Source organism: Pinus tabuliformis, chromosome 2_1 (assembly GCF_031772625.1).
Source record: "Pinus tabuliformis cultivar Carrire ecotype Pingquan chromosome 2_1, CPIR1, whole genome shotgun sequence".
Taxonomy (NCBI): domain Eukaryota; kingdom Viridiplantae; phylum Streptophyta; class Pinopsida; order Pinales; family Pinaceae; genus Pinus; species Pinus tabuliformis.
Genome location: NC_142299.1, coordinates 359,539,160 through 359,827,517, shown reverse-complemented (window position 1 = coordinate 359,827,517; position 288,358 = coordinate 359,539,160). Strand labels below are relative to the sequence as shown.

At 40.1% G+C, this 288,358-nt stretch overlaps 1 protein-coding gene across 2 annotated transcripts; it reads right to left on the bottom strand.

Moving 5' to 3' along the window:
• Positions 1 to 69,896: 69,896 nt before the first annotated feature.
• COS1 (6,7-dimethyl-8-ribityllumazine synthase / DMRL synthase / lumazine synthase / riboflavin synthase) lies at positions 69,897 to 266,736 on the bottom strand. Of its 2 annotated transcripts, none has more exons than XM_089399562.1 (10): positions 266,472 to 266,736; positions 171,604 to 171,790; positions 171,347 to 171,480; positions 171,113 to 171,208; positions 170,602 to 170,697; positions 155,647 to 155,725; positions 128,044 to 128,090; positions 127,618 to 127,677; positions 70,240 to 70,296; positions 69,897 to 70,066 (listed from the first exon to the last, which is right to left on the bottom strand). In XM_089399562.1, the coding sequence occupies exons 2-9, from the start codon at positions 171,740 to 171,742 to the stop codon at positions 70,255 to 70,257; spliced, it is 693 nt and encodes a 230-aa protein (XP_089255688.1). In that variant the 5' UTR covers positions 171,743 to 171,790; positions 266,472 to 266,736; the 3' UTR covers positions 69,897 to 70,066; positions 70,240 to 70,254. The 2 variants fall into 2 exon arrangements, with proteins under 2 accessions (XP_089255688.1, XP_089255686.1); XM_089399560.1 differs by having other exon boundaries at positions 171,604 to 171,779; positions 266,472 to 266,734.
• Positions 266,737 to 288,358: the final 21,622 nt, after the last annotated feature.

Here is a 288,358-nt window from a genome sequence, read left to right as displayed (position 1 = left end):
CATCAAGCCTAGAAGTCTCAATCACGTCAAGGTAAATAACGGTCTACAATCCATCATTCAACAAGGAAGTCTACAAACCTAGAAGAAGAACCTTACATAAAGGCACCTACAAAGATAAGAATATTGGAGAAAGCTACAAGTCATCAAGCGAATCTCATAATCAAGCAAGAAGGCAACTTGAAGAGCATCAATATCCAGGGAAGACAAGCCACCAAGCCTTCAAGGAGGAAGCAATTCCATTACATCTCAAAATCTATCAAGTAAGTACATGTCCCATTCTGAATATACATCAATTTCTTTTTGCAAGGAAAATAATAAATTGGTAGGGACCAATAACTTTCTTGCATGGAAGAAGAGCACTGATCTACTACTCAAGGAGAATGAACTTGTAGAGCATGTCATAGGAAATATCACTATCCCTGCTAGGGAACAAAATCAAACCTTAGCCAAGTACAATAAGGATGAGACAAGAGCTCAAAGGATTATGATAGAATCAATCAAAGACTCTCTCATTCCTTACGTCTCAAGTTTGAGACATCAAAAGAAATTTATGATAAACTAGTAGAGATATTCTCGGTATCCATAACCAGAGCAGTAATATATATGAGGAATGAATTATACAAGATGAAGATAACAAAGGAAGGAATAACTCCCTACTTCATGAAAATATTTGAAATGAGAGATCAACTTCAATAGCTTGGGAAGTCATGTCTGACAGAGAAATGACAACTGTTGTACTCAATGCTCTACCTGAGGAGTGGGGAAACTTCACATCAAGCATATATGCCAAGAAGGAAGCAACCACTCTCAGTGAAATTTGGTCTCTATGCAGAACAAAGGAAACCATACTTAAGGAAAAGGAAGATGTGGGATCAAAGGAGCAAGCATTTGCTACCATGGCCAAAAGAAAGTGTAAAATTGGCAAGTTTGGTCCATGAAGAACAAATAACAAAGACATTTCCAAGATCCAATGTTTTGGATGCCAAGAATATGGACACTACAAAAGGAATTGTCCTAAGCTTAAGAAGGACAAAAATAATAAAAGGAAGAGGGAAGAAGGTCACATAACTCAAGAAATGAAATCATAGAAAATTTTAGGGGCGAATGTTTGCCCTTTGGCGAAATTAAAGGGTTTTAAATTTTTAGTGGGAGAATATTTTGTATCATAGTACATTTTTACAAATCACCTCAAATAGCCCACCTTATTTTAAGGAAGAGGGTAAAAAACGTAAATTTAGCCCTTGAAATTAGGAGTTACAACCTTCCATTCGCCCATTTTCAAGAATAGATTTTATTTAAGTGAACCCATTCGCCCATTTTCAAGAATAGGTTTTATTTAAGTGAATCCTATGGGCCAAATACCATATTTATAAAAGAGGTATGGTAAATTAATAAAAATATAAATAAATGAGAGGTATGGTAAATAAATAAAACATTTTTTATATTTACTCCATAAGTCACCTTATATACATGCAAGGGTATAAACAAATAAAAATATAAGTAGAGTGGAGGTATGGTAAATAAATAAAACGTCCTTTTATACTTACTCAAAAGGTATGGTAAATAAATAAAAATATAAATAAACTAGATGTATGGTAAATAAATAAAACCTCTTTTTATGTTTAGTCCATAACCCTCATTCTATTTATGAAGGCTCAAGGTTTTATTTAAGTGAATCCTATGGGCCAAATACCGTATTTGTAAAAGAGGTATGGTAAATTAATAAAAATATAAATAAACGAGAGGTATGGTAAACAAATAAAACATTTTTTTATATTTACTCCATAAGTCACCTTATATTTAGGAACACTAAAAAAATGCGTTATATTTAGGTGAAACCTATGGGAAAAATGCTATGGGACAAATACCATGCAAAAAAACATTATTAACCCTTAGTATTAATAAAAGTAAAAATGGCACATGGTATTGACCCATGGTATTCACCAAAATGGCACATGGTATTCACCCATGGTATTCACCTGGAATGTAGCCTATTTAAATGGGGGAATTAAACCAGCAGATATCCATCTTTACTCTGGATCTACTAACCAAGGATAATTTTAGGGGTGAATGTTTGCCCTTTGGCTAAATTAAGGGGTTTTAAATTTTTAGTGGGCGAATATTTTGTATCATAGTACATTTTTACAAATCACCTCAAATAGCCCACCTTATTTTAAGGGAGAGGGTAAAAAAGGTAAATTTAGCCCTTGAAATTAGGACTTACAACCTTCCATTCGCCTATTTTCAAGAATAGGTTTTATTTAAGTGAATCCTATGGGCAAATACCATATTTATAAAAGAGGTATGGTAAATTAATAAAAATATAAATAAATGAGAGGTATGGTGAATAAATAAAACATTTTTTATATTTACTCCATAAGTCACCTTATATACATGTAAGGGTGTAAACAAATAAAAATATAAGTAAAGTGGAGGTATGGTAAATAAATAAAACATATTTTTATACTTACTCAAAAGGTATGGTAAATAAATAAAAATATAAATAAACTAGACGTATCGTAAATAAATAAAACCTCTTTTTATATTTAGTCCATAACCCTTGTTCTATTTATGAAGGCTCAAGAAAGAGGTTTTATTTAAGTGAATCCTATGGGCCAAATACCATATTTGTAAAAGAGGTATGGTAAATTAATAAAAATATAAATAAACGAGAGGTATGGTAAACAAATAAAACATTTTTTTACATTTACTCCATAAGTCACCTTATATTTACGAACACTCAAAAAATGGGTTATATTTAGGTGAAACCAATGGCCAAAATACTATGGGACAAATACCATGGACTAGATTGTTATTAATACCATGCAAAAAACCATTATTAACCCTAATATTAGAATTAATAAAAATAAAAATGGCACATGGTATTGACCCATGGTATTGACCCATGGTATTCACCTCGAATGTAGCCTATTTAAATGGGGGAATTAAACCAACATGTAGCCTATGCTAAGATTCACTAGGACTTTACAAAGTTTTATTATTTAGTGAAAGACTCGCCAAGATCTTACAAGATTTTATAATTGAGTAAAATATTCGCCATGCCTGGTGAGAGATTCGCCAAAAAATTATATATACATATTATATTATTGATAAAATCGCCTTCCATTTTTCCTATATACCATGGAGATTCGCCCATTTATGATATTTATAAATTCAGGGGGGGTTCTTAAAATTTTCCCTGCCTCGAGAGGTATCAAATATCGTGATATGCAAACTAGCATATAGTGAAAAATGTTAAACATTTTAGCTTGGTTAAAATAAAAAATAAAATAAAAATCAACTATTAATTTTATTAATTTTTATAAATTACTAATAGTATTTTTTAAGCTCCAGGTTTATGATAACCCATGGTATTGACCCATGGTAATACCAAGATCTTACAAGATTTTATAATTGAGTAAAATATTCGTCATGCCTGGTGAGAGATTCGCCAAAAAATTATATATACATATTATATTATTGATAAAATCACCTTCCATTTTTCCTATATACCATGGAGATTCGCCCATTTATTATACATATAAATTTAGGGGGGGTTCTTAAAATTTTCCATGAATGAAAGAAAAAGGAAAGAAGCAAAAGAAGGAAGATCCTATGGATCTCTACCATGACTAGGTCAAAATATTTTCTTCTAGACTTGTTTCAAATTTTTTAGTAGAATAGAAGCATATAGGAATAAATTAAATTGCATGGCTAGAATCACCCTCTAGAATCTAACATCATGATGTACATAGCATTCTATACACTCATGTAGATGTAGCATTTATGATAAGAACAAAAATGCATAAGTAGAAATATCTTCTAAAATATAGGAGCATGGGAAATTAAGCTCAAGATATTCATGTAGAAGTAGCATACCTAGTATAGTACCTCATACATGATGAAAGAAAACTTGATCATAATAAGAATCTTAGAAGACCTAAATCATCAAAGGGAGGAAACATTTGCAAGGCAAGGATCTTTAATATCCTATGATGGAAAATTCAAATGAAGGTTCGTGAACCAAGGCAGATGTCTCATTGGGAATACCATTCATGGGATTCAAGAAAAAGGATGAGATGCAAGCATGATAAGATGAAGAAAGAAGGGCCACACCAAAGGATGATCAAAGGAGAATCAAGATGAGGTATGTATGCATCAAAGTTTAAGTCATGTTATCATTTGTATATTATTTAGTCATGGGTATAGTTCTATAAAATGATCAACCATGAAAGAATCTCTTTCACCAAGAACATGCTCAAAGGCATGTACCACAATGCGATGAAGGTCAACAAAATAATATGCTCACATAAGGAGAAAAATATTGTTGACTAAGAAACAAGAAGAAATACTGACAAGTCCAAAAAGCAAGAAATGAAGGAATGTTCTCACAAGAAGCATTATATGGTTGACCTATCTATCTAAGGAGAAGCAAATGAAGAAAGAGATCAAGCATGTGAAGAACACCATGATCACTAAGGATCACTATCTAACAAAATGCCTTGATAAGACATCTCTCGAAAGAAGGCAAGACAACTATGATAAAAGAAGAAAGGACCCTTGACACCTTTGAAGGCCTTGGAGATACAAAAAGTGTAGATAAATGATTCTACTTTATAGAGATGTCATGATGAAGAAGCCATCCAACAAAATAAAAATCAATGTTGAAGCAATATCAGAATGAAGTCATAATGGGCTACTAGGTCAAAGCATGTAACCTAGCAAGTACTATGAAGCATTGATCCAGGTCCAGGTGTAACAAAGGACCCTTCCAAGACCTTTTACTTTCTTGATGTGTTAAATTTCATTTTTAAAATATCATTAATGAATACATCTGCATGCTATAAAGAAGAGGAACATGTAAATCATCAGCAACATAAAAACAAAAGATGTTGATAACGGAGTTCGTCCAGGAGGGACTACGTCTCTGGGCCCTAGTGTCAAGATGGTGTAGGCCTCTGCATTAAGTGCTGTCAATAGTTGTGATGTACACAAGAGATGATATCGCGATCATACGAGGAAAAATTCCCTCACATAGGGGTGGCTCTAAGAGATGTTCTACTATAGGAACTCTCAATCAAAAGACTCCTATCAGTATGACACAAAACTCATGCATGATGAGCATCCCGCCAACATGGCATAAAAGGGATCTCAATGCAAAAACATGCATGACGACAACAAGAGTATCCCAGCAACATACAACAAATGGATATCAAAACATAACATGACGAATTATGATAGCAAGTACATCACACAGATGATTCTGCATCACATCAAGCAAGGAATCATGAAAACATGTAAGAAACAAGATCCTGCATCAACATCAATCAAGGATCTGTGTAGCATAATGCATAAAGGAGAAGTACATGAACACAACATATACCTCACAACTAGGGGCCATCTGAAGAATTGGATGTCAAACTACTGAAGCTGTTCAGACCATCGATCTCACAGCATCAATCATATGACTGCTTGCACATGGATGTTGACATCTGCATTCCACGTAGAAAAGTGGCTGGAAAATGAAATGAGAGAATGACAAATTTGAATGCACCATCAGATTTGTGGTGTTGAATAGTGCAAAATCGACTATCCAAAATCTGAATTCTGAGAAGTTGAGAATCTGGGGCTCAAGGAATCTTTTAGATTCCCCCTAGATTCCTCAAAGATTTTGCTCCATGGGTGGACTGAAAATTTGTAACTCAAATGGTGAATCTGACCTCACCCTTGCGATCCTTGTGGAAAACCATGAAAAACAAGTATAAACTTGACTATATTCCAACATGGAGAAAAATTACCTCCTCGGGAAAATTGCAATGCTCATGGTTCTGCTCCCTGTTTTTGCAGCAATCATGGTTCCACCTTCATCCTGAAAATGGCCGAAAAATGCAGAACTCTGATGGAGAAACAAACAGTGCCATTGTGTTCGTGGTGACGAGAAGTGTTGAAACCATATAAAATTTGTCAAAATCTGACAACATGAAATTTCACCCGTCCTGCATAATGTTGCCTTGAACTGCGTGCATAGCCTCCTCCTATCTCGAAATATGTGCCTACTCCTGGTTCCTCCATCTCCTTGAAATTTGTGCAAATGAGGGTTAAATAAATTTTACTGGGAAGATTAATCAAGGAAAAACATTGGGTGCAATGGTAAATTAAGGCATTGGTTGAGGAGGGGTCGGGTGGTCAAACCCCGCCCCTCCTATTTTTCCACATTATGGTTTTTTAAAACCCAAAAAGTATATGAATGGGGGGTCGGGTCTGTATTGGGTGGCCCACCCCCATAATCCCGTGATATATGTTGTATTGTGGCCATTAAACCTTCGGTGGTTATGGGAGTGTTTAGTTTTTGTATTAATGTTTTTGGGGCCGCTCGTTTGGGGGTCGGCCACGTGGGCCAAGTGGGTTCGACCCCCGCTGGTCTCATATTCCATGTGCTAGCATTGTTTAATGGTTTCAGGGTGTGGGTTGGGTCCACCGAAGGTGGCCTGTGCCCACCCCATTAATGTAATGTTGTTAACATTTATGCGGATATGAGGGCTCGGCGGGGTGATGGTCGCCGAGCCAAAAATTAAAATGCTTTTATTTGGGTAAGGTTGCAGGAGGGTTGATGGGGTGATGGCCTGTTGGCCAAAATTTTTTGACTTTGTTATGATATATATTCGAGGGTGGTGGGGGTGATGGCTCACCACCATATAGATAATTTTTCTTTATTTTTTAATTTTTATAAAGAGGGGATCAATTTTAAATTTTTAGAAAATAAGGGTCATTGGATGAATTAACGAGGCCGCAATTTTGACCGATTCTGGCAGCTAGGTTTATGCCTCAGGGTTGGTCAAATTCTAGGAAACTTAAACCTGGCCCACATCCTAACTTTGACCAAAACCTTGATTGAACCGTTCTCCCTCATACGCGCTTGTGTTGATGAACCATTTGCACCTTCACGATCAGGACGACAAGATCCACGCTCTGGTTCTAGGTCAAATTCATTCTGAGCATTTTGATTTTTGAGTGTTCATAAGCCCTCTTTGTCCTGTGTGTCTCTCTGGAGTCACCTGAATCAATCCTCCCCACTGAGGAGCTTTTGGTTCTCCAAAAGTATGAACAATAACCTGCAACTTCTTTGTACCTTGTCTGCGTCACAAGCATCTTGAAAAGGTCTCGCTTCCATCTCCTTCACCTTTGTTCTTCGGACCCTTAAGCGATGAGCTGACACTTGCTACCTTTGCAACTTGTAGTACATTGTTGCAAATTACATGCTTGACTGACATGACCAACTAATAACCCAAATGTCCCACACTTGCTAGGAGTTTATAACACATACTCGGTGGTCAAGTTTACATCAAGATGGACGCAATATTCCAGCTATGACAACAAGGCCAACCTATCATGGTTGCTTCAACAAGTGATGGAAAACACATCACCACTGCAACACATGATTTACATACATAAGGTGAAACACTATTGTTTTGACAAGTGATGGAAACATAACATCACTTTTAGAGTGTAAAATGCTACCTCAAAATATGACCAGACGTCATTGTTGCTAAACAAGTGATGGAAAACACATCATCACTTTTACATTTTAAAATGCAACAAATGATTTACAAAAGAACGACCATGAAACGACAACATGTATAGAAACCATTTTTCACTTATCAATGTGAATGGGTCACTTCCTTGAGGTGGTTTTTCTTGTCGAACAACTACTTCACTTGGTTCACGCACCGATGCTTTGTCTTTAAGGCGCTGCTCTGGATGGAGCCTCCAACAAGTGGCCCTTTGATGGCCACTTCTATTGCAATGACTGCAGTAGGTTTTCTTCCTCCATATCTACTTAACATGTTTCTTTTCATGCTGTTGAGAGGGTTTTTCATGCCTCATCCTTTTGTGTGCTGCCATTCTTTTCCAACACTTAGAAAATGTATGGTTATTTAATCCACAAAAGGTACATGTTTTTCAATGCCATGTTTTACGTTCATTATTAACAAAATGATCATAATCGAAATGAACATTCAAATATCGAAAGTGGTTATACCTTCCCTTGTTGTCTTTGATGTCAGTATGGCAATGAGAGCTTGCCTCAGCTCCCTCCCTGCAATGGGCACTGTCGTGGGATGATGGGGATGTGTTCCCATCATTCTCTTTCCTTGACGATTTCAACGATATCTCGGACGAATCTGACACCTTCGAGCACTCTCCTTTAGTGTATCTTGAGCCTGTAAATCGATGTTCATGCACAGCCTCCAAAGGTTGAGTTATGCCTTGGTTATTAACACCAAGTTTTTCCTCCTCCTCATGCCTCATCCTTGTAAGGAGCCTCATGTTTGTCCCTGTAATTTGGATCTCCAAATCTCCAACAGAACTCATGCTATGTGATGACGAAACCAAAAATAAATCAACATCTTTTACCTCCTCTTTTTATTTGGAAAGAACTGATGAGGGTTTCTCATCATCCATTGTGGGTGGTTCACTAATTGCCGTGGCGCATTCCCCAACTTCCTTTCTAACATACCCAAGTCCTGTTTGACACGATAATTCTTCTACTTTGATGGGGTTGACGATGCCTTGGCCATTAACGTCCAAGCCTTTTCCTTCATACCCCATTCTCTTCAACAGTTTGGAGCCAATTCCTGTGGTATGATTTTCAAAAATAGCGAAATCATCATCAGGACACATACATGAATTTGGAGAACTACTTTTTACCTCACATGGGTAACACTGCAACTTTTCTAAGACCTCGTCCTTTGCTTGCAGATGTCATAGCAAACTCTATTTTTCCTCTTTCTCTTCATGTATATGCATCCTCAATTCAACATTCTTTGTTTAAAGATTATGTTTGTTTTGCTTCAGTTCTTACAGGGCCTCTTATGTGGCTTGCAATTGAAGCTGCAATCACTCCTTTTCCTCTGTCTCTTTCTGTAGAGTTTCATACATTATCTCTACCCTCTTTGAAATGTTGAGCATGGTCTCATACATTGCTTTCTCATCCTCTGTCATTACATGTTCCATTTTTCACACTGCAGTTCACATCAATGCAAAGACCGCTCTGATACCACTTGATCCAGGTCTGGGTGTAACGAAGGACCCTTCCAAGACCTTTTACTTTCGTGATGTGTTAAATTGCATTTTTAAAATAACATTAATGAATACATCTGCATGTTGTAAAGAAGAGGAACATGTAAATCATCAACAACATAAAAACAAAAGACGTTGATAACGTAGTTCGTCTAGGAGGGACTACGTCTCTGGGCCCCAGTGTCAAGATGGTGTAGGCCACTGCATTAAGTGTTGTCAATAGTGATGATGTACACAAGAGATGATGTCGCGATCATACAAGGAAAAATGCCCTCACGCAGGAGTGGCTCTAAGAGATGTTCCGCTATAGGAACTCTCAATCAAAAGACTCCTATCAGTATGACACAAAACTCATGCATGATGAGCATCCCGCCAACATGGCATAAAATGGATCTCAATGCAAAAACATGCATGACGACAACAAGAGTATCCCAGCAACATACAACAAAGGGATCTCAAAACATAACATGACGAATCATGATAGCAAGTACATCACATAGATGATTCTGCATCACATCAAGCAAGGAATCATGAAAACATGTAAGAAACAAGATCCTACATCAACATCAATCAAGGATCTGTGCAGCATAATGCAAAAAGGAGAAGTACGTGAACACAATATATACCTCACAACTAGGGGCCATCTGAAGAAGCGGATGTCAAAATGTTGAAGCTGTTCAGACCATCGATCTCACGACATCAATCATATGACTGCTTGCACATGGATGTTGACATCTACATTCCACTTATAAAAGTGGCTAGAAAATGAAATGAGAGAATGAAAAATATGAATGCACCATCAGATTTGTGGCATCAAATAGTGCAAAATCGACTATCCAAAATCTGAGTTTTGAGAAGTTGAGAATCTGGGGCTCAAGGAATCTTTTAGATTCCCCTAGATTCCTCAAGATTCTTCTCCATGGGTGGACTGGAAATCTGCAACTCAAATGGCGAACCTGACCTCACCATTGCGATCCCTATGGAAAATCATGAAAAACAAGTATGAACTTGACTATATTCCGACATGGAGAAAAATTACCTCCTTGAGAAAATTTCAAGGCTCATGATTTTGCTCCCTGTTTTTGCAGCAATCATGGTTCCACCATCATCTTGAAAATGGCCAAAAAGTGCATAACTCTGATGGAGAAACGAACAACACCATTGCGTTCATGGCGACGAGAAGTGTTGAAACCATATAAAATTTGTCAAAATATGACAACATGAAATTTCACCCCTCCTACATAATGTTGGCTTGAACTGCGTGCACAACCTCCTCTTGTCTCGAAATCCATGCCCACTTTTGGTTCCTCCATCTCCTCGAAATCCATGCAAATGAGGGTTGAATAAATTTTACTGGGCATATAAATCAAGGAAAAACGTTGGGTGCAATGGTAAATTAAGGTGTTGGTTGAGGAGGGGTCAGGTGGTCAAACCCCGCCCCTCCTATTTTTCGAGATTATGGTTTTTTAAAACCCAAAAAGTATATGAATGGGGGGTCAGGTCCGCATTGGGTGGCCCGCCCCCATAATCACGTGACATATGTTGTATTATGGCCATTAAACCTCCGGTGGTTATGGGAGTGTTTAGTTTTGTATTAATGTTTTTGGGGCCGCCTGCTTGGGGGCTAGCCACATGGGCCGGGCGGGTTCAACCCCTGCCGGTCCTGTATTCCATGTGCTAGCATCGTTTAATGGTTTCAGGGTGTGGGTCGGTTCCACCGAAGGTGGCCCGTGCCCACCCCATTAATGTAATGTTTTTAACAGGTATGAGGGCTCAGTGGGGTGATGGTCGCCGAGCCAAAAATTAAAATGTTTTTATTTGGGTAAGGTTGCGGGAGGGCCAGTGGGGGTGATGCGTCGACCCAAATTTTTTTACTTTGTTATGATATATATTCGGGGGTGGCAGGGGTGATGGCCTGCCACCATATTAATAAAAAAATATATTTTTATAAAGAGGGGGTCAATTTTAAATTTTTAGAAAATAAGGGTCATTGGGCGAATTAACAAGGCCACAATTTCAACCGATTCTGGGAGCTAGGTTTATGCCTCGGGGTCGGTCAAATTTTAGGATACTTAAACCTGGCCAACAGCCCAACTTTGACAAAAACTTTGACTCGACTATTCTCCCTCATACAAGCTCAGGTTGATGAACAGTTTTCACCTCTGCGATCAGGACGACAAGATCTACGCTTTGGTTCTGGGTCAAAGTCATTCTGAGCATTTTGAATTTCGAGTGTTCATAAGCCCTCTTTGTCCTATGTGTCTCTCTGGAGCCACCTGGATCAAGCATCCATGAGGAGAGTATTCCGAAGCATGGACAAGATGACAAAGGAGTAGCCAAGATGATAGGAAGAACCTGATAGTCACTTTCCATGAAACAATGACATAACAAACCAAGAAGGAAAGTGATCCCTGGATGGTGCCCTACCAAGAAGAAGTTCGATTTAAGACTTCATGACATCAAGAAAGGAAGAAGATCAAATAGCTGAAGGACCCATGAAGAAGAAGCTATTGATGAAGGAAAGATTCCCCAATTAAGAGGGAGCTATAACAGGTCCCTGATCAAGAGGGAGTTTTTGGATCACCCCTGACTACACCAGAGTGACAATTGTGTTTTCCATTTCATGGGTCATGCACTAGGCCAGGACTAACAACTGTAAGTCTAGATGAATGCCATGAATGGAAACATAGACACAAGATAGACACAACATTATTGTCTTCACTTGGGAAGAAATAATGGGAGGATTAGGTAATCATCTGGAATCCGATACTCTTTGAGGATGCATAGGGCATCCTAGACAATAGTAGGCAAGATGACCAATATTATTTGAGGGTTGGGAACCCAAGATAAGAATAGTCCTAGAAGGTCATACTCGGAGAACACTTGGGTTGATATGTACCTTGAGAGACAATTATGAATGTGTCTATAAATCATTGTTATTACTAGCATTGTAGCTCATGGTCTCGTAAAGAGATGGAGTTGTTAGTGAAGGCCTTGCACTATGACAATGCCGATGAATATGATGCTATAACAGATGGATTGAAAATCCGGTTTCTCCTATGTGAATTCTTCAAGATTTAAAATTACCAAACACCTTGTAATATTGTATGAACACCTCCCTAGTTAATAGGGAGCATTCAAGGAAATGTAACTAGGCTAGGCTCATAAATGTAATTTTGATATTTGTACTTATTCAAGAAAAGAGAAATTATTTTTGTATTATTTGTCAATGAGTTTCTTGCTCATTGGAAATAGGTCAAGCACATTTTGAAGTGCTTCTAGAGAGTCAAAATCAAAATGTAATTATGATAAGACCCTTTGAGGGCTTGTTACATCATGTATGACATCATACAAGGTCAAGGGAACACCTCTAAGCATGGTCAAATCCTCTCCTAGCACCAACGTAGTCTACAAGCAACAAAACGATGGGTAAAAATTAAATTATAATGCAAATTGTAAGTCGGCCTAAAAGCAGCCAATCATGTCGGCTTAGTTGGAGGAACAAACCTCTATTTATAGAGGTTGTCCACTCCAAAAGATGACACACAACTTCACTTTGAAATCTGCATACAAGAGGAGGGCTAAAAAGACGAAGACAAGGGCAGAAAAATGGTAACGAAGACAACAAGTTAAGGAAATAGTAAAACGAAGGTAAGGAGAACATTTCTGAAGCAACTACAACCACATGTGTGGAGGAATATAGCACAGATTGTGTCTAGGTCAGCAGGAAAGTTGCAGTGACATATTATTTATGGTTTGGGCTAGTAACTAGGCCTACAAAGGCCTCCTACTTGAGCGTTGAAGGTAACCTCACAAACGAAGGAAGGAGAAACACAACTGAGGAAGAATATGATTGTTTCTAGGGCTAGAAATAGTCACACATGTGAGGTACAGTAAGGGAATGACAACGGCTAATAGTCTTTTGTTTGGGTAAGAGATTAAGCCTCTAAGAACTCATAAGGGCCCATCTCTCTAAGGTGAAAAAGGACTCTAATTGGAAGATGAAGTGCTGGAATACTAAGTGCCCGAAGAAGTGCCGGAAGATGTGCCGAAAGTAACAATGCAGAAAGAGGAAGGATTTGACTTATGCTTGGAGGATATCCTAGTCAAGGGTCTAGGGTTTGGCAGTTGTTCAAATAAGAAGCTTCAATAAGATAAATCGTACAAAGGGTTTTCCTATCAAGAGTGGAGAGGGTTTGTCCCTGGAAGAGATCCAAATTCTGTGTTCTTGTTATTTTGTTTTGATAACAGTTTGATGAAGCACACACATAAGCACTAATAAGAAGAAGAAGAAGAAGAATTGCTAGAAAAGTAAAAAGACTTCACAAATTGTTATCACGTCTCGGAGAATCATCACAACACTAATTTTCTCTAGATTCTCTAACACCCCAAATATATCTCCCCAGGAGTTTGCCATACTTCTAGACCTACGTAATACTGCATCAATCCTAGATCCTTCATCTCAAATTTGGATTCCAACATCTTCTTACATTCTTGTATTCTTCAATCAACACCTGTAATGAATAGATCATCCACATACAATAGAATAATGAATAGCTCATTATCCACAATCTTGATGTAGAGATTTAGATTAGCAGAACTCTTCACGAACCAAATTCTTAGAAGGTATGCATCCAATCTTGCATACCATGCCCTAAGAACTTGATTCAAACCATATAGGGACTTCTTGAGTTTATAGACATGAGTATCTTTTCTATTTACTTCAAATCCTTTGGGTTGCTCGATGTATACTTCCTCATCAATAATGCCATTCAAAAAAAAAATCTTCACATCCATTTGATGGATATTCCATACCATTGTAGCAGCCAATGAAACCAAAGATCTAATGGTCATATAACTTGTAGTGGGTGCAAAGGTTTCTTCATATTCTATGCCTTCCTTTTGAGAGAAACCCCTTGCAACAAATTTGGTTTTGTATTTGTCTTTACTTCCATCAACAATGTGTTTAATATTGTAGATCCATTTTGAGGTGATAATTGATTTGTCACTAGGTATAGGAATGATTTCCCAAGCCCTATTCTTCATGATGGATTGATTATTTGGTACGAAACCTAATTATGTTATTTATTCAAAGGTTTCGCCACATTGGACCCCAGTTCGTTAATCTGGGTCGTTCATTAGGCGGAAATATGACGGTAGAAGTTATGTTTAATTTAGGGTTTTTTTGCCCTAGAAATCAACCCCTCACTATATATGAGGGAATTGTATTGCGACTATGTAGATGTGTATTCTGAGTGAAAAAAACATAGAAGATCGTGTGAGAGAAAAGATGGAATTACAAAGGATACATTGTAGGTTGTATCTTTTCATTTTTCTAGATAATATAAAAGGAAGGATGGGTTGTTTCTTCGTGGACATAGCTCAAATTGGGTGAACCACGTATATCTGTGTCTCTCTTGTTTTATGCGTTTTCTGTGTTTATATTTCTGTAATATTTTATGTGTTCCATTGCTCTGTAATATATAATTTTCTAACATTGATATTATTCTTGCATATATTTCTTCCATACTTCTTGATGAACAACTTCTTTAAATGTAGATGGTTCATATTCAATTAGTCTTGTCATATATGCAACATATCTAGAATATCTTTTTAGCGTTTGTCTTTCTCTAAAGGTTCCTTTTGCAACTCCATGTCCTTCAACATCTTCAAGAGTATCTTTTAACCAATTTTTCATCTTCCTTGTGTTTGGTATGAACATAGGTTGAATAGGCTCACTTGACCCTTCTTCTTTTTCTTGAATTGTAGATGGATTGTCGGGTTGTACTTCTTTCTTCTTCAAATATAGTTAGATCTTTATCATGGGAATCAATAGGAATGTCTTTGGATATTTTGTAGGCATGATTTTCATCAAATATAACGTCCCTTCTTACTTCAATGTTTTTCCCTTCCTTGATGTCGATTCTATATGCCTTTGAGGAGAGACTATAGCCAAGGAAGATCCCTTTGATGCTTGTAGAATCTAACTTCTTTCATTTGTCCTTTGAAATTTGGATATAGGTAGGAATCCAAAAGATTCAGAGATGGTCCAAACTTGGCTTCTTCATTTGTGAATGCTTCCTCAAGTGTCATCTATTCAAGAATTATATGGGGACTTCTATTTTGAATATATATTGTTGTCATTGTTGCTTCTCCCCATAGAAATTTTGGTAAGTCTTGATCAAGGAGAATTGTTCATATAGCTTCTTCAATTGTCCTCTTCTTTCTTTCATCCACTCCATTTTGTTCTGGATAGTAGGGAGCAATAAGCTCCATCTTAATTCCTGTCTCCTTATAATATGAAATTAACGCTTTAGAAGTGTATTCCACACCATTGTCAAATCTCAAATTCTTTATTTTTCTTTCGATTAGGGTTTCCGCTTCACATCTAAACTCCTTGAATTTCTCAAATACTTCATGATTTTTCTTGAGAAGGTAGAGCCATGTATTTCTAGAGTGATCATCAATGAATTTCACATAATAAAGACAACCTCCAAGTGATTTGTCATACATAGGCCCACACACATCAGAATATATGAGGTCTAATATTTCTTTAGACGTTATTTCACTATTTGAAAATGGTTTTTTGTATGTTTTCCCAAAGAGAATCCCTTGCAAACTCCTTCACGATCTTCTTTGATATCGGGGATGCCATGAACTAGTTGTTTAAGAGCGGGAATGACCTTATAGTGAAGATGACCATATCTTCTATCCATAGCTCAATGGGATTGATTTCCATATGAACTAGGGCTTGAGGAGGTGGTTTAATTACTCTATATAAGCTTCCTTCATGAACTCCAATGACCCTATCTTTATCAGTACTTGAATATTTTCCCTAAACCAATACCTTTCCATCAAAAAAAGAAACTCTATCCCCTTTATCTTCTAAGCAAGAAATTTAAAGAAAATTATTTTTCAAACCTGGAACATATAGTATGTTGTTGGGATGAAGTTTTTCTCCATTCTCTAGCTTCAAATATGTTGATCCCAGGCCTCTAACGACATATATTTTGTTGTCTCCCAATTGCGCTGCATGAGAAGATGGTTCCTTTGATAGAATTTGAAGTTGTTTACTTTCCCCTTTCATATGCCTTGAAGCTCCATTGTCATTGATTCATGCATTATCATCACTAAGTGATATTGTAGTGAAGCTAAGAACTCTTGACTTTTGACCTTGTTGAATAAGTGGTAGAAATTTTCTTGATCCATCTTCCTGTAGTATTGAATCCCATTCTTATCATTGAGGGAGTAATCATTTCCTTCAAGCCAACGAAGTGATCTTCAATCTTCTTTGACCTTAGCTCTGATACCATGTTGGGAAATCAATGCTAGTATAATTAGGGCTAGATTTCTCTTTCTTAATAATTACTTGTGAATTATGTTGGATTATTTTACTTATTTGTTATATTATCTTTCATCAAGAAATTACCAAATTATCTGTGCATGAAGATCACAAAAACCCAAGACACAAGATGTAGGCACCCTGCCAAGGAAAAACCTCCTCCACACCAATTCATCCTTTACTTATTCAATCCAACCTTTGACCTAGAAACAACAACTCTTCGACCCCAGCAACTTCGAATTGGCAACAATAAGCAATGATTGGTAGCAATAATAGCTTCAAATTTTACAAAGAGACTTCGATATTCTAAAGTATCCCACACGAGAGAGAGAGAGACATCCCAGAACTTTTATTTTGTCCTTCCCTTCCTTCTTGACCAACTTCGCACTCATTTTAGCCTCCTCCTTCAACTTTGCACTTTTCCCAGCTCTTTCTTGGATGTCAAACTTGTGAGAGATAGTGTGTCCAAATGAATTCAATCTTCTCCAATATATAGGCTTTTGGTGAGGTCGAATTTCCCAGTTGAGGCCGACTTGATCTCCTTGAGGCTGACTTGGTGTGGAGGTTACATAATTCATCTTTCACTCAAAAAAAATTATTTTTACATCGTTCAAAGCCCAAGAATGGTCTCATAAAATATACAATGACTCTAACAACTCAATATTTAATCCTAGGAGTCCACAATGGGTACTTTGACTAATAAAATGATGACCCAAGCATGAAACTTGTGCTTTAATAAGTCATTGTAATAATAATAAATAAAAAAAATCATTCTTTTGATAAATACATTTATGAAGACCAAACCTAGTTATATTTTTCAATAGAATCGACATAAAAAAAAAGAGGGAATCTAATGAACTTTCCATCACTAGTATAGTGTGCACTCACTAATAATGAGAGGCACCTAACCGCCTCTGCACCAAAATAAGTGATTCGTAGTTTTCCACTAAACACCTGAAAATATATTGCACGCATTACATGTTCCTCAACATATCTCTAAGAGTATACAAGCCGACTCTCTGCTACAACACCATGGGGGACATTATGGAATTGGGGAAAATCCTCCCCTCCCATATAGGCTAGTGATAAAATTTATGTCTTCCTCAGTGGGCCCATACCACTTAGTAGAAATGACAAAGAAAGCTTGTTGGTGGACATCCCACTGGCAGATTAGTTGTGCCAACAATCCAGAATGCCCCTCCAAGGATGTAGCCTCCTAATGATACTTAAGAAGGCCTACATTTCTCAAGAGGACTTGGGTCGTTGCAGTAATAGGTTGAGGGTATAAATCTCTCTCCCTCTCTTGTGCCTCCCACGATCGAACCACATTGTATTGTTCTTCCATTTTCTCCTCCTACTATTACTCCTCCCTATGTTGATGTCTATGTTGCATGATTGACATATAAATACATCAACCTCGTACGTAAAACATAATTTTTTTTATTAAATGAAAAATGTGTTCATAAATATGGAAATATAACTTTCAATTAAAAAAAAAACAACCTCAGTGTGCCAAAAAATAGTAATGCACCAGACATGGTGTACCACAAAACAAGAAAGCATCGATAATGGTGCGTACAACTACTTAACACACTTCTTACACATTTTTTATTTTTATTTATCGATGTGGCGTGTTGAAATAACATTATGAATAACCTTTTCACACCAAAACGGAACGTTCAGGTTAAAAAATGCACTGAGCTATTTTTTTAATATTTATGCATGCAGTGCGTTTGGTAAAAACAAACACAAAGGGAAGAAACTTTTACTAGACACATCACGGTAAAAAATATAAATTTCCTAGTGTGTATAAATTTATCAAATTGCTGATGGTGCTGGAAATTCGTCAACCAAGGGGGTCAAGTCCCAATTAGACCTCACACCATTTGGAGTAGGAGCCCCATCCAAAAAACAAACCGACTACCACTTTCTTAAAGATATGCCTTGGCTTTAGCTATTAGCATGAGAGAGAAGTGCACATGTGCTTTTGAATGAGCCAATGAGTGTGCCTTGTGAATGTTCGATTACAAATGTATTAAGGTTCTTTTACCACAAGGGGGAGAAATAAATTGAGCCTCCAAGAGAGAATAAACAGTACTACCATAATGGAGAATCATATAGATGAGAAAGAATCATTTGACATCAAGCCAAATAGTTCACATATATGTGATTATCGTTACAACCATTACAGCGAATTTTCAATAAGTTAAGCATCAAATTCACTGAAATAGTTCAATTAATTCAATACATGTGAAAGTGAATATGAATCATAAACATTCAAAGAATAGTCTTAGAAACATCCACAATCCACGTGTGAAAATGGGCTAGACAAAAAAGATTCTTCTATAAAACAAAAGTGCCAAGATACATAAATACAATGAACACCACTAGCTCCAATAGTGGAGCGTTAAAGCCACTACTTGCTCCCTAAAAGTACTAACTTTGTCTCTCTAATGCCTTGTGGGAGAGATCAAGGTTACAAGTCATTTATATGAGAAATGAGGATCTATTTATAACTTGAGGAATGATCTTTCACATCCTCGTGACTCTTGATTTTCCAACTTCTAGTGAATTTTGGACTTCTACAACCTTTGGAATTCCAATTGACTTTTGGAATTACGTATGAATTTTGATATTACATGTCTTTTGAACTTTCATGACTCTTTAGTTCATACATGTCTCTCGGAATTCCACTTATTTGTCTTTACAATTATTACAACAATACATCATGACTTCCACATCATCATGTGATGAGACTTGACATGTCACTATCTTTGATGAATAGGACTAGTGACTGATGAACTTTCTCCAGTGGTGACATGGCTACCACTTGTATCTTTATTCTTTAAACAGCTTCGATCGTGGATGTATCTACCTTCCAAAGGGTCTTTGATCGAATGGAGTCTTAAGGTGCTTTAATAATCTATATTTAAGTGTGTTCTTCATTCTTTCCATGCTCACTTTGTTTATTCTCTTTGCCTGATCTTCCTCATGTGTGCTTGTCACAATGTTTCTGAAATACCTATATCTACAATCACTCATGAAAAACAACCATTAACTTGAAAAATCTCCTATTCTACCATGTTTTATGCATATTTTTTGTTTATGCCTTTTCAATGCACTTAAAAGAGGTAAAAGGAGCTTTAGGGTGAATGGGAACACTTTGAAAGGCTGAAGGGCCGAAGAGGGGATGCTTTGGGGCTTCGAAATTCACTCATGTGCTCAAGTGAGGGAGGCAATCAAGGTAGGGCACATGGCAAAAGTCCGAAGGACACAGGGGAAGGCTTCAAGATTCCCAAGGGTGTTGTGCCCTCAAGGGAGAGATGGAGGGTGCATGGCACACTCTTGAAGGTTGAAGGATGAGGCTTTATGCTTTTAGAGTGCAATCATGCACTCAAGAAACCAAAGGGGGCACATGGTGCACTCCCAAAGGCTGAAGGGTGAGGCTTCGTGCCTTCTGAGTGCACTCATGCACTCAAGAGGTCAAGGAGGGCGCATGGTGCAAGTCTAAAGGTTGAATGAGGAAGCTTCATGCCTTCAAAGTGCGCTCATGCGCTTAAGGAGGGTGAATTCCTTTGGGTCGAAGGAGTGTTCTCAAGGAGGGAATATTCCTTCAAGTCGAAGGAGTGCGCTCAAGAAGGGTGCATTCCTTCGGGTCAAAGGAGTGCAGGAGCATTCCTTTAGGTTGAAGGAATGCAGGCACATTCCTTCGTGTCAAAGGAGTGATCTCAAGGAGGGCACATTCCTTTAGGTCATAGGAGTTCTATCAAGGAGGGCACATTCCTTTGGGTTGAAGGAGTGCTCTCAAAGGAAGGCTTGGTTTTTGAAGGGCACAGTTCGAAACAAGGAAGGGGAAAGATGGATTAAGGAGTACACTTTGTGCTCTTGGAGCGTGCATGGTTCACTTATAACAATGAAGGATCCCTGATCAAGGCTTCATAGTGCACTCATGTGCTCTCAGCCTCAATGGGTTTTCTTTGATACCAAAGGTTTTTCTAATTCTGGGATATAGGAAAATGGGCAAACATGATAAGTTTTAGACAAACAACCATGCGCGACACATACCAAATCATCAAGAAAAAATAGGTAAGCTTGAAAAATGATAATTATACATCAAAATTCCACTTTGAATGCATTCCCAAAGTACAATGAGTGAAGTTTGTGCGACTGAAACCCAAAAGTGTCATTTTACGACAACAAAGATGTTACGACCCTGAAATGCACCTAAAGATGATATAATAAATGTGAAGAAACTTGAGACCAATCAAGAACACTTGAAACACATATAATAGCATTAGACAACATTTTATGATCAACGTGACAAATTAGATAGAAAAATGATAGTAGGCTCCAAAATTCGAATATAGTGAAATTTTTGGAGGGTGTTGTAGCAGTGACAACACTTGGTGACACACTGGAAAAATTTCAGCTTCTCTGATTGGGAATATATTTTGGCTAAAGGTCAGACCTTTAGGTATTGATTTCCTCAATTTCCCCAACCTAGTTTTATACATAACATCTCACTTTCCTCTACTTGGTTGAACACACACAAGAAGACACACCATATCACAATTGTTTCAATCCAGGAAAGGGTAATGTGCATGATGATTTTATGATATTCAGAGTATGAGTTTTCATCTATGGCATTGCTCCACTTCCTACATGCCTGGAAAATACCCCAACGAAGTCACTTTAGGAGCACAAACATTGCTTGGTTTCCAGTAAGCCTGGTTAGTACCCCGACGAAGTCACTTGCTCCACCTCCCTGTGCAGGAAGCCTTTCTCTTCTTTCACCCTTTATTTATCTATTTAATAGAAATTTGCATCGACACTTATTATTTTCAATGGGTGGAAGATGGATCCTATATTATTGAGACAATAGGAGGTTTCCCCTTCAGAGAAGTATTTTAAGACCTTTGATATTGGTTTGCTCACTTTATATTTTCCCCTTATCCCATCTCTACTATATTGGAAAAGTGTTAACACACAGGTAGATTTATACCAAGTTGAGTAGCTTAGATACTAGCATAGGAATGGATTTAATAGGTTCCCTCAAGGTTCTCCTATTGGACGAATCATATTTTCCATCTAGACTTAGCTCAACCTATGAAATTTTCCCAAAAAAAGAAGGAGAACAATAGAAAGCCAAGTGTTGTGGTTGTCACACTTATCTTTTATTACACCAAAAAGTCTTTTGGATGATGCACTCTTTCACACAAGGTATTATTAAGCAAACAAGCAAGAAAAGACATACAAAACCAAAAGTAGAAACAAGAGACAAAGCAAATGGAGATTGAAGCCAAAAACATCATACAAAAACAAAACATATGCAGAGACTAGATGGAGAGTAGGAAAGAATGTGGATGCAATGCAAGAGGAACTAAATGCAACTAAGCCTACTCCTAACCTAACCAGCTAAAAGGTTAGGGATAGTTTTAATGATATTCACAGTGAAGCTAGTGTAATTTCTCTTGACCTGCAATCACAAAGATACGAGCAATGAAAACCGACGTAATACAATGTGAAACAGAAAAGATAAGAAATTTAATATCTTGCAAAAATGATAAAATGTCTTTGCTAGATGTAGAGAGATGTGTCATGTCACCTACCTTTACCCAACCTTCCACCTTACCTTTTCGATGAAAAACATAAGCAAACAAACCTTGATGGCTCCTTGTGAATGTACCTGCACTTGTATTGTCTTCCTTAGCAAACATAAAGAGAGATCAGAACTTGCTTTTAGAAAATGGGCTTGCTAAGTAAGATGCTTCCATTTGATGATATATTTAATCATGAGATTCAAAACATTCCTTTTGATGATCATGATATTTTTGTAAAGGTAAATTTGCAACTGATGTCATAGAGTCAAGATGGGAGTGTTGTAAGGGAAAATGAATCTGACTAGGTTCAGAATCTTGTCAAGATAGTGAGGGTTGGACATAACCATTAGTGGAGGTTGAAGTTCCTCAACTTCTTGAAAATTATTTGAAAATTTAGAAGATAGACCATAAGGATCACTCGATATAAAACAACTATCATGAAATATATTGTTGGGAAAATGATCAATTGGATGATAATTGTTAGAACAAGAACCATGATCAAATGGACTAATTAAAACAAAAGAATCTTGATCAATAAACAATAAGGATAAATCAATTTGAATAGCTTGGGAAATGCTTCAAACAAAATAATAATCTTCCTCATATGTTGAATGTGGAAAATTGTTTTCTTCTAACTGGTGACACAGTAGACTTGCATCATAATCATTGGAAGAATCAAGAAGGAATACTAGTATGGAAAACACCTAAATCTAGTCAAGATGCAATGGGTGAAAAAGAGAAAATTGATTCAACAAATAACATAATCATTCACTAACATTCAAGAGGATATTCGGTAGCATTATAAAATTAACAAGGACTAGGAGGTGATTATTTTCAAAAGTATCTAATAGGTATGGATCTTTCGGTCGATGATAATACTTAAAATGTTCCGCTTCATGGCTATGTATATTCATGGAAGCTATACACTCCAAACTCAAGTTAGATTCAAGAGATTTGCATGAAGATAAGTTGACTAAAACAAAATTTTCAATCTGATCAGAAACTAAATCTTGAAAGTCATAAGAGTTATGTCCAAAATACCATAATTCTTTCAAGAAGGAATTTACATCCAATGAAACCATGCAAAGGAAAGAATTTTGTGAGGATATCCAAATATGATTTAGTTTGAGGACCTTACCAGAGTCATGATAGCCTGACATAACCACCAAGTGAAGTTGAAGTGCCTCAACTCCCTGATGAGTCCCAAAACTTTCAAGAATTGTAGAATTATGTTTTAAATATTGAGTCAAATCATGCATGTTATGTGGACAACTACCATCAATAATTGCAACAAGATCGCTAGTATCAAGTTGGCAGTCATATACATTACTAATTTGATCACAATTTGCATATTTAATAAACAAATTACCCACGTTATAAATTTCTTCTAATTCCACCTATGAGGATGAATAGATTGAATGAATTTCATGAGTAACCTGTACTAAGGAATTCTCCCCATGTAAGACTGGAAATGATAAGGAATGACATGAATACTTGATGATTTCAATACCTTCCTCTTCATCATGAATAATCTCACCATTGTGTGTCAATTCAAAATCTAACACATTAGATGAAGTATCCCCATCACAAGTTAATGCCTTACAAAAGGCAGAACACAAGGGATAGTGAGGTGAAGAGACAATTTCAATAAAAACATATTCATTAACTGAATTAGATTCAAGATATAAATCTTTTGAAACAAATTTTTATTGAGAAAATGAAAGATCAGTAGGTGAAATTGGACAACCATCATTACATACAATAATGAAGTCAAAATCAATAGAATGAAGGTTGTCCAAGACTTCATACTGATTAAGAAAATTAGCTTTATTTAATCGATCACCCAGATTCTTAGATTCACAATCAACCAAGGACGGGAGAACATTATCTTGACATGGAGGATTTTGAAAAAGAAAATAAATGTTAAGAGAATCCTCACCTTCTTGCTCCAAAAAATATGAAGAATGAATACCTTGCACCTAATCATGGTTTAGATTTGGAAGATATTGATTAAGTGGATCAAGGGGCAAGGGATCATGAGAAATAGGTGATAGAGGATGATAAGAATCAAAACCAGATTCAAGACTAGAATTATGAGTGTTAATACCATCTGGTGGAATGCAGGGATTAATCTTCACCGTAGGTTTCATGAACCATTCCAAATTATCCTCGGTCAGATTAAGATCATGGGAAATGGATGATGGTTGAGAAGATGGATTAGGAGTTTGATTTTCATATTTCCCATCTTCAACATTATCACAAGGGGGGCCCCAAATCGGTACTGGAAAAGGGGGAGGAAAGGGAACAAAAGGAAGAATAGGCTCCTCTTCTGAGAATGGCGGTGTCTCATAATTTCCAAAAGTTGGGTGAACAAGAACATCTGGAGGTTTATATTCAAACTGATTCAAAGAAGTCTGAACTAAATGTTCAAACTTTTGCTTAAAGAAATCTCAATCCATATCTTCTTCAAGAAACTCATAACATAGGTGAAGGAATATGTTAGCAAAATCCTCAATTGATTCATCAGGATCCATTCTAAGTTGATTGATTCTTTTATAAACATCTTGGTAATCATATCAATCAAACGCTTGATGAAGCTCCTTAAGAAATTGACAAAAAGAATGAATGGAAATGGATGGTAAGGTATGACACCATTGATTAACATGACCTTCAAGAGTGAGGGTGAAAAGAATAAACATAGCATATTCATCATTGACATCAAGAGATTTAAAAACCCCAAGAAAATCATTTATGTGCTTGGAAATAAATGCACCACCCTCACCATCAAACGTGAATTGAGAGAAGGAATGAACGAGTTCCACGAAGACTAAAATTTTACCAAGAGGTAGGTTACAAAAACACACTGGGATTATGGTTTGCGAAAGATCCATTTAATATAAGATATTCAAATAGACTCAACGAGCACAACTTGTCATCTGGCCCTCTTTCTAGCACCAACTGTTGACGGCGTTGGAAATATGTCAATCAAAAGGGTCTCCCCGATGTTGTTAAGTTATTGTATGTTCTATGCTTATAATAGTTTACTTCTTTTTCTTATTATATTCCACTGATTAGCAATCACATGTACATAAAGTAAAGTGCAGATAGAACATTAAACGATCGACAGAAAACAAGCCAAGACAAGAGACACAAGATGTGGCGGCTAGCCAGGGACAAACCCCACAATGTGTGGGGAAACCCTTTGATCAAATCTTCTTTTATCTTCAATAATTCAGCAGAGAGAAATAGTGCAATAAATCTGATTCATATCAGCAGTAGCAAACCCTAGATCAGTAGCATCAGCATTAGCGGCTTCATTATCAAACTAGGGCAGACCATATCTCACAAACCAATAGTCGGATTGACTTCATTCCACCACCAAAAGTTTCGGCTTCCAGAGGAGGTTCAGATGAACCTACAGTGCAGTTCAGATGAGGAGATCTTCTAGGCCACGCAAGTCAATCTTTACTTCTGCAGTTGTAGCTTCAGTTTCCGGCTTCAAACTAGGGCAGTCGATATCTTGCAAACCGTTCGTCGGATTGACTTCATTCCACCACCAAAAGTTGTGTCTTTCAAAGGAGGTTCAGATGAACCTACAGCGCAGTTCCAAAGACGAGATCTTCTAGGCCACGCAAGTCAATCTTTACTTCTGTAGTTGCAGCTTCAGTTTCAGCAGTTTCCGGCTTCAAACTAGGGCAGTTGATATCTTGCAAACCGTTTGTCGGATTGACTTCATTCCACCACCAAAAGTTTCAGCTTCCAAAGGAGGTTCAGATGAACCTACAGCGCAGTTCCAAAGAGGAGATCTTCTAGGCCACGCAAGTCAATCTTTACTTCTGCAGTTGCAGCTTCAGTTTCAACAGTTTCCGACTTCAAACTAGGGCAGTCGAAATCTTGCAAACCGTTCGTCGGATTGACTTCATTCCACCACCAAAAGTTTCAGCTTCCAAAGGAGGTTCAGATGAACCTACAGCGTAGTTCCAAAGAGGAGATCTTCTAGGCCACGCAAGTCAATCTTTACTTCTGCAGTTGCAGCTTCAAATTCAACAGCTTCCGGCTTCACATGTGTGAGAGAGAGAGACCCATTTCAGCGCAGTAGAGAAGAGACTCATATCTGCGCAGTAGAGAGAGAGAGATGTGATGAGATGAGTGAGTCCAAATGAGGAAAAGTCCTCTTATATTTATACACAACGTTGGTGGGTGAATAGATGCGACTGTTGGGCTTCTGAGCCTACATGAGTTGTAGGTCGGCTTGATAATAATTCCATAATCAAAATAGATTCATATCTCCATGAATACTTTTCGGAATTGGATGATCTTTATATCAATCCTACACCTCTCGACGAGAGGAATCTAATAAAATTATTATTAGCCATGAATAAGATGACCCACATGAAGTTTTGCCCTGGTTGCCAATTTTAACACTCCCTCTCAACCATGGAGAACTTCATCTGCAATTTGTCTATCGATCGTTACTATTCATCCATCAAATGCACTGCCTTGTACAGCCTGACCCTAGCCCTGCTCTGCTCTATTTTTCCTGTTCTGCTTTGTCTTGTTCTGCCCTGCACTGATCTGTACTGATTTGTTATGTTCTGCTCTGCTCTTGCATTGTTTTGTTCTACTCTGCTTTTGTCTGAATTATGAAGAAGAAGAAATGATCGAGGATGTATCATACTGACTCAAAGTCAGTCTCAGAGTATGTACCACTGGTCCCAGACCAGTCTCAACCAACCCAAATTCAGCGTCATAGTGAGTACAACTCCAATGGTCCCAGACCAATATCATCCTCCACTGACTCAAAGTCAGTCTCAGAGTATGTACCATTGATCCCAGACCAGTCTCAACCGACCCGAAGTCAGCGTCATAGTATGGTACAACTCCTACCACTGGTCCCAGACCAGTATCATTGATCCCAGATCAATGGAGGTCATCCTAGCGTAGGGAGTACGGTAGTTACAACGATGTGTCCATCAGTACTACTATGGTCCCTAACTTCATTTCCCTGCTCATTGATCAAATGAGAGGTACTTCCCATGAGTCCTAGACTGCATGGGTAGGATGCCTCGACCGGAGAACTAATCAATCCTGTCCTCACAGGAGAACACATCAATCCTGCTACAATTGCCATGGAGAACACATCAATCCAGGCCTCACAGGAGAACACATCAATCCTGCTACAATTGCCATGGAGAACACATCAATCCAGGCCTCACAGGAGAACTAATCATCCTACTACACAGGAGATCAAATCATCCTGTTCCACAAGAGAGCGAATCATCTTGTCCCACAAGAGAGCGAATCATATTGTTCCAGTGTGCACCACCAGGGGAGGGTGAGTCACCCTGTGGTCATATGTTGCTCCAGTAGGAACCGCACACCCTCAGAGCTCCCAGAGCTCAATGTATGCAACATGCAGGACCCTTGTACAAGGGTTTCTTGCCGACTCCAAGTCGTTTGGGGAAATCACAGATTAGATCTTTCCTCGGGGCTTTGACAAGGTGTATCAACCTGTACATCATCTTAATGTGATGGAGCTTCCTTTCTCATTGACTTACCATATCCTAGATGATGTCTATCTGTTGGAGCAATTGACGAATACGAGATTCCTCAATAATCGAATCCCACCTCTGGTTGTTACAGAGAATCACAGTGGTATCCAATGTAAATCCAAACAACTCACTGAAGAGCTTTCGCAACCATACTACCTCACACGAGGTTATGCTAGCAACAATATATCCTGCTTCGGCGGTGCTCAAAGCCACCGACTTCTGCTTCCTACTCATCCAGGATATCGAAGCAGGTCCCAAGGTGAAACAGTACCCGGAAGTGTTCTTACGATCCACCACACTGCCTGCCCAATCAACATCAGTATATCCAAGTAGTCTCACATCTCCGATAGTGTATCTTAATCCATGAGAGATTGTGTCCTGAAGACATCTTAGAAGATTCCTGGCATCAATCCAGTGAATCTCAACCAAATATGAGCTCACAATGCTAACTGCAAAACATATGTTCGGACGGAGGTTCACCAAGAACATCAATGCGAATGAGTTTTTGAAACTCAGAGGAATTTCCCAAGTCTGGTCCGACATCACTACCATATAACTTCTAAAAGTTAAGATCCTCGAGGTAGTCACAGGCTTGCAGTCCATCATACCGAATCTTTCCAATATATTTACCACATATTTTCCTTGATATAGGAAAATTTCCCTTGGCTTCTGCCACACTTCAAGTCATTGGTCCTTCATTTCAAATTCAGAAGCCATCTCCCTCTTACATTTGTGAATGAGAGGGTTTGCACCTGTTAGAAAGAGGTCATCCACGTACAACACCAGTATGAGAGGCTTGTCATCTTCAACCTTAAAGTAAAGGTTAGGATCAACTTCACTCCTAGTGAATCCCAGCTTCATCAAGTAGCTATCGATCCTCTCATACCATGCTCGGGGTGCTTGCTTCAGCCCATAGAGAGCTTTCTTCAACCTACATACATGAGATTTTCGATCATAAACCTCAAATCCTTCGGGTTGCTCCACGTAGACCTCTTCTTTGATCGAGTCATGCAAGAACGCAGTCTTGACATCCATCTGATGTAGGTTCCATCCTTGTGAAGCGGCAAGGGCTATGATCGAGCGGATGGTTGTATATCTGGCAACAGGTGCAAATATCTCATCATAGTCTATACCTTCCTTTTGGGAGAAACCTCGAGCAATAAAACGAGCCTTATACTTTTCCGTGCTTCCATCTGCTGCATGCTTTATCTTGTAAATCCATTTGGAAGTAACAACAGTCTTGTCATGGGGTCTGGGAACTACTTCCCAAACATCATTCTTTATGATAGACTCATATTCTTCGGTCATAGCATCCTTCCATACTTGATGCTTGACGGCATCTGAGAATGACGAAGGCTCATTTTGTATGATCGTGCTCATGATGGTCAGGTATCCTTGATACATATTAGGTTTCTTACTTTCACGAAAGGTTCCTCGGGGTGCAGCATGTCCTTCAGCATCATCAAGTAACCCCTTAAGCCATGAAGGCCTCTTCCTAGAAGAGGAAGGCTCATATGGAGGAGGATAAATCAGATCCATGGGTTCTTCTACATCAGGCATTGATTCATCATCCGTTTCTTTCGGTTCCCTGGTGTCGGATTTTTGAGAGCTACGGAAGATTGATCACCTTGCTGAGAGCCATATCTTCGTCAAAGGTGACATCCTGACTAATTATGACTTCCCTTTGACCGGCTACATAGATTCTATAGCCTTTAGCATTTTCATCATAGCCCACGAAAATTCCCTTCTTTCCAGATGTTCCCAATTTATTTCTTTTCTCTTTCAGCACATGAAAGTATACAGGGCTTCCAAAAATTTTAAAATGAGAAACATCAGGTTTCTTACCGGTGAATTTTTCTTCAGGAGTCTTGGAACCCAATGCTTGATGAGGGCATCGATTTTGTACATATACGGCAGTGATTGTAGTTTCAGCCCATAGAAACTTTGGAAGTCTTTGATCATGTAGCATGGCCCGGACAGCTTCCATCATCGTGTGGTTCTTCCTTCCCACCACACCATTCTGCTCATGAGTATGTGGTGTAGTAGTCTCCCTCTTAATGCCAACCTCAGGTATGCCTGAGTAAACCAATTGTAATATATCGGAGGTCTTGCTTTTGCCTGAGGGGAATGGTCCCCTTTTGAGCTTTCCTTTGGCACATCCCGGACATACACATTCTTTCTCTACTTGGAATTCGGGCATCCATGTTACCATCTGTCTTACATCGGGTAGAGCTTTGTAATGAAGGTGGGAAAACCTCTGATGCCAAAGTTCGGACTTAAGAGTTGTGTCACAAGACATGACACCTAGCGGACTTCCATCGACCTGATATAATGAATCAACACTAAACCCAAGAGTAAAGGAATCTTTAACATTATTTTTCCATATACATACCTTGCCATTGCTGAAGGTTACCTTGTAGCCTCTGTCTTCCATTGCCAAGATGGACACTAGGTTCCTTTTGAGGTCAGGTGCATTTAATACATCCTCGACTTTCTAGCCTTCTTGAATGGTTGTCCTCTTCCTCGATCTTCAGCTCTCCTCTTACCTTTGCTGTTGAATTTGTCATTCCTTTGATTTTCCATCAGAGGGATTTTGATCATTGTCCTGGTGTGAGTCCTTTCTTCTCTTTGCATGAGAAGAAAAGGCAGCAGGAGGACCTTTAGGCATGGGCATTTCTTGCACTTCTTCCCTTGTTTCCTCTTGAATGCATCTAGCCATTAATTCCTCAAAACCAGGAATTACATTATAGTTCAGAAGAGTAGTCTTGAACACGTACCATTCGGATGGTAATCCTCCAAGAGTTTTGAGTGCCATTTCTCTGTCAGTAATAGTTTCCCCAATAGATAGGAGATCGTTCTTGATCTCGGTGATTCTTAAGAAGTATGCTTGCATACTTTCATCCTTACTCTTCTTGATTTACCTCAGCTTATTTCTAAGAAACAAAACTTGATTTGCATCATTAACTTTAAATAAACTCACCAGTCTATTGTAGATTTCCTTGGACGTGTCCAGTTCAGAGATGTAGGCCACCAAGTGCTTGTTGATAGAGTCCCGGATGATCTTCTATTGTTTTGACTTCTCCATTTTTCCATTTGCTCCAGGCAGCAGCAGATGCATTTGATTAAGGCTCAACAATATTGCCTCTTACATGGTCCAGCACTCCTTGATCTTCAAGGGTTAGATCGATAGACATCTTCCATCCGTGATAGTCAGCTTTCTCACGGAGCTTGTCTTCGGCAGGAAAGAGTGTTGAGGACCCCATAGTTCTTTTAGGATAGCCTTGCCAATCTTCTCTTCAATGATTGCTCTTGCTCTTGCTCGGGCTGTCTTCACCTCAGCTCTGATACCATGTTAAGCTATGGTATGTTCTATTCTTATAACAGTTTACTTATTTTTCTTATTATATTCCACCGATTAGCAATCACATGTACATAAAGTAAAGTGCAGATAGAACATTAAACGATCGACAAAAAACAAGCCAAGACAAGAGACACAAGATGTGGCGGCTAGCCAGGGAAAAACCCCACAATGTGTGGGGAAACCCTTTGATCAAATCTTCTTTTATCTTCAATAATTCAGCAAAGAGAAATAGTACAATAAATCTGATTCATATCAGCAGTAGCAAACCCTAGATCAGTAGCATCAGCATTAGCGGCTTCATTATCAAACTAGGGCAGACCGTATCTCACAAACCGACAGTCGGATTGACTTCATTCCACCACCAAAAGCTTCGGCTTCCAGAGGAGGCTCAAATGAACCTACAGCGCAGTTCAGATGAGGAGATCTTCTAGGCCACGCAAGTCAATCTTTACTTCTGCAGTTGCAGCTTCAGTTTCAGCAGTTTCTGGCTTCAAACTAGGGTAGTCGATATCTTGCAAACCGTTTGTCGGATTGACTTCATTCCACCACCAAAAGTTGCGGCTTTCAAAGAAGGTTCAGGTGAAACTACAACACAGTTCCAAAGAGGAGATCTTCTAGGCCACGCAAGTCAATCTTTACTTCTGCAGTTGCAGCTTCAATTTCAGCACTTTCCGGCTTCAAACTAGGGTAGTCAATATCTTGCAAACCATTCGTCGGATTGACTTCATTCCACCACCAAAAGTTTCGGCTTCCAAAGGAGGTTCAGATGAACCTACAGCGTAGTTCCAAAGAGGAGATCTTCTAGGCCACGCAAGTCAATCTTTACTTCTGCAGTTGCAGCTTCAGTTTCAGCAGTTTCCGGCTTCAAACTAGGGCAGTCGATATCTTGCAAATCGTTCGTCGGATTGACTTCATTCCACCACAAAAAGTTTCGGCTTCCAAAGGAGGTTCATATGAACCTGCAGCGCAGTTCCAAAGAGGAGATCTTCTAGGCCACGCAAGTCAATCTTTACTTCTACAGTTGCAGCTTCAAATTCAACAGCTTCCGGCTTCACATGTGTGAGAGAGAGAGAGAGACCCATTTCAGCGCAGTAGAGAAGAGACTCATATCTGCGTAGTAGAGAGAGATATGTGATGAGATGAGTGAGTCCAAATGAGGAAAATTCCTCTTATATTTATACACAACGTTGGTGGGTGAATAGATGCGACTGTTGGGCTTCTGAGCCTACATGAGTTGTAGGTCGCATTGATAATAATTCCATAATCAAAATAAATTCATATCTCCATGAATACTTATCGGAATTGGATGATCTTTATATCAATCCTACACATCTCGACGAGAGGAATCTAATAAAATTATTATTAGCCATGAATAAGATGACCCACATGAAGTTTTTCCCTGGTTGCCAATTTTAACAGATGTGAAGTCCCAATTAGACCTTACATTGTTTGGAGTAGGAGCCCCATCCAAAATACGGCCTGGATACTGCTTTTTTGGATATATGCCTTGGCTTTAGCTGTTAGCATGAGAGAGAAGCGCACATGTTCTTTTGAATTACACAATGAGAGTACCTTGTGAATGTCTGATTATAGATGTATTAAGGTTATTTTACCAAAAGGGGGGAAATAAAGTGAGCCTCTAATAGAGAAGTAATAGTACTACCCTAATGGAGACCTATAGAGATGAGAAAGACTTTTCTAATATCAAGTGAAATAATTCACATAGGTGCAGTGATTTTTACAACCATTTCAACACATTTCCAATAATTAAGCATCAAAGTCATCAAAATAGTTCAATTACTTCAATACATGTGAAAGCGAACATGAAACATAAACATTCAAAGAATAGTTTTAGAAACATCCACAATCCATATGTGAAAATGTGTTGGCCAAAAAGGCTCCAAGTATTAAGAAAATGTCTCAAGATATATAAATAGAATGAACACCACTAGCTCCAATAGTGGAGCGTTATAGCCATTACTTGCTCCCCAAAAGTACTAACTATGTCTCTCTAATGACTTGTAGGAGAGGCCAAGGTTAAAGTCCTTTACATGAGAAATGACGATCTATTTATAACTTGAGGAATGACCTTTCACATCCTCAAGACTCTTGACTTTCCAACTTCTAGTGACTTTTGGACTTCTACAACCTTTAGAATTACATGTGACTTTTGATATTACATGTCTTTTGGACTTCCATGACTCTTTATTTCATACACGACTCTTGGACTTCCACTTATTTCTCATTACAATGATTACAACAATACATCATGATTGGGACTAATAGTGACTGATGACATGGGATTTCTCCAATGGTGACATGGCTGCCGCTTATATCTTCATTCTTTATGTAGCTTTGATCGTGCATGTATCTACCCTCTAAAGGGTCTCTGATCGAATGGATTCTCCGGGTGATTTTATCATCAATATTTAAGTGTGTTCTTTATTCTTTCCATGCTTCCTTTGTTCATTCTCTTTGTCTGATCCTCCTCATATGTGCTCAATGTCACGATGTTTCTGGAATACATGTATCTGCAATCACTCATGACAAGCAATCATTAGCTTGAAAATCTCTTATTCTACCATGTTTTATGCATATTTTTTGTTCGTGCCTTTTCAATGCACTTAAAAGAGGTAAAAGGAGCTTCACATCGCATCGGCACACTTTGAAAGGCTGAAGAGATAAAGAGGGGAGGCTTTGGGGCTTTGGCATGTGCTCATGCAGTCAAGGGAGGGATGAAATCAAGGTAGGGCACATGGCGCAAGTCCAAAGGATGAAGGGGAAGGCTTTGGTCTTCCCAAGTGGGTTGTGCACTCAAGGGAGAGATGGAGGGTGCACGGTGCACTCATGAAGGCTGAAGGATGAGTCTTTGTGCCTTTAGAGTGCATTCATGCACTCAAGAAACCAAGGGGGGTGCATGGCGCACTCTTGAAAGGTGAGGTTTCATGCCTTTGAAGTGAGCTCATGTTCTCAAGAGGCCAAGGAGGGTGAATGGTGCAAGTCCAAAGGTTGAAGGAGGAAGCTCCGTGTTTAGAGTGCGCTCATGTGCTCAAGGAGGGTGAATTCCTTCAAGCCGAAGGAGTGCTCTCAAGAAGGGCGGATTCCTTCAAGCCTGCTTTAGGTCGAAGGAGTGTGCTCAAGGAGGGTGCATTCCTTTAGGTCGAAGGAGTGCTCTCAAGAAGGTGCATTCCTTCAAGTTGAAGGAGTTCTCCGAAAGGAAGGCTTGGTTTTTGAAGGGTGCAGTTCAGAACAAGGAAGGGGAAGGATGGATTAAGGAGTGCACTTTGTGTTCTTGGAGGGTGCATGGCGCACTTCTGAACAATGAAGGATCCCCAATCAAGGCTTCAGAGTGTGCTCATGCACTCTTGACTTCAATGGGTTTTCTTTGAAACCAAATATTTGTCTAAGTATTGGATATAGGAAAAGGGGCGAAAATGATGAGTTTTAGACATACAACCATGTGCGACACATACCAACTCATCGATAGAACTTAGACAAGCTTGAACAATGATAATTATACATCAAAACACCACTTTTCATGCATTCCCCTAGTATAACAAGTGAAGTGTGTGCGATTACGACCCAAAAGTATCGTTTTAAAACAACAAAGATGTTACGACCACGAAATGCACCTAAATATATTATAATCAATGTGACGACACTTGAGGCCGCTCAAGAACACTTGAAACACATAGAATAGCATGTGATGACATTTGATTATCAAGGTGACACATTAGATACAACGGTGATAGTAGGCTCCAAAATTTGAATGTAGTGAAATTTTTGGAGGGTGTTGTAGCAACGACAACACCAACACATCAAAAAACAACAATTCATAAATTCACAAGGTGCACTACCATGGGTGTGATCCAAATAAGTTGAACGCACCTCACAGGAAAATAATATTTAAACAAAATGGATATTTTTACCTAATTTTCAATTCTAATATGCTAAAAAGTTAAATTAGAGAGAAATATAGACATTACCTAGACATTTCCTCGTCGGGGAGGCATGGTTACCACGTAAATAAAAAAACCAAATTTGAGCACTATTTGAGAAAATTTGAAAGCAACACACTAAGTAATGGACGAAAGGATGGTAAGCAAGGGAAGCACCAATGATAGGGCGCTTAACAAAGGCAAGAGTAGCACCATTGCTTGAGATCTCTATAGCACTGCAAATGGTAAAAATGAATTTTGTTGTCAGTAGTTTTTTTTATTTAACCTTGTTTCGGTGCATTAGAGTAACAACACCATGCGTGCACTTTCCTAAGCGCACTGCTATTTTTTAAATTAAAAACCTACTGTGGTGCACCTTGTTATTTATGCATTGGTACATTTCAATACATGAATAACACTGGTGCATCCTTTAAATATAGCATTAAAATAACGAATGAATTTTATGACTGACATTTTTTAAATTTAATCTTTGTCTAGTTTTTTCGAGTAGTATATGAACCGGTGCGCCTTATATAGGTAGCACATTGTTATTTTTATTTGTATAAAAAATAACCCTACAACGATTCACCACTTTCTATTAAGTAACTGGTCGTTCAACTCAATTAACGACATCAGTGCATATAATATAATCAACGCACCACTATATTTAAGTTAAAAACCCCACAATGGTGTGCTATATTGGTTGCGCACTGGGGTGCTCATGTACTTGTTTAATACTAGGGCATCATGAGAGTATAGCATCGGAATGGGAAAAATGAATTTTACAATCGATTTTTTTTTTTTAAATTCAACGCTTTCTAGTTTTATTGAGTACTATACGCACCGGTGCACATTATGTACTTAGCTCATCGTTAAGTTTTTATTTTTATAAAAAAATAACTATGTCATGGTGCACCATATTCTATTAAGAACCAATGTGTATAATTATATAACGCAATTGTGCGTTTGGGTATATAGACGCACTGTTAAAAAACATTTTCTAAAACATCTACCGCCCATCTCTGCTAGTGACCTCGCTACAAACAAATTTTGGGCTCTTTTTATAGGGGCTTACACAAAAACCTCTGCTAGAGGGTCTTTTCCTTGTAGTGTACATTCATATTCCAAAGAACAAGAGAAAGAATTTGGGACCTGCAGGCATGAAAGGAATCTTTGTTGGCTACAAAAAAACATCTAAAGCATGCAAAATCTACATCAAAGAACAACGTCGTATTGAAGTAAGAAGAGATGTCACATTTAATGAAAGCATTGCATACAAGAAGTCCGAAGATATTTCCATTGACTCTAATGAAGAAGAAGGACTTGTATTTCCTAATGAAGATATTCCAAGAAAAATCAATTGTCCATAACCCTCAGATGATCATCATGAAGAACCAAAAGGACCCAATGAACCTATAGAACTTTGTTGAGTATGTTTTCATTAATGTCAAAGCAGGAGTAGGTGCAGGAACATGATGTCAAAGCAAGTGCAGGATGTCATCATTGATGTCCTCATTATGTTGGTTATCGTAGATGAGATGATGTAGTGATGAAACCCTAACTCTATTGTTTGGATTCCTTGGACAATGGACAGACCCCGTAGTTGTTAGAGTTTTTCAAGCAACGGATCAGTGAATTTTCCTTGGAGGCCCTTTCCATTGGATTATCCTCGTCATGTCGGTTTTGTGGATGTTTGGAGATCTTCGTGGGTCCTCATGGTTTATGAGATATGCCCAATGAAATTTGATGACCCCATTTTGTGATCAAAATCCCCAAGGGATGTTGATGATGTGCCATTGTATTATTGGTTGATAATGTGGCAAAGAAGGATCACCATTTAAAAGTTTAATTTAAATAATGTTTGAAAGGGCTACAAATTTTATTATGATCAAAAAGAGAACCCAAAAGAAAATTCAAATGGGCCAAAATTTGGTGGGAATTCTTTTGGACCAAAATTTTAACTTTAAAAAGTCCCCCCCCCCAAACTACTAAGTCGGCTTACTCTAAAGAGGTCTACATAAAACTATATAAACCAAGGCTTATGATTCTTAGGGTGTATTGAATGAATGGTGTCTTCACCCATAAAACAAATTCACTCTATTAGCTCTGTGATCAAAATCTAAAGTTGCAAGAGGGTTTCTAGGCCATTTTTATTGGGGATTCACTTGGCTTGGCTTCTGTGGGTTTCGCTGGTTTTTCCTTGCAGGTGGTGTTCATTAATTTGTATGCTCTGCGGTGAGGAAGTTTTAAAATGGACTTTGGAATTGTAATGTTTGATGGGTTTCATTGTTTGCTCAAGAATCTTTTTTGCAATTGTACCTAACGCAAATCATGATATCTAATTGTTTGTGGCCACAAGAGTTCTAAAGGTGGTCTCTTTCCACCATCCTCAACGGCCAAATTAACTCATTTTTTGCGGACTAGTTAACTCATTCCATGCAAAAGGATATAGTGTGTTAATCTTCAGTTGAAAGGACCATGGATTGGTACTATGATGTGTGAAAATATGTCTCTCTATGGCCATAAGATTTTATGAGGAAATAATAGTATTGTGTGCACATGTATGAGACTGATCATAATTGTTGGTGTGTGAAATTTAGATGTGTTTATTCTCTATAGTTCTGAGGTGAGCAAAGGATTTCTTATTTTGGAAGCAAGAGTGCAAACTCTCTGAGAAAATTCCTATGAGATTATTTAATGAAGGTCTTGATCCATCTTTGCAGATTATGAAACCCTCTAGTAAATTTCTAAACTGTGCAGCACTTTCACCTTGGTTTCCTTGCGCATTGGTTTCGAGTCTTGCATCCTAGGATCGATTGGTTTTTAAATATGTGATGGACTAAGGACAATTGATGTAACAGACCTTTGTAGTGTTATGACATTTTTTACAACAAATTCTCTATATTGCATCACTAAATTTGTGTTGGAGTGGAGTTCTGTGACCTTGTGGACTTGAGAACAAATTTGAGGAATTTCTTGAAGAGGTGGGAGTCTGGCCTAGGGGAGTTTATTGTATATTCAATCCTCTTGTCTTCATTAAAGAAGCATATTGTTGAATACTATGAAGATACAACGTTCAATTATCTTGAAATAATATAGCTACATCCAAGCCCTTAACTCTCAACCTAATTCCTTCACTGGATTTGTCATCATCTCTAGCATTGTTTGGCTCTCTTACTGGGTAGACATGTTTACATAATTGAGCACTGGATCTACATGTGTAATCCTATGGCTAAGAATCTTTTGAAGATTACTTGAAATCTTGAATAAGTGTTTTGAAACTTGTGCACATGTATGAAGTTATGGCAAGAATCTTTCAAAAACTCATATTGAATGATGCCATGTCATAATCATTCCTTAATTGTTGAGCTACAAGTTTAATTCTAGAAGTTAGAAATTTTTTTAGTGAGGGTACTATTATAGAGGGTATTTTCTTAATTATCAAATCAAATATGTTACTCTCAAACCATATCTATAACAATCCTAAAGCATACCTTTTGTCTTGAAGTGTTGTTACATGGCTCCAATAATAACTAAGGCATCTTTGAGACGTGGAAGAGCACGTTAAAAACCATTGAACCTTCACCATGTTTATAATAAATTGTTGGTCAGTGCAAGAACTAATCCAACGTTTAAGAATGTTTGAAACCTACATATGTAAATGCAAAGATTGTTGTGTTCTAAATGATTGTATATAGATGAGCAATCTATGTGATGCGGTGATAGCTCCCGAGTAAAATAAGAAGTGTTGCAAAGTGTCATATGAAGGTTGATGGTCTCCTTGATACAATGAATGTAATGTGGTTTTGTTGACAGCTCATTGAACTTGATGAAGTTGATTGTTAGGGTTTTGTTACAGTTGCAAAGATCATTTTATAGTTATGCTTGAGATTTTATGACATCTAGGGCTTGGACAAAGTAGGAATGATTATTGACTTGTTATATACATGGGGACGTGTTATGCCAAAAAGATATAGAACTGAGCAAGGTTTTCCAACAACTCAGTAAAGTGGTCAGTTCAAGTATGTTCTTAAGGTTTGACAACATTACATTATTGATGTGTGGCATCATCAAGGCTTATGTCACTAGTCGTTCGATGATATTACTGCATTTTGAGTATTCAGCAGACCTAATTGATTGATGGTGAAAATGTTGAGTTTGTGGAGCTAGTGTTTTAGTAGGTGAGGCAATATATGTTGTTGTAAAGTGTAGCTGTGAGGCAATGGTGAAAGTACAGAGGCAGGACAACAATTTTTTTTTTGGTATAGTTGCATCAATGAAGTGATGAATAGAAACAAAGGTGGTGAAGTTGAAAGAGGAAACTAAGAAGTGAAAAAGCAAAGATATTGAGTATGAGCAGTGGTGGAAGTAGATAGTTATGAAAATGGGGAGGTTTGGAGTAGCAAAAAATGTTATAGTGGCAGCGATGGTAGCAATAGGCAACAGTGGTAGCAGTGGATAATAATGGCGATAGTGGTTGCAGTGGACAAGTTACAATAGCGGCAATGGTAGTGGACAATATGAGTAGCAACACTGATAATAGGTGTAGCAGCAGTGGCAGCAGATGTAACAGCAACGACAATCGACAAGAATGGATAGTGTGGACAATAGTGACAGATTTTTTTACAGCTAGTTCATTGTCCCTGGTACGAGAGCCCAGGTTTAGTTATTATTGTGGGGTAGAATGGTTGAATTGAAGTACTTGGGGGACTAAGACTCCTTCATATTAAGTCTGCAAATATCTTCAAGACTTCAAGACTTAGGGACCATTTTCTTCCTTCCAACTTACTGGTAAAACCCTTAGGGAGTCTTGTACTTCCTTCCATATTTATCTGGTAAAGTTGTATCTACCAGAAAGAGACCTACTTTGCTTAAAACAACTTTGCAAGAAGGTGAAGGAAATGCAGTTCTAAGAGGAACATTTAGAGAAAGAAAGAGACCTGAAAGGTACTCTATTTATGCAACATTTATGACCAAACTCATTGAATCAGAACCTTCTACTTACGAAAATATTGTTGAACAACAAGTATGGAAGAATGCAATGATGAAAGAATATCAGTCAATATTTATGTTTGGGAAATCGTTCCTAGACCAAAGGGAAAATCTATTGACTTCCTAGTAGGTTATTAATATTAAGCAGGCAATTACTTTTTGGCGATACAGAGCAAATGGGTCTGACTAGGGTTTGAAGGAGAACTGTTCAAACTGCAACCTAAGTACAAACTCTGGAGGAGGACAGAGCCAGAGCTACAGAGCTTCGCAGAAGAGGGCAGATTCTAACCCTACAGATGGAAAAAGCGGGGTCCCTTGGGACCCCATCATATAAATAGGTAATAATGCACAAGGAGAAAACTGCACTGAACGGAGTAAAAATATTAGGTTCTAAGAAGTCAGGCAAGGAAGATGTGACCAACAAAGGAAAGCGTAACAATGAGAGGAAAAATACTAAGAAACAGAAAGAAATCATTGGAAGCAATAGTACAGCGAACAAAGACAGTACAAACCCTTTCCCAGCATAGGTTACACAAGGAAACGAGCTAGAGGAGGAATAATCAAAAGAAAACGAGGATCTAAGCCAAGCCAAGGAAGGACAGGAAGCAACAACATCGGCAGCCAAGAAGAACGAAACCCAGGGACTGTGCAAGCCCAAAGCCACTGATACCTTACAGGTAATAATTTCTGATTCGGAACTTCAGGTGTACCATGACCACATGGTAGAACATGTAGTGATCTGCAGGTTCATGGGCTTCTGGCCAACAGAACGAGCACTGTGCATGTGGATAAAGCAACAATGGAAACCCAAAGGAGATGTAAGACTACACTTAGGGGCCAAAGGATTCTTTACAGTGGTTTTTTCCAATTTGGAAGACAAGGATCGAATATTTGATGGAGGACCGTTTTTCTTTGCCTCAGCAGGTCTCTACATGCGACCATGGAAACCCAACTTTGCGCCAGAACAGGAAACCTTTAAATAGGTACTGGTCTGGATTCGCTTATTCTCCCTACCGATTGACTATTGGGGACATGCAGCACTGGAACAGATCGGCAACAAGTTAGGCACCTTCATCAAAGCCTCAGAAGCGACATTACAGAAAAGATATACCTCCTGCGCTAGAATCTGTGTAGAAATGGATGTTTCGGGAGCACTTCATGAGGGCCTATGGTTGGAATACAGAGATGAAGTGTATTTTCAAGCTATAGACTATGAGCAGATCCCATTCTGCTGTAGGAAATGTCATGAGCATGGACATTTGATCAGAGAATGCCAAATGAACAAAAAGGTGGAGAAAACAAAGGAGAACAAAGGAGATAAGAATAAGGAAGCCTTTGTTTGACCAAATGCAAGACAAAGAGCAAACAAAAAATGACAAAACAAAGCAAGCACTTCCCACAGAAACACAAGCAACGCCTTTGAGGTGTTAGAATCAGACACAGAGTCAGAGGAAAACAATCCAGAGAGTGAGTCATTGAAAGAAGGCCAACCCACAGCCCCACCAGGAACGAAAGAACCTATTTCTAAGCCAACGAGCAACATCCCACAAACTCAGGGACCAACAGAAGGGTTAGAAGAAGATTCAGAGATGATAACCAGCGAAATACGGCTCGAGGATATGGAACTAAGTGACATGCTTGAACAAGAAGGTATGGATCTACCAAACATGGTAGAATACTGGAAAAAGAAAGGAATGGAACACATATCAGGAGAGGAGGTAAACATAATAAACAACTTATTCATAGCCAGACAACAAGCAAAGCTGGAGTTGTAGAGAAAGAGCTTGGGAACAGAAAAAGAGCTAGGGGTAAGAGTGTAAGGACTGCATCAAACCTCCACCAACTCAAAGCACCATAAAAAAAGAGGAAGAAGGACTAACAATGAGGAATTACAAGAACTGGGACAAATGCTCCTAAATTCAGGTAAGATGAAAGCCCTAGAGGCATTCACACTAACCTCCTAAATTGTGTCCATTTTGAAAGTACTTTCATGGAATGCTAGAGGGATAAATAGCCTAAAAAAACGGTATTTATTAAAGAAGAAAGTCCAAAAGGAACAAACAGACATAGTGTTTCTGCAAGAAACTAAATGTTCCAGCAAAACAATGGCCAACATTAGCAAAAAATTGGGTAAACGAATGGACTACCTAGAAACAAAAAGTAGTGGATGGGAAGAGGGCATGGCCGTTCTTTGGAATCCACAGGTTATACAGCTCATTTCCTCTTAAGCGGCCAGATCTCATATTTCAATAGAAGTCCAAATAGTAGGGAATCCAAAAACATATCTATGCACAAATTTCTATGGCTTAGCACTTTATCCAATTTACAGCTAAGATATCCTCAAGCAAAATCTATCTTCGGAGGGGATTTTAATATGATCACTTCGCTCACGGAAAATAAAGGAGGTATAAGAATGCTCAACATGGATACTGAAGCTTTCAAAGACTTCATTAAATCAGCCAAGCTAGTAGACGTCTTCCCCAAGAGTGGAGCTTTCACTTGGAACAACAAAAGAGGGGGTGATAGGCAAATCGCCTCTCGACTGGACAAATTCTTAGTGACAGAAACCATTCTCTTGGAAGGGATCACTGTGGAGTCGGACATACTGCCGAGTGGAGGTTCGGACCACTGGCCCATAATAATGAATGCGGCTATCCAAGGCACACCTAGGAATAAGCCATTCAGATTTGAAAAGTTTTGGCTCAGTCATCCGGAGTTCATTCCGAAAATTGAACAATGGTGGAATGAACCGTTAGGCATAAGAGGAACTAAAATGTTCATTCTACAAGCTAAACTTAAACACATCAAAGCTAAACTAAAATCATGGAATCAGGAAGTCTTTGGTAACATATTTAAAGAAAAAAAGAAACTGGAGGAGCAAATGGAACAAATTCACAAGGAATGGATCCAAGGAAATATTAACCAAGATACTATGAATGTAGAACAAAAACTCATGCAGGACTAGCAGACCAAATGCCAACAGGAGGAAGTGCTATGGAAGAAAAAATCCAGAATACAATGTCTTAAGGAAGGTGAAGAGAACACTAAATTTTTCCATAGATCTGCCATTGATCACAGAGGTGCTAATAGAATATTAAGCATTAGAGATGATCAGGGAACCTCGGTTCAATCTCATCAGGAGATCTCGAGCCTTCTCATAAATCACTTCAGCCAGATTTCTAGGGAACCTGATATTGACAGAGAGGTAGCTATTAAAGAACTTTTAACTTCTATTCCCAAGCTCATCACTGAGGATCAAAACAAGGCTTTAAATCGTGAAATCACCTTGGAAGAAGTAGAAGAGGCTGTGAAAGATATGCCAAATGGTAAGGCACCTGGGCCAGATGGCTTCACCATCAACTTCTATAAAGCGTGTTGGGAAATCATCAAGACAGAGGTATGGGAAGTGGTAGAGGATTCCCAGCGTTCCTCTTCCATCCTCAAATCCCTCAATTCTACGTTCCTTACCCTTATTCCAAAGGAGGAGGAAGCTAATACTCCGTCGAAGTTTCGGCCAATTGCACTGTGCAATGTTTTGTACAAGATTATTTCTAAAGTCATAGCCAACAGACTAAAACCAATTCTTCCAGGAATCATTTCAGAAGAACAATCAGGCTATGTAGAAGGGAGACAGATTATGGACAACATCTTGCTAGCTCAAGAGATGATTCACACTCTCCGAACTCAGAAAAAAGCAGGCATGCTAATGCAGTTGGACCTATCAAAGGCTTATGATAAAGTAAACTGGAACTATCTGGAGGCTATTTTAGAAGCCTTCGGCTTTGGGAAACAATGGGTAATATGGATCTTAGCCCTGGTTAAATCTACCAAATTTTCAATCATGGTTAATGGAGCTCCCACAACCCAGTTTTTACTCTCCCGAGGTTTACGACAAGGGGATCCCCTATCTCCCTTTTTGTTTGTTATTCTAATGGAAGGGCTAATTAGTAGAGAAAAAGAGGAAGGAATCATTCAGGGACTCCAACCCTTGCCCTCAAGCCCTGCAACTGCTCATTAGCAGTTTGTTGATGACACAATGCTGCATGGTACACCCTCTGTCAAAGAAACTCTTGGCTTCAAAAATATTCTCAATCGCTTCAGCATGGCCTCGAGTATGGAGCTTAATCTAGCCAAATCTTCTATTTTCTTTTTCAATACGCACCTTGCTATCCAGAAGAATCTTTCTAACATCCTAGGTTTCAAAACATGCAACCTCCCTTCAAGATACCTCGACATCCCGCTGACTAATAGACCCTGGCAAAAATTGCATTGGGAAAGAATTATTGCCAACCTCGAGAAAATATGTCATCATTGGACGCACAGATCCCTTAACTTTGCAGGCTGCCTAGTCCTCACCAAAATCGTCCTCCAGGCTATTCCGCATTACATGCTCTCCATTCTCCCGGCACCTAAAGGTGTTCTTCAGAAAATCCGATTCATCCAAAGAGAGTTTCTTTGGTCGGGAAATTTAGGGAAGCAGAAGTGGTCTCTAATGGCATGGGATAAGATCTACAAACCCAAACACCTGGGTGGGTTAAATCTGCAGGACCCCTTCACAGTCAACCGGGCATGTGGAGCCAAGTTATGGTGGAGGTGGCTAAAGGAACCCAATTTACCCTGGGCCAAACATTGGAAAGCAAAATATGCTAATAACTACAGCCTGCAAAATTTGATCAGGATGCAAGAAACCCCTGATGGATCTCCAATTTGGAACCTCGCTAGAACTAATCGACACATAATTCAGGAACAGAGCTTTTGGGAAGTCCGAGATGGAAAGAATGCCCTATTTTGGGAAGATGCTTGGCAACAATTACCTAAGCTCGAAAGCCCTAAATTCATAAAAATTCAAAGAAGAAGCTAGGAACTAGGGAGGACAACAGTAAACCATTACTGGAGACCTAATGAGAATGACCAAGCATGGAGAATGTGGTTATTCAGTGATACAGAACCGTCGGAAGGGGAAAATAACAGTATAAGAGCATTGAACACAGAGCTGGACAAAAGAAAGATAAGGAATGCACGGGATGCTGATCAACTACATTGGGGCAAGCTCGAGGGGGCAACTTCTCACTCAAAGAAGCAAGAGTCTATATAGAAGGAAATGAACATAAGGAAACAACCAAGTGGCACAGTAAAGTCTGGGATGCACAACTTTGGCCGAAGATTAAAACTTTCCTCTAGCTCTTGATGCACTGAAGAACGCTTACCTGGGAGAACCTTAGGAAAAAAGGGTTCATAGGCCCCTCACGTTGCCCCCTATGTGGAATTGAGGAGGAAACCATGAATCACCTCCTCAATACTTGTGAATGGACAGATAGCCTCTGGAATTGGATGGAAACCATATTTAAGAGGATGGACAGGGTAAGAAACTCAATTCAGGAGAGTATAGAGAATTGGAGAGGCAATTTCTCCAAAACCCAAATGGTTAATACAATTTGGAAACTTATCCCAGGGTTTATAGTGTGGACAGCATGGAAAGAAAGAAACAGAAGAGTGTTCCAAAATGAAACCAAAAACATAGAACTTATTAAAGGCACAATTCTGCAAAACATAAGAGAAACAGTTCTCACCAGAGGGAAAGCTGAACAGAACAAGGATTTCTCAGTCTGTGACTTGCAAATTCTGAAGGCATTTGGCATTGAGATAGGAACCATCAATGTTTCTTCAAATCAGCTACAACAATAAGGCACCTCCATGAATGCCTGGATTCCTCCACCGACAGGATTTCATAAACTCAACTTTGACGGGGCTTCTCGGGGGAATCTGGGACCTGCAGGTATAGGAGGTGTTCTGCGAGATCACAAAGGGGAAATACAACATATTTTCAGCCAATCGTTGGGTGAAGGAACTAATAATGAAATGGAATTTGCAGCTTTAGAGCAAGGATTAAGAATTCTCAGGCGCCTGAAAACAGGAGCCACCGTGGTGGAAGGGGATTCTCAATTGGCTATCACTGTAGCAAGGAGAATGCAGGCGGGGGCGAAACTGAGCAAGGTCACAAAGCATTGGAGGTTGGCCAAGGTCACAGAGCTCATAGCAGAGCACCTCTCGTGCCTTGACGGAATCATACTACAAGCAGTGAGAAGAAAGGCAAACGCAGTGGCTAATCATCTGGCCAACTACGGGATCGATAACCACTTCACCTACCTGGACACATGTTGGCATGAGGTCACATGCACCGAACTTCGGAGTAAGTGTACACTTCTCTCGAGACAAGACATAAGTTAACAGAAGAAGTGGTGCAGGGGTACAAAGGATTTCACCTTAATTGCAAATGAAGATAACCAATCGAAGGAATATCAGGTGACAGACCCATGAAAGACATGAGGAGGAGTGGGAAATCATCCACAAGGACATAGTGCATCAAACGAGGCGGACAACCAACAAAAATTATGAGCAGCACCATCAGCAAATCACTGGGCAGGACACATGGCATTCAACAAATAGGCTCAAGCGTGGCAGAGTTAAGACTAAGGATACTCATGATGAACAGAAATTGGAAATTCGTAACAACAGTTATTATGGTAGGATCAACGCCTATCTGACGGTGAAGTGGGAGACCTTGGGCCAGACCTGGCCACCATCTACTATATCAAAATCCTTCCACCAGAAGATCGACACACAGTTCTCTCGCAACTTGCAACATAGCAATCTCTGTGCTACCAGAAGTTTAAGTGTTTCCGCGTTCTTCAATAGCAGTATGGTGCGTGAAGGTAGTCGAAATATTTCGGCTAACCGGGACCTGCAAAAGGCCCGGGAGACCTATGAAACTTAGACTACCCAAAAATAAAATCGAAGAGATAGAAGCGGCGGTAACAGAAGAGGAAGAACACTTGGAAGAGCAAGATCTGGAGAAGGAAATAGAATGGCTTCATGATTCGGGCACTGCAACCACTAGAGCAACTCAATTTGTTTGAACACAGGCTGAATTGTGGAGGATGAAAACCATGCTAGCCAAGGCGCTTAGCACGCAGGGCGAAGACATCAAAAAATTTCATCAGGCAACCTCTCTCGTTTTGACAGAGCACATGGCTAGACTGGAGGCCATGGAATTCAATCTTAGTGCTCTGACTTAGGAATTCGGAGTACTCTCGAAGAAAATGAGTGTCCTCATCAGTCTCCTCAGGCAATCCATACATCAAGGATCGTCAGCTGCGATGGAGGTCATGACGGAAGCAACCGATACCAGTCAAGGGAAGCAGACCACTCCTTAGTGGAATCCTCAACCTGAGAAAATGACTGCAATGGTCGGCCCGAGTGCTCCTAGTAAAGATTATGTTATCTTAAAGCTGTAATGGCTTCACTGTCTCAGATCTCTCTTCTTGTTTTGGCATGTTTGGTTCCTGGTTTCTAGAATATTGGTTTCTTGTTACTGATGAGGTCCTCTTGGTCCTCCTCCTTTCCTTTTGTACCATTGTCCAGTCACCCAGGGTGATGAACTATTTTGCTGTCTTCAAGCCCCTCTTTAGGAAATCCTGCGTGGTTAGCCTCGGGGCCAGGAAATCATGTTTTTGCGGCTTATAGACATTTCGAGCAGGCAAGGAAGTTTTAGTTATGCCTGTGCATGCAGACCATTTTGTATATTATGTATTTTATGAATTAATATAAAACTGCTGATTTACAAAAAAAAAATATATATATATATATTAAGCATGCAGTTGATGGGAGCATTAACAAATGTAAGGCAAGATTTGTGGCTAGAGGATTCTCTCAACAAGAGGGAGTTGAATATGATGAAACTTTTTCTCCTATAGCCAGATACACAACAATTAGAACTCTTATATCTATTGCAACTTCTATAGGATGTAATATACATCAAATAGACGTGAAGACCACTTTTATCATTGGCACGATCGATAAATTTTATATTGAACAATCTCGAGGATTTGAAGTCCATGGGAAGGAATCCCATGTCTCCAAATTAAAGAAAACTCTATATGGCTTAAAACAAGCTCCTAGAGCATGGTATGCTTGTATATGGATGCTTATTTAATAAGGCTTGGTTTTGTTAAAAGTATTGCAGATCTGAATCTCCACATCAAGGTAGTAAATAATGAACCAGTAATCATATTACTATATATAGATGACTTATTAATAATAGGCATGGAGCATATTATTCGTTAATACGATAAGGAAATAGCAGTTGAATTCGACATGAAGGATCTTAGATTAATGCACTATTATTTGGGACTTGGAAGTTTGGTAAAAACTTGGTGAAACATTTCTTAGTTAAGGAAAATATGTGATCAAGGTTCTACAGAAATTTGGGATGATGGATTGTAAACCAATGGCAACACTAATGATCACTAATTTGAATAATTTGATTTTTTGATATTCAAATCTTGTTGATCCATCATCATAGTGATAGTTGATTGGTTCTCTGATTTACTTAGTGAACACCGAACCAAATATATGCTTTGTTGTAAATATTATAAGCCAGTTTCAAATGGAGGCCAGACATGATCATTGGATAGCAACAAAACACATCTTGAGATGTCTTTCTGGAACCATACATCATTGTTTGAGATATGTTGCAGGAAATGAGATTTGATTACTAGGTTGATGATGGGAAAAGTATTGTTGGTGGTTGTTTTTTTTTGGGGTCCGTTATGGTTTCTTGGATGAGAAGAAAACAAGAATATGTTGCACTAAGTACTATTGAAGTTGAATATACGGCAGCTAGTGAAGTTAATTATCATAAGCAATTTAGATCCACAAATTGCTTGCTGATTTTTTTGGAGTTTTGGATTCGACCATAATACGTTGTGATAATCAAGGTTGTATAAAGTTTTTAGAGAACCTGGTATTTCATGCAAGGTCAAAGAACATTATAATTACGTACCACTACATTCGAAGCATTGTGCAGGATGGAGTTGTGAAGCTGTAATGTATCTCCACTAAAAAATATGTAGCTGATGTATTTACGAAGTCCCTTCCTAAGGGAAAGCATGAGAATTTTCGAGACATGCTTGGGCTTGCGGATATCTCCTCCAAGATTGAGAGGGAATGAGGATGGAAACCTAGTTCTCCACGAGTCATGCATTGTGGCCAGGACTAATAGTCGTAAGTCAAGTACATGAACACAGATAGGGAGAATGGTAGATTAGATAAGCATCATGGACAAATATCCTTGAGTCGTGTACTGTGACTAGGACTAGCAGTCATAAGTCAAGTACATTGACATTATATAAGAATGGTCCAAAGGACAGACATTCCTTGTGTCAAGTAGTGTGACAATGAATTAGGAAATGATCTTGTGGATGACATTCTTTGGTGAACCTAGGTGGAGTATGTGCCTCAAAGAGACGGTTGTGTGGTGTCTTATTGAACGCCTCCCAGCATTGTGCTCCGATCTATTGGAGAGATAGAGCTTACTTGTCAAGGCCTTGGTAATTTGACAATGATGGTCATGATGATGTTTATAACATTGCTTATCAATCCAGATCCTTTCTTATATGAATATTTCAACTGGAGATTTTCCCTATGAGCCATTATGAATAACTCCTTAGTTAAGAGAGAGTGTTGAAGTTGTAACTAAGTTCGTTCTTCATAATGTAAATTTATCATTGATTTATTTATTATATTTATATTTTTGTCAAAGCATGTTCTTCATGATTAGAGTTAAAAGAATCAAAATAAATTATTTTGAGTCAAAAGAAAATTTTATTTGAGTCATGTCCCATTTGGACATTTTTAAGAAAAAGAATTTGAATTTTATTTTTGAATTATAAGCCCACAAAATGACCAAGTTGACCCTCCTTGGATAAGTCAACCTAGCCATCCAAGTGGCACCTATTTGACCTTCCTGGATAGCTATATAGAAGAGACAATTCAACCTCTTGGAGAGCTCATTTATTCAACACATCACATAGTATCTTATGCACCTAATGAAGAAGAATAAGGTCGAAGTCAAAGGAGAGAGAAGGAAGTCAAAACATAATAAGAATACCAAAATTTTTACCCTATTACAGCTCGCACATGTGGATGAAATTTCTCTGGAAAAGGCCGAATTTTTGGAGGTAATTGCAGGCCAAAATTTAGCGTCTACTATAGGACTGAAATTCTAGGTTTGGCTATATTTGAAGGAGTTTGACCAACGTTGACCTTAACTTTGGAGGAGAATTGGAGGAGGGCTTGACTTGGTATCTTGGTGGCAATTTGGTCTTGGTATTGGTCTTGGTCTTAGATATCTTTTATTTTGATATGATTATATAAGAGAAGGATTGTTGGGTTTTCCCATTGTGTGTTTTGCCTTGGCCTCTGGCCTAATTTTTGGTGTCTCTTGTCTCATTGTGATCTTTATGTTTTGAACAATTGTATAATTTCTTGACGAAGAAGACATAAGAAGTAAAAAGAAAACATCTAATATTCACAAGTAATTATCAAGAAGAGGGGTTAAGTGTTAAACTACATTGCACTTGGTTAAGTGTTAAACAAAGGGGAAGAAGAATGTAGTTGTTGATGCACTTTCCAAGATGCCTCACATATGTTTGTTACTAGAGATTTATGTTGATATGAGAGAGTTAAATGCAGTATAGTATGCCAAATATTCATGGGAAACAAGAGTTGTGGAAGGCACAATTCATGATGGTAGATATACAATGGTAAATGAGTTGATCATGTATAAAGGAAACATCTATTTGGTGCCTTCTTCATAGCTTAAGGTAAATATATTTAGGACATTTCATGATGCACCTATCGCTGGTCATATAGGTTTATTTAATGCACCTATCGCTAGTCATCTAGGTTTATTTAAAACCCAAAACAGACCAAGGAGAGATTCACATGGAAAGGGTTTAAGAATGAAGTTCTTAAGTATGTTAGAGAGTGTCCTACTTGCCAAGAAAACAAGAATAAGCATACTTATCTAGTTAGTCTGCTTCAACCCCTACCCATTCCTAATAAAAAATGGGAATCTCTCTCTATGAATTTCATCACAGGGCTACCTAAGGTACTAGATAAAGGTTGCATCTATGTGGTGATTGATAGGTTGACTATGTTTTCACAATTATTTTCCATTTTAGCAACTTATACAATAGTGTAGGTAGTTGATTTGTTTTTCGAAGAAATTTCCAAGTTGAACGGGATGCCCAAGAATATTGTTAGTGATGGGGACAATAAGTACTTGAGTATGTTTTGGCAGGAGCTCTTCAAATTGAGTGGGATTGAACTCATTCCAAGCACTAGCTACCACCCACAAACAAATGGTTAAAAGAAGATAGTGAACAAATGGTTGGAGGAGTATCTCAAGAACTATGTTTATGAATAGCAGATAGCTAGGATCAAATGGCTACACATTGGTGAGTATTTCTATAATACTATTTATCACATGTTGATTAGGATGTCACCATTCATAAATTTATATGGTTATGAGGCTCCCAACGTCATGGATCTATCTTTAGGGATAAGTAGAGATGCTAGGGCAGAGGACTTACTGCAAGAGAGTTAGGACATCATGAAGACATTGAAAGAAAGTTTATAACAGACACAGAATCAACATAAGTTGTATGTTGATCGACATTAAATCGAGTGTAGTTTTGAGGTTGAGGACATGGTTTATTTGAGATTGCAACCATGTAGAGTCTAGTCTCAAGATGAGTGGAGCAAAAAAAAACTCAAGCACATGTTTTACGAACCATTTAGAGTACCTCAAAGGGTTGGAGAGGTTTCCTAGGAACTTCAACTATCGACTAACATTAGGGTTCATAATGAATCTCATGTATCCAGGATCAAGAAGGCACATGGTCAAAACGTGGTTCCCTCATCTGAGTTGCCACCATTGGATCAAGAGGGAAAGTTGATATTGATTCTAGAGGCTATCATTGACACTAGAGAGCGGACTCTTCGTAAAAGGCTCGTTAAGGAGTTTCTATTAAATAAAATAACTTGTCAATAAAGAATTCCACATGGGAAAATGAACATATATTGCAGTGCCTGAGTTGATATTGCTTGAGGAAAAGCAATTTTGGGAAGGGAAAACAATAATTTCCCCTTCCTGACCATTAGAGTAGGCGGACTTCTAGCCTATCAGTTGTTTCCTGTAGACTATTGGGTTAGGGTTATGGAACCTTGAAGGCAATTAATCCAACAATTTGGCAATGTTTTTTTGCCGATTGGGATCTCATCGAGATTATGAGTAGGATGCCTTTTCCTGGAATAATTTCGAGATAGTTTTCCTATACTTACTATTTTAAGTAACCCAATTTCGTGCACTGGTTAGGTCAACTAGCGTCATTACCATTTTTAGTATTATTGGTGGATTCAATTTTGATGCCCATCTCAAAATTTTATATAGTCCCATGGTTTTAAATAAAATAAAGATAAGTTATTAAAGTTTAATCAAAGATTTAACTTTATCATTATTTTAATATTTTTAATGAAGGGACTATAAGGGCCAATTATAAAGTGAAAGATTTTTATTTATAAGAAATTACAAAAAACAGAATGATGTCCTTAATTGAGAGACTAGAAGTTATTTTATTTAGTCTCACAAGGCTTGATGAAGAATGTCGAACTTCTTGGGAGAGTTATAAAGGAAAATTTGTGGAGTTCATTTCATAGGCTAGTTTTGATCTTTGATATTTCACTTTTCTGGAGGAATTAGTTCTTATTGGTTTCTGAGGTTGAAACCCCTTACAGGTGACATTCTCCACATTATTGAGAGATATAATGTGGATACTATCTTAGCGATTTCACACATAGATCACATCTAGGTTTCATTGTTGGTATGATATCTATAGTCTAGAGCATATTTGAGAATATTTGTGGAAGAAAAAGGATTTGAGAGCCCGCTACAGTACCACTGCTACAATAACATTGCTACAGTGACTTTGTTGATTTCTTTTTTGTTGGACACCTAATTTGGTAAGGGTTTTGGGTGTGGAACGTGAACAGTCAATAAAGTCCAATAGACCACTTGGTATATGAAAACCAAGAGTGATAAGATGTATAAATGTATATCATTGTGAATAAATGAAATACATACTTATCATTCATATCTTTTTTATCATTCTCATGTGTCTTTTACATGCCAGCAAATTCTAACCCTGCTCCAATTTGAACCACTAGTTTTATGACCTCTTTCTTTGCATGTCAATTCTACCTTCCTACTTATCAGCATTACCATTATTGTGTGCATGCCTATTTCTTACTGTGCGCTGTTCCACTAACCTCTTAACAAGATTTCCTTGCCCAGTGATTTCTCTGCGCTATTGTATCCTAACTACTGCATTCATACTTGCGTTGAATGGTGTGTTCATCTTTATAGTTGATTGAAGTTTGTGTGTTGGCTCTTTGCTACCCTGCATTAGTTCCTATTATATGCGGTTTTTTATTCTTAATGTTAGATGGTGGTTAAAACGAAGGAAACGAAGTGTCAATATCTTCCTATCATTACACATATATGAATAGTTGGTATTTTCAAACCTTTTCAAACAAAATGGAGGCAAAATGCAGGTATGTAGTCGCTTGTACGAGGTGAGAGAACGTCAGCAAAGATTGTAAGGATTGCTTGCTCTTACGAGTGCCGAAAAGGAATTGGGGTGTGAGAAGCCTATGAAATCAGTACAAAAGATTTCTTTACCATTCCATAACTACGAAGTGCTTCCTTATCTTTTGTTTGTTCGACCGAGACAAAGGAATTATAAAAGAATGCCACGCACTCCATGTAGTGACCTATATGGTTGCATTGCATTGACACTCCTGGTATGTGTGTTAGGTTATTTTATGTGTTAAATGACTGTCAGATGCGTTGAGCCAATCATATGTGCATTGGTATGTCATATGCATTGAGATTATATATGCGTTGGTCGTTCCTTTTATTAAGAACCAGTCATTGTTGCTCGTGCTTGGTGTGTACACTGGATCCAACTCATCTTTGAGTTCATTTCAGTTCGTCCCTAAATCTTGTCTCCAAACACCTCGTTACGATTCCACCGAGTTGTGTTGTCTGTTCTTCACCGTGGTGCATTGAATCAATTATATCGTGGATTGTGTATGGTGCGTTGATTTGAATCTTCCCTACTCATATGTTGTGCGTTGGGGCCATGGTATATATTATATGATGGTTGTTTCTCTTGATATGTTGCATATGCAATCTTGATATACTGCAACATATCCCACAATGCATAATGCGATATGAATTACTCAAGATTGTTTCGACCATGTCCCTTCTTCTGCGTTGATTAAAGCAGCCAGCTGGTGTTAGTTGCGTATGGTTGGTGCCTCACTTGTTAGTGCTACTTGATTCTCTAGGTTGACTTGGTATATGCACTCCATTCAAGCATTCAAAAATTTGCTATGCGTTCAAGTAGAATGTTATGTGTTCGTCATTTTAATATAATGGTAGGTATATATTGTGTTGGCTGATTACGTTGGTCAAGGCCTATGGTTGAGTTGGTTCTTATTATATGTTGGTATATATGCACTCCATTCAAGCATTCAAAAATTTGCTGCGTTCAAGTAGAATGTTATGTGTTGGTCATTTTAATATAATGGTACGTATATATTGTGTTGGTTGATTACGTTGGTGAAGGCCTATGGTTGAGTTGGTTCTTATTATATGTTTGGTATGGCATATGAGTGTGTGCTAATTATACATACAACGATGAATTGAATTAAAGATTTATATGTGTGCTATATTAATTTGGTCTCTTTGTATCTCCATTCTACTGTGTGAGATTGCATTGTATGATAATTTGCTAGACAATTGATATTTTTTATGTTTGGAATCTTTAATAAGTTGGGATTTGTTTAGTTTTGTTACACTGTTGAGTCTTTATTTTTTTTCTCAAAAAATGGTCAAACTATGATGTATTAGAGTTGTTGAATGCTCTAAAAAATCCACTATAGATGAGATAGTAAACATCAACAAAGACACCATTTCTGACATTATAATTTGTATGCAAAATGCACATGACAGGATTGATTTTTTACAATTAGAATCCCAATTCCAACAAGATGAGCTTTAGCAAAAGAGTTGTCATTTTGAATTGAAATTTGTTCAAAACAATCCTCTCTTTGAGATTGAGACAGATTCCCATCGATTACCAGAAACTAATCAAATTAGTGAAGTTAAGGTTGAGTCAGTGCCTAGTGTGAGAGCATATTTGTATGTAGATGCAGAAATTTAGCCTACACTTGCCAAGCCTATCATCAAAGCTTGGAAAGAGCTTGTCAATAACAATCACATAATCGGTCTTGGATATGACAAGAAGGTGTCCTTTCACATTCCAAATTACTCAAAGCCCATCAAATTTCAAAGTTTTATATTTCTTCAAGACAACTCAATTTCACCTGCTCCTCTTTCACATTCACAATAGTTTGTCAAATTCCAACACTGTAATCGAGTTGGCCATGTGAAAGATCATTGTTTTGATCTTCACCCTTACGAATCATCATTCAAATAAATGCTTCAAAAATAAGTCTCATGTGAGAAGGAAGATTCACCTTAGATGGATTGATTTTTGGCAATGGGCTTCAACGACCAAGAAGATATTTTTCTCATACCACAAGATTTGTTCTCGAGTATTGAAAAGTCTTATTGTTGAGATCTCTTCATCTTCTCACCTTATATATGACAAGGGAGGGAATTTGTCGTCATCTACAAGCTTCAAAGATAAATCAAGTGAGTCTGAGCCACAACATGAACATGTTGCCTAAGCTTAGATCTAGAGTCAGCCATACCGAGATTCAGAGTTGCAACTAGAGACGGAGAAGCCCATGGGCATACCTTTAGTTGGCAGCCCTCCTTAAACCACCACAGGATGATACCTCAATGGTATCCCTTTTTAGAACACTTCCTTTAGTAAAATACTTCAACTTTTTGCCAAATTTGGAAGAGTTCCAGGTTGAGACCTCAATGGTCTCCATTTTTTTAGAACATTCCTCTCGCAGAAGACTTCAACTTATAGCTTGATTGGAATTTTTCAAGGAACTACAACAAGTGTTCCATGTTGAGACCCTAGAGGCCTCCCTTTTCGCAACATTAGGGAGCACTTCCTCTAACAAAAGACTTCAACTTCTAGCTAGATTTGGAATTTTCCAAGAATTGCACTAAGCATTCCAGTGTTGGTGGTCATCCTTAAACCACCACTGGTTGAGACCTCGAGTTCTCCCACCTTATACCATAATCTCAGAGAGCACGTTTAGCCTATTTTTTTTATGCATTGCTGTATTTTTGTATTATAGCTCTCTTCTTGGACTCGTATATACCCCTTCGGGTTAAGGGGGGAAATGTTGGACACCTAATACGCTAAGGGTCTTGGGTGTGGAATGTAAACAATCAATGGAGTCCAAGAGACCACTTGGTATATGAAAACAAAGTCATAAGATATTGTATAAATGTATATCATTGTGAATAAATAAAATACGCACTTATCTTTCATATATTGTCTATTATTTTCGTGTGTGTTTATCACGATTCAAAATCATATTTATGCATTTCCAAATTTAATGGGTATGTTTGAATAGTGTTTTTAAATCATTTTGGTTATCTAGGTATTATTTATTTTGATCAGATATTGTGATCCCATCACTATAAATCAATCTAAGTTATATCAGTTTGTGGGTTTTCCTAAATATGTTATTTTCTAAGCTATTTCATTGCTACTAATAGAAGAAAAAGTGTATGTTACAAAGATCTTGTGGTTGATTTTGTGACTACAATAGGTAGAAATTCACATATGGCAAGTCTAGGTGAGTTGTAGAGGGAGCATACCAGTGTTGGTCAAAACACTTTCCTCATAAATGGGGCTTTCAAGGTTACTCTAAAAGTGTTGACACCATGCGCGAGGATGCCTCATGTGATGGGGAGTGCAAGGTGTATGGATGATCCCTTGGTTTTTCTATGATAGACATGTTGGTTCTTATACCATGTATATATGCTTATCTCGCTTTCTTCTTGGAGCATTGGATACCTTCAGACAACTTGGTGATTTCTTCATGATGACCACATGGAGGTTGAGTTTCTTGCATGGAGGATCCACTTAACATTATGAAGGTGTTGAGCCCTAGAAGGCATGGGCATAGTTGAATTGCTTACATGGTGTGTATTTGACTTATGTTAGCTTAGGTGAGGAAGTGGTCATGTAGGTGTGGTGTGTTGAAGAATCAAGGGCAATTAGGTGTAGTGTGATTTTTTTTGAATTGATAACAATTTGTGGAGTTTTTTTACTTTTCTTGTTAGTTTAATCTTTTTCTTCTTATTAATGCATGTGTGTGTACTTCATCAAACTTTTACCAAAACCATAAGAACAAGAACACGAGATGTTCGCTCTCTGCCAGGGCCAAAACCTCTCTTCTCTTGAGAGGAAAACCCTTTAGTAAGTTTCTCTTATTGAAGCTTATTATTAATCAATGCCAAACCCTAGACCCTTGACTAGAATGTTCTCCAAGCACAAGCCAAGTCCTTCCTCCTTTCTACACTTCCTTCTTCCGACACTTCGTTTCCCGGCACTTCATCCTCCTTCCAACTGTTGTTAGATCTTGTTGCACTTGCTCTAGAAGAGATACCTTAATGAGATCCTTTCCTTATGATGATCCCTTCCTTCTCTTCACTAACCAATGAACTTGTATGACTGTAATGGGAGGGTTGTTATGACAGCAGAGACAACCTCCTTACCTTCGCACGTGTGACTATTTTCCTTGTGATGTTGATCTCTTCCTTCTTCACTTGAGTGAGGGGCCTTATAGGCCTACTTAAATCGCCCAACCAACGAATTTATGTGATTGTGATCTTACTACTAATATGACCATAGAATGTCCTTCATATTCTTTCACATGTGATTGTATTTACCCTAGAAAACAACCTCCAACCTTCACTTATACTTTCCCTTACTTCACTGCACTAGAGGCTTCTCTTCTTCGCTTTTTCTTCACCTTAGATTCATCTTCCTTGCTCACTGGTTTTCAGGGGAACAAGTGTGTTCTATTTAGAGGAGTGGATAGCCTCTATATATAGAGGATTGTCCCTCCTTTAGGTTGACTTGAGGCTGACTATAGGACTGTAGACCAACTTGACATATATATAGCTCGGATTGCTTCTTTGATTGTGTCACATGCTTGGAGGAGACTTGACTTTGCTTGGAGGTGACTTCTTGTTGAAAATATCACATAGCCATATTAAACACACACAGCAAATTAAAACACAATAATCAAACCAGCAACAAACAAAAGACAAACTAGCGAAAAAGGCAGAGAGCCATCATGTGGTCTCTCATGCTCACGTAATTCCCTCTCTTTTTTTCAAATAATTTAATAATACATTTAAGTACATGAGAAAGTGGCCTTAAGATAGTGCGTCTATCTTAGACTCACTTGGTTGAGACAATTTCTCAACTTACACACTAATTTAGGAGAGATAATTGGAGATAATCTCTCATCCAAAACTAGACTCCTTAGTTTAAGGAATTCTCATGATTTTATTTATTTAATTCAATAATTGGATTTATTATTGAATTTAAGAGAGTGAGGCTAACATTCCCCCCCTCAATGATAAATCCAAAGCGAACAAGGAACCATCTTCCAAGTTCTCAAGTTGATCCTCAAAAAAACATTTGCCTGAAAAAAATGCCAAACCTGGATGCTGGAAAAACTCAAATCTGAAGAGAACATGAATCAGCTGCATGTCTGATTCATCTCTGAATGTCGCTTGAAAACTCCATCACGTGCCAAGCTGCAAAAGGATCCAACTGTCCTTTCCTTGAAAATAACATCCAGTGTCCACTGACATAATTTGATGAACGCCCACTGGCGTATTTGCTGATGAGGATCGCCCACTAGCTGATGAAGATGCCCACTGGCTACTTCGCTGATGTTGTCGAGACTTTCAGTCTGACAACCACTTGTCAATTTCATTGACATTTCCCCCCCTTTGTCAGCTAAAAGGAGAGGCAATCTTCTCCAAAATATATCTGAACTTCCCCCCTGTAGGTGTAGGAGTATTTCACTGGTGTACTCCCTCGTTCAACTACACGAGAGTACCATCTTCATTTGACTGTTGGCTGCAATATGTGTGAGTGAATCCGATTGTAAAACTTGTACAATCTTCTGGTTGTGGATGACCATTCCCATGGATCAATCCATGAATAATCGATCTTTAATCTGGCAGGTTGGTCTTGTTTGCAACATTTCTCTGATGAATGATTCTGCTTGCCACAATGGTGACAAGGATGGAGATCAAAACACTGATCTTCCAGATGACCGGTTCTTTGACAATGAGAACATGTTGGTTTGTCTGCAACTTGAGTTTGTGTGCATTTCTGTTTGTCTGCAACTTCAGTTTGTGTGCATTAATGTCTGTCTGCAACTTGCGGAGAACTTGCTGAGGTGATATGTTCAAGTAATCCGACATTGACGAACTGAATGGGCTTTGAATAATCAAGGATATGTAAGTTGTCGTCATCTTCGACATATCCTAAGCCGCGTCGATTTCGATTACTTTGAATTTTTTCCCATGGCTTGATGATGGTTTTGGAAGAAAATTGCATTGGAACAACTTCAACACTTGAAGTTGGTTGGATGAATGAGTTCGAATGAACAGTTGTATCTGGATTGGTTAAAGACTTAGAAGCAACATGCTTCTCTTGCAACTTTGTTCTCTACAGTTGTGACTCGAGTTGAAGGAACTCAGTCATTTCATGTGCATGTTGAATATGCATGTGAATGTCAGCAAGAGCGGTTTCGCTGATCTGCACCATGTCACTGGCGGATGATAACATTAAATTGTTAATAATTTGGGACAACTGAATGTGTGTCGCCATGTTGTCTTACTTGGAAGTCAGGCTCGCTTGGTGTAGAAGTCGGGCTTGAAAAAATTGCTCACTTGAGTTGATCACTGAAATGACAGGCTCGCTTGTACTATGGCTGATACTTTTAAACACTTGCATGAATTGTTGATTGTATGCTCACTTGATGATGATTGATTGTTGCATGCTCACTTGCTTTCACACTTGCTTGCTTTGATTGTTTGAATGATGATTGCTTAAAACACTGGCTTGATTTGATGCTCACTTGAACATGATTAATTGATTACTGACACTTGTGATTTATTGAATGTACTCACTGAATGTGATGATTTGTAAAAAAGGGAAACGGTGTCGAACACTGTCGAAAATGCACCCAAGAGACAAATGACAAGTTAAATCTTGATGACTCAGTTGAAGACTTACTTGACTTAATGTATTCACCTTAACAATTCAAATTAGGGTGTTGGTTACAACTGAGAATGCACCCATACAATTCAGTTAAAAAATGTTTATCTGCAAGTGATACAAAAAGTGTTGATAATGTTGATGTCGTCTTGGCTTGAAATGCTTGATTTTGTAGCATCCTTAACTTGATTTCTTTGATTACATAATGTGAAATGTGCTTGCTTGGAAGATCATCTTATCAAGTTGATGATGTGGCGTTTTGTGCTTCTGTACTTAAGCTTGATTATAAGAGCTTGATTAAGCATTATTATACTTAAGTTTGCTTATGTGCATGTAATTGTTTAAGCATAGCACAAAGAGATAATTTGAACACAAGTTATGCACATGCATACATTACACACGGTGTACCTAAGATCCCCTTATTCAATTTCGGGCGGATCTAGGACACAAACACCACACAAAAAAATATGTCTTATTAAATCATCAACCTTCACCTTCACAACATCATGAATGAAATTTCTCCAACAATGAGAATGCTAAGCTCACACATGCTTGAAGCAACTTGTCTTCAAAAAATAAAAGGAAGTTTTCAAACCGCAAGTTACAGTGTTAGAAGCTCCATTGGCAAGAATGACAATCGGTGTTCTGCGGAAAATCCTCATGCTTGTAGCGGTGGCAAGCTTCTTTTCAGCCTCATGCAACTCTTCTATGAATGAAAGTGATATCCTTCTTGCTTTCAAGAAAGGCTTAACAGCTCCTGACTGTGAAAACCAGTTTGGTTCTAATTGTATATTTGATTCTTGGGTACCTGTGAATGTTGGATGCTGAATTGTCCACCACTATGGCTAGAGTGGACATGATCAAATCGTGTCTCAAAGCCCTTCCCCAGATATCTGACAATGCATGATCCAACAATCTCAAATGACCTACGATTATTATGGCTTACACATTACAACTCTGGAAATGATGACGCTCTCCAACAATATGTTTTCTACCAAATTCAACATGCAATAGCAACCAATCTTAGAGTTCTGCACATCTAATTATATTCTCTAGAAAATTTCACCATTTACATTTTAAATGTCCTCACACAACGATCTCGACTCCTCAACCAATGATCTGCAATACAAGTAGACTGCACTAAAAATCGTTATGCAGATGTCAATGATATCTTCCTCCTGCTAACAGAGGCGAATCTCCCCAGCAATTAAGATACGCTGAAGCGCATTATCTTCTGGTAGTGGTCTCTTCATGCCTTCATTTTGCAATGATTTACAATTTCTCCATTGTATTTATCCCTTTAAACAAAATAAAAATTCATTTTTCATTCTTCTGATAGAATTTCTTCAACACGAGCACAAGTTCCTTCAGGATCTGATACCTAAATGATGCAGAGTCCAGAGAAACAAATTAATTAACAAAAAAAAACATAACATTTATTAAATCAATTTCTCTAGGCTCTCCCAGAGGGAGTCAAGCCCATACTGGCTCTACGCAGGTCCAATTTCACACTTTAAAGTTCTGGCGGCTACTCTTCAACGATCCAATGTTGGTCACACCTCTACGTTCCAGCTCTTGCTCCATGCACAGGATTCAACCAACAAACATTTTTGTTTAAATAATATGAATGGCTCGACTTATCTGAAAAACAGGCATTCAGATGCCAAACATCAAATTCAAAACATGTCTTATATCCACAGGAGTTAACTAGAGCGCAGTATTGCCAGACATCAAATTGTCATAGCAAATACACAAACTGTAGATAATTTCCTGGTCAGAAGTATCTACTAGTACGAAATTGGCAAACACAAACAGAACTTAAGACTGTAGACTCAAGCATCCCTAACATGGATTTTATTCGATTTCGTTGACTTTCTCTTCTTTTTTTTCAAGCATCCACATTGTTGGCGATGACCCCACCTTGCAAATCTACAAAATCAATAATCTTTTCGAGTCCTGGAGTTGCAGGGGAACTCCATCGCAAACATCTTCTGTTTCATCAATAGTAGAACTGCTGAGTGACTCAATAAATTCTGTTGCACTTGCAAAAAGACTTATTAACACAGTGGCTGGACTCTTCGAAGCAACTCAATTGATCATTGCTCTCTCGCTCCCAAAGAGCAAACCATTAGCTCTGAAAATTCATGAATGGCGCATTGTGACAGGTTGTGATCCTAAAAATACAAGATGGAGCTACCACAATGGTGGCTCTTGGCCAGTTTTGCTATGGTTATTGACAACAACATGCATAAAGTGAGGACGACCACAGATCGCTCGTAAGGAAATTGACCTTGTAGAACAACAACTGGCTAAAGATGGTTGGCTAGAATATTATGATGGCAAGACTGGTGCATATATAGGAAACAAGCTCAAAAACACCAAACCTGGTCTATTGTTAGGTATCTTGTCTCCAAAATGATGATAGAGGACCCTTCTCATATGGGAATGATCTCTCTGGAAGAAGATAAAAAGATTTTGAAACCACATCTCACAAGATCTGTTTCTTGGTCCAATCAGTTGATAGCTTTTCTTCGTATGCAAGCATTTTGCCCTTGTCCGCAACAAGGAATTCTAGGTCTCCAGCTTGTGCTTATACTCGATAGATACTGAAAATAAGTCCCTCAAATAACTCACTCCCTGCGTCGAGATTTCTTCTCGATAGTCATCCCACGACTCATTCAAGCCAATATATAGCCCGATTCATTCCTCTGGCTCCTCAACGGTTTTGGCCTTTTTGTTACAGGTTCACGCTCACGCTACAACAACCGCCTTACAAATAACTTGCAGGCTCATGGCTTTGAATGCAGCCTCCTCCCTAGCAATAGCTCTCACACAGTTCTCACGCCAATACAAGTACGCAGCTTCATGTGGCGCTCAGACAGTCAATATAGGTATGCAGCCTCACACAGGTCTCACGTAGCTCTGATACCACATGTTGAAAATATCACACAGCCATATTAAACACACACAACAAATTAACACACAATGATCAAACCAACAACACACAAAAGACAAACTAGTGGAAAAGGCAGAGAACCATCGTGTGGTCTCTCATGCTCATGTAATTCCCTCTCTTTTTTTCAAATAATTTAATAATACATTTAAATACATGAGCAAGTGGTCTTAAGATAGTGCGTCTATCTTAGACTCACTTGGTTGAAACAATTTCTCAGCTTACACACTAATTTAGGAGAGCTAGTTGGAGAGAATATCTCATCCAAAACTAGACTCCTTAGTTTGAGAAATTCTCATGATTTTATTTATTTAATTTAATAATTGGATTTATTATTGATTTTTAAGAGAGTGAGGCTAACACTTCTTTGACTATAATACATAAGTATACCTATAGTAACATGCCCTTAAGGTCTTCAACATTTTCTTTTGACTATTTGACTCACCTATAGCACTTTAATATGTGATATACCTATTTCAATGAGCAAGAAACTCATTGACATATATTATAAAAATAATATTTATTTTCTTGAATAAATACAAATATCAAAAGTGCATTTATGAAGACCGAACCTAGTTACATTTCCTTCAACACTCCCTCTTAACTAGGGAGGTATTCATACAACATTACAAGGTGTTTGGCTATGTTTCAATCTTGAAGAATTCACATAAGAGAAACCAGATTTGCAATCCATTGTTATAGCATCATAATAACCAACATTATTTTCACAACAAGGCCTTGACTGACAGCTCTATCTCTCATTATATCATAGCACAATGTTGGCGAGACCAATGACTTATAGACACCTTAGTCATTGTCTCTCAAGGTAAATACCCACCCGAGTGTTCACTGAGTATGACCTAGGACTATTCTTATCTTGGGTTCCGAGCCCTCAAAGAATATCGATCCTCTTGCCTACTCTTGTCTTGGATGCCCTACACATCCTCAAAGAGTATCGGATGCTAGATGATTACCCAATTCTCTGATTCTTTCTTCCCAAGTGAAGACAAGAATTTTGTGTCTATCACTTCCTCTTAATTGAGGAAGACATGCCCAAGTATCCTCTGACAAGGTACTTGTCCAAGTTCCTTTGTAATTGGGAACTTGTTCTAACTCCCTCTTAGTTTGGGACTTGTCCATTCATCAAAAACTTCTTTTTCATGGGTTCTCTAGCTGCTTGATCTCCTTCCTTCCTTTGATGACATGAAGCATTTGTTCAAACTTCTTCTTGGTAGGGCACCATCCATCGATCACTTTCCTTCCTTGTTACATATCATGTTCTCTTGTCATCCAATTACTCCTTGTCATCTTGTTTATGCTCTGAACTACTCTTCACATGGATGCTTCTTTGTACTTTCTTGTTCCCATGCTTTTATCTAGTAGCCCTTCATGACTTCATCCTGATATTCCTTCAACATTAATTGGTGCTTTTGTTGGATGGCTTCTTCGTCGTGACACATCTTCGTAGAGTAGAATTAGTTATCTGCACCTTTTATATCCCCAAGGCCTTCACAGGTGTCAAGGGTCCTTTGATCTTTTTCTTCCTTTGTCAGAGTTGTCATGCCTTCTTTCGGGAGATGTCTTCAAAGTATATTAGCAGATAGTGATTCTTGGTGATCATGGTCTTCTTCACATGCTTGATCTCTTTCTTCACTTGCTTCTTCTTAGATAGATTGGTCAACCCCCTTATGCTCCTTGTGGGAGAACTTCTTCATTTCTTACTTCTAGGACTAGTCAGCATTCCTTCACTTGCTTCTTAGTCAGCAATCTTATACTCCTTATGTGAGTATTTCCTTTTGTTGACCTTCATTGCATTCTAGTACATGCCTTCAAGCATGTCATTGGTGAAAGAGATTTTTTCCTACTTGATCATGTTATAGAACTATTCCCATGACTCAATAATATGCATATGATAACATGACTAAACTTGATGCATACATACCTCATCTCGATTCTCCTTTGATCATCTTAGCTTCATTTGGTTGTCCTTGGTGTGGCCCTTCTTGCTTCATCTTAGCTTGCCTACATATCATCCTTTTCTTGAATCCCATGAATGGGATTCCCAATGAGACATCTGCTTATGAATCTTCTTTTGAAGATTCCATCATAGGATCTTGAAGACCCTTACCTTGCAAATGTTTCTTTCATTTCGATGATGGAGGTCTTATAAGATCCTTAATCATGATCAATTTTCTTTAATTGTGGATGAGGTCCTATTCTAGGTATGCTCCTCCTACATGAATATCTTGAGCTATATCTACCATGTTGCTATATTCTAGAAGATATTTCTAACCATGCATTTTTTTCTATTTACAAATGCTCCTTCTACATGAGTATTTTGAACTATATGTACATCATGCTTCTAGATTCTAGAAGATGTTTCTAGCCATGCAATTTTATTTTATTCCTACATGCTTCTATCCTACTCAAAACCTTGAAAGAAGACCTTAAGTAAAGAAGTAGACTTAGTCATAGTAGAGATTCAGAGGATCTTCCTTTTTTTGCTTCCTGTCTTCTTTCATTTCTTGAGTCACATGAGCTTCTTCCCTTTTTCTTTTGTTGTTGTTGTCCTTCTTTAGTTTAGGACAATTCCTCTTGTAGTGTCCATATTCTTGGCATCCATAACATTGGATTTTGGACATATCTTTGTTATTTGTTCTTCGTGGACCAAATTTGCCAAATTTTCCTTTTCTCGTGGCCATGGTATCAAATGCTTGCTCCTTTGATCCACATATTCCTCTGCTTTAAGTCTTGTTTCATCTATCTTGCATAGAGACCACATTTCACTTAGTGGGGTGGCTTCCTTCTTGGCATATATGCTTGATTTGAAGTTGCCCCAATCCTTAGGTAGAACATTGATACTACAATTGTCATTTCTCTATCAGACATGACTTCCCCTAGCCCTTGAAGTTGATCCCTCATCTCAAAGATCTTCATGAAGTAGGGAGTTATTCCTTCCTTTGATATCTTCATCTTGTACAATTCATTTTGTAGAGATATCACTTCTCCAACTGTGCCTACCGAGAATAGCTCTACTAGTTTATCATAGAATTCTTTTGATGTTTCAAGTTTGGAGACATAAAAAATGAGAGAGTCTTTGACGGATTCTATTAGAATCCTTTGAGCTCTTGTCTCATCCTTTTTCTACTTGGCTAAGGCTTGAGTTTGTTACTTAGCAGGAATAGTGACATTCCCTTTGATGTGTTATGGGAGTTCATTCTCCTTGAGAAGTAAATCAATCATCTTCTTCCATGTAAGAAAGTTATTGGTTCCTACCAATTTGTTGCTTTCCTTGCAAAAAGACATTGATGTATATTTAGAAGGGGACATATACTTACTTGATAGATTTTGAGATGTAGTAGACTTGCTTTCTCCTTGAATACTTGATGGCTTACCTTCCTTATATCTTGATGTTCTTCGTGTTGCTTTCTCCAAGTGGACTTGCTTGATGACTTGTAGCTTGATGTAGATCCTTCTTTGATCTACTCTTCTTGTAGGTGCCTTTTCGTAAGGCTCTTCTTCTTGCTTTGTAGTCTTTCTTGATGAAAGATAGATGGTAAACCTTCTTGTCCTTTGATGTGATTGAGACTTCTTGGCTAGATGCTTCAACTTTGTAGATGTTCTTACTTGATGAGTGTTCTTGAGATGCCCTTTCCTTGATGTGTCACCTCAGCTTTGATCCCATGTTGAAGAATCAAGGGCAATTAGGTGTAGTGTGATTCTTCTTGACTTGATAACAATTTGTGGAGTCTTTTTACTTTTTTTTGTTAGTTTAATCTTCTTCTTTTTATTATTAATGTATTTATGTGTACTTCATCAAACTGCTACCAAAAACATAAAAAAAAAAAAAAAAAAAAAAAAAAAAAAACACAAGATGTTGGCTCTCTGCCAGGGCCAAAACCTCTCTTCTCTTGAGAGGAAAACCCTTTAGTAAGTTTCTCTTATTGAAGCTTCTTATTGATCAATGCCAAACCCTAGACCCTTGACTAGAATGTCCTCCAAGCACAATTCAAGTCCTTCCTTTTTGCACTTTGTTCCCCAACACTTTGTTTCCCAACACTTCATCCTCCTTCCAACTGTTGTTAGATCTTGTTGCACTTGCTCTAGAAGAGATACCTTGATGAGACCCTTTCCTTATGATGATCCCTTCCTTCTCTTCACCAACCAATGAACTTGTATGACTGTAATGGGAGGGTTGTTATGACAGCAGAGACAACCTCCTTACCTTCGCACGTGTGACTATTTTCCTTGTGATGTTGACCTCTTCCTTCTTCGCTTGAGTGAGGGGCCTTATAGGCCTACTTAGATTGCCCAACCAACGAAGTTATGTGACTGTGATATTACTGCTGATATGACCGCAGAATGTCCTTCATCTTCTCGCACGTGTGACTGTATTTACCCTAGAAAACAACCTCCAACCTTCGCTTATACTTTCCCTTACTTCGCTGCACTAGAGGCTTCTCTTCTTCACTTTTTCTTCACCTTAGATTCATCTTCCTTGCTCGTTGATTTTAGAGGAATGAGTGTGTTCTATTTAGAGGAGTGGACAACCTCTATATATAGAGGATTGTCCCTCCTTTAGGCTGACTTGAGGCCGACTATAGGACTGCAGGCCGACTTGACATATATATAGCTTAGATTGCTTCTTTGATGGTGTCACATGCTTGGAGGAGACTTGACTTTGCTTGGAGGTGACTTCTTTGACTATAATACATAAGTATACCTATAGTAACATGCCCTTAAGGTCTTCAACATTTTCTTTTGACTATTTGACTCACCTATAGCACTTTAATATGTGCTAGACCTATTTCAATGAGCAAGAAACTCATTGACATATATTATAAAAATAATATTCATTTTCTTGAATAAATACAAATATCAAATGTACATTTATGAAGACCAAACGTAGTTACATTTCCTTCAACATGGTGGATCCCAATGAGCACATTTCTTTGGAGGAACATTACCACCTTTGAAGGAGGAATGTTGGACCTTACCTAAGAATAGTTCATGCCATGAAGCCTTACTTGTTAATAACATCACCTTGAAGCTTGACATATGTGCTCTTAGGTTCAAGTGTTTCACATGTGTGGACCTACTTGCCATAGATAAGTTTGCTTGTAAGGGTTTAGGCCAACTTTATATTGTTGGCCTCCCTTCCTCTCATATAAATAGAAAAATGAGAGACATTTTACATCAAAATAATCGTCATTATAATATATCCTTTATGTTGTCTTGTAGTGAGAAAGACGTTAAGGTCCATGAGGAAACCTTAAAGAGGTTGATGAGGAAACCCTAAGAAAGGATATGAAGAAAGAGATACGTTGAAAAAAATAACTATTCATTCATTATGTTTGTTGGAACATTGGGAGTAGCACACAGTCTCTCTCATGTAGTCATCATTGTATCATCGCTCTTCTCTTAGGCACTAGGGTTCTTAAAAAAGTCCAAGCTTGTTCTAAATTATGGGTTTCACCCTAAGGTAAAGAAGCTAGAGTTTACCTTGTAGAAGATTGATTAAGGAGAGAGAAACATCATAAGCACTTGTGGGAATCAAGTGTTGAAACCAAAGAGAAGTACCTTCTGTTTATGTTTATTTGTAAGAGATCTTTGGTGGAGACTAGGGTTTTCATTGCTTTTATTAGCCATCATTATGAGAGCTAGAAATTGTACCTAGTTTATGATAAAGTTGTGGTCTCTCTCTATATATATGGGTGTGCGTGTGTGCGCGCGCGTGTGTGTGTATGTGTGTGTGTGTGTGTGTGTGTGTGTGTGTGCGTGTGCGTGCGTGTGAAGTTTTTTATCTCTCCAATACTTTTGTAATTGCATATTTGAATTTCAATTTGCATTATCTTCGCAATTTAATAATTCCAACAATTATTATTCATGGACATTTGACATAATTAAGGGTTGAAAGTGTTAAGTTATTTAACATAATTGAAAGATAAGATATTAGATTTTCTGTTGTAATTTTCAGATCTGGATTATGCTTAAAAAGTGTGCCGTAAGGGCTAAAAATTGTTTGCATACGTTTGATATATTTTCTTTTAGGCTTTGTAATGTGTTGAGATGAAATATTGACCATTGTTTTTTGTTGCAAATTAACATTTCAGATCAACTCCAAGACTGGAGTTCACAAGAACTATATCGATGAAACCTCCTTTTGTGGTGAAATTTGTAAGTTTTACATTAAAAGTCAAAGAATACAAAACTTTCTAAAGATAATTGAACTTGTGTTCATTTTTGTAACTATTCATCTTCATACACAATAGGAAATATTTAATGGAATTCACAAAAGATGTTTTGGAAAAGAAGATAAAATATCATAAAGTTCAAGCTTCTAGTTTTATTTCTACAAATATTTTACATTATATGATTTAGTTTTACTTTTAAATCAACAAACCTACATGAAATATACAAATTAAATTATCAATTAAATTCTACTACACCATCACTTAAAAGAATTTTATTTCAACCTTAACCTCAATTTAGTTTAAATCCAAATAACATATAGTTTTTAAATATTTAACTCTCATTATCGTTTTTTCATTTAACTTGTATTCACTTAAAATTATAATGATTAGCTATGATTTTGGCATATTATTATAATTAATTTAAAATATTCTCATAAAAATTGAATCCAAACTACGAGTAACCATTACATTTCAATAAATGTCATTATTTTATTATCTATATAAAACACTTTAAATGCACTTTAAGCTATAACATTATTAGATAACTATATCATTTATCCACACCTCATAAACTCACCATTGTTTATTAACCTTTATCATCTCTACGAAGCTCCACTAATGCAAATTTAATGCACATTTGCTTTCTTATTACATAATTATACCCTTTCACACCACCCTCATAAATTTTTTAGAAATTTTTCATGCACCAAAAAAATACAAAGTAAAAAAATAAAAATTAATTAAAATGTTATTTTCTATTATCCAATATCCATGAATGTGCTCTCTTACATGTTTATTTAATAAAAAAACAAAGCACTGTTCATATCTCAGCAACAACCAATTTATACCATTTCCTTTCCAATTTTCACGTTTGATGTGATCTTGAAATAGTGAAGTCATCTCAATCTGCAAACAAAAATAAGTGAATAACACCAAAAACGTGCAAAATTATAAAAAATAATTAGAATGTTATTTCCGAACATTCCCTATCTATGAAATTGCTCTATTATATGTTTATTTAGTGTGAAACAAAGCAACAAGCAAAGATTGATTACATCTTAAGAACAACCAAATTATACCATTGTTTTTCCCAACTAAAATTTGAGGTGATGTTGAAATAGTGAAGCCATCTCAATCTGAAAAAAAATAGTCAATAATATTAAAGACTGTTTGATATTAGAAAAACACAAAAATACTAAATTTGAAGTGATGTTGAAATAGTGAAGCCATCTCAATCTGCAAAAAAATAGTGAATAATATTGAAGACTGTTTGATAATAGAAAAACACAAAAAAAACCCTTTTGGATAATTTTGTAACCATTATTGAATGCATTTTATCATATTCATATTAGATATTACTCATCATTTATCTCTATAAAGTCAACTACACTCTAGAGCCTATGAAAAGCCATGAAGGCTAATAACACAGACAACCCAATGAGAAATGTGAAAAGCCATCTTTTGAATAAGTTTATAACAATTTTTTAATGCATTTTATCACATATTCATATTAGATATCATTCATAATTTATTTTCATAAAATAAATCAACTGCAACCTATGAAAAGCTATGAAGGCTCGTGATAAAGAAAACACAATTGGAAATGTGAAAAGGCCATAAAATGGTGACATGATTGATTGATTATATATATATATATATATATATATATATATATATATATATATATCAGAGGAGCAATATGTTTTAAATGTAACAAATAGCTATATATGTATTAGATTTTGAGTTACTTTCAAAGTGTTTACACCATGATTGGAGTTGCTTCATGTGATCTCTAGTATATATTTTGATGCTTACCCTTGATTGTATCTTAGTGAACATACACAATGGAGATAGTTTCCTCATGGATTGTCCTAGCTTGAATTGATGGCTTATGTGGTGCACTTAATTAATAGGACCTATGTGCCATGGTGACATTCTTCATGTGGCACATGTGAAGGGCTTGGTTGCTTTTTTTGGGAGGGAGGACATACTTGGAGAAACATTCAGTGTTTAGGAGGATGGTGTCAAGCCCTAAATAGCATGAGAACACTTGGTTATTCACTTGGAGGCCTATGCTTGACTTCAAGGGCACTTGATTTGAGGAGTGTTTAAGGAGGTATGTTGAACATGGATGAGTACATATCTTAGGAGGTAGTATTGGACCATTAAAGGCCCTTGGAGGAGTGTTGGACCTTTCTTATGGAATGCTCAACTTGAGACCTTTACTTGTTGGATGATACTTATCTTGGAGTTTGACATGTGCCATCTTGGAGTTGGAGCACTTCACATGTGGGCCTGTCTAATAATTAGTTAGGTTGCTTGTTTTTGGACCTTTTCCACTTTACTATTGTTGCCTTCCTCACCTATCATATATACAAAGGGAGTAGAGAGATTTTCATTCATCACATTGATCTTATATTTTGTATTAGAAATGTAAGAGCTAAGGAAAACTTGTCTCATTCATTTGTACATTTCCTTCGTTGTACTTCGCACTCTTGGCTATTGTCCTAGGGTTCTTGGGTTGATGCAAGAAAGGTGTTAATGTTAGTGTTTGCACTGAGACAAGGGAAGCCAATGTTTAGGAGAAACTTTAGAGGAGGAAAGGGGGCACTTGTTCTTATCGTTCTTGTGAGAGAAGAAGATTATGGATTTGTGGCAATGGAAACCCTATTATTACTTGGAGTGCCTGATGTGAAAAAAATAGTGGAAGACTATTTTATTTTCTCTTGTACACTTGTGTGATGCAAGTGCATATGTCCAAGAGGACTTGTAAGTGTGTATGCTAGCTCATTATGGATCTTTAGTGGAGTGACTAGCTTTGCTTGGAAATGACTCCTGGCAAGGCAGAGTTGGTGGCTAGAGTTTGATTGTTGGCGTGATGTTAGCTTGTTGAGGTTGCCTTAGCCGGGGTTTGGAGAGCATTGGAGATGTCCTAACTTGTTTGGAGGACTTACTTGTACCAACATTGGATAAACTCTTGCTATGTACTTCTAATTTCATTTTTATGTATGTATGAAGTATGTTTTATTGTCCAAACTTTGTATACTTGCATATCTAATTTTCAACTTATATTCTCATTGTGAGTTAGTTTTTGGGACTACTTGGTATGTAGATTTATCATGATCAATGCAAAAAAAAAAAAAAAATGATTTGACAAACCTATAGAATCTAAATGAATAGATTTACGATTGTAATAAATCTATTGTGATAAAGTAGTTGTCAAATCTATTATATTTTGGGAATTGCGCCCTAAGTTCTAGAAAAATATCTCTTGAAAAAATAAGAAAACTACACATATAGTTAAAACATTGAGACAAATGAAAATCCTATTAGTACATGGACACATATATTTATCCATAGAAAAAACTAAAAAAGCCTTATAAAAGGCTCTCAATGGTCGACACCACAAGGCAAAATACAACTATAGAATCAATTTTTAAAGTTGGAAATCAACATAGTAGGAAGTGTCCCTATTGGAGACATTGGAATATCCTCTTATGCTTGTTTTTTTTAATTCTCCTTTTTGCCCATTTGATATGCTATATTGGGAGAATTTTTCACATCTTATAAGGGGAATGCTTCAAAGGTGAATTTTCTTTGTTGGGGGGAGGAGGAGCGATCATGGCATCATCATGTAATATTGAGGGTGATACTTTTCTCATGATCATGGCATCATAATATATTTTTGGGGCATTACAGTGTATTAGTCCAATTATTGCTTGGTGACTAAGTGAAAATAACTTCTAGAGTGGTTTTTCTTATTTTTATGTGAGATCAAGCCATTTTGTTTTAGAAAAATAGCCAAATAAGTACGAAATTTGCTTAAATAAAGTGAAAGAGGGAAGGAATAAAAATGTTATTTCAAAGGGGAAACCCCCTCTAAATCTTATGTTTATAAGTAACTCTTGATGATCTCTAAAATTATATCTCCTTGGTATATACAGGAATCAAATAGTACAATTACAAATAATAAACCAACCAACATGTTAGCTTTTCGATTTATTCCAAAGGCATTTTCACCTTGGTAGGAGAGTGCTAGGTCTCCTATTCCCCTGGTGATACTTCATGGACATATGGATGGTTTAGTTTGGGTGGATGCTTAACCTTAGAGTGCTAGTGTAGTGCCTTTACCTAGGAGGTTGTTACCTTGATTGGTCGTTAAAACATAATAATAATAATAAATAATGATATAATTAAATTTAATGAAAGGTCAAAGGGTACGTAACCCCTCACCTTGTGATGGTCTACTTATAAACATTAATTGGTCACAAGGTGAAGGGTTATGTTCCCTTTGAACATTCATTAAATTTAATTATATTATTATTATTATTATTATTACATTAGCATGATAATTAACCTATTGGGTGTCCAAAATGGGGTAATCGGTTGCTCAATTAAGGGAGGTACCCACTTAGAAGGAAGAGCATTAGACACTTGGAGGAGGGAACTTAACGCTCAGAATTTAGAACCATGCAATATACACCTTGAAGGTTGGAGACCTGACTTGAGGATGCTTGCAAGGGAGAGCATACTTCATAGAGGTTGGTTTCGGACCCATAAACATATCTTGAGGAGGAGCATTGGGTCTTAGTGACCACCTTCTACTTCTCCAAGTAAATCGTTTTGCGTTGTGATGCATATCGTATTGGTTTGCCATGAGTTCTCTAATATCTTCGCATGGATGTATGACGATAAAAAAGTATATGATGAACAAGTGATCGAGCATACGATGCAAGATGTGAGGCCCTTCTGGCAGAAGCAACAGTTAACCCCAAAGATTAACAAACATGAGAGTAGCATTGGGTGTAAGAGAGGACATGTCACACATAATTAGAAGAGGAGCACCTGCATGAAGACACCTGGATGTTGGACCACTATGGAAGAGGGATACTTGGACTAATAGCTTGCTAGAGAGCACACCATCTTAAAGGAGGGGCTTTGAGCCCAAGGAGGATCATGCTTGGAGAACAATTTACCTTGGTGGTTGAATAAACCCTAGTTTGACACATCTACATCCTTGTATTGTAAAGCACTCCATGTGGGGTTGCCTTTTTGGTTGCCTGCATGTACTTAAGTTATTGTTTTATGTTAGCCTTCCTCATCTATTGTATATATAAATGGAAAAGAAATTTCTCATAATCATTATTATCATTGTATTATATTCGATCTTTGTATTGGTTTGAAGAATTCTTATAAGGAGCAAGAAGCTAGGCTTCATGAAAAACCCTAAGAGAAGACAAGAAAATAGAGAGAAAAATCGGTTGTTCTTGGAGAGATTGCTCTTCTGCGATGTTAAGGTTTGCTCTTGTGAGACATTAGGGCTTATGTTATGCTTGTAAATCCTAGAGACGAACATGATGTTGGAGGTGATGATTGACTATCCTGTAGCCAAAGTGGAAAATTTTGATTTCGGGAATAAATTGGCAAGGATTCGTAAATTTAAAAAGTCGTTGAAGTTGGGAAGTTTTTGAAAATTTGGCAAACTTGGCAATTTTTAAAAAGTACAAAAAATTCATTTAAAAAAAAATAACATCTAAAGTATGCACAACATCAAATAAGCGGATTGCCACATAAATATGAAAAGAAAGCTAATATATAATATATATAAGAAGTCTAGTGCTACATCACATATCAATAGTGAATCAAGTCTTGAATCCTAAGTCCTGACTTAATCTCAAGAGTCAAAATATCAACAAAAAATTAATAAATGTATATCATGATTCATCATCATAAGTCATCTACATGTCATAAACTAATCAGTCACTCAGTTCCTCTACCCCTTTTATGGGAATAGGGAATGGCTTTTCCTTTTCCTCTAAGGAAGAAGGCCCTGCCCCTGGGGCTACAAATGGACTTTGTCGTCCTAGATGGTGTCACCTCCTCCTCCTTCTGTTTTGACTCTTGTTCCTGCTCCTCCTCCTCTTCCCCCTCCTCCTCCTCCTGTTTTGCCTCTTGATCATGCTCCTCCTCCTCCTCCTCCTCCTCCTCCTCCTCAACCTGTTTTGCCTCTTGATCCTGCTCCTCCTCCTCCTTCTTCTCCTGTACCTCTCCCTCCCATGCAGCTGCTACTGCCTCCGACTCTAGTGCCTCTAGATCCACCTCTACCAATCAGGGACCAAGTCCATGATAGGCCTCTTAGTCTCAAGCCTTCGTGCAATAGTGGTGTCAGTATGGTCCGATGAGATGGATTCCACATTAGGGGTTTTCTGAAGTTGTCTCACCCACAATCGAGTAAATCTCCTCCTCTTAGGAAGTGTTAAACACCTCCTCTCTCCAAAAGCACGAATTGCAAAGGTTAGAGTGCAAAATGAGTGGAAAAATTAGCCTTTTCCTAGCATATACGTTGTCCAACACCTCACTCATGAGTTTTTGGATAAACTATCAATTTTATCCTAAGTTTTACAGTTAAATCACAAATTTTTCAAAAATGGAAAATTTGTGAAAAACTCTACCGATAAAATTGACGTGTTGAAAAAATCATGAGTTCTCGATGTTATCGCAATTTTATCAGGACTTTTTCCACAAAGCTTGTAGCTCTTATCATACCACTAGGGTTTCTACCCTAGTAAAAGACATGGAGAGTGGCGCTAACACCTTGCAATATTTTGGAGCCTTGTTCTTGTGGGATGCATGGAGGCTAGGGAAAAATCATGGAGAGCCTAAATTAATGAGGCTTGAGCCTAATGTGATGCCTTGCCTGGAACAAGACTTAATTATTGTATTCTTGGTGTTCCATGAATGTCTTGGTGCTTGTCTTGATGCAAGAATTGAAGACCTATGGTTTGAGGATGCAAACCCTAGGATGGACATGTAGACTTGAAGGCTAGTTTTAGAATTGTCTTGCAATGTACCTGTGTGATGCAACATGGCTAGGGTTTGTAAACTCTAAGGAAGACAAAAGCACTAGTGTAGAGTGCTTGTGTAATACAAACTCGATGTATGTGCAAAGGATGACTTTTTTATTTTGATGTGAGGAGAGATTCCTAGCCAGGATGAGTTTGTGGCTATGTATTTTATATGGTTTGCATGGCTAGGGTTTGAAGAGATTGACTTGTACTAGCATTGTGATAAATTTGTGGTATGTGTTTGTAATTCATCTAATATATATATATATATATATATGAAGCCTCCAACCATCCAAATATTGTGTACTTGCAAATTTGATCTTCAACATATGCAATCTTCATCATTGAGTACATTTGAGCTCTTGTTGTTCATGTTGATTTAAAATAACATATTTTTGAATTGGTAAAGTGATTTAACACATCCAAAATATAAAGAAGAATTTTTTTTGTTATTATAATTTGTTGTGATAAGACATCTCAGATATGTTATATGCCATGAAAAGTGTGTCCTAATAGTTGTAACATTGTGGCATTGAATTACACTCATGCTATTTATTCTCTTGCATTGTTGAGTGAAATTGGGTTGACAGGAAGTGAAATATTATTGCTATAATTTAATATATCGAATCAACACTTAAGTTGAATGTTCATAGGGATTAGGTCATCAAAACCTCAAGTAAATGAGCTGAAATGTCTAAACTACATTAATTGTTGGATTCTTCAAATTTCTGCATGGCATTAGAGCTAATTTGACTGAGATTTCCTTTTTGCTAATTTAAGGTTGGATATTTTAGTTGTAGTTTGGAGTGGTTGTTGGGTGGTGAAACGTTAGTGTGCTTCATATGAGCACCTGCAACCATGAAGGATTATGATGGATTGAAACCTTAGTTTCTCTTGTGATGAGGGTTTACTTTGACTTGTGATAGGTTGTAGATCTACTTGGTTGTTGCCTACTATGGATTTATTTTCAAGGAGTGTGATGCCCAAAAGAACCTATGATAGGTGGTTGATTTGTTCCATAAGGTGCTATTGTGGTTTTACTTGTGATAGGTGGTAGATCTACTTCATTGATGGTTGGACTCGATTTATTTTCAACAGGTGTGATGGATAGAAGACCCGCAATAGGTGGTTGCTTTTTCTAGTGGACGTCAATGTGCTCTCACTTGTGTTCACAGGTAGTTTTAATTCATTGATGGCTTGTATGGATTTACTTTTAGCAAGTGAGATACCCAAGAGGACCTTCGATTGGTGTTTCATTTGTTCCAGAGGATACCATTATGTTATAACACATTTACAGATGGAATGAATTTATTTTCAATACATATGATGCCTAGGAGGACTAATGATAGGTGGTTGATTTGTTCCTATAAATGTCAATGTGTTTTCATCTATGACAAAAGGAGGATCTACTTCAATGATGGCTAGTATGTGATCTATATTTCAATGGGTGTGATGCCCAAGATGACTTGTGATGGGTTGTTGATTTTTTACAAGGGATGGAAGTGTTTGGAGTGGATTGATGCTCGTGATAAGCATGCTTGACCAATTCATTGTCCATTGATTGTAAGACTCTGGCATGGGCCAATACATTAGATTATAGATTGGTGATTATTGGTTGATTTGTTTTGGTTGAGTTATGACTCAAGGATTTATGGGAATGGCGATTTTGCTAATTTTAATTATTGTTACAAATGGAGTAAGCTTCTAGCATTGTCCTTCAGGGATAGTATTGATTATACATATTATGAATTTGAGGAGAGATTGGTCATGGATGTGATATTATGTGTGATACTAAGCTATGGTTGATCTTGTGCTTTTGTAGTTTGTACTTGATTTCATATAGTGGATCTTTCATGTTGTAATGTCCCCTATGGATTGATTGCTCAAGGGAGGGAAAAATAACTTATCCAACCCCATAGGTTATAGTCATTGATAAAGGAGGAAACCCATTATCCAATGTTTTGGGGCAACAATGGGTAAAGTTGTGGGTAGCTGGGGTAAAAAGCCCATATTGGGGGCTTCACTTCTAACCTATCTCATTCATTTAAGGATAAGAACCCCCCACAAGGAAATGTATAAATAAAGGAGAGTTGGAATCATTTTTTCATCATCGAATTGGATTGAGTTATCTTTTTTTTCTTGAGCTCAGGCTCTAAGGGTTTTAAGACCCCTTCTTCTTGATCAATTTCAGTGGAGGTTATCCCACCCTAGCTAGTCACTTCTTTTCTTTGTTCTGGCACAACATATTCTCTTAAAACCACACAGATTTGTCTAAATAGCAATATTGAAGTTTTAAGTGGGTATTCTATAAGTCAACCAGTTTTGTTTAAGGCCAGCTGAAGTTTATTCCTAAGGAAGCCCTCCCGATCTATTCCCAGAAGTTGATTATATTTGAAGCAAACCAATATGGGCAATTAAAGAAAGTAAGTCCCATATGTGGCCAACTCTCTATCCTAAGGTTGATTCCAGGTTTGCGACCTAGCAATTGGGTATTTCTTGTGGTCAACTTACCCTTCCAAGATTATTTGAAAATAAAATAGTCTACTGAATCTTCATGAGGCTATTCCAAACAACAACATGTTTACATGAGGACTTTGTTACAGCCAGAAGGGTCAATTGAAGGGAAACCAAACCTAATTGGAACATTGTTCAAGACTGTAAGGACCCAATCTCAGACAGCGAAGTTGATCAGAAGGAAATTGAATCTATTCAGTACAATGAGGTCCCCATAGGGCATTGTTCCATTGAGAGAGGGTTGTTAAAAGTATTTGGTAATCACAGATATTGAAGGAAACATGTTTAGTATTTGGGATGCAGAAAAGGACTTGAGGCTACACAGTGTGGGCCAGGGCAGCAACGGGTCTCAAGTGCCAACATGAGGAGCGAAGAGGTCACAGTGGAAGACCATATTAGTTTAGCCATCTCAATGAAGTATAGAGTCTGATTTATTTATGAAACAATTGTAAGTGGATAAAAGAGATAGTGGTAATAAAAAGGCCTAATTATGGGTACAACTACGTCAATAGTGTCTAAATTGAAGGAACGGTTACTGCCAGGGTGTAACAACCCTTGTAAATGATTGTTAGGTTGGAACAAGCATAAGCTACCGAAGTCTTTATAAAGTTGGTTGACAACCAAAGTATTTTGGTTGATGTTACTTATCTGTTGCCTATTGTAATTCCATTACTATATTAGTTTACATGGTTGTTGAACATATTTTATACCATTAAGTATATCTTCTATGATGGATGAATGCGCATTATTGATCTGTTAAACCCTAGATGAAAATAGAACCCTAAGGGGAAAATAATACCTTGGGATACTACACTTGATATTCACATTTGTACTCTCATTTTAGAGAATTTGGCATTTAAAAAGGGTGTGAAAGACCTCACTTGGATATGGGTTCAAAACCTATAGTGATGGAATCGATGATTGATTCCAAGCTTGTCATTGATGGCAATAGTGATGAGTACCAATGATAGGGTTATTGGATTCTCTTAAGAAGAGAGAATTGACCATGAGGTTATTCTTGCTTCAAGATTCTCTTAGCAAAAGAAGGTGACCCAATTAATGTAGCTACTTTAGTTGATGGAGAATTTAAGGCACATGAGAGGGATTCTCATGCTCATACTTTGATGGTGACCATTGTTGTTGCTCTTACCACAAGCTTGGTATTTCAGGATCAATAAGTTGAGATGTCTGTGGATTTTATTTTGTGTTCTTGTTAGATATGATCCACCTGTCCTGGCCATGTTGTAGATGTGATTACTTTTGCATGATATTCTAAACAACACTCAATGTGGCGAGAAGAGATGTTGGCCTATGATGATGACTTTAGCAGCACTAAAGTTTTAAAAACATATTGTTGCTGAAAATGGTTGTTATTGATTTCAAAGGCTATCGAAATGAAAGACAAAGTTACATAGTTAAATAGCATATTTCGAGCCTCTTAGAAATATTGTTTTTGGATTTTTATGCCCCACTCGGATACCTTATCTTTGAATGCATTTTTACTCCAATTACTTAGCTCAAATGAGAGCATAATATATATGGTTTGAAAAAGAATCTGAGACCTTTCCAGCGGTATATGGCACTAGCTCTAACTCCTCACAGTTGAGGAGAAATGATTTTTTTAATATTCATTATGCATTCTGCCAGTTGTTCAAGTCAGGCAAGCCAGTGGACATGTCAGCCCAATTTAGACCTTGGATGCACTATAAATAGGTGTAAGAAGGATAATTTCTAGTCACTCGCTCAAGCAACTCGGATATATCTAAGCAAGCAAATAGAAGGAGTTTTGAGGTTCATACCTCATGAACCAAAAGTGAAGAGAAGTCGAATTGGAGAGACTTCTATGGAAGGGTGTTGGCACATCTTTTGAAGGGTTTTTGGCATTGTTCTTAGGAAGGGTTCTGGTTTGTTTGAGGGCTGGTTTAAGGGAAAAATATTGGATCTCTGACGATTGATTTCATACCAATTCTAGGCCAAGTTCTGGACCTGTCTTAAAGGTTGAGTTCTAGTACAGAAGGAAGCTGAAATTTGTCATTGTAAAGGTTGAAGTTTGAGGGCCGAGATATGTTGTTTTGCAAGGCCAAGTTTTGTTGTTTGAAGATCTAGTTAACGCCGGGTTTGAAGGCCAATTTTTGGTGTCTTCAAGGTCGAGCTCAATGTAATGACAAAAATCCTATGTAAAGGAGACGGGCAGTTATTAGGAAGACATACTTTCTTTGACTAAGAATTGATTCTTGAACAAGTAAACAAGTTGGAAGTTGGAGCTCACTAAGGATTGGTCTCCTCATCTCCTTGATAGGTTGGAGCCTGTTATATTTGTAAGTTGGTGCTTACAAGAGGATTGGTGTCCTCATCTCCTTGAAAATTCGGAGCCTGCTATATTTGTAAGTTGGTGCTTACAAGAGGATTGGTGTCCTCGTCTCCTTGACAGGTTGAAGCCTGCTAAATTTGTAAGTTGGTGCTTACAAAGGATTGGTGTCCTCAAAAATGATTGTAATAAATTGAAGATTGTTTTCAAGTGTTTTGTTTTCAAGTTTTGACGTGCACTTTGATTTATGTGTTCATACATTGTGGATGATTGATTATGTGATGTGGAGTTTTTGAACCTGAAACATGAAACTGACACCCAAGGTTTAAAAAGAGTGAAAGATTTTTGGGATAACACCCACAACAATGAAAAGTGGAGGAAATGGAAGAATATAGAGTGCAGGAATGATGAAATGCTGACAACAAAGGCAGAGGCTCTTGGGAAAAAGTTGGATCAAAGGATGATCTTAGTTTCTGTTGGGTAGGACCAACTCAGATGGGGAAACAACAGTGAAGGCATCTTCAATATCAAGGAAGCAAAAAATATTCTCCTAGAGCTAGTTTCCTAGGCTCCAAACCGAACCTGGCTGCACCTTTGGAGACACCAAGGGTGGATGAAAATAAAACTCTTCATGTGGTTGGTTCATCACAGGAAAATCTTGACCTGGGACAACATTAGAAAGAGGGGCATGTTAGGTCCTTCCATCTGCAAGCTCTGTGAAGCCCAAGAGGAAACTATGGAACACCTTCTCAACAGCTGTAATTACACTTCTAGGCTGTGGGATGCTTTTGCCAACATCTTTCAACAGTCGAACAGGGATAAAGAGAGTATTACTAACACCCTTATCAGATGGAGGAGACACTTTTTAGATAATGAAGTTCTCAACCTTGCTTGGGCTCTCATGCCAAGTTTTATTATTTGGAATATTTGGAAAGAAAGAAACAAGAGAATCTTCAAAGAGGAAAAGAGACATGCTCTTAGCCTGTTTGAGCAGATCTTAAAGCAGATCAGGGAAACGGTCAGCTCTTTAATAAGGAATTTTCCCAAAATTCCTCCCTCAGGTACTGAACTTCGAACTCTCTGGCTGTTAGGATTGCAGGAGATCATCTTACCATACCAGAACAAATCAGCTAACAAAAAGGATGTTGAAAAGGAGTACTAGCAACCTCCCCCAAGAGGCTTTTTGAAATACAATGTTGATGGGGCCTCAAAGGGTAACCCTGGTAAAGCAGGATATGGGGGAGTTCTGAGGGACGAAGCAAGTAACATCCTCTCTCTTTTCCACTATCATTCAATAACATGGCAGAATTAATGGCAATGGAGCAAGGCCTAGAATTTTTGAAGCAGGAGGACTGTCACAATGTAATCATTGAAGCCGACTCAGAGTTAGTTATCAACTCGGTAAAAAGAATTTACTGTGGCTCAGAGCCAGAGAAAGTCTCACAGCACTGGAAATTGATCCGAGTTTTCCAGAGAATTCAGGGTCACCTTCAAGGGCTTAACTCTGTCAGGTTCAATCATGTGCGCAGAGAGGCCAACAAACTGGCGGATTTCTTGGCCAACCAAGGGGTTAGATGCAAGGATAACAGAACTCCGACGGGCTGGAAAGCTCTACCACAAAGCATTTTAAAAGCCCACAGTCACAACCTAGCGGAAAAGGATAAGGAAGTGTTCTGGAATAAAACCCAAAAAGATAGGTCGCAATGATCAGATCTTGGCTGGTTTCTCTCTTTTGGGTCGAACAGGTAAAAGGATGGCCCTAGTTAATTATGGCGGATTGGATTATCTCTTCTTCTATAATCCCCGGTGTTAGGCAAAATTTTTCCCCAATACAGGAAAAAGCTTTAGGGAATAATCGTCGGCAGAGGAGATGGGGGCTTCCGCATCCTTATTTCTATGGTCGGGTGAACACTTAGCAGCTTAAGCGGTTTTCAGGAGATCGCACCGCTTTCCAACAGAAAGTGGTTTTGGAGCATGGGCAGCGATACCATATAAAGCGTGACATGTGGTGGAGGGTCGGATTCGAAAACCACCCCCATCGCGCCTTAAAGGTCGATAACATCCGGCGGTGCGATATCAAGCACAACCGTCCATTTATTCAAAGCCATCCGACGGTCAGGATGGATCGAGCAGTTTCGTGGCGCGGGAGGTTAAATACCTTGCTTCTTCCAAAAGCATTTTGCATTTCCATCGTCAGATCAAAAGAGGATTTTGAATGGGGGCATTCAAAGAGACTAGCCAACGGGGAGTTTTCGCGGGTTTTTGTGATTGGCTCATGTGCCCCAATATTCCCGCTTCCCATTTTTTTGTAAGAAACTAATTGGAGTGTCTTTCTCTGTTGGGAAACATTCTGGTTGGCTCTAGTCCACAGAGGGTGGTGAATGTTTCTATATATTGTAAATTGCATACATACATGAAATAGAAGGTGTGTTTCTTGCTTTAGCAAAAAACAAAAAAAGATTGATTATGTGATGTGAATTCAGTGTCAAGATTAACTAAGTGAAAATTTGTTAAAAGTAATGAAATAGCAATTCACCCCCACCCTCTCTCAATATTTCCAACAATTGTTCATATTTCCCTTATTCTTAACTAAAATTCAAAGTTTAGCCAGAAGCACTAGTCCAAGGTTATGCTCCTTCAATTTCTCGAGTAGTCATTGTTCTTCTAGAGCCCCTAGCAAAGGGGAAGAGTGAGAATATTGGATTGGTGGTGTAAACCAAGTGGCTTTGTTGTATTTTCCTTGCATGTTCACCACCTAGAGGCTGAATCGCAGATTGCTTAGTTGATTTATTGGAGAAAAAGACACCTTTGAGAGAACTAATTACTTGGATGTCCAGGTATGTGGACTTGGACTTGTGGTATGAATCTTGTAGAGTAGTTATGATGTTCTATCATGATGGAGTATTCTTTCAATTATGTGTAGGAACTAAAGTTATAGGTTGTGGATTCAGAGGGAATTGATTATGGCTATAGAAAACACTTTTATGGTATGGAGGGTGTGTTAGCTTTTAGGGTTACTCCAAAAATGTGTTTGCCTTCCTAGGAGAGCACTAGGTCTCCTAGTCCCTTGATGATGCTTCATGGACATATGGATGAGTCAGTTTGGGTGACTCTTGACCTTGGTTAGAGTGTTAGCATAATTCCTTCACCTGGGAAGTTGTTATCCTTATCAACATGATTAGCCCATTGAGTGTACACAATGGGGGAATTTGTTTCTCGATTAGAGGTTCTACCTACCAACGTGGAGATGTTAAGCACTTGAGAGATTTTCGCACTTGTTTCTGGGACGAAATTTTTGGAGTTTCTTGATGCATATGATGTTTGGATTTGGAGTATCTTCTAATGTGAAGTTGATGAATGGATATACTCCCTCTGTCATGTAAGTGAAATTTAATGTTATTCTTGTTATCTTACTTGTCTAATGCATGGTATTGTTATCATTATTCTTGTATGGGTTAAAAATAATGCGAAATTCTTCTGGAAACCTTGAATAAGTGATTTAATGCATGTGTTGCTCTTTGAGGGAATGGGTGAATGTTCCTAGAGGCACCTTATAGGTTGAAAGACCTCGAAACTTCATCTCATTTGCAAATTTGAAGTATAAAACCCTAATAACCTAGTTGTTGCACTTGAAAAGGCTAGCGAGGGTAAATTAGGGCTCCTTAGCATAAGAAAATCTTCAATCTAGGTGTATCTTGACTCCATTAAGCCCAAGAAGCAAAGCATTGATGCTCGCATCCCTTTGGTGGTCAAAATTACCTTTCTTTTCTTCATCTCTTCCAATTCTAGGCTTAACCCTAGAAGGTCTCTGCGAAATATTTTGTAGCCATCTGAAGCCCTTGAAAATTGGTCCACAACTGTGTTGGGGTCTTCTCAAGTGGTCCTCCAATTTTGAGCTCAATGCAATAGTGGAATCCCAAGATATCGCAAGCCCTAGCTTAAGGATCATTCCTCTCCCTAGGTTTCTTTGGGTTAGTGTCCTCATTTTGGATCATCGCATTTGAATTTCAAAAGAAGATTGCTCCTTTGATCCTATTCTCCTCCCTAACCTGGTCAAGCCCCTCCATTGTTGATCAACTCCACACCCTTGACCTAGTTTGGGTCCACGTGGGTTCTTTGTGGTTCCGCAACTTTGTAACTCAAATTCTACAAGGATTACATAGAAGCCTTTTCTCTTTAGGGATCCTTAAGTCTGGAACACCTCTTGTCAAGGATTATTCTCCAAACCTAGGCTTAAGTATCCCCTTAGCCCTTCCTAGAGAGCCTACCACCTTACTTCTAAACAAAGCCATTTGATTGAGTCTCTCTTGTGAATACGCTTGTGGAATCACTTATCATCTGGTTGACGGTGTTGGACCCGCCAACATTCAGGGGATCTCCCCGATATGAAGTCCCAACAAGACCTCACACCGTTTGGTGTAGGAGTCCCATCCGGTACGATGGCCCAATTGCCATTATCTTAAATATATGCCTTAGCTCTTGCTTGTCAGTGCATGAGAGTGGTTTACTTAGTCTTTGAACACACCACAGCAGGACATGCGCAACTTCCAACGGAGCAGTCCAAACACGGATGTGGTAGTCACAAACACAAGGTGAACAGATAGCACGTACAACACCCAGCAGAATAGTCCACACGAGTGTGACAGTCGTTATAACAAGTTTACGAGAATGAATCTGTCGAGTGTCCGGCGGAATAGTCCACATGAGTGAGACAATGTTAACAACTGATACAACACATTTCCAACAGCATATGTACTAAAACAACCGAAATAGTTCAACTGTCTTAATACATGTTAAAGCAACATGCATTACAAGCGTCCAAAGAATAGTCTTACAAACAAATACAATACATGTGTGAAAATGTGTTGGCATGTTAATAGGCTTTTGAATTAAGTGAAAGTTCTAAGACACATTCGTACACCATTACATCACTAACCCCGATAGCAGGGCATTGGAGCCAGTGCTTGCTCCTCAAAGAAAAGACTACAGACTCTCAAGGCTATGTGGGAGGAGCCAAGGTGAAAAGTTCTTTGCATGTACAAATAAGGGGTATATATAATCAAGGGTGAACTAGACCCTTGTGACACTTTGACTTCCCTCATGACTATTTGACTTACATGACTCTTCAAATGACATGACTCTTCAACTTCGTATGTGGGTCTCTTGGACTTCCACGTTACATTACATTGATTACAACAGTATGGCCCACAATGGTGATGTGGCCAACACGACTCATGACATGACTCGACATGACAGCGCTGGTATGGTCATGTTGATGAGGGTGTCCATGTCGAGCTGCATTGTAACTGAGTGATGAGTGTGTTCTTAGTGTATCATAGCTTCACCTTCGCATGGCAAGGTGTGCGGAGTCTTCGATGCTCTTGGTGTTCGCTTGATGTCGCACGTGCATGTATCCCCTTCGCTAGTACTTGGCATGCTTCATGTGTTCATCTGTTCGCGAATAACTCTCCTAGCATGCTCTCCTTGTTCATCTCGTTCGTCGTCGTGCCATGTCTCATCCATGTACTTGTATTTGCAGTCACTCATGACGAGACGACATCAAATCCAGAAATCCCCTAGTCTACCATGATGCATCATCTTTCGCTTTCAAGTGCAGATGACCGGGAGAGAGGACAAGGCTCTGAAATTGTGCAGAGCACATTTTAGGCTAGGATGCGGGCTCCAAGGCACTGTCAAGAAAAATTGCGCAGAGGTCACTAGGAGGCTGGGATGAGCAATCCGGAAAAATAGTGACATTCTACAGGATCTAGCTCAGCTAGGAGACAAAACTGCACAATTTTTTCAACGAAGGCAGTGTGGGCAATAGAGGACACTGGCAGTGAAAATTGCGCGGATTCTCAGGGGAGACTAGGAACGGGCTACAGGAGCTTGCTGGTCAAAATTGTGCAGAACTGGGAGGCAATCATGTAGAACATGTCTCCGGAGTTTCCAGGATGAGGGTGGTGTCGGGCAACTAGTGGACAGTCCAAGAAAACCGCACAATTTTCAAGAGCAGCAGCAAGCTAGCTGGCAGGGGGACTGACTGACAGAACTGTGCAATTTTCAGAGACAATGCAGTGACATGCAGCGGGTTCCTATCCCTCTTGTCTGCGCAATTTCTTCAGTTAGTGGAGGCAGGCATGCTAACATCTTTTGCGCAATTTTTTGGAGTGAAGCTCGAGGTCAATGCCCAGTCAAACTCTCTGGTTGACCAGCGAGAGTCTTGATGGATTGGCTTGCGGGCAGCTTGAGATGGCTTCTTGGGCAAATTCTGCATTGTTCTGGGTGACAGTCAGCCAAGTCGATTCCAGGATTGCGCTGTGCAAGCTGCCTGAGAGGTAGCCTCAAGCTCTGCACAATTATGGGTAATAGTGTTTGGTCACCAAGGGCTGAGACTGCGCAGTGCAGCTCAATGGAGGTCCGACTGATGGAGGTTGGTCTAGTCGACAGATTTTCATCAAAATGACTAATTGTGTGAGTAAGTGGACTTGTGTATACATGAACTTGTGAACACACACTCAACACGACTTGACGAAAACACTTCGAACCAACAAGACAACATATGCTCAGTGTGACTAACCGAAGGGTGCGAGCGACAACTGCGACACTTGAGATAGATCGTTGAACGACCGTGACGACACTTGCGCGACATTGCATACAACTTCGTGTGTCAGTGTGACAGATGCTTACAGAACGAACACAAATTGTACACACGAAGACAAACCTTCAACATATCCAGAACATGACTGCAACAATGACATTGCAACCTACATGTTAAAAGACGACTGGTGAACAGTCAAGTGAGGAGGGTGTAAAGACTCGACATGAGCTCATGGGATGAGCCCGAGTGTTTGCAAACATCAAGGGAAAAACCAAGAAAAGCTCTGAAATTGGATGCACACCAAAATTTTGGAGGGCATTGCAGTCACTACAAGACTTGGCGACACATTGGTTGAATACCAGCTTCTCTGTTTTGGTCCATTGACAGCACAGGGCCTTGATCCATCAAGGAGTATTGAATCGTTGTGTGGGTTACGTCAGCTTCCCCACTTACCCCATGGACAAACATGGTTTTTGCCAACTCAGTCAAACACAACAAGAAGTTTCATCTTGATCACAATGTTTCAAAATCGGGAAGGGTAGTTTGGCTTGCGAGTTTAAAATTTTCGGAGTATAAGTTTTCATCTCTCGGGTTGCTTCGTTGCCGCAGGCCTAGACAGTACCCCGGCGGAGTCTCGCAGGAACACACGCATTGATCCATTGCTAGCGAGCCTGGTCAGTGCCCCGGTGGAGTTGCATGCTTCACCTCTCTGCACATGAAGCCTTTCTCTTCTTTCGCATATATATATATATATATATATATATATATATATATATATTTGAAAATAAGATTGTGCATAGGCATTTATTTATCTTGGGGCAGAAGAGGGATCCCGACTTATTGAGAGCAGAAGAGGTTGTTCCTTCAGAGAAGCATGTAAGACCTCTGATTTAGGTTTGCTCGTTTGGAATTTCCCGGTTCTCCGTTTCTACGAGTTGGATGAGCTTGAACACACAAAGCAGAAGACTGAGTACATGCATGGGGTTTCCCAGTTGTTACACTAAAAAATGTCACCTTGACTACTTACAGTTAGTATGGCTCAAATCAACAGTCATGCTACCCTCTTAGGCAAGTCTCTATGCCTCTGTTATCCATCTCAAACTCAAAGAAGAGAGAAAGTCTTGTAAAAACTATGTTTATCTCTGGGGTCGCAGGTTCTCTCTAGCCTTACTTGCGGGGACGCAGGTCATGTTCACAAAAGCTGCGTCCATGGACGCTCTGTATGTTAAAGGACAGGTGCGTCCTCCTGTAAAAGGCAAAATGCGCAAGTTTTATCTTGAGAAAGTTACTTGTGGTTACTTCTAGAACATTCTAGAGGTCGGTTTGATGAAATGGATGCGCCTCCAGTTGGTTCATGTATCTCTATTAAGAGGGGACTTATCCCATCAATAAGGGAGCTATCCCACCCATAGAGGAGGATGATCCCATTGATAGTGGACCTGAATAACCTCTTTACAGCACTATAAATAAAGGCATTGAGCCAGAAGGAGGAGAGGTTGGAGCTATACATTTTCTTTGGGTAAATGCTGCAGGATTTAGGTCTTCCATTAGAACCTTTGTGAGGAGAGATTGTCTTTACATGATTCTACTTGGAAGTGGGTGAGCTTTGTCAAAGTAGAGGAAAACACTTGATGGACCCTGGGAGGAACTTGCACAACACCAAGGCCAGGTTGTAAGAGTTTCTTTGTTTCGTTATTAATACAAACTGGTTTATTTTTCTCAATAGCTTGTGTTAATGAGTTGTTTCATGTGTTCCTTGGTCTGCATGTTGAATCTATGTTTTATTATATGAAATACAAGTGCTCGGTAATTGTTTGATTGTTTGTGGTTGCAGGAATTGACTTGAAGGAAGAGCTCATCCGGATTGGCAAGAACGGACTACAACAACAGCGTTTTGGAATAAGGTAAGCCTAAACACTTGTACTTTTCGTGTTGTAAAAGGTAGATTTAGAGAAAGATCACTCCATTTTGTCTTGTTTGTCGCTAGCGAGTTTATACTCCTAGGGAGGTCAGTTGTGTCAGCCCAAATGACTTTTTCCGCCACGACAAATTGGCGACTCCGCTGGGGAATCCATTAATGAGAGAATCTTTTCCTTTATATGAACTTTGCTTTGAGAAAATCATTTTTATTTTCTGGTTTTTGACTGTGAGAATTAGTATTTGGGTGGCTTAGCTTTAGATTTAGTTAGTTTTGGTTTTTCTTTCTTTTTCCAGAAGGACGCACCCTCTCAGTCTGCACAGTGCGTCCTTGGACGCGTTGTTGCCGTCTGCACAGAGCGGGGCCGCACCTGTGACAACGGGTGGCCTGCGTCTTCCTGTAAAAGTTAAGAAAATTCCATTTTGCTTTAAAATTGCTTTTAGATTTTGGTTTTTCTTAGTGTTTTCTGCCCAGATCCTTTAGTACCCTGTCAAGAATTCTCACCTGAACTGGTTTTGTGAGCTTTGAGTGTTTTAGTGGATTTCAACGAAGTTTAGACCTAGGGTTTGATTTTCGGATAGGTTCTGTAGTGACTTTGAGCGTAGAACGTTGTCCAGCCTTAGATCTCTCTGGTTAGTCAACCTTCTTAGAAGTTGGACCTGTCGTGAAGTCTCCTTGTTTGAGCAGCTTGCCATTTAAGTTGTTTTGGGTCAAATTTCCAATTGCTTGTTTATAAAGTGTTGATTTCCATTTTACAAAAAGAACAAAAAGATTAGACTTTTGTTTTGACTAGTTTTTGGTTCTGCAATAAGCTAGTCCTTGATTTGATTGTGATCAAGTAAAACACCTTAGAATAATCATTGTTAGTTTTGACCTTGTTAGAATTGCTTAGAATAAATTTGCCTTTAGTTTGCTTATGAGTGGATTTTCATAGATTTTGATAGTTATTAAAGATTGCTTTTTGGTTATATTAGTTTTATTTGCTTTATTAAAAGAAAAATACAAAAACATCTTCTTTAAAAAGTCTTGTTTCGAGTAGCTTTTTGTTTTTCAAAGAAGAAAAGAGTTTTTTCGTGCATGTAAAGAGAAGTTATGTTTTTATGCTTGGAAAAGAAAATCGAATTGTTTCTTTGATTGTCTTCAATTAAGAAGTTGCGTTTATAAAGATTGCATTCTCTCAACTTTTTAGTTAAAACAATTCATCGAAAAAGCAAAGTAGTGGATAAATCATCCTAGGTGCATTTTGTAGTGGTTTCGAGTCGAGTCAACACACCACTAGTTTCACTTCCATCACCTTTTGACTTAAGAAACAACCTTAAAAGTAACGCTTAAATTAAAATTGAACTAGTAACTTTTATTTTTTAGGGTTCTGAAGCACCAACATAGCTTAGGCTAGGGTCTTGGAGTAGGTGAGTACTTAACTCTCCAAGACTATAAAACCAAACAGTTAGTCTATCTTGAGTAGAACAAATCCAATTGTTTCAGTTACATTCTGGGAAAGCTCCTCTTAAAGGAGAAGCACGAGCTCGTGTCCGAACCAGTGAGGGGATCATTCCTCCCTCGTTGGGAACGACGCCAGACAGTACGTATTAAAAACGGTAAACCTCGGATTAACCATTGTCGAGGAGCCAGGGGTCACTTATCGGTAAACCTTGGATTACTGTCAAGGAGCCGGTAAGGGGATTGAGCTTGTTACTCTGCCCTTGCGTGCTGTCGGAGTTTAGACTGTTCCCCCAGGTGTAATTGTTGTGATTGGTAACCTTAGTGGCCATAATATCTAGGATTCTACCCAAGGTGACGGTGGAGGGAAGGTCCCACTGTACCTGGAGCAGACGTCGGCTATACTCACTTGGATTTTCTGGGGGGTACGCTTCACTTCGAGACGGTTAAAGTGGAGGTACTTGGTCCAGTCTATTCATTAAGCAGGTTGTCGGCGTAACTGTTCCACCCGCCATTTCTGTACTGAATCCTGCGAGGTTGGACCTAATCACCAACTAGCGCTTTTGGTCCGGAAGATACTGTTTGTGTGTGCTTTGACACTCTAGATTATTTAGGCGTGTGCTTCAAATTTGTTTGGTTCTTTAGAAGACTTAGGTGGTTTGATTTGAAATTTTTTACTTTGTTTTCGTGTGTTGTAGTTAAAAATCATTAATTGTGGCGGAATTACCGAGACGGTCCCGTCGAATTGGGGGCCAGTCTCCTGAAATTGTCACCGGATTAGATTTATTAAGAAAACTCCGTCAATCGCGGGGTGAATCTTCTGAAGACAGTCCGGGTAATTTAGAGGGTTTAAAGGTCCTTGTAACTCCTCCTAGTGGCAGTAGAGTAGGTTCACCTGAAGAAGGAGAATCTTCCTTGGTAGTCCATCCAGATTACCAAAGTTTAGAAACAGGTTACAATCCCGAAGCTGTTACAGTTTCCGAGCTTGCTGGTAGTTTTTCATCTGCCAGTGAAACAGGCGAAGAACCTGAAATTTCCGAACCTGTTACTCCAACTCCTAGTGTTCCTGATTCACCAAGAATAGAAAGAATTATCACCGAAAATCTTCCTGTTGGGTTAATTGCTATAGAAGAACTTGTTCCAGAGGAAGAACTAGGTGTTTCTGATTCTGAAGATATAATTACCCTTGATCTAAGGGAGCGTGAGTCTATCTTTTACAGTCCTCCTAGAAGTGAACCTTGGTACCTTGCTTTAACCAATTTTTTAGACAACTCAGTAGGTTTTTCTACACCTCGTACTCCTTTTCCACCCGGAGGAATTCATAATCCTGTAAATATGTCTGGTCCGTCATCTGTGTTTACGCAAAGTCCTGAATCATTTTTACATGGTGGTCCTTCTGTTCCTGCTGGGTATCAATCACTTTCTGGTACCTTTGCGGGAGCATCTCCTCAACCCGTTGATCTTGGGTTATTAGTTGGAAACAGTGGTAATGTACCATTGAGTATAGGTGATGTTTATATGATGTCAGGTTCAACTCCCGTTAACCAACCTCAAGGTGGCCAATTACCGCCTGGGGGGCAACCTTCGTTAATGCCTGGGGGGCAACCTCAAGGTGCTTCATTCGTGTCTGGGGGGCAACCTCAAGGGTATCAACCCCAAGGGTATCAACCCCAGCCTCAATATGTACCCCAAAGTCAACCTCAGTATCAATATCAACCTCAAGGATGGCAACCTCAAGGATGGCAACCTCAAGGGTATCAACCCCAAGGATATCAACCTCAAGGATACCAACCTCAAGGTCAAGGTCAACCCCAGTATTCGTATTTACCTCAAGGTTATCAACCTACGGGTCAATACCCTGGTCAAAGTTATCAACCACCTCAAGGGCAATCATATGGGACTGCACCTTACAGTTATCAACCCTATCCTCAATACGGCTATGGATCTCAGTATCCTCAACCTGTTACGAGTCAGTACCCTGGATTGTTAACATGGGATCCGTCACAGGGTCAACAGATGTTGCAGCCAAGTATACAGTCGGCACCTCAAGCAGGACAACCTGTAGTTCCTGGTCCACCCCAGCAACCGCAACCTGTCCAGTCAAGTGTTCAGACCCCTGTAACTTCGGTAGTTACTCAGCCGCCAATTGCACCTGGTACTCCACCTCACACGGCTGCAGCAACTACCGCTTCATCTACCATGCTTACTTCTGGAGTATCGGCAGCTCCGGTTTCTACAGTCCCTGTAACCACTCCTCAGACATCTGTTCCGTTGTCTGGACCTACAGTCCAAACCACAGTCCAGATGCCTGTAGGACCACCTGGTACAAGTACGGTTGTTACTACTCAACCTCAATTTTTTCAACCTCCGTACCAGGGACCGTATCAACCGGCGCAAGCTGCCCAACAACCGGCTTACCAGTATCAACCGTATCCTGGGTACACTTATCAACAACCTCAGCAACCCCAGTACGGTCCGGTTAATCCTGGTTTTCCAGGAGGATATAATATCCCCAATGCGATTCCTGTTCCTAGTTATCCTGGATATCCTCCTCCTGGGGCTGGTATTGTGACTCAGAATTTTAGAGATCCTAACCGGCAGTTACCTTTTATTGCAACTTTAGATTTACCCGACTTGACGCGCCTAACGAACGATCCAATTCAATATCAACAGTTCTGGCCGCCAATGCCAAATAAGTTGCCCAGCGATATACCCAAGTTCGAAGGTAAGTCTGGAGAGGATCCATCCAATCACGTGATGACTTACCACCTCTGGTGTGCATCAAATTCCATCTCAGATGATTCCATCCGCTTACGTCTTTTCCAGCGTACACTCATTGGTCTCGCAGCCAAGTGGTACATTGAGTTGCCACGGGCCTCTTTTTACAACTTTAGCCAGTTAGCTACCTCGTTCTTAACTCATTTTCAGTTACCAGTCAGATACGATAATGGTACAGAATTATTAACTTCGCTAAAACAATCGACATCCACGTACATTTCTGATCACATCCATGAGTGGAGACGTCGAAGGAGATTAGTGAAAGTTTTTATCCCGGACCAAATCTTAGCTGAATGGTTTGTCAAATCATTATTACCACGAATTACTGAAGATGTAGCTAAGGCCGGAGTAGTTACTGAGGAGCAAGTCATTGCTCAAGCACAATACCTTGACTTAGTTTATACTCAGTCGGGTACGTTACACGAGAAAATTCCGGATCTTCCCAAGTCAAACCAAATCGCTGCTGCTCCTTCGGGATCTCATGCCGCTGATGGTATGATTGGTATCGTGACTACGAAGAGCAAGAAGAAGTCTTCCAAGGCTTCAACTACTCCAATTATCACTTTGCCTGATTCTCCGACAGGAGAGTCTTCTCCTGAACTCACCGCCGACATTCACGCCGTAGAGTCATCTACGGCCAAACCAAAAAACGGTGGAAAGAAGGAAAGAAGAAGGCCAAAGCAGACAAGGCTCCAAAGGAGAAAACAGAAAAATCGGAAACCAATGACGAAAAGCGCAAACCTCGTTATCCTTGTCTCATTTGTGAAGAAGATCATTTTACGAGAGACTGCCCTCATCGGGCCGAGGTAGTGAAAATAGTTAAAGGTTCTCCCACTCCTGCTGTGTTAAAAAATCCATTTCCAGAGCAGGAGAATAAGATGATAGGTTCTTCTTCGAATGCCAGTGAAGAACCCATTTTGATGATGTCTCATGTCAGGATTGCGACTCGATCGCAAGATTATGGTAGTAAGGCTCCTGTTGATGGTAAAGAAGCAGAATCTTCTCACTCTAACCCATCAACCTCAACTCCTGGTTCCGATCCACTACAGATCGAAAAACCTAACCCAGACTTAGTGATTAAGCCGCCCGCCAAGGGTGTACTTCGAAGGTCTGCTTTCAATCCACATGCGAGAGCAGCCCAGAATTACAACATTGTTGAAGACTTAGCTGTTTCACCTTCAGCAATGTCGGCACTCGAAGTGCTGCAATCATGTCCAGCGCAACGAAAATTGCTTTTGTCGGCTATTGGAGCTGTCGATGTTCAGGACCCGAACCTAATGATCTTTGATCTAGAAAATAGTACACCACGTCTCCCCCATCAAATGGCTTTCCAAATCCAGTGATAGTCAAAAACAGGCCTATTCATCGGACTGTGATTGATGAGGGAGCTTCTACGTGTATTATGTCGATTCAATGTTGGAGATCGCTTGGTTCTCCTTCGTTGAACCAATCCCCCACCATCCTTAAGGCCTTTGATGGCCGTGGGTTCCGTCCGTTTGGTATTCTACAAGAATTGCCTATAGGGGTCGAAGGTAAAACCGTTAGTCTGGATGTGGAAGTGGTTGATGCCCCTCTAGACTACAACCTTCTTTTGGGTCGAAGTTGGTCATATGCTATGACAGCGGTCGTTTCATCGGTCTTCAGAGTCATTAAGTTTCCACATAACGGTAAGATCGTGACTATTGATCAGCTGACATACTTTTCATCCGACCCATCCTCTTCAGAAACTATCCAACATGTTGGTAAAACGACACTCCCTTACAAGGACATTGGTGTAGGTTTAGTTAAGGATTCCGGTTTACTGGGAACTTTTCCTCTCCCTCCACTCAATGTAGATCCTTCATTTGCAACAATTCATATGATCACGTCAGAAAACATTATTCATGATGATCCTTGGTATGTTCCCTCTGACTCTGAGCTAGATTCACTCGGTGATGTTATGCCGTTGAGTCCGTATGAAATTGCTTATGAAGCTCTTATGTCTTTTACCGATTTTCATTCAACCGAAACCGACCAAATGAATGTGGTCAGTGAAGAGTCACTTTTCACCTCACCTTTAGAACGGATAACGTTTCCCGAAGACGTGTCATCTGACGAACGACTTCGCGAAATCCTAAGTGTAGATGATCTACCATGGGAAGATCTCCATCACAGATCTTCGTTTTTACCTAAGGGCGATGCATTTGAAAATGATTTTTCATCTATCTTTACCGCTGAATATGTCAAAGACGCTCAGGATCCAACGAAACATTCTGATTCAGAGCTGAATTTAGGGAATATTTCTCGTACTATTCCCATTGATATATCAGTGAAGCCCGGAATCGAGGAGAACATTCATATAGGTGCCGCATGTACTGAAGAAGAAATCCAAACTTACAAGGCCCTATTCCAAGAATTCCGCGACGTGTTTGCCTGGTCCTACGAAGAAATGCCAGGAATCGATCCTGCCATTGTTGTTCATGAAATCAAAACCTACCCGGATGCTAAACCCATTCGGCAACGGTTGCGTCAGATTCACCCTCGAAAAGCAGCTGCAATTAAAGCAGAAGTCGAAAAGCTGTTGAAAGCAGGTTTCATTTATCCGATCCCGTTAACGGATTGGGTATCGAATATTGTTCCCGTCAATAAAAAACAAGGAACAATAAGAATCTGTATCGACTATAGGGATATCAATCGAGCTTGTCCAAAAGACAACTATCCTACGCCTTATATCGATCAAATAATTGATGATTGTGCCGGAAGTGAGATGTTTTCCTTCATGGATGGTTTCTCAGGCTATAATCAAATCAATATTCTACCTGCCGACCAACCAAAAACGGCATTCATTTGTCCATGGGGGACATTTGCTTATTGCAAATTACCTTTTGGGCTTAAGAATGCCGTCGCTACTTTTCAACGGGCCATGTCTTATGCATTTCATGACATCAAGCACATTGTGCAACCCTATCTCGATGATTTGCCTGCTCATTCTTTACACCGAGCTGATCACCTTGTCCATTTACGAGCAATCTTTATGAGGTGTAGGCATTATCGAATTCGGTTGAATCCCCACAAGTGTGTTTTCTGTATAGAAACAGGTCGATTGCTGGGATTTGTTGTTTCCAAAGCCGGCATTCGCGTCGATCCCTCGAAAGTCGAGGCTATCATCCAATTGCCTCCTCCTTCGAGTTTGCGCCAACTCCAAAGTTTGCAAGGGAAAGCGAACTTTTTACGCCGATTCATCCCTAACTACGCCGAGGTCACTAAAGGTTTTACACGGTTGTTGAAACAGAACGTACAATTCTTTTGGGACGAGATTGCCCAACAATCTTTTGATGCATTAAAACACGCGTTGACCCATGCACCGTTATTGCATCCTCCCAACTACAACCAGGACTACTTCTTATACCTCGCAGCTTCGCATTCCACCATTGGAATGGTGTTAGTTCAAGAAGATGAATTCAAGGCAGAGCATGTGATATATTACCTTAGCAGAACCTTAAATCCAACTGAGTTAAAATATTCACATGTGGAGAAATTGGCCCTGGCAGCCGTTCAAGCTGTCCAGCGTTTCCGTCACTACATTCTTCTCCGCAAAACTACTGTTATTTCGGATTGCAACCCTATGATTTATATCTTGACAAAACAACTGCTAGGGGGCAAGTACTCTAAATGGATCGTCATCCTGCAAGAGTTCGACTTGGAGTTTGAGAAGTCCAAGTCTAAGAAATCTTTAGTCTTCGCGGAATTGATGTGTGATTTCCCGAGTGCTGACACAGAGACTGTGGCAGAGGAGTCCATTGCGGACGAATCTTTGTTTCTTATTAGCACTGTAGATCCGTGGTATGGGGATATAATCATCTATCTCCAAACCCAAACCTTTCGGCCTGAAGCTTCCAAGGAAGACCGTCGAAAAATTCGGTTTCAATCCCAGCAATACAGAATTATTGGAGATACACTTTATCGCCTGGGGGCAGACTTAGTTTTTCGACGTTGTTTAACTCATGACGAGGCTGAGAGAGTTTTGAATGATTGTCACTCTGGAGCATGTGGCGGTCATATGTCTGGGTATGCCACAGCTCAGAAGGTGTTGCGCGCTGGCTATTTCTGGCCGTCTATGTTTAAAGATTGTATCCTTGCCGTCAGAAAATGCCACAACTGTCAAGTGTTTGATCGAAAGATGCGCGCTCCACCTGCTCCTCTCCACCCTATAATTGCCGCTGGTCCATTCGCTAAATGGGGTATCGACTTTATTACTTGTAACCCTCACTCGGCCGGGGGGCATGCGTATATCATCCTCGCGGTTGATTATTTTACTAAGTGGGCCGAGGCGATGCCTACATTCGACGCAAGCGGCAAGACAGCTGCAGTTTTCGTATTCAATCATATCATAACTAGGTTTGGTGTCCCACAAGCAATCATTACTGACCATGGGAGCCATTTTCGAAATGTCATGATGACTGAGCTTACAAGCCAGCTTGGTTTGCGCCACGATAGCTCTACACCTTATTATCCGCAAGCCAACGGTTTGGTTGAGTCAATCAACAAAGTTCTAGTCATCATGATTCGACGGATCATTGGTATCCATCGAACGAATTGGCATAACATGTTATTTTCGGCGCTATGGGCATATCGAACTTCAGTGAAAAATTCAACAGGTTTCACCCCTTTCCAGCTAGTTTATGGCTTAGAAGCTGTGTTACCTATTGAATGCGAAATCCCATCACTTCAAATGGCTGTCGAATTACTTCCAGCTACTTCCGAAGAGGAGAAACGGTTGTTATACTTGGCTAAATTAGATGAGACTCGACGTGACGCTACTTTAGCTATCGAGACTCACGCAAAACGAATGAAAGCTCAGTACGATAAAAATGTAACTCCTCGAAGTTTTTCGGAAGGAGACCTAGTACTATTATATGATCAAGCTAACGATAAGCTAGGTGCCGGAAAATTCGTTCCCATGTGGCATGGGCCCTACATTGTAAAGCGAAAGCTAGCAAAAGGGGCTTATGAGTTAGTTGATTTTGATGGGGACTCTTTGGGTAAACCCAGAAATGGACTTTACCTAAAGAGGTATTATGCTTAAAATGATGGATGGAGAAATTTTTAGATAGGTTAGATTTTCTTTCTAGCTAGCAAGTGTGTTAGTTTAGTCAGTGTGCTTAGCTTAGCGAGTGTGGTTTTTCGTCATTATTCTGGCTTATCTTGGTTTTACTCTTGATATTGTAGATGTCGACGCCTCTCCAAACATACATTGGATTTGCTGATGGTGCTTGTCGTAGTACACGGAATATCTCTTCCGCAGCTTGGGTTATCTATTCACCCTCTGACGAGTTAGTTTCTATGCATGGGGTAAGCCTCGGTCAAACAACGAATAACATTGCAGAATACAGTGCAGTGGTTGAATTATTATCCGAATCTATTTCATTTGGAATTCGACGTTTGATTGTGAGGTTAGATTCTGAACTTGTTGTATTACAGCTTAATAGAGTTTATGCCATTAGAAATCCTGTGTTGTTAAGGTTGTTTTTGAGAGTGCGTCTCTTGGAACGTGAATTTGATTACATTGAATATCAACATATTCCAAGGTCCCTGAATACATTAGCAGATGCAATTGCTTCTCGAGTGTTGGACAGACATTTATAATAATCATGCAAGTAAATTTAAAGACATTTCATCATACATGTTAAACAAGATAAGCCGGTAATAGTGATATATATAGATAGAAGTGTGTCCAAAAAATATATACATCGTCTTCGATCATAGGTTGAAAACACCTTATGATCGGCAAAATGATAGTACAAAAAGTCAAAAATGTCACATGTGACTACAAAAAGTGACTAGTCAATCACTGGTGGTGCTCTCTGTACGACACCACTGCGCGGGCTACCTTACGCAGAAATCTCCTAAACGGTCCAGGGACTGCAACTACAAAACGCTGAAGCCTGATAGGAATGTCGTCCATAGTAGTCTCAGGTATGTCTACCGTGAGACGATCTAGGTCATGCTCCAACTCAGCTAGTACGTCTGCAGCCGCGTCCTGTGGGGCCGGTGCCGGTGCAGCTGGATGTCGTCTATCATAAGGCCGGAGATTGGCTGGACGCTGTGGGCCAACATCTGCATTTTGAAAATTTTACTGTTAGTTTGAGACGATATATATGAAAAATAAAAAATACATAACTAGAAAACTTGTGAAAATAAAAGTACCTCTGTCGTCCCATTGTTCTCCCTGTGGAAGAACCATGTCCGGATCACCTCTGAAATCCATTCCGGCATATGGAAAGTCTTGTATCACAAAAAGCTGGCCCTCTAACCAGTCAAAGTAACTGTCTGAGAATCGAACCACTGCCGCGCCCTCGTCAGGATGCCGGGCCATCACCGCAACCCATCGAATCAGCTTTGGCTGCTGAGGACCCAAATCATCAACAGTGAGTTGCTGAGGGATCAGCATTGGAACTCTCTCCAAGGCAAAGCTCACGACTATAGGCCCATATCCAAAAGTCTTTAGTCGTCCGTTCTTTGCCTTGGTCAGTTGGCTCTTCATATGAGCCGACACAGCTTCACACCAGTTGAAGATGGTGCCTTGGTAACAGTCAACTGCCATCCGCATTTGGGATCCGGAAGCAATGTGTAAAGCGGCCGCGCCGCAAATTCTGGTGACCGTGAACGCAATGACTCTGAGTTCCGGCAGAGCGATGTGTTTTATCTCTACGCCTTTTTTATGGCGAGTCCCGGGTCTGCACCACTCCTCGCGGAGATCATCAAGGGATTGGCCACCCGGCCTGGTCCCCGCAAGATTGAGTTGCTCACCTCTGTTTGGCAAGCCAGTAAGAAAGTATACATCCGAGGGCTCTATCTCGAGCTGGTGCCCTCCTATGTAAAAACATTGATCTTGAACGTTCCATCGCTCAACCAGCCATTCCAAGAATCTTACCTGGCCCCTCATGCCCGGTATGGTCCAATATTTATACAACCCGCATGTTCTTAAGGCATCCAAAGAGGGCTGGTGGTTTATTGCAGCTTCATCTTCCTCTACGTGCTCTCTCTCTCTCCAGTCTAACATGATTAATGCCCTGCATATCAAAAAAGACAATTAGAAATTGATTTGAAGAAATTTGGTGGTTTTTTGAGAGAGTTGGGGTTTTCAAATGCGCATTACTCGGAGGACGCACCCCGGCTTTGTAGCACAGGGCGTCCGGACGCAGCTTGCCTGAAGGCGGGCTGCGTCCCCCGACCATTTTCCCGTGTGAGAAAAAGTCGGGGGACGCAGGTCACCCAAAGGGCACCTGCGTCCGCCGAGAGGCGCATTTTAAACCCAAAACCCCCCCAAAAAATGAAACAGAGACCTAAAACTTAATTCTAAACGGATAGAAATGCAGAGTAGGATGTGTAAAATACCTGGGTGAAGCGGCGTTCGATTCCGACGGTCAGATTTTCCGCAGCGACCACGGGAAGTTTCTTGTCAAAAGCTCCTTTTTCAACCTCCAAAGTCAAACGGTAAAAATGACATGGTAAAAGGTCTTTTTATAGGTTTTTTGGGTGAATAAGTTCATTTTTTACCATGAAAAGATGTTTTTCGACGTATTTTTGCCTATTTTAAACAGGTATGAGTAATGTGTCGCTTTTGTGCAGGACAAAGGGATTTCAAGGGAAATTGTAATTTTCACAAATAAAAATATCAGAGTCATCTTTTAAGCCCTTTTCTGACTCCTAAAACATGAAAAGATCGCCGAGTGTTTCTTTTACACTCGTTAAAACGGAATTAAAAGACGGTCCCCTTTTAGCTCTTTTCTGACCGTAAAATCAGGAAAAGATTGCCGGGTTTTTGTCGTTTCAAACTCGATAAGGAACTAAAACGACGTGTCTTTGATCGCTTTTTACTTTTCAGGTCAACGACACTATTATGAAAGTACTCCTTGGTCGCAAGATCAAGCGGTTCCCCCAGGTATTATTTTATACTTTTTCGGGCTTGAGGGACACAAATTTACGAAAAAGTTCAACGTGGAGTTTCCTTAAGTTTTTCAGACTCTCTAAAAATGAAAAACGCCGAGTTTCTCCTATACTGGGCTCGTTAAAACTTTTACAGTAAAGGACCTGTTCAATTACAAACGGGAACGAACCACTCCTTCCTAGGGTTCGAATTTAAACTAGGTTGGACTCGTCCAAAGGATGAGCTTATAACCAAGCATATGTTATCCTCCTCAAGCTTGTTAAAAATAAAGAGGTACTTGCCAGAAATGGTGGGGGAAAAGAGAGAAGAATGAACCTATTTGTCACCTTTTGTCTCAAACGAAACTTTATTACCACTCTTGAACACGACACTTTTGCATTTCACCTGGGTTGGGAAATCTTTTACCTCACAGTTGACCAAATCACTTTGAAAATCTTTAACCGGGTTCAGGGAGCAACTTTGAGTTATTCGTCACCAAACCATCTGTTGTGTCGTTATGTGTTCAAGAGGTCTGCAAGCAAAACTTTCATCTGCAAAATACTTATCATCCATTTGACCATCCCTGAGTCAGTCCTTACAGCAACATTTCTTCAACTTGAACAATGATTTCGTGTTGCAGGCTTGCCTGCAACGAGTCGCTTTCTATCGACATCAACACATTATCTAGAAAGATGACTTAGGAATCGACAGTACCTTGAAGTCTGCATGCATCAATGGCAGGTTTCTCGCCTTTGACGACAGTTTACATCATTGACTTTCGATCAAAGGATTCCGTGAAGTGTTCGACATCAGAACATCTATTCACATTTCACGAGTTGTGCTTGGTACTTTGAGAACCATTGACATTACTGGTGGTCTCTCTCATGCTTGTTAACAGTTCACATCATCGATTGGTAATCAAGTGGTTTCTAACATGTTCGACATCAAATCATTTAATCACATGTTTAGAATCGTACCAATTCGGGAAGTAGAAGTGAAGACCCTGGATCTAGTTTCTACCATCCAGGCTGCGAGGAGTTTTGTATTCATTGTCTATGTAGACTAATCATAAACAGATGGCTGCGTCCATACTGTGTCTACAAAAGTCTATAAAAATGATGTACTGCAAGATCATTCCTGTATCAGAATAGTTAGTCCATTAGTTAAAGTTTTGAATCTGAGTATGGGAATGCCTACCTCAGTGATGATATAATCTTATACATGTATTTTGTGTTGAAAATTGCAGGTTCTAACCAGGTCATCCACAAGTCAATCCTTGAAATGATAAAGCGCTTCACCCTTCCTAGAATTACAAAATACCAATCTATTCCAGGCTTCGCACTTTAGGGGGCAATCTGTTACACTAAAAAATGTCACCTTGACTACTTACAGTTAGTATGGCTCAAATCAACAGTCATGCTACCCTCTTAGGCAAGTCTCTATGCCTCTGTTATCCATCTCAAACTCAAAGAAGAGAGAAAGTCTTGTAAAAACTATGTTTATCTCTGGGGTCGCAGGTTCTCTCTAGCCTTACCTGCGGGGACGCAGGTCATGTTCACAAAAGCTGCGTCCATGGACGCTCTGTATGTTAAAGGACAGGTGCGTCCTCCTGTAAAAGGCAAAATGCGCAAGTTTTATCTTGAGAAAGTTACTTGTGGTTACTTCTAGAACATTCTAGAGGTCGGTTTGATGAAATGGATGCGCCTCCAGTTGGTTCATGTATCTCTATTAAGAGGGGACTTATCCCATCAATAAGGGAGCTATCCCACCCATAGAGGAGGATGATCCCATTGATAGTGGACCTGAATAACCTCTTTACAGCACTATAAATAAAGGCATTGAGCCAGAAGGAGGAGAGGTTGGAGCTATACATTTTCTTTGGGTAAATGCTGCAGGATTTAGGTCTTCCATTAGAACCTTTGTGAGGAGAGATTGTCTTTACATGATTCTACTTGGAAGTGGGTGAGCTTTGTCAAAGTAGAGGAAAACACTTGATGGACCCTGGGAGGAACTTGCACAACACCAAGGCCAGGTTGTAAGAGTTTCTTTGTTTCGTTATTAATACAAACTGGTTTATTTTTCTCAATAGCTTGTGTTAATGAGTTGTTTCATGTGTTCCTTGGTCTGCATGTTGAATCTATGTTTTATTATATGAAATACAAGTGCTCGGTAATTGTTTGATTGTTTGTGGTTGCAGGAATTGACTTGAAGGAAGAGCTCATCCGGATTGGCAAGAACGGACTACAACAACAGCGTTTTGGAATAAGGTAAGCCTAAACACTTGTACTTTTCGTGTTGTAAAAGGTAGATTTAGAGAAAGATCACTCCATTTTGTCTTGTTTGTCGCTAGCGAGTTTATACTCCTAGGGAGGTCAGTTGTGTCAGCCCAAATGACTTTTTCCGCCACGACACCAGTGTGGACACAAGTTCATGGATGGACCAAAGCTGCCCTTACAAATGGATTGTATTTTCTGTCAGGACTTCATCGATCGAAGGTTATAACCAAGCACAAAGAAGACGGACACAGGACTGGCCAAGTGTTGTGGTGTCACAAGACTCTTTGGATCTCAGCCACATACTCGTTCAAAAGCCATAACTCAATAAAGGGCAATATTTATCGGCAAAACAAAAAATAGCATGATATTAAGCAAACAAAACAAAGTGAAGCAAAAATAGTAAAGTGAAGTGGAAGGAAAACAAGCAAGCAAAGCAAGCAAGCAAACAAACCAAACTAAGTCGGCAAGCAAATAAATATGCGAACTAGAAAGCAAAAAAAAGCAAAAAAAGCAAACACTACTCCTACTCCTATGCTAAACAATCAGGGTTACGTGAAATGAAATTTCCAGTGAAGCCACCATAGGCATACCCGACCTGCAACCACAAAGATACAAGCGATTATAACAGATAAAAAATAGTGTGCAACAAAAAATACTAAAACTTGATAATCTTGCACACAAGAGAGAAGGTCTTGCCTGTGGACAGAAATATGGGTCACAACCCCCCAACACACATTCTTACCTCTTCGATGACTACCGTTTTCAACAAACCTCAGAAGTTTCTTGCGAGTGTGTTTTCATCTGCACCAAGTTTCTTAGCAAGTGCGAGGAAGGACTAAAGCTTGCTACTTGCAACACAACTCACCAAGTAAGATTGTTCCAGCCATTCAGCGATTGGATCATAAAATTCGTGATGGTTGTTTTGAAAGACTCGTGATCTTTGAGAAGATGGATTCTTGATTCGAGAGAGGGGATCACGATGGGAATCTGGTACGGATAGATAGATCTGATCATTCTCATTGGTCATGTCAAGACAGTGAGGACCTGCCATAGCCATCAGCGCAAGCTGAAGTGCCTCACCTGCTTGACAAAAGTCTGAGGAGAAATATGTTACACGGTGAAGATCATAGTGCGTGAAGCGATTGTCATTGGATGTACTGTTGGGAAAATGATAAACTGCATGACAGTCACCCAAGATAGAAGAAAGATCAGACCAGTTGGTCGAGATGCCAGATTCCCAGTTTGACATGAACAGAGAAAATTTTTGAACAATCTTGCAAACGCTCTGAATGATGGAACCAAGTTCGTTGTGCGCTAGATATGACAGAACACCCACCTGTAACTAGTGAAAAATTGCACAGGCATCATGGTCATCACAGAAATGTAGAAAGGATGCCAGCACTGTGAATGTGTGAAGCCAGTTGGGGTGTGGTGAAATGAGAGGAACTTGATTCGCGTGATAGCTTGTGTGCTCGTCATCACATAGGGAGATTGTTGGTGTGATGAGCGAGCAGATTTGACATGCAAGATTCACAAGAAGACCAAGGAGTTGATCACGAGAGAGAACATCTGATAAGTATGATTCTAGACAAAGATAGTCTTTGAGATGATCAACTTCACAGTTCCATGATTGCATGAGAGACGGACACTCCCAACCCGAATTGGATGTAAGAGAAGTGCATGAAGACGGACACGCTGTAACAGACTCGTGGATTCGGTCATTAGTGAAAATTTGAAATTTTGAAATATCACACCTGGAATAGTAAACATTTTTTACATGGGGATCCACGTCGAGTGCAACCATGTAGATAGATGGATTGTGTGTGAGAAACCATATTTGATTCAGTTCAAGGGGCATACCAGAGTCGTGAGGTCCTAACATAACCATCAACGGACGTTGAAGTGCCTCGACTCCCTGGAACGTCCCAAAACTTTCTAGAATTGAAAAATGGCATTTTGACATGTGAACAAGATCATGCATGGCTTGAGGATGGTTTTTGTTGTTGATTTCAAAACTGCTCTTAGGATGGCAGCCATCTCTATCACAGGCTTCATCAAACTTTTTAGCTTCAGCAAGCTTCCTTGACGAGTTGTCTTCATGCAACATACAAGATGATGACGAGTGGGAAGAGTCTTGTGCGTTGAGATTGTTTTCATCATGGACAACCTCATTGCCTTGTGTCGATCGAGGAGATAACTCATCGGATGAAGAAACAAGAGAACGTGGAGTATCTCTGACGCATGTCGATGCGCTGTGGATGGTAGGACACACGGGCAAGTGGGGTGAAGAGGAAGTTTCGATATGGATGTCTGCTTTGACCAGTGCACATTCCAGATCTGAGTTAGAGCATACATGAGAGAACAACAAATCACATGATGTGTTCGAGTGTTCATCACCACATACGGAAGCATGGGAGTGATGACAACCCAAGACTGGAGGTTGATCGAAAGAATTAATTATGCATGATGTTTCACCAAGATTAGTGGATTGAGAATCGATCAAGAATGGAAACTCATTGTCTTGATGTGAACCATTTTGAAACATAGAAGAGGAATTGATTGTGTCTTCACCTTCCTGCTCCTCCACCTGTGTAATGAGACTGCCTTGCACATGACCGCAATTTGAGCCAGTAGCTTGAGAATCAAGAGAATGCGCACAGCTAGCTTGTGAAGCGGATTGATCAAGCAAGTCATGAGTTGTAGATGATGGAAGATGGAAGAGATGCAGATCAGACTCGAGACTTAGGTTATGAACAGTGATGTCCTCTTGCGAAATGGAGGGATGAGTCTTCGTCATAGGCTTTCTAAGCCATTATGGAATTTCCTCCATTGGAGTGGGAGACAACTAAGAAGATGAGTTGGGAACATGCTGCGCAGATTTCTCAGCTTTGCGATCGCTGCGAGGGGTTACTCGTTGCAAAAATTTCTTAGCTTTGTGACCACTACGAAGGGGCACCCACTTTGAGACCGGAAAGGGAGGAGGACAAGGAACAAACGAGGTGTTGGGCTCCTCCTCTGAAAACTGAGGGGCCTCATGGTCTGCAAGAGTCGAGGGAGAAGGGAAATCAGGAGGTTCACCGTGTCGGGAAACATGAACCAAGCGTTTCAACTCTTGGCTCATGAAGTCAAGGTCCACAAACCATTCAGGAATTTCATGACAGAGGTGAAGGAAGCGGGTAGCAAAGTCCTCAACTGATTCACCAAGCTTCATTCTTAAATGAGAGATTCTTTCATAGACATCTTGGTGGTTACACTTATTGAAGGCTTGATGGAGCTCCTTGAGGAGAGTGAGAAGGGAATGGACAGAAGCAGGTGGCAAGGTATGACACCACCAATTAGCACGACCTTCAAGGGTGAGGAAGAAAAGTACACAAACAAGCTCTTCACTATTGATTTCATGAGATTCGCAGAAATGAAGAAAATCATAAATGTGCTTGGTTACGGATGTTATGTATTCACCATCAAACTTTAACAAGGATAAGTGATCGAGAAGCTCATCGGGGATTGATAGTTGATTAAGGGAGAAACGAGACAAACACCCCGAGAGCAGGAATTGTGTATGATCCATTTGGTAAGAGATTCAAACTAGATGTAACAGACTCATCTTGTCATTTGGCCCTCTTTCTAGCGCCAGAAATGTTGATGGTGCTGGACCCGCCAAAATTCAAGGGATCTCCCCAATATGAAGCCTCAACTAGACCTCACATTGTTTGGTGTAGAAGTCCCATCCAGTACGATGGCCTGGTTTCCATTATCTTAAAGATATGCCTTAGCTCTTGCTTGTCAGCACATGAGAGTGGTTTACTTAGTCTTCGAATAGCGAGGTTCGCGTGCCTGGTGAGTGCTTAGTGTCGCTTATGTCAAGGTTCTTTCACTGCAGAGGGAGAGGGTGAGAGTGAGTCTCAAGTCGAAAGGGAATAGTCCCAACTCTGTTAGAGACACACAACATAGCAGGACATGCACAGCTTTTGGTGGAGTAGTCCACATGGATGCGACAGTCACAAACACAAGGTGAACAGATAGCACGTACAACACCCAGCAGAATAGTCCACACGAGTGCGACAGTCATTATAACAAGTTTACGAGAATGAATCTGTCGAGTGTCCGGTAGAATATTCCACACGGGCGAGACATCGTTAACAACTGATACAACACATTTCCAATAGCATATGTACTAAAACAACCGAAATAGTTCAATTGTCTTAATACATGTTAAAGAAACATGCATTACAAGCATCCAAAGAATAGTCTTACAAAAAAATACAATACATGTGTGAAAACGTGCTAGTTTGTTTACAAGCTTCTGAATTAAGCGAAAGTTCTAAGACACATTTGTACACCATTACATCACTAACCTCGATAACTGGGCGTTGGAGCCACTGCTTGCTCCTCAAAGAAAAGACTACAGACTCTCAAGGCTATGTGGGAAGAGCCAAGGTTAAAAGTGCTTTGCATGTACAAATGAGGGGTATATATAATCAAGGGTGAACTGAACCCTTGTGACTCTTCGACTTCCCTCATGACTTTGACTTACATGACTCTTCAACTTCGTATGTGGGTCTCTTGGACTTCCACGTTACATTACATTGATTACAACAATATGACCCACAGTAGTGATGTGGCTGAGATGACTCGACATGACAGTGTTGGTATGGTCATACTGATGGTGGTGTCCATGTCGAGTTGCAGTGCTGCTGAGTGATGAATGTGCTCTTGGTGTATCATAGCTTCACCTCTACATGGCAAGGTGTGCGGAGTCTTCGATGGTCTTGGTGTTCGCTTGATGTTGCATGTGCATGTATCCCCTTCGCCAGTACTTGGCATGCTTAATGTGTTCATCCGTTCGCGAACAAGTCTCCTAACATACACTCCTTGTTCATCTTGTTCTTCGTCGTGCCATGTCTCATCCATGTACCTGTATCTGCAGTCACTCATGACAAGACAATATCAAATCTAGAAATCCCCTAGTCTACCATGATGCATCATCTTTCGTTTTTGGGTGTAGGTGACCGAGAGAGAGGAAAAGGCTCTGAAACTGCGCAAAGCACATTTCAGGCCGGGATGCGGGCTCTCGGGCACTGTAAATAAAAATTGTGCAAAGGTCACTATGAGGCTTGAATGAGCAGTCCGAAACAATAGTGACATTCTGCGGAACCTGGCTCAACTGGGAGGCAAAACTGCGCAATTTTTTCAAGGAAGGCAGTGTGGGCAACAAAGGACACTAGCAATGAAAACTACACAGATTCTCGGGGGAGGCTGGAAGCGGGCTATAGGAGCTTGCTGGCCAAAACTGCGTAGAACTAGGAGGCAGTCATGCAAGACATGTCTACGCAGTTTCCGCGCTGAGCGGGGTGTCGGGCAGTTGGTGGACAGTCCAATAAAGCTGCGCAATTTTCAAAGATAGTGCAGTGACAAGCAGCGGGTGCCCGTCCCTTTTGTCTGCGCAATTTCTTTAGTCAGCGGAGGCAAGCATGCTCACAACTTTTGCGCACTTTTTTGGAGTGAAGCCCGAGGTCACTGCCCGGTCAAACTCTCTGGTTGAACAGCGGGAGGCTTGATGGATTGGCTTGTGGGCAACGCAGATTGAGATAGCTTCTTGGGAAACTTCTACGTTGTTCTAGGTGGCAGTCAACCAGGTCGATTCCAAGATTGCGCAGTGCAGGCTGCCCGGGAGGCAGCCTCAACCTTTGTGCAATTCTAGGCAACACTGTTTGGTCACTAAGGGCTGAGACTGCGCAGTGCAACTCAGTGGAGGTCTGGTTGATGGAGGTTGGTCTAGTCGACAGATTTTCGGCAAAATGACTAAGTGTGTGAGTAAGTGGACTTGTGTATACATGACCTTGCGAACACACACTCAACACGACTTGACAACAAGACACCTCGAACCAACAAGACAACATATACTTAGTGTGACTAACCGAAGGGTGCGAGCGACAAGTGCGACACTTGAGATAGATCGTTGAACGACAGTGATGACGCTTGCGCAACATTGCATATAACTTCGTGTGTGAGTGTGACAGATGCTTACATAACGAACACAACTTGTACACACGAAGATGGACCTTCAACATAGCCAGAACATGACTATGTTGTGATGTGCAACAAACCCCCCCCCCCATTTATTTATATATAAATGTCTTAGGAAATCATTGTATAAATAAATGGGGACCCTTAAAAATTTGAAAATCCTTAAAGAAAATCCTGACGATATCGAATATTGCAAAGTCTTAAAGAAACAACGCTTTGTTTTTACCCTTTTGAAACTTGCGATGCGATAAAGGATAGCCCCCAAGAACCAAGCATGTCTATTCCTTAAAAGGCTTAAGTATTGACAAAATTACTTCACGACAGAACTTGCTCGCATCGCAATCTTATAACGAAAATGATATAAGAAAAGGTCGAGGACCATTCCCATTGCGAAATGCGATAAAATAACTGGACCCGATAAAATAAAGAATGCAATCTATAAACATCTCGCGTCCGGTTAAATCGCAAACTATCAAAAAGCTCCCCGCTTGTTTCACTTTCGATCCCCCCAATTGCGATAAAGTTATTTCTTAAAAGGTGCGCTTAAAGAAAATCATAAAACTAAATAACTAAAAACAAAAGTCGTGCTTGTTAATAATCTGTTGGGCCCGCTATAATGCCATGTCATTTCTTGCGATTTCGTAATTGCACAAAGCCTTTGGCCATATCCATTCTCCTCTACTCCCGAAACCTCCGATTGCGATATTGCGATTGCATCGCACATCTCCCATACCCAATGAACCGATATAATGATATCATTATCGCATATCGGTAGAGTACATGGAAATAAGTTTTATATACCGTTTGAAAAGGTTTTTGTGATGCGATATATTAAATAGGTAATAAATAACCACGCGAAAGCCATGATTTCAGTTATTAAAGAATTCTAATGGTATTTATGATTTCAAAGCCCAAGGTGATTTGATGGCCTGTATAGATTGATTCGCATTTAAACTTTCCTTCTTGTCATTTCAAGCCTTGTATGTTTGTATGTTTCCGCATTTCACACCTATTGCTCTTCATTCCTCTGTGTTCTCAATTTGCAGGTTTAGCCCAAGAAAGAACTGTGTAACAAGATGACTAAGTCGAAGAAAGGAAAGAAAACCATGGAGGCTTCACAATCTTCTGCTTCTGATGTAACAGAAATGCCCCCACTTTTCTCAGATACGACATGCACAATCGACAGCGAAACTTCCTCATGGGAAACCATGTACCAATTGCTAGAGAGCGAGGGTCCTAAGATAATTCAAAGAGTAGCAACAACAGACGCTACTACCTCTTCTAAAGCCTCCCACTTTGAAGCTGCAAGCTCTTTTCTTCATAGAATTGTTGCTAGACCCAAGATTCTGCCTTACACCGATATGGTAAAATGGATAATTGAAAATATTAACATTGCCAATCGGACATTCCAGACTTCAAGGAAAACAATTATAGGATCCTTCACAGCAAAAGACTTGAAGAGAATGTATCATATACCGGACCCACAAAAGGTATATGACAAAGCCTTTCTCGAGCAATTTGCAAGCGAAAATGATGTGCCATCAGACCCAATTAAGCAATGGAGGTCCAACCCGAACAAACACAAGCATGAGAAATCAGGTATGTATTCTATATCGTCTCTCGTTGCTCCCTATTCTTATATCGCAGCTATGATGTGTAGGTTGTTTGGGCATGCCAATACAACTAAGTTCTCTGTTGAGTGGGTTCCCCTAATTGATGCAGCAGTGAATTCTTTTATAATGGATTGGGGCACTATCCTGTCTAATAATATTGCCTTCCAAATCCGAGAGTTTAGACAACACTGGTATGTCTCTACCAGAGTAGTTCCACCATTTTTCATGAGTGCATACATTATGGATGCGGTATGTTTCACTACTAGTTTCCCAACCATGCAATGGAAATGGACCCTTCAAGATCCCACTCCCATCCATATATACCAAAAAATCCTGTGTGAATCCAATTTCCACACCCATTTCTATAAGATTTTCCAGGGGGTTATGCTACCCATCCACCAAGCCGTTTTTGACAAAAGGGCCCCAAGATTGTCTAATGAGGCCAAAATTGATTTCATACCAATAGGTAGGTGGTTTGGAGAAGAGATTTTTACTTATGTCCGAGTCTATGGAAGCCTAGCACCTCCCCATGTTCTCCCATTGTATGTCCCAGATAAATTGCTTGCTAGGGAGATTGCCTACCAAACTGTAGGGGATGGGCTAACTAGGACCCTAAAAGAATCTAAGAAGTCTCTTTGGCCTTCCTTTCCCCTCCAATGCGGTGTTTATGCATTACATGATTTCAAGCATGCTGCGCTTGAAATCGATCATATTACATGCCTAAAACTTGCCACCATTCCTGGCAGACAGTTTGACCCTAATAAAGTTGCATAAAACGTCACTGCCCAAGTGAAAATTAGATAGTTCAGTCATGAAGATGACGATTATGATGACCTATTTGAGTCTACTGAACTATTTTCACAAGTGCAACATTTGGCTACTTTGAAACTAGATCCACAAAGGCTAGCTCAATTCCACCAATACAGGAGGAAAAGACTACAAAATGTCCCTTTGGATCTGTTAAAGATCCCTCAACCAATTGTTCAAGAGGAGCAGGGCTCAGACCAAGATTCAAAAAAGGGCAATTCAGAGCATAAATTGGAACAGACTTTCGAGCAGTGTTCAGAACAGAAATTGGCACGAGGCTCAGAACATAGTTCAGAGCATAACTCAGAGCACAACTCAAAGAATAGTTCATAAAAGGACACTAAAAGGAAATCAGAAAAAGCTTCCAAGGAGATAGAAGTGGAAGATATATCCACAGAATTACATACAAATGAATCTCCTTTCAAGAATCAGTTGGATGAAGCATGGAAACAATTTGACCAGTAGCTTAGAGGACATCAAGGGGAAAAAGATGTTGAGATGGAAAAAACATTCAACACACCCCAAAACATTGGACAGAGATCGCTTACTGAAAGGGCTACTGACAAATTTGTCACTACAAAGGAAGTTGAGATCATCCCAGTCTTCCCTTCATTTGAAATCGTCCTCAAGGTGGAAGAAATCCCTCCTCTTGATGTCTTTTACAATCCCAAACATCAGACTATGGTAAAAAGACAGAGGAAAAGGAGAACAAAACCATCATCAGCAGTAATTCCTGACAATGAACATATGGATGCAGTATGGAAGGATACCCCCACAGGTCCTTCAAAAAATTTGACAAAATTGTCACAGTTTGCAGGTGCTTATGCATCTGCTAAGAGAGACAATCGAAGTCAGACAATTGGTAAGAGAGAAAGAAGAGAGAATCCAGCAGCTAGAGCAGCAGTTGGCAGAAGAGAGACAGAATGTTGATCATCAAATGAAAAGTCAAATGTCCCAATTACAGTAGAGCTTTGACCAATTGAAGCTCCAGTATCAGGCAGAAACAAGTGCTAAGGATATCCAAATTAAACAACTACAGTTTTCACTGGATCAGTTGAAGGATAATCCTAAGGTTGAGGATTTTATAAAGGAAGCATTAGAGCTCAACTCTTTGTTATCAAGGCAACAAGCAACATTCTGTCAAAAGTTGTCTATCATCAATCCAATGTGTATTACAAGTGATTCACTGATGAATCAAGCATCCGATCTGAGGGTGACTTTTAATGAGATTGATGATAAGATCTCGGGATACATAACATGGCAGGATACTCTAGAGGGGAGAGCAACAGATCTTCCCAGGATAGAGGAATCACATAAGGAAATCCTCTTTATCGATTGGGACATTCGACTGAAGCAGGCAGAAAGAGCAGTTTCTAGAGCAACCGATGTTGCAAATAATATCATTGAAACCATCAATGATAATTTGCACAATGCTAACTTGATACAGGAATGCCCACCTGGGAGTCTCCCCGATATCAGAGTCCTGGAAACACAATGGCAAGAAACTTCAAAAGCGAGGGAAGAGGCAATTAAACAACTGACCAAACTAGACTGGGAAGTATATTGGAAATATCTGGTGAAGCCACATAGTCAGTGGCTAATGCTACGCTGCCTCGCTGACTCATCCACACATATGCTTCCTACTCTTTCAGATGCAGTGTATACAGGACAACTGCACATGAGGACGAGTCAGCCTCCTGAAGTCAAGTCGATGATGGATATTTACGAGCTCAGACAACGAATGAAAGAGTAGACACCATTACATTCTTGAGCTCGTCATTGCAACAATTTCTATTTTTGTATTTTTGTCACTTATTTTAAGGAGAGTTGTTTAAACCTCCTCAGAACTTTCATGTAATATCTATTTTTGTACTTTATTTTTATTATATAAACCCTTTCATGTCTATGAAGAAAGGGTCCCCAATTTTATAAAGAAAAGCTTTGAAAGCTTGCACTTTTGTACTTTTGAAGTTTGTCTTAGTAGAATGACTGGATCAGAGTCCTGAAGTTTTGTCAAGAAGGCTTTGGAAGCTTGCACTTTTGTACTTTTGAAACCATCTTACTGAAGTGGAGCTATTTATTTCATGAGCGGAGTCATATGCATCAGGTACTTTTATCAATGTATATTTGTTTGTTTATGAATTAATAGCCATTTCTTTTTGTATTGTTTGATATATGTATCTCTATTAACGCAGTTCTAAATTTATTCACTTTTGAACATGCTTGAATTGTCATCCTTTAATACATATATGAGCAATTTTTGAGCGATATTTGATGCGATATGTGTTTTATCAATTATTTTGATTAACTATTTAATCAAAATAATTATTTCAAAAAGCTTTCATTTCTGTAAGTGTTTGATCAATCTTCATTATCATACACTAAGGATCATTATTCTAGATCGCATAAATATAAGTAAAACCCCGAGTAAATAGATAGATTAATATACGTATATTCCAGTTGAAAACCACCCCATCTATCACTTAGTTTTTGGTCATTAATACTTTATCGATCCTATCACATTTTATTGGGAATCTGGTCCCATTATACCCAGTCGGAGCCACTATTCCAAACAAATAAGGGACGGTATTCAAGTCCCTGACCGGGTGGTTTCCCCCCATGTTGTTGCAGCAATTTTCGAGGCTTCAACATACTGCAAGCATGGCATTGCAACCTACATGCTAAAAGACGACCAGTAAATGGTCAAGCGAGGAGGGTGTAAAGACTCGACACGAGCTCATGGGATGAGCCCGAGAGTTTGCAAACATCAAGGGAAAAACCAAGGAAGGCTCTGAAATTGGATGCAGGCCAAAATTTTGGAGGGTGTTGCAGTCGCTACAACACATCTCATCATTGAACTATCAATCCTTGTGATTCCTCTCATACTTAGTATGCTCCCATCGATGAAAGTCTGTAAAGAGCAAGGAGCTTTAGCTGAGGTGACAGTGGGCTATTACTCCATTTTTACCCCTCGATCTAGTAGTTTCTCTATAGGATCCCCTCCTAGGACCACTGCTAGTTTGAGCGGTAACACATCCTTACGAGCTTACCTATCTCGTCGGTCCGCCCCACACCAATACAATGACAGTCAAGATCAAGTGGAGGCCACCATGTCCCGGGTTACATCATCCCACTTCTTTCGAAATGCGCTTGCAATTAAACTGTCGGGAATCAACCTCTATGCTTATTTGCCTTAATGGGCCTCTCCTCTTATGCATATGATGCCCTTGATTGGCCCATGGCTCTCAGCCTTGCCTAACGGCTCTGGTGGTCTTTCTCCTACCACGGCAGCCCAATGTTGAGTCAGCCCGACTCTCCCTTAAGTGTTGTGCATTGTTATCTCTAGGAGATGGACTCCCGGCAGAGATATTGTCATCGACAGCTACCAGATTCCCATCCAAGTAGGTCCCACCTTCCACTTTCTAACCTCGCGATAAACCCTCTATACAAGGGATTGGTTCTGCCGTCGGCCAATGCACAGCTTCCACATCATCCCGGCCTACTCCATGTTATCCGCCCTTCCACGCTAGCCTGGTCCTCATTAGACTAGCCTTTCTATTGTGCGACTTCTCATGGGCTTCTAGGGTTATAACCTTCGAGCTTACGTCATTTTGGGCCCTCTCTCGGTCGTTGATCTCTCTCACATGTTCCTAGTTGTTGATCATATGACCTCTAGCTCTTGGTCTCATGTTGCGGTTATATGACTAGCACCCAGGCCTTCAAGTCAGTCGTCACATTGCTCGATAAACTCATCCAATATCACAAATAAGACTAAGAAGTTGACGATAAGAGAAAGGGCCTTCCTCCCACTCTATGTTATACGTGCAGTTACATAAAATTAGTCAAGGTCACAATGGTTATAAGTAAGGCCTAGAAAGTGTATTTCATTCAGGCTACACCAAGCCAATGTAAAGGAGACTAACTTGGCTAGGTTGCAGTGATTTTGCCCAAAACTTGGGCCATGAGCGATATGCTCAATCTTGAATCTAGTGGTTTTATAAGAGATCCACCCTTTGATTAACACTAGGTTCCATTGAAAGTATGCAACAAGGTACTCCCTGGATGAGGAATTAATTTATGTATCCAACGAGTGCTCCCGCTCGAAATTTGAGTAAAATCATAGGAAGAGAAATTGAAAATACGAGTTAAAAAAGTAGTTTTCTCATGTATTTCTCATTTTTCGTGTAGCAAGGTCAATCAAAAGTATGCAGCATGGGTATTCCTTGGATGAGGAATTAAATTATGCATCCAATGAGTATTCTCGCTCGAAATTTGAATAAAATCATAGGGAGATAAGTTGAAAATTTTGTTTTTTATTTTTTAATCTTTTTACTTTTTTACTCCAAAAATGGTGAATCATCCCCCATGGTTGACATCATCACCTTGAATCCTATTGGTTCTTATAAAGTTGATTTTTTATTGTACATTTTTGTTTTGAGGCCCATTTTAGACCCCAAAATTTCTCTAATGTTTTGTTGTAAATTCTTTTCTGGGACTTTTCAAACTATGAAACTTTCAAAGATCCAAGGAGACCTACAAAAGTGCCTCAGATAAAAATTTCAAAATCAGATTTACAAAATTGGATTTGTGGCATGATGTACAAGGTCATTATTGGGAAGAGACCAAAAACAACAAGTTTTGGGAGAAAGGGTTTCCATGTAAATCTTGTGTTCCATGTTTAGCAATTGATAGTTCTCACATGGGATTGTTTTCTTATGGTTAATGAATGTTTAAATAAATAAATAAATGTCTTATATTGATCCCCCCCCTCCCAGGGTGCGCCTCTTAGTATAAGTGTGTGCTCAACAGTTGTTGCTCATATATATGTTCTCCTTGAATCATTGTCCTTTGTGACTCAATCACTCAATGTCTCTTGTGTTTCTTTCTCCTTCACCTAGCCTTGATTTTATAATCTCGAGTTATGACCAAATCAATTAACCCTAACATACAAAGTGAATGAAGGTTGAGATTAGATCTCACCTCACTTGGCATCAATGGCCAAGATTCGTCTAATTCATTAATGTAAAAAAACCTTTGCATTTTATTAGATTAAACTCACTTTTATAAAAAGCACTTCACTTTAATTAATTCCTTTGATTAAAGTGAATTACTAAGGTAAAGACTTTGGACAACTTCCACATGTCTAAACAATCAGACATGCGTGGAAGTTCCCATTCGATGCTACAAACATCAACACTCCCTCTTAGGAAGGAAGGAACTTCTTGAAGAACCACCTGGAACTAACTTTCCCTCCAACCTTGGCACAATGCCCCACACATCATCCTCCACCATGGCATTCTACTAAACTTATTGGTTTGTTGCTTCTTCCATGATGCTACCCATTAGTGCCATATAGTTCAAAAACTTCTTCGGAGGCTTGCTCTCCCTAAATGTGGTCCTAGTGGCCTCAACATGCTCTGAAGCATCCTTCAATGTATGTGTAAACCACTAGGATCTTCGAACAAAGTTGGGAGGAGTTAATGACTACACCTCCCCACTTGAAGTTCGACTCCCTAAACTTGAAGTTGTTCAACATTGTTCATCCCTTGGAGCCTCCTGTTCCTCATCCTCTGTCACTAGTAGTGGGTCATGTGACTTCCTAGATGTCATATTCTCCTCAAACTTCACATGTCTACTCACAATTGTCGTCCTCTACATTGGAATGAAGATCTTCTAATCTTTTGAAGTTTTGTTGTACCCAAAAAATATGCACTTCTCTCATGAAGACTTCAGCTTTGTCCTCTTCTACACAGGCACATGGATGTATATTGGACAACCAAAGATCCTAAATTTCCATATCTCTGGCTTCACCCGAGAGAATGCTTCCTCTGAGTCATGTCCCCTAATACCTTATGAGGACTCATGTTTTGAATATATATTGTCATATTACATGCCTCTTCCCAAAGAAACATAGGCAAATCCTAGTCATGAAAGCCTTGGTAGCTTCGATGATGCACTGATTCTTTCTCTTTGCAACCCCATGCTACTAAGGTTATAACTTATAGGAGACTATCTACTCCCTCTTGATCCTTGCCTCCTTGTAGAAATACTTGAAGTCATTGGAAGTGTACTCACCCCCATTATCCAACCTCAAGACCTTGATCTTCTTTTTTGTTTGGTTCTCCACCTAACCCTTAAACACTTGAAATCGACTAAATACCTCATCCTCGGTCCTCATAAAGAAGATCCAGGTTTTCCTACAAAATTCATCAATGAAGGTCACATAGTACAATGGCCCTTGCACAAATATCACTCACATTGATCCACACACATCTAAATGGAAGAGATCCAAGATACCTTTGGACCTAGTCTTGATGCTTCGAAAACCAAAACTTGGCATTCTTGCCAAGTGCACACCCTCTACACATACCCTATTTCTCAATACTGAACTCTGGGAGACCCTCAAAATCAACAATACCCTATAATGCAGGTGTTCCATCCTCTTGTGTCTTAACTCACATGGGTTTTCAACGTCATGTACCAAGGCCTGAACTAGCTTACCCTACAACTTATATAAATTTCCCTCTCTAACCCTCAATGACCATTGTTGTGTCAAGGTTAGATCCCTCTGCGAAAATGAGTACTTTCCTTCTCTAAAACATGACAACAAAGCCCCTATCCTCCATAATTGAAACTGAGAGCAAATTCTTTCTTGGTCTTGGTACATATAGAATGTCCTGGGCTCAAGTTGGAACAAGATTGTTCCCTCCCCTTTCACTGCATACTTGGCATCATCACCAAGCTCCACATGAATCCCCAAGCGTTTCTCCATCATACTACTAAAAAGCTCCCATGTTTCTTTCATGTGATGAGATGCATGACTATCCAAGTAACATGCACTCTTAGTGATTGTGTTGGTAGAAAAGGAGGAAAATTGTCAGAAGTACTTTTCAAACTTCACAACAAACTCATCCAACTAAGTTTCTTTTGATCTTACTACCAGTTGTGTTTTTTCCTTACTATTCTTCTTCTCAGGACACTAAGATGCATAATGTCCATTCTTGTGGCATATGAAACACTTGATCTTGCTCAAGTCTTTCTTCTTCCTTGGTTATGTGATTGACTCCTCACCTTTATCCTTCTCGGTGGAACCCTTTCTTCTGCCCTTTATTGCATGACTCACAAGGGCCAAGTTATCTTCTCCTTCTCTTGAGCCTCTTCCTAGATGCAGTCATCCCAAAGTCTCTCAAAATTGGAATGTTTCTCCCAAGCACCGACACCCTTGACAAATGGTTCCCAATATTTTGAAAATCCATTCAATACCACATTAACTAACTCTACATCATCCACCTTCTCCCTAATCATTGCACATTGATCATATATCTTGGTGATCCTCATGACATAGTTTGTAACACTGTAAGATATTCACATCTGTATGGATCTTAACTTCTTCCTCAAGATCACCATTTGGCTCATGTTATCACTCTAGAATAAATCCACTAAAGCCTTGAATATTTCTCTGGCCGACTACTTCTCAAACAGGTGAGGTGTCAAATATCCTTAAATGCATCCATGCTACTAGCTGGGCTCCAATGTCCTTCTTATGAACCACTAATTGCACTAGGTCTGTTCGTGAAGGAATTACCTTGTCAACAATATCCCAAGGTCATTTTCCTTTGAAAGCAAGGTGACCCTTGTCCTCGAAGACAAGAAGCCTAAAGCTCCATCCAAGTTGTCTTCAAACCTTAGACTTGTTGTTGCCATTTCTAGATCTTATCAAACTTCCATGTGCTTATTCCTTCAAGCACCCACAAGAATTTTATTGTTGGTTATTGTACAAGTTGTATTATTGTTCCCTTAACAGTTTTATGGCCTCCTCGTACAAATTGTTGCACCCTCGACCTAATTGGTACAACCTCCCTCTCTCACTCTGAGGGATACGGCCTCCACCAATATCACTGTTAGTTTATAGATCTGTTGAGATAACCTTGTAGATCTAATATATTTATTGCAAATTGTTGTGCAAACTTGAAATCAATCTCCTTCTCAAAGTGTATATCTTAACCCCAATAAATTGGCAAATTACTTCCCAGTAATTTCCTTACTGAAAAATTAATTTAAATTACAACTTACTCAATAAAATGCGCTACCAAGATTTCTAACTAGTAAATAAAATATTTAATAGAGGCAAATGAAACCAATTTCCATCCAAACACCCAAACTATTTGTACCCTTCAATTTTGTTTTTCATTAAAATAACATCAACGCATATAATGGCTTCCTTCTTGGGAAAATGGCCCATAGAGAATTACTAGGAAAATTAGAGCAATTAAAACATGATAGGCATGCCCCTAAAGATATCCAATTTTCACCTGTATTGCTTCATATGACTCTCATACCACCTGGTAGAAACCCTCAGCACTCTTGCACTTCTGGTACAACCTACGTACGATCTTCTCATCGTACTATGGCTCTCTCAATCCGAGTACAATCCCTCAACCTGCATACAATCTAATACGAATCGCATATGGCCTTTCCTTTTGTTGCTTTTACATGCTATGGTTCATACACCTCAGGACAACCTCCATTATTATCTTTATCTCCTACAATTGGTGCCCAGAAATATAGTATGGCCTCCATTGGTGTTGTACGACCTCGACCTATTTTCTAGTGTTATAATTATCCACATTGTGTCCTTGTGTCCTTTTCTCCCTTAGCTTAAACAATGGATAAAGATCCTTTATCACCCTCATTGTGTTCTTGAATAGCTATCCTTCGTGACTCAATTACTCAATGTCTCTTGTGTGTCTTTCTCTTTCACCTAGCCCTGATTTTATAATCTTCAGTTATGATGAAATCAATTTAGCCTAATATCCAAAGTGATTGACAGTTGAGATTAGACCTCACCTCACTTGGGAACAACATTCAAGATTCATCTAATTATTAATATTAAACTCACTTTTATAAAAACCACTTCACTTTAATACTTATTTAATTAAAGTGAATTACTAAGATGAATACTTTTGACGACTTCCACACGTCTTGACACTTTAGACATGTGGAAGTTCTTATCCAATACAACAAACATCAACACACTTCACTACCTTCACCAATCTAGTCAAGTTACCTAGACTTCTACCAGAGACCACCTTCACTAAGCTTTAGAACTATGTTGGTGTGGACAATATGGAGCTTAAGGGGAGTGATGTCACCCCTAAATGTTAATATGGGAATTTTGAGAAAGGTTTCTCAATGCAAATTCAAAAATATCACCTCAACCTTGAGGGTTTCCCAAATCTATTTCCTACAAGCTTCCAATGTTAAGGTTGTATCTGAAATATTAAATTGTAGCAACAAATACTTAAGTTCTCTTCTACAAAATATACAAGGCAACCCAAGAAAATAAACAACAAAAAAGTTTAGTTCAATGTAACAATGCTTCAGCCCTTAGGGCTCACTTCCCAAGCAAATTACAGATCTGAAAATAACTTATTTTAGAAGAATATTACAACAATAAATATGCCCCTTTAGCTTCTAGATTTTTGTTAAATCACATAACAAAATCAATTAAATGTTATATTAAACCAGCAAGCATAACCAGCGCTAGAAACCACTCAATCATCAAGATAACAAAAGCTGAAATTTAACATGTAAGTACAAGAAGTGTGGATAGCTAGAACACTTCATATATATATATGAGATGAAGAACAAGTACATACAAGTTGATACAAGTCAAGTACTCCAAACCCTAACTAGAGCATCCACCAAAATAACCAACCCAAGCCACCAACTTCTAGTTAGAAATTTCTCCCAACTAAAGCTGGTCACTCCAAAGATATACAAGCAGCAAGTATAGCACACTGGCATGTCTTTGCAACCTTCACTTTACATTACACTAGTGTACAATATAGTCTCATATTTTCTCCACATCATGCACTCCAAGTGGCACCAAATATATATATACAAAAATACAAAACCCCAAAAAATAATAAGACCCCAAGTGCTACAAAACAAATGGGTTAGAAACCAAGTTGCACAAAATAGGGAAACGAGTACGAGTTTCCGAAACGGGCACAGGTACAAAACGCGAACTCCCCAAATTTTGGAAACAGGGAAACGCGAATATATATATATATATGTGTGTGTGTGTGTGTGTGTGTGTGTGTGTGTGCAATCATAAAGCATACATGATACTTTATAATTTATTACATTTAAACATTATGATTAAATTTACATCACATTTACTCATGAATGATCACATAATGAAAATAAAAATATCGGAATATCCAAAAGCAACCTTTATTATATATCCAAATCTCAAAATCAGCCTTTATTATATATTAATATATGAGGTTGCAAGTACAATAAAGACTATAAGGCTGCAAGAACTATAGAGACAAAAGAATAATCCTCATCAAAAATAGAAGCAGAACAATGCTCAACAGTGGATGGTGGTGCTGAAGAAGATGATGGGCCAATTCCACTTCCAAGCTGGACCTCAATATTCAGGGCAGCAAGAGAGAGATCCAAATTAGGACTTTCTGCATCCACATCCCATTCTTTAGAAGGACCACTGTTGTATTCTGGACCCCTACGAGATGCAAGGCGAAGGTTGGAGTGCACATAAACAAGATCCTCTACCTTCTGTGAGCCCAACCTATTGCACTTCACAGAATGAATAAAACCATAAGTGCTCCAATTCCTTTCTGCTGATGAAGAGCTTGCCACTTGTGAAAGAATACGAATGGAAAGGTTTTGCAAATGTACACCATTTGCTCCATGACAAATCCACCACCTAATTGGATTCATGGTGCTTCTCTCCTCCAAAGCTGATATATCTGCATAATCATCTATTCCTACAGCAAAACTGGCAAATTCTTCCTTTACCTCCCTGTGTAGATGAGAAGGAAACATTCTCATAAGGGCTTTTTTCACCCCATTAGCCACCTCTCTATCCTTATGGGGTGCCTTCCTCTTCCCATTGCTTTGAGCAATAAGCTCCTCATCATAAAATTTGGGGTTCAAGGCATGTGCTAAAGTGTGCAATGGAGTGTTGAAATTGTTCCACCTATCAACAATGATTTTCTTGACTAAACCAACAAAATGATCATCAACAAACAAAAGTTGTGGAGACTCTTGCGAAATTATTTCCATAGTTTTCTCAACCATGGAATCCATGCCATCATATACCTCTGCTAAGAAAGGTTGGTCAGTGTCAGCACTCTGAAGAAGCTCAAATGCAAGGGTTGTGAACTTTAGCAAGCAATCTACCTTGCTCCACCAATCCTCATCAAGGCACAATCTACGAACCATATATCCCTGCTTTGAATCTGCTTGTCTCCACTCAATCCAAAGTTGACTCACCACCATAGAAACTAATGCATGCTTAACCTCAACAAGGCGGCACAACATCAAGAAGTTTGAGGCATATCTTGTCTTAGCGACTTTTAACAACTCCAATTTGGAGTACTCTCGAAATATGGCCTGAGATTGGTGGTGGTTGGTAATGAATTTGACAATCTCCCTTGCTTCCCCTGTGATTTCCTTTATCCAGGAAACTTTGTTGTCGATCTCCTCTAAGATCATATTTAGATTATGGACAATGCATGGTGTCCAAAAGATGTGGTCATACCTTCCCTCAATAATTAAACCTACAGCTTTGCAAACTGGTGCATTATCCATGATAACTTGCACCACCTGGTTAGGCCCTATTTGTTCAATAGCTTTTATAATAACATCAGCAATGAACTGTGCATCTTTTACCTCTCCTGAGCAGTTTTCCGCCTTGATAAACATTGCTCCTTTAGGGGAAGTGGCAATGATATTTATCAATGGCTTGCGCCTTGTATCTGTCCATCCATCTGAGACTATGGTAACCCCAGAGCTACTCCAGGAAGAATGAATTGGTGATAAAATATCCTCCACAAGCTCCTTCTCATTTTTGAGAAGCTGAGTTTTGACTTTCTCATAGTTGGGTCCCTTGTACCCTTGAGGAGCTTTTTTAATTGCCCTGATCATATCCTGCCAGTAAGGAGAGGAAACAACATTGAATGGGATACCACATGCATAAATGCACCTAGCCACTCTGGAATCAGTTTCTTCTCTCGCTTGCACATTCACCAATTTAGCAATTATGCTATCCTGAACTGAAGGGGATGCCCCTCTGGTATTTTTGGGTGCTGGTTGTTCATGTTGTTGAGTGGCACTGGCTCTCCTCTTTCTTGCTTCAACTACAATCTTTGGCTCAATGTTAGATGGAGCTTGAGGAGTAGCTTGAGTAAGCTCATCATGCCTTCTCTTAATAACATCCGCCTCATCTTGCTCTCTTTGATATGCCCTCCTTGTCAATGGATCTATTGTTTTTGTGCAACCCACAACCCCCTGTCCTCCTCCATGTAAAAGATGTGCCTTCACTCTTCGGTAGGAGCCCTTGTACGAATTATTGCAAAGATTATATCGCCATTCCCATGAGCCACCACCTCCACATTTTTTAAGCTTCTGAACATGCCTTCAAAGAGGATAATATTCAGCCCTTGGGTTGGCCCTAGGGCTTGAACTTGTAGCTGCACTTTGGTTGGAAGCCATTGCTGCAAAAATAAATTAAAAAAACAAATCTGTAAATAAAAAACGTTTTTCATATTTTTTGCAGCATAAACCCTCGAAAATTGAAGAAATAGTAGGAAAAAACTAAGAATATGAATGTTGCTTACCCAAATTAATTTTTTGTCGCTGAAGCTACCCCAAAATGCCAGAAAAGACGAGAACTATGGTTGTAGCTGAGCCAAAAAATCAAGAATGTCGTAGCCGGAAACTCTGCACTCCAAATTTGTTGCTGAAATCTCTTTTTCTTGCTGCTAAAATCTCTTGCTCTTGCTGTTGAAATCTCCTTTGCTCACTATTGAAAACACCCTAGCTGAAACCACTGCTCTCTTCCTCTCTTCTCCTTTGCTAAAATTGCCAGTCTCCAAGAGAAACGACTTGCTCAATTGTGTGATGAGAGAATGAGGCGAAGGTCACTTTTATAACTTGAGAGAGGCATCTAGAAGCAACTAGAAGCCACTTTAGTCACCCAATTAAAAAATAGAAAACAAAATAAATTAATTAATTAAGAAAAATTCAATCTGCGTGGGGAAACTCCGTCGTACGGCCCAGAAACTCGTTTTCGACTGTATTGGCCATGTTTCCTCCTCGAGAAACAGGCCAGTACAGTCGGAAACGAGTTTTTGGGTTGTACCGTACAAGTTTCCTCATTTCCATTTCGTTTCCGTACGAAATCGGACCCTCTGCCCATGTTTCCTGCAACTTAGGTTAGAAATTATTTACAAATTTACAATCTTTTGTAGAAATAATTTTAGATAAATAACAATGGATGAGCAAATTTCTAAAAACAAATATTGGTCAAAACCCTCTTACAAAATCAAATACCATAAAGAAATCTCAGAGCCCAAACATAGTCAGCTCTTCCCCACAATCTGTGAACTTGAAGCCCAAGGGCTAGCGTACCTGTGAATCTCTATAATAATCTCAAGAAAATTGTTAGATCATATGGTGAATCAGATCACCTAAGATAGCATGTACCAATAGAATGTTCTTATCACCAACAAATAAAATAACAATTATTTAGCAATATTCAACGCAATATAAAATCACACATAGCTAACACATACCATAGATCAGCGAAAGAAAAACACCCTGAACTAAACCCAAAAATTTTTCTATTATGATACAAAATGTTTCCAGCAAAGTAGCAACTCAATACCAACATTCAAGAATTACATCATCCAAAGATAGAAAATAGAAGCTTGATCATCTTTTAATCTCCATCGTTGAATTTTTAATTTTGAGGGAAAATTCGAATTTTTCTTAAAAATCTACTTTTGATTAATCCAAAAATTTATATTTTGGATTAATTTTCTTAAAAATTTGAATTTGACTTAACCACCATGGTCCAAGGGCTCAAATTTTCTTGAAATATCTATTTTTCCCTTGGTGGGGACCTCCAAAAATTGACTTTCCTTCGACCCACGAATTTTTTATTATTTTCCACTTGGAGAGAAATTAATCTCTATAATTATTTTTGACTCAAGATTAATTAATTTTCTCTCTTGGGATTTTTTTTTTTTTTTTTTGGTAGGTAAGCACCCATGGGGGATTTGAACCAGTGACCTATCGGAAGGAGTGCCTTAATAGTGCACTCATTCACCGTCAATCCAAAGCCCCGTGGATCTTGGGATTTAATTTAATTTTGCCATAAAAATTAATTAATTGACACTAGAGGGGATTAATTATTTTTTCACCCTCAAATATTTTAGCCATGGTGTATAAATATGAGGGACCATGTACTAAAATATTGTAAGCATCAAATTATTACAAAATCAACCCTTAGAAGGGGAAAACACATTTAGACTCAGACCCTCAATAATTTACCCAATTTTGCAACACAATATGATCTAGTATAGACCAAGTGTATTTGTAATAAAATAAATTAGCCAAATGTGCTTAAATTATTCTCAAACACACTTTTACAAAAGACTCGATATAACACTAGGAATCACCTAAGACCTTGTCAAGGGATTCCACCCTAGCTTTGGGGTTAAGCTGGAAGAGAAACTTTGTTGATTATCCATGTTTAGAAACACACATAATTCGGTGAGGATAAAAAGCTTCCTAGGATGAAATCCTTTGCCAAAATCAAAGGCTTACCTAGGTGTTGTTACATAATTAAATGGTCATACTAGCATCATTTCCAATACAACTTGCAGAAATTGGATTTACAATGATACAATAGTGTTGGCTGATGACTTTGAATTTTTGAAAAAAAAAATCATATCTTTGCATTCTGCTTCCTTGGACTGTTGACAAAGTGTGGTCAACAATGCCAAAATTAACATATTTGGGGAAGTAGGGTTTCTCATGGAAATTCATCCCATAGCTGCCCAAATTTCAACAAAATGGAGGGGTAGCAGGGCCTATGTTTTACCAAAGCCACATAATGTCATCATCAATTTAGCTTAGACCTGCATTGCTTTCCAATTAGGTACAGAGGGGCCTAATTGGGACTTTTGTACTGTCACTATACTTCCAAATGGAATTCCAAAGATTACTATGATACTTTGGAATAAGTTAATAACAATCATTTACACTATAGGGACTATGTTGGACCGAAGCCACATGAATACCATTTCTAATTTGGCTTAGACCTTCACTGCTTTCCAATTAGGTACACAAAGTATTGCTAGTACTCCAATCATAAAAGGAGGACATCTATGCTGTATGATATTTATCCTGGCAAATGAATAAATGTAGAAGGAATCGTTTTCTTGTTTCAAAGGACTTATCAACAGTTGAAGAGTTACAAAAGAAACTATAGAAACCTACTCCATAAATTAAATATGAATAAAGGAGCAACTGACAAAACATTATTTTAGAAACCTGGAATATAGCAATGATAATTTAATCTAAACAAGATGGCATATCTCACCGCAGTCACAGCAGCTTCAGCACCTTTGTTTCCAACCTTGCCACCAGCTCTGTCAAGGGCCTGTAAGATCCCATTATAAGTGATACAAATAAGTTTTCATTTCACTGACCATATTCATCCACATGATTCAAACAGCAATTGCTGAAATGAGCAAATGACAAAATGGACATGCATGTTAGAGAAACTCCTGTGACTGGAGAGAGGTAGGTCCAAATGGATAGATATAGTTTCCTTAAGTTTTCCATATTTTTCGCACATACTTAGAAAAGGAATTGCACTACTTTTTTATCAAAACTGTTATAAATTGAACAGTGGGTACCCTTGATGTTATTCCGTGACAATGACTTCTTTGCAAAGTTCTCTACCTTGTCTAATAAATCAATCATATTGAATATCTAAATTCATAAAATCAGAGAGGAAGGTTACCTGTTCCATATTCTCACAAGTTAGAACACCAAATATGCATGGTATACCTGTGACATCCATAGAAAGAACCAACATGCATACATCTCAGTACCTCCTAACACAGAAAAGCTCCTATAAGAACCAAGAGTTCCTAAAACGTTTTAATTTATTCTGCATCTCTATTAAAATTTTGATTCTTGAAGGGATCAAATGAGATCATTCCTTTCCAAAAAAAAACCATGTCAAATGATCAATAACCAAATTGAGACAAGCGTGCATTCTCTGCAAAGGACATAGTGAGGTGGAAATTTTGAGTCTAAATCAAAACCCTCCGTCAATATTAAAATCAGACTACAAATACTGCAACAAACTACGTGGTCAAAGAAAGCAAAATGCAACAAGCATTCCACATAAATTTGATTAATATTTTAGAAAGAGCTAACAAACTAAAAGATAGCATTTTATTTTCATCAAGAATAGGAAAAAGCACGCAGTTACACAACTGTCAGGCAAAACAAGGGAAAATTAACGAACAAGATAGCATTTTAATTTATTCTTGTGAGTTCGAATTATAGTGATTCATCAAAAGCCTGAACTCGAGAAGTTCAACATTAACTGACAGTATAGATTGAGAGCTTGAAAACTCGAGTGAACTTTTTCCAATGGTCTCAAACCATTAAAAATCTGTGAATATGAAATAAGTGAAGAAAGTTACCAGATAGAGAGCAATCATCAACAAAAGTCATAGCATAGCTAGATCCAGTGTTTGCAAGCAAAGGCATAGAAGTGATGAAGCAATGTATCACACTCATGAACAAAAATAACGATATTCAAGATCTAGTATTCAAAAAAGAGCAATTTTACTGTTGATATCTTTTTTGCTTTTGCCAAAGAGGATATGTAGTGATCATTGAGAACAGTACAAAGGAGTTATATGATGGTTAGTGTTACTGACTCACCAAAACTTGTAGAACACCTGCAGTCAATTAATTCTTACTCTACACCTATTACATTTTGAATATACACACTACATAGTGAATACCTTCAAAAGATTTGGAGTTACGGGAATCTGCATCACAGATAAACAAGACAGCAATGACAATAACAATAAGACAACAACAATATCAACAGATAATCATGTCATAAGGTTGCCTCATATTCTAGGGTAAGCTTGAGACAGTCTGCAAGTACAAATGAGTTCTGAGAAGGTAAGATGGCTTCCTCCACTGTGAGGACTTAAGGATAAGCCATGCATGTTTTCTAAACAGACCTTATTAAAGTGTTCCTTTTTGTTTCTCAAGCAAAGTTTGCCACTCAAAACCAACTACATCTCATGCCGAATTCAACCACAAAAAACTCCAATAGGTAAGATGGTTTTTTGGCACAATCATACGTTACATGATACATCATTTGGAAACAAGGCATCATACATCACCATGCCTCAAGCAACAATTTATATGTTACCTATTCAATGATCTAAATGCTCTGCCACCGTTTGCATTATTACAAATACTTCTTGTGCATCTATAGGAACCTGTATCCTAACAAATTTGAACAAGGAATCCAGAACGGATCATTATGTAATTTCCATTTTCCCTGCGGACGCGTCCCCCCAAGTGGGGGCACGCTTCCCATATTTCCCACAATCCCGGAATAGGGGGATGCCTAGAGAAATGTTTCCCCGTGTTCCCCTTTTGGGGAAACTTGGCGGAAGCATGGAAAATGTTTCTCCAATGTGGGGGATGTGTTTCCCTATAAGGGGTGTTTGTGGGCATTCCCCCTCTAAAGGGGGACGTGTGGGCATCCCACCTAAATTTTGCCTAAAACCAATAATTTTTGGGTGGTGAAACCTAATATTCAACTTTAACATTATCATTAATTGTTTCAAGATGTTTGAGAGTGGTTCCAATCTTATTGGATTTCATATGGAGAAAGTAAAAATTTAGATCCCACTCAAAATACAGCAGACTTAACAGTTTTCAGGATTTTAGGATTGGGGGATTACAACATTTCCAATGGATTCTATCATGTATGAGGCCATGGAACTAGAATTTAATTAAGAGCGCCAAGCCCTCTATGTACCTCAATGTTGGTGGCATTGATTGCCATGACCCTAGTAAAAATGTACCCATCATTCAAACAAAATGTCTATTTGAGATGTTAATCTTTTTCTATGTTATTTTAATGCTTAGAGGGTATTATTGATGATGAGGATCCCAATATAAGCGACATTCTCCTTTATCTTCCATTTTCATCATTTTATGTAATATCCCAAATACAAATTTTCACCAGATATTTCTTACAAAAATTACTCCACAAATTTTCCTAGTGAAATCAATAGCACAACAAATAAAATTTGCAAAGAAACCCAGAAATGCGACAATTGCAAAGACACAAGAAATGAGAATAATGCAGCTTTATTTATGTACTGAGAAATTTACATATAAACCCTCCATAGAAGATAGTTACAATGATGACCATCTGAAAATCTGCCACAATGTTGCATTGGCCCTACACCAAAACTGAGCTAAAATGCAACTGCTAAGCTCTCCTATGAATTCTGGATGAATTCACCAAGGGAAGATGGGTACTCACCCAACCTCGCTGAATCACCCGAGGATTTCCGTCTTGGGGCTACTGCTTAAGTAGAGAACCGGGTTCTTAACCTCTCATACAAGAAGAAATGTCGAATCCAAGATATCCTCTAATGGTCTCCTCCTCTTTTTATAGATCTGATGGACCCCTCTAGAAGCTCCTAATTTATTATTATTATAATCATTGAGCACATTTCCCTTAATTAAAATATTATTTTTAATGTGGGAAAATGGTAAATTAGCCACCATGCCTTCTTCGGCCATTGAAAATCACTTCTAACTATCCCATCCTATAGATTTTCTCGTTTCGGTTCCAACAAGTTATTACACTAAGGTGTTCTGCCAAGTATTCCTCCCGAAATGCCACCTTAAGCGTAACTAATTGAGTCAGACCCATTAATAACTCTGTTTTTTTTAAGTTGGGGGAATGCAACGGAACGAAAAGAAAATTGTGTGGAGGATGGAATATACCAATCGAATGCCAATGGACCTCATAAAAACTCCTCAAAACCCCTCCAAAGGCCCCTGGGTCCACTGATGACACCAACATGTACCTGTGACCTGTCTGCCCCCAACTCTGAAAGTCCATCCTAACCATGCCATAAGGAACACCAGAAAAAGGAACATCACAAATCCTCCACCCCAAGATTGCTTGCCCTCAAGCAATCCATATCTGTCGACAAATCTGGCAGTCCCATGCAATTGAGAATCAATACCTAGATCCCATACAAACCACTGGGTGATGCCATACCTCCGTGCCACCCAACCAAGAACAGATCCCTCAATGCCTAGATCCCAGACTAAACTCTGACTCGACCTGCCATCAACAGATCCTCCCGGATCCCAATGCCACCATGGCCACTCATCAACACCCCTATCCCATGGCTCTAGTTGTGCTTTGTCTCCAGCTATGGTTGTTGCTCCCTCAACTAAATACCAACTCATCACCTCTCTCCAATCCAACCCTTGGCATAGACCAAGGTCAATCTCACCATACAGATGTTGTGCTGAAATACTAATGAGCGGCTAGCCTACACCCTACTGCCAACTGGAGCATATAGTACCCCTCACATCTAAGGGCTCCTGTAGTACAATGCTCCTGACTAAACATGATACTCCATCAATAGGATACCAACTCATGATCTCCCGCCAATCTAATGTATGGACACCTGTGCAAGGAATACATCTACTAGGTTGATACTAGTCCATGCTCAACTCTTGATGCTTTACCCGGTCAACCAAAAAAATTTGTCCAAGGAAACCTGCCCCTCTTTCCATAATAGGAAAAAGTGGGCAAGATGTGCTACAAGCCCTGTCTATGTACTCCTGGAGAGGGTTGCGACCTGGAAATACCACAGCTCTATTGGTTGCCACTACACCTATCTGCACCTCATCAATGGGCGGGCCCAAAGATGGATGCACCACCATCTCCAGAAAATCCTCTCTCATCTGTCTGAAAACTCCATGACCCTCCAGTCGACTAACCTCTTGCAAAGTTGTCATGTCAGACTCCAGCACCTCCTGAGGACAAGTGTCTACAAATACTGCCACCCTGCTATCTGTCTGTACATCTCTCTGCTGCTCATCAATCGCTGACCCCAAGTATGGTTCCTCATCCACCATGGACTCAATATGAGCCTCCAACTGACTCTCCCCAAAAGGTTCATCATGCATATTGTTCACATCATCCTCCTCAGCTGACTCATGCTCCACCCTATGTTGTTCATGTTGAATCATCATGAATGACTCGTCATCTTGAATGTCTCCCATAGGGTCCATTGACTACTCACCATATATATCGGAATATAAATCTGGACTGTTGTCAACGACTCAACATGACTTCTCATGCTCCCTAGAGGCATCCTCGTATGGCCCCATGGACTCATCCAAAGAAGAGTCCTCATCCTAAAATACAAAAGGAATATCCTCCTGCTCTACCTCTGCATCTCTCCAGCATGAGTGGTCATGTCCCCAAGGTGCCTTGCAAATGAAGCAAAGACCCTTCTTCCTCAACTCATTCTTGCTGCATGGTTGGTCACCATAAATCCACTGCAACTCCTCCTGGGTCAATTGTCTCCTGAACAGTCCAATGTTTTGCTCAACTAACCTTTCAGCTAGTTCATAAGCAGCAAGTGAAACCGACTATTCCTCCCTCCAAATGGCCAACAACCTCAACTGCAACCTCCTGCAAATGACATCATGGCCTCCCATACATGAGGACAAAATGGACTGTATTTGTGTTATCACTGTGTTAGGATGGTGTTTCCTAATGTTGAAGAAGCATTGGAACATCTACAGGATCAAGACACCACACTACAACTCATACATGAGGTCATAAGATCTAACCAAGACCATGACTTCTAGAATCTATAGCCTCTTCCCAAAGGTAGGGCCCTATTATCCAAATCCTAAAAGGTCTCTACTATCAGTCTAAAGACTCTCCTCATAAGGCCATCACTGTAAGGAGGTATAGGTGTGGTCAACATCATGATACTACTAAGACAAGAAGCAACTGGAAGTTTGACCCCTACACAAGGATGCTCCAAACTTTTTTGTTGTATGAGAGCAAGCATGGCTGGTTTTAGAGCCCATACCAAGCTCTTCCCATCTTACTGATGTACTTTGGAGAGAAGTGAAGCAAGTTCTTCTAGTTTGAGAATGGCCTTTGTTGTAACCCTCATGCATCTCAAATCTATTCCAAGTGCATAAATTTTGTATCCCAACTCATGTGTTTTTGTCGCTGCTCTTGCTGTAGCAAAGTAAGTATCCCCTTGGAAAGGGATCTGTTAATTTCTATTGCAATTTTATCAAGGGCAGTTTTGAAGGTCTTATCCATGTTTTAGTTAAATGATGACAAGTATATCAAATTGTTTTATGAATGATTTTAGCTAACAAACTCTCACACCCAAATTACAACATTTACAAGGCCATACAAAATACTAGTAGCAACAACAATCTGCTCTGCCAAAATCAACTCAAAACCTATCCTTTGCTAAGGCTTTGGCATCAAAAAAGGTTATAAGGCTTATACGACACAACAACCATTTATGGATGGTGATAAACATGTAGAAATTCCCACCTGTAGATCACCTAATAATGCAATATACTAAAGCAAAATACTTGATCTACTTCTACAATCAATTCAGCGGAAGCTTAATCAATTTGAGCAACATCAATAAGAACACATATAATTGATATGGAGAAATCAAACACACATAACACAGAAGATATAACCAGGGGAAAGCCTCAGCCTAAAACCCCAACTTTGTATTATCATACAAGTGGAAATATAGCCAATATTACAAAAAGAATCAGCTCAAAAGTTATCCTGCTCTCTCTGCAATACCTCTGCTGCTCATAGACAGTCAAAGGCCTCTATCTAACCTCTGGTCTGCCCTCCAAGCCTCCTATTTCTTTGCACAATTTTGATTGCGGTCCAGTGCAGCCACTTGTGTGAATTGGCCTCTTCACACTCACTAACCTCTGATCCAACTACGCAATCCTGAAGGAGATAAATCCTCATCCATGGATGAGCTTCCTTTATAGGAAAAATTTCATCCAACTCATAGTACACTGTCCTTTCTTTGATCTCGACTAGGTCTCTGTCTAAACTGACATGCATGAGTTATCCATGAGAGAACCTTCAGTTATCTGAAGTGCAACAATTATATGCAAGCATGCATTAACTAACTGAACTCACATTAATTTAAACAAACTGTTTAAATCAATCTAACTGGACTTGACTCAGTTAACTGAACCAACTAATTACAACTCAAATTAGAACTCATCCTTATCTCTCTAACTGATGGAAAAATTCCTCAATTAATAGAAAAACTGTTGCATGTCCTCACATAAACTTCATGTTTGATTTTTCACAACTAATTAACTCATGGTGAATTAATTTATTTATTTTCAAACAACTATTAAGTTCAAATTCAAATTTTACTTCCTATTTTTAGTCCAGGGACTGACTAAAATTGGAATCCATCGTGAATTGCTAAAAATAGCGATTCTATTTTTAGCATTTCCATTTTTCATTCCCTATTCCTCAATCCAGCACTGATACCCAAACTGCTATTTATAGAAGTGCTATTTTTAGCACTTCTATTTTTAGCATTTCTTGTTGCTATTTTCAACACTCCCTCTCAACAAGAAAGGCATTCAACTCGAACCTAATCCTGTACCTTTGGAATGTTTTGCGTGCAACACTTCTACCAAGTGTGGTTGCTCCAACAACTCTAGAAACAAAAAAAACTCCCCACTGACCTCTCTGTTGGGCTAGAAACATACTCTAACATTGAAGCTCTACCTGCTACTGACAAGTGCTCCCTCTCTAACCTCTGAGCTGCTGCAACACTCCATGCATCTCGCACCGTTGCACACCTATATGTGCCATCCTGCATTGGCGCAACACTCCTGTGCCTCTCACATTGTTGCAGCCTGCTAGCTCTACACAGTCCTAGGACTCCTGCACTATAGCTCTCTCTGTCGCTCCATCCGCATTTGTCTCTACCCACTCAACCAGTCCTACTACTCCTCATCGAGGCTCCCGTAGCAAAGTCGAATCAAAGAGGTTGGGTACCTCAAGGATCCTGCCCCTATTCCAGCCCTCTTGGGACAATCACTCCACATCGCCCCACCTCCTACTTGGAGGTATGGATGCATGTGATCCCTCTGCCCACCTGGATCGAAATTTCCCCTACTGGAGGTCTCTGCATGAGTGGATGCCTCCACTTTGTCTTCTCTCGGCTTCCCCAATTGTGGCTGCTCCACAGCCTCCTGAAGCTGCTTCACCAATCGTGGCTCCTCCACAATTGTCTAAGACTTCTTCTAGCGCTGCATGTTGAGAGGTAATTTACTCTCCCTCTCAACCACCAAGTATCTAACCTTTGCCTTGCTCCTCAAGGCTTTGGATGCATCTTGTACCTAAAGTGCATACAGGTTCTTGGCTAGCACACCAATCTGTTTCACCTGTCTAGTGATGACGTGTCTAAGGAAAACCTTTCCCTTACTGAAGACTACATCATAGCCTCTGTCTTCCAACATCACAATCGACACCAAGTTTCTCTTCAATCCTGGTACATACTTGAAATCGGTCAAGGTAATTCGAGCTCCATGCTCCCTCTGAAAAATAATCGTGCCTACACCTGAGACACTATACTTTTCATCATTACCCATCGCTATGAGTATCTAGAGATCTTTCTCCTCCAAAGTACTGAACAAACTCTTGTCACTGGTCATGTGGAAAGAAGCTCCACTATCAAGAAACCAACCACTTCTCACCATGGATGAAACCATGCATGCGAAGAGTGTGAAATCCAATTCGAACTGTGAAGCAAGTGCCTCACCTTCTGATCCTTCCACGGATCCCTTCTTGGATTTCCTCTGTGGACAATTTGTAGCAAAATGGCCCACCTCATGACAACGAAAGCATCGCACTTTCGATTTGTCAAACTTCTTCCCACCATGGGAAGAACTCGAATTGGAAAGAGAATCCTTCTCCTTCCCCTTCTTCGCCTTACTCGCTAAGGCACAGTTTTCTTCATCCTCCATGGATGAAGAACCATCTCTGGTGCTTCTTCTTATCTCCTCCTGCATCAAATCCGACCAAAGTCGTTCCCAATCTGGCAGTTTCTCTCTTCCATTAATCGAGTCCTGGTAGCCAGCTCTTAGGAAGACCGAGGAGTGCAAGACTCACCATGTCATCATCAGCTGTCGCGATCCCTACACTTCCAAGCTCATCCCTGCATGAGGTGAGCTTGTTCAGATACATAGAGATCGTGTCGCCCTTTTCACACTTGATCTTTCGAAGTTTGTCCTTCAGTGCCAGCTTCCTCTGATCACTGCTATTCTGATATAGATCTTTCAATGTTTTCCACATTGAAAATGGTGTCTCCTTCCCATGGAGACTCGAGACTATGTGATCTCGAACTCCCTCCAGAAGGATTCTCCTTGCTCTAGCCACACATTTCTTCCATTCTGCCAATTCAGTAGCACCAGTCGGCTTGGGAACTTCTTGATCAATGAAGTCCTTTAGACCGTTATCTTCTAGTACTGCTTCCATGTGATCCTTCCAGGCTATATAATTCGAACTGCCATCAAGGGCCTATTCAAGTCTTAAACCATTGAACGCCATAGGTGAAATAGAGATGTGATAAGAACTCGATTTCTATATTCAGGAATCACAAACATCAAACTTCTCCCTTCTTGTATATTGTTATTCCTTGATCACCTTTGCTCTGATACCATATAGAAATTCCCACCTACAGATCACCTGATAATGCAATATACTAAAGCAAAATACTTGATCTACTTCTACAATCAATTCAGCGGAAGCTTAATCAATTTGAGCAACATCAATAAGAACACATATAACTGATATGGAGAATCAAACACACATAACGCAGAAGATATAACTAGGGGAAAGCCTCAGCCTAAAACCCCAACTTTGTATTATCATACAAGTGGAAATATAGCCAGTATTACAAAAAGAATCAGCTCAAAAGCTATCCTGCTCTCTCTGGAATACCTTTGTTGCTCATAAAAAGTCAAAGGCCTCTATCTAACCTCTGGTCTGCCCTCCAAGCCTCCTATTTCATTGCGCAATTTTGATTGGAGTCCAGTCCAGCCACTTGTGTGAATTGGCCTCTTCACACACTCACTAACCTCTGATCCAACTGTGCAATCCTGAAGGAGATAAATCCTCATCCATGGATGAGCTTCCTTTATAGGAAAATTTTCATCCAACTGATAGTACAATGTCCCTTCTTTGATCTCAATTGGGTCTCTGTTTGAACTGACATGCATGAGTTATTCATGAGAGAATCTTCAGTTATATTAAGTGCAGCAGTTATATGCAAGCATGCATTAACTAACTGAGCTCACGTTAATTTAAACAAAGTGTTTAAATCAATCTATCTGGACTTGACTCAGTTAACTGAGCCAACTAATTACAACTCAAATTAGAACTCATCCTTATCTCTTTCACTGATGGATAAATTCCTCAATTAATAGAGACACTGTTGCATGTCCTCACATAGACTTCATGTTTGATTTTTCACAACTAATTAACTCATGGTGAATTAATTTATTTATTTTCAAACAGTTGTTAAGCTCAAATTCGAATTTTACTTCCTATTTTTAGTCCAAAACTGACTAAAATAGGAATCCCTCCTGAACTGCTAAAAATAGCAATTCTATTTTTAGCACTTCCATTTTTCATTCCCTGTTGCTCAATCCAGCGCTGATACCCAAACTGCTATTTATAGCAATGCTATTTTTAGCATTTCTTGTTGCTATTTTCAACACAACATTATGCCCTCACACTCTTACTCATGAATACTAATGACACCAGACTCAACATAAAGCAACATTTATTCTGACTCAACCCATAAGACAGCAGCATTATGCTTGACACGCCTTGCAACAACCATTCATTATACAGCAAGTGTATCTTTAACAATCTCACATTCTGGTGTATGAGACATGAACAAAAATACAAGGCATAACTATGAGATCTCGAAATGGTCTACTCCAATACTAGAATTGTCTGTTATACACCTTCAAGCAGCATATTCACAAGATCTCATAACTTCACATCAATGCTAGAATACAACACATTCTTAGCAAGATAGATCCTTTGTCACCTATAGTGATTATTGCAACGCAAGCAATAATGTTGCACCCACTCTGTGCTACAAATTACACGAATCATATTATTTCTCGTTATTCTGACACAAAGCCTTATGGTCTCCAAAGGGTACACACCATGACTTAAATTTCTTGTTGTCAACGATCTCTACTACAAGCATGCAGGATGTGTCCGACTGCACCGTCTAACCTCTACACACAACTCGCCAGCGATTAAATCATTTTCTATCACACGCCCATGCACCCATTACTAATGCATGTGAACATACAGCCTTCCTACCAATCGACTGCCGCTGCAACTGGATTTGGCCCAACGTTCTTTGTGATGGCTTATGCCCAAAGCCTTGCATGCACTCTAATTTTGTCATCGAAGAGGAATGTTGTAGGCTTGATTAGAACCAACGATAGACTGCAACACTTATTCTGGCTCGAAAACGCACCAGCACAGACTCTATTCTCAGTTGTCAGTGTAGATCATCGATCCTAATTGGTCCAGATCAACGAACAAAGTTGACCACCATGGTTTGTTGTTACGGCCCTCCTGGAATGGTTATGGTGTTGGATATATTCATATCCTCTGCTAGATAGAAATTTGTGATCAAGTCATGCCCTTAGCCTTCATTGTGACTTGCTCCTCTACTGTCGGCCATGCCCAGAACATGTGGACACACAGGCGACCCTCCCTCTCTAGAACCCACAAAACGATTGCCGCTACACCAGAGAATGTTGCCGCAAAACTTGTGCACAGGAAAAAAAAAATAGATCAATCTGGCACTATTAAACTTGTTCTGTTGACAATTCTGCACTTCTAACAACAGCAATCGCTCGCCCTTGATATAATTTTTGTCATCCCACAAGAGTCGATCAACACACCTGGACACAACCACTCACGTGCATGTATTCAGCCATCGTACCAAATCTCATCACAAATGCATCATGATGTCCTTGATTTCCAACTCGTTGACTTCAACTTGATCTATAATTAAACTCCACTCGTGGCAAGACCATCGATCTGACTATGGCACCTGGTCGTAACAGAGGATCGCCCCACTAGTCGATTTGGATCAATTTTAGATAATCTGTCACATTGATAACCCAACAGCCTCATAAAAGTTACAAATTCTTCGCCAAACTCGGCCCTGGCTGCGTCATGTCCCCGTGAACCAATGGTCAACACTACTCTACGCACTCTATCAGACACTACGAGTGTATTTAGCCTCCTCACTGCACACCAAAAATGTTAACGTATTGCGAGGAGGCAACATTCGTTGCACAGGAACGCAAGTCTATGTATGCTTGGCACTTCAACGCATCAACAACATTCCATACACGTGCCTTCAAATTGCATCACCGCTAACAGACCATACAAGGTTTTGGGCCCAGATCAAGGCATTAACTTCGTTTTTTAGAGTCGGTTTTGGTCAATTCCACCCATAATCTCTTTCCCTGCATGTAATTTGAACCAATATGCTCATCCAATCACAAACCAACAACACATTCTTGACAAATTTTAGAACAACTAGGGTTTCAACCTACATGAAAACTTCTCATTACTGCAATAGATAATATGCTTCAAAATGCTAAATCCCTCAAGCTGGCAGGAAAACCAGCTCTAATACCACAGTAATATCCCAAATACAAATTTTCGCCAGATATTGCTTCCAAAAATTACTCCACAAATTTTGCCAGTGAAATCAATAGCACAACAAATAAAATTTGCAAAGAAACCCAGAAATGCGACAGTTGTAAAGACACAAGAAATGAGAATAATGCAGCTTTATTTATTTACTGAGAAATTTACATATAAACCCTCTATAGAAGATAGTTGCAATGATGACCATCTAAAGATCTGCCACAATGTTGCACTGGCCCTCCACCAAAACTGAGCTGAAATGCAACTACTAAGCTCTCTTGTGAATTCTAGATGACTTCACCAAGGAAATGTGGGTACTCGCCCAACCTCACTGAATCACCCGACGATTCTGTCCTGGAGCTACTGCCGAAGTAGAAAACCGAGTTCTCAACCTCTCATACAAGAAGAAATGTCGAATCCAAGATATCCTCTAATGGTCTCCTCCTCCTCTCTTTATAGATCTGATGGACCCCTCCAAAAGCTCCTATTTTATTATTATTTTAATCATTGAGCACATTTCCTTTAATTAAAATATTCTTTTTAATGTGGGAAAATGGTAAATTGCCCACCATGCCTCCTTAGGCCACTGAAAACTTACTTCTAACTATCCCATCCAGTAGATCTTCTCGTTCTGATTCCAACAAGCTATTATACTAAGGTGTTCTTCCAAGTATTCCTCCCGAAATGCTACCTTAAGCGTAACTATTTAAGTCAGACCCATTAATAACTTTGTTTTTGAAAGTTGTCAGAATGCAACAGAACGAAAGGCAAATTGTGCGGATGATGGAATATACCAAGCGAATGACATCGGACCTCATTAAAACTCCTCAAAACCCCTCCAAAGGCCCCTAGGTCTGCTGATGATGCCAACATGTACCTGTGACCTGTCTGCCCCCAACTCTGAAAGTCCATCCTAACCATGCCATAAGGAATACCAGAAAAAGAAACATCACATTTTACTTAAATTTTTAACATTACCATTATTTGCTTCAAGATGTTGTTGTTGGAACCATCCCCACCCCACCATGTATTAGACTCCAGAATTGCACACCATGCGGAACCATCGTCGAAGAACCCCTGGAACCGTGCTTCCAAGAAATGGAACTGTTGCACACTTTTTGTCGAAGTTCCAAGGAAGCAGATATGCCAAAAAAAATTCAAAGGATTGGATCATCAATCATCAATTTTATTGAGTCATTGTAAACCCATTCTGCAAATTTATAATGTATATGATGCTAGTAAGACCGTGTATGTATGTAATAACCTAGGTAAGCCTATCATTTTGGCGAAAGTTTCATCCTAAGAGATTTTTCGTCTCACTGAGTCATTTCTGTTTTTAAACACTGATGGTCGACAGAGCTTTTTCCTCCAACCTCACCCCAAAGCTAGTGTAAAATTCTTCGTCAAAATCTTAGGTGGGTCCTAGTGTTCTAGTAGAGTCTTATGTAAAAGTGATTTGGGAATAATTTAAGCTAATTGGCTAAATTATTTTATTACAAATCATTTGGTCTACTAGATCATATTGTGTCGCAAAATTGGGTATGTAATTTGAGAGTCTAAGCTAAACGAGTGCTCCCCCTTTGAGGGTTGAATTGTCAAAATCTTGTGTAAAAAATATTTTAGTGCATGGTCCCTCATACTTAGACACCATGGATAAAATATTAGAGGATGGAAAAAAGCATTAATCCCCTCAAGTGTCAATTAATTAAATATTCTGGTAAAAATAAATAAAAATCCTAAACCAGAAATTTAATTAATTAGTGTCAAAATTAAATGTCTACAGAAATTAAATTCTCCAAGTGGAAAAATTTGTGGGTCTCAAAGGAATTAATTTTTGGAGGTCCCCCACCAAGGGAATATTAAAAATTTCAAGAAAAATTGGACCCTTGGACCTTGGTGGTTAAGTCAGTCAATTTTTTTGAGGAAATTAGCACAAAATAATTAATTTCGAGCTAATAAAAAAAAAGATTTAATATTTGAATTTAATGGGAAATTCGAAAATTCCTTAAAATAAATATTTTCAACGGCTAAGATTAAAAGATCATCAAGAATTTATCAATGGCCAAGATTATTTTGACGAGGATCAAGCCAACTAACCGTTATTTTTCCACTTGGAGGATTTATCTATAGATAGAGAGTCATTTGAGTCTCAAGCCATCTAATTTTTGGCTAAGAAAATTCTAAAGAAAAATTGATGTAACGCCACTGTCCTGCTAGGAACGTTTTTTGAATCATAATAAAGAATTTGGGGTGCAGTTCTGTAATATTTCTCTCTAGTCTACCTTCAAGGTTTTAATAATTTTCTGTGTTTGTATCTGAAATTTTCACTGATACATTTCTTCAACTAGTTCAACTGTACATTGTTGTAGGTGTTTTCTCATAATGGCAACCCCAATAAATACACACAGTGAACTAAATGCTTTCAAGTAAACTTCCCAAAGAGTTCAGGCTAATATATTTAATGCTAGAAATTCATATACATCTGATATATGCAATTTTTTCCATAGAGTCCACACATTTCCACAAGAAAATAAGTTTTGGAAAGTACATAACTTCTAGCATTTAATAGCATCGAATTAGACAAGGAGAATAGGCTGATGGAACCTGGTTATTTAGCTCCGCTCTTCAATTCTTTCCTTTCACATAGACACAACCTTTGTACACCAGCAATACAGCCCAGATTTGATCCTGGAATTGGCACACAGTCCGAGAAGATGAAGTTACAGCAGCAATGTAAGCTCGCACAGGGGAGAGTCTGATTTTTGGTGTCTCTTAGCGCTCACGGTCATCACAGAAGTAAAGAATGGCAAGAGAGGGCACGATTTTCCATTGTTGTCCCCTCAAATGCACCAGTAGCAAGAAGAATGGGCTCATGGACTACACCAGAGAAAGAAAAATGTTTACCTTCAGTACCCAATGTGTCCTTCAGCTGAGAAAACCAGAAAAATGTCCAGCAATCCATAATGACCACAAATAATCACTCCAAGATGAATTTCATGCCTCTCGAGTCCAGGAAATTATTCTTTGGCATAGCCACGAAATTCTAGGCACAGTGGTAAAAAAACTCGACTTCTACACTTATGCTTAACTTGTCCTCTTCAAGGGTCTCGAGCTATGCTATTACATCCTTGCTTTCCTCACAAATTCGACCTTAGACTTTGCTTGGCAGTTTGATGATTTTGGTGAATTTTGCAACCTGAAAGAAAGATGTAAGAGATACCAAATGAGACCATAAAATTAACTGTTAAAACACGGGTACCTCTTCATTTCTTGCAAATCTCGTTCTCTATTGAAGCATAGTAGTGAAATCTAGATGATTTCACTCTCAGGACCAAACTAGGGTGTCCCATTGCAACACCGAAGTTTGTTATGGCAGTGAGGGCTCCAAAGCCCTCAGCGTCCCTTTCCAACTCTCTCCAAGAGCTCTCTCTTCAAACTCACATAATGCACGAATGGAGAAAGTCTCCTCAATTCCTTTCTTTAATGAGTTTGGGATTGTCTTTTCAGCTTCACCTTCCCTTTGGTCTTTTCCTCTTCACCTTCCCTTTTTCTCTCTTTATTTTTTCTTTTTCTTTTTATTAAATTCACTTTTATAAAGTCACTTTATGATACTTCATTTTATAAAGTTAAAGTGGCATCCAACTTGCCTAGGAAATATCATCATTTTCCCTTCTTCAATAGAGTCTTCTTAGGCAAATTTAAGTCTCGTTATTAATTATTTCCCTGCTTTAACCTACACGAACCAATCTAGGCTAGCGGACTATGTCATACGCTTCCTATGGGGATGGGGACATTACAAGTGGTGTTCAGTGTTCATTGATTTGTGGTATGTGCTGAGTACGGGTTTTCCTATAATGTGCTTAATTATTTTTAAAAGTTTTTTTTTATTAGATGGGGATAAGAACATTCTATTAACAGATTTTTGGTCTATTTTAGGTGATCTGATTCGCCATATGACTAACAAGCTTTCTTGAAAAAAATATATAGTGTTTGCAGGTTCCCCAGTACTTGGCGTTCAAAAATGTGTAACTAAGTTCAGTCTTCATTAGTATGAAATGTATTTCTTGTATATATAAAATGAAAAAGAAATTATTATTATTGGAGCATGGGTTTTATGCTCAAGTTCTTTTATTTTATAGGTCAAGCACCCATTGAGTGCTTCTAGGGTTTTATCTTTTCCAAAGAAAAAATCGAACTTTCTATTAAGGCAATAAAAAGTTACATAGTATATGCACTTAAGCATTCCGAAGATTGTATGTTTATCAACTAAAAATAGAGTTTTCATCTAAAAACAAATACTTTCCCATCTCAAAATGAGCAAAAAAAGATCACTGAATCCAATTCTCAGGCCTCCTCAGATGAGGAAACAGCCCAAACAAGAAAAATATCAGCAGCATTCAGCAAATAGTATTCCCATTGTTTTTGAGTCTAAAATCAAAAGAACAAAACCACAAAAATATAAGTCTGGGTATGCATCGTAGTAACAGAACAAAATGTTTGTGATCAAAAACAAAAACACACATTGATAGTAGCATAAACTCTTAACTAAGCGTTAGAGCACAAAAGGAGGTTGATCCGACACACTGATCAATTCATTTCCTACATCTTTTATGCGCCAATTGTCCAAAACCTGTTGCACACCCTCCTTAGATAGGGGGTCTGTTGTAAGGTTTCGTTCCCTGTAAATGTGGCACACAGTAATAGAGTTAAAAAGTTGTTTAAGATTTGAAGCTTCTTCTAACAAAGGAGATAAAATATAGTTTTGACATCTGCTCTCTCCATTAAACCATTTGATGACATTCAGAGAGTCACCAAAAATCTGAACCGATCTTATTCCCAGGTGTGTAAGCCAACAAAGAAGGAGTTTTAATGTTTGAAGTTCGGCATAATTATTTGTTCCCGCGCCTAGCCCCACCGAGGCTTTTAGGCATCTTTGTGCATTCATATGAATCACCATTCCTGCCCCACACTGATCCAGGTGGATATTGGTGGCCACCCGCCAATTCCACTTGGACCCCCACCATTGTTTCTTTCAGTTTTTCAGTTTCCTTATTTGTAGCACAATTTACTATATTTGGCAATTTTTCGGGTCCTGAACTTTCAGAGCCGTTTTGAAGCCCTAAACAATGTTTTTTGGGAAAACTAGGAGCAACATAGGTCCATGGACCGATGTTGCTCATCCCAAAGTTGTATTCCTCGGATAGATCTTTCTAACAAGGTGTTGTGCGTGTCAAACGGAGATCGTATGCCAAAGTTACGACCCCGGGAAGTTGATGTACCAATTTACCCAAAACGGGGCCCATAGTTTGGCGCTTCATCTCCTAGGGTTAGGTTTTTGGATGTTTAGGGTTTTCCATTGTTTCTCAACAATAAATAGGCCTTTGAGCCGCATTGTAACACAGTTCAGAGGCATGTAGCCGCCACATCTCTTCTCAAGGATAATCTACCATCGCCCTAGCTAGCTTATTTCCATTTCTATTTGTAAGTATATTTCAGCATTTTACATTAATGATATGAAGTATTATTTCTGTTGCATCTCTATATTTCTGGTTATATCTGTAATTTGTTGCGTTCCTGTTTAAATCTAGATCACATACATATTCCTTTGATCTGAAACCCTGTCCTAGGTATAAGAGTCATTGTCATATATGGAAGACCCTATGGGCACATTGTAAATTGTAAAAGAAAATTTATTTTGTCTTGAAAGTGTCAAAATACCTCCAAGATCAAGTCGGCCTACATGAAGAGCCACGTCCACCCTTGAAGAAGCCTATATATAAGAGGAACTCGTCCTCCACTTGAATCATTCATTCACTCATCTCTTATGCGAAGAAGGCAAAAGAAGGAAGTGCGAAGAAGAGAAGGACGAAGAAGTCGAAGTGTTTGGGTCTCTCTTCATTCTTCTGGAAGTGCGAAGTTAGGGTTTCTGTGTTGGGAAAGTCTAAGGTTCGATTTTGGAAGAAAGAGAGAAAGGAAGGAAAGTGAAGGTCTCTTAGGGCATCTTACTAGCCCTAGGACTCAAGTCAAGGCAAGCGAGTTCAAGGGGAAGGCAGTTAGAGGGAGATCGAAGTCTCCTAGAGAAGCAGCAGCAGTTGCTGCGGAGTAGAATTTCGAATCTTATAGGAGGTCGAAGATATTTTAGCAAGAGGCCGAGAAAGACTTTATCTTGGAGGGTATTTGTCTGAGTGTAAGTCATGGTATTCGTCAATTGAAATATCTGAAAGATAAGAAGAGATTTTACGAGTTTTCCACTCAAGAGGAGGGATTTTTGCCCTGGCTTGCAGCCTATATACTATGTCATTGTTCTTACTATTTTGGTAGTTGTTTGATGTATTGCACATTAGAATAAGAAAGATCAAAGCTAATAAGTAAAAAGGTAACACAAACAATTATAAAGTTAAGAGAATTAACATATACATTGCCCTATTAAATTCTCAACATGGTATTAGAGCTTTGGTTCTCTAAGGGCATCATGAAGATCTCCTCTCCAATGAAGAAGGTCATCAAGAATATTGCAAGCCATCTCAAAAAATGTATCAAAGAAGTATGGAGTATCATATTCTCTTCAAAGAAGGTATCACTCAAAGAAAGGGATGAGGGACTCTTCTCGACTCTCTCTAGGACATTCCAAGACGAAGACATTTGGGTGATTGATAGCGGTGCATCAAGGCACATGACTGGTCACTCCCACCAATTGAAGACCTTGTCAAAAGGAAAATCCGCATACTCTGTGGAACTTGGAGACAACAAAAGCTATCCAGTGAAAGGCATTGGATCAACATCCATAAGGCTTGAAGATGGAAGCAACATCCACCTCAACAACATTCTGTTTGTTCCAGGTTTGCACAAAAATCTACTTTTTATTTCAAGCTTAGAAGATAAAGGAGATAAAGTAGCCTTTGTTGATGGTAAAGTAGTTTTATGGGCAAAGGGCTCAAGCATAGAACAAGCAAAAGTGATTGGTATCCGAGAAGGAAGGCTCTACAGGTTAATATCTCCCGTAAACCATGCCCTAGTTCACACTAAGATTAGTCCATGTGAACTTTGGCACCGAAGGTTTGGTCATCTACATTTCAAAATACTTCTGACTCTAAATTCCATAGTAGATGGAATACCAAATCTAAAGGAGGATCATGAAGGTGTTTGCAAAGGATGTGCATTGGGCAAGAATACCAAGAGACCATTTGGAAGCAGTGCTTCATGGTCGAAAGAAATCTTGGATCTCATTCACTCTGATGTGTGTGGCCCTATGACTCCAAAATCACTTGGAGGACATCTTTATTATGTCACATTCATAGATGATCACTCAAGAAAGACCTGGGTTTACTTAATGAAAACCAAGGATGAAGTATTTACTAAATTTCAAGAATTCAAAGCTGAACTGGAGAACCTTACGGAAAGAAGAATCAAGATACTAAGATCTGATAATAGGGGAGAATATACATCCAAAGAGATTATAGCATCCTATAAGGAATCTGGGATTAAGAGGGAGCTATAGTTGCATACAATCCCGAGCAAAATGGAGTTGTAGAAAGAAAGAACAAATCCATTGAAGAAAGTGTAAAACAGTGTTACACGATCAAGATCTACCTAAGTTTCTGTGGGGTGAGGCAATAAAGACAGCATTCTACATACAAAATCGATGTCCTCACATATCTCTAGACAACAAGACTCCGGAAGAAGTGTTCAATAGGAAGAAGCCATCTGTAGATCATCTCCGACTCATTGGATGTCCTGTGTATATTCATATGCCAAAGGAAAAAAGAAAGAAGTTGGATCCTTCCAGTATGAAGGGTATATTTGTTGGATATAGTAACTCATCAAAAGCCTATAGAATCTATATGAAAGATGGACATTGTGAAAATTCATCAAAGGATACAAGAATGCAAGAAGATGTTGGCAGCTGAGTTTGAGATGAAGGATTTGGGACTGATGCATTATTACCTAGGTCTGGAAGTATGGCAAAAACTTGGGGAGATATATCTAGGGCAAGGAAAGTATATAATTAAGTTGTTGCAGAAATTCGGTATGATGGATTCCAAGCCCATGACTACTCCCATGATCACCAATCTCAAGAAGTTGAGAAGCTCTGACTCAAGTCTCGTAGATCCTACCACCTATCATAAGTTGGTGGGTTCTTTGATGTATCTGGTAAATACTAGACCGAATATATGTTTTGTTGTGAACATTCTTAGTCAATTTCAGTTGGAGCCTCGTCATGATCATTGGATAGCTGCCAAGCATATATTAAGATATCTATGTGGTACTATACATCACTGCCTAAAGTACGACAGCAAGGAAGTCAAGTTGATAGGTTTTACAGATTCTAATTGGGGTGGTAGTGACACTAATGGAAGAAGCACTATAGGTGGATGTTTTAGTTTGGGATTTGCTATGATCTCATGGATGAGTAGAAAGCAAGATCAAGTTTCTTTGAGTAGTGTTGAAGCTGAGTATGTCGCTGCATGTGAAGTAGGAAAGGAGGTTGTATGGTTGAGGAAACTTTTGTCAGATTTGTTTGGAAAGCCTCTAAGTCCTACTGCGATAAATTTTGATAATCAAAGCAACATTAAGATGTCTGAAGATCCCATGTTCCATGCAAGGATGAAGCATATCAACAATAAGTACCACTACATTAGAAGCTTGGTACAAGATGGGATCATGAAGCTACAGTATGTCCCGACCGACGAACAAGTAGCTGATGTGTTAACAAAGTCTCTTCCTAATAAGAAGTTTGAATATCTTAGAAGCATGCTTGGTTTGGTTGATATCACTAATCTTGTTGATGATAAAGGTTTGGAAGATATTTGAGGAGGCATCTTGTGTAATACAAAATGCGTGGGAGGACGTCTGGTCGGCCTATGTTTTGATGTCTAGTTTCCGAAGTAGGGAGGGTGGTGTTAGTCATAGAGCTTTGACCTTGCATTACGCACCTAGTTCCCTGGGTTGATGGTTAGCAAGTAAGCCTGATGGTACGTAGAGAGGTTGAAAGTTTTAGTCCATCTTGGTCCCACCCAAATAGATTTCCCTGGGTATGAATCTAGTCCGTGGCACTGTATGTGCCTAAACTCTTCATAGTTCGTGTGTTTTGAGATCTTCCTTGTACTTGTATATCTATGTGTAAATTATGAAACCTCCCTAGTTAAGAGGGAGCGTTGAAGAATGTAACTAGGTTCAATCTTCATATTTATATTTGAGTTATTATGAAATGTATTTATCAAAGAATGAAAAAGAAAAATTTATTATTATTACAATGACTTATTAAAGCATGAGTTTCATGCTTGGGTCATCATCTTATAGGTCAAAGTCCCCATTGAGGACTTCTAGGTTTTATATTGAGTCATTAGAGTCATTGTCCATTTAATGAGACCCTTCTTGGGATTTTGAATCATGTAAAAAGAATTATTATTGAGTCAAATATGTAATTTGTCACCTCCACACCAAGTCAGCCCTTGCCTAATGAAGTCGGCCTACAAGAGGACAATTCGACCCACAAAAGAGGCTATATATACAAGTGCAATTCGATCTATTTGCTCACCAACTCAACAAGTTCGATACACAAGAAGGAAGTGCAGAAAAGTGTGAAATTCAAGGAGAAGAAGGATTGCAGAAGAAGAACAAGTCAAAGTTTCAAGGAGAAGAAGGATTGCAGAAGAAGAACAAGTCAAAGTTTTTGGGCTATCTCTCTCACTTTTATGCGAAGTTACTGGGCTATTTGCTAGGTCGAAATTCTGCTACTGGGAAGGTCGAAGTTCTGGATTTGTTGGGTCGAAGTTCTGCTGCTGGGAAGGTCGAAATTATGGATTTGTTGGGTTGAAGTTCTTCTACTGCAGGGTCAAAGATCTAGATTGAAGTTGCTAGAAGGAAGGGTTGACTTGGCGGTTAGAGGAAGTCTGTGTCTAGATCGAAGAGTCTTGGATTATCTCATCTTAACTACTGAAGGAAGAAGTTTTATTAGGTTTTCCCCTAGATAGGGGTTTTTCCCTCGCTGAGTGCCTACATCTTGTGTCTTTTGTTCTTGTGATCTTCATACACACATAATTTGGTAATTGCTTGCTGAAAGATAATATAATAAACAAGTAAAGGAACCAACATAATTCACCAATAATTATCAAGAAAAAGAAATCAAACCCTAATTCTACTAGCTCTTATTTCTCAACAAAATGAACCTATTGCATTCTCTGCATATGTGAAGAGGAAGAATGACGTTGATCCAAGAAAATAGGGTCAAGGATCCAAGAAGGGATTCAAAGGAAGAGGCAAAAGAAGATACTACAATTGCAACAAGTTCGGCCACTATGCTAGAGTGTCCTCACAAGAAAAATCCTCCAAGGGATGACAATAACAACAACAACAATTACAAAAGCAATGGCAGTCAAAGGAACAACAGGTATAACAACAAAGGAAAGAGGAATGCTCCCGCTGCCCGAGAAGGAAATAATTGACCTCCAAAGAGGACACGAAATGCCAAGTATGATGAAAGTAATGTTGTAGAAAAAAAAGATGAGTTCTATCTTATTTATGCTCTATCTACTGCCTCTCCTTCGGATACTTTGGATCATTAGTTAATTAATAGTGGAGCTTCAAGGCACTTCACTGGATACAAGGAGGCCCTCTCAAATTTAGTTGAGGATAAAACTAATCTAAAGATTATACTTGGAGATAATGCCACCTACCCCATGAAAGGGATAAGAATTGTCACTCTTCACTTGAATTATGGTCAAACCATACATCTTCGGGAAGTGTTATATGTGCCCGATTTGAAGAAGAACACGGCGTCTATTTCTGCGATGGAAGACAAAGGCTTCAAGGTAGCATTATTTGATGGAAAGGTACGTATATGGCATAGAAACCCTAAAGATGCTTTTACTCTTGGATTTAGGGTTGATGGTCTCTATCAAGTTGGTGGAAGTCCTTTGGGAGCTTTCGCAAGAGATGTGTAAAGAAGATGGTCACAGGGATGTCCGACTTTCATATGAATCGTGAAGGAATCTGTCAAGGTTGTGCAAGTAGGAAACATACAAAGGGACCATTCCCTTCTATTGAAAGCGAGACAATTGATATTCTTCAATCTGTCCATTCTAATTTCTGACTTATCTAGTGCCTTGCTTGTAACCTCATTAAGAGGATTCACATATTATGCAATCTTTGTGGATGACTTCTCATGCAAAACATGGATTTATTTCTTGAAGAAGAAGGATGAAGTGTTCAAATGGTTTCGTTCTTTCAAAGCATTAGTGGAAAATCAATTAGTGAAGAAGATCAAGGCATTAACGACTGAGAATGGGATCGAATATGAATCCAATGAATTCAATGACTTTTATAGAGAGGTTGGCATTAATAGGGAGACAACTGCTCCATACACTCCAGAGCATAATGTTGTTGCTAAAAGAAAGAGTCAAACTATCATGGAAGCCACCCGTGCCATGATCTATGATTAAGGTCTTCCGAAATTCTTGTGGGGAGAAGTTGTCAACACTGTTGTATATGTTCAAAATAGGAGCCCTCATCAAGCCTTGGATTTCAAGACAATTGAGGAAGTCCTCACCGGTAAGAAACCTGATGTTTCTCATTTTAGAATCTTTGGTTATCCCATGTATTTTCATGTGCCTAAAGAGAAAAGGAATAAGTTGGAAGCTTCTGGAAAGAAAGGTATATTTGTTGGATACAGTGAAAATTCAAAGGCATATAGAATATATGTACCTGGTCAAAGAGATGTAGAAGTAAGTAGAGATGTTACCTTTGATGAAGGGTCTTCCCTTGGGAAAGCCAAAGATCCCCCCATCTCAAGGAAGGACGATGGTGATGCTGCTAAAAAACAAGAAGAACCTCTGATAGATGAGCCTATGCCTGATATTGATGGCCTAATGGATCCTCTTGATCCACCTCCTAGTGATCCCTCTACCTCAAGGAAAAGACCACTATGGCTCAAAGATACACTTCAAGATGCTGAAAAGCATACTGCTCTAAGAGGGACATTTCGGGAAAGTAAGAAGCCTAACAAGTATCAAGGGTACTTCATTGCCATGAGTACTATTATTCAAGTTGAACCTTGCACATTCAAAGAAGTTGTAAAGCACAAGGTATGGAAAGATGTGATGAATGAGGAATATGAGTCAATCATGAAGAATGATGTTTGGGAAGTGGTGCCTAGACCCAAGGACAAGTTTGTGGTCACTTCTAAATGGATCTACAAGATAAAACATGGAGCTGATGGAAGTGTTGAAAAGTATAAGGCAAGGTTCGTAGCTCGTGGCTTCTCTCAAAAGGAAGGAGTGGACTATGACGAAATATTTGCACCAGTTTCTCGATATATCACTAATTGCTCTTGCTGCCAATAAAGGATAGAGCCTACATCAAATGGACGTCAAGACTGCCTTCTTGCATGGCTCACTTAAGGAGGAAGTCTACTTGGAACAACCGCAGGGGTTTGAAGTACAAGATCGAAGGTCTCATGTATGCAGGTTGAAGAAAGCCCTCTATGGGTTAAAGGAAACCCCTAGGGCTTGGTATGAGAGGATTGATAGATATCTTATGAAGCTGGGATTTACAAGGAGCTATGTTGATCCAAACCTATACTTCAAGGTTGAAAAGGACATGCCACTTATTTTGGTCCTTTATGTTGATGATATCTTTCTAACTGGTGCAGACCCTCTCATTTATCAATGCAAGAGAGAGTTAACTTCCGAGTTCGAAATGAAGGACCTAGGATTGATGCATTACTTCCTAGGCCTGGAAGTTTGGCAAAAGCCAGGCGAGATTTTCCTTTCTCAAGGGGAATACATTATGAAGTTGTTAGAAAGATGTCGTATGGTGGAATGCAAGTCTGTGTATACTCTAATGGAACTAAACTTCAAGAATCTATGTGGAAGTGTTGCTAGTCCCGAATTGGAAAATCCTTCTAAATATAGACAACTTGTGAGGGGCTTAATGTTCTTGGTAAACTCCCCACCGAACATATGCTTCGTTGTAAATACTTTGAGTCAATTTATGATTGAGCCTCATCACATACATTGGGTTGAAGCAAAGAATCTCTTAAGATATCTTTGTGGCACTATCAACTACAGACTAAGATACACTGTCAGGAATTTGGGGCTACATGGATATTCTGATGCTGACTGGGTTAGAAGTGTGGTGGATAGAAAAAACACGTCTGAATGTTGCTTCTCTTTGGGATCTGCTTCAATTTCTTGGATGAGCAAGAAGTAGAAATCGGTTGCTCTAAGCACCGCTGAGGCCGAATATATTGCAACTAGTATGGCCTATTGTGAAGCTATTTGGTTGAGGAAGCTCTTCAGTGAGCTATTTGAGCATGTGTTGGATACCATCATTATCTACTGTGACAATCAAAGTGGGATTAGCCTTTCAGAGAATCCCATGTTCTCCGACTGCTCCAAGCATTTTGATATCAGGTACCACTTTATCCAGGATATGGTGCAACAGGGAACAATAAGGCTCCAACACATCAGGACAAATGAATAGGTTTCAGACATCCTCATGAAGCCCTTGGGGAAGGTTAAGTTCTTAACCCTCCGAGAAAGACTTGGAGTCATGGAAGGACCCTCCCATGAGGGTCCCGCTTGAGTTGGACATTGAGCTCTGGGAGCTCTTGGGGGCCTAGGGTACTTCTTGGAGCAATGTGTGACAATAGGGTGAGTGGCTCATCTTCCCCTATAAGGACGTCGTATACAGGGTGAGTTGTTCACCTTCCCTTGTGATACCCCATGATGATATATGTGAGAATAGGGTGAGTGGTTCATCTTTCCTTATGGCTGATGATATATGCATAGGATGAGTGGTTCACCTTCTCCTATGGCATATGAGCAGGATGAGCAGTTCACCTTCTCTTGCAGATGCCCCAGCATACATCCGACTCTTGCAGTCTGGGACTCTTGGGAAGTACCTCTCATTTGGCCAATGAGTTAGAAAAAGTAGTTAGGGACCATAGCACAACAGATGGATGCATCATGTACTGTCGTACTCCCTACGTCTAGGATGCATGATGTTCAACAACTTGATCACTCAAAATCAAGTCTAATTGGGTTCTACCCTTATTTATGTGGACTGACTTTTGTCAGTGAAGAGTGGTAAGGTCTTGTGACTCACTCTTGATCGATCCTTCTTATTATCTATATCAATCTTCAGCAAAGACAAGACGAGATGCAAAGATAGTACATGATGATCAGGATGGCATGATGATGGATGGATATTGGCAGCTGGAATTCTCCCTAGTTGAGAGGAAGTGTTAAAGTTGGAAACTAAGGATCAATTCCCTCATTTGGCAACTCCTCTTTTGATGGCACTATTCACCCTTGAAGAGCTCTTGATGACATCATTCATCATTGGAAATTTTGGATTTTTTGTCGTCCTCCAAATACTTCTTTTTCAAGTTGGCTCAGGTCAGCTCCCCTTCATGTCGACTCATGGATGAAAAGACATGTCATTTCACCCCACGTCAACCACTATATATATAGCATATGTCCTCATTTTGGCACCTCATCACAACAACACATTCTCTCTCTTCTGATTGGTTCGTTCACATCTACGGCAGCAGATTCTTCTCACACGTGCAAAGGGTGGACTGGACATCTTTGTTCTTCTACGTTGACCTTCCTGCGATGACCTTTGACCAGCTTTGACCGAGCCTTATTTGGCACTATCTTGCTACAATTTTTGTGGAGATATCTCTGTTTCGGCAGGCCACACATTCTAGCACACGAACTGAGGTTTTTGGTGAAGTTTTACCTGCGCTGACCACATGGTCTGATCTCAGGTTGACTGCAAAGTCGACTTTCTGTTTGACCGAGTTTCACTGCTCTTTTGTTGACTGTTTTTGCTATTGGTTGACCTCCAAGGAAGGCCAAATTGCTTTGACCTTGACCGAGCTCAAGGAGGACCCTTTTTCTGCTGCATTGACCACTGTTGACTTTCTGGGTAGGGATGTTTGACTACTATTGAGAAAGAACACAATTGCAGACTTTGATTGGGCCATCTATTTGACTAGGGCAGTGGTATTGGATCATCTATCATTGTACTCTATTAGATATTCTCTCTCTGCTAAACATTTGATATTGATAATAAGAAGGATTGATCAAGGGCTTTCCCCATCTTGGGGTTTTTCCCGGGCTTGAGGCAAATTATTGTGTTCTCTTGTCTTGGCTTGTCCTCTGTAGTTTATTTTTCATGTTCTATCTACAGTCACTGTCAATGTGATTTAATGGTTAATGTGATTGCTATTGGAAATTAAGTCGAAATTATCATTGAGCTAATAAAAGGACATTGAAGTAATTGTTGCAAGCATAGAACATACCATTCTTATCTAAAATTAACACGACTTGACAACCTAGGAGGCAAAAATTTCATTTTCAACTATTCAAATTTTCCTCTTTTAAAAGTCCAAATGGAACTTGACTCAAAATATATTTTTCTTTTGACTCTAGCATTTAAAATATGTTGTACAATAATCAATATAAATACATCAAGGGCCAAATATACATTATGAAGACTGGCAATAGTTACTAAATTAAACAAGGAAGAGGAGCGGGCATGCCTCTACTTTGGCAGGAAATGCATGATTGGATAATGTATTTTATTTTGTGCATTAATGAAATACAAGAAATTTGTTTCCCACAAAATATAAGATAAATAATTTTAGAAAACTATGTTTCCTCCATGTTTAAAATAGACAATTATATGAAATCAATAATGTTCCAAAAACATGGGATGTAACTGAATAGATATACCAACCTGAATTTAGACTAGCATAAGCTATTCCTGATGCTGCAGAATTTGCCACGGCATCATAATGTGTAGTAGCACCTCTGACCTAGATGACAGAAAATCCAATCTCCTCATAAGTAGTTTATTTCAAACAATCAAGTGAAGGCATATGCAACATACATTTGATGTAACAAAAAGTTAACACAAGAGGATCCATTCATGCAAATGCAAGTGCAAGTAGGTAAATTACTGTCAAATTAAATCAAAGAAGCATCCTGCATCTATGAACAGATTTAATTTTATGGAAACAGAAAATAAAGCAAGTACATGCTAATGTTAAATTTTTAGTAATTAGTGTGCTACACTACTATAATTGTCCATAAAATCCGCCAATATTGAGAATGATACATTTACTAACATTGTCCTAAATAATTTGATCGACAAAATATATTATTTTAGAAAATATTACTCAGTTAATTCAGGTTCATTTTCATACACAATCCAAATGTGATGCAAAGTAACTTTATCATTGCCCATAGAAACTATTGAAGGCCTTTAAACATCAAAATGCCTATTTGTCTTGCACCATATTGTATTTTGAAATAGAACAGGTGATTAATAAATCTAACAATTTACTAGTTAGAGCAAGCAAATGCAGCCCTTGGAGTTACTCGAAAAGCATTTCATCTTGCTACAAGAGCATATGGTCTCCTAGCCCCTTGGCAATGCTTCATAGACATATGGATGACTCAATTAGGGTGGATGCTTGACCTTGGTTAGAATGCTAGCATAGTGCCCTCACCTAGGAGGTTGTTACCCTAATCGGCAGTTCATTTGGTTCCCTCCACATATCATTCAATAAATTGACCCTTGCATTCTTACTCCCATGAACTTGTGACATGACAGCATGGTTGGCTCAAGTATTTATATTTTAAATTTTAATGCACAAATGGGGCCACTGTCTTACTCATTGAGCATTTCATTGCACTGCTTTGTAATGTTTGAAACTGTAGGCCCTCACACATGAAGGCATAGGTCCTCACATAAACTCATTTCATGAGCCGTCAGTTTGCTACCATGGAGCCACCTTCTATTAGATTATAAAATCATTGACCATTGCATTGGATGGAGGTGTGACGTCATATGAAACTGGATGTGGTATGGAATTGTTTCTTTAAATGTGAAGATTTCAGCTAATTTCAGAGGGGTGTCATATGGCACATGGCATCATCCAATGAGTTGTTTCATGCATGGTGTTGCCTGGGCCTTAATTCTTATTGGTTGAATTTTTTACTTGACTTGTTACTCTCCAACTAAACATGGAGATGCAATATACATTAATGAAATGGTTTCTTAATGCTTAGTCAAAGCTCACACCTTCATGAAGTGAGTCGATGTTGATGTTTTCGATAGCATCGGGAGTATTCTCATGTGTGGGGCAAGTGGGCTAAGTGATGGAGCTTTGCACCCACAGACCCATGGTATTTTGATGACACATGGTATCTTGACCCATGGTATTGCACCCTTTGGAAAAGTAAAAGTACAAGGGTGAGTGATTCATTCAAGAGGTTTGGCAAGAGAGCTGAGAGGGCCGAGAAGGCCGAGCAAGGTTGAGAGGACCAAGAGGGCCGAGCAAGGCCAAGAAGGCTAGAAGATCCAAGCAGGGACGAGAAGGGTCGAGGGGGCCGAGCAAAGCCGAGAAGGTCAGAAGGTCCAAGCAGGGCCGAGAAGGGACGAGAGGGTTGAGCAAACCAAAGAGGAGAAGGTGAGTAGGCCTCAGACCCCTTGAGGGCCAAGAGGGCTTGTGGAAGGTGGTTGGCAAGAGAGCATCTTGTGGAGGAGAAGGCCAAGTAGGCCTCAGACCCCTTGAGAACCGAGAGGGCCTATGGAAGGTGGTTGGCAAGAGAGCATCTTGTGGAGGAGAAGGCCAAGTAGGCCTTAGACCGCTTGAGAACCAAGAGGACCTGTGTAAGGTGGTCAGCAAGAGAGCATCTAGTAAAGGAGAAGGTCAAGTAGTCTTCAAACCCCTTTAGGGCCGAGGAGGCCTTAAATCCCTTTAGAGCTGAGAGGGTTTGTGGAAGGTGGTCAACAAGAGAGCATCTTGTGGAGAAGGCCGAGTAGGTCTTAGACTCCTCGAGGGCCAAGAGGGCCTGTGGAAGGTAGTCAGCAAGAGAGCATCTTGTGCAGGAGAAGGATGAGTAGGCCTTAGACCCAAGAGGGCCAAGAGGGCCTATGGAGGGTCGAGAGGGCCTAAGCAAGGGCACAGAGACGTGCAGGGGCACAAGACAGTGAGAGAGAGATTCTCTCAAGTAAGCAAGAGATTTGCATGAATAATATTGCAGGTTTGTTGTGAGTGAGATACTCAGTTGTGTCGGGTCCGAGAAAAGAGAACGAAGCAGTCAAGGAGATCCAAATCAGCCAAATCGATGATGGATCTAGGGCTTCATCTATTGGGTCAGATCCAGTGTAATTGTTGTATATGTAATTTCCTTGAGGGTCATTTTCCCTTGTACAGGAGCCCTAGATTCTTGTTGAAGGACTAATAAGAATTGTGTTTTGGGGTTAAAATTTTGTGTTTATTATGCATGATCTAATTGTTGTTTTTATAAGTTCCACTATGCTAAATTTGTTTCTAGTTAGACACATCAGTGTGTTTCAGTTCATTGGTTGTGTAAAGTTAATAGGAAGCTATTACCAGATTGGGTGTGTGTGCGCACTAAGTCTAGTGAACAAAATCTAACAGGTATTAGGGCATGGTTCTTGAGAAGGGCGATTAGATCTGAGATTTTCACAGGTGATAGCTTTGAGAGAGAGTTGTAGGATATGGTGCAAGTAGCAACAGTGTTGTGAAGAACCATGCCAAGAGAGTTGGCTAAGTTGGGCAAACAAGGTAGGATCTAGATGGTCAAAGGGCTAAGATAGCAATTGGAGATCCAAGTGAGAAACTTAGAGTGAAGGTCAAGCAGAGACCTTAAGGGAAGCCTACAATATGTATTATGGAGTCAAAGGGAGTTAGGCTTTAAAGGGAGTCAGTAGTCTTAGAGGGAATCAACAGCTCAGAGGAAGACAACCTTCAAGTTTAGGAAGTCATGGTACAAGATGGACATGTGGGACACTTCGAAGTAGAAGACTTCTAGGAGAAAATTGTCTTTGAAGAAGGGTCCCTAAATTGCCTTTGTGTCATATGGAGTAATTGTGGCAGTGGATCAAGGGTAGATACGTGTTCCAGGTTCAAAGGCAGAGCCACTTCCAGGTGGTGTTGTGAGAATACATCCCTCCCTAAGAAGGAGTGTTGATGACTTGGGTAGCATCTAGAGTATTCTCACGTGTGGAGCAAAGGGGAACGGAGCTTTGCACCCATAGCCCATGGTATTATGATGTCCCATGGTATAGACCAATGGTATTCTAATGACCCATGGTATTCCGACCCATGGTATTGCACCCTTTGGAAAAGTATAAGAACAAGCGTGAGTGATTCATTCAAGTGGTTTGGCAAGAGGGCCCAAGGGCCGAAAGGACCAGGAGGCCCAAGAAGGTCGAAAGGTCTGAGCAAGGCCAAGAAGGCTAGAAGGTCTCAGCAGGCCCAAACAGGGCCGAGCAGACTCGGGAGGAGAAGGCGAGTAGGCCTTGAACCTTGTCATGTTCCTTTTTCTAGTTTCCCCTATGGCGTGATCAGGACAGACTTCCGAGGTTCGAGGCAGCTAGATCACAAGGGTTGGTGTACTCTATCGATGGGCCCAGGGACTTTTGGAGGGTTTTGAGGAGCTTTTATGAGGTCTGATGACATTCGCTTGGTATATTCCATCATTTGCACAATTTGCCTTTCGTTCCGTTGCATTCCGACAACTTTCAAAAAATAGAGTTATTAATGGGCCTGACTCAATTAATTACACTTAAGGTGGCATTCCAGGAGGAATACTTGACAGAACACCTTAGTGTAATAGCTCGTTGGAACCAGAACGAGAAGATCTACAGGATGGGATGGTTAGAAGTGAGTTTCAATGGCTTGAGAAGGCATGGTGGCCAATTTACCATTTTCCCACATTAAAAAGATATTTTAATTGAAATAAAAACAAGGAAATATGCTCAATGATTAAAATAATAATAAAATAGGAGGTTCTAGAGGGGTTCATCAATTCTATAAAAAGAGGAGGAGGAGGCCATTAGAGGACATCTTAGATTTGATATTTCTTCTTGTATGAGAGGTAGAGAACCCAGTTCTCTACTTCATTGATAGCCCCAAGACGAAAACCCTTGGGTGATTCAATGAGATTGGAAGAGTACCCATCTCCCCTTGGTGAATTCATCAAGAATTCATAGGCGAGCTCAGCAGTGACATTTCTAGTTCAGTTTTGGAGGGCCAGTAAAGCATTGGAGCATATTATTGAGGCCAGTGTCCCATCTCAGCGATTTATTGTATCAGCATGTAAACCCCTGTTTCTACTATAATAAAAGTTGATGTTATTTCTACTTATCTTATTATTGAATTGCATGCAATCTATTTGTTATATTTTACATGGCAATCTTTTGTTAATTGAATGGTAATTTTCTAGAGAAATTTTGGTTGAGTTCGATTTTTGCAAAAATAGCCAAATATCGCGTTTGGGATATTACAGTGGTATCAGAGCTGCTGAACTTGCCAACCTGAGGGTTTCAGATTTTCTATAGTTATTTCTCAAAGTGCTGAAGAGAAATCTATTTGTCGAAGTATTATTTGTTTGTTGGTGTTGGAAATTATAGGCACTGAATCGTCCTCCCTAGAGATCGAGTTCATTTGCCATATTTCCAAATAGCCACTTTCTTTGGGAGGCCAATTCCTAAAAGATTAAATTCTTTATTTGGTCGCTGAGACATCTACCCCTGGAAAACTGAGATCAAGAGGCGACGTGAAAATGAGCTATGGCAAAATTTATAAGTTTGTGCACTGAGGTTGACCAATAAGTCAAAATTACAAGTTCGTTGTTGTGTGGAGTTGCGGATCATAGATTAGCTGAGAAAATGGGGTCGATTACACACTTTTGGTGCAAGTGAACTAATTATTATCACTTGTATGATTTGGTCGCGCAATAAATACTGCATGTTTGAAGCTGTCAAAGATAATCACCAGTGTAGTGATCTATAGTGAACAAAAGAAAAAAAAATCCAAGTGATTTTATGCATATGGATTGTAGATTGGACATGTCAATGGGTGAGAGGCGTTGAATTGGGTCAACATCGATGCCAGCACTGTTCCAAGAAATCAGAGTGACACAGAGCCTGGAGTCAACACCACTAAACTATTGATTTTGGGTAGCATCGGATGTACTCTAGCTCCGAAATTTTGTGGAGGGGCTAGAATACATAAGATCTCCAAGACCCAGAAATCGTTTGGAGAAATTCCACCCGGATTGTGAGTTATTAAAATAATTAATATTTTTAATGGGGTTCCTAAGTCTAAACTTAGGAAAATAAAAATATTAATGGGTATTAATAAAAATATGGGTGAGAAGCTTCTAAGAGACAAGGATCAAGTCTGTTTTAATCTTAGCCATTGATTAGGGACTTAATCTCGGCTGTTGATTCATCAACAGGAAAAGTATAAGAGGAGGCTTGAGGGTCAGTTGGAAATACACCAAGTGATCAAATCAGTTCGATTTTTCTGGGGTGTGGTTTGCTGAGAAAATCGAGCTAGTGATCTGAGTTGCAATGAAAGGGGCAGAAGCAAAGATTTGGATCGGAAAGGAGTTCTGAGCCAAAGAGTACCGGACAGAGAGGCAGCAGTAACATCAGAGAGGCAGCGCAGAGGCCTACGCAGCCCAGGAAGGGGCTCACGCAATGCTGACGCAGGCCAAGAGGGTCTCTTGCAGTGCCAGTGCAAGATATTCGTCAAAAGTTTGAGATTTTGCTGGAGAAGCGAGGTCCTAAGGTGGCAGGGCTGAATAGCAGTCTTCCTCCAGCAAATTGATCCAACAGAAGGGGTGACGTAGTCTCCTAAAGAGAAGATGTTGGCCCAAGCAAAGATTGTGCTGGGATTTCGTAGTGTTTTTCGGAGTCAGGTTGTATTTCTTGCTACCATGATTTCTCTGTAAGGTTAGCCGATGTGAGAGGCAACGTGTTGTACTCAGATTATGCTTGCTTAATAATACAAACCCTCTATCTGCTGCACCAGTTTTCCCGCATTGGGATTTTCCGGGGACGTGTTGTCCAAAAATAACGGTGTCCCTTGTGTGTTGGTCTCATCTATTGTTTTAGTTTATGATCTGTATGTTAGTGTAGTCTACAGTAGTGTTTTTCATCATTGTTTATAATTAAATAACTTGTTGAATGAAATAACGAGTAGGATATGATAAACCAGTGATTGCAGTAGGATTTCTGTTTGTATAGATTCAAAAAATTTCACATACACTGCAGATCACCCGAGGCTATTTGACTGGCATACTGGAGTACGATTGGAAGTGGACTAAGCATGTGTCACAAATACTTTGCGTGTGGCTGCTGAGTTGGAGAGCACGGGTGGGGTCTTCTCCGTGATTATTTATGCACATAATGGTCTGAGCAAGTCGCTTTGTATCCTTCGGAGACGATTAAGAATGATTCAAGCTACATGATCGTTGGAATCAACGTGCATGCTCTGTGTGTGCGTCTATAACCTGAAGCAATATTCCTGAAGTGGCCTGAAGGTGATTCAGAGATACCAATGCGATTGTTTCTTGCATATATGGATTGAGAAACACAATGATGTTGTGTGATCTGATTCTACGTTGATGTGAGTATATCATCTTTTGTTGTTCATGGATCCGCTTTGGAAGAAACAAACCAAAATTTCTTGAGGTCAGAAAGGACGGTTTTCTAGCAACAGAGGAATCATGTCAAGGACTGAAGGCCTGTAATTTCTACTATTTTCCTTGAATAAATTTAATGTCGTAACTTGGTCTCATAAGGCAGTTGATGCATGATTCCTAAAAACCTGTAGCAAAATATTTGTTGTCACCAGAGAAAGTCTATGGTGTACGGTCATTACAAGAGTCCAAATCTCATAACAAAGGTGATTACATTGTTGGAACTATTGAAAGGAATATTTTATTGTGTACTACTTCCTACATTGCTAAAAAGTGCCCTTGTGAGCATGTAAGCTGCCATTAGGCTATGAGTGAGTTAACAGTGATATGTATGTAGAAAGTGTTGTGGATTTTCTAGAGAGAGAATGATATTGGTTGGAGCATTGTTAAGATGTGACACTCGACCTTGTGAGTCTGAGTATATCCCTAGTATCATGCACTCGATTGCCTCTTATTGTCTAGGATTTCTATTGTATAACCAAGATTCTAAGTGCAACTGTGCCAAAGGCAGTGCAAAATTATTGAAAAGTTTTGGGTGTTGGCTGACTGTAGCATGGTTTGGTTTTGTCACAAAGTCTATACAGTGGTACCACTGTTGAGTCTTATAGCCAGAGTATGCCATGATGAGGTTGAACCTTGTTGATGTATCAAGTGATTGAGATGTTTGCAGAATTTGTATATATGCTATTGAGTGACAGCATGTCAATATAGTTGTGGCTTTAATTGTTCATCACCAAGTTGAATGAGAGGGTTTTAAGTTGCAATTAGGGTTTGACGCAAATTTGTAGAAAAGTTGAAGTATTGCAGTTGTCCAAGGAATTGGTAGTGGAGGTTTGGAGTCTCATCGTTGTTGGGGTTTGTCTGTATTAATTCAGTTGGACATATTATTGTATACTTTTGTTGTATTGTCAAGTCTTGTATGAGTCAGCTTACTGTATTTGTCATTCTTTCACTAAAACATGGATGAACCATTCATAAACTCCCTTAATAAACTGGCAGCAACCATCAACCGATCCCTTTCCACGGGGATACTTTTTATTCTACAACAAGAACAACCACAGAAAGAGCATGGTTTGGGACACAAAATCTTTAAATTTGGGATAGATTTGAAACACATGAGGGTCACGGTGAAAGCCCTTCTCAAACTAGAAGAACTTGCTTCACTCCTCTCCAAGGTGCATCAATTAGATGGTAAAAACTTAATTTGGGCCATAAAACCAGCTATGCTTGCCCTAATACAAAACAAGTTCCTGGAGTACCCTTGTGAAGGGGTCACACTTCCAGTTGCCTCCTATCTCAGCAGTATCATGATGTTGATCACACCTATACCTCCTTACAGTGATGACATAATGAGGAGAGTCTTCAGACTGATAGTAGAGACCTTTCAGGATTTGGATAACAGTGAGGGTCCTACATTTGGGAAGAAGCTTGAGATTCTAGAAGTCATGGCCCTGGTTAGATCTTATGACATCATGTTTGATTTGGAGTGTGATGACCTGATTCTCCAAATGTTCCAATGCTTCTTCAGCATTAGGAAACATCATCCTAATGCAATCATAACACATATTTTGTCTCCATGTATGGGAGGTTGTGATGCCATTTGCAAGGAGTTGCGGGCTAGATTGTTGACAATCTGGAGGAGAGAACAACTGGTCTCACCTGTTGCTTATGAACTAGCTGAAAGGTTGGTTGAGCAGAACATTGTGTTGTTCAGAAAACAGTTGACCAGGAAGGAGTTGCTCAGATTTGGTGGATCTTGCAGCAAGAATGATCTAAGGAGGAAGGGTCTTTGCTTCATCTGTAAGAGACCTTGGGGACCTGACCACTCATGCTTGAGTGACACCAACGAGATGACAGGGGTAGAGCAGGACGAGATTCCTTCCAACTTTCAGGATGAGGATTCTTCTTTCGATGAGTCCATGGGGTCATACAAGGATGCCTATGGGGAGCATAAGTAGCCATGAGGAGTTGTTGATGCAGGCTAGATTTATATTTCGATGTGTATGGTGAGCAGTCAGTGGATCCTATGGGAAACATCCAGGGTGATGAGTCACCCATGATGATTCAACGTGAGCAGCGTACGCATGAGTCATTTGAGGTGCATAGTATACATGATGAGCCTTTTGTAGAGAATCAGTTAGAAGCTCATGTTGAGCCCATATTAGAGGGGGATGAGGAGCCATCCTTGGGGCCGTCCATTGGCAAGGAGCAGACATATGCACAGATAGCCAACAAAGTTATAGTTCTTGTAGACACTTGTCGTCAGGAGGTGTTGGAGTCTAACAGAATAGTTTTGCAAGAGATTAGTGGACTGGAGGAGCGTGGAGTTTCCTATCAGACGAGGGAGACGACAGAGCATCCATCTTTGGGTCTACCCGTTGATGAGGTGCAAACAGATGTGGTGATAGTTAGCAAAGTTGCAGCATTTTTAGGCAGCAGCCCTCTCCAGGAGTACATAGACAGGGCTTGCAGCACAGCTTGCCCACTTTTTCCCATTATAGGGAGAGGGGCAAGATTTCTTGGACAAATTTTGTTGGTTGACTGGGCAGAGCATCAGGAGTTGAGCATGGACCAGTATCAGCCTAGTAGACTTATTCCTTGCATAGGTGTCCATACATTAGATTGGCGAGAGATCATGAGTTGGTATCCTATTAATGGTACAATATTCTTAGTCAGGGGCATAGTGGAGCAGGGACCCTTAGACATGACAGATGCTACATGCTCCGGATGGCAGTGGGATATAGATCGATAGCTCTTCAGCATTCCATCCCAGCATCAGGAGAATGGGATTGGCATTGGATTGAGTTAGGGGTTAGACTAGAGAGAGGTGATGAGTTGGTATTTTGTTGAGGAAGCAGCAGCTATAGCTGGAGACAGAGCACAACTAGAGCCATGGGATAGGGGTGTTGATGATTGGCCATGGTGGCATTGGGATCCAAGAGGATTTGTTGATGGCAGGACGAGTCAAAGTTTAGTTTGGGATCCAGGCATTAAGGGATTTGTTCTTGGTTGGGTGGCATGGAGGTATGGTATCACCCAGTGGTTTGTATGGGATCCAGGTATTGATTCTCAGTAGCATAGGACTGCCAAATTGGTCGACAAATATGGATTGCTTGAGGGCAAGAAATCTTGGGTCAGGAGGATTTTTCATGTTCCTTTTTCTGGTTTCCCTTACGGCGTGGTCAGGATGGACTTCCAACATTAGAGGCAGCTAGATCACAAGGGTTGGTGTACTCTATCAATGGGCCCAAGGGCTTCTAGAGGGTTTTGAGGAGTTTTTATGAGGTCTGACGGCATTCGCTTGGTATATTCCATCATCCGCACAGTTTTCCTTTCGTTCTGTTGCATTCCGACAACTTTCAAAAAACAGAGTTATTAATGGGCCTGACTTAATTTATTACACTTAATGTGGCATTCCAGGAGGAATACTTGACAAAACACCTTAGTGTAATAGCTTGTCAGATCCAGAACAAGAAGATCTACAAGATGGGATGGTTAGAAGTGAGTTTCAATGGCTTGAGGAGGTATGGTGGCCAATTTACCATTTTCCCACATTAAAAAGATATTTTAATTGAAATAAAAAGAGGGAAATGTGCTCAATGATTAAAATAATAATAAAATAGGAGGTTCTAGAGGGGTCCATCAGATCTATAAAAAGAGGAGGAGGAGGCCATTAGAGGACATCTTGGATTTGATATTCCTTCTTGTATGAGAGGTTAAGAACCCGATTATCTACTTCATTGGTAGCCCCAAAACGGAAACCCTCGGGTAATTCAATGAGATTGGGCGAGTACCCATCTCCCCTTGGTGAATTCATCCAGAATTCACAAGAGAACTTAGCAGTGACATTTCAGTTCAGTTTTGGAGGGCCAGTACAGCATGGAGCATATTCTTGAGGCCAATGTCCCATCTTAGCGATTTATTGTATCAGCATGTAAACCCCAGTTTCTACTATAATAAAAGTTGAGATTATTTATGCTTATTGTATTATTGAATCGCATGTTATCTATTTGTTATATTTTACATGGCAATCTTCTGTTAATTGAATGGTAATTTTATGGAGAAATTTTGGTTGAGTTCGATTTTTGCAAAACTAGCCAAATATCCCGTTTGGGATATTACAAACCCCTTGAGCGTCAAGAGGGCCTGTGGAAGGAGGTCAGCAAGAGACCATCTTATGGAGAAGGTCAATAGGCCTCAAACCCCTTGAGGGCCGAGAGGACCTCTGGAAGGAGGTCAGTAAGAGAGCAAAGCATCTTGTGGAAAAGAAGGTCAAGTAGGCCTTAGACCCCTTGAGGATCGGGAGGGCCTATGGAAGGTGGTCAGCAAGAGAGCATCTTGTGGAGGAGAAGGTCGAGTAGGCCTCAAACCCCTTGAGGATTGAGAGAGCCTGTTGAAGGTGGTCAACAAGAGAGCATCAAGTGGAGGAGAAGGTCGAGTAGTCCTCAAACCCCTTAAAGGCCGAGGGGACCCATGGAAGGAAATAAGCAAGAGAGCATCTTTTGGAGGAGAAGACTGAGTAGGCCTCAAACACAAGAGGGCCGAGAGGGCTTGTGAAGGGCCAAGAGGCCCTAAGAAAGAGCAGAAATAAATGTAGGGGCACGTGACATTAAGAGAGAGATCTTCTCAAGTAAGCAAGATATCTACATGAGTAATATTGCAAGTTTGCTATGAGTGAGATACTTAGTTGTGCCAGGTCCGAGGAAAGAGCATGGAGAAGCAAAGGAGATCCAAATCGGCCAGATCGAGGATGGATCTAGGGCTTCATCTATTGGATCAAATCCACGGTTGTTGTATATGTAATTTCATTGAGGGTCATTTTCCCTTGTACGAGAGCCCTAGATTCTTGTTGAAGGACTAATAAGAATTGAGTTTTTGGGCTGAAATTTTGTGTGGTGTGCATGATCTAATTGTTAGTTTAATAAGTTTCGTTGTGCTAAATTTGTCTTTAGTTAGACACATTAGTGTGTTTTAGTTCATTAGTTGTTTAAAGTTAATAGGAAATTATCAGACTTGGTGTGTGTGTGTGTGCACTAAGTCTACTGAACAAAATCTAATAGACAATACCCTCTTATGGATAGATTTAGTGGTTGAGTCACTCATGACCACTTGTGGATACTATTGTGGCTCCTAGAGACATCCCCCGGGTTGAGGAGAGACCAATGCTTAGGACATCTTAATGAGTGTTTGCAGGATTTGCTAAAATTGTTCACTTACACTCAATATTTAACACATTTTAAAACATAATTGGTTCAGAACCTCTTTCAAGAGGGCAAATATAATTTGATAGTAAAGCAGACTCATAGAAGAATTAATATCCAGCTCTGGTGGCTAAACTTACAAAAGCATATAGTTCATTTTCCATTATAGTGAGTGAGTTTAGAAGATTATGAAGAAATGAAATCAAATACATCGAGCTAAGTGTAGAATCCAATGCAACAGACTTCGGCAAGAAAAAGATGAATGAAACAATGAATGGCGTATCAGATTACACGGAGTGCATATTAAGGATGTTAGGTCTTAATAGTCACAGGCATCTTAAATCGACATTTAGACTTAGATGAATCCATGATCACATAAAAATACACCCAGCAGCTACAATTACATGTCATCTGAGAAGAAAACAAAGATAGATGGAGTAAACACAGAAGAAAAATACATACTACAGCTTCATGTGAGCCAGAATCACCAAAAAATTTATTAATCTTCGGACAGAGCATACATTTTCCATTCTCTTCATTCACAGTGCTAGAGCCCCCTTTGAAAACAAAATTCGGAACCCTTTGATAATGTATCATAAACTATTTTTATAGGGTCTCAGGATGAGAACCCCTTACAAAATATTCCTTCTTGATCTCCCAGTGATTCATCATAACAAAAAGATGCGAGCATGCTAGTAGCACAGTTGTACTAACTAAACCCTAACTAACTAGAGTTCATTTCTTGAAATAAAATATTTACAGAAAACATAAAACAGTGAAGTGTCATGATTGACACGATCAAAAAAATCTTCATTCATGGTAGGCCGATTCTGGAGGAAAAGTTGTTGGATCGATGATCTAGAGTAGTGGAGGGTTGATGAATTAGTCACATCGTTGCCACAGTGCTGGACTAGATTGAGGAGAGCGATTTGGTAATATAGGCCAGACTCGACTACTTTGAAAGGGTCTTCCCCCTGATGTGGTGGCCATACAGGTCGAACCGAAGGTCCAACAGGTGGTACGGACATGATGGATCAAAGATTTGCGCCTTCGTGTCCGTCAATGGCTCGACATAGGATGAGGGTTTGGCTTCTCGAGCTTTGGGGGTCTTTGGGGTTAGTTTCTAAATTTTAAGCATTGAGACAAAAAATTACAGGCAATAGGCCGATGGTTTACCTAGTTGACCGGGTGACAATTTAGTGAATGGTGTCAGTGGGAGCTCTGGAGCAGTCCAATGGTTGAACAGCGTTGCAGATCAACCGAATGGCGGGAGAGCTTGGCTACAGAGAAAACAAATTTGAATTTAAACAGCTAAACGGGAGGAGCTTTTATAGCCGAAGAGAAACGGCCATATGACATCGAATGAGGTCAAGAGGGGTGGACACGTGGCAAAAGATGATTGGAAGGGTGACAGGTGTACGAGTGGGAGGGGGAATTTACCACTACCTTCGGCGCTCACTTGCTGGCATTGTTAGCGGACCAATGTGTAGCGGGTGGTCCCCACCTTTCTCCAGCGAGTGGATGAGCGAGAGGCGGGATCAAGCCGAGACCCCCTGGAGTTAATCTAGGTTGTCGATCGGCTGATCCCGCCCGATTGACTTTTCAACTCCCGGGGGTAGCGCCGACTTATCGGTCGCACTAGCGCTAGCTCCCCCCCCCCCGCCGCAAGCGCTTCCAGGGGTTGGTCAGGTAGAGATGAATGGCGATCCACCCCAGTACCTGCTCGAACTTTAACAAAAATGCATTCCTTTTGTGTTTTCTCCTCTTCCACCATTGCGCCTACCCAATGACAGATTTTCTGAAGCGGCCTCTTACACCCAAGACCTTTAGTGTGCTACTAGGACGAAATCTTGTCCACTTTAGTTAATCTATCTATTTTTGCACCAAATATGTCAACTGAACCCCTTCAACACCCATACAAAAAGCAAAATATGGCAGGTAACAACAAATACTTTACTCATGCATTAGTGATAGAGGTCCACCTTTGAGGCCAATTGCTCATTGTTTAAGGAAGAGATAATAGAGGTTACCAAACTCATTTGACCACAAGGAGCAGGTTGTTACCTTCTTCGCTATCTTTGGAACATGCTTCTAGTTAACCGATTACTTTATTATTTAATTAAGCAAAGTCTTTCAATAGACATCCCAACATCTTCCAATAAAACAAATCTATAGTGCAATACCTCTTACTATAGATCAAAGGAAGGAATATTGTCTTTGAAGGAGGATTTTAACCCTAGGAAACCCTATGAAAATAGATGTTGGCCTTGGGGGATTTAAACCTAGGAAAAACCCTGGGAAATTCTAGAAAAGAGGTGATCCAAGAAATCCTATTCAAGCAAATCACGATGAAGCCTTAAGCAATGCCACTAGCCAAAAACCTTAGATCAACTACTGAATTAAGTGAGAATCCCACCCACTCTCATACCATGTTGAGATTCAAATAGATAGCGAGCGAATCAAACAAAATCAACACAAACCCAAATTATGCAACAAAGAGAAACATAAAAGTTAAAACTGCACTAAGGCAGTGCAACAGTTGAAAGAGATGTCACATAAGAGTGCAACCCTAGAGAGGAAGAGAAAAACCTGAGAACAAGTGTGCTAGGGAGAGAGAAACCCAAGCACAAGAGACAAGGCCACACTTGATAATTCTCTTAGGCAAATCATTTTTATTAAGAATGAATAAATCACTTGAACGATCAATATACAGAGTAGGGTATTTCTAACTAAAGAGGTAGGGTGCTCTCCCCAATAGGGTGCTGGGCCTATTTGTATGAGAATAGCCTTCACCAAACCTACAAATATAATAATGATAAAATGCAAAGTCATCCATGGCCAAAAGTGAAGATTACATTATTTTCAACAGTTTACTACAATAATTGCAAACAAAACTTAAGATATGCACTACTTGTCCAACCTAAAGAGCAAAGATAATGAAAATATTGACAAGAGTTCTGTACCACGGCTCCTATGCACAAAACTGCATGATACTTTCCTGACTTTCCCAGTGTTTGGGCAACTAAGGGAATCTCGAAGCTGCCTGGCACCCAGATTACCTGCTCAACAAGGCATTATAGCATATTGATAAGTTTCTGGAACGCAACTTTACAACATCTAGAAATTGTAGATAGAAGCTTAAGATTGAGATTTCTGATAAAGTATTAAAATTCTCTAAGCCATTAACACTATCATATATGAATAGCATTTTCAACAAGCCCACACTAGCTCAGAACCTAAAGTTTGTCATCGTGTAGAAGGCAATTCATTATTATAGATGTGATGAAATTGAAGGCAGTTTTGGTTTTGGTGGCACAGAGCATACGCCGTAAACATATTCTAAAAAAAGTCATAGGGCATTTACTAAACCCTTCAAATGACTATATTGAATAACTTCTTACTATGGACATAGTACCTATCTACTCAGAAAAGAGGAAATATCTGAAGCTTTTTTTAAGCTGAAAAAAGGCTTACATCAATATCTTCCTCTCTGACAGAATGTCTTCGGAAAGCTTCCAAAGCACCCTCAACAAGGGGTTTAGTTACAATGTCATTGAAACGAGCAGCAACCTAACCAGACAATGCAAGCAATCAAAGATTAGGAAATTGAAATGATAAAGCACAAATACACACCTCTAGTCATATCCTGTCTTAAGTTTTGACTACCATTCTAGCATAAAAGACAGGTAGAAGAGTTGCAGGTGATACCACTGCAAAATGAAGGCCCTCTGTTTTTGTAATGGATCCCGTCAATTGTCGAGCAGCAGCAGAGACAGTAAACATATTAGATTTGCTTCTCCACCTGTTTTTATTGCTGTCAAAATCTGAGCGTAGTGGAGTGACTGCAAGCAGAAAAGTGCTTGAAAAATTAACTAATATTATCATTTATACAATTAATATCTTGTGAATAGAAACATGTGCATACTCAACAAAAGAATACACTCGTGAGGGTGAGGGTTGCCCACCTTGAATCTTATAAGCTTTGTTGGATCCTTTTAAAGTTAGCCCAACAGCCAGACGAGTGGAATATTTAGTAATTCCTGTTGTGGGCATTGTTGGTATATATGATAAAGCTGTTGCCGCTCCTCCTGCTGCTGTTGCCATCTAGTTCTACCTCTAAATAAGTGATAAAATTTGCAACCTGCAGTGCACCTTGCCAATGAAGTACAAGCTAAAAGAAAAACCTTGGTACTAAAGTCATATTTTTCAAAATTTTTATTTGAATGACCAATTAAAAGAACCACTTCAAATAGAATTAGAAGAACCCAAATAAAAACCAGTATCTATTGCCTTATTGGATAGTAAAACTGCTTTCAATCACGGAAATAAGTAGGATTTTTCAACAGGATTCTATTGGTGTTGCTCAATACTGAAACCATAACTTACAACATTACACAGTGGAACATGGGGTGTTTGATATGGATTCAGTTCATTCAAGGAAGCATATTTTATATACAGGATGACATTAGTACCTTGAGATAACTCTGTCAAGCAAGTCCAACTTATCCTCTTCCAAAACCTTGACTGGTTTAGTGGAAAGGACAGGGATTTAAATGCTGGATTTAAACAGCACTATCTTAAATTCAACTTAATCCTGGATCTATCAAGCGCTGAAAGAGATCAAATTACTTGAGTTACAACCTTTTTGAAGGTGTAGATGTTGAAAATAGTAGCGAGAAATGGATTCCTTGATTTGTGCCTTAATTCAAGGAGTCAAATCAAGTTTCTTCTTTGGCATGCTCAATTTCCTAAATAATAGGAGAATTCCTAAAAATTAGGACAAGCTATGTAGCAGTTAACTAATGTGTTAAAGTGGAAGGTCGAGTTCACTGTCTTCTAGTGCGAGTTGACTTGGAAAAGGACAAGTGAAAGTCTCTAATTAGTAATTCTAGATCAACACATAGGACGAATTGCATGAGCCACCCAATCACCAGTTTGATTTCTAAAAATAAGACTTGCTAAATTTAGCCATTCGAATTGCCTTTAAAAGGAGGAACGAAGGCACTCATTGTATCATAATTGAGCACGAGTTTGTGTGTTGCTTGTGAGAGAAAGGTGTTAAGAGACCTTGTGCGAATTGTTGGAGAGGAAAGAAATTCCTTAAGGAAGTGCAGTTAGAAACAGGAGGTTCCCTATTTAATAGAAGGAGAATTTGCACGAGGAATTCCAGCTCCTAGTGTGCACAGATTTAGGAGGAAAGGATCAGCATTCTTGCAGGTTGTTTCAAGCAGTGTTGCGAACATCGCGATCAAATTGCACTTTTTTCGCCCTGCCGATTTAACCGCCGATTTTTTCGGCGATTTTTTTATTTTTTAAAAATCGCCCGAGTGCTAAAAATCGTGAGTGGCGGAAACAGCGGGTTTTAAAGCCGATTTTTTGGTTTTTGTTTGTCATTTTTTTCAGACAGCGGGCTTGTTTGAGAGCTGAGGAGGAGAGGAAGTCGACTACAAGGGTAGAGGAGGAGAAAAACGAAAGATTTTAGCATCCCAAGCAAGAAAATTCGAGTTTGGACCAAATTTCTTCAGCAAAGCGTGGTTTCCAGGTATGGGCACCCAAATTTGGCCTTTTTTTTTGTTTTTTCTTGTTTTTGCTTGGGTTTATATAACCCATTGATTATCAATGATTTTTTAGTGGATTTGATTGTGTTTTTTTTCTTTTTTGTTGCATAAAGTGGAGAGGGTTCATTTTGGTTAAAAATGCAAAAACTTGATTGTTAGATTTAAGTTTAGTTTCTTCGTGTGCTCTATTTTTTTGCATCATTTTTGTTTGGGTTTGAATGTGCATTTTTTCTATTATTGTTGCATTGAGTTGAGGTTTTTTTTTCAAAAATTCAATGTGTTGTATGTAAATTTTATTTTTATTTTTTTAGCTTGCAATTCTTCTTGTGCCCTAGGTTCAACTTCAAACTTCATCTTACATTAAAACTCAAGAGTTCAACTAATTTACAAACATGTCAAGGAAATTGGACCCTCCGTGAAAATTTGGTGAACCTGATGGAGGGTTTGACAGATCAAACTTGTCTTGCAAGTTGTGTCATATGACGGGGGGGTGTATAGATTGAAGTATCACTTTGCACAAATCCCTGGACATGAGGTAGGGCCTTGCACCAATACAAATCTAGAAATCATCCGAAGAGCCCTTAGATCATTGGAAGAAATAGAGAAAACCAAACTGTCCAAGTCAACTCTAAGGAGTCAACTCACACGGAATAGAGTGTTAGGAGGTGAATATGAGAGTGGCACTAGTTCTACTTCAGCATCAATATCTACAACCAACCCTGTAGCTGCCTCATCATATTTTGTTCCTAAAACCATGGCTGGTTCACAATCATCTATCTCTTCAATACTTAAAAGAAAAGGATAAAAAAGAAGTTGACAAGTTGTTGGACAAGTTTCTTCTTTGGAGTGATATTCCTTTCAGCGTTGCAAGGAATAATCCATTGTTCCATTCTGCTGCTAATGCTATTGCAATTGTTGGCCCAGGGTACAAAGTCCCTTCTTATGATGACTTTAGAGGCCGCATTCTTCAAAAGGCAAAGGTTGACTGCACCACAAGATTGGAGTTTAAGGCATCATGGGCACACACAGAATGCACTGTGATGTCAGATGGTTGGACCGATCAAAAGGGGAGAAGTCTTATAAACTTCTGTGTTAGTTGTCCCAAGGGAACAATGTTTATGATCTGTTGATGCATCTGCACATATCTAAGATGCAAAATTATTATGTGATTTGTTGGATGTGTTTATTTTGGAGGTGGGTCCAGAACATGTTGTCCAAGTCATAATGGACAATGCTGCAAATTATGTTGTTGTTGGCAAGATGCTTATGAAGAGACATCCCACTTTATTTTGGACACCTTGTGTTGCAAATTGCATTGATTTGATGTTGGAGGACATAGGAAAAATTCTTTTTGTCAAAGATATTGTTGTTCATCAAAAAGCATTACAAAATTTATATATAATCATGCATTTGTACTTCATTTGATGAGAACATTCACCAACAACAAGGAGTTGGTGCGCCCTGCCATTACACGGTTTTCCACCAGTGTCATATCTCTTCAATCCCTCTTGAATTCTATGTGGGATGTGAAGAAAATGTTTCTTTCAGATCAATGGTGTGCTTTGGCATTTAGTCGCAAACCAGAGAAAAAGGCCATATGCAGATTAGTTTCATACCAGGAAAGCTTATGGGCAGAAGTGTAAGAGGTGTGCAGCATTACTGAACCTTTGGTAAAGGTTCTTCGATTAGTTGATGGTGACAAGCCCACAATGGGCTACTTGTATGAGGCCATGGACAGGGCCAAAGAATCCATTCAAACCTACTATGATAATAAGGAAGATGATGGGTTTCAGAAGTAACTCCTCCTATGGGAAGTGATTGATGAATGATGGAACAACACACTCTATTATCCCATTCATACTATAGGGATCTACCTGAACCCCGCATTTGCTTTGGCATATAATTTAATTGGTGTAGGTTGCAGTGTATGTATTTCGATGTTTGTCATAGGAAACTGCAAATAACTTGTTCATGTAAATCTAACAAGTAGGAGAAATATCATCAGTGCTGCAGTAGGAATTCCCAGGTTTAAGGAATTTTCACAAAGAATAATCTCTCCGAAAGAAAAGTTGTTGGGCTTTCTCCTAAGGTTGGGTTTCCCAGGGTAAAATTATTGTCTCTATTGTGCATGGTTGTCTTTTTGTGATCTTTACTATTTTCGCTGCATTTACTGTTGAGATTTTTTGGTGTAACTATTTGTTGATAGTAGAGGCATATACACTGATTAAAAATCATTAGGAAGTAACTACTTGGCAAAAAATTGTATCTACTATACATCTTGTAGAAAAATCAACATGGTATCAAAGCCTTATTGAAACAGCCATGGAAGTACCTCTAAGGTAACCGTAGGAGATCTGAGGTAGACTAAGGTAAAATTTCTGAGGAAGAACAACAAACTAGTGCATTCTTTTGGATTTTATCTGTCTTTCTGTGGGTTTTTCTGAGGCAGGCCTGAGGCATAGGCCATTTTTTTCCTAAGGCAGCAACTAAGGACGGGATGAGTTAAAGAACATTTCTAGGTTATCTCTGAGATATCCCTGTCTGTACAACTGTTGTAAAGTGTTATTTCTGTGAAAACTGCAAAGAAGAGTGAGGAATGGAGATATTAAATTTGAAACCTATGCCATTTTTTAAATTTGATTTCATATCTATGCATGGTTATGTGATGTTCTAGTTCACTATGCATGTTGTATGGTATTAATGATATATGACAACAAAATAAATGCATCACTCTTGATATTGACCAGAGTCATCAAAGCCTAAACTTCAATCTGGTTTCATATATTGATATTTCCTTTGTCGTCCAAGCCTTTACCAAAGTTGTTTGTTGGCCCAGATCCTTAACATTTTTGCCTATACTTTACCCCATCCACATCTGAAAAGAGGGCTAGGCATGAAGTCTAGGAAGGAGCTAAGCAAGCTTCAAGAGGGAGCAGATCATTGTGCCTTGGAGTAGATCTAAGGTCTCATTTCTGAGGTGGACTATTGTGTGAAGCAGGGTACAGATTGTTGTGATTAGAGTTGTGTAGAGGCAACCTAAAGGAGCTCTAATAGCTCGTTGTTTGAAAAAATCCTAGATTAGACAGAACTGCACAGAAAATAAAGTAAAGTGAGTCTCTTCAAGGGATGTTTTTGTTTCTGGGCCTCGACCCTGTGGAAGGGTTTCCTCAGTCAAGTCTAAGGTCATCTTGCAAACAGTGCAGAGACAAGTTTTTGGGACAACACGGGTGGGACTGCTGCAAATCTATTCTAAACACCAAAACTCCAGAGGCCGGAGATGGTGATGGGACTTGCATTTATTTTGCTTGTTTCTTCCTACACTATCGGCGTATGGGTGACGCCTCCAGAGATTTGAGCAAGTTTTTCAGACAGGGCAAGGTGTGCCCTAATTGGTCAAGTAATGAACAGATCCATGTTTGATCAGATATAGAAAACTGACATGTTACAAAACCAGCCTAAGAAAACTTGATAGAGAAGAAGATCAAGGTTTTGAGGTCAGATAATGGAGGAGAGTATACTTCCAAGGACTTCAATGATTTTTCTGCAAGGAGGCAAGAATCAAGAGGGAGTTGACAATTCCATACAACCCTCAACAATTTCTTCCTTGATTAAGAGATAAGTACTTCTAATCATATTTTTCCTCCTTTGATTTTTGGTCAGCCTCTTGTCCTTTTTTATTTTGTATGGTTTGATATCATAAAATGACTGCTTCGTTATGATTTTTCCTTTTCCATGGCCTCTTGAATGGGGTTTGCGGAAAGGAAGAACAGGTCCATTACAGGAGGTTGCCAAGGCGATTGCAACATCGAGAATTACAAAGCAAGGTTTGTGGCAAGAGGGTTCTCCCAGAAAGAGGGAGTGGACTACGAAGAGACTTTTGCCCCAATCGCCAGATGGTTAGTTTCTTGTATGGCCTAGACTCAACAAGAGTAATTGGTGTTTGAAAGGGAGGATTGCACAAATTGTTAGGATGTCTAGGATCATGCAAGTTGGCCAAAAGAACATCTAGTTCAGAAGGAGCAAATAGTCAGGTAGAAATGAAAGGCACGACCTTCCAAGAGGATGTCATGGGTTGAGAATATCATAATAGATGCTTAGAGACAGGAGGTCTCTAGGAGCAATATGCCTTCTATGAGGGGACCATGCCAGACAGCAAGATATGCTCCAGTGATGGAGGGGGCAGCCAGGATTGCCACAAGAGGATCTGTTTCAGTGTCAGAGGGAGCATCTAGTTAGGGTGACCAAAAAGTAGTTGTGGTGATGGATCCAATGAAGGAAGCTAGCTAGTTTATGGTTGAGCCAAGGCATGCAGCGAAGCATGTGTTCAGGTAGTTGCATGGTACAATTGGATATGTTTTGAGATATGTCTCAAGTGGTGAAGTGAGGTTGCAAGGATATACTGATTCAGATTGGGCCGGGAGTGCAAAGGACAAAACGAGCACCTCGGGGTGCTGCTTCAGCTTAAGATCAACTATGATATCCTGGTCTAGTAGAGGCATAGTATATCACACTCAATGACGTAAGTCGTGAAGTAGTGTCGCTTTGGAAGCTTCTTACAAGACTATTTGGTCAGGTCACTTCATCCGAGACATGGTGCAAAAGGGAGCAATGAAGCTCCAATACATATCCACAGACGAGCAGACTGCAGACATTGTCACCAAGCCTCTGTGTAGAGCAAAGTTTGTGTACTTCATAGACAAGTTTGGTGTGATGCAAAATGTCTCCCTCATTGAGAGGGAGTGTTCATGTTATGTGCAAGATTGGGCAAACATTCTCCCACGAGGTCAAGCTGATTTGACTAGTGGGGGAATGATGCATTCACACATACAACCATGCAAATTTCGCTGGGCCATGCTAGTTTGGCTAGGGGCGAATGGCCCGGAGTGTTGATGCTTGCAGAATTGGGGCAGTCTTTCTTCCATACAACCATGATGATTTGGCTAAGCTCATTTGACCAGGGAAGATTGATACATTCACCCATGGAGCCATGTTGATTTGGCTAGTGGTGAATGGCCCAGGGTAACTACAGCATAGGGCAGACATTCTTCCATTGGAGCCATGCTAATTTGGCATCCGTAGGGTCATGTTGATTTGACCAAGGAAGAATGATACATTCACACATACGACCATATTGATTTGGCCAGGGGTAAATACTAAATAGCCTTGGGGCAGACCTTCTCCTGAGGAACCATGCTTATTTGGCTCAGTCATGTTGATTTGACCAAGGGAGTTGGATACATTTACCTAAGAAGCCATGTTGATTTGGCCAGAGGTAAATGGACCAAGTTATTCACATTGCCCACTCCAAGATGGAGTGATCTGTTGAAGAATGTAACTAATGTTGGTCTTCATAATTGTACTTGAGTTATAATGTAATGTATTTATCAAAAGAAACAAAAAGAAATTTTATTATTAAAGAAATTGACTTATTAAAGCATGGGTTTCATGCTTGGGTCAATTGTTTTTAGGTCAAAACCTTCATTGAAGGCTTCTAGGGTTTATGTCAAGTGTCCTTGTCCATGTCATAATGTAAATAACCCTTCATGGGATTTATTTGTCAAGAAAGAAATTCATTTTATTGTAAAATAGGTGAATTAGGCCTCCTCCACCAAGTTGGCCTAAACTAAGGGCAAAAACACCTATATCAAGGCAGCAACTTAACCTCATTTGTCACACTCACTCATCAAGTTCGATCTACAATTGTTAGGGCATTAAAAAGTGCAAAATTCAAGGAAGAAGGTGAAAAAGGCTATCGAAGGAGAAGAAGGTTCATCTCAAGCATAAGAAGTCGAAATTCTCTCTCTCTCACAGGTGTGAAGCTGCTAAACTGTTGGAAGGGTCGAAACTTTTGTTCTATTGCTGGGCCAAAATTCTACTGCTGGGGGTCAAAGTTCTGAAGCTGGGAAGTCGAATTTCTGGATTGTTGTTGGGTTGAAGCTGCTAGACAAGAAGAGACTATTGAAGGTTGTTGAATCATTTTGGAAGGCTGACTTGGTGGAGGAGGAAGGTTTATTGGTCTAAGGTCTTGGTCCATCTCGTTTTGAACTACTGAAGGAAGAGTTCCTTGACTAGGTTCCCTTATATAGGGGTTTTAGCCCTGGTTGAGTGCCTACATTTGGTGTCCTTGATCTTTATGTTTTGGTTTTGGTAATTGCTTGATGAACAAAGATAAAAGAGAACATATGAAAGTTAATAAGAATATAAGGACATCACAAGTAATTATCAACATAAAGAAAATATTTTTACCTTTCTGATTTTCTAACATGATCTATATCTATAGACGTGCATGTGAGAAGACACTTCATCAACATAGCAAGCTCATGAACTTTTCTTGTGGAAGGAGACATTTCAGCCAAGGGTAAATATGTTTACAGCTAAGGAGAATCCCTCCCTTGCTAAGCGGGAGTGTTCATTTTTTTGTAGCATCAAGAGGTAATAGGTATTCTCGCATGGCAAAACGGGTCTCCAAGTCGACCTAGAAAAATTAAATAAAATTTATTTTTGGAGTGACAAGTCGGCCCAGGAAGGTGAAGGGGATGTGTCCCTTGGGTTTATCACCTCATTCGACTAGTATAAATAGATGACGAGATGCCTCATTTCTTCACCATCACAATCAAATCTGATGTATTTTTTTAATGTCTATCTTCTCTCTCTTGCACAGTCGCACGTGTGAAGGAGGACAATTTGATCTGGCCCCTTAACTGAAGTTGACCGAACCTTTGACCAACCTGTTTGACCAAGTATTTGGTTGTTGTTTGACCAAGCTGGTTGACCATGTTTGACCGCAAAATAGGGCAATTTTAACTACATGTGTAAAGAGTTGACCATAGGGATTTAACCACAGGTTTGACCATAGGAGTTGACCATAGGTCCAAGTTGTTCGTAGGACATTGACCACAGGGCCGAGATGACCATAGGGCCAAATTTGACAAGGACAAAACTTTGACCAGAGTTGACTTTCTGGTTGGTTTGACCAATGTTAACTAGTTGTTGATTTTGACTAGTATTTTGACTTGGATATTGGCACAAATTTCTAGACAAATTGTCGATTTGTAAACCTTGTTGAAGAATAATTTCTCCTAAAGAAAAGTAGGGTTTTCTCCCAAGGTTGGGTTTCCCAGGGTAAAATTATTGTCTCTATTATGCATAGTTGTCTTTCGGCGATCTTTACTATTTCCTCTTCATTTAATGCTAAGATTTTCTGAAGTATAATCATTCAATGATAGCAGAGGCTTAAATACTAATTGAAAATCCTTAGGAAGTAATTACCTAGCGGAAAATTGTATCTGCTATACATCTTGTAGAAAAATCAACAATGAATTCCATTCATCAGAAGAAAACATTTTCTACAAGTTTTGATGCTCAGAAATTAGAGATTGCAACATAAGGAAGTGAGTTGCAAATCTCGTAATTGCAGGCCTGACTTTTTACCTCTAGATTGTTGGCCTTGATTATAAGACCCAAGAGCAAGAGGAACATAGTGGAAGGAGTGGTGGACATTGGTGGAAGGGATAGAAGAGGAGTCTTGAATCTCCAAATCTTCACACCCACCTACTCTCATGGCTTGTAAAATTTCCTTCTTCCTTGCAATTTCTTCTTTGATAGCTGTTAAAATTGGCAACTAGGGCCAAACTCCATGTGGGTCATCTTATTAATGGAAGCTGATATTTTTCTTGGATCCCTCTCATCGAGAGGTGTAGGATTGATCTAAAGATCATTCGATTCCAATAAGTATTCATGGAGATATGAATTTATTTGTGTTATGGGACAATTCGTCAAGGTCGGCCAACAACCAAATAAACCCCACTTGTGCTCAAATGCAATATAGTGATGGGTATAGTCATGATTAATGAAGCGTGATGAGATGCAGCATAGTGATGATGGGTGCAGCATGGTGCAGCGCGGTGAGGTGCAACATGATGATGAAATGTAGCACAACAATAGGTGAAGGAGTCACCTTGGAGAATCAGTTGAAGCAGCATGTCTTCAACTGATCTCATGTATCATCTTCTTAAAGATGATCTATGCTCTTATCTAGATAAGTCAAAGTGTTGACTTCTGTTGTAAACGTATTATCTCTCTCTCTCTGTTGAACTATTGAAGAACGTATAAGAAGAATTGATCAAGGGTTTCCCCACATTGGGGTTTGTCCCTGGCTAGTGCCACATCTTGTGTCCTCTTGTCTTGGCTTGTCTTCTGCAATTTATGTTTATGTTCCATCTGCAGTTTACTTTAATGTTGATGTGATTGCTAATCTGGAAAAGATATTGAGCTAACTGTGAAAATTGAAATAAATTGCTTTAAGCATAGAACATACCTAAAATTAACATGGTATCAGAGCTGAGGTGAAGACAATGCCCAAGCAAGAGTGAAAGAGCAATCACGGAAGACAGTTGGGAAAGGACAAAAGGATCAGTGGATTTCCTCATCCCTCTTCAAATTCACCGAAGGTGAAGTCGAAGCAAAGAATATTATCAAAATGGCACAACAAAAGTTTTTGATGGCGTACCTAAAGATCACTTCAATGGGAAGTTCGGATCTAAGGGTGGAAAGAAAGGCAGATGCCTTGGTTGTAATAAGTTCGGCCATTATGTGAAGGAGTGTCTGAATGGCAGAGACACATCTCTTGATGAAGATAACAATCATTCCAACGCCATCTTCAATGATCAAAGGAATAATAGGTAATGCAGGTCATCAAGGAAATGGCCGACTCTTCAAAGAAAGCAAGGAACCCTAGTGCTTCAAGGCACTTCATCGGATAGAAGGGTGCACTCTCTAATTTGGTAGAGATGGAAACAAACGTGGCATTATACTTGGAGCCGATGCCACCTATCCCGGAAAGGGTGTAGGGAATGTTACCCCTCAATTGAATGAGGGTAACTCAATTCATTTACAAAATCTCTTTAATGTACCTCATTGCAAGAAGAACCTGGTGTCCATTTCAGCAATGGAAGTCAAAGGTTATGAGGTGGCACTCATCGATGGAAAGGTACGTGTCTGAAAATAGAATTTTCAAAGATGTTTTTGAGTTCAGGGTTGTATCAAGTTGCAGGAAGTCCACTGGGGCCCATGTCCATTAACACATAGCATCGGAGGTTTGTGAATCAGATGGTGACAGGGATGCCTGAATTCAAAAAGAGCATGAAAGTACATGTCTGAGATGTGCCTAAGGAAAATCTTTCAAGGGGGCCATTCCCCTCATGTAGCAGGTCCACAAGTTTGGAACAACCTGAGGGGTTTGAGATTGATGATCAGGAATCTCACGTATGCAGGTGGAAGAAAGCCCTCTATGGCTTGAAGCAAAACTCCTCAGGTGTAGTATGAGAGGATTCATAGTTGTCAAATGAAGTTGAGATTCACTAAGAGTGAAGCCGATCCAAACCATTGTTTGAAGGTTGTGGATGATAGACCTCTCATACTAGCACCTTATGAGGACGACCTATTTCAAACAGGTGTAGACCCTCTCACTTACAAAAGTAAGAGGGAGTTAGATTATGGATGTGGAATGGTAAACTGCAAGCTCGTGGCTACCTCGAGGATCTTAACTTTCAGAAGTTATATGGTAGTGATGTCGAACCAGATTTGGGAAATGCCTCTGAGTTTCATAAACTCATTCGCGTTGATGTTCTTGGTGAACTTCTGTCTGGACATATGTTTTGCAGTTAGCATGGTGAGCTCATATTGGTTGAGCCTCACTGGATTGGTGCCAAGAATCTTCTGAGATATATTCAGGGCACAATCTCTCATGGATTGAGATACACTGCCGGAAATATGAAACTGCATGATTATTCGAATGCTGACTGGGTAGGCAGTGTGGAGGATCACTAGAGCACTTCTCAGTGCTGGTTCTCTCTGGATTCTGCTTCGATATCATGGATGAGAAGGAAGCAGAAGTCGGTAGCTATAAGCACCGCCAAGACCGAATACATAGCTACGAGTATGATCTCGTGTGAAGCTGCATGGTTGCAAAAGCTCTTAAGTGAGTTGTTTGTACACATGATGAATACCACTGTGATTCTCTGTGACAACCAAAGGGGGGATTCGATTATTAAGGAATCCCGTATTCGATGATTGCTCCAGCAGATAGACATCAGATACTGCCTTATCTGGGATATGGTAAGTCGATGAGTGAGGAGGCTCCATCGCATTGAAACTAATGTACAGGCCGCAGACATTTTGTCAAAGCCCCGAGGAAAGGTCAAATCTGTGACTTTCTCGAACGACTTGGAGTCGTTGAGAGACCTTCTTATAAGGGTCCTGCATGTTGCATGCATTGAGCTCTGGGAGCTCTGGGGGGCTTGGGGTACTTACTGGAGCAACATACGACCACAGGGCGACTCACCCTCCCCTGGTGGTGCGCTATGTACAAGATGACAAGTTCAACCTTCCCCTGTGATACCCCGTGGCAACTGTGGAACAGGATGATTAGTTCTCCTGTGGGCCGGGATGATTAGTTCTCCCGTGGCAACTGTGGAACAGGATGATTAGTTCTCCTGTGGGCCGGGATGATTAGTTCTCCCGTGGCAACTGTGGAACAGGATGATTAGTTCTCCTGTGGGCCGGGATGATTAGTTCTCCCATGGCAACTATGGAACAGGATGATTAGTTCTCCTGTGGGCCGGGATGATTAGTTCTCCCGTGGCAACTGTGGAATAGGATGATTAGTTCTCCTGTGGGTCGAGATGATTAGTTCAACTGTGAAACAGGATGATTAGTTCTCCAGTGGGCAAGAATGATTAGTTCTCCCATGGCAACTGTGAAACGAGATGATTAGTTCTCCTGTGGGCCGAGATGATTAGTTCTCCCATGGCAACTGTGAAACAGGATGATTAGTTCTCCTGTGGGCCGGGATGATTAGTTCTTCCATGGCGACTTTGGGGCAAGATGATTCGTTCTTCTGTGGATAGGATGATTAGTTCTCTTGTCGAGGCATCCTACCCATGCAGTCTAGGACTCATGGGAAGTACCTCTCATCTGATCAATGAGCAGGGAAATGGGGTTAGGGACCATAGTAGTACTATCGATGGACACATCGATGTATCTACCGTACTCCCTATGCTAGGATGACCTCTATTGATCTGGGATCAATGAAACTAATCTGGGATCAGTATGAGTGGTTTGAGACACTCTCTTGTGATATTGATCTGGGATCAATAAAACTGACTTTGGGCTAGTAAGAGTGATGTGACACACACTCTTCAGATGAAACTGACTTTGGGTCAGTAGAGAATGGTATGAGACATTCTCGATCAATTCTTCTTCTTCATGGTTCAGCAAAGCAGAGTAGTGCAGGGCACTAATGGCAGAGATGGTACAGTTGGACATATGGATCAGCGGATGGAGTTCTCCTTAGTTGAGAGGGAGTATTAAAATTGGCAACTAGGGCCAAACTCCATGTGGGTCATCTTACTAATGGAAGCTGATATTTTTCTTGGATCCCTCTCATTGAGAGGTGTAGGATTGATCTAAAGATCATCTGATTCCGATAAGTATTCATGGAGATATGAATTTATTTGTGTTATGGGGCAATTCGTCAAGGTCGGCCAACAACCAAATAAACCCCACTAGTGCTCAAATGCAGTACAGTGATGCGTACAGTCATGATTAATGAAGCGTGGTGAGATGCAGCATAGTGATGATGGGTGCAGTATGGTGAAGTGGTGAGGTGCAGCATGATGACAAAATGCAGCACAACGATAGGTGAAGGAGTCACCTTGGAGAATCAATTGAAGCAGCATGTCTTCAACTGATCTCATGTATCATCTTCTTAGAGATGATCTATGCTCTTATCTAGATAAGTCAAATTGTTGACTTTTGTTGTAAACGTATTATCTCTCTCTCTCTCTGCTGAACTATTAAAGAACATATAAGAAGAATTGATCAAGGGTTTCCCCACATTGGGGTTTGTCCCTAGCTAGCGCCACATCTTGTGTCCTCTTGTCTTGGCTTGTCTTCTGCGATTTATGTTTATGTTCTACCTACAGTTTACTTTAATGCTAATGTGATTGCTAATCTGGAAAAGATATTGAACTAACTGTGAAAATTGAAATAAATTGCTCTAAGCATAGAACACACCTAAAATTAACAATAGCCTTATCCCTAGCCTTATTCTCCTTGAACTTCTCAAGGTACTTGTTGAGCTTTGTAGATCGGAAGGTACTTCTAGTTTTATGTCTTGACTAGAAGGACCTTGATTTGCCTCATTAGGGGCTTGCATTCGACATGTAGAGTGTGCAAGTGAGTTGCACGCATGTTGATGTGATGTGGATGTAAGGCAAGCCAATTTTATGACTTGTACTTGAGTTAAAGTAGAGAAAGCTAAAGATAGGATAGTTAACTAAAGTAATGTTAGTTATCTTCAGTTAACTTGACATCCTAATTTTGGCCTTCAATTTTAGCCTAGGAAAGTTATAAATTGAGCCTAATGAGAGGTGCTTAGACACATAACATTAGCGCAAGATTGAGAAAGGCTTCTCAGTGAACATGAGTTGGGTATGAGAGAATGCAGTGATTCTAGTGATCAGTATTGTATTTTCTCAAATGGGCCATTATCCCTAGTACAGGAGCGGAAGTAAGTTTTGTGATTAAGTTATTAATGAAGAACTGGTGATTGGGTAAAATCGGTTATATGAATGTGATAGATCGGGTATTTAATTTTGCTTCTACTATATTTTTATGAGTTAGGAATCTAGTCGTGTATGCGTTCTGCTTATTAATTGTTGGGAACTGTTGGATTCTGAAAGTCTAACAGTATTCTACCCTAATATGTCCTATCACTTCATTTGGTGTTTTATATAGCTTTCCTTGGCCTCTTACACTAGCCAAGTGTTGTTTCAACTTGTAAATACCCGCTCCAACAAATTTTTGGCAATATTTGCAGATCATTTTGCTATCAATCATATCACAATAAGCCCATGGAGTATCCTTGGCTTTTGGAGTCATGGTTACTAATGAAATATTTGAAATTTGCAAAGGAAATAAATTAGCAAATTTAAAATTAAAAAAAAATGCAACAAACTAAAATAGAAAACCTAAGATCAATTTGGAAAAAAATGGGGCAGATTTAGCCTACAAACAGGTTGAAAGTTAAGATTTGGAAAATGAAAGAACACAAAAAAATAAATACAGGGAGAGCAATGAACTATGGATTTTTTCAAGTGAAAATTCTTATGTAGAAATGAAAACTAGTTGCTTTAGCCTCCTCTAGAAGATGCCAACTACACTAGACAGCTCCAAAGTAGCTCCAAAGCAACTCGAAGATGACAAATACGGCCCAAACTCTCTATTGTTACACTACTCTAGAAAAAATTTAGCACTCTTCAAGCTCACAAAAACTCCAAATGGGATGTGTGAGGCAAATCTGAGAGGAGGAATGCTTTTAAAGGCTTGGAGGCATTGTTTTTAGAGGGAAACAACCCCTATTTTCCTTCAAAACCACTTATAGCTACCCAAAACAACTGTGTGTGGGGTCCACGACTGCACTGGCAAAGACCCAGTCGGTTTATGACCAATTTGGTACTAAATCAGGGTCTACCTTGGCCCAAATTGGGTTCATTGGTCGGGTTGACCTCCGAGACTAATGCACTGACCGATTTGACCAACTAGCAGTTCAACCTGACTGATTTTTAAAACTATGCTTTAACAATTTTGCAATCATGAGCATTTACTTAATATTTTGGGCATTCTAACATGAATTAATAAGGTGATATAGATGATTGATCAATCTTGATTGTAAACCTGTTCTCTCACTTTCCAAGGAGGTTATTTTTTGACCATAGTCTAGTGGGATCTCCTCTAAGGCCTTAAGGTTATAAGAGGGGCACTACTTGGGAGACTTGGATTGAAGTAACATGTCCATGTGTGTTCTATACTTTACCACTTTCCATCATTCCCCACTTTCAATCTCCATTCTTCGGGCTTGTGGTTACTAGTTCATCGGGTTTAGCACATGAGTAAAATCCTAGCATGAGCTCTACCCCCCTCATTAGCCATCACCCAATTCCTTGAGCACTTGATGCTCCATTGTTGAAAGTTCTAAGTTTGACACATTATAAATCCCTACTGCATTATCTGATTTATTTCACCTACTTGTTTATTCCATTAACAAGTTATTTATACATATAAATACTAAAAATAAACACAAATGCAGCCTTAACTCATATACAGATCAGCAACTGAAATACTAGACAAACACACAAGGGACACCGTTATTTTTTTACAATCGTCCCCAGAAAAACCCAATGCGGGAAAATTGGTGCAGCAATTTTGAGGGTTTTATTATTATGCAGATTTCTTGAGTACAACTAGGGTGTCGAACTGGCTCACCCAACAGAGATTGTTACACGGCAGTAATACCTCTTCTCGGAGACAGATATTCAGCCTCTCAGCTCTAGTCTGCCCCACGAAAATCCTTCTAGCACTTCTCCTAGGCTCTGCGTCAGCCCTGCTAGCCTCAGCGTCGCTCCTGAACCCTCTGCGTCAGCGTTCTGCCTCTCTGTGTCAACTCTCTGGCCTTCTGCGTCACCCACGCAAACCCCTCAGCCTTTGCACAGTCTCTAGTTGCCTCTACGTGGCTCTTGCTGCCTCTGCGTAGCTCTAACTACCTCTACGTCAGCCTCTTCAGTCACTATGCTGACCCTCAGGCACTATCTCTACCTCTCTGCTATGTACTTACTGCCCCTCACTGCAACAAATCACTTGTTCAAATTTTCTTAGCAAACCCCGCTCCAGAAAATCGAACTGACTGATCAATCTTGATGTGTCTCCAACTGACCCTCAAGCCTCCTCTTATACTTTTCTTGTTGAGTCTTCAATGGCCGAGATTAAGTCTCTAATCAACGGCTAAGATTAGATTTGGCTTGATCCATGTCATTTAGAACATTCTCACCCAGTTTCATATTAATACCCATTAATATTTTAATTTTCCTAAGTTTAGACTTAGGAACTCCATTAAAATTATTTTTTATTTTAATATCTCTCTAACCGGGTGGAATTTCCCCAAACCATTACTGGGTCTTGGAGATCTTATGTGATTTAGCCTCTGCACCAATTTTCATGGCTAGAGCACATCTGATGCTAACACAAATCAACACTCCCTCTTAGCGAGGAATGTGCTCTAGTAATGCTCCACCACTGAACATCACACTGATCCTCTAGCACCAGTACCTGTGCTGATGCTTGACCTGTTGCCCCCACATCATCTGCATTGTTGCTTCTTGTACTATTGCCCATGACCCTGGCACTGCCACTGCTACATCTGTACTGCAGCTCCCTCTCAATATTCTGCCCATGCTGCCCATAGCATTGCCACTGCTAACTGTTGTACTGCAACTCAGTTACCGAGATGTAAGTAATTGATCTACCAAAAATTCTAATATCCTTGTCAGTCTAGAAGCCTCCTGATGTTGAAGCTACCTCTGCTACTATCCTGTGCTCCCTATGCATTGTTGCAACACCTCTGTGGCTGTCACACTACTGCAAACACCTTTGTGCCTCTCGCACTACTGCAACCCCCACTGCACTGCTACAGACCTCTGCACTCTAGCACTGCCTTGTCGCTCCATCGCATCTTGCTTCTACCGACATCTGTCATCCTGCTACTGTCATTCAAGGCTCTCGTAGCCAGATATGATCCAAGAGTTTGGGTACCTCAAGGATCCTGCCCCTCATCTTCTGTAGTCCTCCTGACTACAGCTCGATGTCACCCCACCTCTTCTCTAGAGGTGCATGACCACTAATGGCACAGTCGTCATCAGCCTCGACTTCTTTCTCCGCCTTCGCTAGAGCTGCCTTGGAGTCGGAAGCCTCTCCCTTGTTCTTCTTCCTGGGATACTGGGATGCATAATGACCCAGCTGCCCACAACGGAAGCACTTTACCTTGGAGATGTCCTCCTTCTTCCTCTTCCCTTGTTGTCCCGCAGACGCTAGAGCCACATCCTCCTCCTCCTCTTTCTTGATTCGACTTCCCTTCCCACTACTCCCCACCTTGATCGACCATTTGATCTCTTCTTAGCGAAGAGTTGACCACATCTCTTCCCATCCTGGAAGAGTAGCTCTGCCCAAAATGCCTTGGAAAAATGTCTCCCACTCCTCAGAGACTGCATTCAGAGCGGTCCTCACCATGAACTCCTAATCTGGCGTGGCCCCTATGGAAGCAAGTTGGTCTCGAATCTCCTGCAATCTGAGGAAGTATAGATCTATTGTCTCCCCCTTCTGCATCTGATAGGACCGCAGTTGATTCTCTAATAGCATCTTCTGCTACACGGGAGTGCCCTGATACAATGTCGTCAAAGTATCCCACATCTCCTTTGTCGTGTTCTTTTCAGCAATATGTGATATGACATGATCCTTGACCCCATCAAGGATTATGCACTTTGCCCTCGCCATTGCATCCTCATATTTATCATTATCAGTTGGGTCTACTGGGATAGCCACGGTTCTCAAGGTGAAGCCCTTGTTGCAATGTCTATCCAAGACTGACAGAATCCTGGCCTTCCAGATCACAAACTTGGAAGCCCTATCCAACCTGTCTTGATCCCTCAGTCCATTCACTGCCATCTCCGCTCCTCTTCTAGACTCCCTTTGAGTTTCGACTTCCCTCCTAGAAATCTCCCTCTAAGTCCTGATTTCCTTGCTGGAAATCTTCTCGCCAAATGTCGAACCGCTCCTCTCCAATCGTCTTTGCAACTGCAACTCAGATCTGGATTTCTTGGCTAGAAATTCATCAAGGCAGCAACTCCTTCTACCTTGGTTATGTCCCCTTAGGTACTATTTTGCTCCACCAGAAACAGCACCCCACTAGCTCCACAATCTGCCCACAGCTCCCTAGGCCCCGACAACTGAAGAAACTGAGCCTTCTAGCTCTGCGCAATCCCAGCAAAGGCTGAATCACTCCTCTGGCCAACTGCGTCAAGCCTACCTGGTTGAGTAGGATGACGTGGCTCTTCATGAGCCTCTTCTACCTCTCTCTACCTCTACGCTGGCCCTCTCTCTGGCTCGAAATGATGATGCAAGCCCTCTGCATCACTCCTTCTTTGTTGCCTTCTGCTTAGGAGCAGCTCTATCTCTCGGGACAGCTGCTACTGCTACAAATTTCTGATATCACTAGTGCCTTCAGTCCTCCTGTGATCTACAATGCTCTGATACCATGTTGAAATTTCTAAGTCTGACACATTAGAAATCCCTACTGCATTATCTGGTTTATTTCACCTACTTGTTTATTCCATTAACAAGTTATTTATACATATAAATATTAAAAATAAACACAAATGCAGCCTTAACTCATATACAGATCAGCAACTGAAATACTAGACAAACACACAAGGGACACCGTTATTTTTGGACAATCGTCCCTGGAAAAACCCAATGCGGGAAAACCAGTGCAGCAGTTCTGAGGGTTTTATTATTATGCAAATTTCTTGAGTACAACTAGGGTGCCGAACTGGCTCACCCAACAGAGATTGTTACATGGCAGTAATACCTTTTCCCAGAGACAGATATTCAGCCTCAGTTCTAGGCTGCCCCACGAAAATCCCTTCAACGCTTCTCCTAGGCTCTGCGTCGGCCCTGCTAGCCTCAGTGTAGCTCCTGAACCCTCTGCGTCAGCCTTCTGCCTCTCTATGTCAACTCTCTGGCCTTCTGCGTCACCCATGCAGGCCCCTCAGCCTCTGCGCAATCTCTAGCTGCCTCTACGTGGCTCCTGCTGCCTCTACGTAGCTCTGGCTGCCTCTGTGTCAGCCTCTTCAGTCACTGCGCTGACCCTCAGGCACTATCTTTGCCTCTCTGCTATGTACTCATTGCCCCTCGCTGCAACAGATCACTTGTTCGAATTTTCTCAGCAAACCCCGCTCCAGAAAATCGAACTGACTAATCAATATTGGTGTGTCTCCAACTGACCCTCAAGCCTCCTCTTATACTTTTCCTGTTGAGTCTTCAACAGCCGAGATTAAGTCTCTAATCAACGGCTAAGATTAGATTTGGCTTGATCCATGTCATTTAGAATATTCTCACCCAATTTTATATTAATACCCATTAATATTTTAATTTTCTTAAATTTAGACTTAGGAACTCCATTAAAAATATTAATTATTTTAATATCTCTCTAACCGCGTGGAATTTCCCCAAACCATTTCTAGGTCTTGGAGATCTCATGCGCTTTAGCCTCTCCACCAATTTTCATGGCTAGAGCACATTCGATGCTACCACAAATCAACATCCATCACATAATAAAGAAACTCTTGCATGTCCTAACCTTGATGAGCAATAAACTAACTCATCATGAAAACAGGTAAGTAAATGCTAAATCATCAATAGTAAGCTTGGGCTCCTATGTTATGCTTCCATTCAAAGCATTATCAAAGTTTAGTAAAAGGCACACCAGAAGGGTGGAAAAGGAAGGTTGAGGTAAGGGGCAACCCATGCCTCCACGATTGCTCCATCCTTACATCTATACACTCAAGATCATGGACCTCCATCAGCTGGTCCCATGGCCATGGCACCTACCATGAAATCCTTCCCCCTCCATTACCACCACTATCACAAGCACCTATGGATTGAAGGGTTAACCTAGGATATGTCACCTCCCCTTAGGGGCTGGAAACACCTAATAGGGTTGACCACCTAGCCATTCCCAACAAAAGTAGGGAACACTTTCACAAGACTTGGTCTAGTTAGATATTTGAAGGTGATCTTAGTTTGAAGTGTTATTATGCCCTTGATATTTAAGTATGGACCACTATGATGCATCTATGGTCATGTCCCTAATGATTGGTGACTTTCACTTGATTTTGAGATGGTTATACGAGGTCGTTCTTCACATAGCAACAAAGACCTTTGAGGACACATAACAACACTTCACTACACAACATACCCAAGCCATTTTGCACCTTCCAGAGAGTAGTGATGACCTTGCAAATGCAGTGTTTCCCCTCCAAAGCAAAGCACTTGACACTTTAATGATTCCACATGATGATTGACACCTCAGAGTACCGCCAGATGCTGAAACATTGAGCTCCCCTTTCTATGTGTTGGATTTACTTGATGTTGTGCCCAATGGATGTAGAAATTGCGATGTAGATTTGCAATTGCTCATGAAGTTTTAATCAAAATCACAAGACACAAACCTACTCTACTGCGCTGCGGAAGTTAATTCACAATTTAGAACAAAAATTTTATACATGCAATAAGAAATCACACACATGCAAATAGTATTTTTCTCGAGGAAAGCAAACTGCTAAAAACCGCAATGCCTGTTTGCATTAATCTAATGAATAGAAATGTATTACAATTGCTTTGCTCAACTGAGCACAACCTGCAAGTGCATAACCTATCTCTCTGCTTACTGAGAAGCTTTGACCCAGACTTAGTAAATTTTTGCTTATGCTGAGCCCCTATTTCCTTGCGCAATTCCTTGAGAAATTAGGCCCCTATTATTTAGGAATTTCTTTAAAATGGATTGCGCAATTCCTTAGGTTGATCATCAGGTTGCATGCAACACATGTACACTCTGAAATAGCCTATAATTAATGTTACATTGCCTTGGAATCTCCACCTCAACTGGGTAACTTGAATTCTCTGCATGCACTAGCTATTTTGGGCTAACTGATCAGTTAACTAGATGATCACTGAGTTTGATTGAAGCCCCACTGCACAACTAACCTTTCACTAGTTCCTCATGTTACCGACCACTTTGTCAGTGATATCCCTTGAGAAAAAAATTATCCAAGATGGTCCTCAATCGACAGCCAACAACCCCTTGCAACCACCAACTAGCTCGTTGTGCCATTTCTCTGCCACCTGAGCTAGCCATGTGGTCCCTCACCCATCTGTTATGATTGTATGTTTGAAGGTGGGCCTCCCAAACCTAAAGGTATGCCTTGTCATTTGGTAATTGAGTATTGTAGTTTGCTTATCATGGACACTTCTGGGCATGGATTAATGGGGGGATTTGGCAGAAAGAGTTGGTTGGGTCTGTGCTCTTGTCCCCTTGACCTCTTTTGCATGTTAACCTTGGACCCTAATCCCTTGGAATCTCTTATGCTGACCTTTGGGCTTTAGGGATGGGACTACATGGGAAACCCTGATTTTGGTTGCATGGTCCTGCTCCCTCATCCACATATATTACTCCCCTTTCACTCACTATAACTCCATTCATCATTTCTCCCACTTGGGTCCACACAGGGTTAGCCTTCTGCTCCCCCTTGCCCACACCTTGGGTCGGGCCTGGAAAGATGCCTTGGAGGTTGATGAAGCTGAAAAGAAAAGTAAAAGAATAATTGGCCACACTCAACAGGAAAATGTACCACAAAATGCAAAAGATGGTCAGGACAAACACATTTAGCACGTGGGCAAAAGTCAATGCATGAGCTCTACCCCATCATCATGACCATCACCTTGGTTCCTACAAGCCCTAGATGAGCCTCCTTTATCATTCAGGAACCCATGATTCTCCCAACCCCTGGTGGGTAATGAACTGCCCTACCTTAAAGGGGGTATCCATTGTTATACCTCACACATCATGCTCTTATCCATTGAGCCCCAAGCAGTCAATTAAAGAAAAATCATAAAAGGCAAAAGGCATATAAAGAAGGGTGGAAAAATCAAGGTTGGGGCACCTCATGTACCACGTTTGCTCTATCCTATACATATATACCCAAGTGTGGGCTTCCCTTTTATTGGCTACCCTTATACCCCTAGCATGTGACCTAGGGCTGCCCCTTTTCATCCCCTACTCCATTCATCTCTTTATCACATGCCACCACCCTTTAAAGGATGTACCTTGGACATACTATCCCCTTTAAAAGTAGAAACCACCTAATAGGATACTTGGTTAACCCCATTTGGAGCTTGGAGACATTAGCACATGCCAAAGCCCACTATGGAATGGCATGCCATTATGAAGTGTCCACCTGTTGTCCATGGTTTGTAAGCTCTTTTACTCGATTTCCTTGATGACTTGTTGTACTGGAAGGCTAAGGGACGCATTGGATCTTATGCAAGATTGCAGGTGGTCTCCATTTTGGGTTTGGTCTCCCTATACTGGTCCTAACTCTCCATAGGGCTACATTGGCACATGTAGGGTGTGTGTTGAGGGCCATGGGCCTCTACAACAGTAGACAGCACTCCATGGATCCCCATAGATGTTCAGAGATTGCTTGAAATTCACCTATTGGACGAGAAAGATGCACCTAGTTCACCTTTGCCCAGTCAGCCCCACAGTTGTAACATGCACTTGGCAAATGACCCAGGACTTGTATGCTGATGTTGCATCGCTTACACCATCATCTGAGCCCTTACAGATGCTCTACAAGCATCTTCAACTTATTTGGAGACCCATGAGATCATTTGTGTGCCCTCACACACATTGGGAGCACCACAAGTTTATTATGTGGAGAATAAGGGAACAACCCCTTGTCCATTACTTTGGGAGTCCTATTCATTATTATGGCACTTATTGACTTCATCAGGCTTCGTAGAGGGCCCAACGACATGTATTATTGATCATTCGACCTCTTGAGAGGCCTGTTATTTTGTTTATGAGCTAGTTTGGTGGGCTTGTCACAAAAAGTTAGTTATTTGAATATTATTTTTATTTTAGGGGCTAATGAAGGCCCAAGTAGCTAAATCAAACTCATTAGGAGTGTATAAATACAAATGGTTAGAGTTCATTTATCATCATCACTTGGTTTGGACTTGTATCTCTCTAGAGATTTTCACTATTCTTTCTTGGTGGATGAAATTTTGGAGCATGGATGAATTTTGATGTGTGGATTATCTTTTCTTATCTTGAAGCTTCTTGATTGGCAAGTTTATTGATGGTTGGATATATTCTCTTACATGAAAGTACAAATTTAATGTTATTTCTTCTTTTACTTTGTCACATGCATTTATGATGAGATTTTCATTATACTAGGGCTAATTGTTACATGCATTTACTGCGAAATTGTGGAATTTTGTTTCTATATAGCATCTCTCTATGTATGGCCCATCTATGTTGAACGAATTCTTCTAGGGATAATTCTATGGTTGAATTTATCTTGACAAGCCATCTTATCTTGCAAAATGAAGTGTAAAAGCTTTCAAGGTCACTCTGCTTTGCCCTAATGACAAGCGAAGTTGTCCTTGAAACCTCCTTGACCTAGAAACGAAATCCATTCTCATATTTTTCTTGACTCCAATCTCCCCAAAGGATTAGGCATTGGTCTACCATAAGGTGATCACTTAAAGAATCATTTTTCTTCACCTCTCCTTTATTCTAGGTCTAACCACATTAGGGCTCCTATGGCATCATTTTCCCGAAAAACCACCCATAGAAAAACTTTGATCTCTTGGCCTCTACTACGCTGGTGTGTCTCCTAGGCGTCCTCCAAATTTGAGGGAATTCCGATGGTGGGGTTGTGAGATATCCCAAGCCCTGGCCTCAAGATTGGTTTTTTCCCTAAGTTTCCCTAGGCTAGCTACTCATAGGGATCATTTTGCGCCTTTACGTGAAAATCATTTCTTTTGTCGCCTTCTCCTCCTTGTTTAGGTCAAGTTCAGCATTGGTTGCTAAAATCCCTCCTCTTGACCTAGCTTGAGTCCACTTGGTCCCGTGTTCCCAAACCTTATCAAAGTCAATTCTCCAAAAACCACTTGGGAAACCAAGTTCCATAAAGATTTCAGGGATTAGGAAGCTCCTTTACAATTCACATTCCTTAACCTACCCCTTTAATCCTCGTCCCCTTTTCCTAGAAAACTTTGTACCTTGCCTAAGAAGCAAGCAAGTCCCATTCTTAAGTCTCCCTAGAAAAGGGTCCCCGAGATCACTTAACATACATCTTAGTTGATCTATCCTTCATAAGTGATTCTCTATATATCGAGTCTCCTCCCACCAGTGAAATTTCGTAAAGAGTAGGAAGCTTTAGTTGTGGTGACAGTGGGCTTTAGCTTCATTGTTGCTCTTGACCTAGCAAGTGCCCCTCTAGGACCCCCTGCTAGCTTGAGCGGTAACACCTCCAACAGTTGGAACTAGTTTAATTGAAAACAACTTGAGATAACAAACTTTGATTGCTACAAATTAGCGATCACACAAGCTTAACTGAATTCTAACTCCTCCAACTCAAATTTATTGACTAAATTAGGTGACACAAGCCATGTCACACAAGTTAACTACATCCAAGTTATCTGCTGATGTGGAAATTCGAATTTTCTCAATTTAATCAAGGTGAAATCAAATTGAGAATTTCTTGCTGCATTTTTCAACACTCCCTCTCAGCAAGAAAGGGATTATCAACCACCCCTATCCTACACATGTGGAACTCGAACCTCCCTCTTGACAAGGCCTTTGTCAAAATGTTAGCATCTTGTTCATCTATAGGAATGTATCGAAGCAACATTATCCACCTCTGCACATAGTCTCGTAAATGGTGATACCTAATATCTATATGCTTGGATCAATCGTGAAAAACAAGATTCTCAGAGAACTTGATGCAACTTTGGTTATCACTGCAGATCACAGTTGGATACATCATCTGACCAAACAATCCAACAAGCATCTTTCTCATCCAGATCGCCTCACATGATGCTTGACTTGCGGCCATGTATTTTTCTTCTGCAGAGTTGAACGCCACAGATCTTTGCTTCTTATTGTACCAGGAAACTGCTACGAACCCAGCATTGAAAATTCCACCTGATGTACTCTTTCAGTCTGATGGACTCCCCACCCAATCTACATCTATGAAGCCACACAGCTTCACTCCCTTTGTCCGTTTGTACCATATAGTCCAAACTGGGTAGTTCCTTTGAGGTACCATAAAACATGCTTAGCTGCCTTCCAAAATAATTTGCTTGGCCTAACCATAGCTTTGCTCAACTGGTTGACTGCATAGCACATATCTGGTCGTGTGTTCACAAGATATATGAGTTAACCCACTAGTTGTCGATAAATGGTAGCATCCACTTCTTCACCTAAAGTGGCATCCTCCTCCTTCCAGTTGGTCGCTAAAGGTGTCTCCATGGGTTTGCAACTCTCCATGCGGAACCTCTGTAGTATCTCATTTGCATACTTGCCTTGAGAGCAAACAGTTCCCCATTGCCTAGCCATACTTCCAACCTGAGGAATTAGTGCATGAGATCCATGTCCTCATTTCAAACTCCCATGCAAGGTCCTCCTTGCAAGATTTGACCAGTTGTTGATCACCAGTTAAAATTAAATCATCAACATATAAGACAATAATGAGCAATTTACCTTCTACCAAAATATGATGGAAGTTTGCATCCGCCTCACTTTTTGTGAAGCCCAAACTGGTGAGATAGTTATCGATCCTGGTGTACCAAGCACGGGTGCTTGTTTGAGACCGTATAATGCTTGCTTGAGTTTGCACACATGAGACTCTCGATCAAATGTCTCAAAACCTTTTGGTTGCTCGATGTACACCTCCTCCTCAATAACTCCATTAAGGAATGTTGTTTTTACATCCATCTCATGGATCTTCCACCCCATTTGTGCAGCCAAAGCAAGAATTGATCTAATGGATGAGTACCTTGCTACAGGAGCAAAGGTCTCCTTATAGTCAATCCCCTCAACTTGAGAGTACCCCTTGGCCACAAATTTGGCTTTATACTTCACTATGCTTTCGACTACTTGCTTTACCTTGAAGATCCATTTCGAACCCACAATTGATTTATCTGTTGGCCTTGGCTCCACTTCCCAAACATTGTTCTTTACAATGGATTCGTATTCTTCCACCATTGCATCAACCCATATAGGTTGCTCCACTGCTTCCTCGAAAGAGGATGGCTCAATCTCTACAAGCTCAGTCATTAGAGCCATGTAGCCAATGTACCAATCAGGTGACCTTCTTTGTTTGCGCTGATTTAAAGGAGCACCCACATTCTCCCTCGCATCCTGCACAAGTCTTTCAGTTTCCTTGGTTCTTTTTGGGCCTTCTTTGGACGGTTCTACTTAAGTGGCTATCTCCACTCTCTGCTCCTCAATTTGTGGCTGCTCCACAACTTCCTGAGGTTCCTCCTTTGGAGCTAAAAGCTCCTCTTCTGGTGGGATCTAAAGCTCCCTCTCAAGAGAGCACCGCATCGCTTTCTCCTCATCAAATTTTACATCCCTTCGCACAACTATCATTTTGAGGGATGGAAAGTACACATGGTAATTGTGGGGAGTTTCTGTGTAACCCACAAATACCCCCAATTATGTTGTCAGCTCTAGCTTCTTCCTTGATTCTTTGGAGACATGGTAGTAAATAGAGGCTCCAAAAATCCTGAAGTGCGACACATTCGGCTTCCTCCCTGAGAAAGCCTCCATCTGTGTAATCATGCCCAGAATCTGATGATGACTCTAGCTCTGCAAATAGACTGTTGTGTTGTGTGCCTCAGCCCACAAATGCAAAGGTAGGCCTTGGTCATGCAACATCGCCATTCTGGCTCCCACAATGCTACGATTCTTTCTGTCAGCCACCCCATTCTATTGTGGGTTGTGGGGTGTTGTCAACTCTCGTCGAATGCCTTCTTTCGCACATAAATTTTTAAATTCATTCCACCATTATTGCTCCTGAGAGCCTTCACCTTCTTGTCAGTTTCTTTCACAACCAATGCCTTGAATTCTACGAACTTGGAGAATGTCTCATCTTTCTTCCACATGAAGAAGATCCAACACTTTTGTGAGAATTCATCTGTTGAATTTTCTAAGTCTATCCGTTAGAAAATTCATTTGTATTCTGCTGGTTTATTTCTTCTATTTGTTTAAATTCAAATAAATTATTTAATTCATTTAAATACCGAAATAAACACAATACAGTCACAACATCTACAGATCATCAATTGAAAGAAAACAAGCACACAAGTGACACCATTATTTTTGGATAAATGTCCCCAGAAAAACCCAATGTGGTAAAACCGGTGCAGCTATTCAGAGAGTTATATTATTATGCAGTCTATGTGAGTATGACTAGGTGCCTAACTGGCTCACCCAACAGAGAAAAATACACGGTAGCAATACCTCTATATTCGGAAACAAGTATTCAGAAAACCTATCCCACGAAACCCTCTCCGACACAACTGAAGCTCAACGTTGGCCCTTATGGCCTCTGTGTCAGCCTTCTGCTTACCTGCGTCAACCCCAGGACCCCCTGCGTTAGCCCTCTGAGGCAATGCGCAGCCTCTAAGACCCTTTGCGTCACTCCAGCAGCCTCTGCGTGGATGACGCAATCCCTTTGGCCTCTGTGTTGTCTCTGTTGGGCTCTGCGTAGCCTGGACTAGCTACTGCTCTCACTCTCTCTGCTTCTGCGCTAGTCTCTCAGTATTGTCGCTGCCTCATACTCACTGCCCCTCGTTGTTGATCACTGATTCAACTTTGCTTAGCAACCTTGCTCTAGCGAAAGCAATCACTGATCACTCTGGTGTGTTCTCCAACTGACCCTCAAGCCTCTTCTTATACTTTTCTCGTTGGTCCTTCAACGGCCGAGATTAAATCTCTAATCAACAGCTAAGATTAGGTTTGGGTTGATCCATGACTTTTGGAACCTTCTAAACCAGTTTTATATTAATACCCATTAATATTTTATTTTTCCTAAGTTTAGACTTAGGAACTCCATTAAAAATATTAATTATTTTAATATCTCCCAAACCAGGGACAATCTGTCCAAACCATTTCTGGGTCTTGGAGATCTCATGTGATTTAACCTCTCCACCAATTTTCATGGCTAGATCACATCTGATGTTACCCCAAATAAACACTCCCTCTTAGCGAGGACTGTGCTCTAGTAATACTCCTCATTGAGCATCACTTTGATTATTCGGCATCGGTACCTGTGCTGATGCTAGGCCCCCTCACCCAACATCCTCTACACTGTTGCATCCTGTACTACTGCCCACAGCCTTGTCACTGTTGCATCCGTACGGCAGCTCCCTCTACATCCGTGTCGCTGCTGGTATCCTCCCAGCACTGCATCTGCACTGCATCCCCCTCTCATCATGTTGCATCGTGCTACTGCACTACAACTCAGTTATCGAGAAGTAAGTAACTGATCCACCCAACTTCTGACATCCATGTCAGGCTAGAAACACTCCCGATGTTGAAGCTCCCTCTGTCGCTAACAAGTGCTCCCTCTACTAACCTCTGCGTTGTTGCAACAACTTCGTGCATCTTGCACCATTGCACACCTCTCTGTGCCATCCTGCACCTTTGCAACACTCTTGTGCCTCTCGCATTGTTGCAGCCTGCTAGTCTCGCGCTGCCCGGGGACTCCTGCACTATAGCACTCTCCGCCACTTCATCCGTTTCTACCGACATCTACCAATCCTGCTACTCCTCTTCGGGGCTCCCGTAGCAAGGTATAATCCAAGAGGTTGGGTACCTCAAGGATCCTGCCCCTCATCGTCTGTAGTCCTCCTGACTACAACTCGATGTCTCCCCACTTCTTCTCAAGTGGCACATGAGCACTCATGGCACAATCGTCATCCTCCTCGACTTCTTTCTCTGCCCTCGCTGGCACTGCCTTCGAGTCAGAAGCCTCTCCCTTACTCTTCTTCCTTGGACACTGGTTCGCATAGTGACCCAGTTCCCCACAATGGAAGCACTTGACCTTAGAGAGGTCCTTCTTCTTCCTCTTCTCCTGCTTTCCCACAAATGCTAGAGCTGCATCCTCTTCCTCTTCCTTCTTGATCCTGACCCCTTTGCCGCTACTCCCCGCCTTGGTCAGTCGTCTAATCTCTTCTTGACGAAGAGTCGTCCATAGTTCTTCCCAATCCGGAAGACTCATCCTGCCCAATATGCTCTGGACAAATGTCTCCCAATCCTCGGAGACTGCGTTAAGTGCGGTCCTTACCATCAACTCCTGACTCGGTGTGGCCCCTATGGAAGTTATCTGGTCATGGATCTCCTTCAACCGATCGAGGAAGACATCCATCTACTCTCCCTTCTGCATCTGGTATGACCTTAGCTAATTCTCCAAGAGCATCTTCCTCTACACGAAAGTATGTTGGTACAATGTCTTCAAAGTGTCCCACATCTCTTTTATCATTTCCTTCTCGGCAATATGTGGTACCACATGATCCTTGACCCCATCAAGGATGATGCACTTTGCTTTAGCCATTGCCTTCTCGTACCTTTCATTAGCTATCGGGTCAATTGGGATAGCCATCACTCTCAAGGTGAAGCCCTTAATACGATGTTTGTCTAGAATGAACAAGATCCTAGCCTTCCAGACCACAAAGTTGGACGCTCCGTCCAGCCTGTCCCGATCTCTTAGCCCATTCACGGCCATCTCGTTGCTCTTTTGTCGACTCCTCCGAGTCTCTCTACTTCCAGGCAAGTTCTCGATTCAACACCTGTTGAGTCTCTCTACTTCCCGCCTAGAAGTTCTCGGTTCGACTCCTGTTGAGTCTCTCTACTTCCCGCCTGGAAGTTCTCGGTTCGACTCCTGTTGAGTCTCTCTACTTCCCGTCTAGAAGTTCTCTTCTCGACTCCCTCTGAGTCTCGATTTCCCTCCTATAAATCCTTCTGCCAACTGTCAAGTTGATCCTCTCCAATCGTTTGTGTAACTACAACACTGATCCGGATTCCTTGGCTAGAAATCCGCCTTGGCAGTAACTCCCTCTACCTTGGTCTTGCCCTATTAAGTACTATTCTAACCACATTACCCCACCAGCTTCGCTCCGCAAACTACCCACAACCTCCTGTTATCACCAAAACAGGAGTTTACTTTTTCTTTTTCATGGTCTTAGATGAGTGTCAAGTCATCTTATGCTTTAGTGGGTAGGTGTTAGGTTAAGATGTCTCAAAGGTTTAGTTTTTCTTTTATGTCCAAATAAAGTCTAACATCCCTTTCCTATGTTTCATGAGTCCCACAGCCCTGTTAGAAACTCATAGCTCAAGGCAAATTTGAAAACTTTGAAATTAGTCCTGAAACTACGAAAACACTGCTCTTTTCGTAGCGCTTTTCATAGCGCGCTACGAAAGCGCGGATTCATAAAAACAATCTTGTCAAACATCAATCCGGTAAAAACCCGTTAGAATTTTCATGATTAGGTGTCAGTTACAAGTCAATCCATGAGCATGCCACCGCTCCAAACTCATCATTTCGAATTTAGGGGTCTTTATGAATGATAATTTCAAAATTCAAAGAAGTTGGCTAGTCTCATCATCTTAGTTTGCATGCAAACCCGTGAAACAGAGTTGTTTTCGACAATAAACTTTGGGAATTATTCACCAAGGTTTTCCTCATCCATCATTCAGGCGAGGTTGATCATCATTCAAGCGAGGCTGATCAATTGAGTTTCAAAAGAAGCCGGTTTTGTTACAGGAACTCAGAAGAAAAGATGACAGAGGAGAAGAAACACCACAGGTCTGGCCATTGTTTGAGAACCGAGCCAGAAAACACTGAAGTCCTAAGCAGAGACAAAGCAGTTATAGAGGCCTTCAAGAAAGTAGGGTGCTGGAAGTTTTGTAAAAAATTGCAAGGAGGGCATACCCAAGTAACCAAAGAGTTTGCACTTCATTTTGATGGTTTAAAGACAAAGGTTGGAATGCTTGATATGCAAGTTTCTCCAGAGGTTATAGCGTTGGTGACCGAAATTCCTAGGGGACAAGAGGCCTGGTTCAAGAACTTTAGATTCAACATGGAACCATGCAAGGTGTTCCTGAAGCCACAATTTTCAGAAACCGACTTAACCAAAGCAGTTCCCAAAGACTACATCAAGGACAGCTACACCAACCTGCTCTTCAACATTCAGCGTTATTTCACCTGTGAAGGCAGATATCAGAAGGTCTATTCATATCATTTTAAACTTCTTCTACATTTTACTGGTATGATTTCTCTAGATTTGCCTTACTTCTTATTTCAAAGTATAGCTAAGATGGCAGATAAAATTCAGCTAAAATCCCAAGGGTGTGAGACTTCCCTGTTTCATCATGGCCTAATTAAATTGATAGTGTTACATGAACTCAAAAGGGTCAAAAAAGATTGGTCTTCGTTTTTGTTTGTATGTGACTTTGGAATAGAAAAACAAGGTGAAGGTACTAGCTCTGGGGTCAAAGAAACTTCATCAACAGAAGCTAGCAGGTTTGCAATGACCAAGGCAAAAAGGTTTGCTAAATTAAAGCCAAGGAAGCAAGTGAAAGAACAAGCAAGCAAAACCTCAACAGTTAAAAGTCCAGCAGTCATTCTTGAAACTCCTAAATCTGCCAAGGGAAAGATATCTGAGCTTAAAGGAGAAACACCTGAACAGTCTCCTAAATCTGCCAAGGGAAAGAGATCTGAGCTTAAAGGAGAAACACCAGAACAATCATCCAGCAAACTAGTTCAAAGGAGACTTACTAGGAGCCAGATTGCAAAGGAAAAGGGGAAAACAGTGATTTCAGGAGAAGGTTCAAGCTTGAAGGGTGACTTAAGTGATATCTTAAGGGCCATTGACATTACGAAATCCCCTTTGGTGTAGGCAGATGTGACAGAAGTTGATCTAAGGAAGTCGAAGAAAGTGAAATCCTCCAAAAAACTGGAATTTAAGGATGAGGTTGCAGCTTTTGTTTTCAAACCCAGAAAACCTTTAACTCGGCAATCCAAGAAGCTACAAGAGTCCAATGTTGAATTGGAGAGAACAGAAGAAACCTTGGTTGTTCAAGAAGAGTTAGAATTACCATCTTCAAGACCTGAAGGAGACAAAAATACGGTTCCTGCTACTCAAACGCAAAAGGCCAGTTATGAAGTCATGGAAAGAAGGTTAGAAGCTGCCAACAATGAGATTGCTAAGCTAAGGGCGAGAGCAAGAGAACATGCAGCTGAAAAGACAAACTTCAAAAGGATGAAGGCTCTCTAGGAGGCTGAAAGAGTGCCCAAATCAGAAATAGTTAGCAGTGAACAACAATACTTTACCTGGACTGTCCTTGCAATCAAAGAAGCCAAATTTGTGAGAAAAATTAATACTCAGCTCAGAGCTACAAACAAGGGATTGAAGAGGAAAATTGAAGATCTGGAAATACAACTAACCACTCTGGAAAAGGGGTCTACAACAATGATGAAACAAGGTGTTGAAGAAAAGCAGTGAAGGAGATGTATTGAAACAGTTTTTGGCACATAAAAGAATTTTGGCATATAAAGGAAGGGCAGCTGCAAAGAAAAACATTTATGAAGGGATGTGATTTTGATTTTTGGTTAATACATCAGTCTTCTCAAAATTTTGGAAAAAGCTCCCAAACCACTGATTTTTGAAGGTCGTGCTGAAAAAGAGCACACACAGCAGTTTCGTAGCGCGCTACGAAACTGCTGAAGATGATCATTTGGCTCTTATAGATGCATTGTGAAGGGAATGCTGGATCAGTTCCAAATTTTGAAGTTTATAATGGATATGGGCTCATGTGTGAACTCTCAGATGGCAGGGGTGCAGGTAGCAAAGCTTCAAGGAGTACTTCATAGGTAAAATGAAGGTTGTGCTACGAAAACAGAGTATTTTCATAAGCACAGTCATGTTTTCTACGAAAACAGAGTATTTTCATAAGCACAGTCATGTTTTCATCCACATGCTTGAGTTCCTTTTTGCACAGGTGGAAAACGATGTTTCAACAAATTATTAATGCATGACACCTATACACCAACAGGAAACTGTTTGAAGATAAACACAAAGAGTTAAGGGCCTAAAAAAGAGGAACTCTGTTTCCTAATTTTTAGGGCAGTTAAGGCATAATTTAACAGGTTTTGCAACAGCATCATGGTAATCATCAAACTCGAGGACAGGGTTGGAAGCTGATTAAACAGTGTATTAAAGATTCAGATAAGGGTGTTGAAGGCTTGTTTTAGGAGTTTTAGTCCTATTTGTATTAGGACTCTTAAAGGACAGCTAGTTGTCAAGTTGTAATTAAATAGTTTGTTTTTGAATAGATAGGTGTCTAAGTTAGGAATTCGAATTCCTCCAAAGGTGGATGATAGTATCCAATGATGTAAAGTTCTATATTAAGCTTGAAAATCGAATTCCTCAAGGTTGGAAATTTCATTAGTAAAGGAAAGATTGTGTTATTGTAAGAAACTGTGTTTTTCATACTTAATACAGAGATCAGTTTGACTACTCAGGATTCACAAAGAGTTTATGTGTTTAATGTCTTTATGACTTTGTTCAATTACTTATTTGCAGTGGTATGAGCTTGTGATACTTAGAATTCATTGGAAAATGCTCTAACTTCCTTCACATGCTTGTAAACTGTGTTGTTTCACTGTGTTATTGTTTTATTCATAAACCTAAACTCTAAGTGCCTTGACTTCCATGTTTTTTTGATCATGTTGTTTTGTTGAAGACTATTTTGACTCCATAGCCCAATAGATATTTGCTAATCATAGTTTCAACCAGCCAACCAGTTGTGCTTTTGTTCATTTTGTTCCTAGAGTTAGCCATCTAATCATTAATCAAAAACCCTAAACCTAGTGAGAGAGCCCTCTCAGGTTGAGGAGGCTAAGCCTTAACCAAAAGATTGGTTTGAAAGAGTTACTCAGAGTCTGCTTGATCAGCAGCCTATCAAGGTCAGATTTTGTGATAACACCTCCTATGCCACAACAACTAAAGGATTGAGCTTCTTGGCTCTACACAATCTCGGCAACGGCAAAACAGCGCCCTCAGCCAACTGCATCAGCCCACCTGGCCTTTGCGTGAGCCTGTTTCTGCCCTCCTCAGCCTCTGCACTACCTCTCTCTGGCCCAAACTGATGACGTAGTCCCTCTGCGTCACTCCTTCCTCTCTCGCTTTCTGCAAGGATCAGCTCTGTCACTCGGGACATCTGAATGTGCTGCAAATGCTCTACTAAGCTAATGCCTTCGGTTTTCTTGTGATCTGCAACCACGCTCTGATACCATGTTGAATTTTCTAAGTCTATCCATTAGAAAATTAATCTGTATTCTGTTGATTTATTCCTTCTACTTGTTTAAATTCGAACAAATTATTTAATACATTTTTAAATTCGAACAAATTATTTAATACATTTAAATACTGAAATAAACACAATACAGTCACAACATCTACAGATCATCAACTAAAAGAAAACAAGAACACAAGTGACACCGTTATTTTTGGACAAATGTCCCCGAAAAAACCCAATGTAGGAAAACTGGTGCAGCTATTCAGAGGGATATATTATTATGCAGTCTATCTGAGTACAATTGGGTGCCTAACCAGCTCACCCGACAGAGAAAAATACACGGCAACAATACCTATATATCCGGAAACAAGTATTCAGAAAACATGTCCCACGAAACCCTCTCTGGCACAACTGAAGCTCAGCACTGGCCCTTTTGGCCTCTGCGTCAGCCTTCTGCTAACCTTCGTCAACCCCAAGACCCCCTGTGTCAGCTCTCTAAGGCACTGCACAGCCTCTAGGAACCTCTGCGTCACTCCAGCAGCCTCTGCGTGGATGACGCAGTCCCTTTGGCCTCTACGCTGTCTCTACTGGGCTCTGCGTAGCCTAAACTAGTTGTTGGTCGTGCTCTCTCTACTTCTATGTTGGTCTCTTAGTATTGTCTCTGCCTCTTTGCCTTGTACTCACTACCCCTCACTATTGATCACTAATTCAACTTTGCTTAGCAACCTTGCTCTAGCAAAATGGATGACTGATCACTCTGGTGTGTTCTCCAACTGACCCTCAAGCCTCTTCTTATACTTTTTTTGTTGGTCCTTCAACGGCCAAAATTAAATCTCTAATCAACGGCTAAGATTAGATTTGGCTTGATCCATGACTTTTGGAACCTTCTAACCCAATTTTATATTAATACCCATTAATATTTTATTTTTCCTAAGTTTAGACTTAGGAACTACATTAAAAATATTAATTATTTTAATATCTCCCAAACCGGGTACAATCTGTCCAAACCATTTCTGGGTCTTGGAGATCTCATGTGCTTTAGCGCCTCCACCAATTTTCATGGCTAGAGCACATCCGATGCTACCCCAAATCAACATCATCAATAAAAATGACAAAATATTTGTGTCTGGCAGTGGAGGTTGTCGAGAAAGGTCCACAGACATCAGAGTGGATCCTTTCCAAGACTGCATGTGCTTTGTTGTCCCAATCATGGAATGTGGATTTTGTGTACTTCCCCAAAGTACATCCTTTGCAAACATCCTGCTGCTCAAGTGCTCCTTTAGGGAGGCCTGTGGTTATTTGTTGCATAATCTTCAAGGTGCCATGATGCAAATGGCCAAGTCTTTTGTGTCAAAGTTCACCGACATCGTGGCTCTACACTTTCTCCGCCTTAGTGCTTAATGCAACACAATCTTCCACATCTAGCTTATACAAGTTCTTCACATGAACCCCGATCTGCTTCACTTGTCCAGTGGCTATGAGTCTGGGGAATGCCTTTCGTTTGTTGAAGATCACATCATAACCACAGCCTTCCAAAAATGCAATAGAGACAAGTTTTTTCTTTAGGCCCGGAACAAAGATGACATCCTTGAGTCTGAGGGGGAGCTCGAGTCCATCTGAAAAGTGACTATACCAATCCCGATCGTGCTATACCTTACATCATCCCCCATCTTAATGTCCATCTGCAAGTTTTTTTCCTCCAGGTCACTGAAAAAATCTCTACACCCTATCATGTGGAACAATGCACCTGAATCCAAGTACCACACGCTCCCCATCATTGTGTTGGCCATGCATTCAATAAGGGTAAAGTCAAGCTCAAACTGTGAAGCCAAGGCTTCACCTGCCACTCCTCCTGAGGTCTTCTTGCTTTCCTTTTTGTGTGGACACTTCATGGCATAGTGCCCGAATTCATGACAATGGAAGCATTTAATTTTGGACAAATCTTTCTTCTTGCCCCCTTGACTGGATTCTGGTTTGGATTGAGATTTCTTCCCTTTTCCCTTCTTTGTCTTTCCAACCAATGCAAATTTTTCTTCATCCTCGCCCTTGGATGAAGTCCCATCTCTGGTATTCCGCCTTATTTCCTCCTGTACCAAATCGGACCATAAGTGCTCCCAATTCAGTAGTTTCTCCCTCCTGTTCACCAAATCTTGATAGCTATGTCAACTCTTGGGAAGGCCCAGAATGGCTAGGCTTACCAAGTCTTCTTCAAGGACATTAACACCGACCTTGCCAAGTTCATCACAACATTGTGTGAACTTTCTCAGATACTACTGAATAGTGTCATTCTTTTGCATCTTGATACTTAGAAGTTTATCCTTGAGCGCCAGCTTAGTGTGGTCACTATTATTCTCGAACAATTCTGTCAATGCTTTCCTCATTGCGAACGAAATTTCTTTTCCGTGGAGATTCGAAACAATGTGATCTCGTACTCCCTCCAAGATTATTCTCCTCACCTTGGCTACATCTTTCTTCCACTAAGCAAGGTTTTGGGCATCAGATTCTAGTGGTTTTGCAACATTTGTCTTGATGTATTCTAGCAATCCATTGTCATCCAATACCGCCTCCATGTGATCCTTCCATGCAAAAAAATTAGAGGTGCCTTCCAAGGCATACTCTAGCCTTAGTCCATTGAAGGCCATCTTCTCAGCTCTGAAGAAATCCTGTTGCACTGAACTCCAAATTCGAACCTCCTGAGAAACAACTTCGAAATTCCTGCTCTAATGTGAATCTTGTTTTGATACCATGTAGAAATTACGATGTAGATTTGCAATTGCTCATGAAGTTTTAATCAAAATCACAAGACACAAACCTACTTTACTGCTCAGCAGAAGTTAATTCACAATTTAGAATAAAAATTTCAGACATGCAATAAGAAATCACACACATGCAAATAGTATTTTTCTTGGGGAAAGCAAATTGCTAAAAACCCCAATGCCTGCTTGCATTAATCTAATGAATAGAGATGTATTACAATTGCTTTGCTCAACTGAGCACAACCTGCAAGTGCATAACCTATCTCTCTGCTCACTAAGAAGCTTTGACCCAGACTTAGTCAATTTTTGCCTCTTCTTGAGCACCTATTTCCTTGTGCAATTCCTTGAGAAATTAGGCCCCTATTATTTAGGAATTTCTCCAAAATGGATTGTGCAATTCCTTAGGTTGATCATCAGGTTGCATGCAACACCTGTACACTCCGGAATAGTCTACAATTGATGTTACACTACCTTGGAATCTCCACCTCAACTGGGTAACTCGAATTCTCTACATGCACTAGCTATTTTGGGTTGATTGATCAGTTAATTGGATGATCACTGAGTTTGACTGAAGTCCCACTGCACAACTGACCTTCCACTAGTTCCTCCAACAGTTGGAACTAGTTTAACTGAAAACAACTTGAGATAACTGACTTTGATTGCTACAAATTAGCAATCACACATGCTTAACTGAACTCTAACTCCTCCAACTCGAATTTACTAAGTAAACTAGGTGACAAAAGCCATGTCACACAAGTTAATTAAATCCAAGTTGTCTGCTGATGTAGAAATTCAAATTTTCTCAATTTAATCATGGAAAAATCAAATTGAAAATTTCTTGCTGCATTTTTCAACAATGGACCCAAGATGCTCCTCAAGTTGGCCTCAACACTATTTGATGGCCATTGCTTGGTCTGGAGTCCAAATGATGATGGTCATCTCCAGGATGACAAGGGAGGACTTATACTCACACTTGGAGCCCCAACGTTGGAGAGAGATAGTGTCACATCACCCATCTAGCCCTTGAGAGGATGATGTAGGGCACCTAGAGCATGGTTTTGGACATGGAGGCACTTTGAAACACTTCTTGAGGTCTCTCCTCAAGACTTGGATTTGATTATGATGATGGGACATCTCACTAGCTCATCCCATGCTTTTTTGTAGCATAATTTTCTTGATTTGAGCTATGGGGTTGGCTTGTAACCCCTTGTCTTGTCAAACACTCAAAGTCAAACTTGTTTTAGGGCTTGTAGGCTAATATTTTTGTAAAAGTGAAGGGATAGACCTCATATAAATAGAGGATCCCTTCACTCACTCTTTTCATCATCACACATGTGAATTTGGCCTATCTTAAAAGAGTGCAAATCGCAATGTCTTGTTCACAACTTGGTAAAAATGTGATTTTATGGTGCATCTTGCTATTAGAGATTGACTATTTCATTGGAGACATCTTTTTGGATTGAAAGAAAACTTTTCTTGGAAAAAATTGTAAGCTTATTGTTGATTTTTCGTTATTTTGAATGTAAATGGATTAATGCTAGGGTTTCTATATTTTCCATGACAAAAGGCATGTTGTTTATTGGAAATCTTGGTAAAATTTTACATGTTAAATATATTCTTTCTTGAAAATCGATAGCAGAACTCCTAGCGTGCATCTTCTATTTAATTTTTCCCCTCACAAAAAAAGATAGTTACAGTTTGACAAGTGGAAAACATATTTCCCCCCTCCCCCTTACTCCAATAAATTTTCATTTTCGTTTGAAAATTGCCCTAAGATTCCATTTACTCAAGTAGGATTAAGCTTGACCATAGTTGCATTGATCAAAAATCATTTACAGTAAAATATTTTCCCTTTTGTTATATCTCCTAGCCTTTTTAAGGCAAGTTGTTAAGGAATTTCTAAGGCCGATTTGCTTTTAGGGTCATTTGGATGGATGTTTGTGGATGAACCCTAGGGTTAGCCTCCTTACACCTTTTAAATGAAAAATATAACTCTTATTGTGGTGAATCCTCAACAAATAGGGCTAACATCATATCTTTCCTAATCTATTTTGTGCTCTAGAAACCCTAACCCTATCCAAGCTTCATCTTGAAGCCTATTTGAGGTTTTATCTTGTTCCTTTTCTTGATCCAATTGTTAAATTTACCCTTTCTCTAACTTCTACATGTCTAGGTATACCTTTATCATTGCATATCAATAAGCCTTAACTTGTAGTAGTGTTTAGCTAGTCTAGGGCTTGGGATACATTGTTCCTTAGTCTTGTCTAATTTAAGTTATCTTTCATTAGTCAATGTACATCACCTGGAGCCCTCTATCTAGAATATCCTTTTAGGTGAATACAGGGAAGCCTCCCTTGTGGTGAAACAACACTAAACAGCAAGAGGAAGATTGTTGAGGTAACAGTGGCAATATTTCCACATTGTTGCTACAAGGTCTGGCCCTCACCTTGTGAACCCCCACACAAGGCCTACTAGATTTTGTAGCAAAAAGAACCATGTTTGGGGTGCTTCATGAGAATTAGGGTACATGGTGTATGTTTTAACCCCCAGATGGTCCAGATGGATTAGTGCATGGGAGATGGTCCATGATGAATTTGCATGATGGAGATGGCTTGCTTAATGATTGCTTGACCTCATTTAGGTGTTGGCTTGGTATTCTTACATAAGGAGTTGGAGTTCCCTCAATAGCTTTGTGGACAACCTTCGTGATGGCCACCCAGAAACATTTACACGCCTAGAAAATGCCCCACTTAAGAGGAGCGTTATGCATCTTGGAGGAGGGAATCAAGCCTTAGATAGTATGGGATTGCTTGAATTCATGTTTGGAGCCTTGAAGTTGGATAGAGAATGCCTAAACTATGATAAAGTTCTTGCAGTGATAATTCACCTAGTGGAGTACATGGCCTAGGAGGATTGTGGAGTACATGGAGGCTTGTGTCAAAGAGGTGTGGACATACCTTGTATAGCTACATCATCTTGGAGCCCTTATTGTGTATGGCATAACCTTGTAACATGACGTGTACCCTTGGAGTGTAGAGCTTCACTTGCTTTGCCCCACATGAATTTATTGTAAATTGTTTATAAGGGCTTCACCCTGTTGATTTTTGGTAGCATCGGATGTGCTCTAGCCTTGAAATTTGGAGGAGAGGTTAAGGCACATGAGATCTCCAAGACCCAAAAATCGCTTTGAGAAATTCCACCCAAATGAGGAATTATTAAAATAATTAATATTTTTAATGGGTTCCTGAGTCTAAACTTAGGAAAATAAAATTATAATGGGTATTAATAAAGATAAGGGTGAGAAGCTTCTAAGAGACGAGGATCAAGTCTGTTTTAATCTTAGCCGTTGATTAGGGACTTAATCTCGGCCGTTGATTTGTCAATAGGAAAAGTATAAGAGAAGACTTGAGGATCATTTGGAGACATACCAGCAGATACTCAGTATCTCAAGGAAAATCGATTCTCAAGTAGAGGAGATCGATTTCAGAGGGAGAGTTGCAGGGTGGAGAAAGATGAGGGCATCAGCAGCAAGCAGTGACAGAGGAGGAGGTGACGCAGGGACAGTGGGAGATAGTGCAGAGAGAGACGCAGTCCAGAGGAGAGACGCAAAGCCTACGCAAGCTAACGCAGAGGGACGCAGAGCCACTCAGAGCCATGCTGGGCCACACAGAGTGACGCAGGGGTGACGCAGAAGTGGGAGCAGGGTCTCCAAAGTGTCAGAAGGTCTCAAAGGGAAAGTCTCAGGTGTTTTCTTTCAGTTTCTCTGTAAAATCATTCCTTGTAAAAGCAATTGCTACTGAAGATTAATAAAGCCCTCATCTGTTGCACTAATTTTCCCACATTGGGTTTTTCCGGGGACAATTGTCCAAAAATAACTGTGTTGATGTGATTGGTTCTTGTGCATGTATTTTTTCTCTGGGTAATTGTGTGATAACAACAGCAGAATTTATTTTAATATTTACCAAAAGGGATTTCGTAAATAACTTATTGTGAATAATAAGTAGGTGAAATAAATTAGTTGTTGCAGTAGTAGAATTTCAGTTTCGAAATTTTCACACACCCAACATTGTATTGTTGGTCTCCCTTTGTTAGTTTTTACACAAACTAGCATCCATCATTTAATTCCCAGCAAAAGATTACTGAATAAACACGCAGCTAAGTTCCTAACAAAAAATTAACAGCAGAAGCAATTAACGATCTGAATCACATGAATCACAAACAAATTTTTGCCTAACAAAACAGTTCATCAGTAATGAAACTTAGAAATTAATTGAGCTTCAGTCTTACGATAATGGCCCAACTAAGAAAATACAGATTACAACATTCTGGATCTAATCCAACAGATCTACTCTCTCTTGCATATCTAGATCTCCAACCTCTCTACACCCCCTCGGACCCAACACACGCTCACTAAGATACTGCTCTTAAACTTGTGTTGTTGTTGTGTGTCTTCTCCATCTCCCTAACATTGCTTTTATAACTTTGCATTGATTCAAAACCTAAACCTAACCCTAACCCTAATCTCAAAGTAATTGACGACTGAGATTATCTCGCCTCACTTGAGATCAATGGCTAAGATTAAAACTTTTCCTAAGTTTTTATTAGCTCAATAAGCCAACATATTAATATGTGCTTTTTCCTAATATAGACTTATGCTAAGTTACATTAGCAACTTGCTCACACTTGATCAAGTGTTCTAAGGAGAATGTGGGTGACTTCTGCATGCCTAGACACAAGGTCTATGCAGAAGTACCTACCTAAGCTACAACTTCAACACTCCCTCTTAGAGAGGGAGGTACTTCTGGAATAAACTCCTCTACCTAGATCTGTCTCCAATCCTATATCATCCACTACTGTAGTTGGTCCCTCTGAACTGGAAGACTTCCCTACTACCTGCTTCAAAATTTGATCTAAAGACATGTTTCTCCCAACCATGCTCCTAGGAGGTTACTCCTCAACATCCATCAATGTTAGCTCATACTAACTGATCCTGACAAATCTGGAAGAGGCCCGTTTCCCATCTTTCATATTAGAAGTCTGAGTTCCCGGTCTCAACTCAATCTTCAGAGCCTCATGCTCAATTTTTGTCACTAACATCGATCATGTGCTACATCCTTCTAGAACGATTTTGGGTCTTGTCTCGATCCTTCAAGATACCCACAAATTTTGTTGCCAATACTCTGACTGGTACAGTCTCCCTCTCTCCCTCTGAGCGCTAACCTTTGCCAATCCTGTTAATTACATTCCTGGTATTGTCCTTCGTACCTGCTCTATCGGCTGAACCCTGCCAACATTTATAGCCTATCACAATAGATGCCCTACCTAGAGACTCCTCGCTGCCCACTACATCCTAAGATTACTTGATCATGCCTAATGTGCCACCCTGCTCGCAACACAATTCTCTGCAGCCTATCTTTATGGCACCACCACACACTGTCACTTTGCTCGTAGCCTTCCTCAATGGTTGTTGCCAACATTTGGCCCAAATCCCTCGTGACGGTCATTCTTGCAGCCTTTCTGCCAATTGTTTGAGTGGTTGCTAGTGCTGGCTGGGTATTGGCTAGTGGTTGTTGACCACCCCTGCACCCCTTTCTAGATCCACTGACCCACGGATCTACTGCCCGTGTATTCATTCATTCTATTGGATCCATCTCCTTGTTAACAACAATGGCTTTCAAGTTGCCACCCCCGACACGGCCCTATTGCATGCATTCATGCACTCAACCACCCCTGTGCCTCCACGCACATTGTTGGATTTGTGCTCGTTTGGCTACAACCTCCATTGTCGATTGAGGCAGCCCCGACCTTGTCACCTTTCACGTGCTTTGACTACCATCACGGCCTACGTTAGTCTCTTCTATTGGCGGCCCTTTCTATTAACCATGGCGGCAATGCTCTTAGTCGGTAATCATCTACTCCCTTGCACGATCCCTTATAGCGGCAACTACTTGCATGAGTCGCGACTACTCCCTACGAGATTGATCCTTGTCCCCCGCGACTGTTCTCGATACAGTTTATCCTCTGCCTATCAACCCACGCTTTGACTTCCTCTCTGCACTGTGAGTTCTTATGCTAGTCGACCGACTATCGACCACCCCTAGGCCAACCCCTGACCACTTGATCGACACATCCCCAAGCAGCCACATTCCAACGCCCTACATAGTCACCTATTGCGCCATCCCAACACCCAATCCCTACAGCCGCCATTATCCAAAACTCAGTCGGATATGTGTTTGCGTCTACGCCGCGGGCCTGATCGTTGGCTTGCCAAGCATGGAACAGGTTCATCCCCTTGACAGTTTTGTCTACTCAAATGACCCAATCTACTTGCTTGGACCCCGACTCTATCGTTGTTCTTCACCCCAGCCAACTCTCGACATAGCATCACCCACTACCAGATCCAACATTTCTTCACGCCACCTTAACTTCCTCTATGCTAGTAGGCCTGAGTGCATACCAGTGGCCCTATCAAGTCACTACAATCTAACACCTCACAATATGTTAAGCCAATTGATTGGAAATTGGCAATTGCCTTAGTAGTTGTGCCAATTTGTTGCACTTAGCATAATGCAGCGACTTGCGCTCTCCAGAGAATTCCAGTGGCTGGCATGTTGGCTTGTTCCTCAACAAGATGGATATCTATTCTCTTCCACCTACTTGGCTACTCTGACAAGTCTGGCAGCTATCGACTGCTCCAACAGTTGAGTGGGTCTTCAAGCTTGTCGACCACGGCCCCCACTCTCCTTTCTAAAAAACAAAAAAAATCGTACCTGCAATAAAAAATAACAACCTGTAAAAAATTCCTTTCGGCCTCTCAGCCAATTTATTTCAACCCTTAAAAAATATTCTTCGTACAATCGCGGTCAAACCTAGCTCTGATGATCCAGTACGAACCCGACACCTACAATTTTGATATCTATTCAGAGAACCTTCCTCTGATGCCATGTTAATTTTTACAAAACCCAACACTGACATTTAATTCCTAGCAAAAGATTATTGAATAAACACATAGCTAGGTTCCTGACAGAAAATAATCAGCGAAAGCAATTAACGATCTAAAACACATGAATCACAAACATAGTTCTACCCAACAAATCAATTCATCATTAATAAAAATCAGAACCTACTTGGACTCCCATCTAGGGATAATGGCCCAACTAAGAAAATACATATTACAATATTTCGGATCTGATACAGTGAATTTGCTCTCTCTTGCAGATCTAGATCTCTAGCCTCTTTGCACTCCCTCAGACCTAGCACACGCTCACTGAGATACTACTCTCAATCTTGAGTTGTTGGTATGTGTCTTCTCCCTCTCCTTGGCATTGATTTTATAACTTTGCATTGAGCCAAAACCCTAACCCTAACCCTAATTTCAATGTGATTGATGGTCGGGATTAGATCTCGCCTCACTTGAGATCAATGGCTACGATTAAAACTTACTAAAGTAAAATATTTACTTTTCCTAAGTTTCTATTAGCTAATAAGCAAACATATTAATATGTGCTTTTCCTAAGATAGACTTAGGCTAAGTTACAATAACAGCTTGCTCACAGTTGAACAAGTGTTCTAATGAGAATGTGGGTGACTTCTGCATGCCTAGACACAAGACCTGTGCAGAAGTACCTACCCGAGCTACAAACTTCAACACCCTATCTCTCATATATATATAGAGGAAAGAGATTCCTTTCATTCATCATCATCATCATTGTACTCTTGTCATTATACTTCTCTTCTTGAAGTCATTCGCTAGGGTTCATGAGGAAAAGTTATACATGGGAGGAGGATATCTCTGTTGGAGATTTCTCTTGTGACTACGGTTTGCTCTTGTGAAGGAGAAAACATTGGAGATGGTGATCACTCATATCATTCACTCATCATATATTTTGTATCTCTCTCTCTCTCTCGGAACCGCTAAGATTTATTGGTCTTTTTATAGTATCTTAGCATCTTGGATGTCTAGGGTTAGAATTTATCCCTTGAAGGTTTGAGATTATGGTTTTTTGATTAAATCCTAGAGCATATTAGGTGGAGAATAAGAAGAGAAGAGGACATCTTCCCTATTAGGATATAGGGCTTCGTTTGTAATAAAATCACTTTATGACTTTAGGTTATAGTTTATGCTTTTTATTTAGTTTTTGTATAGAACAATCTATCCCACATTCATAAGTGGAAATGACTTACTTAGTGAGCAATCATATATAGGGAGGTGAACTCCATTGTAATAGATACACAAGTTATTCATTGATAATAAGATATTACATTAAAGTGAGTATCCTTCTTTTATTTCAGTTAGGTGACTCAACCCTGTAGGATTTCATCATTTAGTGATCTAGCTCATTTTTTAATATGGTATCAAAGCAAGCAAGAGAAAAAAAGGAGCACAAAGCACTTATAAATGATAATATTAAGATGCAAGGCCAAAAAGACATCTGATACATTGCACAAAAACCACAAGGTACCAACCAACTTCAAGTGCCAGAAAGAAGCATAATCAAGTTTTATTCTGCATTAGCCAAAAGGTTGTTTGCACCATAGAGACAATGTATAGAACTGATCCAATGATGATCCATGCACAAAGTATAGAAGCCTGAAGAGAATAAAAGAGAATGTGTGAGAGAGAGAGAGAGAGATTGCTGCCACTGAGGAAGAAAATCCAAACCCTTGTCCAATAGTGATCTTCTCCTTTTAATGATCAATGAAGTTGAATTATCCATGGAAGACTCTTCCTCTAACCTGTGCACATTGATGAGTTTGAGTGGAGAGAAGTTATGATCAGTCATTGAATGAGGGGGGTGAAGTATCCATGCGCTAAAGTCTTCCTCCCTTGTGTGCTTTAATCCACTAGAGATGCACATTAATGAACCAATGATAGAAAGGAGTAAGCATTAATTTATTGGAGTTGAAGTGGAGAAGAATAGTTTTAAGTTGTAATGAGATGAAGCCTTGGTTAGTTTGAGTGGAGTTCTTTAGTTCAAGTTAAGATGAGGTTGGAGAGAAAGTAGAGTGGTGGAATCCATGTGCTAGTCCATGCTAAGTTTCTCCCCCATGCACTCACTCAACTCAATGATGAGTATTGTGGAGACAGTCATGCGCACTAGTCCTCTTGAGATGTGCTTGAGTCAAATTGAGATGAAGTAGGGAGAGAGAATGCATGCTCAGTCAAGTGAAGATACTCTGAGTTTATCTGATGTGAAGTGTCCTTTCTCTAGTCAACTAAACAAGGCATCCTTATTAGCAAATCCATGCATCTAGTTAACTCAAACTAACTACCTCGTTAACTGTTCCACGCATGCATGCGATCTAGTTTACTCCAAGAAAGTGACAATTCACTCCTAAATTCAATTAACTGATACAAGCGCTCCAGTTAACTCAAAGACACTCCCAGTCCTATCCATGAGCCTTGATGTTGCCACTTGTCACCCTTACGACCTATCACATATCACTCTTAGAACTGCCACATGTCTCCCTGCTATAAATAGACATGCCAGAAAAAGCAACCCCCTTAAAAACTAGGAAAAGATAGAAACTAACCAGAACTGTTAGCAGAACCCTACTAAATATAGCACACCTAAAAATAGGCACTACTAAAAATAAAAAATCCTCACATATCCATGAAATTATACTCATCAGACTTGATTTTCAGCAAGGAGTCTGAATATGCAATGGAATTGCCATGCAAGCCCCTGAACGGAAATTGCTAAAACTAGAAAGTGTCATGCATGTCCTCTAGAAAAACTCATCAAACTCTGGAGCTCTTAAGGACTCCAAATATACAGTCCTCTATGTCATGCAAGGCTCCGAAACCTATATCCTCAAATATAGGAGTACTGCCACCAACAGTAACTCTCTCCAATTCGATATAATAATATCTATCTCTGAATCAGGATCGCATCACTAAACCAACCCCACATCTGAACTCTGTGTGAACCAACCTCTGATTGATTAGAACTGTCTCTAGAATCATACTCTACTCTGGCATGACGAGGTATGATGTCCATTAACCCTTTGATTTGCGAGGGAGCAATTCTACAGGTTAACAAGCCCTAAGAGGAGGTGTTAGAATATAGGGCTTACAGTTGTAATAATGTAACTTTATGAATTCAGGTGATAGTTTTTGCTTTTGTTCATTTTTGTATAGAGTAATCTATTCCCCATTCATAAGTGAAAGTGACTTGATCAATGAGCAATCATATATGATGAAGTGAAATCTTTAGCAATAGATGCACAAGTTATTCATTGATAATATCAATTGTGGTATCGTGATTATCTTTCACTGATCTCAATTATCTGACTCAACCCTATCTAGGTGTTCATCATTTAGTGATCTAGCTCATTTTGTAATATAGCCTTGGAGGACTTGTTGGAGTGATTCTTGCATATTGTAGCTTCTTGGTTGAGCTATGATTTTCATTGTTTCTAATAGCTACGGTTTTGGACTCTGGAGAGATAGTAGGTTTGTAATGGCCTTGAGAGACAGCTATGGTATGTACTTGAACTTCACCTTAAGCGTATTAATGAAGTTTTTAGTCGTCCAAAACCTGTGCAATTTCCAGATTTGATTTTCAAAATTATATTTTTCATGTATTGCCATTTACAGCTATATATGTCGTGATGATTTGAAATAAGTAAAAGGACAATTTTTGAGTGATTTGACATCACTATCGAGGAATTTAAAGGTTGTTTTTCTGCTGCTATATCTGTTGTTTTACTGCTGTTATAACCACTGTAAAAGTGAATTCTCTGATCTGGTTTATGTGTGATAAGTTGTCTTAGAGGGCTGAAACTTATCAAGATAGTTTGGCATCTTTTCGCCTTGAATTGCCTTGAAGATTGCGTAGTTAGAAAGTGATTAAATATTGTACTTTTTCTGCTGCAGTTATAGTTCATAACAGGCATGAGGCTGAAAATTCACAAGATTAATATCCAAGAAATCTCCAGTAGAAGAAGTGAAATTTCAATTTTGCATTAAAATTTGAGAGAGCACAAAATTTCTACAATATTGTTATAGAAGTGATGATAAAAAGTTATGTGGTAAAAATATATCTCACAATATTCTCTCCAAGAAATGTAACTCTCTAATATTATCTCACTCAACTACAAACGTTACAAATGAAGACAGCCTCCAATATATAGAGTTCTAGGCTCAACCACTTCAAAATAAAATAATAATTTGCTAGTGATCAAGTTTGATAGGTCAAAGAAATGATAAAATAGTTACATGGGCGTGAATTGGTCATCATATAATTTTTTTCTCTCTCCACATGAAAGAATCCTGAGAGCTAGAGTGCACCCCAAAAAGCTCTATCCACAACCAAAAGTAATATAATAATCTCCATGAGAGAAGTGCCCAAGGAGAAAGTGCCAAGTTGGTATAAAAAGGGAGAAAGAGCGCTAAGGTATTACCAAAGGTTTAAATACTTAGATAAATGGTGTTTACTATAGTAAGCAAGTATTGCATCAAGAAAATGCCGCGGTCAAGCACCTTCGCAGCAGCTAAGGTTTACCTGTTGAGAAAAATGGTACCAAGGAAGTGTTTCCTAGGCATTTTTCCTGTTGGCCTAGGGAGACACTTTAATCACCTTTTGTCTAAGTGACATTATGAGTTTATTAATGTCAAGGGGAGCTTGTTATCACCCCAAGAAACTCTCCTAGGTTGTATCTCAGAGATGCTCGGGAACATTACAAACTCAACAAAAAATGTTGGAAATAAGTGGATGAATGGAAGGAATGATGCATATTCAAGCCAGATAACCACTTCTACTATGCTTAACCCCAGACATGGGTGAACACCCCCAGACTACAAGGCTTTAGACCACCAATTACTCACAGTTTGAGGATTAAGTGAACATGGAGAATGCTGACCACACCAGCAGATGCACAAGACCATGTGATGGTCGACTGCAACCAGTAAAGAGGTCTGCAAATCTATTTCCTAATGCACAGACAGGATGACAGCTCTCTGGCATTAAAATAACATAAACCTGCATAACACATTCAATGATACATACTAGATTCTAACACAGAGGTGGGATGACAGCCCCTCTAATGCTAAACATCAAGAGCACATGAAAAATGCATAGCAGGCACAGCCTGGAACAGAGAAGAAGTGGAAAGTGAGCAATTAACAGCAAAAGAAGCTTGTATTAGCTGAAAATGAAGACCAGACGCTGCAGGTATCACAGTAGTTACAGTCTCCAGAAGTTGAACCTTACATCAAAATAACATCCATCAACCCTCATTACATCGTCTTTTTGGGTATATATGGAGTTTGTTTACAAAAATCTCTGCTATGCTATGCATGGAGGGGCCATAATGGACCACCAACCACATTAACTATCTAATATGGGTCTCTGATACAATCTGCTGCTTTCATGAATGAATTTTGACCTTCTTTGATACTTTGTTGTCCTTCTTGAGCAGGTGGAGTGCAATATGGAAGACATTCCATAACTGATAAATGCTCAAATCTGCTCGAAGCTATCCTTTTTCCTTCTCGGCCATGCTTACTCGTTAAATGCAGTTGTTGAGGATTTAATGCGCCAGGTACTGGATTCTGGCCTCCTTCCTCCTTCGGGTACACTAGACAAGCTATGGACATGGGCAGCATGGCGGAAGCATGGTGGATAAAGATCAACCGTTGGATCGCGTGGATCGACGGCGGGAAACGGTTTGCAGTGGCTATCGGGAGACGTGAGATCGGGACAAACGAGGGTCGTCGGATCGCGGTCGGGCAGATCCGACGGTGATCGGGAGGCGAAAGCACGCGGGAGATAACGCGTGGGGACAGGCGGGACAGCGGTAAGTGGTATTCCCCGCACCGCCTTTGGAGCTGCGGTGGTTTCTGTACAAACCCACACGATCACAATAGCAAGGCGACACATGGTGGATGCGACGGGGTCAATACCGCTTTCCCCGCCAGCTAACGAGTGGGCAACTCATGGGCACGAGAGGTGCGAACGACGTTGGATCGTGCGGCAGGTACGATTGGACGGTGGGAAGAGATAACAGGTTAACGGGACTGATGTGATAGGGAAAGCCGCGGGTTATTTGACTTTGTAAAAGCGCACGGTTATGAGGAAATAGTTATATGGCAACATTAACTCTACGCTCGGGGCTAAGAGAAAAAGCTCTTATATGCGGTTTTAAACAAAGGAACCCCGGGAAAAAGTAGAAATGAGGATGAACAAGGTGGAGGGTGGCAGGAACCCTGGCATAGGCTTCTTTTGAGCTAAAACAGAGGACCAAGCTTACTCCGGCTTCTTTGAATTATCAACAATCTGTAGCAGAGCTAACAAGGCTAAAGTATTTTTTTATGTGGAGTTGTACCATGTATTTTAAATTATTAAAGCCATGTGTCTAAAAGTGATTTTATGGGTAGAGTACTAAAGTTCACTATATAATATTAAAGTGACATGTTTTAAAAGCTACTTTATGTGAAAAAGAGCACCAAGGTACAAATCATTAAAAGTACTAGAAAATCTTTTTAAAAGAAGGGGACCACATGTATGAGGGGTCAAGTGGGGAATTGATCCTAGCCATTGATCTAATGGCTTGAGATTAAAGCTCGGCCATTAGATCCTAAGGATAAGGTTTCCATCCTTTTCAAAGAGACAAAAGGGAAAAAAGATGTATCATTCTAATACTAATGATTTCTTCTCAAAGGAAAGAGGAGAACAAGAGAGGGCAGCAAGAGGAGCTTGATTTGGAAGGAGTCCAAAGGAGAGGAGCTCGAGAATGCTTATAGAGAGAGGCTAGCAGCCTAAAAGGAAAGATGAAAACAGCTGAGAGAGCAAAGAAAGGAGCTCGAGTCAGACAGGAGTGAAGGAGGAGGAAGGCTTAGTGAAGAAAACAATCTACAGCAGAGGAGATTGGCATGAATTTCAAGAAATCTGTATTAGCTGATAGGTGGATTTGTTGTGGTAGGAAGCCCATATTTCTTGCTGTAAATTTCGCTGTCTGTGAGATTTTATGCAGGCTGAGTTCTGAGATGAGGGTTAGGCCGAGTTCTGGCTTTAACCACTAAAGAAAAGCACACCGAAATTTTTGGGGAACAGACCCAGAAACTGGCCAAAATTTTCGAGGAGCACAGAAGTTCATCAACGGCCGAGTTAGAGACAAACTTCAGGTCGAGTTTTATCTCTGCTCAGGATAAAAGCTGACTGTGTATTGTTTGGGTGAGTAGACCCAACAATTATTCATTCTATAGTGAAGAGAAGGAGGGTATGTCTGCGCCGAAGGAGGAGGTTCTGGCCAGATCAAGGTACAGACTTCTAGGAGGACTTCAGCCATTCTCAAGCTCAAAATTCGAGGCATTAACTTAGAGACAAGCCCAGAAGTTGAGAGTTGTATCAGTCAGTGTAAAGGACTGTGTGGAGGCTCCTTTCTTCTCATATTCTTCAGTGCCTACAGCAAACAAGTCAAGGGAGATAAGTTTATCTCTTTCTTTGTTGTAAAATTTTCTTTAAGAAGCAGAAATAAAGCCTCCCTTCAGAAGACTGGTTTTCCCCAAGAGGCAGTGGGGTTTTTCCAGGGTCAAGTTTGACCAAAAATTAATTGTGTCACTGTGTGCATTTTTCAGTGGTGTGTGCTTGCTAATAATTTTTATATCAGCTGAAAGTTATATGTTGTAGAGGTAGCCTAAATGTTTCAAGTCAAATGCATTTTAATATATACATATCAGTCATATGTAATGATGGGTTTTGGGTATTAAACCTTGTAAGAATTTGAAACTGGGTGGGCTACAACAGTACCTAAATTTTCTACATGGTATCAGAGCATCCCAAGCTCTAAATCTGAGAAAGGACTCTTCAGATCTGAGGAGAAATCAGCTGATATAATAACCAGCAAGCAAACCTTCTGCTACAAGTCTCTAAAACTGTGTACAACTAGTCAAAAACTACCTTCAGATACCCAAAGTTCAGTGGTTGAGAGGGAGGTAGTTTGCTAACTCACAGACCTGAGATTTTGTGTTGGTTGAGGGTCATGGCAACTGGTATGAGGGGGAGGACAAATTGGTAAGGGAAGAGAACTTTGGCCCCAGGAAGAAGAGGATGATGCTTTTACTGGAGGAAGTTGAAGTGTAGGACATTATTGAGGCTCCCGTGCAACAACCTATTGATCCAGCTCAGTTGATGGACTTCAACAAGAAGAATGTGAAGGCTAAGAGGATACTTCTAGATGCCATCAAAGACCATTTATTCCCTCATGTGACCGGGATGAGATATGCCTACCAGATGTGGGAGTCCTTGGTCACATTACACCAAAGTTCCAATGAGAACAGGAAGATGGTGTTGAGGCAGAAGCTAAGCAACACCAAGATGACCAAGACCGACAGTGTGACCTCATACCTCACCAAGATCTCACAGGTGAAGGATGAGTTGGCTGTCGTGGGAGAGGCTATCCTAGAGAACCAGCTGGTCAGGATTGCCTTGGATGGGTTCACCGAGAAATGGGATGGATTCATACATGGCATTGTGGCCGAGAGCACCTTCCAGATTGGAGGAGGATGTGGGACGATTTCATCCAGGAGGAGATCAAGAGGAGTGCTAAGGTTGGCAGCAAGAGTGGTGGAGGAGGTGAAGAGGAGAATGTCGCCCTTGCAACAAAGGGCAAGAAGAAGGACAAGCAGGGGTCTTCTAGTGGGGCCAAGTAGTAGGAGGAGGAAGAGAAGTCTGAGAAGGACATGAGCAAAGTGAGATACTTCGCTTGTGGGAAGATGGGTCACTATGCTTCTAAGTGTTCGGAAAAGAAAGGGAAGAAGAAAGAGAAGGAGCAAGCAGCATCATCCGAGGTGGAGTTCACCTTGAGGTTTGAGTCAGAGTTTGCATTGGTGGTGAGCTTAGCCACTAGTCTGAAGCATAAAAACTAATAGCTTGGAGGCTTGAATGTAAAAATACACAAGAGGTATTTTGTAATAATAATTTGTTATATATATAATTGTATAAGTGATGACCAAATGTTATAATGAGGACCCGCATATATAACCTAAGCAGGTGTCCTTTCGTGACTGGGCATGCCTTTTCACTTAATGACTATTTAACATAACCAATATCGGATTATTTAATATTTACATTTATTTTATTTATTTACTTGTTATGAATTATATTCATAACAGCTGCAGTCAATGTTGGTCAAACAGTACAGATTGCCTCGATTTCTGTGCCCAGAAATGCGGCCTGCCCAAATAGAAATTATCCCACCAAAATCGCAGTCAAACAAGGTCAACATTGTTGGTCAAACGCTGGTCAAACTTCCCTGAAATTCGGTCAATGTTGAAACAGAAAATTTGTCTTCTTCTTCGCACGTGTGGAGAGAGAGAGGAGCCCAGAAATCCGTACCCAATCAAATGAGGAGAGGGAGATGTATGAGAAGATGAGTGATGTCCAAATGAGGCAAAGGCACCTTCTATTTATATGCAAACGTTGAGGATGAATAGACATGACTGTTGGGCTTCTGAGCCTACATTAGATTGCTAGCCGACCTTGACAATTTGTCCATAAACAAAATAAATTCATAATTCCATTTGTACATGTCACAGTGAGATGATCTTTAGATCAATCCTACACCTCTCGGAGTGAGGAATCCAATAAAAATATCAGTTGCATCATCTGAGTTGTCCAAGGTGGAGTTTTACCCTAGTTACCAAATTTAACACTCCCTCTCAACTAGGAAGAACTCCACCTGCCAAACCATCTGACAATCAGTACCATCCCTGTCATCCCTACTCTACTGAACCATGAAGAAATGATCGAGAATGTATCATACTACTCTCCACTGACCCGAAGTCACTTTCCATTGATCCCAGATCAACATCAAACATCCTAGCATAGGGAGTACGGTCGTACACGATGCCTCCATCGGTAGTAGTTAGTACTATGGTCCCTATCCTCATTTCCCTACTCATTGGCCAGATGAGAGGTACTTCCCATGAGTCCCAGACTGCATGGGTAGGATGTATCGGCAGGAGAAGGTGAACCACTCATCCTGCTCATATGCCATAGGAGAAGGTGAACCACTCATCCTATGCATATCTCAACATGGGGTATCACTAGGGGAAGGTGAACCACTCACCCTATGGTCGCTCATCGCTCCAAGAAGTACCACAAGCCCCCTAAAGCTCCCAAAGCTCAACATCCATCTCATACAGGACCCTCATAAGAGGGTCTCTCCACAACTCCAAGTCGTTCACGAAAGGTTAAGAATTTGACCTTCCCCATGGGCTTCGTAAGAATATCTGCGACCTGATCATCAGTCCCAATATGACGAAGCCTTATTGCTCCCCGTTGTACCATATCCCAGATAAAGTGGTACCTAATATCAATATGCTTGGAGCGGTCATGAAACACGGGATTCTCAGAAAGACGAATCCCACTTTGGTTGTTGCAATAGATCACGGTGGTATCCAACACATGTCCAAATAGCTCACTAAAGAGCTTCCTCAACCAAACAGCTTCACAGGAGGCCATACTAGCAGCAATGTATTCAGCCTCAGCGGTGCTCAAAGCAACTGACTTCTTCTTCCTGCTCATCCAGGATATCGAAGCAGAACCTAGAGAGAGAAACATATAGACGTGCTTTTACGATCCACCACACTGCCAGCCCAGTCAGCATCAGAATAACCATGGAGTCTCACATTCCCGGCAGTGTATCTCAATCCATAAGTGATTGTGCCCCGAAGATATCTCAAAAGATTCTTAGCAGCAATCCAGTGTATGTGATGAGGCTCGACCATAAACTGACTCAATGTATTCACTGCAAAACATATGTCTGACGGGAGTTCACCAAGAACATCAAGGCCCTCACGAGTTGACGATACTCAGAAGGATTTCCCAAATCGGGCCCAGCAGCACTTCCGCATAACTTCTTGAAGTTAAGTTCCATCAGAGTAGTCACGGACTTGCAGTCCACCATCCCAAATCTTTCAAGTAGCTTCGCAATGTATTTGCCTTGCGAAAGGAAAATCTCACCTGGCTTTTGCCAGACCTCCAACCCTAGGAAGTAATGCATCAGTCTTAGGACCTTCATCTCGAATTCGAAAGCCAACTCCCTCTTACATTGATGAATAAGAGGGTCTGCACCAGTCAGAAAGAGATCGTCCACATAAAGTACCAAGATGAGAGGTTTATAAAATAAAGGTTCGGATCAGCTTCACTTCTCGTAAATCCCAGCTTCATCAGATAGTTGTCGATCCTCTCATACCAAGCTCAGGGCACTGGCTTCAACCCATAGAGGGCTTTCTTCAACCTGCATACATGTGTCTGACAATCTTGAACTTCGAACCCCTTGGGTTGTTCTACATAGAATTCCTCCTTAATTGAACCATGTAAGAAGGCGATCTTGACAACCATCTGGTGTAGATTCCATCCTTGCGAGGCAAGCAGGCCTATAATCGAACGGATGGTGGTATATCGGGCAACAAATGTAAATATCTCATCGTAGTCCACACCTTCCTTTTGAGAGAAGCCTCGAGCCACAAATCTAGCCTTGAACTTTTAGGCACTTCCATCAGCGCCATGCTTGATCTTGTAGAGCCATTTCGAAGTGACAACAGATTTGTCCTTGGGTCTAGGTACCACATCCCAAACATCATTCTTCATAATTGACTCATATTCTTCATTCATAGCATCCTTCCAAACTTGGTGCTTCACAGCTTCTTCGAATGTGCAAGGCTCAGATTGAACAATGGTGCTCATGGCAATTAAGTACCTTTGGTACCTATTCGGCTTCTTACTTTCACAAAATGTCCCCCTTGGTGCAACATGTCTCTTGGCATCTTTGAAAGTTTCCCTAAGCCATGAGGGTCTCCTTTTTTATGAGGAGGGCTCATGAGCGGGTGGATCAATAGGATCCATTGGTCCTTCAACATCGGCCATTGGCTCATCCTGCGGTTCTCCCTGCTTTCCTGAATATGTTTCTTTGTCCTTCCTTGGAATAGGAAGGTTACTAATCTTCCCAAAGGCAGCATCTTCATCAAAGGTGACATCCTGACTTATCTCCACTTCCCTTTGACCAGGCACATAGATTCTATATGCCTTAGAAGTTTCACTATAGCCCACAAATGTTCCTTTCTTCGCAGAAGCATCTAATTTCTTTTTTTTTCTTTCGACACATGAAAATACACAGGGCTACCAAAAATTCTAAAGTGAGAAACATTAGGTTTCTTACCAGTGAAAACTTCTTCGGGAGTTTTGGAGTCCAACGCTTGATGAGGGCATCTATTTTGAACATACACGGTAGTGTTTGCAGCTTCAGCCCATAAGAACTTCAGAAGGCTTTGATCATGAAGCATGGCACGAGTGGCTTCTATGATAGAATAGTTCTTCCTTTCAGCAACACCATTTTGCTCGAGAGTATATGCAGTAGTAGTCTCCCTCTTGATGCCAGCTTATTTACAATAGTTATTGAACTCATTTGATTCATATTCGGTTCCATTATCGGTCCTCAATATTTTGATCTTCTGGGTTTGATTTTCAACCAAAGCTTTGAAAGAACGGAACCATGAGAATACTTCGTCCTTCTTCTTCAAGAAATAAATCCAAGTCTTGCGAGAGAAATCATCCACAAAGATAGCATAATATAAATATCCTCCCAAAGAGTTCACAGGCATCATACCAGATAGATCAGAATGAACCAATTGCAATATGTCGGTAGCCTTGCTATCACTTGTGGGGAATGGTCCCCTTGTATGCTTTATGTTCTACTTTATATTCGAGCATACCTGTCACCATCTTCCTCACATCAAGTAGAGCCTTATATTGTACATGAGCAAACCTCCGATGCCATAATTCGGATTGAAGTGATGTGTCACAAGACATAGCTCCCAATGGAATTCTTCCAACTTGATATAGGCTATCAACCCAAAATCCAAGTGTAAATGCATCTTTGAAATTTTTATTCCACACACGTACCTTTCCATTGATGAATGCCACCTTGAATCCTTTGTCCTCCATCGTTGAGATAGATACCAGGTTCTTCTTTAGATCAAGTACATATAGTACTTGTAGATGAATGGTGTTACCTTGATTCAATTGAAGAGTAACATTTCCAACTCCCTTCACGGGATAAGTGGCATTGTCTCCAAGGATAATTTCCAAATTTATATCCTTTTCAATCATATTTGAAAGAGCCTCCTTATACCCAGTGAAGTGCCTTGAGGCACCACTATCAATCAACCAATTTCCCAAGGTGTCCGGAGGAGAGGCAATAGAGAGGGTAGATATAAGATAAAATTATTTTTGCTTGTTATCAACAACATTAGATTCATCATACCTGGAGTTTCTTAATCTTTTGGGAGGGTAACCATTTCCATGTTGAGTAGCGGGAGCATTCCTTTTTCCTCTATTGTTGAACCTGGCATTCCTTTGATTGTTGTTGCCCCTAAAATTGTTGTTGTTGTGGTTATCATCATCATGAGGTGCATCCCTTCTATTAGGACACTCCCTAGCATAGTGGCCAAACTTGTTGCAAATGAAGCATCTTCCCTTCCTTCCATTTTTGAAACCCTGTCTTCCTTGACATTGCTTCTTTGAACCTGCATTGTTCTTCTTTTTAGCATGAGCAGAGAATGCAGTAGGATCATTCCTATTTGAAGACATATCCATTTCCATCATCCTTGTCTCTTCTTGAGAACAACTAGTCAGCAATTCTTCAAAACCTAGAATCCTGTCATTGTTGAGAATAGTAGTGTTGAACACGTGCCATTCACGAGGGAGTCCTCAAAGGGCAATGAGAGCAAGCTCCCTACCAGCAATAGCTTCTCCAATCGAAAGAAGATCATTTTTTATCTCGGTAATCCTCATGAAATAGTAGGATTGAATATCATCACCTCTTCCCTTCTTTATGTCCTTCAACTTGTTCTCGAGAAAGAGAGCTTGGTTTGCATTGCTAACTTTGAACATGCCAACCAACTTGTCATACATTTCCTTAGATGTGTTCAAATCGGAGATGTATGCAACCAAATGCTTGCTAATAGAATCCCTGATAATCTTCTTTGCTTTGACTTCACCCTTCTTGTACTTTGTCTTCGTGGCAGCCGGTGCATTTGAAGGAGGCTCAAAAATCTTTCCCTGCACATAATCCACAACATCCTGCTCTTCCAAAGTCAAATCAAGAGACATCTTCCATGCATGATAATCAGATTTATCATTGAGCTTGTCATCAGGCTTGAAGTAAGATGCAGAGGCCATTGACTCTTGTCCTTGTCCAACAAATCTCAGTGATTGCTCTTTTCACTCTTGCTTGGGCTTTGTCTTCACCTCAGCTCTGATACCATGTTAATTTTAGATAACAATGGTATGCTCTATGCTTAAGAGCAATTTACTTCAATTTTCTTATTAGCCCAATATCAATTTCCAAATAAGCAATCACATTAACATGACAGTAAATGCAGATAAAACATAAATAAAACAGTTGAAGACAACCCAAGACAAGAGAACACAAGATATGGCGCCAGCGAGGGACAAACCCCAATGTGGGGAAACCCTTTGATCAATTCTTCTTATTATTCTTCAAAAGTTCAACAAAGAGAGAGAGTACAACATGCAATATTCACTTGCCCAATCAAAGTGAAATTTGTCCAAACAAACAACAGCCACAAAAAGCCCTAACCAGAAAGTCAACGTTGGTCAACAGGGAAAATTTTGACCTCCAAAACAGCTCAATCAAACCCAGTCAACTCGGCCTCCAACAGTGATCCAAATCAGCCCAAAATAGTCCCAAAAAACTCAGTCAAACTTGGTCAACACAAGTCAACGCTTTAGTGAAACCCTTCTGCAGTCAACGTTGGTCAAACTGTACGAATTGCCTTGATTTTTGTGCCCAGAAATGCAGTGTGCCAAAATAGAAATTATCCCACCAAAATCGCAATCAAACAATGTCAATGTTGCTGGTCAAATGCTAGTCAAACTTCCCTGAAATTCGGTCAACGCTGAAACTTAAAATTTGTCTTCTTCTTCGCACGTGGGAGAGAGAGAGAAACCCATAAATTCGTACCCAATCAAATGAGGAGAGGGAGATGTATGAGAAGATGAGTGATGTCCAAATGAGGCAAAGACAACTTCTATTTATATGCAAACGTTGAGGATGAATAGACGTGAATCCTGGGCTTCTGAGCCTACATTAGATTGCTTGTCGACCTTGACAATTTATCCATAAACAAAATAAATTCATAATTCCATTTGTGCATGTCAGAATGAGGTGATCTTTAGATCAATTCTACAACTCTCAGAAAGAGGAATCCAATAAAAATATCAACTGCATCATATGAGTTGTCCAAGGTGGAGTTTGGCCCTAGTTGCCAAAATTAACAAGTTGAAGGACATAAAGAAGGGAAAAGGTGAAGATATTCAATCCTACTTCATGAGGATTACTGAGATCAAAAATGATCTTTCAATTAGAGAAGTTATTGCTGATAGGGAGCTCACTCTCATTGCCCTTGGAGGACTCCCTCACGAATGGCATGTGTTCAACACTACTATTCTCAAGAACGACAGAATTCTAGGTTTTGAAAAATTGCTGACTAGATGATCTCAAGAAGAGACAAGGATGATGGAAATGGATATGCCTTCAAATAGGAATGATCCTACTACATTCTCCGCTCATGCTAAAAAGAAGAACAATGCAAGTTCAAAGAAGCAATGTCAAGGAAGACCGGGTTTCAAAAATGGAAGGAAGGGAAGATGCTTCATTTGCAACGAGTTTGGCCACTGTGATAGGGAGTGTTCTAATAGAAGGGATACACCTCATGATGATGACAACCACAACAACAACAATTTCAGGGGCAACAACAATCAAAAGGATGACAGATTTAACAACAAAGGAAAAAGGAATGTTCCCGCTACTCAACATGAAATGGTTGCCCTCTGAAAAGATCAACAAACTCCAGGTATGATGAATCTAATGTTGTTGATAACAGGCAAAAAGAATTTTATCTTATATCTGCCCTCTCTACTGCCTCTCCTCCCGAAACCTTAGGAAATTGGTTGATTGATAATGGTGCCTCAAGGCACTTCACTTGGTATAAGGAAGTTCTTTCAAATATGATTGAAAAGGATATAAATTTGGAAATTATCCTTGGAGAGACAACGCCACCTATACCATGAAGGGAGTTGGGAATGTTACTCTTTAATTGAATCAAGGTAACACCATTCATCTACAAGAAGTACCTATATGTACCCGATCTAAAGAACCTGGTATTTATCTCAACGATGGAGGACAAAGGATTCAAGGTGGCATTCATCGATGGAAAGGTACGTGTGTAGAATAAAAATTTCAAAGATGCATTTACACTTGGATTCTGAGTTGATAGCCTAATCAAGTTGGAAGAAGTCCATTGGGAGCTATGTCTTGCGACACATCACTTCAATCCGAATTATGGCACCGGAGGTTTGCTCATCTACATTATAATTTATAAGGCTCTACTCAATGTGAGGAAGATGATGAAAGGTATGCCCGAATTTAAAGTAGAACATGAAGGTGTTTGTCAGGGGTGTGACGAAGGAAAGCATACAAGGGGACCATTCCCCACAAGTGATAGCAAGACTACCGACATATTGCAATTAGTTCATTCTGATCTATTTGGTATGATGCCCGTGAACTCTTTGGGAGGATATTTATATTATGCTATCTTTGTGGATGATTTCTCTAGCAAGACTTGGATTTATTTCTTGAAGAAGAAGGACGAAGTATTCTCATGGTTCCGTTCTTTCAAAGCTTTGGTCGAAAATCAAACCGTGAAGAAGATCAAAATATTGAGGATTGATAATGGAACCGAATATGAATCAAATGAGTTCAATAACTATTGTAGAGAAGCTGGCATTAAGAGGGAGACTACTATCAACATACTCCTGAGCAAAATGGTGTTGCTGAAAGGAAGAACCGTTCTATCATAGAAGCCACTCGTGCCATGCTTCATGATCAAAGCCTTCTGAAGTTCTTATGGGCCGAAGCTGCAAACACTGTCGTGTATGTTCAAAATAGATGCCCTCATCAAGCGTTGGACTCCAAAACTCCCAAAGAAGTTTTCACCGATAAGAAACCTGATGTTTCTCAGTTTAGAATTTTTGGTAGTCCCGTATATTTTCATGTGCCAAAAGAAAAGAGAAGCAAATTGGATGCTTCTGGGAAGAAAGGAACATTTGTGGGCTACAGTGAAACTTCTAAGGCATATAAAATCTATGTGCCTGGTCAAAGAGAAGTGGATATAAGTCATGATGTCACCTTCAATGAAGATGTTGCCCTTGGGAAGCTTAGTAACCTTCACCTTCCTATTCCAAGGAAGAACAAAGAAGCAAATTCAGGAAAGTAGGGAGAACCGCAGGATGAGTCGATGCCCGATGTTGAAGGACCAATGGATCCCATTGATCCACCCCCTCATGAGCCCTCTTCCTCAAAAAGGAGACCCTCATGGCTTAGGGAAACTCTCGAAGATGCCAAGGGACATGTTGCACCAAGGGAAACATTTCGTGAAAGTAAGAAGCTGAATAGGTACCAAGGGTACTTAACTTCCATGAGCACCATTGTTCAATCTGCGCCTTGCACATTCGAAGAAGTTGTGAAGCACCAAGTTTGGAAAGATGCTATGAACGAATAATATGAGTCGATTATGAAGAATGATGTCTAGGATGTGGTCACCAAACCCAAGGACAAATCTGTTGTCACCTTGAAATGGATCTACAAGATCAAGCATGGAGTTGATGGAAGTATTGAAAAGTTCAAGGCTAGATTTGTTGCTCGAGGCTTCTCTCAAAAGGAAGGTGTGTACTACGATGAGATATTTGCACTTGTTACCCAATATACCACCATTCATTCGATTATAGCCCTAGCTGCCTCGCAAGGATGGAATCTACACCAGATGGATGTCAAGACCGCCTTCTAGTTTTAACCACTGAAAAAAAGCACACTGAAATTTTCAAGGAGCAGACACAGAACTGGCTGAAATTTTTGGGGAGCACAGAAGTTCATAGAGGGCTGAGGTAGAGACAAACTTCGTGTTGAGTTTTATCTCTACTTAGGAGAAAAGCTAATTGTGTGTTTGGGTGAGTAAACCCAACAATTCTTCATTCTACAATGAAAAGGAGGAGGGTGTCAGTGCTGGAGGAGGAGATTCTGGCCAGAGATCAAGGTACAGACTTCTAGGAGGACTTCAGCCATTCTCAAGCTCAGGATTCGAGGCATTAACTTAGAGACAAGCCCAGAAGTTGAGAGTTGTATCAGTCAGTGTGAAGCACTATGTGGAGGCTCCTTTCTTCTCATATTCTTCAGCAAACAAGTCAAGTGAGATAAGTTTATCTCTCTTTGTTGTAAAATTTTCTTTAAGAAGCAGAAATAAAGCCTCCTTTCAGAAGACTGGCTTTCCCTAAGAGGCAGTGGGGTTCTTCCAAGGTCAAGTTTGACCAAAAATTAATTGTGTCAGTGTGTGCATTTTTCAGTGGTGTGTGCTTGCTAATAGTTTTATATTAGTTGAATGTTATATGTTGTAGAGGTAGCCTATATGTTTCAAGTCAAATGCATTTTAATATGTACATATCAATCATATGTAATGATGGGTTTTGGGCATTAAACCTTTGCAAGAATTTGAAATTGGGTGGGCTACAACTGTACCTAAATTTTCTACATTACCCTAGTTGTTGTTTATCCACTTCATATTGTTGAAAATTGGCAGCTGAGGGATGAATTTCTAAAAATAGAAAATAGAAAAGTAGAAAATCTAAAATTAGAAAGTCTCAAGATAGTAAATCACCTTGCATCAATTGGTAATCAAGTATTGTTGATAAAAAATCACTTCTTATCATTAATCAATCCTAATAGTTCAATCTCGACTTAGAATTTTATCATCAATATTATTATTATCCTCTTTATGATATTATTATTATTAAAAGGAATTTCAAGACACTCTATCATGGCTCTGAATAATGTTCTCTTACACTCTCATTATTGGCATGGCATATCCCTCTTACACTCATTAATGCTCTTACACTCTCTTACACTCATTAAAGCACATCATAAAAGATTCTCTTTCACTCTCTTACACCCAATAAAAGCATGTCATAAAAAATTCCCTTTATGCACTCTTTAATGCATATGTTACACTCTCCCTTAAAAGCATAAGTTACAAAGGCATGCATACCTCCTTAATGGCATGAGTTACATTTCCTAAATGGGCATAAGTTACACTCCTCTTGGCATGCGAGTTACTCCTCCTTTATGGCATGGATTTGTTGCTCCTCCTATATATGTGTGTCTCATTCATTCTCCCCTCACTACTTGTGCATTGTGAAAAAAGAATATGAACCAAGAAAGAGTTGGAGAGAGTTAAAGAAGATTGTGAGAGAGAGACTTAAAGAGTAAGAGCAAAACTTGGTGAGCCAAGGTTGATTTAGTGCTTCAGTGTTGATTCAGTTGAAGGGAAGGTTGATTTAGTGTGTGCATTTGTTGCTACCACTAGTGATCTTCATGCTACAACTTGTTCAGATTTGGGTGAACTTACTTAATCTCTTGATCTCCCATTATACTTTGTATCTCTACTGAACAACTGATTTCTAATAGAAGAAGAATCTGGTTGGGTTTTCCCCTTATGGCTTTTGCCCTGGTCATTGGACCTAAATTCTTTGTGTCTCATTTTGTTCTTGGGTGTCTTTTATTGAGTATTTGATTTATATTCTATCTACAATTGCTTATCTAATATCACAACATAAAAAGTTTTGTAATAAGTGATTGTTACAGCATAGAACATCATAATTTCGACATGGTATCAGAGCTTTGGTGAAGACAAGCTCCATTCCCAGTGCTCTTTCTGCTGAAATATATCTTGTTGTCCGCTCCATTTTCAGCTCTCCTTCTGGAATATCTCTTGCTCTCTGCTCCATTTCCAGCTCTCTTTCTGTTGGAATATTTCTTGTTGTGCGCTCCATTTCCAACTCTCTTTCTACTGGAATATATTTTGTTGTCTGCTCCATTTCCAACTCTCTTTCTGCTAAAATATATCTTGTTGTTCGCTCCATTTGCAGCTCTCTTTCTACTAAAATATTTCTTATTGTTCCCTCTACTTGCTGCTCATTTTCTGTTGAAATTTATCTTCCCTTTTACTGCTGAAATATCTCATTTACAATTGAAATATCTCTTGCTATTTGCTGCTGAAATTTACTGCTGAAATTTTACTGTTGAAATCTTACTGCTGAAATTTTACTGTTAAATTTTACTGCTTTTGTTCTACCAAGGTTTTGAGAACCCAAGATATGATAGTAATTTTGCAAATAGTAATTAAGGCGTTGCATGTGTTTAATAGTTGTGCTTTTGGTTCTTGTTGATGCATGCAAAAGTAACTGTAGTTTTACTTTTGTTTATGCATGTGCAAGAAAGTGGTGTCTTGAAAAGAAGTGTAATGCATAGAAGGTTATGAAAGAATAACTGATAGAAATTGAATGGTGAAGATAGGGGGATTTTGACTCTCTCACATTATATGAAAAATGTCATAATCTTATGGGTTTTGGTAATTTTGATATTAGAGTTTATTAACAATAGTGTTGTACGTAAGAATCATAACTTTTGCAAAAGATGGAATGATAGTTTTCTAAACTAACCTCTTTTGTAGCGATCAAAGATGGATTATAACTAATATTATTGTAAGCAATGAAGTTAATATGTATAATTATTATTACGTGTCTTCACTCTAGGATTAAGATTTGAAGATCTTTATAAAATCAATGGAAGACCTATCCATGCATTGATTCATGATAAGAAATCATCAATCTAAACTGTGGCACCAAAAGTTCACTCATCTTCACTATAAAGCATTATCTCATATAAGAAAGATGGTTTCCGAAATGCCTGAAATTAAAGTGGATCATGATGGAGTTTGCTAAGTGGTGTTCAAGAAGATGCATTTATTCTTCCAATGACATATGACTGGTGGACAATGGTAACTTATAGAGCCCAGATCAAGAGGGAGCTAACAACTTCCTTCAATCCCAAAAAAAATATTTTCAAGTCTTACGTCATTTCTTTGTGTCACTGCTCTTGTTTATCTTTATAGATCATTGGTTATTCTTCTTGCACGAGTATTTGAATGATTCTTTCACTAACTTCTTGATGAGGATGCAATCAAAAAAAGCAGATCCTGAAGATCATTAGGGTGTAGAATAGTGCAAGAACAGTAAAACTCCAAGAGGAAGTTAGTGCAAGGATAATGAAGGAGCCACTCTTTCATCTGGAAAAAAAGGACTTGCATCATCACCAGGTATACTTTCATTATGTTTACATACTTTGCTACTATTTCTCTTTCTCTTATTCTAGGATCAATGGTACATTTGATGAATGTGAGAACCAAGTCCTTTATATCAAGACTGAGGAAGATGTTGAGCCATCCCATGACTTGATTGGACATGAGGTGGATAAGAGCTTAAGACTTCTTCAAGGAAGTTGGAATCAAGAAGGAGACCAACTGTTCCATATAACCCTAAACAAAATGGTGTGGTTGAGAGAAAGAATAGAACTATCATGGAAGCAGCCAAAGTTATGTTGCATGATCAAAAACTGCCAAAGTTTCTATGGGGAGAAGTTGTGAACACAACTATCTATGTTCAAAATAGATCTCCTAACCCGCTCTAAACAACAAGACTCCCGAAGAAGTATTCACTAGCAAAAATCCCGAAGTTGAGCACTTGAGGATCTTTGGTTGCCATGTCTACTTCCATGTCCCAAAAGGGAAGATGAACAAGCTAGAAGCCTCAAGTAAGAAAAGGTATGATTGTTGGTTATTTTGAGAATTCTAAAGCTCACAAAATATATGTACCAAGAAAAAGAAATATAGAGTTTAGTAAAGATGTAACATTTGATGAAGATGCAACTCTTGGAAAGGCAAAAGACATTCCTCTTCCTCCTACTAATGTTGATAGTCAAGATGATGACTTTGAGATACAAGAAAATTTTGAGCCTGAAATTGATCCTATTGATGAACCCATAGAGCCCATGGATTCTTTAGATCCTCCTCCATGTGATCCTCCTATTAAAAGGAGACCTTTATGGCTTCGTGACACCCTTCAAGATGTTGGTAAACATGTTGCTCCCAGAGGAACCTTCAAAGAAAGCAAGAAACCATGTCAGTTCCAAGGATGTGTTGTAGCCATGAGCAACATTATTCACGCTAAACCATGCACTTTTGAAGAAGCTATGAAGGCTGAAGTGTGGAAAGATGCAATGGCTAAAGAATATGAGTCCATCATTCATAATGATGTATGGGAAGCGGTTCCAAGACCACAAGGTAAATCTATTGTGTCTTCTAAGTGGTTGTTCAAAATTAAATGTGGTGCTGATGGCAATATTGAAACATATAAAGCTAGATTTGTGGCCAGAGGTTTCTCTCAAAGAGAGGGAATAGACTATGATGAGATTTTTGCACCTATTGCCCGTTAGATCTATTTTGGCTCTAGCTGCTAACCAGGGATGGACACTTCACCAATTGGATGTGAAAACTACTTTTCTACATGGCTTCCTCAAGGAAGAAGTATTTGTGGAGCAACCACAAGGCTCTGAAGAAAAAAAATGACAAGAAAACTCATGTGTGTAGATTGAAGAAACCTCTCTATAAATTGAAGCAAGCCCCAAGAACTTGGTATGCCCACATTGATAGATTCTTGACAAAACTTGGTTTTACCAAAAGCAATGTTGATTCAAATATTTACTTCAAGACAGCCCAAGGCATACCTTTGATTTTGGTATTATATGTTGGTGACTTATTCTTGATAGGTGGAGAACGTCTTATCCACCAATGTAAGAGGGAGGTAGCTTTTGAGTTTGAAACGAAAGATCTTCATTTTATGCACTACTTTTTGGGCCTAGAACTATGGCAGAGATCTGGTGAGATTTTCCTTTCTCAAGGAAAATATGTTGTCAAGCTACTGGAAAGATTTGGCATGACATAATGTAAGTCCATGAATACTCCAATGGAGATGAATTTCAAGAAGTTGTATGGTGAAGCTGCGGGACCTGATTTGGCTAATCCTTCTGAGTATCAACATTTGATTGGAGCACCAATATTCTTAGTGAACACTAGACCAGACATATGTTTTGTGGTCAATACTCTGAGCCAATATATGATTAAGCCATCTCATGCACATTGGATTGTTGCAAAGCATGTCCTGAGATACCTACATGGGACCATAAATCTTGGATTGAGATATACTACCGGAAGTGTAAAGCCATATGGGTACTTTGATGTTGATTGGGCTGGTAACTTTTCTAACCAATAAAATACACATCTCGGTGTTGCTTCAGCATAGTATCTACCATGATATCTTGGATGAGCAAGAAGCAAAAGTCTGTAGCCCTCAGCACAGTTGAAGCTAAGTACATTACTGTTAGCATGACTAGCTGTGAGGCAGTATGGCTGAGGAAGCTCTTTGGAGAGTTGTTTAAGCATGTCCTGGACACAACAGTAATTTATTGTGACAATAAGAGTGGGATTTGACTTGCATAAATCTCATGTTCCATGACAAGTCCAAGCATATTGAGATCAAATATCACTATATCCGGGATATAGTGCGGAGAGTAGTAAGACTCCATCATATAGCGACTGATGACCAGATCGTTGACATTCTTACCAAGCCTTAAGCGAAAGGAAAGTCCTCGATTTTCAGAGAGCAACTTGGACTGATAGATGTGACCCTTTCTAGAGAGGGCGATCATGGATGATGAGCCTTGGATGTGCGAGATCCTTGTCATGTGTTGACAAGTGGATCCCCCTAAGCAATAATAAGCATTGGATGTGCGAGATCCTTATCATGTGTTGACAAGTGGATCCACCCAAGCAGTGATGAGCCTTGGATGTGTGAGATCCTTGTTATGTGTTGGCAAATGGATCCCTACAAGCAGAGATATGACTTGGATGTGCGAGATCCTTGTCATGTGTTGACAAGTGGATCCCCCCAAGCAGTGATGAGCCTTGGATGTGCAAGATCTTTGTCATGTGTTGACAAGTGGATCCCCCCAAGCAGTGATGAGCCTTGGATGTGCAAGATCTTTGTCATGTGTTGACAAGTGGATCCCCCCAAGCAGTGATGAGCCTTGGATGTGCAAGATCCTTATCATGTGTTGACAAGTGGATCCCCTCAAGCAAAGATGAGACTTGGTTGTGCGAGATCCTTGTCATGTGTTGACAAGTGGATCCCCCCAAGCAAAGATGAAACTTGGTTGTGCGAGATCCTTGTCATATATTGGCAAGTGGCAATCCCCCCAAGTGAATATAGGGTGATGGATCAATGAGTGAGACATCATTGTTCCAGATGATATAGAGCAGAGATGAATAGAGATGAGCAGAGAAAGCAAAGATCTTTGTTGCAAAAAGAAATTCTTCCCTAGCTGAGAGGGAGTGTTGAAAATTGGCAACTTAAGGATGAATTTCTAAAAATAGAAAGTCTAAAAATAGAATTTCCAAAAATAAAAAGTCTAAAATTAGAAAGTCTCAAGATAGTAAATCACCTTGCATCAATTGGTAATCAAGTATTGTTGATGAAAAATCACTTCTTATCATTAATCAATCCTAATAGTTCAATCTCGACTTAATATTTTATCATCAATATTATTATTATCCTCTTTATGATATTATATTATTATTAAAAGGAATTTCAATAAACTCTATCATGGCTCTCAATAATGTCTTACACTCTCATTATTGACATGGCATATTCCTCTTACACTATCATTAATGCTCTTACACTCTCTTACACTCATTAAAACGCGTCATGAAAGATTCTCTTTCACTCTCTTACACTCAATAAAAGCATGTCATAAAAGATTCCTCTTATGCACTCTTTAATGCATATGTTACACTCTCTCTTAAAAGCATAAGTTACAAAGGCATGTGTACCTCCTTAATGGCATGAGTTACATTTCCTAAATGGGCATGAGTTACACTCCTCTTGGCATGCGAGTTACTCCTCCTTTATGGCATGGATTCGTTGCTCCTCCTATATATGAGTCTCATTCTTTCTTCGCTCACTACTTGTGAATTGAGAAAGAAGAATTTGAACTTGAGAGAGAGTTGGAGAGAGTTAAAGAAGATTGTGAGAGAGAGACTTAAATAGTAAAAGCAAAACTTGGTGAGCCAAGGTTGATTTAGTGCTTTAGTGTTTCGGTGTTGATTCAGTTGAAGGGAAGGATGATTCAGTGTATGCATTTGTTGCTACAAATAGTGATCTTCATGCTACAACTTGTTCAGATTTGGGTGAACTTACTCATTCTCTTGATCTCTCATTGTACTATGTATCTTTGTTGAACAATTGATTTCTAATAGAAGAAGAATTTGGTTGGGTTTTCCCCTTGTGGATTTTGCCCTAGTCATTGGACCTAAATTCTCTGTCTCATTTTGTTCTTGGTTGTCTTCTATTGTGTATTTGATTTATGTTCTATCTAAAATTGCTTATTTATTATCACAACATAAAGAAGTTTTGTAATAAGTGATTGTTACAGCATAGAACATCAAAATTTCAACACATATCGCAGAGCCATCGTGCCAACCCTAGTTGTTATTTATCCACTTCATATTGCCAGAGCCATCATGCCCAGTTATACGATACACAAGAACCCTATCCACCGTTGATCCACTTCACATTGCCATAGCCACCATGTTGAAGCTGCAAGGATGCAAAAACTGGCCAACTAGAGATATTTGAAGCCTAGGAATACCACATTCCAACCTCACTAAGGAGCTAAGAAGAGTTGTGAGTTGTTGCAAGAGAAGGGCCACCACCTCCATTTGCAGATCAAGCCATAAGCCATGGAAAGCACCTAACAAAAGCATTCATCTCAATGGTTTGGTGCATGACTCCAAGGAAAAGAAATCAGTGACAACCACAACATTTCCTCAAATGATTGAAAGACATTCCTCAACTGGAGCTCCCATCTCCATAGCCAAGAAAGAAAGCCCTCATTCTATTTAAGCAGGCTCTAGATGGAAAATTTACAAGACTTTGGCCCAGCCCAAAAGTTGTGGAAGCATGGGGAGCAAAGCAATGGTCACCCAAGATAAATGGACAAGTAATATTGTTTGTCTTTGGTCGTGGTTATTATGTCTTTCTATGCTTAAACAAGGAAAATAAAGATACGATATTCATATCTAGGCCATAACTCATGGGGTCCAAGGGAATGTATCTCCCCCTCTAGACCCTTGACTTTAACATAGAACAAGAGATTGCAGCACCCTTAGTGTGGATCAGATTACATCATCATCCATTATTTTTTTAGGATCAATGCTCCCTAAGAGAGATTGAAAACAAACTGAATCATTTTATTGACTGAGTAGAACCAAAGGGAACCTATATTCTTGTGCGAGAATATTCATGGAGAAGGGACTTCCAAAAGCTTTTTAAATCGATATAGACAAGTGGAGCCACCATCAAGCGCTAGATTATGAGCAAATCCCATTCAAGTGCATGGTTTGTCATCCTTATAGACATTTTTCTAAAAACTATAAAAAAAATCAAGAAGAGCAGCACCCTTCAAAGCAACAGTGAAGGACAAAACCTCAATTCAATATGGTTCCAAGCAGCGAAAGGAATTGTCAACGAAAGAGGTCATCTCGTCCAAAGCCATCACAAGAGGGTTCGCCCATGTCAAGCATCAACAAATTTGAAGTTCTTAAGAACTTAGAAGAAATAGTGAATCATGAAAATATAGATAAGGAGGTTGAAGAAGAACATGTAGCAAAACTTAATCCTAAACCAACTCATCCTGGTAGTGGTACATATTCATCCCCTAAGGATCTAGTGTCCAATGCACAAGAAAAAGAGGAGGAAGCGAAAGAAGAAGATGCAACAGAGTCAAAGGGGGGAGATGAGGAAGCAGAGGAAATAGGAGGAAGAAAGAGATTCAAGTTAGGAAGAGGAAAATGAGGTGGAGCCAAAAGAGTAGACCCATCCTGAGCCCCATCTCCTTTGTCAAAGTCCTAAAGAAGGTACCATATCCTTCCTCTCCCCTTACAAGGAAAAGGTGTTGAGAAAAAAGAGTACCAAGGAAGTGTTTCCTAGTGCTTTAGCCTTTTTTCCTAAGAAAACACATTAAAATACCTTTTTAGTCAATGACTTTATGAGTTATTAAAGTCATGTGACTTAAAGTCATTTTATGAGGTACTTTATATTATTAAAGTCACTTCATATTTTTAGTGACTTTATGTGAAAATGTGCATGGCACCTTGTATTATTAAAGTCGCTTTATGTTTTTAAAGTGACTCTATGTGAAAAAGGTACAAGGTACAACTTAAAGTTATAAAGTGACTAGGGAGACTCATTAATGAGGGGGGACACATGAAAAAGGGGGTCAAGTGAGGAAAATATCTCCACCATTGATCTAGAGGGTTGAGATCTAATCTCAACCCTTGATCAAAAGGGTTAGGGTTCTCTCATCTTAATGATAACTAAAAAGGGAAAAAGGCACGAGAAGTTACTTATTCTTCATGAGCATTGTTGGAGAAGAGGAGCAAGGAGGTTGAGAGAGCTTCAAGGAGAAAGGAGGTTGTGAGAGCTTCTAGGAAGCTGAGAGAGCATCAAGGGGATTAGAGGCTCATTCTACATGTGTATTTGTGGAAGAGAAGAGCAAGAGGAGGAGAAGAAAGGCTGAGATAGCCATTTCCTGAAGGAGGGAAGGACGTTGATGTTGATTTGGGGTAGCATCGGATGTGCTCTAGCCATGAAAATTCGTGAAGAGACTAAAGAGCATGAAATCTCCAAAACCCAGAAATCGTTTTGGAAAATTCCATCCCAATGAAAAGTTATTAAAATGATTAATATTTTTTAATGAGATCCTAAGTCTAAACTTAAGAAAATAAAAATATTAAAGGGTATTAATAAAGATAAGGATGAGAAGCTTCTAAGAGACAAAAATCAAGTCTATTTTAATCTTAGTTGTTGATTAGGGACTTAATCTCGGCCGTTGATTTATCAACAAGAAAAGTATAAGAGAAGGCTTGAGGGTTAGTTGGAGATATACTGAGGGAGACTAGTCAATTCGATTTCTGAAGCAGGGTTTGCTAAGAAATTCAAATTAGAGCTATTGATTGCAGCAAGAGGTAGCGAGTACAGACTAGAGAGGCAGTGACAGTGCCAGAGGATCAGCGCAGAGGTCAGAAAGACAGAAGCAGAGCAACTCAGGAAGACACATAGGCAGTAAGACTGTGCAGTCACTGGAGGGCCTGCGTGGGTGACGCAGAGAGGCCCAGTGCTGACACAGAGAGAGAGAGTGCGGACGCAGAGGGTCTGGGAGTTGCGCAAAGGCTAGCTAGTCTGACGCTGAGCCTAGGCGAGGTGCCAGAGAATTTATCTCAATCAGGTGAGCTAGTTTGGCACCATGTGTACTCAAAAAAGCTATCTAATAATAAAATCCTCCTCTACTGCACCAGTTTTTCTGGGGACAATTGTCCAAAAATATCTGTGTTGATGTGTTTGATTCTGGTGCATGTATTTGTTTTTGTATTATGGTGTGATATCTGTAGTAGAATTTATTTTAATATTTACTGAAGGGTTCTAGTAAATAACTTATTGGAAAATAAGTAGGTAAAATAAATAAGTTGCTGCAATGATAGAATTTTCACATGGTATTAGAGCAAGTAATCAGAGACAGGAAGGGTACATCAATTATGGGTCGAGACGATGGTGCAGAGGCATCTACGTCAAGAGACTCGCGTAGATTTTCATAAAATTGCACAAGAGACAGTAATTTTGATTTCTCTATGTTGGCTTCTAGATTGGAAGAAGAAGTTGCTTGTGTGACAAGCTCTGCATCATCAGAGGTATGGTATATAGACAGTGGAGCCTCTTGGCATATGACAGGAGTCTGGGAATGTTTCTCAAATTATCAGGAGGAAAGGATGAATTTTCAGATCACCATGGGGAATAAGACAAAGTGTACTCTAGTAGGGAAGGGCCCATAGTTTTTCAAACAGAAACGGGAGAGCGGTTCCATGCTACCAATGTGTTGCATGTACCAAGACTGGGGGTGAATTTACTTTTTATATCGCAACTTCAAGGCAAGGGCTATGACATTTACTTCATCAAGGAGAAAGTATATGTCAAACACCCGAGCTAGAAAAAGAAAGTGCAGATTGGAATCAGAAGTAATAGGTTGTACAGATTACAACTAGAATCACCAATGGCACTGATAGGCAGTAATGGAGACAAGGATTTGAACGAACTATGGCACAGAAGAATGGAACATTTGCACCATGGGACCTCTGAGAATTCTCAGGAAAATCGTAGCAGGAGTTCCAAATCTTAGTACAGAACGAGATGATGTATGCAAAGGATATGCTCTGTGCAAGTATGCCAAAGCAACATTTCCTAGAAGTAAAAACAAGGCCAAGAGTGTACTAGGGTTGATACACTCAGATATATGTGGACCTGTGTCCACTAAAGCTCTTAGTGGTGCCGAATACTTCGTCACCTTCATTGATGACCACTCAAGGAAAACTTGGATTTATTTTCTGAAAACCAAGGACAAGGTTTTCTGTCGATTCAAAGAGTTCAAGGCTCTAGTGGAGAACCTGACAGGGAAAAAAATAAAAGTTTTGCGCGCAAATAATGGTGGAGAGTATGTCGATAAGGACTTCATTGATTTTGGCACTAAGGAGGGCATCAGAAGAGAGTGGACAACTCCTTACAATCCGGAGCAGAATGGAGTAGCAGAAAGGAAGAACAGGACTATCGTGGAAACAGTTAGGTCCATGATGTATGATCAGGATATGCCAAAATTCTTGTGGGCAGAAGCATGCAACACGGCAGTCTATGTGCAGAATAGAACTCTTCATAGGGCATTGGGCAAGATTACTCCAAAGAAAGTCTTCATCGGAAAGAGTCCTGAAGTCAGCCATTTCAGGATATTTGGGAGCTTAGCATATTGTCGTATACCCGAGGAGAAAAGGAAGAAGTTAGATCAAACTGCAGAGAAAGGATATCTAGTGGGATATAGCGAGAACGCTAAGGCATATAGAATCTATCTTACAGGGAGCAAGAAGGTAGTAGTTCGACCAGATGTAAAGTTCATGGAAGACAAGGCCTTCAAAAAATCTCGAGAAATGCCCTCCGAGGAGCAACCAAAAGATGAGTCGTTGGTCAAACCACTTCAACCAACAGAAGCCAAGAATTCTTCCTCAGAACAGGAAGAATCACAGGAGGAGCTAACAGAGGCACCTGCTACTAGAGGAAGAACGAACAGGGAACTTCAACAGATTCTGTGAGATGCAGAAGATTTCATCGGTGCACCAAGAAACAATAAAAGGGAGCGAAAACAACTAGATAGATATCAAGCATTAGTAGCTCAGGATGGGGAGCCTTCCAGTTTTCAGGAGGCTGCTCAACATCAGGTTTGGTTGGATGCAATGGTAGAGGAATACAACTCTATAATGGTGAACGATGTCTGGGAGGTAGTGCCTAGGCCTTAGGACAGATCGGTGGTGGGTTCGAGATGGATCTACAAGATTAAATACGCTGCAGACAGCAGTGTGGAAAAATACAAAGCCAAGTTTGTGGATAAGGAGTATGCTCAGAAGGAAGGAATTGACTACGAAGAGACCTTCGCCCCAGTAGCCAAGTATACATCTATTAGAACCGTGATATCTCTTGCAGCACAGATGGAATGGGAGATTCATCAGATGGATGTCAAAATAGCATTCCTGAACAGGGTAATAGAAAAGGAGGTATACATTGAACAGCCAGAAGGCTTTGAGACACATGAGAAGAAGTTTCATGTATGCAGATTGAAGAAAGCCTTGTATGGGTTGAAACAGGCACCTAGAGCGTGGTATGGTCAAATTGATGGCTACTTGCAGAAGATGGGGTTCACCAAGAGTGACGCAGATCCAAATATCTACTATCCGGTTGTAGAGAATGAGCCTCTAATCCTAGTATTATATGTGGATGATCTCTTCCTAACAGGATCATCAAGGACTACAAGAAGAATCTAGCCACAGAATTTGACATGAAGGATTTGGGACAGATGCATTATTTCCTGGGGTTGGAAGTTTGGCAAAAAAAGGGGGAGATCTTCCTTGGACAAGGGAGATATGCTACAGAAATTCTGAAGAGATTCAGGATGCGGGACTATAGACCCATGGCTACTCCAATGATCACCAACTGGAAGAAAAATGATGCATCAGAAGGCAAGGATGTTGATCCCACCTTATACAGGCAGCGCATAGGGTCCCTGATGTATCTGGTCAATACCAGGCCAGACATTTGTTATGCTGTCAACACCCTCAGTCAGTTCATGCTAGAACCGAAGAGGGCGCACTGAGCAGTAGCCAAACATGTTCTCAGATATATACAGGGAACAGTCGATTATGGACTCTTGTACACCTGGAGTAAGGATATCAGATTAAGTGGATTCACTGATGCAGATTGGGCTAGAAGTTTAGTGGATCGGAAAAGTACCTTTGGGTACTGTTTCAACATTGGATCGAGAATGACCTCCTGGTGCAGTAGGAAACAGAAATCTGTAGCTCTGAGCTCAGCTGAAGCAGAAGATATGGCCGCAAGCACAGTGTCGTGCGAAGCAATATGGCTTAGAAAACTGCTTGTGAACCTATTTAGAAGAAAGATGGAAGTGACCAAGATCATGTGTGATAATCAGAGTTGCATCAAACTCTCTGAGAATCCAGTATTTATGTAATATTCTTAATTAGCCCCAGCTAATTGGAATATTCAATTTTGCCTTCTATAATTATTTTGTAAATAAAAAAATGAGAAAGGGGGACATAACTCACTTTTAGAATAAAAGTCACTTCCTAGTAGCACAACGTTGTGACTTAAAGGGAGAGCCAAGGGGGCCAAAAGGGGGACGCAGAAATGGAGCCCACGCAGACACATGGAGGGACTACGCAGGAGGGGAGGAACACGTGGCAAAAGGGGAATCACGCAGGAGAAGGTGAGCATTGGGATTGATAGAGGCAGAAGCTATAAAAGAGAGAGGAGTCCCCTCATTTTGATCATTCAGTTATGTGCATTTTGAGCTAGCCGTTTCGACTTCTGAGCACGTTGGTTGTTTAGCTGGTCTGCAACACTGTTTAGTGCATTGAGTGTCTCCGTTCGGAGATCTCACCCTTAGCCTCGGGGGACTCCGAGTGCCTGCTCGGGCAAGGTATTTCCATCAGTATTTCAGCAGTAGTTTTATCAGCATTTCAGCAGCAGTTTCATCAGCATTTTGGAGGACTGTGCAGCACTTGGAGAGGGACGCAGTTCTTTTTGGTTGTAGTGTTGGATTGGGGTTTGCAGGTGGATTTATGCTGGGAGATTGAGCAGGGGTCCAGCTCTTGTCTAATTGGAGGATTTTGGCAGGGTTTCAGGCAGTGTTTCAGACAGAGTTTAGAGAGGTTTTCTTAAGTGGCAGCGCAGGGAATTGAGGAACTGCGCAGAACCCCAAGAGGGTGTTTTTCGGGGGTCGGCCATTCCAGGAAAGCTTTCTGGGTTTTTCTGGGTTTCTTGAGTAGAGCCCGAATCCAGAGTTTCAGCTTTTTCCGAGGAGGGGAGCAGCCCCAAATCATCATTGGTTTTCTAGCGCCAGCAGCATCCACACAGAGAGGCCATTCTTGTCATTCTGAGAGTATTTCTTCACTTGTCTTGTGCAAGTCGAGGTGCCATCTGTTTAATCACCTCTTGTACTCATTTTATTGCTTAGTATAATAAAATGGCTTAGCATTTCTCGCTACATTTCTTGTGTATCTGCTTATATTTCCGGTTTACATTATTATATGATGTTCCACTGTTTTTTTTATCACTTCTAGGTTATTATATCATTTGCACATATTTGCTTGGAGTTTTGTTGGGGTTTGAGGAATATTTTGGGTTAGGAATATTAGAATTTCACGACCGGTCAAAGCACATTGATATTCTATGTCACTTTGTCAGACACTGTGTCCAACGAGGAGTTGTACAATTGAGCTACACTCCTACAAGAGAACAGGTGGCAGACATCCTTACCAAGGCCCTTGGAAGAACAAATTTTGATTATTTCAAGGAGAAGATGGGGATGAAAAAAAGTCCATTTCAGTAGCAGAAATGGGTATGATGTTGCAGTGCAGATACAATATTGGGAAGAAGGACCAGCAGCATCACGGATGCAAAGAGAGTTGTAGTGCAGATGCAGTGTTGGGAAGAAGGACCAGTGGCAGCACGGATGCAGAGGGAGTTGTAGTGCAGATGCAGTGTTGGGAAGAAGGACCAGCAGCAACATGGATGCAGAGGAAGCTGCAGTACAGATGTGGCAGTGATAGAGCCATGGGCAGCAATACAGGATGCAGCAGTGCAGAGGATGTTGGGCGGGGTGGCCTAGCATCAGCACAAGTACCAATGCCGTATAATTAGAGTAATGCTCAGTGTGGAGCATTACTAGAGCACATTCCTCACTAAGAGGGAGTGTTGATTTGGGGTAGCATCAGATGTGCTCTAGCCATGAAAATTGGTGGAAAAACTAAAGAGCATGAGATCTCCAAGACCCAAAAATCGTTTTGGAAAATTCCATCCGGATGAAAAGTTATTAAAATAATTAATATTTTTAATGAGATCCTAAGTCTAAACTTAGGAAAATAAAAATATTAATGGGTATTAATAAAGATAAGGATGAGAAGCTTCTAAGAGACGAAGATCAAGTCTATTTTAATCTTAGCCGTTGATTAGGGACTTAATTTCGGCCATTGATTTATCAACTAGAAAAGTATAAGACAAGGCTTGAGGGTCAATTGGAGATATACTGAGGGAGACCAGTCAGTTCGATTTCTGGAGCGGGATTTGCTGAGAAATTCGAACTAGAGGTCTGGATTGCAGCAAGAGGTAGCGAGTACGGAGCAGAGAGGCAATGACAGTGTCAGAGGATCAGCACAAAGGTCAGAAAGGCAGAAGAAGAACAACTCAGGAAAACACATAGGCAACAGGACTGCGCAGTCACTAGAGGGCCTGCGTGGGTGACGAGGGGGTCTGGGAGTTGCGCAGAGGCTAGCTGGTCTGATGCCGAGCCTAAGATAGGTGTCGGAGAATTTATCTCAGTCGGGTGAGCCAGTTTGACTCCCAATGTACACAAAAAAGCTATCTGATAATAAAATCCTCTTCTACTACACCGGTTTTCCCGCATTGGGTTTTTCAGGGACAATTGTCCAAAAATATCTGTGTTGATGTGTTTGATTCTTGTGCATGTATTTGTTTTTTTATTATGGTGTGATATCTGCAATAAAATTTATTTTAATATTTACTGAAGGGTTTTAGTAAATAACTTATTGGAAAATATGTAGGCAAAATAAATCAGTTGTTGCGGTCATAGAATTTTCACAGCGGAGATAGTTGAAATTCACAGCAGGAGAAGAGACCCTACAGCTCGTATCCCAAGGACGACACAAGCCCAAATTCCTAGGAGAACTGTTGCTCAAAAATCAAGAAAGTTTCCAGCGAAATTTTTGAGGAACAGTGTGAATTTCTAGGAGATTCAGCGCTGATTTTGAGGAAGGGGCAAGCCCAGATTTTGAGGAGAAAGGGCAGCCTTATCAGCTCAAATTTCGAGGCTGTTTTCAGAGCATTTATTGCAGCCCTGTGGCATGATTTTGCAGGCCTGACAGAGGCAGTCAGACAACAAGTTTTTCCAGGCAGAAGAGCAGTTCTGTGGCACGGAAATCAAGGAAAAGGAGAGTTGTTCTGTAGCATGATTTTTGAGGGACGAGGCTGTCAGTGGCAAGTCTTTCAAGGCAGAGATTGCTGGAACAGTGGCTCGATTCCCAAGGGAAGAGAAGCTGGAAAGTGGCCTGAATTCCAAGGCTGAGAGTGTTGGAACAGTGGCATAAATTTCCAGAACTGTGGCACGAAAATCAGGGAGAGATAGGTACCCTGTGTGATGTATTTAATGATATAATATTTTTCCTAAGAAAGAGCAAATAAAATCTTCCATATGACTGGTTTTCCCCTTGTGGGTTTTTCCAAGGTCAAAGTTGACCAAAAATAAGTGTCTCAGTTGAGAATGCTTGTTAAAATTCTCTATCAGCTGAATGGTTAAAGTGTAGAGGTAGCCTAGCAATGTTTTGTTTTAATGCATATGACGTTTATTTATCAGTCATGCTTTTGTTGAGTTGTGGGCATTCAACCATATGCAATCAAACTAAACTGGAAGGGCTACAGCATAACCCAATTTTTTTTTTACAAAAGGAAATCCAATCGGACCTAGATAGCTCATGAGGCAAAAAATGAATAATCCACCTAGGACATTAGGAAACGCTTGACTTTCTCCCAAGATAATTATGCTCTATTCCTGTATTTTACTTTGTAATCGATTTGTGAGAATTTCTCCATGTACTCGGGAAATTGATATGAAAAACCCCAATAGAAAAATTCAATCCCTCTCCCCCCATTCTGAAAAGGGAGGTTGGAAATCAGCAATATCCCAATCAGCACTATCTGCATTATTGTTGTTGGCTATGCTACAGCTTTTTTATAATAAAATATTTGAATGCTCCTATTTAAAAAAAAAAGGTATAGCAAGCATCAAACTTCACATTGAAGAAGTGGGTTCCTTGCACTTTGTGCCCCACTTATTATCAAAAATAATAATAATAAAATCTTAATGATGGTACCATTTGTGTAGTGTTCCTTAATCCTTGAAGATTGAAGCACAACTACATATATAGAGAATATAATTATAGAATAACCAAAAACAAAAGACAATAAGATGAAATCTTTAAAGATGCTGTTATATGTTGATAATGAAAGAAGCAATGTCTACTTACCTCTTAAGACAAGGCAACTTTTCACTGAGCAGAGATCCAAATACACAACACAAGACAAAACATTCTATACTCTCCTATCTCTTTAAATATCTTTTTCGTAACAGAAACCCTAACTACTTGTGGTCCTGTCACTAATGGGTACCAACTACCTAATGGGTCATATAAACTGGACCCTTTTATAGTCAATAACTATTCAATGGGCCTTATTCAAAGACGATGGCCATGACCATGGCTCGTAGAACAACCAATGAATGGGTGCAATTTTAAGGCATGCCTTGCATAATGGTCACCAATTTGAAACCCTGTGAATGTCCCAGCTACCTAACCCTCAACTAAAGGTTATAGTGGTAGCAGTGGGAATCGACCTTGTATCGCGTGAGTATGAGATTGGCCTAGTTATGATTCCCCTAGTTACAAAATGATGTAGGAGCATCAAATGAGATAAATTACCTTTACCCTGACCAGTGAAAATTATTTACTAAAGAGGGTTGGACCTCTTAAATGTTCTTATTTATTACTTGTTAAAGTTATTGGAGTGCCCAGATTTGGAGTGAAGTGATAGAGTTTGTTAGCTTAGGTGTGTGTTAGGCCAATTAAATAGGGATTAGGTTGTTTGAGAAATTCGAATTTAGAGAGGAGCATTAAAAAAGAGAAAAACTCATAATTTGAGGGAGTTGAACGTAGATCAGGTCAGTAAGGGCCAGAACAATTTTTTTTATTGTGATTTTTCTTTTCATAATTGATTCAGTGGAGTTTCATGGTGTATCTGATATCATCTTATGTCAAGAAATTGTTTGCTTCAATTGATGAAAAATCATTCTGCTGTAGTTTAATGGTGGAATCTTGTAGATTGATATCCAGTAAATTGGGTATCTTTAGGAATTTTGCATCCAAACAAGATTGATCTATAGATTTGCTCAATGTTGTGAGTATTTTATCCTAATTGCGTATTTTCTCAATGATAGATCTAAAGAATTCTCGAATTTCTATGTTTTTCCTTGCTTGAAATCGCTCCGAGAAAACAAAACCCTCAGTCACAGAAGGGTCGCGCCATGGGTCACGCTTGAAATAGAAAGGTCACGCCAGGAGCAAAAGGGTCGCGCATTAGACAGAAAGGTCACGCCATGGATTGTGCCTGGAGCAAAAGGGTCGTGCATCAGACAGAAAGGTTGCGTCGTGGGTCGCGCCTGCAGCAGAAGGGTCGCGCCTGAGACAGAAAGGTCGCGCCAGCCTACAGAAGGGTCGCACCTGAGACAGAAAGGTCGCGCCAGCCTACAGAAGGGTCGCGTCGGTTCAGGATTGTTTTTTAATCAACTTTAGGAGCCCATTTCGAACTTTGATTGCTAGGTCATCAAACTCGACCAAATACCCAGGGAAAGGCCTCCAAAAATTGAATTTGCCAACCTCACTCAAAAGCATTGTGCCTGTTAAAGAAGTTTTTGGAGACAAAAGTTTTGAAGAACAAAGCATTGGTGGGTCGACCTGCCATCATTTGGTATCAAAGCAAGGTTTAGAGTATTGTTCTCAAAACTTCAACAAATATGCCACCCAGGAGAGGAGGAGTTGGCATAGGTCGAGGAAGACCTGTAGCCAATGCAGTACTGCTTGAAGAAATTAGACATCTTCGCACAAGAATGGAGGTGATGGAAACTGCCCAGAGAAGAATCCCTGATGAGGGAAATGCCAGTGTTGAAGAAGAATCTTCTGAGTAAGAAGAAGGGGAAGAAAGTGAAATAGGCAAAGTTCTCAAGATGTTGGCAAAAGCAAGTGGAACACTGAAGGTAGAAATACCTCTGTATGAAGGAAACCTTAATGTGGAAGAGTTGATGGATTGGATTAGTGCATTAGATAAGTATTTTGACTATGAAGAGGTCGAAGATAAAAAGAAGGTGAAATTCGCAGCTACCATATTGAAAGGCCATGCAGCCATCTGGTGGGATGAGCTACAAATATCTAGAGAAAGGAAGGGAAAACTCAAGATTAAGTAGTGGGATAAAATGGTGAGCAAATTGAAAGGTAAATTTATGCCCAAGGATTACCAATTAAACCTTTTCAGACAATTACAAAACTTAAGACAGAAAGGGATGATTGTTGGAGAGTACACAGAGGACATGCTAAAGATAACATGGAAAAAGTAGCCAGATATATCAACGGATTGAGATACAATATACAAGATGAAATCAGTTTGCTAAGTCTGAAGACAATTGAAGATGCTAGTTGGATGACAACAGCAGAGTTAAAGAAACATCAAGTGAATCCTGAAGACTTGATGGAACCTTCTTTTCTTCCCCAGGAGTCTGATGCAGGAGCATCAAATGAGATAAATTACCTTTGACCTGACCGGTCAAAATTATTTACTAAAGAGGGTTGGACCTCTTAAATATTCTTATTTATTATTTGTTTGTAAAAGTTATTGGAGTGCCCAGATTAGGAGTGAAGTGATAGAGTTTGTTAGCTTAGGTGTGTGTTAGGCCAATTAAATAGGGATTAGGTTGTTTGAGAAATTCGAATTTAGAGAGGAGCATTAAAAAAGAGAAAAACTCATTTTTTGAGGAAGTTGAATGTAGATTAGGTCAGTAAGGGCCAGAACAATTTTTTTGATTGTGATTTTTCTTTTCATAATTGATTCAATGGAGTTTCATGGTGTATCTGATATCATCTTATGTCAAGAAATTGTTTGCTTCAATTGATGAAAAATCATTCTGTTGTAGTTTAATGGTGGAATCCTGTAGATTGATATCCAGTAAATTGTGTATCTTTGGGAATTTTGCATCCAAACGAGATTGATCTATAGATCTGCTCAATGTTGTGAGTATTTTATCCTAATTGCATGTTTTCTCAATGATAGATCTAAAGAATTCTTGAATTTCTATGTTTTTTCTTGCTTGAAATCGCTTTGAGAAAACAAAACCCTCAGTCACAGAAGGGTCGCGCCATGGGTCGCGCTTGAAATAGAAAGGTCGCACCAGGAGCAAAAGGGTCGTGCATCAGACAAAAAGGTCGCGCCATGGGCCGCGCCTAGAGCAAAAGGGTCGCCCCTGGAGCAAAAGGGTCGCACCTACAGCAGAAGGGTCGCACCTGAGATAGAAAGGTCGTGCTAGCCTACAGAAGGGTTGCGCCAATTCAAAGTTGTTTTTTTAATCAACTTTTAGGAGCCCATTTCGAACTTTGATTGCTGGGTCAAGACTCAAGAAGCCCCGTGTGTCTACTTTCTGTTGAGTCATCAAACTCGACAAAATACCTAGGGAAAGGCCTCCAAAAATTGAATTTGCCAACCTCACTCAGAAGCATTGTGCCTGTTAAAGAAGTTTTTGGAGACAGAAGTTTAGAAGAACAGAATATTGGCGGGTCAACCTGCCATCACAAAAAAAGAGGGTACATACAGCAATTAACTAACTCCTACATAACCTGAAGTAGGGAGGGTAGGGTAGGACCCTAACATGCCCCACCCTTTTGAAAACAACATTGTACTCAAGGCTGAAGGTGAGGAAATTGTTGCAAGATCATGGTTGGTTCCCATGTGGCATCTTTGGGTGGCATGTCTTTCCACGAGATCAATACTTCACTAATTGTGCCCCAGTGCAAATGACGATCTCTAGTATCCAACATTGCTTCCAACTAAAGCCAAATGGAGCATTCTTCATCAATTTCCAGTAATTCGGCATGCACCCTGCACCTCGACCTCATGACCTTCTTTAGACAAGACACATGAAATACTAGATGAATCTTGGAGTGGACTAAAAGAGCTAGTTTGTAGGCCACTTTTTAAATGCGTTGGATGATCTCATAGGGTCCATAAAATTTGGGTGCTAATTTCTAAGGTGTTTTGTCGTTTAGTGATGTTTGTTGATAGAGTTGAAGGTGAAGAAACACCTGATCCCCTACTGCAAAAGGACATTCGCAGTGATGTTAATAAGTTTGTCGCTTCATTCTATTTTGAGCCATAACCAAATTGTCCTTTAGCATCTGAAGAATGGCTTCTCCAGTATGGAATATGTGATCCACTGCCTGAACCTTTCAAATACCTAGTAAAAATAAAGTCATTGACAATACATTTTGGCCATAAACAACTTCATATGGGGTCATTTTGGTAGCACAATGATAAAAGGTGTTAGACACCTTAATCCTCCAAGATCACGGTGAATAGTAATTAGCAGCGTTTTAAAAACCGGTCGGCTTGAACCGAAAACCAGTCAAACCGTTCGGTTCATTAGCCGATTGGGTCAAACCAACAGGAAAATCGAGTTTAACCCACCTCCTCACCCCAAAAATCACATAAATCGATGCTAACCGGCCGGTTCCGTCCTAAACTGGTTGGTTCACTGCCAAGGCCACGGAGGACCCACACAACGCACTTCAGATAGGTTCCAGGGTGTTTTGGAGGGAAAATAAGGGTTGTTTCACTCCAAAAACACCCTCTCGAAGCCTTTAAAAGGAGCTTAGCCCTCTCATTTGTCTTACACTGTTGATTTGGAGTAGCATCGGATGTGATCTAGCCACAAAATTTGGTGGAGAGGTTGGGGCACCTGAGATCTCCAATACCCATAAAAGGTTTGGGCAGATTCTAAACAGATTAGGAGATATAGAAATAATTAATATTTTTAATGGAGTCCCCAAGTCTAAACTTAGGGAAAATAAAATATTAATGTATATTACTATGAATCTGTGTTAAAATGGTCCAAAAGACATGGATCAAGCCAGATCTAATATTAACCATTGATTAGGAGCTTAATCTCGGTCGTTGAGATGTCAATAGGAAAAGTATAAGAAGAGGCTTGAGGGTCACTTGGAAAAGACACCAGAGTGAACAGTCATTCTATTCTTTAGAGTGGGATTTGCTAAGAGAGATAGAATTAGTGATCAGGAGAGCAGTTGAGGGGCATTGAGTACAGAGAAACAGAGAAGGCAGAGAGTGTGTCGGGAGAGTAGCGCAACAGCCAAGGAGAGTGACGCAGAGCCAGCAAGGGTTGACGCAGAGCCACACGGAGGCAGCCAAGTGTTGCGCAGAGCACCAGAGGGGCCAGCGTCGCTGATGCAGAGGCTCCTAGAGCTGACGCAGGGCCTCCTGGGGCTGACGCAAGCCAACGAAGGTTGACGCAGGGCCAACGCTGGGCTAGGAGAGGCTGACGCAATCCAGATTGGGCAGACGCTGGGGTTGCAGAGCAGTTTTGTGTTGAGGAACTGCCAGAAGGATTTTCCAGGGTTTCAGCCAGGATATTTCTCTCAAACTGTGAGGTAGAGCTGCTAAGGAAATTCTCTATTGGGTGGGCCAGTTTCGGCACCCAGATTGTACTTTGATATTGCTTAATAAGAAAACCCTCAAATAGCTACACCAGTTTTCCCGCATTGGGTTTTTCCGAGACATTGGTCCAAAAATAATGGTGTCATGTGGTGTGTTTGTTCTTGTTTCTTTTAGTTGTTGATCTGTAATATGTTGAGCATGCACTGGTGTTTATTTTCAATATTTACTTTGTAAATAACTTGTTAAATAAAAATAACAAGTAGGTAGGAATACATCAAAAAAAGTGCATGAAGGGTTTCTAATGTGTCAAACTTAGAAATTCCAACATGGTATCAGAGCATGATTGCAGATCACAGGAGGACTAAAAGACATCAGCCGAGAGGAGCAATAGCAACAGAAAACAGTCGTCCCGAGATGACAAAAGTTGTTCCTAACAGCGCAGAAGCCAAGAAGTGTGACGTAGAGCCAGCCAGAGCCACGCAGAAGAAGTCGGGAGCTGCGTAGAGCCTCAGAGAGGCCAACGTTGCTGACGCAGAGGGCCAGAGGGCTGACGCAAGGCATCCCAAGGCTAACGCAGAGCCAGCGTGAGGCAGAGAGGGGCTGACGCAGTTCACAGAGAGGCAGTTGTTGGAGTCTAGAAGGCTGCAAAAATATTACAGAGTGGAGCTGATGAGGTAATGTAGTCAGAACAGTACTTGACAGAGCAGGGCCAGAGGAGTTGTTACCGAGGGTTTCTAGCCGAGGAACCTGGATCAACAGTGCAATTGCATAAGAGGATCAGAATATGGAGCATCTCGACATGGAGGGAAATAAGGACTTAAAGGGAGTCCAGAAGAGAACTTCCAGACATGAAGTAGAGACTCAGAGGAGTCGAACAGAGAACTTCCTGGAGGGAAGTAGAGGAGTGTCATGGCACTACACGAGGTAAGAGATCAGGATAGACTGGACAGAGCATCGAACTTCGCAGTATGGAAGGCCAGAATCTTATCCGTACTTGACAGGAATCGTGTCAAGAACTTCGCCTTGAAGGTAATAACTATCCCAGTCGACCCCAATGATAATGACAGGTACGAGGAGGCAATGGCGAGGGCCAAGTGCATTATCCTTGACGAAGTCAAGGATCATGTGGTACCACATATAGCCGAGAAGGAAACGGTAGTTGAGATGTGGGAGGCTCTCAAGAACCTGTACCAGCATACTTCTGTGCAGAGAAGAATGTTGCTCAAGAACCAGATGAGGTCCTATCAGATGAAGAAGGGTCAATCGATTGACACCTTCCCCGGACTCGCATTGTTTTAAGATCTCGCCGACTCGTAACCGACTCAGCCAAGTTGGTCCGAGCTGGAAAAAAAAAAATCAACTCGGCAGAAGATTCGGTTCGATCAGTTGAGTTATGACTGACCCGGCCCTGTTATAGCATGACTCGACCGAGTCAGTCATAACTCAGCTGACTCGGCCGGATCCGTAACTACTCGGCCGGGTCAGTTCATGTGGCCAGTAAACCCCAAAAACAGTGTTTTTTTATATTTTTTTTTAATTTTTAAGATTTTGTTGAGTGTTGGGGACTCCAAGTTATTTTAAAAATTGGTTAAGTGCTATTTGGGGTCCATTCCCCTATCCCAAACCCTATTTAACCCACTCAAATGCTCTCATTCTCTCACAGCCATCTCATGCATTTGAGTGAGAACTTTAGTGAGAGTTTGTGAACAGTTGTTGAGTTTGTTTTTGGAGCAGCAGTGAGGAGTCTTGGGCAGGCATTGTAGCTGGAGTGAGGAGCTTCTTAGGCAGCCATTTGGAGCAGCATTGAGGAGTTGATTTCTTGGAGCAAGCTTGAGGAGGCAGTTTGTGCTTGGAGGTATTTTTTTCACTTGTGCAAATCTGTTTTTGCTTATTAAATTTTAGGTGCATATCTAGAAATCCTAAAGAGTGTTTTTTGTGAAAGAAATGAACATTGAATTAATGTTTTTTTTTTTGTTCATTTTCAGATTGTTTGCTTTCATTTCCTAGTCAAAAAATGGCACCTAGAGTGAAAAATGTTGCTTGGGCATATGTTGAAATGGTTGATAGTCAAATGCATTGCAAATTTTGCCAAAGGAAAATTAAGGAAGGTCCTGGGGGCATTAATAGGCTGAAACAACACTTGGCGGGGATTAGAGGCCAAATTACTCCATGTATCTCACCAAAAATTGGGGAGATTAGGAAGGAATTGTTAGCCAGCTTTGAGAAGTTTAAAGAAGATAAGGCCAGGCAAAAAGAGTTAGAGGCTAAAATTGGGAGGAAGAGGGAGATACAAAAAATGATGGCTACCAACCCCCATTATGATTTTGAAGGTTCTTCCTCTATCCCTCATACTGATGCATCCAACCCTTTCCGATATGTTCCTCCCTCTTTTGGTTCTGTTCAAAATAAGAGAAAGGGTAGAATGAAAAAGGGTGATATGACTATCAAAAGTTATTTCACTCCCTCCTCTCCATCAGATGCACATGGTCCTCAAGCTAGTAAAAGTCAAATGTAGCCCACTTTAGATGACCATTGGAAGAAAGAATTGAGGGAGAATGCTTGTGATTACATAGCTAGACGGTGGTATGATGCTGATATCCCCTTCAGTGATTCCCGTTCACCATATTATGAGCCTATGTTTGATGCCATACATGCTGCTGGAAAAGGCTTCAAAGGCCCTACTATGCATGAGCTAAGGGGGTATCGTTTGCAGAAAGAAATTGCCTCCATTAATGAGTATTTGAAAGATTTCAAGGACTCATGGGCAAGAACAGGATGTACCATCATGTCAGATGGATGGATTGATCAAAGAAATCGTGCCATCATAAACTTTCTTATCTTCTGCCCACGGGGAACCATGTTTTTAAAATCAGTTGATGCATCTGATAAGGTAAAAGATGGGCAATTGTTGTTTTAGCTATTGGATCAGGTTGTTGAGGAGGTGAGGGTGGCTAATGTTGTTCAAATCATCACAAATAATGCCTCTAACTATGTTCTTGTTGGTAAACTGTTAGAGGAAAAACACAAGACCATATTTTGGACCCCATGTGTTGCACATTGCATAGACCTCATGCTTGAGGATATTGGAAAAATAGATTGGGTCAAAAACACTGTAGATCATGCCAAAAGCATAACAAAATTTATCTACGATCATTCATGGATTTTGAGCCTCATAAGGAAACACACTGGGCGCAGGGATATTATTAGGCCTGCCATCACTAGATTTGCTACTCATTTTTTGACATTGCAATCTATGCTTTCCCAAAATAGAAACTTGCAAAAAATGTTTTCCAGTGATGAATGGAATCAAAGCAATTGGTCTCACAAACTGGAAGGCAAAGAATTGAAAAAGAAAATTAATGAAGAAACTTTTTGGAGAAAGGCAGCAGAGATTGTGAAGCTTGTTGAGCCACTGGTTAAGGTGTTGTGGTTGGTGGATGGGGAAAGATTGGCTATGGGCTTCATTTATGAGGCTATGGATCAAGCAAAGGAGCAAATAAAGAGGGAATACAGGGATAGAGTGGCTAAGTATGGGCCCATTTGGGCAATCATTGATGAAAGATGGAACAATCAACTCCATCGCCATATACATGCAGCTGGGTATTTTTTGAACCCACAGTATCATTATAAAGCTAAAGGAGTCAGGAGCTTTGAGGGGGGAGGTCAGAGATGGACTGATTGACTGCATTGATCGCATGATCCCATTGGAATCTGATCCCCTGGAGATACACCGACAGGTCACGACCTTCAGCAATGCCTCCGGTACCTTTGGGAAGAACCTAGCAAAGATTGCAAGAGAAGCAGATGAGCCAAGTAAACAAAAATTTCAATTTTCAAATTCTTAATAGTTTTACTTTTTTTTAAAATTTGTTAAATCATTATAATTTGAAAGTTGGATATAATTTGTAATTTTGTTGAGCTAACTCATTACACTCCTATGTTTTTTGCTGCACAATGGTGGGAGGCTTTTGGTGGCCATTGTCTTGAATTGCAGAAGTTTGCAATTTGTATTTTGAGTCAAACTTGCAGTGCTACTGGGTGTGAGCGCAATCGGTCTGTCTTTGAGAGGATTCACAAAAAGAAGAGAAACCGTTTGGATCAAAAATGGTTAAATGATCTAGTCTATGTCCAATACAACCTCTGGCTCAGACGAAACCAATGGCTGAACAAAAGACCTGATTCAGATCCCATTGTGTTGGAAGACATTGATCCAACATCAGATTGGGTAGTGGAGAGTCATCCAGCAGAGTTTGATTTTGATGAGGATATTGATTTAGATTTAGATAGGGAGGCATCACTCGAACATGATGTTCAGCTGAATGCAGATCCCGATCCACCTGTACTACCAGCCTCAGCCTCACAGCCAGCAAGGACTCCAGTTGCAGGCGCTTCCTCTGCTCAGCCACAACAGAAGCGCAACCGCATATCTTCTCTATCTCAACTTGCATCTGCTGCACAGCCTGCTAGTGCTACCACTTCTACAGTTGCAGTTGGAGATGATGAGGAGGAGGAGGAGCCATGGGGCCCCCTGTCTGACTCTGATGATGATCCAGAGATTGATCCACATGATCTTGGCTCCTCTGGTAGTAGCTACAAGCCAGTAGTACTGGAGTCTGGTCATAGTTTACTTTTGTTGTAGAGGCCATTTCTAGCCTCCTTGGTTATGTGTTTTTTGTTTTGAATCTTTGATCATGTATGTATTGCCATTGGACAGTGCACTGGGTGCCATTTTGATATAATGGATATATTCATGAACCTACTTTGATCATATGTTGTCTTCCATCTATATTATAATGTTGTGTGTTTGGAAACATGAATGAAAATCTTTAAAATTATGTTTTTTTATTAAAAAAATAAATATTTAATGTATTTTTTACAACGATCGAGTCATTGAAATCGAGCCGGCCGAGTCGATACCGAGTCGGAGTCGGAGTCGGAGTCGACCCTCGGCCGAGTCGGAGTCCAAGTCGGAGTGTTAAAACATTGCCTCGGAGGACTAAATGAGATCCGAGACCAGTTGACTGCTATAGGAGCAACACCGGATCAAGAGCTTATGGTGAGGACAACCATGAATGCTATCTCGGAGGATTGGGAAGTGTTTGTCCAAAGTATCCTGGGGAGAGGGACTCTCCCACCTTGGGACGAGATGTGGGCAGCTCTTCGCCAGGAAGAGATCAGACGACAGTCGAAGACAAGTAACAGCAGCAAAGGGATCAAAGTCAAGCAAAAGGAGGAGGATGTGGCCCTAGCATCTGAGGGAAAGCAAGAGAAGCATAAGAAGAAAGATCTATCCAAGATCAAGTGCTTCCACTGTGGGGAGATGGGTCATTATGCGACCCACTGCCCAAGGAAGAAGAGTAAGGGAGAGTCTTCCGAGACTAAGGCAGCACCAGCACGAGCAGAGAAGGAAGTTTTGACAGACGATGAATATGCCATGAGTGCACACACACCACTTGAGCAAAAGTGGGGAGACATCGAGCTGTAGTCAGGAGGACTACAGGCGACGAGGGGCAAGATCCTTGAGGTACCCAACCTCTTGGATTAGACCTTGCTACGGGAGCTCCAACGAGGAGTAGCAGGACTAGATGAGTGGGTAGAGACGGATGCGGATGGGGGGGCAGAGAGAGCTACAGTGCAGGAGTCCCGAGACAACGCAAAGCTAGCAGGCTGCAACAGTGAAAGAGGCACATGAGTGTTGCACCAGTGCAAAAAGGCACAGAGAGGTGTGCAACGGTGTGATATGCAGGGAGTTGTTGCAGCAGCGCAGAGATCAGAGAGAGGGAGCACTTGTTAGCAGCAGAGGGAGCTTCAACATCAGTGGGTGTTTCTAGCACAACAGGGAGGTCAGTTGGGAGATCAGTTACTTACTTCTCAGTAACTGAGTTGCAGTGCAGCAGTGGGAAGCATGATGAGAGGAGGTGCAGTGCAGATGCAGTGCTGGGAGAAAGGACCACCAGCTGCAGCACAGATGCAGAGGGAGCTGTTGTACAGATGCAGCAGTGGCAATGGCAGAACCATGGGAAGCAGTATAGGAGGCAGTAGTGCAGAGGATGTTGGGCAGGAAAGCCTAGCATTAGCACAGGTACCAATGTCGAATGATCAGAGTAATACTCAGTGAGGAGTATTGCTAGAGCACAGTCCTCGCTAAGAGAGAGTGTTGATTTGGGGTAGAATCGGATGTGTTCCAGCCACGAAATTTGCTGGAGAGGTTGGGGCACATGAGATCTCCAATACCCAGAAAGGGTTTGGGCAGATTCTAAACAGATCAGGAGATATAAAAATAATTAATATTCTTAATGGGGTCCCTAAGTCTAAACTTAGGGAAAAAAATATTAATGTGTATCAATATGAATCTGTGTTAGAATGGTCCAAAAGACATGGATCAAGCCAGATCTAATATTAGCAGTTGATTAGGGACTTAATCTCGACCGTTGAGATGTCAACAGGAAAAGTATAAGAGGAGGCTTGAGGGTCACTAGGAGAAGACCCCAGAGTGATCAGTCATTCTATTCTTTAGAGCGTCGTGACGACAGCTGCCCAAGTGCGCGAAATCTAGGGTTTCCATGTCCCATTGCGCCGGAAACCTCTACCACGTAAGGGCGGGGGGGGAGGCTAGGGTGTTAGGTATACGAGTCGAGAGCACCTGAGAGAGTCGAAAGACTGAACCCGTGGTACGAGCACGCCTTGATGTGCGACGGGCGCCCGTGTTCGGTTATATGCGACTCAGGTGAGCGTTCGGTTATATGCGAAGACTTGGCACGGCATTCGCTTATGCGCGACAGTGATGGGCGCACTCATAGCAGGCGCGCCATGTTGGGCAAGGCGCACACCCCTTGATACGTGCATGATGGGCGAGTCACCAGCGGAAGGCGCGCGGGCGACCCGTGTTGGGTGCCCAAATGAAAGAGGTGACCATGTGTGGACGAGTTAGGACACGGGCAGGTGTGCGACGTGCGGCGATGGGTGTAATCGGCTAAGTGTTGGAGCCGACCCATGGGTGCGACAATGCACACGAAGGGACATGGCGGTTTGTTGGAATGGGGTGTGTCGAGGTTATGTGGTAGGTCGGTCAGGCATGCATGTTGATGGAGCCGACCCTTGTTATCCCCGAGAGACACGGCCCTTGGGCGAAAGGATGCGTATAAGTAAGGAGGATGGCGTTCAACAAAGTGACATCGAACTCAGGCTTCCACACCGCAAAACAAGTGCGAAGGAAGGAGTTGGGCGAAAACAGAAGGAAGAGAAGGACGTGGGTAAGAGGGCCGCACCGGTGGGCGGATTACAACAGGCAGGTCGAACTTGGTAGTGCGGACAAGCAGAGCGGGGCGGGTTACCGACCGGGCAAGCAGGCCTTCACTGCGTGCGAGCCATGCGCCCTCACTATGGACTGCACCAACGAGAGAGATAGAATCAGTGATCGGGAGAGAAGTTGAGGGGCATTGAGTACAGAGAAACAGAGAAGGCAAAGAGTGTGCCGGGAGAGCAGCGCAGCAGCCAATGAGAGTGACGCAGAGCCAGCAAGGGTTGATGCAGGCCCACACAGAGGCAGCCAAGTGCTGCGCAGAGCACCAGAGGGGCCAGCGTGGTTGACGCAGAGACTCCCAAAGCTGACGCAAGGCCTCCTGGGGCTGACGCAGACCAAGGAAGGCTAACACAGGGCCAGCGCTAGGCTAGGAGAGGCTGACGCAGTCCAGATTAAGCAGACGCTGGGGTTGCAGAGCAGTTATGTGCTGAGGAACTACCGGAAGGATTTTCCGGGGTTTCAGCCAGGAGATTTCTCTCAAACTGTGAGGTAGTGCTGCTAAGGAAATTCTCTATTGGGTAGGCCAGTTTCGACACCCAGATTGTACTCTGATATTGCTTATAGAAAACCCTCAGATAGCTGCACCGGTTTTCCCGCATTGGGTTTTTCCGAGACATTGGTCCAAAAATAATGGTGTCATGTAGTGTGTTTGTTCTTGTTTCTTTTAGTTGTTGATTTGTAATATGTTAAACATGCACTGGTGTTTATTTTCAGTATTTACTTAGTAAATAACTTGTTAAAGAAAAATAACAAGTAGGTAGGAATAAATCAGAAAAAATGCATGAAGGGTTTCTAACGTGTCGAACTTAGAAATTCCAACATACACATCTCATTTGGAATTTTTATGAGTTTGATTGGAAGCTTGGAGAGTGTTGAGCTTTTGTTGGAGTAGTGGAACAGCAGAGGGTTTGAGCTAAGTAGTAGTCAGCATGCCTCCAAAAGCCAAGGATATTGCATGGGCTCATTGTGATATGATTGATGGCAAAATGATCTGCAAATATTGCCAAATATCTATTGAAGGAGGGGGTATTAACAAGTTCAAGCAACACTTGCCTGTGATAGGAGGCCATGTAAATCCATGTGGAGCACCAAATGAAGTAATAGTGCATATTAGGGCCGAATACCTTCAAAAGTTTGAGACTCAAGTCACTGAACCAATAGAGAAGTTTGTGACTCAAGTAGTTGCAAAGTTTGGGAGTCAAGACTCAACCAACTGAGTTTGTTTGATTATGATGACTCATGAAAAGTTTCAACTGATAACGCTGATCACTAATATCATATATGTAGACTTGTAGTAGGCTAGTGGCCCCATAGTTTGTAGGGTTTGTTTTTGCACTCTAGAGGCCATTTAGAGCCTCATTGATTATATATTTTGTTGCTGATATGTATTGCACTTGGTGTCATTTTAATATATTCACCGTTACATAGTATATATATGAGTAAACTTTGCATATTTTGTGTCTATTGGTTTGGAATCATGGTTTTAAATCTTAAAAATAGTTTTTTCATTAAAAAATTATTATTTCATGTATTTTTTTAAAACCAGTTCATTGAAATCTAACCAGTCCCGGTTTGACCTGTTCCTGTTTGAAACACAGCTTATTAGGTGGACCAGTCCGGTCACCAGTTCCAGTTTTTAAAACTATGGTAATTAGTAAACATGTAACGGAAAGGTCGTTGGGCAAACTAACCGCCCACGGAGTTGGAGAACCTTTTCTCCTTGTAATGAATTTCTATCCTCATTAATGAATAACACATTGGAGCTTTTTGAACGATCCTCAGTCTGACATGGTACTAGAGCTGAGAAGATTTTCAATGCACCCACGTGGGAAGACTGTGCAGCGAAAGAGAGGAAGGCCAAACAAGCAAGCATCCTCACCCGTAAGTCGAATCAATCATTATGTTAATAATAAACATGGCAGAGGAGAGCTTTATTGTACAGCGAAAGAGAGAAAGACCAAACAAGCAAGTATCCTCGCCCCTAAGTAGATTAACCATTATGTTAGTAGAAGACACTGCAAAGGAAAGAGTTTCATTGTCCCTGCCAATCTAGGTAGAGAACATTGTAAATCAAGATTTCCTAAGGTTGTTTGTCCTGATCATTCATTGACATCCGTAGCGATGGGCAGTAATGGTGACCCAAGGTGTTTTTGTGGCCATCTAATTACTTTTCGCAGATGCTCGATCTAGCGACAGAATGGTCCGGACGATGTATACACGCTATCCTTCATATGTGTAAATGCATTAAGCCCATTGTAAGTTTATTTCGGGGACGTGAAAAATTCTTACATTGGATCTCTAATGCAGAATTCTCCGTTTCAGAAAAACTACAAACCAAAACTCTTTGAATTTTTGCCCTATTTATTTCTTATAAAAACTTCAGATAAAAACAGAGAAATAATTACCTGCTACTATCTCTGGCAATTATTTTGCCTTTTGCCCAGCGTACGGGCCTCCTCTGCTCTCTCGGTAATCGGCCAAAATTTCTGCGTTTATATGCTTTCGGATTCTGTAAGTCCTCTACTGTACTGCGAAACCAAAGTGAATATGTGATCACTGGAATGTGAGAGGCGTCTACAAAGACAATAGACTTATTACATCATGGTCATCGCTTGATTAGTTCTGAGTTGAAAATGGGTATGTATCTTATTTCTCCTAATTTCTCATGTGAGATGTGTTGTGTTGTATGGTTGTGTGGGTAGCAATAAATAAGATAATAAAAGGGGTTTGGGGTTCCGTGGCTCTCTCAGAGCTGTGAAAGACCCGATTGATCCTAAGGACATGAAGGGCGTCTATGTCATTCCCTGTTCCTGTGAGACCCCTTATATTGCTGAGACTGGTCGCTCTATCAATCAACGGATTAGCGAGCATTCGACTGACCTAAGACATGGTAGGACCAAGTCCTCAGCCCTCGCTGAGCATGTGGGGAAGACTATGCGTCACGTATGTATAGAGGAGGCTCAAGTCATTGCCAAAGTTGCGCAGTTTCACCATCGCAAATTTAGAGAGGCCCTGGAGATTGAGAAAAGGCCGAACAATCTTAATAGGGATGATGGCTGGAAGATTAGCAGTTGCTGGGTCCCAGCCTTGTCTTCCTAGCCTCCTCATTCCCCTTTTGTTAGGTCTTAGGGTTTCTGTCTTCCCTCTCCTTAAGTTTTGTTTTTGGCGGATTAGTCCTATTATTATGGAGTGTTTGAGTTATTAATAAGTTATTATTAATTTCGGGCTAATTATTGTATTAACCTTATCCCGTTTATGATACTATTGGGTATATTATAATTAGATTAGATTTTTTGTCTCCATAATTTCAATTATTTATGCATTTATATTTAATTCTACTATACCTTTAGAATTGAAATTCCCTTTAACTATTGTCTAAAAAACCCTTTTTAAACCGTATAAGTAATAATATATTTACCTAATGACAGAGTTAACTTTAATAATTTTATTGGAATAACAGATTATTGAATAAATATTGATTATTTAATGAATATAAATTATTAATTTAATTATAAGAGGGGATCTAGTTTACCAAATGACCATTAGGTTTAAAGGATAAATAAGAAAGTATTATAAATAATATTAGTTATACTATTATTAATAAACATGGCCTCTAACAACCCTCAATTGTGGTAATTACCTAAATTCTAAGAATAATAATGATTTAACAAGAATACTATTTGTTTGTTTTTAATAATATTGGAATTATAAATTATTAAGTAAATATAGATTATTTAATAAACATATATTATTGTATATAACTTAAGTATGGGGGATTACGCAGTGCATTATATTAGATATCATTTTTGGGATTCAACTGCGTTAAGTAAGTCATTCAAAATTCATGAGAAATTAGTCAGTTACGACTACCTCTCATGGAAATGGTCATACGTTTGAATGACTTACTTAACGCAGTTGAATCCCAAAAATGATATCTAATATAATGCACTGCGTAATCCCCCATACTTAAATTCAAAAAGAGTCAAGGGATCTCTACTTGAATGGTTCATGAGGCACAATACTTGCTAAGGTTTTGCAAATGGAGTAGCAAGCTAAGTGGGCTTGATTGTGGGAAAAACTCCACAGTTAAGCACGCTTGAGCCAGAGGAGTTCTGGGATGGGTGACCTCCTGGGAAGTCCTGGTTATCGGGTGCAAGCCCCGGAAGTGATGATTGATGCTATGTGATTCGTTCTCCACATTTCGCTAGTTTCAATCCCACTTCTTCACCCCTGTGAGCATCACCCGATGCAATGAGGGCTAAGTGAACTATTCAAAATTCATGAGAAATTAGTCAGTTACGACTACCTCTCATGGAAATGGTCATACGTTTGAATGACTTACTTAACGTAGTTGAATCCCAAAAATGATATCTAATATAATGCACTGCGTAATCCCCCATACTTAAATTCAAAAAGAGTCAAGGGATCTCTACTTGAATGGTTCATGAGGCACAATACTTGCTAAGGTTTTGCAAATGGGGTAGCAAGCTAAGTGGGCTTGATTGTGGGAAAAACTCCACAGTTAAGCGCGCTTGAGCCAGAGGAGTTCTGGGATGGGTGACCTCCTCGGAAGTCCTGGTTACCGGGTGCAAGCCCCGGAAGTGATGATTGATGCTATGTGATTCGTTCTCCACATTTCGCTAGTTTCAATCCCACTTCTTCACCCCTGTGAGCATCACCTGATGCAATGAGTGCTAAGTGAACTATTCAAAATTCATGAGAAATTAGTCAGTTACGACTACCTCTCATGGAAATGGTCATACGTTTGAATGACTTACTTAACGCAGTTGAATCCCAAAAATGATATCTAATATAATGCACTGCGTAATCCCCCATACTTAAATTCAAAAAGAGTCAAGGGATCTCTACTTGAATGGTTCATGAGGCACAATACTTGCTAAGGTTTTGCAAATGGGGTAGCAAGCTAAGTGGGCTTGATTGTGGGAAAAACTCCACAGTTAAGCGCGCTTGAGCCAGAGGAGTTCTGGGATGGGTGACCTCCTGGGAAGTCCTGGTTTACTGGGTGCAAGCCCCGGAAGTGATGATTGATGCTATGTGATTCGTTCTCCACATTTCGCTAGTTTCAATCCCACTTCTTCACCCCTGTGAGCATCACCCGATGCAATGAGTGCTAAGTGAACTATTCAAAATTCATGAGAAATTAGTCAGTTACGACTACCTCTCATGGAAATGGTCATACGTTTGAATGACTTACTTAATGCAGTTGAATCCCAAAAATGATATCTAATATAATGCACTGCGTAATCCCCCATACTTAAATTCAAAAAGAGTCAAGGGATCTCTACTTGAATGGTTCATGAGGCACAATACTTGCTAAGGTTTTGCAAATGGGGTAGCAAGCTAAGTGGGCTTGATTGTGGGAAAAACTCCACAGTTAAGCGCGCTTGAGCCAGAGGAGCTCTGGGATGGGTGACCTCCTCGGAAGTCCTGGTTACCGGGTGCAAGCCCCGGAAGTGATGATTGATGCTATGTGATTCGTTCTCCACATTTCGCTAGTTTCAATCCCACTTCTTCACCCCTGTGAGCATCACCCGATGCAATGAGTGCTAAGTGAACTATTCAAAATTCATGAGAAATTAGTCAGTTACGACTACCTCTCATGGAAATGGTCATACGTTTGAATGAATTACTTAACGCAGTTGAATCCCAAAAATGATATCTAATATAATGCACTGCGTAATCCCCCATACTTAAATTCAAAAAGAGTCAAGGGATCTCTACTTGAATGGTTCATGAGGCACAATACTTGCTAAGGTTTTGCAAATGGGGTAGCAAGCTAAGTGGGCTTGATTGTGGGAAAAACTCCACAGTTAAGCACGCTTGAGCCAGAGGAGTTCTGGGATGGGTGACCTCCTCGGAAGTCCTGGTTACCGGGTGCAAGCCCCGGAAGTGATGATTGATGCTATGTGATTCGTTCTCCACATTTCGCTAGTTTCAATCCCACTTCTTCACCCCTGTGAGCATCACCCGATGCAATGAGTGCTAAGTGAACTATTCAAAATTCATGAGAAATTAGTCAGTTACGACTACCTCTCATGGAAATGGTCATACGTTTGAATGACTTACTTAACGCAGTTGAATCCCAAAAATGATGTATATAACTTATTATTTTAATTTCGAATGGACCATTATATTTAAATAATAAATAAAAATGATATATTTTAAAGAACAAATAGAGAAGATCTAACTTACCAATGGACCATTAAATAATTATTATTAAAAATATATACACTATTACCTAATGTGACTAAATTCTAAGAATAATAGTAATTTAATACCATTTATTTGTATTTAAATAATATTGGAATAATAGTAAATATAGATTATATAATGACCATTATAATTAAATAATAAATATGGATATTTTAATTATCAAATGAATTCTCTTAATATATGAGCTAATAATAATGAATTATATTTATTTGTTTTTAGATATACATATTCATTTATTTAAATTAACAAATGAATTCCTTTATTTACCTGTTTTAGCTATTTCTAAGAATGTTAATAATTAAATTAGTTGTTTGACTAGGATCATTAGGTCAAAATTAGCCGTTGGCAATATAGCCGTTTGAGTCTCTGCACACTCTATTTAATCAAGCTAAGCCGGATTGGTTCTTCAACTTGTCCTGATGATGAACCACACTGGTTGGTTCGAAACGCGTCGACAAAAGATTGGTTATGTGATTTTGCCGAAGATTATCTAAACGGTTTTACTTTAGTTATTGAAATAGTTTTTATTACTTTAAATTTTCATATCTGTATCCTATCTGTAGATTTCATATTGGTTGTGAGGTTTGTTTCATGGTAATAAATCAATGTCAATATATCATGTTATATTTATTTAGGGAGGCAGTGATATTTTTATTAATAGAATAGTTGGTAGGATAAGAAAAAGTGTTTTGAAATAGTTTTGTTTTTGTTTTTAATCAATCATGAATAGGTAACATATTGAAGTAATTTGGATGAAGTTTAGAATGAAATCTTCTAATTAGCGCTACAACACCAAAAATATATTGAAACAAGTCATATATACGAATAACTTATGACTTAGCAAGAGCCGAGATATCTGACAACGTGTCTACTTCCATATGATGTATTATGTGGTTATCTACATTGGTGTGAAACTTGGTCCTTGACATTATGTGTGTTGACACCTAATCCTCATGATTGGGTGAATATAATGTAAATAAATAAATAAGTAATATGAACAGTCATCAGGAGATGAAGTGAACAGTCTCTCCCTCATGTATATAATGAAGACCTACTTGAAGGAATAAACACGAATCAAATTTTGGTTGAGGAGTTACTGCCTGGCTTGACATGGTATCAGAGGCAGTTCTAATTTTAGTACACCCGCCCTTGTAACTCCATTTCCTGCCTATGTTCTGCCTATTTTTGCAGAACTCAAGTGTTATATACGTTTTTTGAACTATCCGCCCCCCATTCAGTGTCATATGCATTTTTATATTCCCCTTAACAGTCGCCTGCTTCAATCGCAGTGACAGCTGTGGGATATGAACGCACACCTTTCACCCTGTGCGGCTCTAACACTTCCAATTTTTACATTGAGGGAAAAGCGCAGCAGCAAGGAATGGATATTGCGAGGCTCTGCCTCTGGTTAATATGTTGTTCATTAATACGTCGCCTGGTTAATACGCTGCCTAGTTAATATGTTGTTCATTAATACGTTGCCTGGTTAATATGATGTTTATTAATACGATGCCTGGTTATTACGCTGCTCCATATAAACGTTGTTTCATATTTGTCACATATATGTTGCTCCTGGTATTTTTAACGCTCATCTAACATGGTATGTACGCTGATGTGTTTTGTTCCTTTGATGTGGGTTGTACGCTGGTGCGTATTGAGAATTTTTGAAGGGTTGTACGCTGGTGCATTGGATTTTATGCATTGTTTCTCACTGTGAGACTGTGCATAAGTTGTTCTATGTGTTGATTTTCGTGCGGAAGACCGAATGACTTTGCCTTTGTGAACCGACTCTACTACAGTGAGATGCCCTACCGTGGAATTTCAAATGATGCGTATACATATTAATGGTGCATATGTATATTTCTAGTTCTACGTTCTCATATACATTGAATGCCATTTAATTTTTATGCATTGAATGCCCTTTAAGTGGACACTGTGTTTGTGTTGCTAGCGTTGAGCTCACTAAATTTCCAGCCATTCTAGCGAGCAGGTCAGACCAGTGAGAAGCAGAGATCTGGTATTGCTCCATGATATATAGCTATTGTTGTAATGCAGTGTTCTGGCAGCAGTATTTTTTTTAAGATCTTTTGGATGTATACAGAGTGAATATAATTTTTGCCGCTTTTGTTGGCAATACTGTGGTCAGTAATACGTGAAGATTGATATTTGTGTTGTACATTGAATGTACGCTCTCCCATGTATCAATGGAGTGATCTTGTTTAAGGCTGCCATATATGTGTTGTTTAAACACTGCCATATTCTATACTTTAACGCTGTCTAGATGAATGCATCATATCAGATGTATATTTTTTCCCATTAAGAGTAAAATTTTGCAGCAGAATTTTTTGTTACAAAATGCATTCAATCATATCCACTATGGGAATAGTTCTCACTGGCAAGGAGAACTATCCTGAGTGGTCCCGGATGATAAAACACACCCTCATTTTCAATGAGTTGTGGAAAGGAGTGTGTGTCGGAGACGGAGACAAAAAGCCAGAACAGCCTACCTCAGATAAAGAACTCGTTATTTAGGAAAACAAGAACAACAAAGCTTATGCATTAATTGCAACATCTGTAAATGAAGAGGTGAGTCGCCATATTTCGTCATTTTCAACTGCCTTTGAAGCCTTACAAAAACTGAAAGAACTCTATGACTCACATTCTGCACTTGAAGTTGTTCAACTCATGATTAAACTCTTCACTCTTGAACTGCAAAATAATGATCCTCTTGCTCTTGCATCTGAAGTCAAGTCTATAATGCATGATATCAAATCCACTAAGGTTGAATTGGATATTCCTCTTATCGCTTTTCTCAAGGCACTTTGTCCTACTTACTCCAATTATCTTGAGTCATTGCAAGCAAATGGAAATCTCAAAGATATCACCTTTGACTCTCTTGTGAAAAAGTTTGCTAAAAGAGAGAAAGCTTTTGGAAAGAATACAGCCCCTGAATCTTCTGAAGAGGCTGTGTGTCTTGCTCATAAAGAAAAGCATCCTGGTCAAGATTCTTCAAGAGGAAGAGGTGGTCGAAGAGGAAGAGGAAGATATTTCAGAGGCAGGGGGGGCAGACATTCTCAAGGAGAAAAGGCAGATTTGCACTGCATTCGTTGCAAAAGAAATGGATCACATGATGCCTCTACATGCAAGCTACCATGGGACAAAATTGAGCAGAAAAGAAACCAACAGAAAGGTAAAACTGATGATACAGATAAAGGTAAAGCACCTGAATCCGCTCACTATGTTGTGGCACAATGTAATATTGGAGGAAATGAATATTTATTTAATGCTTCACTTGCTTCTTGGAAAAATGATTGGTTGCTTGATTCAGGAGCAACCTGCCACATGACTCATAGAAAAGATTTTTTTGAAGAATTTACTAACAGTGTTGATGGAGTAGTATACTTTGCAGACCAATCAAAAATCAAGCCATCAAGGCTTGGCACAATTAGGCTTAAATTGCCTAGTCTTCCAGACTTTCTTCTGCACCATGTTCTATATCTCCCACAACTGAAGAGAAACTTGTTATCCTTGGTTCACATCCACCAGCAAGGTCACTCCATTCATATGTTTGATGCCAAGCTTGAGGTGAGAAAGCATCTGACCACTCACTTGTCATGAGGGGAATATAAGAAGAAAAGCTTCTCAAGCTGCAAGGAACCTCTGCTCGTGCACAACATTTCTCATACAATTCTCATCATGAAGAAGGTACACTTTCATCAAGTTTATTATGCCATGCTAGATTTGGACATTTGAACTATGACAGCCTCCGCTTCTTGAAGAAAAATGGTGTTGTTGGTTTGCCTACAATTCCTAGGAAACTTAAGCAATGTGATGCTTGCATTCTAGGAAAGCATAGCAAACAGTCTTTTCATGATTCACATTCAAGAGCACTTAGAAAACTTGAACTCATTCATTCAGATTTATGTGGTCCAATGCCTGTTCCTTCTGCAAATGGAAATGAATATATGATGACATTTATTGATGACTACACCAGAATGTGTTGGGTTTATTTATTGAAGAACAAATCTGATGCTTTTCAAACATTCAAGAATTTTCATAAATGGATTGAAAATGATGCACAATCTCATAATGGGTCTATTCACACTGATAATGGAAAAGAATACACATCAAATGAATCTGAAAACTATCTTTGCCAACATGGGATCAAACATCAAACAATTGTGCCTTATAATCCCCAACAGAATGGTGTAGCTGAAAGAATGAATAGGACAATCTTAAATATGGTACGATCCATGCTCTTCTTCAAAAATGTAAAGATAATGTTTTGGGCTAATGCTATTCTATGTGCTACATATATAATGAATAGATGTCCATCTAATGCTATTAGAAACAAGACTCCATATGAAATGTGGTATGGACATGTTCCTTCAGTAAAGCATCTCAGGGTCTTTGGTTCCACTTCTTATACCTTGATACCAAAGGTACATAGAAACAAACTTGGTGCTAGAAGTGTAAGTGTATCTTCTTGGGGTATTCAAACACCTCCAAAGCATACCATCTCTATGATGAAGTAAATAAAAAGTTTGTTCTATCTAGAGATGTAATTTTTCTTGAATCATCCAAAACTAACAATGTTGTTGAGCGGCAACTTGATCGCTTGGATAGATTCGCGAAAGCAAAATCATTTCAAGAATTTCATAATCAGATTCCACATCTTGAAGGGGGGATTCCTATACTAGATCAACATGTGCAATCTTCTTCTGAAGAACACTCTCCCCCGCATGAAACTCCAACAACAGATGATGCTTTAAGTGATGTGATTGATAGAATTGGGAGACTCAATCTTGATTCAGTCCCAACTTAATCAATGGAGCGACCTGGACCATCTGAGAAAGGTCCCCCAAAGTGGCTGACAAAGACACTTGAAAGCGTTCATCCTGATGAGATTGGAAAGACAGGAACTAGAAATTCAAACCGGCAAAATGGAGGTGATGTAGATGACTCTAATTCCCCTGTTGATATGGATGTTTCTTATGATTGTGAATTGAACTTGTCTACAGATTTTGAACCAACTTCCTTCAAAGAAGCTGCTTCTCATGATGAATGGAAAGAAGTGATGCAAAAGGAGTATGATGCCCTCATAAAGAATGACACTTGGAAGCTGGTTGATCCTCCATTAGGAACCAAACCAATTGGCTGCAAGTGGGTCTACAAGAACAAGTATAAAGCTGATGGCTCACTTGACAAGCACAAAGCTAGGCTTTTGGCAAAAGGTTTTGCACAAAAGGAAGGGGTCGATTATGAGGAGACTTTTGCCCCCACAACAAAATGGGCTACCATCCGGACACTCTTTGCACTAGCAGCTCAGAACAGTTGGAAAGTCCATCAAATGGATGTAAAAACTGCTTTCTTAAATGGAGATCTAAAAGAGAATGTTTTTATGTCTTAGCCTGAAGGATTTGCTGTGAAAGGACATGAACATAAAGTATGCAAACTTGTGAAGTCCTTGTATGGCCTCAAACAAGCACCGCAAGCCTGGTATGAAAAACTAACTGAGCATCTTCTGAAACTCAATTTCAAACATTATGATCTTGATGATGCAACTTTATTTGTCAAGAAAGTTGGCAAAACAGTTGTATATCTTGTGGTATATGTAGATGATCTTTTGATGACAGGGAACAATGAAAGCTACATTGCATCCATAAAGAAGGAATTGGGGAAAAGTTTTGAAATGACTGATTTGGGCTATGTTCATTACTATCTTGGCATTGAAGTAACCCAACATCTGAAGTCCATATTTCTTTCTCAAAAGAAATACATTGGAGATCTGTTGAACAGGTTTGGCATGACAGAATGCAATCCTCTTACTACTCCAATGGAACAAAACTTAATGCTCACATCTATTGAAGGAAAATAATTTGAGGATGCAACAAAGTATAGACAGCTTGTAGGAAGTCTCAACTACCTAACTACTACGAGACCAGACGTTTAGTTTATTGTTGGAATCCTCTCCAGGTTTATGCAAAAGCCTTGTGAGGGACATTGGTCTGTTGCAAAAAGAGCTTTAAGGTACTTGAAGGGAACTCAAGATTTTGGAATCAAGTATACATAGGTGGACGACTTCAGCTTGATTGGATACTCTGATTCGGACTTCGATGGAGACAAAGAAACTGGGGTATCTACTTCAGGATATGCTATGAGTCTTGGATCAGGAGCTGTCTGCTAGAGATCACACAAACAATCAGTTCCAGCAGATTCCACAACAGAAGTAGAATACGTGGCAGCAGCTGAAGCAACAAAAGAAATTGTGTGGCTCAGGAACATTCTTGAAGATTTGCAGGTAAAACAAGTACAATCAACTCCACTCATGATTGACAATAACTCTGCAATAAAGTTGGCCAAGAACCCAAAGTTCCATGATTGAACGAAGCACATCAATACTAAATATCATCTGATTCGACATCATGTTGAGGCCAAACCAATCCATCTCCGTCATTGTTCCACTAATGAGCAAATTACAGACATCTTCACTAAAACGCTTGGAAGAGAAAAGCTTGAACGATTTAGAATGATGCTTGGACTCACCAACATCCCTTCAGATTAAGGGGGGGGAATGTTGACACCTAATCCTCATGATTAGGTGAATATAATGTAAATAGATAAATAAGTAATATGAACAGTCATCGGGAGATGAAGTGAACAGTCTCTTCCTCATGTATATAATGAAGACCTACCTGAAGGAATAAACACGAATCAATTTTTGGTTGAGTTACTGCCTGGCTTGACAATGTGATTCTTATCCCATCATAGTGATCTCCTTTTGTGTGACATCTCACATTGGTTATGAGGTTTGGTTCATAACAACATATAATCCTTATGGTAATATTTTTTCTTCCTTTGTGAGATGTATTATGTTAGTGCATGTGTGTGATAATAAAAGGTCTTAGAATAGTTTAAAACCTACCCTCTTCTTGTGTGCTACTTTACATTGGTTGTGAGGTTAAGACTTTAAGACTGCATCTCCACTTATGTGATATATTACATTAGTCAGGTGGTTAAGACAAAAAAAACCTTCTCTTCTTGTGCATTTTTTGATGTTATTGATTCAAAGGGTGGTTAAGACATCAACAAGCCTTCTCCTCTTGTGCATTTTTTAATGTTATCGATTCAAATTGTGATTGATAAATTCAAGTAGATTAAAAAGTATTTTCCTCTTGTGCATTTTTTAATGTTTTTGAATCAAATTATAATTCATAAATTCATTTAGATTAAAAATCCTTCTCCTCTTGTGCATTTTTTGATGTTATTGAGTCAAATCATAATTCATAAATTCAATCAATTGGGCCCATTTTTGGAGGTTTCCTTTTGGAACCACCCTTCTACACCAAAAATGAATGGTTTCAATTTGAAACAATCATAAACCAATCTAAACTAGTCAAACCTACCAATTTGATTATTTTTGGACCCATATGCATCTTTCCCCAAAAAAAATAAGTAGATAAAATAAAATAAAATAAAACCTACAACTACCATAAAATATATTTTTGATTTATTTAATGATGCCTCTTTCTATTGCAAATGAACTTGTCCTATATGACTTTTGGTCGCTTACGCTACCACGAGTTTTACACATTGGGGTTGGACCTTCAAGCACTTCAAGTCAAGTTGTCAAGCATACCAATGTAGAGAATTAGAGTATCTATATTTGGACAAATATGTAGTTTTATTTTATTGTAGGCTATGTCATGATAATTTTTTTACTCTGTAGACCATTTGGACCATAATGTTTATGTATTTTCGATTCATATATGTAACATCCCACCGCACATTTACCCACTTTTACAAACTCTCTAGGGTAAAGATGAGTTGAGAGTTACTATGACATGACCCAACATCCAAGTTTCAGTTATGGAAGTGGGGTCTACACACCAGAAACATACTGCAACCTCCCAGGAGCACCACATCACCTAGATAATAGACAACATTTGTTGATGACCTTGCCCTTGGTAATTTTTTTCCTGACCCTACATCCTAGTTGCTCGCATGCCAAGTTGTGCATGCTATTGGAAAGCTCTAGCTGCACGCACAGGCCTTCCTCCATGCAGTTGCAGCCGAAATCCTTCAGTTCAAAGGGTGTGGGGTGCAACACAAATCCAGATTTTCGGGGCTAGCTACAGACCATCTACCTAGAATAACTCATAACTTTCCATAATCTAGTCTAAGATGATAACAAGTCAATATGATGAACGTTAAGGCTAGATCTTTCCCAAACATGACAAACACATGATAAATGTCTCATCAAAAATACGGTAAACATGGTAATCTACATGTCATGAATGCATATTTGTTCAATGTCTTCTTAACTTCATCAGAGAATCATTAAGAAGGCTCAATACCCTCTCAAACTAGCTGCAACAACACTAGTTAGCCCATGCATTCATTTAATCATTCAATAACTTATCAAATCATGAATAAGATCCATAATAATAGCACAGCATTCAACCATGCATATAACCAACATTTAACCAGAAGGAAGTCATGACAAACTAGTCATAAATTAATGCAATAATCCATACACATGCTTATTAGTCACAATAAGAAAATAACTCATATTAACATATGCAAATGCCAACCAAGTCATGGAATTCCATGTACCACATGACCATAGATTGTGTCACGCCCCTACACCTGCGGTAGTCTTTCAACCGCTTATAGTGAGTGCGGCACTACCAACCGTTTTTCTTTTCACCAATACTTTCGATTGTAGACTACGCCTTAACATTCCATACTTAGTTTTATTTTCGTTACCAAGTATTATTAATGTGCCTTTATACCAATGAACACCCATACACATTCATTATCAACAACATTAAACAAGAGAAATGCACAACAATATAAAGGGAGGGGCAACTCCCTTCAATATGAGTCTACCCGAATATCAATATATATAATTTTCCACTTTTACAAAGTACAAACTAAGTCCTTGGGAAACCCCAAATTATACTTAGCCAAATTTCCAACTTCGGCAAACTCGGTTGCCCAGCTCGTCGACACCTTCACATGGTCGCCGCACGACTCACCAACTCTTCGTTCACCTTGTTGCACGACTTCGCCGGTTCGCTCTTCGTTTGGTCGCAAGCGCCCAAACCGTGTACACCTGCCCACACGCGGTCCCACTTGCCAACTCTTAGCAAATGTCCAAATCGTGTGAACAACACATAGTACCGCCTGCCCAACTCTATGACCTCCGGTTCCAACCTTCATTTCACGGTCGTGTCATTTGCCCAACTTGGGCACGCCTCCAAGTCGCCACACACGGGCGCCTCCACCCGAGACACACTTCTGTTCACAACCCAACACACCAACAAGTCTCCGTGCACACTTGCACGATGGGTGGGCGCTCACCCGAGTTGCCAAGACACCCACACCAAGCCTTCGCACAAATTGGGCGCCACACATTCACCGTGCATGCCTCACCCAACCGATAACCGAACTCGTGCCGTGTGCCTTGCCCAAGAATGGGCGCATCTCCAAGTCTCCGCCTTCTTCTTTTCAATCTGCACTACGCACTCTTTTCAGTGCCCTTCTCCTCATAAGATGAGTGAAGTTGTTCGATGACAAATGAGAGCGAACGCTCCACTAATATATATCCAAGCGTGGGTGAAGTCTGGCTGCCCAGCCGACTCACCCAACGCCCCAAACGCCATCGCAAACATGCCCAAACATATCGTCGGCTCCATGCGATATAGGTCGGCCTTCCTAAGTCTTCGTTCCATGCTCCATGCGTATATATGCTTGCTCTCCCCTTCATATGTGCGCATTATATTGTCGCACCTCCAAAAGAACTTCGCATAACCTCCAACCGCACTTCGCACATTGTTTGTTCACTGTTCAACCGTGGTCGCACTTCGGGCGGTCGTGCCAAGGACCGCAGGTCCTTACATCCTCTTCCACCTGAAGTCGTTGTCGTCGTCGACAACATACCATCCTGGTAGCCACCCACCAAGATCATCAATATCCATGATGTCAACTCCTCCACATACTGCAAACATCTCTGCAACATATGTAGAACCATTGTCTCCATCATGTCTCGTCCCGGCAAACACCTGTCACCAAGATCACCATACCAAGGTATATACCTCATAAGTATGTCATACATCGGAGATCATCTCAATCCACGACCATCGATCACCCTGTTACAATCTCCACATGCTGCTCCCCATCATGGAAGGCTGGCCCCTCCATCTCAAGCTACATGCTTCCTGCAACGTCTCGTGTCGATCTCATCATGTGCCATCATGTGAACTGCTGCCATGATACTCCAACAAACGCTAACACATCTCTGCACATTGAGCTCCCCTCACGACTTGAACTAGTCGTGTGATCAGTCCAACTGTCACACTCAAACCATGAGAATGCACATCCTCATGTCACCATCAGTCGTTTCTCAGAACATCCTCTACTCAATCAAGAATCCATCTCCATACGAGTGTAAGCCATGCTCAAGTCCATGAAGTAGTCCTCATCTCATCCGCAACATGTTGTCCATGATGTTTGGTGTCAATGTGTTGCATGAAATCAACCACATCTATCCCAACATCATCCATATGTGTATCTCCTCCATATGAAGAGATCGTCTCATCAATCTCCAACTCTCAGTGTGCCACATCTAGGTCCATGAAGCAACCTCCATCATATCTGCAATGTGCCATCCCTCAAGTCTGCCATAGAAACAAGTATACACTTGTCTCATCTATCCATGTGCTGCCCATGATCATAGATCAATTAGCTCCCATGTGTCAAAAGTGGTTGAGTCTCGGCTCAACCCATGCCCAAGTGTTGCCACCAAGGCATCATCATCGTTGTAACTCCATTGCTCCAAAGTGTCCCCAAAAGTCACAACAATCTCATGTCATCATGAGCTCCATAAGTCATCCCCAACCAACATCCTAGCAAGCATACAAGTCTCGGCCCAAAGGTCTCTGCAAGATGCCTCAGCTCTCCATGTAGTAGGAATGCCCCATAGTCTGCTCATAACTCCATCCAAGTCCATGGCCTTGTTGTACAAGAGTGCACAACCTCTCCATCGGCTCATAAGTAAAACATCTCCATGTCACACCAGCAAATCCACCTGCACAACATCCTTGCCTTGGCACTCCTCATTGGATGTCCATATGACACCTCTATAAGTGCTCCTGCATAATGTCCATGCATAAGACTGCCATGCTTCATGTCTCCAGCTTGATGTCCATGACTAAGTTGCCCATGTAGTCCAACCAAGTAGACTCATCACAACAATCGGTCATCCTCACCCAAGTCTGCAATCTTCGGTCTAGTGAACTCAGTCACCCAACCATATCATCATCATCACAAGTCCCTTCCATCATAGCTCCCCCACTAAAGGTTCCACCAAGACTTGCTCTTGGTCTCGTCCATGAGAAGTCCACCCAAGCATCATCATACCTCAAGTGTGTGCCCTCCAATCTGTCCATGAGTCATGCCGGGCACTTAGCCAATTCTCCATGTGGCGAGAGCATGACCCAATCCTCCACAATGATCATCATGTTCCTCCCTGGTCACGGGCCTTTGTACCTTCTATCACAAGGTCACAAACAACCCCAACAAGTCCTGCAACAATCAACAATCCTTGCTTCTCCATATAAGGTCTCATGATAGTCATCCATGGTAAGATGCTCCCTTGCATTGGCAAACTGAATTTTCCCTTCCTTGCATACGGTCCATCTACCAAATGCTCAAGTGAAACACAAGTAACAATACTTACTTCATCATCATGAGGTTCCTCCATATGAGTATTCTCATCCATCCATGTCTGCAATCTGCACTATCCTAGTCCATATTGATCAATCTCAAGTTCATCCTCCATCGTTGTCACATCTGCAACATCCTCAATCATCACGGCTTCCTCTTCCTTGATAGCACAATCTACAACTTCACCTTGCTCCATTGTCCAACCAAGTTGAAGAAGTTCCTCTTCAACATTCTTTTCCAAGACCTCAAGCTTATCTCGAATCCGGGGATTCTCTTCTTTCATCCGCTTCAACCTGTATAAGGTCAGCAAGAGCTTCCCTTCGCATTCTTCCAAACTTGCTGTAGTGTTCTAGCTAGGGTACTAGGCTAGACTCTATATTTAATATTGACCAAGGTGCGTAAGCTTAGAGGCATGGTCTAAAATATATAGACATAAAGGATTGTTGGCGAAGTGATTATGATGTAGGTTACAAGGCTTCTTTATGGAAGGCTGGGATATGTCACCTATCATTCAAACACTCAAATTACCTTACTAATATACCTGATTACAATGCTTATCATTAAATGCATTTACCAAATTAAACCCTGAACCTAAGCACTGTGTATGACTGTGCAAACCTAAGCACTGCGTATGACTGTAACAATGATTTTAATCTCCTTACAAAGATATTACCCAGAAAACCCTTGTTCAGTAAACACACAGCATTCAATGATATTTACACTATATCAAACTATATAGAGAGCATAAATGAATTGTGGAATAAAAACAGAGTTTATGATGGTGCTTTTACAAGACACACAGGGATCGAATCCCTTACAGGACGCACTTCCAAATCTCAGTGATGACTGTGCAGCATAACCATAAATGCAAACCAACCATAAGCGCAAACCATATACATTCAATGGAAATCGAAAGCTATGTAATTGTAACTGTTATGCAAACCATATAAAACCTATTGAAATCGAAATCCAATCACTGTGCAAACCATACGATAACCGAAATGTAAATGAAATAAATGGACAGTATACCGATTGAACGCAGGGCCCGTCTGCGTTCCAAGGGTACACTGGCTTATAATCGACTGGCTACCAAATCAATGCACGAGATACACAAGTCGTAACTGTGAATAGGTCTTAGTATTAAACTTAAAAACTCTGTTATGGAACGATTCAACGATTAAACATTAACCATTAACCGGACTGTATTTACATATGTATATCCACAGCCATGTCATTGCTACAATGAATGTACATTCAGCTGTTGCCGCTTTTATTACATCAAGCCTTTTCAAAATGTTTCTATCCTAAGTGTTTTCAAAAAGAACAAAAACCAAATAAAAATAGAACGAGCTGCTGTTGCTGCTTTTGTCTGCCAGGTGCCATGCTTTGACTTGAGTTGACCGCGCATATAGGAGGATCGATTCGGTTGGGAGATAGGTGTTTGTCCATGCTTGGACATTCTGCTTTTCGTCCATGCCTTTCGTTCTAGCCCAACTGCTGCACCACATGTCAAACGATAAGCTTATTACAGGATGTGGGAACTTCCTGTAACCATTTCATCAAAAACTTCTAATTCTTCAACATAAAACCCCTAAATCAATTTCTATGCAATTTAATAACTATAAGACTATTAATAATCAATTTTCAAGGATTCTAAGGGATATATGATGAAAATGAATGGATAAATGATATGTTTTTGGGAGGAAAAAGGGGTCTTGGGATGATACCAACATCTCTCCCCGACTTAAGGATTAGCATGTCCTCATGCTACCCCCGAAGTGCTTCCCTTGAACTTTGTCCCTGCCTGGATCTTTGCTGCCTTGAGCAAGGTGTCTACATTCTTTTTCACCTGGTTATCTTTCTGTCCCTTGGGCTCCTGCTTTAACTTTTTATATTTTTCTTTAAGGGTCTTCTTCTGATTGTACCACTTAGTGGCCCAGTTAGAAATCTCAGTTTGCTCAGTCTCCAATTCACTGATTCTTTCCTTTAACTTTTCATTTTTCTTCTGAGTTTCTTTGCTTTGCGCCCGGAGCATTTCATTTTCTCTTTTAATAACTTTTTCCAACATGTTAGCTTCCATGAGCTCTTCCTTTAATTCTTCAATTTGTTTCTCTAACTTCTTCTGTCTTTTGATGGGAGGTGGTGAACATTTTTCCTGTTTGTTATTGCTTTCTACCTCCATGTCAACTTCTGGTGCTGGTAGTGAATGGTCACCACTCTCAACATCCATTTGTGCAGGTGCATGAGATTCAAATTGGTCTTCTTGCAACTGGGCTTTTGGTGTCCGCCTTGTTCTTCGTGCGTAAGTGGTAAAAAATTTGTCTTTTTCGGCCCTCTTAGCATCTCCTTTTTGCATGTTCCTGGTCCTTATGCTGCCCACAGGTAGAGGTGCTTTGCTGGCTTTGGATACTGGAATTTCTTCATCAATGTCCTTCATAAACCCTGAGTCCTCTTGCACTTCTTCTTTTTCTTCCTCATCTCTAATTTGATTGACAGCTAGGAATTCTTTCCATGGTTTCCCTCTTTTCTGCAATTCATGCTCAATGAGGATTTTAATTAAGCCAAAATGGTACAAGCTCTTGTCTTCATTCCCCTTCTGCTTCTGGATAGTCTTGGACATCTTAGTTAAGCTTTGTAGCAGAAAATATGGCACACTGATTACACATTGTTTCTTCAAATGGAGGAGTAGTTTGATGTGGTATAGATAAACAATACTGTACCTACCTTCACAGGTTATGAATTTTTGAAGGATGTAAACCATTTCATCCCAAGGATGAACTAACCAGCTTCTTGGAACACCCTTCTTCCAGTTTACTGAGGAGACTCTAGATCTAGACATGAACTGTGTCCATGATTTCTCTTTAAATTGCTTGGTTTTAAAGTACTTCTCCCCTTCTGGACTAATCCCTATTGCCTGAGCTATAGTATCCTCTGAAATTCTGAAGGAGAAGTTACCTATTAGGGCCTTTTCTCCATTAAAGGTGAAGGCAAATTGCTTGGTAACTTCCTCATTACTTCCATGGAATTTTTCTAGAAATGGTAACCACTGTATTTCTCTGAGAATTTCAATGCAATCCTCATGGTATTGTGAACTGTCGAACACACTCGGTTCGACCCTATTAGTCATGGTGGTGGCAGAGGGTCGTGCTTCTAACTCTTCTCTGTCTATATTCTTACAATTTTAACAAAGAAATTTCGAGTTGGTTACCTGATGTATCGCTTCCTTCAGTCTTCAATATGATGCTCGGCCGGTCGATATGACTGTGATGGGAGTCAAAATAGAATGGTGATACTTTCCTCTTTCGGCACTCACTGGTTTCAATCTTCACTGTGTAAATCGACCCAAATGGTAATACTCCCTTCGGCGCTCCTTGCTTCTAATTCCATTGTGTAAATCTACCCAAATGATAATACTCTCTTCGGCGCTCCTTGCTTCTGGTTCTCACTTTGGAAGTTATGGGAATCGAAGGTGGAAATGATGGTGAGATAACCCTGTACTCACTTCACAACGTAACCATTCATTTAAAAAAAAACAGAGGAGTGTTGTACGCTTGCATGGATGTCACCACAAGAGCGCTGGTAGCGTATCTATAATGCTGGGTATGATTTCGGGGAGCCCCTTTTGATCATTGGGTACGTTGGGTGGTGAAGTTATGATTTGGCTGTGTGGAGTGAAATATATATAGGCCGCTTTACATCTGTCTCTTCCTTTGTATTTAAAAACACAACTCACCATGTGCCCTTTTCAGTTGGTATTCGGTCGTATAGAGGATGTTGGTATGACTGTAGGATATATGACAAGGTGGATGTGTTGGTAATGGGTTTTAGGGATATGAATAGGTTGATGTATGGGAATGATGAGAATCGGTGGGATAAGGGGTGATAGGAGATTGATGTAGGTGTCCTTGAAACTAATCATAACAGTTCATAGTCATCAAAGTTACATTAAAAATCAATCTAGGAAATTAAATGTTTAAGAACAGAAACACATTACTCTTTTGTTGATCGTTATTGTATTGACATGCTGAGTAGCTAGTCCCTTTTTGGACTGTTCTTTTGCTTGTTGTAACAGGTCCTCTGAGGAAGATTGAATGCACAGGTCCTTTGAGAAAAATTGAAGATGTAACAGGTCCCTTAGAAATTTTTTGAAGATGTAACAGGTCCCTTAGAAATTTTTTGAAGATGTAACAGGTCCCTTAGAAAATTTTTGAAGATGTAACAGGTCCCTCAAATTTTTTTTGAAAATGTTCATGCAGCTCCTTATATTGTTACAGGTTCACTGAGTTTGGCATTTGATGGAGTGTTGGTGCCCAAATCCTTGTAGAAGCTTGATGAAATTCTGTTGAAGTAGCCCTTGGTGTCAATTTCTTTAACAGGTCCCTTTTGAATGTCTTAAAACAGGTCCCATTACTGCTGGTGTTGGTAGCGTAGATATCTGAACAGAACAGGTCCCCCTGCAAAATGTTTATAACCAGGTCCCTCTGAAATAAATCATGAGAAAACAACTTATTTATTGAAGTCTGGAACGCTGGAACAAGCTGCTGTTGGAAATTTATAGTGAAAATATAGAATAAGAAATCTTGAAGAATTTACAAGGGAGAGATAAAAGTAACAGAACAGAATGCTGATGCCTCTCTCCCCGACTTAAAGTTTGACTTGTCCTCAAGTCATGATTCAGCTGAGAAATTAAACAGTGAACAAAAGAAAGAGAATTCATACCCGCCAACGAATTGGTTTTCAAGTAGGAATTCGGGGTTAGATTGTGCCAGATACTGGTTTTCACATCTAACCCATTATTTATTTATTATTTGTTTTTTTAGTTTTTTTTTTTTTTGTTTTATAAAATTTTATATATATATATATATTTTTTTATTTTTTCTTTTTGACTTTGAAATTGAAAGGAAATGAAACTAAGGCAGTGATACTGCAGCTGAGGGCTGCAATATCTCAACCTCTCGTTGCGGAGATAGTGTATGGAGAAAATCTTGCTTGCTGATGGGCTTGGTGTACAGTTTCAGGCGATGACCATTGACTGTGAAGGAGTGACCTTCGCCATCAATAGTTTTGAGCTTAACTGAACCATTGTCATAAGCCTGAATAATTTCATAGGGGCCCATCCAATGGGTGGTGAACTTGGCTTTATGATCCTTGAATTTTGAATCAAAAAGTAAAGCCCAGTCACCTTCCTTGAAGTGCTTCTTCTTAATGTGTGAATCATGCCATTGCTTCCTGTGTTTTTGCATGAGGATGGTGGTTTGTTCTGCTTGCTGCCTCATCTCATCCAGCTGGTTCAACTGCTGGATTCTTTCTTTTTGTGCTTGGTCCAAATCAATTTGTATATCTGCAGCCAGTTTAAAAGTGTGAATTTGGAATTCAATAGGAAGCATGACCTCCTTACCGTACACCAATTGGTATGGTGTAAATCCTGTGGTATCTTTCCAAGTAATCCTGTAAGCCCAGAGTGCCTCTTTGAGCTTTTCTTCCCAATTTTTCCTGTTCATTGCAACAATTTTGGTAATGATCCCCTCCAAAGTTTTGTTTGTTGATTCCACCTGCCCATTGGCCTGTGGATGATAAGGGGTACTTTTTCTATGCTTTATTTGGTACTTGTCTGTGATGTCCTTCATGAGCTTTGAGGTGAATTGAGTACCTTGATCAGTTACAATTTCCCTTGGTACTCCATACCTCACAAAGATCTCCTCAAAAAGGAAATTGACTACTGTGTGTTCGGTTGCTCTCACCAGTGCTTTTGCTTCTGCCCACTTTGTGACGTAATCAGTACATACTAAGATGTACTTCTTACCATTGGAGGCTGGGTTAATAGGTCCTATCAAGTCCAGAGCCCACTTATCAAATAGCTCTAAGTGAACTTGGGGCTGAAGGGGCATCTCATCGGTAGCTGTTGGTCTGCCCATTCTTTGGCAGTTGTCACAACTCTTTACATACTTCTTGGCATCCTTGAAAATGGATGGCCAGTAGTATCCAAGAGTAAGAACTTTGAAGGCTGTCCGCTTCGATGAAAAATGCCCACCACACAGTTCATCATGGCAAGATTTTAAAATGTCAATTACCTCATCATTTCTTACACATCTCCTAATGATCATATCAAAAACAGTATAAAATAGATCGCCATTAAGCCATGAATATCTAGCACTTTGTTTGATTAGTCTTTTCCTTTCCTTTGCAGTGAAGTGTGGAGGTGTCCTTCCTGTAGACAAGTAATTAGCCAAATCAGCATACCAAGGAGTTACTATGGAAATTGAAAATAAGTGTTCATCCGGAAAAGAATCTTCAACTGGAACAACCTCACCTGGATTTTGCAGTCTAG

Excerpts from the sequence above, each read along its gene's own strand:
- COS1 (XM_089399562.1), bottom strand. The coding sequence starts at position 171,742 with ATGGCAACAGCAGCAGGAGGAGCGGCAACAGCTTTATCATATATACCA. Across the intron at positions 171,481-171,603 it reads CAAAGCTTATAAGATTCAAG|TCACTCCACTACGCTCAGAT; the intron begins GTGGGCAACCCT and ends TTCTGCTTGCAG. Across the intron at positions 70,297-127,617 it reads CTGAAGCTGCTGTGACTGCG|ATTGAGATGGCTTCACTATT; the intron begins GTGAGATATGCC and ends ATTTTTTTTCAG.